The following is a 218,203-nucleotide window of genomic DNA, read 5'->3' as shown; positions in this document are numbered from 1 at the left end:
TGTTTGTGAGTGTTCTTTGTATGTTGCTGGACCCTGGAGAGCCACATCCAGATCTAAATTAGAAGAAGGCAGCCAGCTCACAACTGAAGGAACCCCCCTTGCACACACACACACACACCTTCTTGCAACAGCAGGGCATGACTTGAGCTATTTCTGTTTGGGGAGGGGATATTTTAATTTCTGTGTCCCCAGCAGCATATCCTGAGACAAAGACTTGACTGCAAGTAGTTTATTTGGGAGATAAAAAGAAAAGACTGGTAGGAGAGTGGGAAAGTAAGACAGAGAAAGTAAGGCAACCAATATAGAGTGCATTTTCAATCCAGTTACCATTGTGTACAATTGGGACTTAATCCCATGGGAAACTCTGGGAGCCAGTATAGAACATGCATCATAGTTTTACTCCACTACAAGGAGTAAGGGAGCTGGGATGTTCACACATCAACTCCCATCAGTCATTGGTTGAGAGCAGCTTCCAGGGAGGAAGGAATATTATTTCCTCTGCACTTCTTGCCTCCTGTGTAAGTGACAAAGACAGAGTAGGGAATAATCAGAGAAAGCCATTATGCAAGGAAGTGCACATGCTGGCAGCTAGAAGCCAGGTCAGTATGCCCAAAAATGGTAAGGACAAGGGGATATGGGCAAGGCAGTGACAGCATCTGCTGCAAAAACGCAGAAGATTTCTCATCACTTTTGAGTTAGCTTCATTACCTTAAATGAGGACATTCATTTAAATTGTAAGCACATGGCGGACCTGGGTGGCTCAGTTGGTTGAGCATCCAACTCTTGATTTTGGCTCAGGTCATGATCCCAGGGTCGTGGGATGGAGCCCCGTGTCGGACTCCATGCTGAGCATAGATGGAACCTGCTTAAGATTCTGTCCCCTTCCCTCTGCCCCTCTCCCTGACTTGTGCTCTCTCTCTAAAAAAAATTTTTTTAATTGTAGGCACATGTGTGTGAGTTAAAGAAGTAAAATGCAGACAATATCTCATTATGCTTTTCAGAATCGCCCTTCTCCCATTGCATATGACTCTGGGGGACGGACCATCACTCAAAAGGTCCATCTCCTCTGTCTCAGGACATACAAATGACCCAAGCAGACCCATCACTGTAGTCATTGTAGTAGCTACTGTTGGTGCCCCAGTCAGATCCGCTTTACTGGTCAGTGCTCCCATCCTCCAATTCAGGTGAGTATTGCCCACTAGAGGCTCACAGCTGCATTTTTCTTCAGAGAATTGCCCTTAGGAGGGGGGGGGGCCAATTTGGCTGGGATAGCATACCCTCCCACCACAGGCATTCCACATCTAAAAGGAGATACAAAGACAGCTCCTCTGTCTCACAGGAAGGTGGGGAAGACAATTCTGCAGTGTAGTTTATGCATCAGAACTCCCGCAAGAAAGCAGCTGGATCCTCACCTTTGCCTAGTTTCTTCCCTGACACTGTCTTGCTTCCCTCATTCTCTAACAGGATTTTCCCAAGAACACTCCTCAATTATTAAGGTGCATGTCTCAGGCTCTGCTTCTTAGATGCCCAGCTAGCACCCATTCAGTGGGACACAATGATGGATTGGCCAAAGGGAGACACATGGCCCCAGCAGAGCTCGAGCCTTTGTGGGCATCTCAGAAAAAGCAGATCTGTTTTTCTCTAAGGTTATGAGCTATATGTAAGAGCATTATAGTAGCTACATGTTCACTCCCTAAAATGTACTTTACTCTACTTCTTGGCTTTGGAGGAAGGGAGAAGAAACTACTTCTTTCTCTTATTCTCAGTTCTACTTTGGGTGAAGGTGACTTCTTTTTGAATCCATGGGTGGATAGATGACCCACTCTAACCAATCACATTCTATGGCCACAGAAATTGTGTAGGGAGGTCTTGACCCAGTCAGAGCTACTGAAATATGGGTTAAGACAGGAAAATCTCTTTTCCCCCTGGAATGAGAGCCTCAAGGATGAGGAGGACCTAGGGCTATGAGAGAAGGACCTGCGTATAAAACCAACACAGCAGAAGGCAGGACATTGCAGAAGGGTGAAATATGTCCTACTTTGACATTATTGGAGCTCTTGGTTCAAGCTTCACTCAAAGACCGTCTTACCTTAGATTTTACTTCTTTGATTTCACATGCTAATGAGTTCTCTTTTTTGTTTACACCACTTTGGGTTGGGTTTTATAACACTTAAAACCAAAGCAATGATGGGGCGCCTGGGTGGCTCAGTCGGTTAAGTGTCTGACTTCGGCTCAGGTCATGATCTCATGGTTCGTGGGTTCAAGCCCCCCATTGGGCTTTGTGTTGACAGCTTGGAGCCTGGAGCCTGCTTCACATTCTGTGTGTCTCTCTGTTTCTGCCCCTCCCCTGCTCATGCTCTCTCTCTCAGAAATAAAAAAACATTAAAAAAATTAAAAACAAAAATAAGCCAAAGCAATGATGAAGTGATGACAGATGCAATGATGGCAAGCCTGCAGCTGCAAGAAAATATTTTGCTGCCATGTGAAGAGACCAATGGGTGACAATGAAATCTATATATAAAAAAGAAAGAACTAAGAGAGGGAGAGAGAACAAGCAATTGTTTTAGCAATAGCTAAGCACCAGGAACCTGCCATTCCTGAAGCATATTGCTCCTTTTGGTTCTCAGTTGTTTGAACCAACAAATTCCCCTTTTTGGTTAAAAGAATAAGAGTTAAGCTTTATCACTTTCGAAGGAAAGAGTTTTGACCGAGACCTTTTTCTCAATTTTCCTTTGAGTCATTTTATTTTTTCTTTAATGAGTTGTAGGCATTCTTTATATATTTTAGACATTGATCTTTTGCCCGCCGTTTACTGTAAATAATTTATACCAATCCACCACTTGTCTTTCACTTTATGATATTTGTCATTATTTAGAAGATTATAATTTTATGGGATCTAGCTCAACAAGCTTAACCTATATCATTTTTGGATTATTAGACATGGTTCTTCGGTTGAAAGTGATGGAAACCAAACTCAATTTAGTTCAAATAAAAAGACAGTTTATTGACTCACAAAATTGGGAATTCCAGATGTATTTGGTCCTGAGCCATGAGTAGAATCATAACTCCAACAGTATCATGAGGATAATTTTTCTCTTAGTATATGAGTTCTCTGGCCTTCTTTCTTTTGAAGCTTCCTCTGCCTTGTTGGAAACATGGCCCACTCTTACATTTGACGGTTCCAGAGGGAGAGAGAAGGACTGTATGATGGATCAGGCATAGCAATCCCAGGAGAGCCTGCTAACCTGTTATGAGCACTCTGACCAATATGTATTACATATTGATAGCCAGATTAGTCATTCCAAACTATTCACAATGTGCTCCACACAGGTTGTAAGTTTTGTAATGGAAGAATGAAGGAAAGGAAAGCCTGATACAAATGCAGTAGCTACCATACTCATCCTTGCCTCTGTGTCTTGTTTGTGAAAACCTATTTCTCCCCAAATTGTATTTATATATATATATACATACATATATATATATATATATATGTATATATATATATATATGTATGTATATATATACACACATATATATATGTATGTATATATGTATATGTGTGTGTGTATTTATGCCTTTTTAATTCTCTTACTTTTTACTTCTAAAAAAATTTGTATTTTCATTTTAGATCTGTATTCCATCTGGAATGTATTTATATTGATGGCATGAGGTACAAACCTAATTTAGTTTTTTCCCATATGTAAACCCTATTATCCCCAAACCACATGTTGAATAGTGTCCTTTCCCCCACCAGTCAGAAATGACACATTCACGGGGCACCTGGGTAGCTCAGTTGGTTAAGCATCCAGCTTCGGCTCAGGTCATGATCTGCAGTTCATGGGTTTGAGCCCTATGTCAGGCTCTGTGCTAACAGTTCAGAGCTTGGAACCTGATTTAGATTCTGTGTCTCCTTCTCTCTCTGCCCCTCCCCTGTTCACACTCTGTCTCTCTCTGTCTCTCAAAAACAAATAAATGTTAAAAAAAATTTAAGATGTGACACATTCATTACAAATTAAATTCTATATTTATGTGAGTCTGTTTCCCAAGTATGCATTGCTCCATTGATCTGATCTTCTATTCCTATGACAATACCATGTTGTATAAACAACAGTTAACTTCTTGGGGAACCACTACTTTTTACTTGGTACTAAACTTCTTCTAACAGGCAGATTTTGGGCTGTTCTCTTTGCTCCTATTCTCCCTTAATCTGACTCTGCCACATTTTTTAAATGTATTCAATGACTTAAAATTTTATTTTGAATTGTTAATTTTTACCAAAGCAACAGATGAAAATGGTTTAAAAGTTCGAATAGCATCACAGAGCTCATAATGAAAAGTGAATTCCCCTTGCCAATCCCACCTAACCTGAGTGCTAAGATTATTTTGCCTGGTATTTATATCCTTCTTTCTTCTTTTCTTTAAAAAAGATTTTATTATCTTTTTGAGTAACCTCTGTACCCAACATGGGGCTCCAACTCAAAATCCCAAGATCAAGAGTCTCATGCTCCCCTGACCAAACCAGCCAGGCACCTCTGCCCTTATTTCTAATCATGCTTCTAGTGCTAATTTTTGACTTTTTAATAAATTAACAAACCAGAAAGAAGGAAGAAAGAAAAGGCCAGAAAGCACACACTGATCTATTTTATCTGTTGTATCAGTTCCTGAGAGAAGTATGGTAAAATGGCTCGTAATGATTGTGGGCACAACTATTTTTCCTTCTAGTTCTATTTAGCTTTTTTTTTTTTTAACTTTTTTTAAGTTTATTTATTTATTTTGAGAGAGAGGGAGAGGGAGAGAGGGGATCCCAAGCAGGCTCTGCACTATCAGCGCAGAGCGCCTGACACAAGGCTCAAACTCAAGAACCATGAGATCATGACCTGAGCTTAAATCAAGTCAGATGCTTAACCGACTGCGGCACCCAGGCACCCCTATTTAGCTTTTCATGTTGAGAACTACATTTGAGAACTACAAATTTAGAATTTTTATATTTTCCTGGCAAATTGAACATTTCACCGTTATGAAAAGTCTCTATTTCTAGAAATACTGTTTGCCTTAAAGTCTGTTTTGTCTGGTATGAATATAAGTACACTAGCTTTCTTTTGGTTAGTATTTCCATGGTATGTATTTGACCTTTATCTTTGTGAAGAGTACTGGCTAGGTATTTTTCAGAATGTCCCTCAGTTTGGGTTTGCCTGATGTTTGCTATTTGGGGAAGGATAGCACAGAGGTGAAAGTCCTTCTGACCACATGATATCAGGAGACACATAATATCAACACAACTTATTACTGATGATGTTAACCTGGATCATTTGGTTAAGGTGTTGTCAGGTTTCCCCATTGTAAGGTTACTATTTTTCTCCTTTCCATATTGTATTATTTGGAAGCGAGTCACGAAGTCAAAGGGGACAGGGAAAGGAAATAAACTCTACCTTCTGCAAAAGAGAGAGCATGTCTACTTCTATTATTTGAAATTCTCCTGTGAAGATTTGTTGCTTCTCCCCCATTTGTTTATTTATTCAACCAATTTATTTATACAAGTATAAATGTATATTTATTTTACATTTTGTGTTATAATTCAATACCACATTATTTATTTTGTTTACCACTTTTTTTCAGCTTTGGCCATTGGGAACTCCTCCAAGTTGGGTCTGGTGTCCCTTTGACATGTCCCATCCTTTGTTGTTACTGTAGTTTTTAAGCAATTCCTTAATTTCTAGTACTACAAAATGTTCTGGGTTCATTTTGTATTTTCCTTGTCCCAGCCCTAAATTTGGTCATTTCTCCATAGAGCCTAGGTTCTTACTGGAGAACGGTATTAGAAAACAAGATCTGGGCACTGAGTGTACTTGTTTCTCTTGGGATGTCACTGCTCTCAGGATCCTGTCCTGCTCTCAGGATCTCTCAGCAAGAGTTAGAAAATATGTGTATATATACTAACCTGTGTAGGCACATATTTATTTCTAAAGTCATCTTTATATCTATCCATCTGTGTACGTATTAAACTAAACATGAATTCATGTTGATTGCCTATATTTATACTTTTAAGTTTGTTCATTGTGTTGGGTTCCTGGTGAGACTTTTCCAACTAGAACCCTGTGTCCTTTGATTGTGGGAAGTTGGATTTTCTCCTTGACAATTTCCTTTCCCGAGTTTCTCATTTCAGCTCTCTTTCTCTATATCTCTGTATGTCTTTCTGTGTGTCTGTCTGTCCCTGTCTCTGTCTCCATCTCTGTTTCTGCCCTTCTGTTTTCGTCTGTCTCTCTGTCTCTGTCCCTATTTCGCTGTCCTCTCTCTTCCTTTGTCTGAATTTAGCTGGTGTTTCAAAGGTGTACTGGGCAGCTGCTTATTTGCTCACACACCCATTCCCTGCCCACCCCTCCTATGTCTGTAGGAAGCTGACCCATGTAGCTTCTCAGGTTCCCTTGAGCTATGAGAGGCCATGGCAGGAAACTGGAAGGTGGGAACAGGGTATTTCTCCCTGTTTCTCTCTGCTTTGGGTATAGTCTTTGGCAAGGGCTGAATCTCCTTCTGGGGCACCCCTACCATGATTTCAGTTTCTGCTGGCAAATTCCAGCTCCTGGAGTAACATCACCTCTAGTAACATCTCTTGATACCTTTCTCTTCCAGTTTTGGTGATGATGGCAGGTTTGTGCTGGGGCTAAACCTTGGGCATCTCATTTGGCTCTTGTAACTCTTCTGCCACTGTTGTGTTGAATTCTCTAAATTAATATTATTCTATTGAACTACATTGCCTGTGATTGATTTCCCTATCTACACTTTGATACAAAGGGAAGAGAGGAATTAGGTTTCCTGAACTGTTCTTCTAATCATCATAATTATTTTTCTCCTGTTCTACTTGTCTTTTTGTACTTTCTAGGGAGATTTTTGCAATGTCATCTTTTAAACTTTTAATTTTTAAAAAGGTTTCTGCCATAACATTTTAACATCTAAAATCTTTTTTTATGCTCGTTAAATGTTCCTTTTTTATATATAGCATTCTAATCTTGTTTCATGGATATAAGATCGTCTCTAATCTCTCTGGGAATATTAATTACAGTAGATTTCTATACGTTTTTTCCTGCTTTTTGTCATTTTCTCTGTTTTCTCAAGTTCCTTTTTTTGTTGTTTCAGGTCTCTGATTTTCATGTTAGCAGCTTTCCATGTTAGGTGACCTATGTGTGCCCCTCTGTTCATATGCACAATAACTGGAGCTTTGTATTTGTAGGTGTTTGTGGTCCCCCCCCCCATGTTAATTTCAGTAGGTACTTTTCTCTGGGCTGGTCAGTTTCTCTAACAAAGGCTCTTCCTATCTTTTGCCTGTTGGCAGGAAGCATATGTGTGAGTGGAAGAGAAAGAATGGAGAGTGGTGGAATCTGTCTGGCTCAGAGCAGGGTGGATGATGCCAGTCTCTCTCCATTCATAACGCAGACTTCACTCCATTCCCCAGTGTCCACTCTAGCAGCCTCACTCTCTGCTGTGCCTTATCTCCCTATAGGGAGAGCTTTGAGGTCTAACCTTTCCAAATGGGAATTTCTACTTTCCTGGTAGAGAAGGACCCAGATTTTCAACTATGTCTTCCCATTCTAGCTCCAACCCTCACTCATGATATCAAAGCTATGTGGTATTTCCAGTCTCTGAGCCTTTCTGGGGTACTGAAACACAAATTGGTTTTCTTCTTGTCTCACTACCATCGACCTGGCACAACTGAGAAACTGACAAACTTCTGAAACCAAGAGATTGTGAGCATATATCAAAATTTTATTTAACTCCTTTAAGGAAGGAATCAGCAGGTTTAAAAAAAGTGGTTTGCCAATGCTTGAAAAACAGAGGTGTGTGTGTGTGTGTGTGTGGTGTATGTGTGTGTGTGTGTGTGTGTGTATGTGTGTGTGTGTATACACAGAGTTAGATTTAATGAAAGGAATTCCAAAGACAATTTGCTAGGTAAGATTCAAGACTGGTTAACTTTCTACAGGGCAATAAAATTCTGTGTTTAGCTACACAACAACCTATAACACCATAGAAGCTACTGGTTTCTAAAGTTTAAAGTATAGGACCATAATAGCTGTGGATCAATTAGATACATTGTGGTAATGAATTACATTCCCAGGACACTAGGTTCTACTTTCATTAAGCAGGGTTTGTGAATGTGTTTTCTCAAGGTACCAGGAAGCAGTCAACCATAACTTTGCCCCATTTTCTCTTTCTCCCTTATGTCAGGTAAGAACATCTAATATATTATTGACATCGCTAGCCTGGCCTTGCCTGCCTCAAAGCCTGTTCTTTTAATCTTTGTGGGGTTTGTGCTTTTTTTTTTTTCAATTTACTTTTATTTTAGTGAGGTTTGAAAAGGAAGCAGGCAAAAACGCTTCAGTACAACTCCCTTTTTTTGATCACACATTTCTTTCTGCTCTCTATCTTCCAAGACTTTCTTGAAACACCTGGCCTGTTGGTTTTTCAGTTTCCAGATGCTGCTGTAGACTTAATACTTTCCCTCTCTCATATCCTTTCTGGATTTTATTCGGAGTTTCCAGCAGGAATGACAGTGTGTATTCATATATTCTGTTTGCTGGCTTGATCTAGGCCTTTTTCTGATTATATCAATGTTTGGTTTCAAGTATCAAAGAGCTCCCCGCCTTTGTGGATGGAAGCAAATGGTTCCCATTATGCAGAAAAACACTGCCCTAACATTGCAAGAATTAGTAGGTCTCTTGTCTCCCAACCTCTTCACCCTCTTCGTACTCATTCCTTCCCACCCGTGGAAGACAGACTTTTGTTTGCTGGTATTCTGGCCAGTTTTTGGCTCAGAAGAGTAGCGTTTTCAAGTTTTAAGTGTATTGCCTTGTGGGTGCGGGACCACTGTTAACATAAACTGCTCAGATGGTCCTTTGGAAGGGCTTCACCACAGCTTTTCAAACTTTAATGGGCATAAGTAGCACTAGGGGGAGCCAGTTATAAATGTAGAATCCCAGACTCCACCCCCAGAAGATGGAGAAGGTACCTTGGAATCTACATTTTATTTTTTTATTTCTTTATGTTTGTTTACTTTTGAGAGAGAGAGAGCGCACCTGCGCATGAGCAGGGTAGACACTGAGAAGGGGAGACAGAGGGTCTGAAGCGGGCTCTGCGCTAACAGCAGAGAGCCCCGAAGCAGAGAGCCTGATGTGGAGCTTGAACTCCCCAACCGTAAGGTCATGAGCTGAGCTCAAGTAGGCTGCCTAACTGACTGAGCCACTCAGGTGCCTCTGGAATCTACATTTTAAAGAGGGCCCCATGTCAAACTTGGGGCAGTACTAGCCTCAAATAATGCACCAAATGGGTTATAATATATTGAATGAAAATAAATCTATTCATTTATATTAATATTAACACAAAACACATTAGGGGCATAGAAAGTAGTTTTTCTTCATAGAAGAATACCAACTAGCCAATGTAGGAGGAATGACAGAAATGGGAAAATCATTTTATAAACATTCTAGTAATATTTGTTTCAGACAGGAATCATCAATGAAAGATAAAACCATTGCAATGAAAGGAGATGGGAAAAAGGATATTCAAAAAGTCTAAAAGTATTATCTTAAGAATATTTAGTAATTGCAGAGAGGAAACTTTACCATGGAGAGATCTGGTGGTCACTATCTTGACCAGTGGGTTACACCTAGCATCATCACTAATGTGACAAACTGACAAATGTGATACACTGAGGTAGACACAGGTCACTTACTACATTTATCAAAAATGTGAACCCAGGTTTATTTTTAAGAAAATCAGGTAGGTGTGCCTGAATGGCACAGTCAATAAAGCATCCGACTTTGGCTCAGGTCATGATCTCACAGTTCAGGAGTTTGAGCCCTGGTACAGAGACTGCTTGGGATTCTTTCTCTCCCTCTCTCTCTGCCCCTTCCCCACTTGTGCTCTCTCTCTCAAAATAAATAAATAAACTTAAAAAAAGAAAAAGAAAATCAGGTAATATCAGGGCCCTGTGCAATATGATGTCATAGTGATTTTATTTTTATTTTTTAATCCATTTTATTTATTTTTGAGAGTATGAGTGGGGGAGGGGCAGAGAGAGAGGGAGAAAGAGGATCTGAAGTGGGCTCTGCACTAATAGCCATGAGCCTGATGTGGGGCTTGAACTCATGAACCATGAGATCATGCCTTGAGCCAAAGTCAGCTACTCAACTGACTGAGCGACCCAAATGCCCCTTAATGTCATAGTGATTTTAAACCCAATGCCTTATTTAATGGACATGATCAACACTTTGAAACTTTCAGTTTCCTTCTGCCACAGCCTCCCTCATGTTCTGAAAGTGACCAGGGGAGACTTCTGTAGTCCCCTCAGCATCCTCCATTCTCCCTCTGGAAATGTCACCATCCAGGTCTCTGTAATATGAAAAGAGTGAGCATGGTCTCTGACCTATTTCTTATGTCTTTGTTAAGTGTGTCCAATGCCACCGTCACTCTGTGCGAAAGCTGCTGAAATATATCTAGAGGGCACTTTCTTACATTATGGTCCTGAGGGGACCACTTTAGACTTGCAGCATCTCAGCAAGACTGCCTAATATTTAACCATCCTTATATTCCATAAACTTGCCTGCAGTGTGTAATTCTTTGATTTATGGCTGACTTTTGTAAACCAATTTTTATTGTGATAAAATATACATAACATAAAATTTACCAATTTTAAGTGCAACTTAGTGGCCTTAAGCAATCATATTGTTGTGCAGCCATCACACTATCCATCTCCAGAATGTTTTTTATCTTCCCCAACTAAAACTCTACCTATTAAACAGTATCTTGTCATTTTCCCCTCTTTCCACACCCTGGAGAGACTCTCTGTCTCTATAAATATGACTACTTGGGGTACCTCAGATAAGTAGAATCCTACAATCTTTGTGTTTGTGTGTGTGTGTCTGGCTTATTTCACATGGCATAATGTCTTCAACATTCATCTATCTGCTATAGCAGGTGTCAGAATTTCCTTCCTTTTTTTTTAAATGTTGATTTATTTTTGAGAGAGAGAGAGAGAGACAGAGCACGAGTAGGGGAGGGGCAGAGAGAGAGAGGGATACACAGAATCCGAAGCAGGTTCCAGGCTGTCAGCAAAGAGCCCAACATGGGGCTTGTACTCACAAACTGCGAGATCATGACCTGAGCTGAAGTTGGACCTTAAACCACCTGAACTACCCAGGCACCGCAGAATTTCCTCTTTTTGAGGCAGAATCATATTCTCTTGTGTGTGTAAGGATCTTTATGATGGGGCACATAAGTGACTCAGTTGGTTAAGCGTCTGACTTTGGCTCAGGTCATGATCTCCCGGTTTGTGAGTTCGAGCCCTGTATCAGGCTCACTGCTGTCAGCACAGAGCCTGCTTCAGATCCGTTGTCCCTCTCTCTCTGCCCATCCTCCTCTTGTGCTCTCTCTCTCTCTCAAAAGTAAATAAACATTTAAAAAAAAAAGAGTATCTTTATGTTCATCCCAGAGTGTCCATGTCATTAGGTTTGATTTAGATTCTGAGATGGAGTTTGGGGTGAAGATATTTATTATGGGAAAGAAGGAGGCAGAAGCCAGAAAGGGAGGAGGAAGAAATCAAACTGTGACACAGGCCAAATGAAGCCTTGCTGAATGAGTACTGCCTGGTAGAATGTGTTGGTTTATAGCCTTCTCAGGAGTTTCCTGGCAGGGAGAGACCAAAGAAAGAGGCAGGCCACTCCAGGTTGGTGGTGGCAATTGTGTGTGTGTGTGTGTGTGTGTGTGTGTGTGTGTGTGTGAGGTGTCCTCTGATTTTTTTAAATTTAAATTCAAATTAGTTAACATACAGTGTAGTCTTGGCTTCAGGAGTGGAACCTAGTGATTCATCACTTACATATAGCATCCAGTGCTCATCTCAAAAAGTGTCCTCCTTAATGCCCATCACCCATTTAACCCATCTCCCCACCCACCTCTCTACAACAACCCTCAGTTTAGGTGTCAGTTTTAATAAGCACAGGGAACTTACATACTGGGTTTGCCTTGAGCAGCAGCAAGACAAGGAGATCCCCACACCTGCCCACCAACTCTTGAACGTTTATACAGAGGCCTTAACTGGGTTCAGTCACATATACCATGTACATATTCTCAACACCAACCACGTCACTGTCTCAAGGCTATGTCCTTGGAGCAATCTCTGGGAGCAAGAAAGGCAAGTAGAACCCATAGTACAAGGACAAGAGAGGGAGGTACGGGTAGGAGCTTCTGATTGCCCAGGTCCAGCTCACAGGTCAACTAGTGGTCATATCTTTCCAATAACCTTTCCCAACAGAAGGGCCCACATTAGACCAAAAAAGCCAGGTCTTTATACCTCCACCTGACTCAGTCTTTAGGTAGGCTGCCTCAGAGGGGCGTGACCTTGGAAGAGTCAGCTGTCTATAGCTGAGGCAGACCCTGAAACGAGCTGATGGCTTGCTGCTGACCATGCTCTCTGCAGCTGGGCAGCAAATCCTTCCTTGAAAGGGGATCTGGGCAGCAAATCTCCATGTCTACCACAATTCATCCATCTTATTGGGGTGGTGATGAAGATTTGATTTATTGCAGGAAATAAGCAAAGAGGATTGTTTTCTTTTTTCAGCTTTGGACATTCACAATAGAGTTTTGCTGCAAATCAGTAGACTTCAAAGCAAGGCATCGTCAAAAGGGAAATAATTTTCTAAATTCCTGTAGCTCTCATTTGACATATCAATAGCTACCAGATTGAAGCTTTACTTCCATAGTGTGCTTTCAAAACCTAGGCCTTGGCCTGAAGGTATTATGGAGAGGAAGAGAAGCAGAGAGAGAATATGGAATGCATGGGCCCTAGTCTCTCCATTGTAGACTTTAACCTGAAGGAAGAGAAACAGCTTGAAAATTCAGCTAGGCCCCAAATGCAGGAGGGATCACTCCATTCCACATTTGAGCTTCTAGGAGAAAGCCACCATGTAGGATAGGAGAGTGATGCTCCAACCTGCTTGTTTTGGAGAAGTGGATAAAGTACACCAAAGATGGCTGATTGGACTAAAACGAACTCTGGTCTCTAGCTTAGAGACCCCTCCTCCAGTTTCTTCTTCGTTTGCTGTGTGCGCGAAATCCCCACAGATTATGGAGGCTGTCGGCTATAAATTACTCTCCCCACTTGCATTCCGGGCTCAGACCTTTGGAGAAACAGTCTCCTCTGAGCCCGCCGGTGTAAAATAAATCTCCAATCCACCAAGATCTCCAAGTGCCACTTGGTTTTTCCGCCAGCGTTCCAGCCTGGTTCTGTAACATACTTGGTTCCCCGACCGAGAAACCCAACCGCACTGGCCCATTGCTGCCACCGGTTTGGGAGAACAGCGAGGCGGTGACGGAATGAGGGATCACAAGGGAGAGCGAGCACCCTGCCTAAATTTTGGCAGTCTCCTCTGTCCCCTTCAGGCTGGCCCGCTCTGCCGTTCCTGCTGGACTCGAGGAGACTTGGCAGGTGAGGACCTGGTCCCGACGTCCGAACCAGTAAGGCTGGGGCCCAATCTAGTCAGGCCCACTCGCAAGAGTGGAAGGGGGACCCGATCACTCCCGGAGACGTCAGAAGTCTCACAGGTAGGGATTCTGTAGTAGGGAATATAATAACCTCTGGTGTGTATGTGAATGTGAATGTGCGACTCGGTCTAGCTTGCCTGCCAAGTTCGATTCTGTGGCTCCACAGGCAGGCACGCTTGGGGTCCCCAGGGGGCCATGGAGTGTGAGTGGGCCCGTCTGCGATTCCATGATGGATGGCACTCGGTCTGTGGCGATATCAGAACGTTTCTGATCATGGGTCGCAGGGCTGTGACCTGTGGGGCTGAGTGTCGCCTGGGTTCCTTCAGGACACTGCCAGGCGGGCATCTGGCTAGTCTCCTCATTGGAGGGGGCGCCCCTGTCCCTCTGTCTTTGTGACTCTGCCTCACGGGAGCATTGTGGGGTCGGGACGGAGCCAGGAGAGCCAGGCAAAGGTTTTAGCCGCTTTATCCGGAGGCTCACCCAGGGAGCCAAAGAAGCGACCCACCGCTCCCCTAATGTTCCCCTCTTGATGACTCTTTAGGCTCCCTCCCCTCTCCCCTGAGCTTGAAACTCCTCCCCTGGCGGACAAGTCTAGCTGCTGCCACTGCCTCCAGGACGCTGCCTCCACCGCCCATTTCTCCTCCCCTTCCAGGCCAGAAAACCCTCCCCCACAAGGCCCCATGGGCAGATTGCGCCCTCACCACAGCCAGGGACCGGCCTCTCCAAATGCTGGTCCACATCCACTGATATCAGAGCTGGGGACTGAGAAGGCCATAAATATGCCCAGTTGCAAGGGGGAAAGGACATTAAAAAGAACAAATGTTCCAACCAGGGAAAGTCCCAAAAACCCAGCGGAGATCAGGAGGAACCTCGAGAAGGGGACCCTATTGGTCTAGCTGAGATAGACCCAGACTAAAAGGGGACACTGACTCTCTCTCTCTCCCTGTTTCTCTGCTTAATAGATGTGAGGGGTTCTCCCTCATTTCCCAGGTTAACAGCTATTAATGGAGCCAACTGTGGTTAGTCCCTCCGGACAGGGACTTTAAGGAATATTCCCAAGCAGTTGCTGCTTCTGCCTTCCCCTTCCCCTCCCCCTCACGTTTCTGCACCAACTTGGGTGTGGTCCTTTACCATCCTCAGTGTCTCAGGCACCATTGGTTCCTCCTCCCACCCTCCAAGTCAAGGAGAAAAGTGCACTCCCCCCCCCCCCACCTTGGACCACCCATTTCAGATATCTCCACTGGTGCCCCAAATGAAAATTGACAATGGGGAAAAATTGATTGGTTTTTAGGTGGATGCAGATGAAACATATGCGATGTTTAAACTAATTTAAGTTGGGGTACCTGGGTGGCTGGCTCAGTCAGTTGAGTGTCCAACTTCAGCTCAGGTCATGCATGATCTTGCGGCCTGTGGGTTCGAGCCCTGCATCGGGCTCTGTGCTGACAGCTCAGAGCCTGGAGCCTGCTTAGGATTCTCTGTCTCCCTCTCTCTGCCCCTCCCCTACTCATGTTCTGTCTCTCCCTCTGTGTCAAAAATAAATAAAATTAAAAAAAAATTAAACTAATTTAAGTTTGTTGGACCTGTCTTTCAAGTTATCAGCAAAGGCCAAATAAGCTCATGTTATCTCTGTTGCAATTTGTTGATGATAGTTAATTTTGTCTGTCTCAAAGTTTTCATGGGTAATTGTTAAGATAACTTTCAAGTTTCTTGGTAACCTGAAACTTTCCAAATAGGATGGAATGCTAAAGCTTTGATTATTGAACATAGGTTTGTGTTTTTAACTTCTTATTGCTGAGAAATTAAGGCTATTCAGACCTATTGGAAAACATGTTTTGTACTTAATTGGTTCATGAATTTACCATCTAAAAAAATTCTGATGTAAACACCTCTCCATTGGTTACTAAGTCCTCAATTGGAGACTAAGGTTTTCTGAGTTAAAATTCTGATAAATGTACTTAAGACTGATGAAAATCAAGAAAGCAACTCTGTATGTAGGAAAATAGGAGGTATATAAGAAAGATATAAGGAATGGAAATACAGTTTCGTTGAGGGTAGAAGAAAGTAATTTTGTCTTAAATGAGACTGGTTATTTGGAAAGAAATGGCTTTGGGACAAAATTTAGAAACAAAAGAAAGTTATAGAAGGTTAAGATGAATGGAATTTTAAAAGTACACTAGTATAAGGTTGAAATCCTGCTTTTCTCTCTGCTCAAATGACAAAGTTTTCTTGAACTGTTGATCTGCTCTTGATAAGACAATGCAAACAAAGTTTTGTCCTCCGGAAAAATCAAAGTTTTAGGTCTCATCTCTATCAGGTCTTTGATTAGTTAGTTAAAACTTCTGAATGTTAAAGGAGCTAGGTTTTGATAACAACTGTATAATGCTATACATTCACCTTTGGGATCTTTTATTGCCACTTTGGTTGAATATATAAAATTGTAAGATTTGTAATGATCTGTAATCCTATTTAGGATGCACTTATGACTTCTGGGGTTTTAACAAACTTCTCAGGATTTAATTTTTTTTTTTTAACGTTTATTTATTTTTGAGACAGAGAGAGACAGAGCATGAACAGGGGAGGGCCAGAGAGAGAGGGAGACACAGAATCTGAAACAGGCTCCAGGCTCTGAGCTGTCAGCACAGAGCCCGACGCGGGGCTCGAACTCACAGACCGTGAGATCATGACCTGAGCCGAGGTCTGACGCTTAACGACTGAGTCACCCAGGTGTCCCGTCAGGATTTAAATGGTAAATGAATTCTTCTTGACCAATTAGGTCCTTTTATTTCGGATGTTAAGTTATTTGTAAAAGTTCTGTCATACAATGGTAAACCTTAGGTTGTATTGCACAGGTAAATGTTGTAACTGCCCGAATATATGCAATTCCTAAAATTTTAATGTCTTGATATAAGGTCATTATTTAATATTCTGATTACTTGAGATGTTATGTGTCACAGAAATAACCGAATTTCTTTGTCAATTGCATCATAATGAACTCTCATCAGATCTTTAACGATGTCTATTTCTGAGATTTTGCCATTTATAATTGTTCTTATTCTCTCACAAAACGTGTTTCTTCTTAAAGGAGATTTATAAAAAGGACTTTGGGGGTAAATACAGGTATTTGACATCTTTAAGATTAATACTAAAATGGGTAAAAATGTCCAGAATTAAAAAGCTACATTCAAATTGAACAAGAATTAAGAACATGGGATTAAATGAACTAAGGAGGATTATAGTTTTGTGATTCTTGTTGAAAATATTGCTGGTTCCCTAATGTTTCCTCTTCCAGATTAAGGAAACTTTCTCTTAAGATATCTAGGATATACAAAAATGTCATAAAGTATGCATTTGGAAACTGAAGCATTTATCTTTTCTTTCTACATAATTCCCCTGAAATTCAAAACTCTCAATGAGTATTCTTTCTTTCATGGCAATTACAATTGTTTGCATAAATTCAATAAGAATCTGTTCATCTTATAACAGGTCACCATTTGGAAATACGGGTTATTTTACCAAGGCTTTGACTGGAATGTCATATTTGAGGATGACATTCATAGACCCAGATATGACCAGACAACTTTAAGGAATTAGGGTTGGCTTTATAAAACATGGAGCCATAAAGCCCCTTGGAAATGTTGGTGCCTTGCTTACAGAGTTCCCAGGAGCCTCATCAGGTAAGTAAAGAAGGTCACTTCCTGGCAGGTGCAGGAACCTCAGGATATCTTGGGGACCTCATGAAGAGGAATTCGCCCAATTCTACAGGTGTTGCAGGCCTGTCTGATGGCAAGTATTTGGCTTGGCTTCTGGCTTGGAGAGGCTACTAAAAGTTCAACCCAGAGATTCCTTATAAAAGGTTCCAACAAAGCAAACTTTAAAAGATCCTCATGATCAATCGCTATTCTTGCTGAGCTTATGTAAATAATTAGGCCAGATTTGTTAAGACTGGATTTGTTCTACAAATGCATTTGTCTCAATTTGGCTGTCTCTGGAAAGGGCGGGGGGGGGGGGGGGGGGGGGAGGGGCGGGGGTTGGTTAGAAAGAACAACTGTTTCAACAATGCACCGTTATGGATGTTAAATTCTAGTTATGATTGCCTTTAAATGTTTGTTGTTTGCCTAAACTAGACAACTTGAGATAAACTTCAGAAAATTGTCACAGTATTTCATGTATAGGCAATCTTCTGTGCTTGTTATACTGTGGGGATAATAATAAGACCCCACGGGCATATGATTATTTAAACAACTGGAAAACAGGATGGATCTCTAAATATGCAACCCATATGTTCCCTAAACCTGGTCTGACAGTTAGCAGAAACCCCCCCTTTCGAAGACTTGGAGGTGGATTTTACAGACATACAACCAAATAGAGGATTCAGTTTCAGGTATCACCCCATGGGTCCATCACTCCAGAGCTAAGAAGGCCAACTCAGAGGAACCCTCAACCTGGCGCAGTGATCCAGATCCAGTCAACCTGCTTAAACTGACCCTCAAAGAGACACTGGCCCCTGAGATCTCCAGCCCTGCTCCAGCAACACCCCGGAAGCTGGCTGGCCTGAGCATGGCAGAAGCTTGAGGAATCAACAGGTGGACCAAGCCCAGGGGTTTGGATGCAATCTGCCAGCCCTTGTCCCTTCTGGTGTCATAGCCCTCATCTTACTTCTTACTGTTGAGCTGATAGAGACTGCACCAACAAGCTGGACATGGGACAAAAGGTGCATGCCAGGTCTCACATACCTCCTCTGGATGGGAGGATTATTAAGTATTGCCTGTATATTATGATAACCTCTCTCACCCTCACAACTGCCGCTTACCCACTTTGCCCCCAGGATTGTTATATGACAATATGACAATAAGGCGTTCAGTGCCTTCACCTCCCTCCACAAAGATTGCTACAAGGGAAAAACACCCACTCTCTGTCAGTCACCCGATGCCCCAAGGACTAAGTACTGAACCATAGAGATAACCCAAAATGTCAGGAACCCATGTAACAACAAGGGCCTCCAGAGAGGGAAGCTTGCTACACTTACCTTCCTCAGTGGGGGAATCTCGGGCGGGGAAGGGATGCAGGACAGGGCCCTTCAAAAGGTTAAAAAGGATACCCAGGACAGGGTAATATAAGCCATAAAGGCGACTACTCCCCCGGCAGCCTACCAGGGTTTGAGCCTTTTAGCCCTCAATCAGATGCTTACCAATTCCCCACTCCAACGTTGGACAAACACTACTCTACCAGTCCTCCATAAAATAGATAATCACACCCAAACCTGCTGGATGTGCATCCCCTCAGCCAAAGGGGTTACTTAGCCACTCCTATCCCTCTGACCTGGGAAGCTCCTGAAAATCTCAAAACCAACACTTCTGTCTTAATTGGACGCCTGGCCACTGGGATCCGTCTCACAAATGCCAACAATCTAATCTGTACAGTCCCTGAAGGTATGAATGGTACCTCTCTATGCGGAAGAAATACAACCTTAAAGAGGAATGCAACCCTACTATGGTCAACCCCTGGGGTGTTCTATCTGTGTTCTAATTCGGCCTGCCTATGCTTAGAGGCCAAATGGACTCAGATATGTTATTCCATCTTCCTAACCCCAGAGATATCCATATACACTGAAGATCAGTTCCTAACAGCCTTTAGCCCCAAGTCCCGGGCTAAATGGGCAGTCCTGCTACCGGTTCTGATAGGAGCAGGAATTGCGACAGGAATAGGAACTGGAATAGGGGGCACAGGTTCATCCATAGGACTATACCATAGACTATCTCAAGAACTAAATGAAGACATGGAACAGGTGGCAGATTCTCTGGTAACCTTACAAAGCCAAATAAACTCTCTGGCGGCAGTGACCCTCCAAAATAGGCGAGCCCTCGACCTCCTCACTTCAGAAAAAGGAGGGACTTGCATCTTTCAGGGGGAGGAATGTTGCTATTTCGGAAACCAGTCAGGAATAGTTACAACTAAGGTTAAGGAACTCAAGGAAAGAATTCAACATAGACAACAGGAAAATATCAATCGATGGAAAGGATGGGATCCCACAGATTGGGCATCCTGGCTTCCTGCCCTGGTGGGGCCCCTCCTCTCCATAATTTTACTTGTATCCATCTGCCCCTGCATAGTGAATGCCGTGGTACATTTTAATAAACATCTTTGGACTCACTTCACAGGTTCCCACGTGAAAGTTTCTTAAGGGGGCACCTCATTGGCTCAGTTGGAAGACCTTGTGTGACTCTTCATCTTGGGGTTGTGGGTTTGAGACCCCACGTTGGGTGTAGAGATTGCTAAAAATAAATAAATTTTTTTCAAAAAAGGAGTTTTTTTAGAACTGGAATTTCTGGCTCATAGGGACATGCAAGCTTCTTCTGCTTTATTAGGTATTACTAAATTGCTGTCCAAGGTGGTTATATTAATTTATACTCCCACCAAAAGTGTATGAGAGTTTCCATTTTCCCATATTCTGGCAACACTAAATAATGTCAAGCTTTTATTTTTATTTATTTATTTTTTTAATAATGTCAAGCTTTTAAATGTTGTTTTCCAAATTAATGGGTGTGATGGTATCTCATTATTTTAATTTTCTTCTCTCTCATTCCTAATATTGTGAGCACATTTATGTATGTTTACTGGGTTTATGCATCTTTTTTTTTTAATGTTTTTTAATTTATTTTTTGAGACAGAGAGAGACAGAGCATGAATGGGGGAGGGTCAGAGAGAGGGAGACACAGAACCGAAACAGGCTCCAGGCTCTGAGCTGTCAGCACAGAGCCCGACGCGGGGCTCGAACTCACAGACCATGAGATCATGACCTGAGCTGAAGTTGGATGCCCAACCGACTGAGCCACCCAGGCGCCCCTGGGTTTCTGCATCTTTGAATTGCCAGTTCTTTGTGCATTTTCATATTGAGAGGTTTGTCATTTTTATTGCTTTACAGAATTGATATAATCTGTCAGTAATATTCATGGCAAATATCTTCTCCCAGTGGGTGTCTCGCCTTAAAAAAAAAGTTTTATTGAGAAATAATTCACATACCATAGAATTCACCCATTTAAAGTGTACAGTTCATTGGGTTTTAGTTATAGTCACAGATTTATGCAGCCATCACCACAGTCTAATTTTAGAGCATGTTCATCATCTCTTAAAGAGATCCTGCACTTATTAGCAGTCATTGTTCCTTCTCCCTCTCCTCCCAGCCCCTGGCAACTACCAATCTACCTTTTGTCTGTATCAGTTCGCTTATTTTGAGCCTTTCATAAAAATGGTATCATACAATGTGAGATCTTTTGCAACTGTCATCTTTCACTAAGCTTAATGCTTTCAAGTTACATCCGTATTATAGCATGGATGGTTAATTTGGTTGTTTTTACCATGTGTTGTACATATGTTTCAAATTTTTATTTTATCGAATACATCAATCTTCTTTAGATTTCTGATGTTTGTCTTGTTCAAGAAATCCTTCCCTTTCCCTGAGTTATAAAGATATTCTCAAATACTCCGGTCAGTTTTTCGTATTTGAATTATCTGTTTATTTTGTATATTATGTCACATAGAAGTTTAATTCTTTTCACAAGGGAATTCAGTTGTTCAGTACTGCTTATTGAACAGTCCACCAGCTCCCCCATAGTTTGTAATGCCCCGTTTATTATACAATGAGGTCTCCTATATGTTTAGGTCTGTTTGCCCTCACTGTGCCATTATGATAGTTTTGGAGTGAATGTTAACTACTAAAAGCTTTATAACATATCTAACTATTTGGTAGGGCAAGTTCCCTCTCTTTTTTTTTTTTTCATAACCAACTTTGCTATTAATGACATAGGGATCAGTTAAGTTCCATTAAAAATATCCTGTTAGGATTTTGTTGGAAATTGCATTTAACTCATAAGAGTATTTGGGGAAGAATCAACATTTTAATGAGCATTTGAATAAATGTGGGATATATTATCTTGTAATCCATGTTTCATTTTGCTACTTTGCTCAGAAGTAAATCCTGAGATAAGAATTTAAGTGCAAGTACCTATTTTGGGAAATAATCCCAGGAAGAACCAGCTGGAGAGTAGGGAAGAGATTCAGGGCAAGGAAAGCAGTTGAAGTGCATGATTTCCAGCAAGTTATCACTGGGCAGCTAGAGCTTATCCTACTGAGGAACCTTGAGAAACGCCATGGAGTGTGTGCTTCTGAGTCATCCTACCTGAGGAGGGATAAGTCGGATATTCATATAGCAACTCCGTTCAGTCATGGATTGAGGGCTTCCAGCCTGCTGACATGGAAGGTGGGCAGACATGCAGGGAAGTGGTTAAGTGCCAAGGAGCACCAACAGCGTCTGGGAAGCTACCAAAAAGTCTTTTGAAAACTCAGTCGCCGGGCACCTGAGTGGCTCCATTGGTTGAGTGCCTAACTTTGGCTCAGGTCATGCTCTCACAGTGAGCTCAAGCCCTGCATCAGGCTCCCTGCTGTCAGCATAGAGCTCCTTTTGGATCCTCTGTCCCTGTCTCACTGTGCCCCTCCCCTGCTGGCCCTCTCTATCTCAAAAAAAAAAAAAAAAAAAATTAAAAAAAATTTAATGTTTTTTATTTATTTTTGAGAGAGAGAGAGACAGAGACAGAGACAGAGTGTGGGTGGGGGAGGGGCAGAGAGAGGGGGAGACACAGAATCCAAAGCAGGCTTCAGGCTCTGAGCTGTCACCAAGCAGAGAGCCAGATGCAGGGCCTGAAGCCACGAACAGTGAGATCGTGACCTGAGCCGAAGTTGGACGCTTAACTGACAGAGCCACTGGTGGACACCCCTAAATAAACATTAAAAAAAGAAAAGAAAAGAAAAGAAAAAAGCATGTTTCTCCCTGTCTAAAGTCTTTTACTGTAGAGAACTCCAAGTTGGCATGGTGTATAGGTTTCTCCACACCAACTACCAGTTCCTTTCCTGCCTCACCCCACCATCTCCTTTTCCAGGAGGTCTTTTCTCTAGCCACATTGAACCACTATCCATCCGTTCCCTCAGAAGCTGCTGGTTTCTGTCAAACCCTCACTTCTCTGCACTTGTTGTTTTCTCTGCCTCTAATGCCCTTCCCTTTTTCTCTTCCTAGAAAACTCTTCTAGAAGGCAGTGGTTAGGAAATGGGTATTGGGGAAAGATAGAGATAGAATCAAGACTGAGTTCTAATGTAACCAGCATTTGCTTTGTTTAGTGAACACTGCCAGATGACAGGATATAGAGAGCAGAGTATGAAGTTGGGCAGGCTTGAGGGTTTGCAAGAAAAGATAATGGAACATTGGGGGAAAATAAAAGAGGTTCAGGGAAGGCTGATGAGATTTGCTATCTGAGCTATGATGTTTTTCTTTATTGTTTCTCCATGAAAATTGCAAAAAAAAATTATTTGTCAAGGGAAAAACCTGCTCTGATACTTATTTGGGAAAGTCACTTAAAATCTTTCTGAACCTCAGTTTCTTTACTTGTGTATAAGAAATATCTCTAATTCTTACCTTATAGAACTATAGTGAGATATATTAGTTATCTCTTCCTGCATAACAAATTTATATAGATTTCAAGAGAGGACAATACTGATCTATGACCGGTAAGATCTAATGAGTGTTTGTCTGGGGCAAGGGTGGCAGATTTGACTGCAAAGGGGCCCCAGGGAACTTTCTATGGTCATGGAAATTTCCTGTATCCTGACGGGTGGGGGGGGGGGGGTCGGGAAATGATTTACAACTGTATACGTTTGTTAAAACTCATTGAACTGTGCATTTAATTATCCATTTTATTCTAGGGAAACTGTACCCCCAAAACAAAAAGATTATTGGGGAAAAGCTTTTCAAAAGATCCTCATTAAATAGATTGCATATAGTACCTCAGATCTAGGAGGTACTATGAGGAGAATTGTCAGATTTAGGGGGACCCTGTTAAATTTGAATCATATCTAATTGTTTATGCATATGTACAATGATATAAAAGAAAACTATTATACGGGATACATGCTAAAAAGTAATTGTTATTTAAAGGAAATAAATTATAAGTATCTAAATTATATACTTCTTCCTTTAATTATATTTTTTTGACCTTTTGGTTCTTTTTTAATAGTTACTTGTTTTGTGGAATTTGCTTATGAAATTCCTTGCAAATACCATCTAAGTTCATTTCCTTTGTATCATAGCTTCTTCAGTGGTCACATCTAACTTCTTTAGTTCTTTTGTCTATTGATCATTCATTAATGGAAAATATGTTCAACATTAGCATCATGAGCCAGTATACCGAACATGTACTAGGATAAAGTTGACAACCTTGAAAACTGCTCTTTAAATTTGGTTTCTTGAAGCCAATACCATCTTTCATGGCATGACTTGCTTTTCCATTCCTCAGTATTATGTTGTATCTCTTACTCAATAACTTTAAAACGTCCACTAACAAAACACAGCATTATTATTAATTTTTATTCCTTTCTTCTTCACTACTACACAAGGTGATTCCACTTGTTCCCAGGCTGTCAGATATGAGTATTTAGCAATATCCACGTAAAAAAATCAAATTCTTTGTAAGATGAAATCCATTTCAAAAAGTAGTCATGACAGGTGCTGTAAGAATTATCCACTTCAAGTTAGAATTTCTTTTCCTTTTCATAAGTAGTGTTGTCCCTTTTAAGAACAGTCTTGATACTTAAAGGGATAAATTTTTCTTCATCAGTCTTTCCTTTAATACATACAACAGTTCCCTTAAGTAATGGGGTGTTGCAATAACACTTTTCAGTTTGCATAATCCAATTGCTAAGAAGATATTGTAAACTATGAACAAGAAATAAATTGGTTTCCCTTAATGGATTGTTTTTATTATTTTTTTTAATGTTTATTCATTCTTGAGACAGAGAGAGAGAGACAGAACATGAACGAGGGAGGGTCAGAGAGAGAGGGAGACACAGAATCTGAAGCAGGCTCCAGGCTCTGAGCTGTCAGCACAGAGCCCGACATGGGGCTCGAACTCACGGAGTGTGAGATCATGACCTGAGCCGAAGTCGGCCGCTCAACCGACTGAGACACCCAGGCGCCCCTAATGGATTGTTTTTAAAGCCAGTAAGAATTTTGGGAGCTGTTTTTTTTTTTTTTTTTTTTTTTTTTTTTAAGAATGAAAGTAAGATTCCAGTGCTTCAAACAGAATTCTCTCAACTCCATTTGTTAAAGAGAGCTAACAAGAGAAATGAAAAATACAAAATGCCAGCAAAATCACAAAATCCCTTAATTGTTCAGTTTGAATTGTACAAATGCTGGCATAAGAGAACAATTAAAAAAAAGAACAATTTCATGACAATTACATCAAAGAAATGGAAGGACATGAACTGCCATTTTAGCAGCCTTATGCACAATATAAGCAGGACAGCCAACAGCTTCCATAGAATCATTCATGCTTTACCTTCAGCTTTGAATAGACAATGTCTGCACTTCGTGCAAACATCTACCAACATTTGTATTTGTATGATTTCCACCAAAAGCAGTACAATTTTCTTCATTAACTCCTAACTCAATTAGAGTCTGAACAAAAATTTTCTCTTGTGTCTGAAGTCTCGTTTGGAAGGGATTTTCTCAAAATAGTCTTACAAATGAGCCTTTTCACAAGAAGAGTATTGCACAAAGGAAAACGTTTTCTGCATTGCCAATCATTACTTGCATCCATGATAATGCCGTCAAAAGATGAAGCATTTAAAGCTTTAATAATCACTACAACAGCAAATGGAGTCATTTCATTTTTAATTACTGCAGTAGATTTTTTTGTCCTGGCATTTGAAATTTTGCTTACAGTTTTGGAATTAGAAAATACTTTCGGTAGGTCAACTAATCTTTGACAAAGCAAGAAACAATATCCAATGGAAAAAAGACAGTCTCTTCAATAAATGGTGTGGAGAAAACTGGAGTGACATATAGAAGAATGAAACTGGACCACTTTCTTACACCATACACAAAAATAAATTCAAAATGGATGAAAGACCTAAATGTGAGACAGGAAACCATCAAAATCCTAGAGGAGAACACAGGCAGCAACCTCTTTGACCTCAGCCAGAGCAACTTCTTACTAGACATGTCACAGAAGGCAAAGGAAATAAAAGCAAACATGAACTGTTGGGACTCATCAAGATAAAAAAGCTTCTGCACAGAGAAGGAAACAATCAACAAAACTAATAGCCTAAGGAATGGGAGAAGATATTTGTAAATGACCTGAGAAAGGATTGGTAACCAAAATCTATAAAGAATTGATCAAACTCAGCACCCAAAAAACCCAAACAACCCAGTTAAGAAATGGGCAGAAGGTGTGAACAGACATTTTCCAAAGAAGACATCCAGATGGCTAACAGCCACATGAAAACATGCTCAACGTAATCATTATCAGGGAAATATAAATCAAAACAACGATGAGATATACCACCTCACCCCTGTCAGAATGGCTAAAATTAACAACGCAGAAAACAACAGATGTTGGCAAGGATGCAGAGAAAGGGAAACCCTCTTGCACTGCTGATGGGAATGCAAACTGGTGCAGCTACTCTGGAGAACAGCATGGAGGCTCCCCTCAAAAAAATAAAAATAGGGGTAGCTGGGTGGCTCAGTCGGTTAGGTGTCGACTTTAGTTCAGGTCATGATCCTGCGGTTTTTGAGTTTGAGCCCCACATTGGGCCCACTGCTGTCAGCACAGAGCCCTCTTGGAATCCTCTGTTCCCCTCACTCTCTGCCCCTTCCCTGCTCATGCTCTCTCTCAAAAATAAATAACTATTAAAAAAAAAAAAGAAAAGAAATGATGCTGAGACAACTGGATAGCCACATGCAAAAGAATGAAGTTGGACCCCGTTACCTCACACCAAATATAAAAATTAACTCAAAATGTACCAAATGTACTCAAATGTGCCTAAATTTAAGAGCCAAAACTGTTAAACTCTTAGAAGAAAATGTGGGGGTAAATCCTTGTGACCTTGAATTAGGCACTGGTTTGTTAGATCTGACACCAAAACACAAGCAACAAAAAGAAAAAAGAGATAAATTTGGATATCATCAAAATTAAAAATTTTGTGCTTCAAAGGACACTATCAGGAATGTGAAAAGACAACCCACAGAATGGGAAAAAATTTTTTTGCAAACCATATAGCTGATAAGGGACTTTTAACTAGAATATATAAAGAACTATTATGGGGTGCCTGGGTGGCTCAGTAGGTTGGGCATCTAGCTTCGGCTCAGGTCGTGATCTCATGGTTCGTGAGTTCAAGCCCCACATCTGGCTCCGCACTGACAGTGCTGAGAGCCTACTTGGGATTCTCTCCCTCCCTCTCTGCCCCTTGCCCACTCATGCTTTTTTCTCTCAAAATAAATAAAATTTTTTTAAAAATAACTATTACAACTTAATAAAAATAACCAGATAAAAAAGAGGCAAAAGCTCTGAACAGACATTTCTCCAAATGGCTAATAAGTAGATGAAAAGATTCTCAACATCGTTAGCTATCAGGGAAATGTCGACCAAAACCTCAATGACATACCACTTCACACCCATTAAGATGGCTATAATAAAAATATACATAATAATAAATATTGCTGAGGATTTGGAGAAATTGAAACTTGCATATATTGCTAGTGAGAATGTAAATGGTGCAGCTGCTTTGAAAAATAGTTTGGAAGATCCTCAAAAGCTTAAAGAGTTACTGTATGATCTAGTAATTTTAGGCCTAGGTAATACACCCAGGAGAACTGAAAACATATGTCTCACTAGAACTTGTACACTAATGTTTTCATAGCAGCATTAGCTAAAAAACATAGTAAAAATGTGGAAATAACGTCAATGTACATCAACTGATAAGTGGATAAGACGTGATTTATCCATGCAATGGAATATTATAACCATAAATGTGAAGTTTTCATACATGCTACAACATAGATGAATCTTGAAAACATTATGCTAAATGAAATGTCAGTCACGAAGGACCACATAGTTATAATTCCATTTGTAGGAAATGTTGAGAATGGACAAATCCATAGAGAGAGAGAAAGATTCATGGTTGCCTAAGGCTGGGACCATTGGAGAGAAATGGGGGAATGGCTGCTTTAAGGTGTAGGTTTTCTTGTTGGGGCGATGAAAATGTTCTAAGCTTGGTTGTGTGTGTTCTAAGCTTGGTGACTGTACAAATTTGTGAACACACCCATAGAACTGCAAAAAAAAAAAAAAAAAAAAAAGTAAAGAAAATAGCAACCATCGCAAGAACTGAAAAGGTTGTATTTGATAAATCCCATGGCTGTGTCCTTGAATTTGTCACAAGTCCCAACTCCTATCACTAATGGTAGCTGGGAGTTGAATCTTGAAAGGATTGTGAACTTCAGATTAAAAAAAAAAATTGAACTCAGTATCTGATGCAGAAAAAGATGAACTTCTCTGCCTGCAAAGGAGAGTTGTACTTGTAAAGCACAGCCTCCCTGAACAAAGCCAGAGGTGATCTTATATGTTTTGGGAAGCCCCGCGTTCAGGGATTGGAGGTATTTCAGAAGCAGAAGCATCCAGCTCCCTATGAACTGACTTCCAGCAGTGTTAGTGTGGTCTCTAAGGCAGCTGAAGACCCGGCTAACTTCTGAAGCTTGGTCACCCGAGCGAGACACTTGCTGATTGGCTTATGTCTTGAAGCGTGGAGCTGCCAATGATTGGCTGACTTTCAGAAGCTAGGGGCTGTCATTGATTTACTAACTTTCAGATGCATAGTTACCGGAGTGAAGCTATTGTTGACTGGCTGATTTTCTGAAGCATAGCCACTGGAGTGAAGCAGTCACTGATTGGCTGATTTTCAGAGCTTGTGTTTTGATGTGAAATTATCTCTAAATAATGGTAGTTACTTGTTCACGACTCGAAATTTGAGCCAAGAGAAGTCCTTTTTTGAATAGGAATACGTACTTTTAATTTCTAGTCCTTTCTTTTGGTCTTCCCTCAGCTAAACCTGCTGGAAGATCTATAGGTATTATCCAGATCTTTTTATTTGCAGAGTTAGGATATTTCAACTAGAGTTACCGTTTAAGCGATTTAAGCTCCAATTACCTTGGCGGAAAAATTGTTCTAATATTTTTGTAATTGCAAAAAGATGGATACGGGGCACGTAAGGCATCCTGACAAGTCAATATGGGACGCAAAACAAAATCGAAATATGTCCTGCATAAGTGAAACTCCTGATAACCCTAACAATTAAGTATTTCCCCCATTTTACACACGAAAAGACTGAGTCTCGGTGCATTAGGTTTCTCGTAAGGACAGGTCGAGCCAGGATCTGAACAGTAAAGGGCAGGGATCCTCTGAGAACCAATGAGCCCCTGACGCCCATGCCCTGCGCACGAGTGTGAGCACACTGCTAACCTGAGGTCGGCTAGGAATCGGCAGGATGTTTGAAGGGAGGGTGCGCAATTGATTAGCAGCGGGGAAGGAAAGAGCAGCGAGGCACCGGCCTGGGACATCTGGAGGACCGGGAGGAGAACCCGGGCAGTGCCTTAGGTTCTCGCGGCGCCCCGGGACCTGGCTGCTGCAGCGGAAGGCTTCGCTGGAGGCCGAAGCCGGCAGAGTGGGGCGGGACGCGGTAAGGCCCCGCCCCCGGGCGCGTCCGTGTGCGTGGCTGGGGGCGCAGCAGAGTCCTACTCCATGATGCGGGATCTGAGGACAGGGCAGAGCCCTGGCGTGGAAGCCCTCACCGTAAGGACCGGCATTCCCAACGTCCCGCCGGGCCGCCTCGCAGCTTAAGGAGGGCGCGGCCCTGCCGCGGTGCGCCCACCCTCATCCCAGCGGGTGCCGACGCCCCCATCCACGCTCTGTGCGCGCCTCCGGCCCCGCCCCCGCCTCGACGTGCCCCCCGCGCGCCGCGCCCCCCGCCCACCCGACACGCCCAGCCGCCCCGCCCGGCAGCCGCGGGCCTGGAGCTGCCCCACGGGCCTGAGCGACCCTCGCAGCCGCAGCGTCCTCCTCCGCCGCCATGGACGTGTATCCCCCGCACCGGCTGGGGCTGCTCCGCGGGCGGTTCCCCGGCGGCCCCGGCCGCGGGTCGCCCTCCGTCAGGTACGCGGGCCGATGCCGCAGAGGGGAGGCCGGGCTGGGGGTTGCGGACTGTTGGGGTCTGGCGACGCCTCCCGCCGTAGGGCGTGGTCCGACATGGCTTCCTTGCAGATGGTATTCCCTAAACGGCTGCCAGAGAAACGTTTCCCCAGGAACGGCGCCGTGTGTAGCGGCTCCCACAATGGCTCCCCTGTAGACAACTCCACAGCGTCTCCTCTATAGAGACCCCCTACTATGACATCTCCGCCTCCGTAGGTTTCTCCCAGAAAAGATTTCCCTGTGGAGAACCCCCGCAGTGGGTTCTGTATGCGTAACTCATTTGCCTTCCCCTTGGAATATTTCCCCCAGAAAAGGTTATCTGTGGAGCCCCCCCCCCCCACAGTATTCCCCTGGATATAACCCCCAATTCGGTTCCCCCAGAAACGGCTTCCGTATAAATCTCTCCTACAGTAGGTCTTCTCTAGAGCCTTTCCCTTGACAGCCGCGTCCCTAAAGAGTGCCCCCCTCCCGCCCCCTGCATATACACACGCTGACAGCATCTTCCTTATTGCGCATTCCCCCACCTCCCCATGCCCCAGCCTGCATCGCGACGCTCCCTCATTCCACAATAGGGAGCTCAGGTTGGGGGAAGGTGGAGGTCATTAGGCTCGCAGGAGAGAAAACTAACCGGACAAATAGGAAAAAGAGGCCAGAACTCCCAAAATTAGCGGACCCCAACCCCTGAGGAATTGGCAGACCCCAAGTCCCTGAGGTTAGAGACCGAGCCTCTGGGTGCTTCGGTATGGGGATATTGGGGAGGGTCCCCGCCCCCTTTCGTTAAAGGAAGACCCATTTCCGATTTCTGCTCCCAGTGCCTTTGGGGCTGACCTTGATAGTCTGGGCATTGTTTGCGATGGAGCTGTTATGGGGCCGCCCGCAGAGTATGGAGATTGGAATGAAGGAGCATTTGCGGCCGAGATCGTTGAGAGGGAAGAAAGGAGAGAGAGCGAAATGGGCTTTGGGACTGCTAAACTGTCATTAAATCAGAAGAGCGATTTTTTGTTTTCCTTTTTCTGTATTTTAGCAGTTTAGCAAAGAAAATATGTTCCCTTGAAAGGAAGCTGTTAACTTATATGTTAAAATGGCTTTTCTTGTATTCTTGTTACGGTACTTAAAGCATTGTATTTTTAACTTTTTGCTCGCCAATCTGTTTTGTTTTTGTTTTGTTTTAACAACAACAAATTCACGGAGAGCAAGAACTAAATCTTAGAATCCTGTATCTCTCTTACTTCCTGGCATTCCTTCCCCCACGCCAGCAACTAATGCACATTTGTTGAGTGAATAAAGAATGGAGGAGGTAGGGCTAGATACCCATTTGCATTTGGGAGTCCTAATTTGCTTCAAATTTGGCAGGTGACATTGTTGGAACTCCTGCTCTGCCCTTCAGTGGAATTCCTTGTGTTCCAAGTGTTTAGCTGCTTATGGTAACCATCTCCAATCTGTCCTAACATTTCTGGCAGCCACTTTCACTGTTAGAAAATATTTGAACTCTGTACAGAATAGAAACTGTGGAGGATACTTTTTTTTTTTTTAAGTAGGCTCCATTCCGAACAGTGGGCTTGAACTCGTGACCCTGAGATCAAGAGTTGCATGCTCTACCTGCTAAACTAGGTAGACACTCCTGCACAGAATACTTTAGAATTTAAAGCAGCCATCCATTAAATCTAAGCTCTGTGTAGAAGTGGGGTTGATCCTAGATCATCTTCAGCTTAGGAATCTTGAGTCTTTGAAACTTTTAGGAGAAAAAAGCTTCTCAGTGAGGGGCGCCTGGGTGGCTCAGTCGGTTTGATCGACCGACTTTGGCTCAGGTCATGATCTCACGGTCCGTGAGTTCGAGCCCCGCATCAGGCTCTGGGCTGCCAGCTCAGAGCCTGGAGCCTGTTTCGGATTCTGTGTCTCCCTCCCTCTCTCTCTGACCCTCCCCTGTTCATGCTCTGTCTCTCTCTGTCTCAAAAATAAATAAACGTTAAAAAAAAAAAAAAAAAAAGCTTCTCAGTGAAATCCATCTCTAACTGCTGCCTTTCTTGTTTCTAGGAGCATGACAGTGCACAGCATTTTTTTTTAATTAGTATTTGTATGTTAGATTAATGTTGTTAATCATAAACTCTGAATCTTAAGTGGTTTGAGTGAAACTTGTTAGTCCTCAGACAAAGGATAGTGCAAGGAACCGCAAGGCCTGGCTGTTCTATATACCTTTGGTAAAAGAAATTTAGTCAAGGTTCCTCTCCTTTATCCTACCTCCACAGAACTGATAGTCCTCAGACAAAGGATAGTGCAAGGAACCACAAGGCCTGGCTGTTCTATATACCTTTGGTAAAAGAAATTTAGTCAAGGTTCCTCTCCTTTATCCTACCTCCACAGAACTGAACATGCTTTTCTTACTCATTTAAGCCTTTACCTGACTTTGGGCATTGAATGGCAGGTATGGGCTTAGCACTTTCCTGTCACCCATATTTGGCTGCTTTGCTGCACTCTGACTCCTGACTGATGAGAGAGGCAGGCCTAACTGGTGAAGTCACATTCCTAAAGACCCGTAGATAGTACTTTGCAAGTGTGTGGTTCTCTTCTAGCAATGGAGTTCATTTTCACAAATGGAGAATAGAGATCAGGAGTTAAAATGATACTTAGAACTAGAAGCTTCTTTATCAGGATATGGTAGTCATCATTGTTGCCCATCAACTATTTTTGGCTTCCACCTCCTGGGCATGTGCTGCAATTATACTTGCTTGCCCCCTTGAAGTTGGGTATGGCCTTATGAGTTGTCTTTGATGAGTGAAGTGTGCTCAGAAATGGTAAAAGCTTCTGGTGTGTAATTTGCCACTATCTCTCCCTCTCTTATGGTGACTGTTAGTGCTTCAGCTGGTGGCTTGTCCATTAGTCTGGTACCCCAGAGCAAACCTCCAGGTAACCTATGTTTGACATGTAGAGCAAGTAGTAAACCTTCATTGTTTAAAACCACTGAGATTTTGGAGTTGTTACCAAGTAACTATCTTGACTTGTACTAAGGAACCAGTGGAAATAGCTGAAATATGCTTCCCTCTTTCAAAAATCTTTTTCTGCAGAGGGACCTGATCCTGCTCAGGACTTGTTTATTGGTTTAAATTTTACTGGTCTTTATACACATATCACCTGTGCTAGGTGTTGTGGATTCAGACAAGGCAGGCCCTGCCCTCAAAGAGCTCCTTTATAAGTGAAAAGAGAAATAGCAAAAATCATAATAAACAGCGTTGAGAAGAAAAAGGGCTGAAGGAACACTAATGTTGGAAGGCATAGTCGGTTTTGAGCTCAACTGTTGGAAGGATGAGGTTGCCATTACCTATACTGGAAACACTGGAATTAGAGCAGGTTTGTAGAGAAAATAGAGTTCAGTTTTGGCTTTATTCATTTTGAGTTGCCTAATAGATATCCAGATGGAGATATTAGATCTGGAGTTGAGGAGAAAGACTGGGACTGGAACTACCATGCTGATGACTCCCACATTTTTATTTTATCTATGAGACTGGGTAGAGATCCAGGGAGTAAATGTAGATAGAGAAGAAGACCAGCATCCAAGCCCTGGGATATTCCATATAGGAAAGACAGTGTAGAAATGGTTTCCAGTTTGGAAACCATAATGGACAGTGGCTTCCTACTTTTGAGATAGGAAAAAAATACAGGACAGTCATGGAAAGTCAAATGATGGATACTGTTGATGAGCTGGTGAGACTAAGAATAGACCATTAGATTTGTTAACATGGAGGTCATCTGTGACCTTGACAAGAACAGGTTTGGTGCAGTGGGTTTAAGAAAAAATGGGACAAGAATTGAAGACAGTGAGTATAGATAGCCATAATGATGTTGTTTCAAGGATTGAAGAGCAGAGCCCTATGGGTATGGCTATGACAGACAGCAAAATAATAGGGTGTGGCTATAAGAGAGAGCAGAGTAATAGGGCTGTGGTTGGAAGAGTGGAAGTGTTAGAGTTCTTTTTGGTTTTAGGTGGGCAGACATTATAATCCATCTGAAAATGTTTGAAGTTGATTACTAATGACGGAGTACAGAGAGGCAAATTGGTGATTAAAGAGAGAGAAGGGAAAATTGCAGGGGTGAAGTCCTTGAGCAGGTGAGAGGGAATAGGGTCTAGGACATAAATGGATACATTGGTCTCAGACTAGATAGGTACATGGACAGTTCATCTTTGGTGAGTGTATGGACCCAAATGCTGGTGGGTTGGTGATCGAGAAGCTAAAAATCTTTAGGGAATGTAGAGAACTGAATGACCCAGAGGTTTGTAGGTATTTATAACAAGAAGGGATAGTGGAAGAAGGGATAATGGGTAGTTATTGTTGGATGACATGGAGAAATCAGCCGAAATAAAATAAAGCAAAAAGTTTAAGTAATTAATTTTATCAAAACCAGAAGACGTGAGTTTCCAGATTAAAAGGACTCACCAGTAGTCCAGCACAACTAATTTAAAAATATCCATGCCAAGGTAGAACATCATGAAATTTTTGAGCACTATAAAGACAAATCACATAGATAGGGTCAGGAATCATAGTATTGTAGCAAAATTGGAAACTAGAAGCTAATGGAGAAGCAGTGCCTTCTGAAGGAAAATGGATTCCTACCTAGAATTCTGTATCCAGGCATACTCTCAGGCAGATGAAGGATGAAGACATTTCACACATGCAAATTCTCAAAGTTTGACCTTCCATGCACCCTTTATTAAGAAGCCGCTGGCAGGGGGCACCTGGGTGGCTCAGTCAGTTGAGCATCCAAGTCTATTTCAGCTCAGGTCATCATCCCACAGTCATGGGACTGAGCCCCATGTTGAGTTCTGCGCTGAGCGTGGAGCCTACTGGGGATTCTCTCCCCCTCATTCTGCCCCTCTCCACCCTTCATGCACACGTAGGTGCACTGTCTCTCTCTTAAAACAAACAAACAAACAAACAAAACACTGGAAGATGTGCTCTAGCAAAGCAGTCTGATTAAGGGGTTCCTGTGCTGGGGATCCTCTATAAGGGACTCATAGGAAGGGCTTTCTTTGTTACCTCTGGAAATTACCAAAGGGCTGGGACCATTGTTTATTACCATTTCCCACATTGCTTACCCTGGTACTTAGATCAGTGTCTGGCACATAGACAGCATTCACTAAATATGAATTGCTGTTGTAAGCTATTATGAGATATTGCTTGCATGAATTATTTATTGAATGAATAGAGAGTAATTACAGTTGAAGCTGTGGGCTATGTTAAATTTCAGGAGTGTTCAGAGAATGAAGAATCATATGTGAGCTAGATGGTGAGAAGTGGTTCACCATAGTGATGCTGTATACAGTGCACTTTAGTAAAGTCTCACAGAAACAAGTTACTTCTTCAGGTGATATATATTGGCCAGTGGCCAATACACATGGTACTCTTGTAGTTTACAGATCTACAGAAGTAATAATTACTATTGTACACATAATCCTGCCTTAAGGAAACTCAGAATGCAAAGCAAGGCTATGACTTTGTATATCTGAAAATGCAAAGCTTTACCTCCTATATTTAGATGCTGGCCAGGGAGGCTTGGTGTGGTGTCTATAGAAGCAAAGATGGTTGTCTTATTTCTGGCCCAGAGGTAGAGGTCTGAGTATCTGTCTTTTTACTTGTGTCTAGGATGACTGTGTACTGAGGACTCTTATTTAGTGAATACTGTGGCATTAATAGTGCACAGTATCTTGATAATGTTTCCTAACTCTTGGGCTTTTCTATGATGTTCTAATTTTTAGAGAAGGGAGTGAATGAGATGCAGATGCCCTCCAGAGTTACACAGCTTAAATTATTGTTGTTTTTGCCCTGAAAGTTTAAAGAAAAAGAACAGAAAAAGCAGAGTCTGCAACTGGGGTGTTTAAAAATTTTATATGTGGGTGTCTCAGTCGGTTAAGCATCCGACTCTTGATTTTGGCTCAGGTCATGTTTTCACGGTTTATGGGATCTAGGCCTGAGTTGGGCTCTGTGCTGGGAATGTGGAGCCTGCTTGGGATTCTGTCTCTCGCTCTGCCCCTCCCCTGCTCATTCTCTCTCTCTCTCTCTGTCTCTTTGTTCCTCCCCACCCCGGAAATAAATATTGGGTGGCTCAGTTGGTTAAGTGTCCAACTTTGGCTTAGGTCATGATCTCATAGTTTGTGAGTTCGAGCCCTGCATTGGGCTCTGTGCTGACAGCTCAGAGCCTGGAGCCTGCTTCAGATTCTGTGTCTCCCTCTCTCTCTGCCCCTCCCCTACTCACACTCTTTTTCTCTTTCTCAAAAATAAACATTAAAAAAAAATTTTTTTTTTAAATAAATACTAAAAAAAGTTTTATCTGTGATTTTGAGCCCCAGTTTGAAGAAAAGTCAGCTCACTTGGTATGTTTTTTATTTTCAACTTCTTATTTTGAAATGATTTTAGATTTATAGATGAGTTGCAGATATGGTAGAGTGTTCCTATATAGCCCTTATCCAGCTTACTCTGATGTTAACATCTTATGTATAACCATCTTCATTTATCAAAATCCTGGTATAGTGATTTAGTTTACTGAGTAAATTTTGTTTACTTGGCTTTTAGTATTCCAGACTATTTATTTGAGTTTCCCCAGTTTTCCCACTAATGTCTTTTTTCTACTCCAAGATCCAAAGATCCCACATTGCATTTAGATTTGGCATGCATTTAATAGTCAAAGAAGTGAGGGAAAATAATTGTGGATGCTTTCTGAATGAAGACTTGTGAAACTGACTTTACAAAGAGCAGATTGTGTGAGGAAATGCTCAGAGAAAGCCAGAGAAGAGGAAGAAAATGGAAAATAAGATGTTGTTCCACTAGAGTATCATGAGAACAGACTTCCAGATAACATTTTCCATGTGTGGTAGGTAGCATTTTATGAAGTCCTTGAATTTAGTTTGTGGAGTATTTTGTTCACCCTAGTTTATGAAATATGTGTAGACATGAATTGCAAATGGGCACCAGTTTTAACCATTTTAGATAATGTGGCCTATCAGGAACTATGTTTGCTAGCTGGTAAAAGATGCTTAACAACAATGACTTAACTTGGGGGGTTATTTTTTCTTAAAAAAGATGTTTGTCTAAGGAGTGTAGGCTAGTCCTGGTATAAAGTCATCAGGGAGGGAACCAGGCCTCTTCTGTGTATTTTGGTATTCTTAGCAACTGGATTCCATGGCTTCATGGTCACAAAATCGCTGGAAGAACTCCAGCTATCATGTCTGTCAGGCAAGGGGAAAGAGAAAGGACAGCTCTCCTAGTTAAGTTGATTCTTTCTCTTCAGAGAGCTTCCACATGATAGCTTCTGCATGTCTCATTGGTCAGCCCTAGAAGCAGAGGAACTGCACCATTGCTTGCCCCAAATAAAATTGGGGTACTGTGAGTGAAAAAGAAGGGGAGAATGGATATGGATGAGGTGATTGTCTCTCCCTCAGTGAGGTAGCATCCTGGAATGAAAGTTACATTACTTAGGATTACTAACAGCTTTGGTGAGCTGCACCAAAGTGCTGGGAGAAAATGAAGGTCATTTAAATAGTTGATGATGCCAGTGCATTTCTCGTTCATATCTTATGTGTGTATCTCAGTTTATCAGTGTGTAAATCACTTTGAGTTTATATCACTTATAGTCAGTGGTTAATCATGTTTTGACCATGACAGTGGTAATGTTGGCTTTGCTTTTTCCATTGTAAGTTATTGCTCCAGCAAAGATACCAGTAGGAAATGACGTTTCTTGCGTTGCTACACATCCTGTCTTCTTGCCTTTCTTCCAAGTCTCTGGTTTTTTGTTGTTGTTTTATTCTGTGTTTTTTTTTAAGTTTATTTATTTACAATGTTTATTTATTGGGGGGGGGGGAAGGGCAGAGAGAGAGGGAGACAGAATCCAAAGCAGCCTCCACACTCTGAGCTGTCAGCACAGAGCCTGACATGGGGCTTGAACCCACAAATCGTGAGATCATGACCTGAGCCGAAGTCGGACGCTTAACCGACTGAGCCACCCAGGCACCCATAAGTTTATTTTTTTAGTAATCTCTACACCCAACGTGGGGCTCAAACTCAAGACTCCTAGATCAGGAGTCATGTGCTGCACTACTGAGCCAGCCAGGTGCCCCCTCAAGTCTCTAGTTTTGCAAGGGGAGTAAATAATTGCCACTTTAACTCAGAGCCAAGTTTCTTAACCCTAGAAGTCCTACAATAGCTTCTTTTGGGGCGCCTGGGTGGCTCAGTCGGTTAAGCATCTGACTTCGGCTCAGGTCATGATTTCCTGGTTCATGGGTTCATGGGTTCATGGGTTCAGGCCCGCGTCTGGCTGTGCTGACAGCTAGCTCAGAGTCTGGAGCCTGTCTTCAGATTCTGGGTCTCCCTCTCTCTGTCCCTCCCGTGTGCGCACTCTCGCTCTCTCTCTCTCAAAAATAAATAAAACATTAAAAAAAAATGTGAAGAATTAATGAGTTGGAATAGAAGCTGTAAGTATTGAAAAGAGATAAAATTGCTATCTATGATTTACTATTTGGAAAACTATGGTAATAGGTAAAACTATTAGAACTAATAAGAGTTTATCAAATTGTTTGAAAAAGGTAATGGACTCAAGATCACATTCAAAATGGGAACAAAAGCTGTAAAATATCTAGGAGTCAACCTAATAAGGAATGTGTAAAACTTATATAAATAAAAATATAAAACTTGACAGAAGTACGTAAAACAGGAGAGGAATGAATGGAGAGATATATCATGTTCCTGAGTGGGGAGCTCAGTGCTGACCAGATTGTATGATCACAGTATAAATTCTCAGTGGGAATTTTTCTGGAACTTGACAAGCTGATTTTATAATTCATCGTAAAGAGAAAATGTTCAATGAAAGCCATAGACTCTTTGAAACAATGATAGAAGGACGTGCACTATCAGATAAAAATATCAGATAAAAATAATCAGATCAGATAAAAATAATCTATTAACAAAGTTCAAGTAATAACATAAAACTCTGATTATTGTTTTAAATGTACTATTTCTGTGAGAATAGGTAAATAGATCAAATAAAGATTGAAAATATGGATCCAGCTTTATATAATAATTTATCATACACTAAAAGTGTCATTCTAGATCAGAGGATTAAAAGGAATAATATGTAGTCTTGGGACAATCATGTATATTTTGGAGGAAAAATACAGTTATATTCCTGCTTCACAAAAGTAAAAAAGCAAATTTCATAGGAATAAAGAAATAAATGTTTAAAATACACACACAAATAAAATGGAAAAATTGGCATTTTATTATTTTTTTAAATAATAGTGAGTGGGGAAGACACAAAAGGAAGACATAAAACTCCTAAGCCTAAAAGTAGAGTTAGGCAGATTTAGTTCTGTAAAACTTGACAGCTCCTGTGTGAAAGATACCATAAACAAAGTCTAGAAGTTTAGAGAAAATACTTGCAACATATGATCAAAACACAATTTTTAAAATATGATGGAATATATGAATTATTCAGACCCCCCATGACTAAACAGAAAATGGGTAATGAACAAGAATGGGCATTCACAGGGGTGACTGGGTGGCTCAGCTGGTTGATTGAGCATCTGATTTAGGCTCTGGTCATGATCTCAAGGTTCTTGAGTTCGAGCCCACATTGAGCTCTCTACTGTCAGCACAGAGCCTGCTTTGGATCCTCTTTCGCTTTCTGCCCCTCCCCCACACGTGCACACTCTGTCTCAAAAATAAACCTAAAAAAAAAAAGTAGGCATTCATAGAAAAAGAAATATAGATGATCAGTAAAACATTTGACAGTCTCTCTAGTGATTAGGGAAAAAGGTAAATTATGATAATAACTCTAACCATTGACATTAATTGAAAAGTAATAACACATGGTTTAGAAAGTTGTGGGGACCAGGTATTCTGGTATATGTAGGTGACTCTTTTTAGAAAACAATCTATCAAAATTTTAAATGCGGATACCTCAACTTGCCAGTGCTACTTTTTAGGTCTCTACCTTGCAGAAACTTTTGTACTTAGGCCAAAGATGGATATAGTTATTCTTTGAAGCATTGTTGCTATTGCAAAAATAACAAATGTCCTGAATGTTCATAGTGGCTAAAAAAAAGAATACAGTACAGCACTTTTAAAAATGCAGTTGAGTTCTATGTACTAACTTGGAAAGATCTTAATGTATAATGTTAAGTGAAAAAAGCATGTTGCAGAGCAGTTACATATCTCATGATTATGATTTCATGTAAAAACAGTCCACCTCCGAAAAAAGCCTCACCCAAACTATGTTACTGAGAGATTCACACCAAATTGTTCACAGCAGTTTTCTATTATAAGGTGAATCAGATTGGTGTGAGGATTCACTTTGTAAAACAATCCAAACACAAAGCACACAGAATATAAGGACAGTATATTCATTAATTGTTTAATTTTGAAAATAAAAAAGTTAACATAACCTATGGAGAAAAAATGGGCAAAAACAAAATTTTCAGGTTTTTTTTCCTTCACTTCCAGGGACCCAGGATAATGAAATATAAACAGGGAAGTATACCTGGCCATGTATATGGTAACTTGTAAAAGCAGTGACCAGTGAATTAACTGTTACATATAAACTGAAGATGGGAAAAATAGATGACTTTAGAATTCAGAATTACTGTTTTGTGGCAAACTTTATTGTCAGGAAATCACTGAGGGGTAGCAGAAAGGAAAAGTTCAGACTTAGGGTATCTGATGGTGGCTCATGTTCTGGGGTTGCTAATCTTTACTCAGCCTTGTGATTTTGGGTAAACTGCTTCTGTTTGGGTCTTGGCTTCTTCACTTTGTCAACTATCGTGTCTAGATTTTGAGTCTGAATCCAAGGAAAGTTAGAAATAAAGTCTAGCATACAAGTGGCATATTTGACATAAACCTCATTATGTTTTTGACATAACCTTTGACATAACACATTTGACATAAACCTCAGCATCTGCTGAGACTACAAGTATTCTAAAAGAGGAACTTTGTAAAGTAGTGGTGACCACAGGCCATCTACCCAGGATGTGCCAGCTGTGCTCGGGTAGACCTAAAAGCTAGAGGGCAGTGCTCTTGCTGGACTTGGTATATGTTTGAAAGTTTCTATTAAAAAAAAGACTGGTGGATATATAGCAAGGTCAGTGGTGAATTCTGGGGGTGAGGAACAATGACAATTTTAGTTACTTTTGTAATATTCCATTTTTTTTTTCATCAAAAAAAGGATAATACGTATTTTACATGTGGTACTAAGGCAGATAAAAGCAAGTATGCCAAAATGTTAATAATAGAGACTAACTCTGGGTGCTGGGGATACGGGTGATTGTGGTTTTCTCTATACTTAACTGGGTTTTTTTTTAATAGGTAAGTATTTCAATAAGTGACAAGTTTAATGGTTTAGTGACAAATAATAGGCTATGTTCTGGTTAAAAATTAAATTTGGGAAGCAGGAAAATGTATAGAGGAAAGAACAATTTAGTTTTACTCATTTGACAAGAAAAGAGATACTAATTAGGAAAATGTCTTACTCTGGGAAAAGGAAGGTCTTTCTACATTTTATATGCTTCCACTTTATTTGGCCAAGCTACTTGTGGAAAAGAAATGCTTTTTGCTCCTGTTCTCAGTATTGTCTTGGCTTTCCACAGCAGTAGTTGGGGAGCTGTTTGTTTCCTGGTCACATGACCTATTCATGCTTTTTGTCACTGGCTCGTTGTTAGTTTGAAAATCAAAGAGCTCTTGGTACCCTTGGCAGTCAGTCGACTGCTGTTCATTTGGGTTAGGAAATGGGCCAAAGGACCAACTTGATGAAATTGGTGTAGAGAATGATTGCAAGATTGGTCTTGTATTAAATATGAAAAGGTGGGGGAGAGGCAGATAATTTCCCAAGGAAAGAAGCTTTCTTAACTTTAATCATCTTGCAGTTTCTGTTGTGCTACTTCTAAAAACCCTAAAGTTACTCCGTGTGACCCTCTCACCTCCATCCCCAGATTTTTATTAAGAAAATGTTCAAATAATACAGTAAAGGTAAAAGAGTAGTAGTACAGTGAATACTTGATATACCCACCACTTTGAGTCAATAATTTTTAACATTTTGCCATGTATGTTATCTTTATTTTTCTTTTCTTTTCCTCATTCTTGTTTTCTGTTAAACCCTTTTCAAGTGAGTTATAGACATCATGACACTTCTAAGTACTTCCTCATGTATCTGCTTTAAAAAAAAAAGGGGGGGGGACATTCTAGGTATAACCACAATAACATCTCACCTAAGAAAATTAATAGTAATTCCTTACTACCATCAAATTTTCTCAGATGTCTCATGGCTCTTTCTCTGTTTTTGTTTTTGTTTTTGTTTTTGTTTTTAATGAAATTAACGTTTTTACATTAGATTATTATTATTTAATCTCTCACATTAGAAGCATTCTCCCTCTCTGTTCTTTTTGTTTTACATGACATTGACTTTTTTTTAACTTAAATTAAAAAAAATTTTTTTAATGTTTCTATTTATTTTTGAGAGAGAGAGACAGACAGACAGTGAGTGGGGGAGGGGCAGAGAGAGAGAGAGAGAGAGAGACAGACAGAGACACAGAACCCGAAGCAGGCTCTAGGCTCTGAGCTGTCAGCACAGAGCCCAACGTGGGGCTTGAACTTGAGAGCTGTGAGATCATGACCTGAGCTGAAGTCAGTCACTTAACTGACTGAGCCACCCAGGCACCCCCAATTTTTTTAATTGTGGTAAAATAACTATAACAAAATTTACCATCTTAACCATCTTTAAATGTACAATTTAGCAACATTAAGTAATTCATATTGTTGTGCTATAATCCCACTATTCACCCACAGAATTGTTTTCATCTTATAAAGCTCTGTTAAACAGTAACCCCACCTCTTTCCCCCAGCTCAACACTACCACTCTACTTTATGTCTCTATAAATTTGAATATAGTAAGTATATCTCATAAATGGAATCATGTGATATTTGTCTTTTTATGAATGGCTTATTTTTCATTATTATAATGTCCTCAAGGTTCATCCATGTTTTTAGCAAGTCTCAGAATTTCCTTCCTTTTAAGATTGAATAATATTCCACTGTATGTATATAGCAGAGTTTGTTTATTCATCTGTTGATAGATATTTGCTTCTACCTTTCGACTGTAGTAAATAATGCAGCTCTGAACATGGGTATACAAATATTTCTTCAAATCCTTGTTTTCATTTTTTTTTCTATATATTCCCAGAAGTGAAATTGCTGGATTACAGGGTAATTCTATTTTTCATTTTTCCCTCCCCCTGCCCCTCAATTTTTAATTTTTGAGGAATTGTCATATCATTTTCCATGGTGGCTACACTGTTTTAGGTTCCCACCAACAATGCCCAAAGGTTCCAGTTTCCCCACCATCCTTGTTTGTTGTTTTCTTTTTAATAGTAACTATCCTAATTTGTGTGGGAATAGTATCTCTTTGTGGTTTTGATCTGCATTTCTTTTATGATTAGTGATGTTGAGCTTCTTTTCATGTGCTTATTGGCCATTTGTGTATCTTCTTTGGAGAAATGTATATTAAAGTCTTTTGCCCATTTTGAGTGTTTTTGTTGTTTTTTTTTTTTGCATGTGTATGGTTGAATTTGTAGGAGTGCTTTATATGTAAGAGGCTAATATCCGGAATTATATATATAGCTTAATAATATGAAGTCTTCCAGTGTATGAGCATGGATGTATTTCCGTTATTGGTGTCTTCTTTTTTTTTTTTTTTTTTTTTTTTATTTATTTTTGGGACAGAGAGAGACAGAGCATGAACGGGGGAGGGCAGAGAGAGAGGGAGACACAGAATCGGAAACAGGCTCCAGGCTCCGAGCCATCAGCCCAGAGCCCGACGCGGGGCTCGAACTCACGGACCGTGAGATCGTGACCTGGCTGAAGTCGGACGCTTAACCGACTGCGCCACCCAGGCGCCCCTATTGGTGTCTTCTTTAATTTCCTTCGGAATTATATATTCTGGATATTAACCTTTTATCAGATACGTGATTTGCAAATATCTCCTCCCATTCTGCTGGCTGCCTTTTCACTCTGTTGATTGTATCCTTTGATGAACATAGTTTTTAATTTTGATAAAATCTAATTTACATATTTTTTATTTTGTTGTATGTACTTTTCGTGTCATAGCAATAAATTGTTGCCAAATCTGGTTTCATGAGGTTTTTCCCATATGTTTTCTTCTAAAAGTTTTATAGTTTCAGGTTAACATTTAGGTCTTTTTTTCTGTTTTGAGTTAAATTTTATTTATGATGTAATGGTCTAGATTCATTCTTTTGCATGTGGATATACAGTGTCTCCAAAGCCATTTATTGAAAAAATTGTCCTTTCTCAGTGCATGGTCTTAGTACCCTTGTGAAAAATCATTTGACCATGAGGATATTATAGTGAGTGAAATAAGCCAGTCACAAAAGGAGTTTATTTCTGAGTTCTCTGTTCTATTCCATTGTCAATATGTCTATCTTGATGCCAGTACCACACTGTTTTGATTACCATAGCTTTGTAGTTACTTTTGTAATTGGGAATTGTGTCTTTCAGCTTTGTCCATTTCAATATGCTTTTGACTATTCTGGGTCCCTTGAATTTTAGGATAGATTTTTCCATTTCTACAAAAAGCATCATTAGGGTTTTGATAGGGCTTATGCTGAATCTGTAGATCACTTTCTGTAGTATTGACAGTGTAACAATAAGAAGTCTTCCAGTGCATGAACATGGATGTGTTTCCATTATTGGTATCTTCTTTAATTTCCTTCAGAAATGTATGGATGATCCAGTTTCTCTGAATCCTTCCCAGCGTTTTCCTATTATCACTGTTTGTTATTTTAGCTTTTCTAGTAGATACATAGTAATATCTCATTGTGGTTTTAATTTGCATTTCCCTAATAGATAATGATGTAGAACATGTTTTCAGGTGTTTATCTGCCATCTCTATATCCTCTTTGAGGAAATGTTTCTTCATACCTTTTGCCCATTTTCTAATTGGATTTTAATTTTTTTACTGTTGGAGTGTTCTTTATGTATTCTACTTTGTCAGATATGCGATATGCAAATATATTTTGCCAATCTGTACTTTGTCTTATTCTCTCAACAGGGTCTTTCACAAAGCAAAAGTTTACAATTTTGATGAAGTCAAATTTATTGATTTTTTTTTCTTTCATGCATTATACTTTTGGTATCAAGTCTAAGAATTTCATCAGATTTTAAGTTCTGAATATTTTCTTCTGTTACCTTCTAAATATTTTATAATTTCACATTTAAAATTTTAAATCTGTGATTTATCTTGAGTTAATTTTTGTGTAAGGTACAAAATTTAGGTTGAGGTTCGTGTTTTTGTCTGTGGATATCCATTTGCTTTAACACCATTTATTGAAAAGACTATCCTTCTTCCATTGAATTGCTTTTGAACCTTTATCAAATAAAGTTAACTGGCTCTGTTGTGTAGGGCAATTTCTGGCAACTCTGTTCTGTTCCATTGATCCTGTCTCTTTCTTAGTCAGTACCACTCAGTCTTGATTACTTTAGCTATGTAGTAACTCTTAATATCAGAGTGATTCCTCTCCCTATTTTTTCTTCTTCAAAATTTTTTTAGCTATTCTAGTTCCTTTGCCTCTCTGTGTAAGTTTTGGATTGATCTTGTCTGTATCTACAGAAAAGCTTGCTAGGATTTTGAAGGAATTGTGTTAAACCTATACATTAATTTAGAGAGAATTGACATTTATACTATCTTGAGTCTTCCAATCCATGAACACAGTGTCTCTCCATTTACTTAGATCCTCTTTGGTTTCCTTTATTACTGTTTTGTAGTTTTTAACATGTAAATCCTATACATGTTTTGTTAAATTTATATTTTGGTCACATTGTATTTTTAATTTTGGTTTCCACATCTTTGTTGCTTCAATACAGAAATAGAGTTCATTCGGGCTTTTATTGTAAACTAGTGCAGAAAATGATTTTTCTGCATCATTGTGTGATTTTTTTCTTCTTTAGCCTGTTAATATGATTGACTGATTTATCAATAATGAACCAGCCTTGTATCCCTAGGATAAACCCCTCTTGGTCATGGTGTATAATTCTTTTTATATGTTGTTGAATTCTAATTACTAATCATTTATTAAAGGTTTTTACAGCTATATTCATGATGATATTGGTCTGTAGCTCTCTTTTTTGGCAGTACTGTCTCTGGTTTTGATGTTAGGTGGTATATGTGAACATCTTGATAGAAGACAGTGATAATGACCGCTAAGTCATGGAATGGATGAGTTGAGGAGTGTAAACATCAGAAAGAATCCAGAGGGCGGGGGAAAGCATTCAGGGAAGAGAAGTAGTGTTGTTTGGCTGAATACGGTTGCTTGGGTGAGTATAGGACATGCAGTGGAGCAGATTCAGCAACGAGTGGGAATGAAATTTAATTGTCCTAGATGGAACACTTAGTGTTGGTTTGTGGAGGATCTTAGTTAATAATGTGGTAAGGCTGGGAATATGCTGACTGTAGGGAAAAATTTAATGGGAGTGTTAGGGAATGAATAGTAGAGGCACATCCTGAACCTGGGGGTGACAGGGAGAGACCTAGTGGAAGGATCAGTTTGATCCTTGATCACGTGATCAGTCTTGAACAGAATCAGTCTCGAGCACCTTTTTCTGGGACTACTAGGAAGGAGGAGAGGTTGGTATGGAGAGCATGGAGTCCTTAGAAGTGATATTAATGTCTGGGAGTGCCTCTCCTTATACTTTGGGAGGAGGGGGTATCCCTAAGTCCACGGGAATAGACTTGCACAGAAATGGGAACAAGTACCCTTTGCTAACATTCTCTTTGGGGGTAGTTGTGATGGTGAATCAGAGCTTCATTTAGGTCCTTAAACCAATTTTTGGTTTTAACTGTTTTTCATTTTTGTTTTTGGCAAACCGACGAGGACCACAGTTAGGGCAGATCAGTGTGGTAACTCTTCTTTGATAATCCTCAAAAATGAGAAGTCATTGGAGGGCCCTCGGTCAGGTGCTGAGTCCCAGTCCAGCGTTGGCTCCATCCTCTGGTGAGCCACAGAGCCATGGACTCTCCAGTTTGTAATCAACAGTTCAGATTTAGGCTTCAGACACATTCTGCATAATGTCTTCCAGAAAACAGAAGAGAAGGGAGTACTTCCCAGGTCATGTCACAGTTCTGATACCAAAACCAGGCAAGGGCCAGTTTCCATCCCTTTCCTTTTCCTCATGCCTTCATGCGCTGGCACTCAGGAGCTTGTTTCTGTTCTTGTTGCAGCTGCAGCCGACTCCGCCAGGTTCAGAGCATCTTGACCCAGAGCAGCAAGTCTCAACCCGATGGGATCCTCTGCATCCTAGGTCAGTGCTTTTAACAAGCTGGGGCAACTGGGCTTCTGTTCAAGGAAGATATTAATAATAGTGTCATTGTGAGATAAGCTTGGGTTACTGTCCTTCTTCCAGCTCTTGTTCCCTTGAAATCTGTTGCTGTTTTAATGAGGTCAGGTGAGATATCAGTGGGATAAGGACCCACAACCATGAGGCAGGCACTTTGTGCATGTTATCTCATTTCCCCTCACAGCAACCTTAAAAGGGAGCAGTGTAGTCCCCTTTTTTATAGAGGGGGATACTGAGACTCAAGGAGATGGAACAGACTTGCCCAGGACCATAGAGTAGCAGAATTGGACACTTATTTGTTCTTTAAGTTTTTTTTTATTATGAAAATGCGTCGTATAATTTAAAAATTAAGGGGCGCCTGGGTGGCGCAGTCGGTTAAGCGTCCGACTTCAGCCAGGTCACGATCTCGCGGTCCGTGAGTTCGAGCCCCGCGTCAGGCTCTGGGCTGATGGCTCGGAGCCTGGAGCCTGTTTCCGATTCTGTGTCTCCCTCTCTCTCTGCCCCTCCCCCGTTCATGCTCTGTCTCTCTCTCTGTCCCAAAAATGGATAAAAAACGTTGAAAAAAAAAAAATAAAAAATAAAAATTAAGACAATCCTCAAATGAAAATGAACTGAGCTTCCCAACCAACCAGATACCCAGTTTCACTCCCCAGAGATAACATTGTCAATTGTATCTTTTTTTAACACAAATGGAAACATTTTGTTTATACTGTAATTAACCTAATTTTTAAATTTTCACTTGACAATATATTTTGGAGATTTTTCTATATCAGATTGATCTTCTTTGTCTCATTTTCACTTACATTCATTGAGTCATGGGATTGGAATTGTTAGGTCTGGTGGTTTGTCCATCTACCACTGCAGTTTCTTTCCTAGAAGCAAACTGCCACTAGTTTGTTGTTTGTCTCTCCTCATATATTCTGTGCATAATTTTGTATTTTCACTTAACAGCACTTGCCTTTAGCCTTATGAGAGGGAGTGTGCAGAGTAGTTAAAAACATGCACTCTGGAGCCAGGTAGATTTGGGGTTTGAATCCTGGCTCCACTACTAAGCCCAGAGGTTGGCAAGTCTCTATAAAGACACACTTGTGGGGGCACCTGGGTGGCTTGGTCGGTTAAGCGTCCGACTTCGGCTCAGGTCATGATCTCACGGTCCGTGAGTTCGAGCCCCGCGTCGGGCTCTGTGCTGGCAGCTCAGAGCCTGGAGCCTGTTTCAGATTCTGTGTCTCCCTCTCTCTCTGCCCCTCCCCCGTTCATACTCTGTCTGTCTCTGTCTCAAAAATAAATAAACGTTAAAAAAAAAAATTTAAAAAAAGACACACTTGTGGTGGACCTGGAATTCCTGCCAGAGGTTTCAAATGTTTAAACAACATTCATTGGATCCCCTCTCTAGCTGCAGCCCTCAAAAGGGTGGGGGCTGTCTTTGCCATGAATTTACCTATGAATAAAACCACCTGTTTGTTACTGTATTTATGCTCTTATTTCATTTGGCTTCTGTGTCTCTCCCTTTGACATACTATCCCATCAAAGTTTTGTTTGTTTAGCACTTATGTGCTTTCTGGCACTATAAGGTACTCTAGACTTATTTTGTGTATTTCCTCCTCCAGTCCTAGAATCAGCCATTTCTCCAGGGAGCACTGGGGTTCCTTTTATTGGAGAATGGTATTAGAAACCAAGATCTGGGCTTTGGATACACTCTCCTTACTAGATGTCACTGCTGCTAAGCCCTGGCAGCTGACAGAGTAACAAGATACATATGTGTACATTAAATGCAAATGTTATGTACCCATATTAAGCTAAACATGAATTCATATTAATGTCTCCAGCCTAACCAATTACTACATAGATTTTTCTAGCTTCCCCCTTTCGTTTACCTGTAAACTCCTACTTCATCAGTGAGAAACTTGGCGCCCATCATCCACCATCAGTTTACTTAATTCTAGTATACATATTCAGCAACATCAGAATTGTTAACCTATAATACCCCATGAGAAACAACATTATCAGCTTAAGCACAGTGCCTATATATAGTTTCATTTGCCTTTAATTTTACATAGTCTTTTTCATGTTAACAGTTTATGCGGCTGGAATCCTTAGAGGTAGACATGCTGAAGCTAGGTCTGCCCAGGGGCGCCTGGGTGGCTCCGTCGGTTAAGTGCCGGCTTCAGCTTCGGCTCAGGTCATGATCTCACGGTTTGTGAGTTCAAGTCCCGCATTGGGCTCTGTGCTGACAGCTCAGAGCCTGGGGCCTGCTTCGGATTCTGTGACTCCTTCTCTCTGCCCCTCCCCTCCTCGTGCTCTGTCTCTCTCTGTCTCTCAAAAATAAATAAACATTGAAGCTAGGTCTGCCCAGTCCACTGTTTGTTTTTAACTCTGTAGCCCTTTAAATGTTGGGCCGTAGATAGCAGTCCATTCTGACTTTGATTCTTTTTCACCCCTCCCTTGGCTGAAGTGTTGAATGAGATAAACAGGGAGGGCTGTTCTCTTATAATCTCAACTGAGATGGGAGTTCTCTTACATTAGAAGTCCTCTGCCACAAGCAGTCCTGGGCCCCTCTGGTCTAAGTGACCGTTACTTTCTACCTTTCACTTGTCCCTTGTCCAGATGACCATTGACAGTCTTCTTTTCCAGGCTCCAGCCATGTTTCTATTCTTGGAGGTCTCTCTGCTCTAACTCCTTCCTCAGTCTCAACTAGACAGCTACTGCCTTGCCTGTGAGACATTCCTCTTGCCCAGAGCCATAGCTCTGGGCTTTCACAGATACTCAGGAACCAGGCAGTAGTGAAGGCAGTGTTGTTTAATTTCCTTTTGTCTCTGATCCAGCCCCACTAGACTGTAAGCGTCTTGAGGGCCGTTTGCAGTCATGTTCACCACACATTCCAGCATCCAGCACAGTGTAGACCTTGAGCCTGATAAATATTTGTGAAATGATAGGTGTCTGTGGTTCCATTCACTTGTCCTCTTTTTCACTTCTCTTAATTCTTTTCAAACCACCTTAATCTGTCTTTATTTGATACCCCATGTTTTGTTAAAGCTCTCTTTGAAAAGTGAATATTTTCTATCCCCCTATTCCAGCTGAACAGTATTCCACAGTATTTAAACAGGCACCAAAGGACCTAGACCATATTTTCTGCTTCATTCTATACTCAAAAATTGCCTTTTGGAAATTAATAGCTTCAATAATGTATATGGTTTAATTGTCTCAACTATATAGATCTTGAAATCCAAGTAAGAGTACTTGATGCTTCTTTCATAGGGTTGTTTAGTTTGGTTCCTGGCACAAAACTGGTATGAGCTTCTGCCTTTAACCTAACCATCAGGGTTTTGCTGAGCAGGGGCAAATTACTGGGACTTATTTGCTTCCCATAGTACAATACCACTGATCAGAGCCTTCTTTGCCTTGCAGGAATCGATAGCAGGTACAATGAAGGCTGCAGAGAGCTGGCAAATTATCTTCTGTTTGGTTTGTACAATCAGAATGCAAGTGATTTTGAGAAAACAGGGTTTTCTGAAGAAGTTCTAGATGGTGAGTATATATAGTAGTAAATAGTGTGCTCCTATTGGTCACCTGCTGGTTGATAGAAGACTAGTGACCAGTAGTTTTCAGAATATGTTTAATGGGTAAATTAGTTTTAGGGGGAAAAATACATATCAGTTTGGTTTTATATTTTCTTGGCAAAGCACTAGTTTTCCTCTGAATTGCCCACTGCCTCTGTGTGCTGGGAGGTTCAGATTATGTGCTGTTGTCCTGTGAAAGCACATTCACTTGTGGGTAAAGGATGAGCCTGCAGGCTACTCCTACAAGGAAGACTTCATGTGGATCTTCAGCTTAGGAACAAAGGCTCTTTGTCCTGCTCCGTCTTTGGGAATTGTTTTCTGTGTGACTTTAATTCATGAAGATGCCCATGACTACAATGGAGGCTTTCTGCTTACATTCCCCTTTCTTTAGCTCTGAGACACTCTCCCTGTGTTGATGCTGTTGTGGGCTGATGCCCAGGAGCTGTCTCTGATAGCACATACTTAGCATCATGACTTGTTTGCCAGATGGATCAGGAGACACAGGAATAGGCAAATCAAACTGGACAAGAGACAGGCAGCTCTTGTGAAGCAGCTGGGGAGTGCATGAAAGCAAACATCTGATATTAAAGTAATCTTGCAGTGGATGTAGTGCAGTGGTTTTAAAGTGGGGGCAGTTTTGGGCACCTGGGTGGCTCAGTCAGTTAAGTGTCTGGACTCTTGGTTTTGACTCAGATTATGATTTTGTGGTTCATGAGTTTGAGCCCCCCATTGGCTCTGTGCTGACAGTGCGGACCCTGCTTAGGATCCTCTATCTCACCCTCCCTCTGCTCCTCCTGTCTGCATGCTCTCTCTCTCTCTTGCTCTCAAATTAAACTTTCAAAAAAAATTATAAAGTGGAAGCAGTTTTATTCCCCAAGGGACATTTGGCAATATCTGAAGACATTTTCAGTTGTCCCAGCTATTGTTGACGAACTGATGTTCAGTGACTGCTGAACATCTACAATGCACAGGACAGCCTTCCACAACAAAGCATGATCTGGTCTGAACTGTCAATAGTACCAAGGTTACAGAACCCTGGTCTACTGTTTGTAAAAATTCTTCTGTGGTAAAATCCTTAATAGTGTGTATCCTTATAGATTGATTAAAGATTTCGTTTTTATTAGGAAGTGCAGACAGAGCAGGCTTCACTTCCATTAAATTTCTTTCAATTTGGGGCACCTAGGTGGCTCAGTCGGTTAAGCGTTCAGTTCTTGATTTTGGCCCAGGTCATGATCTCATGGTTTGTGAGTTCCAGCCCCATGTGGGGCTCTGTGGTGACAGTGTAGAGTGGGCTTTGGATTCTCTCTCTGCCCCTCCCCTGCTCCTCCTCTCTCTCTCAAAATAAATAAATAAAATTAAAAAAATAATTTCTTTTAATTCAAATTTAGTTTCAGATTTTGATTTTTGAAAATGTTTCTTCATGCTGGACAGCATCTACTGGTTTAGAAAGAATTCATCTTGGCAGCTCATTTAGAGTTATAAAAAGACAGGTGCTCATACCAGCCATACATTTCACTGAAGCCAAGGTTGCTAAGGACAGTATGGTACTGAACTTAAGGAAAGTTTAAATCCTCAAAGGTGTGCTTTTTTGTTTATCATTGTCTTTATCCTGTCACCTGGCACAATGGGTATTTATGAAATGAGCATTTTCTTTGAAAGAATTCTTTGAAGAAAAATAAATCATTAATGAATTAAAAGTGAATTAGTAACTTCATGTTTTAAATCCTAGTAATTGGCAAACTGAGATCACTGCATTTAAGCATCTACATTTTTTTTTGAAGTTTAATTTTTTTAAAGTTTATTTATTTATTTTGAGAGAGAGAGCACACAAGCAGGGGTGGGATAGAGAGAGAGGGAGAGAGAGAGAATCCCAAGCAGGCTCTCCACTGTCAGTGCAGTGGGGCTCAAACCCACCAACCAGATCATGATCTGAGCTAAAATCAAGAGTCGGACACTCAACCGACTGAGCCACCCAGGTGCCCCTACTTTCTTTCTTTTTCTTTTTTTTTTTAATTAAGTAGGCTCCATACCCATCATGGGGCTTGAACTCATGACTCTGAGATCAAGCGTTCCATGCTCTGTTGACTGAGCCAGTCAGGTACCCCTGTGCATCTACATTTTGATCTCTGTGAGAGGAAAAGAGGCCAACATGAAGGATTTATTAAAAAACAAAAACAAAAAAAATTTTTTTTTTAATTTTTTTTTTTTTTCAACGTTTTTTATTTATTTTTGGGACAGAGAGAGACAGAGCATGAATGGGGCAGGGGCAGAGAGAGAGGGAGACACAGAATCGGAAACAGGCTCCAGGCTCCGAGCCATCAGCCCAGAGCCTGACGCGGGGCTCGAACTCACGGACCGCGAGATCGTGACCTGGCTGAAGTCGGACGCTTAACCGACTGCGCCACCCAGGCGCCCCACAAAAACAAAAATTTTTAATGACATCAGAGTCCTATGAGATTCTGAAAATGCTTAATTAGGCTTAGTAGCTGTTGCATTATTTCTTTTATTGGATCCTAATTCCTTGTGGAGTGTTACACATTAGTGTAGTGCACAGTCTTAGGAAACCCTCAGGCTCTCCAGGTGATGTCAGTCTCTCTTCAGCACACGTTCTACAAGTAATTCAGGGCAAGGCTCTTATTAGAGGGCCTGTGTGAAGAGGACCAACAGGGTGAGAGGGTACCCTTTTCCCATCTCTTGCCACCTTTTGGCTTTGGTGCTTAACTAAGAGTCAGCAGTGAATATGCTGCACCATACTGCATTCCCTAGGATACCCGGGTCTGGTCAGGTGTGGAGCACAGAGTGATTTTTGAAAAATCAAAGGCCAGCATCCTGGAGCTTTATTTCAAGAGGCCACCCATTGGTGTCATCAGCTGCAGTCAGTATTCATCGGGCTTAGGTTTTTGTAGAATATTGGCTGTCACACTGTGTTACTGTGTTGGCATTGTCCTAAACCTGCTGCTTCAGGTGTTCTCTGCCCCCACGCTTCTCTCACTTCCAGCCACCTCCTGCAGCAACTTCCCTCGCGTCATCTTGTTAGAGAGATGCCTGAGATGGCTCTGAGGAGCCATGCAGTGAGCTCTGCTTTTCTTTTGGAAGTATGACTGCTTTCTCAGTCTTCAAACTGCTTTAATATTCCTGCCCCATTCCATGGCTCTTCTGTTAATTTACCTAAATTTATTCGTACTCTTGGAATTGTTTTATTTATTTGACCCAGCAACATCCGTGATTACCCCTTAAGTCTGTGAGCTGCTGATCTATTTATAGCAGCTTTGTCCACTTGCCTCTACTTCCTTCCTCCCAGCTTTTCCTGTGTACAAAGTTCACCCCAGTACATAGTAACGCTTCCCAGAGAGCTGAACAGTGACATCCTCAGGCCCATGATTGCCTTGAGTCAACAGCCAAGGGCTTTAGACACTGAGGTCTGCAGGAAAACCATCACTGGCCATAGTCGGTGATATTTCCTGCCTCAGTGGTGTTAGGCTGTGGCACATCCATTTGGTGTTTATCTCTGCAGCAAAACACCCAGCTAAGTCTGATACCATACATGTGACTGTGTTGAACTTTGCAAAAGCAGAACACTTTGAAGGCTGTTCTTTTGACTTATTCTGTGCCTGCATTGTCATAACCAGAGGGCCACAATGATTGGAGCATCGCGTGGGAACTAGAAAATCCTTGCTGTCCACACGTGAGTGTTCCACAGTCACTTTGAGGCACGTTGTCTACTTAAAGAATTTTTAGTTTAGAGTTTTGTTACCTTTTCTCTGAAATAGTTTTTTAATGGTTTTATTAATTAGGTGGACAGAAAATGTGCAAAAGAAATGCCTTTGACAATCTTGTGTTTTAAATTTGTTTTCCTTACAGATGTAATTATATTGGTAAAATCAGATAGTGTCCATCTGTACTGTAATCCTGTAAACTATCGCTATCTCTTACCCTATGTGGCACATTGGAGAAATCTGCATTTCCATTGCATGACCGAAAATGAGGTAAGGAGAAAAGATAGAACAGGCACTTAGAGACACTCTAAGGATATTCTTCAAAAAAAGTGTAGATCTGGACCAGGAGGCCCCTTAAAAAAATCACTTTGCAGGATGTGGTTACACAAAAAAAGTTACTTGTTTTAGTGGAACTTCTCATAATTCATTATGAGGCTACCTTATAGATAAATTGTATGCCTGACAGAGACAAAAAGGACTCTTCAGATTGGGACCTAGTCGTAGGCTTGTGACCCTAGCTTCCTGTCCTACTTGTTCATCACCAGCCTGAGCCCATTCTCTCAGAGGACTAGTGCCATGGACTGCCTCAGGAGAGTTTGATAAGCTTTGTGACATTTCTGTGTTTGGATTTCTTGGTATTTGTTTGTTTTGGGGTTCTTTTCAAGTGTTTGGCTGGAAATCAAATTGGGACTTGAGATTTAGGATTTCATAGAAATTGTGACCTGATGTGGGTTAAAAACTCTTCTTTCTTTTTTTTTTTTAATGTTAAAGATGTTTGTTATAAATTGTAAGCAATCACTAAAATAACACAACAGACTTCTAATACAAGAAGAAAAATAGAATGGAATCGCAAAATATACTGATGTACAGTTGGCCCTTGAACAACATGGGAAGCACCCTTCTTTCCATGTGAGCGTTTGGGGAATTTTGGAGGCAAATGTTATCTCTTGCATTTAGGTATCTGATCTATTTTGAGTTGGTTTTTATGTGTGGTGTAAGGCAACACAAGAAGTTGGCTTTGGAAACACCCTCTTGGGTGCAGTCCTCTATAAATGTCATTTGCCATAACTCTGATTGATAAAATACCGAGGAAATAGGGGATTTTGCATGATGTCACCTGAGAGCCTGTTTTCCTTTCAATTTCCCTCTTTAGTATGAAGATGAGGAAGCTGCAGAAGAATTTAAAATTGCCAGCTTTGTGGACATGGTTCGAGACTGTAGTAGAATTGGCATTCCTTACAGCTCCCAAGGTGAGTATCTGACAGCAAGCCCTATTAGAACTTTGCTTGGATGATGTGTGAATCCAGTGTTTCTACCTCCCCCTTCCATTGGAGGCATTCACCTGGGAAACCCATTGATCTATTTTTACTAAAGGCAGAGGATCAAACAGAATGAACTTTGGGGATTTTTCTGTGCAAGCTGGTTACTTATAACTGTAGTTTCTAAAAAACACAGCAGGCCATCTATTCAGAAGGAAGAACTGATAAGGGATTTACCACAGTTGCCGTCTAGCTGTGCCATTTGCTACTGTATGTAGAGTATAGCTGTGGAGCCTCTTGGTAATAAGAAATAGTAGCTGTTAAAAATATGCTGACAGAGAGGCTGAAAAATGTGTAAAAATAAAGGAAAAAGTCAACACATTTAGCAGTACTTATATCTTATTTTTTTCTTAAACTTTGCACATTGGAGCTATTGCTGCAAGAAAGGAAAATTTTTGATTTGGTAATTTTCCCTTAAGGAAGTTGATTGGCTATGTTTCTTAAGGGTGGGAAGAGCCGAGTTTGGGTCTGTTAATAATTATATCTGTTAAGTGATGCAAGTCAGATGTAATAGGCCACTATTTATTCGTTAACTTACTTGCTTACTTAGGAAACCAGAGTGTGCTATACTATAGAGAAATCTGAATTTATGTAGCTTGTTATGGTTTGCATTTTCTATGACTTTCATTTTTAATTTCTAGTTTTAATATCTAAGCATTTTATCTGTTTTACTTTTATTCTGCTAAATGTGACCGTAATGAACTTGTGAGAGATGCCTGGGTAACCACTTAAGATCAGGTTTAGACTGTTATATCCAGGATGGTATTTGATACATGTTGTTGTATTTGATTCCTCTAGGTCACTTGCAGATATTTGATATGTTTGTAGTAGAGAAGTGGCCAATTGTACAGGCCTTTGCACTTGAGGGCATTGGAGGGGATGGATTTTTTACCATGAAATATGAGGTATGTATGAAAGACAGTATGCCTGGCTTTTATCTGCCACCTGCAATCTTTATGAAGGACCCCCACATTGTGATTGTGCATCATTATAACACTGAAAAGCTAATAGTGACCTCTCAAGAGTATGGAGCAAGTTAAAAGACTTGAAATGGAAAATAGTTGTTGTTTAAAGCTGGTCCCCAAACAGAACTCATATGTCCTTTCTTCTAGGAGTTTCTCTCTGTCCTCCTTTCTCTCTTTTCCCCATTCTGATACCATTGTTCTTCCAGTCTACTCTTGTAGCATCCTAGGCTGAATCCTCTTACAGCTTTTTTTTTTTTTTTTTTGTCCTATGTTATACATTTTCCACACACCCCTGTTCATGTATCCACCTGCCCTTGGTCTCTGGACTGGAAGCTCCTTGAGAACAAAAATAGTCTTTTCATTGTTGTGGTTTGTATCTCAGAAATTCATATAACTTGAGAACTATTCAAGAGCAATGAAAAGGACAGTGCAAAATTTTGTCTAAGTACAATATACTAGAGGAATAAAAGGGTTATCTTTTGTGTTAAGAACAGTATCTTTTATTTCAATATTCTTTTATCTAGGAGATGACCCATAAATATTTGTTAAGTGAATTGATGAATGAGTCTGGGAGAGGGGGTCATCCAGAGTGCATATTAAGGAGGATGGCCTGGTAGGTTAGCAGCATCCCCAGAAGCATCCACGGGCCTCTAAAGGATCCTCAGTGAGATGACCAGCCCCCAGCACAGAAATAGGGAGTGAGTATTGACATGCTCAGAATGGGGACATACTATTGGGCATAGAGTAAGTGGGACCTTTGGAAGCATGACCCAGGGCTAATTGCTACCTCTCCTTTCCAAGAAGTAGCAGAATCCCTAGGAAGTGAGTGGGTGCTTGCCTGGTAGACTCCCTAATATGGAAGAAACATGGGCTATAGGGTTGAAGAGAAGCACACCACTTGACTCCACTTTTCCTGCTCCAAAACTGTAGTATTCTCACATTGACTACAACAGCAGAAGTTATTAGTAAACAAGGCTGTGGGAGCTGCTCCCGCTAGGAAGTAATGCTCTCTAATTTAGAAGAGTAAGGGCTTGAAGGGGGCAAGCCATAGGAGGTAGAGAGGAAGCTTAAAATTTTTAGCAATAATGCTAATATTTATTTTTAATTAATTGTATAAACTGGGCATTTATAGTGTCTCCTATATGCCAGGCACTGTTCTAAGCACTTCATATGAGTTGGCTGTAATTCTTACAAAAGAACCCTCTGAAGTAGGTACTATTAGTTCCTATTCTACAGAGAGGTTAAATGAATTTCCCAAAAGCACAGAGCTAGTAGCTGGTGAGGGGCGGGGGTGGGACCAAATCCAGAGGGTCTGGCTTCAGAGCCTGTGCTCCTAAGCCCTGTGCTGTGGGTAGATTAGCATGAAAAAGCAGTACACTAGGAGGTCGCAGGGTTCTTGCAGACCACATGTGGCAGGCCTTTCTGGCTCCTGCCTTGAGGAGCATTACACTGTGCAGACAGATCCAAAAGGCACAAAATCCCCTTCTAAAAAACCTTTACGAGGTAATGTAGATCTTTTCTGTAGGGTGGAAGAAACCACACACACCATGTAGTCGGGCTACTGTAAGTCTTCTCTCAAGATCCCTTTCTCCAGATTCTTCCCTTCTTTGTAGTTGCTAATTGTCATTCTCTCCAATACTTTTCCTGTTGTTGTCCATCTCGTCTCTCCCCCACCCCCACCCCAGTTCTCTTCCTTATCGGCCTTTAGGATATGGAGCAGTACTCCACTCTGAGTCACATACCTAAGGCCTGATAACTGTCTGAGCCAGAAATACTTTTGCATCATTTGAAGGTCAAGAGAAGGAGAACTACGGACACTAGAAACTTAATTTTATTAAAAATTTCTGTTTTGTTGTATGTCCACACCCAGAACAAAGTCATTAACCCAGAGGTTGCTATGTCCCTGATGTAGTAGGTGCCAGCATGAGAGAGGAAACCAGATCCACATCACTTATACTTGGCATTTAGGCTGGATCAAACTCAGTTATGAGATAGAGAACTCTTCCTGGGAAGCAGCACAGGGAAGTTCCTCTGCTGGGGCTTTCCCTGCCTTCGGCTTCCTCCTTCTTAACTCTCCAGCTGCTGGAGCTGTGACCTAGTAAAGTAAATTTACATCAGCTAGCTCCCAAGGAGAGGATTCTAATAGCAAACTTCTGAATAATGAGAGTAACCATAGAACAAACATTCATTTACCTTTTTATGGACAAACAGAAGATGTTCGTATTGAAAGGTGGAATGAAACTTAACGAATAAGATTCAACAAAATATAGGAAGGAAACCATAGCATATTAGATGCAGAGATAAGCGTGCTTTTTAAAAACGGTTTCTCCAGGAAATAAAATAAAAATGAGAAAAAAGATGATCTCTTTTGTACCTGTTAAGAATGGGTAAATTGTAAAGAGACGCCTGGGTGGCTCAGTTAGTTAAGCGTCTGACTTCTAATTTCCACTCAGGTCATGATCTCAAAGTTTGGTGAGTTCAAGCCCCATATTGGGCTCTGTACTGACTCTGCAGAGCCTGCTGGGGATTCTCTCTCTCTCTCTCTCTCTCTCTGTCTCTGTCTCTCTGCCTTTCCCCTGCTCATACTCTGTCTCTCTCAAAATAAACTTTAAAAATTAAAAAAGAAAAAAAAGAATGGAATTTGTAAAAAGAGAAATGATAGGTAGGACACACAGAATTAAAAAGGGAGATGGATGACATGAGGAAATGTTATGTCTCAAAATTAATAGTAGAGTTAACGTTTGCATTTAAAATTAGAAATTTAATTCAGCACCCTCAAAAAATCAAATCAGTTGACACTTGAAAAGCTGTTCCAGGTTACAGAGAAAGGGGCCAAATATATTAAATCAGTCTATTGAGATTTAGAATGTAAGGGAGTAGGGATCCTGAATAACCACCTGCTGGCTGTCTGCTCTCCCTAAAAAAACTTTCTGGTAGTTGACCAGCTCTGCTGAAAGCATGAAGCTTCCAATTAGCCTTTCCATTTTGAAATAAAAACAGGCAACCAAAGATCACGAGACATTTGCTTTAAATACCTGTAACTTTAAAGGAAAAGATCAAGATTTTTTTTTTTTAAAGACATTGGGTAAGACCCAAAGATAATTAAGATATAGAGGAAAATTTAAGACCTAAAACTCCACTTTGGATGCCCAGACAAGATTTGGTGACCATAGAACAAGTGTTATGTTGTCATAAATTAACATGACGAAAATAAGAGCTCTGGGAAATTATAATTAATAAAATTAATAGAGGGGCTGGGAGGTAAAGTTAGGAAATTTTCTAAAAATGTAAAATTTAAAAATCAAGGAGACAGAATATATGAGATAAAAATTAAAAGACATAGAGAACTGTTCCAAGAAGTCTGATATACAAGTTGGAGTTGCAGAAAGTTAGAGCAGAGGTTATCAGGAGGGAGAAAATTTTTTAAAAGAATAAACAATTTCCAGTGATAAAGAGAATACAACTTTTAAATTAAATGACTTAAATATAAATGAAGAAAAAAAACCTTAAATCTATCTATGCCTTTTTTGAACACTAAGAATAAAAGAATATCACAGCTTCCAGAAGAAAAAAATAAATCACCTACATAAGGCAATAGGAACCAGATTTCTCTCCTTCCCAAAACAACCCAACCTAACCAAACCAAAAGAACAAACAAGAAACAAAATATGTTTTCAAGACACTAGGCATCAGACACTGAGAAATAGTGATTCCCTGAGAAATAGAAATAAACAAGGTCAGGGGCACCTAGATGGCTCAGTCGGTTCAGCGAGCAACTCTTGATCTCAGCTCGGGTCATGATCTCATGGTTCATGAGCTCGAGCCCCTCATCAGGCTCTGTGCTGGCAGTGCAGAGCCTGCTTGGGATTCTCTTTCTTCCTCTCTTTGCCCCTCCCCTGCTCGAGCTCTTTCTCTCTCTCTCAAGATAAATAAATAAACATTAAAAAAAAAAAAAAAAAAAAAAAGGCAAGCACAGCCCCATGATTTCGCTAGCTTAGTAATTTGAGAAAAATTTTCAGGCCATGGCATTGGGAGGGGGATATCCATGTGAATCCTAGTGTATTTCCTGAGTTGAGAAGATGCAGTGAAGGGTCTGGTAAGAGAGCAGCTAGAGTACTAAAAAGGAAAATGCCCAGAGAGAGAACACCAAAGGTCTGCCAAGATTTCCCTGCCCCTCCCCCCATCCCAAGTATTCAAGAGTATTGATCAATTCATCCATGTGTCAGGTAACTACCAAAGGCAAGAGTTAAACAAAAGACATCTGGGGGTGCCTGGGTGGCTCAGTCTGTTAAGTGACCGACTCCGGCTCAGGTCATGATCTCACGGTTTGTGAGTTCGAGCCCCGCGTCGGGCTCTGTGCTGACAGCTCAGAGCCTGGAGCCTGCTTCTGATTCTGTGTCTCCCTCTCTCTCTGCCCCTCCCCCATTCATGCTCTGTCTTTCTCTGTCTCAGAAATAAATAAACATTAAAAAAAAAAAAAGACATCTGAAAAGTAATCCAGAACAGTGCCTGATACATGCTAAGGGCTGGGAACAGTTAGACTGGAAAAACACATAATTCAAAGGGCACTGAGTAGAGTCCTCAGAAGGGTTTTGTCTCAGTAATGGGGAATAGTCACCCCTAAACTGAGCACTGCTCTAGACCTCCTAAAAATTCATAAAAGCAAGATCTAAAGGGATCAAACTGTTTCCAAGTAACTTAACTGCATTCCAGAACAAAGCACAAGAATATTTATAGGAATACAAAAATACGTAGTCTCCAACAAGGTGAAATTCACAATGTCTAGCATCCAAAGATTATCCGCTTTACAAAGAAATGGGAAAACATGACTGATAATAAGGTAATCATTCAAAATTGACCTAGAAGTGACAGAAATGTTAGAATTAGCAAAGAACATTAAAATAGTTATTCTAACTGTATTTCATATTTTCAAGAAGCTAGGAGGAAAATTGAACTTGTTGAACAGAGAGAGAAAATTTTCAAAAGACCCAAATTGAGCTTCTGGAGGTAAAAACTACATTGTCTGAGATGGGAGAGGTTTTAACAATAGATTAGACACTGCAGAAGAAAAGATTAGTGAATTTGAAGCTATAGCAGTAGAAACTATCAAGGTAAAGCATGGAGAGAGTGAAGAATCCAAAAGAATGGAAAGAGCATTAATGAGCTGTCAGTCAGGCCTGAGGACAGAATAAAGACATTTTAAAACTAAAAAACTTTTGCCTTCTGAAAAGATATTGGAGGGGCACCTGGGTGGCTCAGTCGGTTGAGCATCCGACTCTTGATTTCAGCTCAGCTCACGGTTCGTGAGATTGAGCCCTGTGTTGGGCTCTGCCTTGACAATAGAGAACCTGCTTGGGATTCTCTCTCTGCCCTTCCCCGCCCCTCAAAAATAAATAAATATTTTTAAAAAAGCTATTTGAGGATGTACTCCTGTAAACAAGTGAGTTAATTAAGAAAGAGAGAAGTAAGCCCTGGAACCAAATCCATCACCTGAAAGCTTCAGGATGATAGCAAAGAGAACTCTCAAAGCAAAAGTTGTAGTTGCACAGCAAGCTTACATAACAGCCAGACCAGAATGAGGTAAGAAAAAGAATTATTAGATTATCTGATATGTTTAAGTCATTGGTTATCAGTCAAGATGATTTTGTTGCCCCTTCCCCAACATCCCACCTCTGAAACATTTTACAGTGTTTGGAATTACTTTTGGATTGTCTGGGGGTAGCAGTGTTATAGGCATCTAGTGAGTAAAAGCCAGCGATGCTGCTAAGCCTCCTACAATGCATAGGGAAGTGCCTCACAGCAAAGAAATATCTGGCCCCAAATGATAGTAGTGTTGATGTTTAGAAACCCTAGTGTAAACATAGCTAATTGGGTGGGACAATTAGAAAAAACTTCAGGGTTGATTTTTATTTTAACCGCACAAGTGAAAAAAAATGACTCTGTCGGTAGCCCTAAGAAAAATAAAATTGGTTTAAGAATGCAACTAGGAGTATAGCATACATGTTCCTATAGTAAATAATGTATGTATGATCTTAATGTTATAAATAGTAATTACTGGTATAATTAAAAAGTCATGATATTAGATGATGTTAGGGTATAGGTATGTGGAGAAAAAGTGTGAGAATAGGGATGGTTAATATTTAATTTCTAAATTGAGAAATCAAATAGTGATAGAAGCATGTTATATCAAAATTTGGAGGTAACTACCAGAAAGAAAATGTTAAGAGACTTGTGAGTGATAGCCTCTGTGACAGTGGAGGTTTGGAGAAAGATTGGAGTAGGCGAGTCACATGTTTTATTCTAAGCCTTTAGTACTATTTGATTTTTTTTAAACCATGAGCATGTATTATTTTAATTAAAAAACTTAAGCAAAGGCAAATAAATGTGTGTATGTACATATATGTATATGTACTCATCATTGAAGATAGTCAAAAGATGTACCAAAGTTTCTGTAAAGTTAGTTTCCTTGAGTTGGATAGCATTTATTAATATGTATTGGTTCTAGTATAATTGATAAAAGTTTGATTTATTAGTCTAATCACTTAGTTTTCACCAAGATAGTCATTTCTGATAAATCTGATTGTTATAGTGATATTGACTCAGTTATTTCAATGTTTTTGCCCTATGTTGCAGCTGCAGGATGTGAGTTTGAATCTATGGAACGTCTACAGCAAGATGGATCCTATGTCTCTGGAGAGTTTGCTTTCAGAAGTAAGGAGCCTAACTATATATTTAACTTATAAATATTACAGCCAGCTCACTTATCCACTAACAGTATTTGAAGAAATGCAAGAGATATTTTTGTCTGAACAATTTCTTCCCAGATTGTTATCTTGAACTCCTTGGGAGTAGAAGTGGACCTGGAAAAGTGATACTGCCTCTTTTGCTGTGAGGAAACCTCACCTGAGGCGAAGCCAAAGCTGCCTACCAGGGTTTACATTTCCACCTAAAGACATTCTCTCGGTTGGGCTGGACTTTAGACAAACAATACAGAGGATGTCTTTTTGTACTCTTTCTCTGTGACAAAAAGAAAGCAAAGATGGGGTTGGGCTTAAACAAATTAAGAATTAGAGCAGAGGTCAGCACATGTAGGCTTTGTGTGCCCTCCATCTCTGTTAGAACTACTCGGCAGTGCTATTGTAGCCTGAGAGCACCTGTGGACAGTGCTTAAATGAATGGGGGTGTCTGTGTTCCAAGGAGACTTTATTTTAAAAAATATGTGGCCTGCCCACAAGCCATAACTTGTTGATTCCTGGATTAGAGGGTCGGGCATTAACTGTTCATCTGAACTTGGAAGAAAACATGAAGTTGGGTGGAACACTTTGCAGTGAGGAGCAACGGATAAAACTAAGGCTCTGGGAATACTTGCTGTGGTGAAGCAGCTCAGCAGTATCTCTCAGTGGCCATGGCTAGATATGCATAGAAGAAGAACAGTGTGTAGCGTTTTAATTAATTTAGTTATATTATTAAAACCCAATGAAAATAACAAAAATGAAAACTGCAGACCGGTCTCACTTATCCATGTTGATGCCTGTATTTTAAGTAAAATATTAGCAAATAGAATCCAGTACCATGTCAGAGTATTCCCTGATGAAATAGAGCTTAACAAGGGTACAATATTTGGTTTAGTGTCAGGAAACCTATTAGTGTAATCACTATACTAATTTTTCTCCTTGGAACGATTTGTGATGATTCCATAGGTGTCTAAAAGGCATTTGATAAAATTGAACAGCCATTCTGTTTAAACATTTCTAATTAAATATAAAAGAAAAATAAAACCTGAACTTTTTATCCTTTGAAGAGACCTAGTCATCATCATCATCAATCCATGTCTAGCCTAATTATGGAAAAAAGTGAAAATGCAAAAACGTGTAACATAAGAATGCAAAAATGATAAAATTTAACCACAAAGAAAGAGAGATAAGTAGTTTAGGAGTTTCTACAACTGTCTGAGACCCATACCCAACTTGCCTGCAGTCATTTGAATGTGAGGATGCCATTGTTCACACATGGAGGCTAAATGTAGCATTGTAGTTTGGAGAACATTGGAAGCATCTCTGGAGCCCATTGAGAGGGACCACACAGAAGGACATTTTTAAGTTTGTTTATTTATTTTGAGGTGTAGGGTCGGGGGGAGAGGGAGAGCAGAGAATCCCAAGTAGGCTCTGCACTGTCAGCATGGAGCCTGAGGTGGGGCTCGAACTTATGAACCATGAGATCATGACCTGAGCCAAAATCCAGAGTCTGGGGCACCTGGGTGGTTCAGTCAGTTGAGCCTCCGACTTCAGCTCAGGTCGTCTCACAGTTCTTGAGTTGGAGCCCCACATCGGGCTCCGTACTGACAGTGCAGAGCCTGCTTCAGATCCTCTGTCCTCCTCCACTTGTACTCACTCTCTGTCTCTCTCTCTCTCTCTCTGTCTTTCTCTCTCTCAAAAATAAACATTAAAAAAAAAAAATCAAGAGTCAGCTGTTTAATCAACTGAGCCCCCCAGACACCCCAGAAGGATATTTTAAAAAAATTTTTTTTTTCTTTAACATTTATTATTGAGAGAGAGACACACACAGAGCATGAGCAGGGGAGGGGTAGAGAGGGGGAGACGCAGAATCTGAGGTAAGTAGGCTCCAGGCTCTGAGCTGTCAGCACAGAGCCCAATGCGGGGCTCGAACTCACAAACTGCGAGATCATGACCTGAGCCGAAGTCGATCGCTTAACCCACTGAGCCACCCAGGTGCCCCCCAGAAGGATATTTTTAATTGCACCTGAACAGATGGTGACATTTTTGGCTGAAGAAGCAGTAGTGGTAATCACCATGGACTATAGACCAGGCCCTTCCCTGGTTTTCTGACTTCCCATGAGCAGAGTCTGCTGAAGTTCAGACCCTACCCTCAAAATATTTTAATTTAGTAATTAACAAATGCACAAATGTACTCAGACTCAGACTCTGATCAATTGTAGATCAAAATTCCTTGGATCCCTATTTTAATGACCTGATAAAAGAAAAGGTATACTTTTGTAAAGGTAAATATTACCTGCTTCAGTTTTTACTGTTCTTTTATCACAAAATGGCTGGCATGTGGTAAAAAAAAAAAAAAAAAAAAAAAAAAATTAGAAGAAAATTTTATTGTTATCAAGAAACAGTCAAGAGAGGGCACCTGACTGGCTCAGTCGGTAAAGCATGCAATTCTTGATCTCAGGGTTTTGAGTTCAAGCCCTGCACTGGGTGTAGAGATTACTTAAAAATAAAATCTTAGGGGTGCCTGGGTGGCTCAGTTGGTTAAGCATCCAGTTTTGGTTCAGGTCATGATCTCATGGTTCATGAGTTCGAGCCCTGCATTGGGCTCTGTGCTGACAGCTCAGACCCTGGAGCCTACTTTGGATCCTGTGTCTCTGTCTCTGCCCCTCCCCAACTCGTGCTCTCTTTCTCTCTCTCTGTCTCTCAAAAATAAACATTATTAAAAATTTTTAAAAATAAAATCTTCAAAAAAACAAACCAGTCAAGAGAATTAGATCCAGATATTGAAATTAACTAATGAAGAATTTTAAGTAGCTAATAAAAATGCTGAAGAATCAGGGCCGCCTGAGTGGCTCAGTCAGTTAAGTGTCCAGCTTCAGCTCAGGTCATGATCCTGCGGTTCGTGAGTTTGAGCCCTACGTCAGGCTCTGTGCTGACAGCTCAGTGCCTGGAGCCTTCTTTGGATTCTGTGTCTCCCTCTCTCTCTGCCCCTTCCCCGCTCATGCTCTGTCTCTCTGTCTCTCTGTCTCTCTCTCTCTCTGAAGGATGAATAAACATTAAAATAAATGCTGAAGAATCTGAACAAAAAGAGAACAGCATACATGAAAAGATGAGAAATTTCAGCAGAGACTTGAAAAGTAGAAAAAGAACTAAATGGAAATGCTAGAAATGAAAATACTATATCTAAAATGAAGAATTCATTAGATTGTCTTAACAGCAGCCTAGATACAAATGAAGAAGTGTTCTCTAAACTTAAAGATATATCAAAGGCAATTTCTCAACTGAAGGACAAAGAGAAGAGCAGCAAGGGGAGTAGAACAGAGCATCCAGTACCTGTCAAACAATGTCAGATGATCTAACATAGTATAGTCAGAATCCCAAAAGGAGAGTAGAGAGAAAATGCAGCAGGAAATCTGAGTTGATACTGTCCAAGAACTTTCCAAATTGATAAAATCAGTCCACAAATCCATGAAGCTCATTGAACGCCAAGTGGGATAAAAACTACTATAGATATGTATAAAAATGACAATAAATTTGTACAGGGATCTCTTGTGGTGAGTTTACAAATGTCCTTAATAAAATTCAAATTCAACAACCAGAAGTATTTAAAAATGCTATTCCAGTCTTTGAGTCTCTAGAAAATCACTGAAAAGGGTGTAATCCATACCTATATTACTTTTTAAAAATTTGCCTTATTCCCCCTTCTCTCAGCTATTTCATAGCTTCCAAACTTCTCTGAAACCCTCTTTTCTCTCCACCATCCAAATACTTTTTCTGCTCATATTTATTTCCCCCTTTGCCAAGATTGTAATCTTAAACCAGGATTGACATCTGGGCTTTAATTTCCATTGGCCAATCATTGCTGGCAGCTCTTTGATGGCCAGAGAACGTACAGCTCCATGCTTCCTGGTCGGATCCCACAGATCTCAAGAGGGAGAGTGCATACTCCTCTGTGAAGTGTATTTTTTTCTTTTATTATTTTTTCCATGAAATATTCTTTTTTCTTTTAAAGGTTTTTTGGTTTTTGGTTTTTTTGAGATAGAGGGAACCAGCGGAGAATGGGCAGAGAGAGAGGAGGACAGAGGATCCTAAGCAGGCTCTGCGCTGACAGCAGAGAGCCCAAGGCAGGGCTCAAACTCACGAACTATGAGATCATGGTCTGAGCCGAAGTCGGACGCCTAACCGACTGAGCCACCCAGACACCCCTCCATGAAATATTCTTTACAGATGAACTGCACCAGTTCTCACAAATACACTAATTAAACTACAAGGAGGTGCTACTTTTTCATCTATAAAAATGCTAGAAATTTCTAAAAGACTAGATTGAGTTGCCACTTGTCAGAGTAAGAGTGAGGCCTTCAACGGAATAGGTGAAATGCCTGTCTTGAGTGAACATTTGGCATCCCTATCCAGCAATTTCTTTTTTTTTTTCTTTTTAATTTTTTTTAACATTTATTTATTTTTGAGAGACAGAGAGAGACAGAGCGTGAGCAGGGGAGGGGCAGAGAGAGAGGGAGACACAGAATCTGAGGCAGACTCCAGGCTCCAAGCTGTCAGCACCAGAGCCCTATGTGGGACTTGAACTCACGAATCGCGAGATCGTGACCTAGGCCGAAGTCGGATGCTTAACCAACTGAGCTACCCAGGTGCCCCCAGCATTTTTTTTTTTTATTTTTTTAAATGTTTGCTTATTTTTGAAAGAGCATGCTGCGCTAGCGGGGGAGGGGCAGAGAAAGAGGCGGCAGAGAATCTGAAGCAACTCCATGCTGACAGTGGAGAGCCTAATGCAGGGCTTGAATTCATGAACTGTGAGATCATGACCTGAGCAGAAGTTGGACATTCAACTGACTGAGCCACCCAGGTGCCCCCCAGCAATTTCGATTTAGTAATTTATCCGAAGAAATTAAAGATGTCACTGAAGAATGTTCACTTGAAGTATTTATAAAAACTGTAGACAAAGTAAATGTCCAACAATAGGAATTTGGTTAAATAAAACTATTCAGGGGCACCTGGGTAGCTGTCAGTTGAGCAGCCGGCCCTTAATTTCGGCTTTGGTCATGATCTCACAGTTCATGGGATTGAGCCCCACATCTGACTCTGTGCTGACAGTGCTTGGGGTACTCTTTCTCCCTCTCTCTCAAAATAAATAAACTTTAAAAAAAAATTATTTTTCTCCCTCTCCGCCCCTCTCCCTAGCACTCATTCTCTAAAAAAAAAAAAAAAAAAAAAAATCTCAGTGGCCCATTATACTGTCATTTGAAATGATGTTTTAGAATTGGATTTGATATAGGGGTGCCTGGGTGGCTCAGTCAGTTGACCGTCTAACTTTGGCTTAGGTCATGATCTCATGGTCCTTGAGTTCAAGCCCCATGTTGGGCTCTGTGCTGACAGCTCCGAGCCTGGAGCCTGCTTCAGATTCTGTGTCTGCCTCTCTCCACCCCTCACTCACACTCTGTCTCTTTCTCTCTCTGTTCCTCCCCTGCTCGTGCTCTGTCTCTCTCTCTCTCAAAAATAAACAAACACTAAAAATTTTTTTTAAAAATTGAATTTGATATAGAAAGATGTTCAAAATATATTTAGCAAAAAAGTAAAAGGTATTCCATCTTTGTAAAGTTTGTATGTCTGTGTCTTAGAAACTTTAGGTGATAGTCTTATTGGTCACTTGTTTTCATTTTCCCATTTTTATTGCATTGTGTAATTCATAAAAATACTTTTAAATATTGAAATTGAGCTTTTTTTTCCCTCTTGGTCAGTCAGTATAGTGCCTTTGAGTTTTTTTTTTTGCTTGTTGATTTATTAAATACATAGTCCTTGATCCCTGCTATTTCTTGGATACTGTGCTTATGCTAAAGTCACAGAAATAGGTAGACCTGGCTCCTGCTCATACTATTTAATGGGCTCTTAGGCCAATAATAGCAGCATACTTTGGTAACTGCTGTAATTGCAGTGGAACATAAAGGGTAAGGAAAATCATTCTTCCTGGAATTGCTTCCCAGAGCATGTGTGGTGATCAGAGATTTTCCAGACCAAGGAGGCGGCGGTATAAGCATTCTAGCCACAGGGAAGGAACCTGTCTGAGCCCCAGAATCATCTCCTTTTCAACATTGAGAGAAGTTGTTCAAATGTGGCTGCTGTCCCCTTGCCTAGTCCTTAAGCCAGCTCAGCTTACCGGTGGTGCCATGGATATGGACTTTGAGCCACCAGAGAGCAGGATGCCAGCGTAGGGCCAAGAGTTCTGACTAAAGTTCAGCATCTTTTGCCACCAGCCAAGAACGAAGGCACACTGACACAGTCTAAGCATTTTCTGACCTTTGCTGCGTATCTGACCTTGATATCTATCTGGGCCTGTCTTCTGGATTTGACTTCAAAGAGTCTGAGCAGATAAACTTTCCCTTCTTCCACATCAAATGCAACTGACCATTTCTACCTACATACACAGTATCCATTGGAAAAGTTGGAGAATACTGTGGTGGAAAAAACAGGCTCTGGGTATCTCCTGCCTAGATATATTTCCACTTCTGCTCCTCTTTAGTATTCCATCCTTAGGTAGATCACTTTACTCTGAAGTGCCTCAGTCTCCTCATCTTTATAGTGAGCATAGAGAAATACAAGGATGTTAGGGTGTTTTAAGACTCTGTGTGTGTGTGTGTGTGTGTGTGCACATTTATGTGGGCATTTCATGTATAATGCTAGTTATTTTTAATATGAGAATTCATTGCATCTTTCAGTTCACTCCTAGCATGGAGCTGAAAGCAGTATTTAATGATTTATTCTATCTTATTCTGTAATTAGTACTAACACACCTGGCTCCCTTGGGGAAATTTTTTGGAACAGAGTGCCCCATCTTTTTTCGTGTATCCTCTAAAACACATAGACTATCTTGGACCCTGGATCAGGGGCACTGATTGGACCTGATAGCAGCAGGTCAGGATCCCAAACTCAGGAGGTCTGGTTTACTGGGCCAAGGCACAGAGGTGGTAGGGTAGGACAGTCTGACCCAGGTAATTGTAGATTTCCGTTACAAATAGACAATATTTGGGGTCTCCTGGGTGGCATAGTCGGTTAAGCATCAGACTCTTGATCTCGGCTCAGGTCATGATCTCGCAGTTGCTAAGTTGGAACCCCTCATTAGGCTCTGAGCTGATGGCGCAGGGCCTGCTTGGGATTCTGTCTCTCCTTTTTTCGGCCCTTCCCCCACTTGTGGTCAAGCTTGCTCTCTCTCAAAATAAACAAACTTAAAAAAAACATATGCACATATTTTGTATATATATATAATACGTCTGTAAAATTAGAATGAGAACATTTTCCAAAATGTTTTCTTTTTAATTTTTTTTAATGTTTATTCCTTTTTTGAGAGAGAGAGAGAGAGAGAGAGAGAAAATATGCGAGTGGGGGAGGGGCAAAGAGAGAAGGAGACAGATTCTGAAGCAGGCTCCAGGCTCTGAGCTGTCAGCACAGAGGGCTCGAACTCATGAGCTGTGAGATCATGACCTGAGCCGAAGTCGGATGCCTAACTGACTGAGCCACCCAGGTGCCCCATATTTTCCAAAATGTTAACAGTGATTTTTGTTCTAGATTTTCTGAGTTTCTGTAATAAATGTATATTACTTGTGTGTCTGTTTTTAAAGACTTTTTATTAACACAGACTCAGAAAAGAACATAAAACTAATAACGTAATTTAATAAGTCATTATAAAGCAAAGCAACAGAGTCTTGCCACCCCAGAAGCAGTCTGAGTGCTTTTTGCCAAACCCATCACCTCTTTCCTACTCCCCGAAGAATAACACTATCATGAATTCTATGGCAATGACCCCTGCTTTTCTTTGCAATTTTATCATCAAAATGTGCTTCCAAATGTGCTTCATGTATAATGCTAGTTATACTTTGCATACTATGTATACTATATACATAGTTTAACTTTGCCTGTGTGTGTGTGTGTGTGTGTGTGTGTGTGTGTGTGTTTAGGTTTCTTTTAATCTATAGGTTCTTTTTGTCCCTACCCCCACTTAACTATTTATTAAGGAAATCAGATCATTTGTTTTATAGTTATCCTCGTTGGGATTTGTTGATCACATTCCTGTCATGTAGTTTAACATTTTCCCTGTCTGATGTATTTCTATATTATTGGTAATTGAATCTAGAGGTTTAATCAGTGTCAGGAATGATTTTTCGAGGGAAAACTACTTCTGAGAGGGTATTCTTTACAAGAAGTATATATGTGTAATTGAATCTCTTTTAATTTTGTGAACAGTCGTTGATGTATGGTGCTTAGGTCTTTAATTGATTAATTAGATCCTTAATTCACCATTGTAAAATGGTAGTATTCCAATTCTATAATTCCTTCTTCATTTATATTCTCTAAAGAGAAATAATTCAGCTTGCTATTATTTGGTTATGCAGTGGTGGAGTTCATGTGGGAAGAACAGGATAATTGTTTGAATTCTTGCTTTTATTTATCAATTTTCAAAATAAAGTTGGTTCCCAACCATTCCCAAAAGTAACCAGTTAGTTCTTTTTAATATATCTCATTTTGAACTCATAGATTTAAACCTATTTGATGTGTTTTTATCCAGTGCAGTTACCATCTTTGCTGATGTTCAGCTTGTTCCATCTTTGGGTAGTAGCTCACTTAAAGTTGGTTACAAATTGTTTTGACACAACCCTAATAGTCCTTGATAACTTCCTTGCCATATACTATGATAAGAGATTCCTGGGTTCTCTTATACATTTCCTGTCCCAGGTCTGGAATCGTCATTTGTCTAATAAGTTCTAGTTTGTTTGGGGAGTGGTATTTTAGCACAACAGTGTAGGTGCTGTGAATGCTCATTGGTACTGGTTTGGTCATTGTGTCTATATCTCTTCAGTGGATAGAAGTAGGAAGTTCTCTGTGTGTGTCTTTCTCTGCATATGTATATACAAATATTCTCACATGTATACCTGATTTTTTTTATCCCAAATTATATATAAAACATATTCAGAAAACAGTATCAGCACTGTCACCCATGTGATTACTTAAAATAATTTTAGATACATATACACATATACTTCTGTATTTATTTATAAATAAAATATAGATCATCTGGGCAACAAGCAGCGGAGCCATTAGTAAGAATGTTGTTTACACTAAGAATTCCCAGCAGGGGTCCATTGTGCTCTATGCCTAGGGCCAGTAGACTCAATACCTGGCTAACACGGAGCCCATAGGTCTGAGTACTTGCTTATCCCTGACTGGGAGAGAAGAATGGAGGAGAGCGTAAATCCAGCTAGTAAGTTTTAATGCAGCAAACAGAATGCCTGCTGTGAGCAAGGCACTAGTCCAGCGCCCAACATACAGACACTTAAACTGTGAGATGGGCAGTGAAGATAACTTATCTCAGTACAAATTATCAGCAACTTCAGAATAAGACAAGGATACTGTTTGAGTGTCTTAAGCAACTCATAGATGATTTTTTTTTTCCTTTTGGTTAACTGATGATGTTTTAAAGGAAAGCCAGTAGCACAAAGCAATGTGTGGTGACTGGGAACCAGAATGAGTTCAGAGAGGAGGCTGAAAAGTAGCTGGGATAGGGAAGGAAAGAGGTTGCACAAAGAGGAGAGTCAACTGGGAAGGGCACACTGTTTCACAATCCTCCCACTGCCACTGGGGGAAGGTGTAAGGGAGGAGAGGGCTCTGGGCCACCCATGGCACCACCCAACTTCTAAGGTCATCTAACTTGTCCTTAAAGCTCCACTGATGTGACCCTTTTGGCACAGGATGTACCATCTTTAAGATACATCATAAATAGTTCCCTCTTTCCAACAAAGATTGCTAAAGGTATTGGAGTGGCCATTACTGCCCCCCCCCTTTTTTTTTAAACAATTTTATTATGCTATAATTTATATACCATAAAATTTGCCCATTTAAATGTACAATTCAGTAGTTTTTAGTGAAATTTACAGAGTTGTACAACCATCACCATAATCGAATTTTAGAATATTTTCATCAACCCAAAAAATTCCCTTGTGTTCACTTGCAGTCAGTCTCTGTTCCTCATTCAAATCACTGATCTACTTTCTGTCTCTATAGATTGGCCTTTTCTGTATATCTCATATAAATGGAGAATACACCAGGTGGTCGTTTATATCTGGCCTCTTTCACTTGACATGTTTTTGAGGTTCATCTATGTTGTAACATGTATCTGTAGTTTGCTGTTAACTTTTTTAAATGTTTATTTATTGAGAGAGAGGGCGAGTGGGGGAGGTGCAGAGAGAGATGGAGACAGAGGATCTGAAGCAGGCTCTGTGCTGACAGCTCAAACCTGATGTGGGACTTGAACTCACAAACCATGAGATCATGACTTGGGTTGAAGTCTGATGCTTCACCAGCTGAGCCACAACAGGCTCCCCTGCTGTTAACTTTTAAAACATTTAAACAGTGCTATTTTGAGATCTGATTCATGATTCTTAAGTACTTGAGATCTGATTCATGTTTCTAAAGTACTTCTTAATATAACCAAATGCATTATCCTTTTCATTTTCTTCATAGGATTTGGTGGCTTTTGAACATCAGTGGACTAGCTTCTTTGCTAATTTTGATACAGAAATTCCTTTCCTGCTGGAACTTTCTGAATCTCAAGCGGGTGAGGTATGTAAGGGAAGGGTCAAAGAGAAAGAAAAACCTGATTAACTTATTGTTTCTATTTTTGTTTTGTTAATTTTTTCAGAATGCAACACTACCGATCCTAATATGTTTATTCTTTCCTTATGCCTTGCTGTATGCTGTATAGAAGTCTTTAACCCCCATGCCAACCTACCAACATCTATAAGGAAGTTGGGTGTTTGGTACCAGCTCCTATATAAGATGGATAGTCATTTTTCAGTGTCATGATACCTATGTCAGCAAGGAATTCTATTGGGCAGTAGTTGATAAGCCTAGACATAATTTTCCACATGTGAGTAGCACACCTTTGTCAGTTGAGTCTCTAGGTAAATTTTTTTTTCCACGCAAACAATGATGAAGTTACTAGATTCAGGGTAAGATTCACTCCAGGAGTAAACAGTGGTATCTAAATCAAGAACCGAGGCATAGGCCAGTGCCCAAAACTAGTCGGTAAGAAGGATCAGAAGACAAATCTTGAGCTTGTACTTGGCCTACTTTGGTTTTGCACGCCAGTCCTCAGCTCCCCTGTGCTACACTGACTCCTGATCTTTGGAGCTGGTGTTGACCTTTGTTGTCATGCATCTCACTTTTACGTATGTTATAAACGCCACCAACGCATTGCTATTATTTTTGTTTAAGCAGTCAGTTCTCTTTTTAATCTCGTTTTAATCCTTTCTAAGAAGATTTAAGTAATAAAAAAAATCTTACATATTTGCCCATGTAGTTACTGTTTTTGATGCTCTTCATTCCTTTGTGACGACCCAGATTTCCATTTGGTATCATTTCCTTCTCCCTGAAGTGTCCATTAATATGTTTCATAGTGAAAACCTTCTGATGATGAATTCTTCCAACTTGTATAGGTCTGAAAAAATATCTGTATTTCACCTTCATTTTTGGGAGACATTTTGCCACGTATAGAATTCTTGGTTGACCGTTTTTTCCTTTTTGTACCTGGAAGATGCTGTTCCACTGTCTTCTCACTTGCATTGTTTCTGATGGTCTGTTCTTTCGTCTTTATCTTTGTTCCTCTCTGTATAACTGTTTTTTTTCCCCTCTAGCAGCTTTTAAGCTTTTCTCTTTTTTTACTGGTTTTGAGTTGATTTTGATGTGTCTCACTATAATTTTCTTTGTTTCTTGCGCTTGGCTCTTGTTGAGCTTCTTGGATCTGTGGATTCATAGTTTTCATCTAGTTTGGGAAGTTTTTGGCCATTATTTGTTCAGATATTTTTTCTGTCCATCTTTTTTTTCAGAGACTCTAGTTACCTCTATATTAGGCCACGTGAAGTAGTCCCACATTTCACCAGTGCCCTTTTTAGTTTTCTGGATTATTTTTTCTCTCATTACTGTGGTTCCTAGAGTAAAAGATACTCAAAAAGGTATATTCTGTGACATGTCACTCCTTGTTTCCTATCACCTCCTTCTCATTCACTCCCTCACTCCACCATTTTCCACCTACTCTACTACCAGTAGATAACAAATCTCTTCATTTCTGATTTGTCTTTTTTTTTCTTTTGCACACATGAGCAGATACATGTGTATTTTCTTAATGTCCTCTTGTTTTTTTCATTGAAGGGCAACATACATGTAGTCATTTTCACTTTTTCACTTAACAAGAAAATATCCTGCAACTTTCTCCAAGTCAGTTCATTGAGATCTTCTCATTCTTTGTTATGATTCATAGTATACTACTGTGTGGATTTGTAATTTATTCAGCCGTTCTCTTATGTGTGCTTATTTAGGTTGTTTTCAATATTCTGCCATTGCAAACAGTGCCATAGTAAATAACTTTGTGCTTATGTATTTTCATATTGTTGGAGGTTTGTATACCTAGTAATGCGATTGCTGGGTCACAAGGTAAGTGCACATCTAGTTGTGTTAGCTATTGCCAAATTTCTCTTCAGAAGGGTTGACCAATTTGCATTCCCACCAGCTGTATATGAGAGTGCCTGTTACACCACAGCCTCACCAACAGGATGTATTGTCACACTTTTTAATTTCTCACCATCTCGTAGATAAGAAATGGTATGTCAGTATTATTTTAATTTGTATTTTTCTAATAATGAGTAAGCTTGAACTTTTTTTCATGTTTGAAGGCCACTTTATATTTTATTTTCATATGTTTTTTTCCCGTTTTAGTATTAGTACAGTATTATTAACGGAACTAGAGGAAATAGTGATCGAATGATCCTCCTAGGTTATTAGGATTACTTGAGATAATACATTTAAGTGTCTATCACAGTAGAGGTAAACCTCAGTAAAATATAGCTATTATTTTAATATATAGAGAGTTTTTACAGATCAGTAAGATCTGTAAACACCAAAACTCCAATTGATGAACATCCAGAGGATGTAAACAGTTAATTACCAAAGGGGAATCCAGATAGCCATTGAACATATTTGAATATATACTCTATTTCATTAGAAATCAAAGGAATGTATAATACAGCTGCAGTGAGGTACCATTTTTCATTTATCAACTTGGAAAATATATTTTTAAATGGACATTTAATCAACAGTGCTTACGAGTTTACCCTGAGATAGGCACACTCATGTATGGTAAGTGGAAGTGTATATTGATAAAACTTTTTTGAAAAACAATTTGGCAATATAGTTTTGCCTTTTTACCATATAATTTCATTTCCATATCTGCTTTAAGAAAATAATCAAAGCTGCAAATAAAACTTATGAAGAGTTGCTTATTGTAGTATTATGATATAAGAAACAGATTTCTAAGAATAGAGGGCTATTTAATAAACTTTGGTACAGCCATATGCTATGGATGTACCATAGAAAAAAGATAGGAAGAAAATTTACCAGAAAGTTAACAGTTCTTAGATTGTTATATTTTAAAATAAGCATATATTACTTACATAATCAGAGCAAGAGGTAAACAATAGATGTTTTTTAAGAGGATTAAAATTGCATTTTGAAATTTTGACCCTTTTGACATAGCCCCTGCGTATCAATTTTTGGTTAGTGTTTAGCCTAGCACTTTACATACCAATGCTGAGAAATACTTCTGTGCTTTCCTGGGAAACTTCTTTCTGTGTATTTCTAAGTTCTGTGGATTCTTTCTTAATGCTGATTTTAAATTAGTATGTTAGAATTAATGTATATTCCCTTATTAGTAATGTAGAAAAACAGGGGTGCCTGGGTGGCTTAGTGGGTTCAGTGTCTGACCAGCTCAGGTGATGATCTCATGGTTTGTGGGTTCAAGCCCATGTTGGGCTCTCTGCTGTCGGCACAGAGTCTGCTTTGGATCCTCTGTCCTCCTCTCTCTGCCCCAGCGTGCGCTTGCTCACTTTCTCTTTCTCAAAAATAAACATTAAAAAAAAGAAATGTAGAAAAACAAATTTTTAATAGAAGGGAAAATTCCTACATGATTAGTATCTTGGACCATAGATAATGGTTGGTCCAATTTTGTTTCAATAATTAAATCATAAAATTTGACAAGAATTTTTCTTTACCTTTCTTTTTCTCTTGCAGCCATTTGTCTATTTCTGTTGCTGTTTGTTAGTTACTTGTCCCCCAAATTCATGTTGCTTTCTACCACATATGTCCTTCCATGTTCTTATAATAACCTATAAACACATCTCTCTCTCTCTCTCTCTCTCTTTCTCTCTTTCCAATACACACATACACATTCTATACCTACGCACATATATATATATGAGAGATTTGTGATTGTTTTATAAAATTGTGATATAATACAGTGTTGGCTTCTTTTTTAGCCATTCAGAAGTTACTTCAGTCATGGAATGATCTCCAGCCATATAACTGAAAACAGGTAGGTTTCTTGGGGAAGAAAGGTGAATGATGTTAGAGAAATGGGGTTTAACAAGGGAAGTGGATGTGAGGGAGCATCTAAGTCCAGAAGGTAGAGTCAGGAAAATATAGATTGACTTTAGTCATCATAGGTTAAGAAATGCGTACTCTGAAAAATTGTCCATTTCACTGCTTTTGTGTATATGTGTGTATATGTATGTATGTGTGTGTATGTATATATATATTAATATAGATTTATAGCAAACTAGTTTTTAAAACATCGTAGCTTGCTGAAATCTTAAGAAAGGAATTTTATATTCCATCCCTACCCCAGGAAAGCTAGGAAGTAGGATGTCCATGGGCTGGGCAGGGATCCTCATTTGTGGAGAGTAAAAGGGCTCTGGCAATAAAGGTCCAGCCCCAGGAAGACAAGAGAGTATCAGGGTTGCTGCATTTTGTTTTCTTGTGGTTTTTCCTTTAGCACCTCTGTTTGTCATGGTAATCCGGAGGGCCCAGCCTGGGATGGGATCAAAGTAGATCAAAGTAGATTTTTCCTCTCTTTTATTTCCTAATTCCAATCCAGTGTGAAATGAGACAGATTACACTGGTTGAAGAGTCACTTAACTTGAATTAAGCTTCAGAACAAAAATCAGTTATGTTTACTTTTAAGAGCCCCTGTTTGCCTGAAGCTTAAGGAGGTATTTTTAAGAATAATACAAAGAAATGTAAACACTTTTCCACGTGACACACACTAAGGGCAATTTAAGGAAAGGATCAGGGATAAAGGAAACTGTCTTAATCTGTTTTAGCTACCATGACAAAAATTCCATAAACTGGGTGGCTTATAAACAAAAAACATTTATTTCCCACAGTTTGGAGGCTAGGAAGTCCAAGATCATGGCACTGTGAGATCCAGTGTCTGATGAAGGCCTGCTTCCTCATTTCACTATAAACTCACATGGCAGAAAGGGCAAGGGATCTCTCAGACCTCTTTTATAAGAGCCTTTTTTATAATACCATTCATGTGGGATCTGCCCAAAACCTGGCTTGGATTTAGTTATGTCCCTAAATGATCTCTATGGGTCAGTAGGAGGAGTCAGAGACATCTGGCATCCATTCCCACCCAGTAGGGAGTGTTAGGGGGGCTGTATTGACCACTTTGCTTAATCACCTCCCCAAGGCTATACCTCCTAATACCATCGCTTTGGGGGTTAGGATTTTAACCTATGAATTTTGTGGGGATACATTCAATACACAGCAGAAACTATTTTTTAAAAATACCCTTGGGGCGCCTGGGTGGCTCAGTCAGTTAAGTGTCCCACAGTTCGGCTTAGGTAATGATCTCATGGTTCGTGAGTTTGAGCCCCAGGTCAGGCTCTGTGCTGACAGCTCAGAGCCTGGAGCCTGCTTCGGATTCTGTGTCTCCCTCTCTCTCTCTGCCCCTCCCCCACCTCAAAAATAAATACACATTAAAAAAATAATAACAGAAAATAAAAATACCCTTTAGTCACTGACTGTTGTTGAGAACATATGACATATTAAACAAGAGAAACATGGTTAAAAAGTAAACCAGCCACGGGGATGCCCAGCTGGCTCAGTTGGTAGAGCGTGGTCATGATTTTGAGCCCCAAGTTGGGCATAGAGATTACATTTTTAAAAAATTAAAATTCACAAATAAACTAGTCATGGTCTTTGCCCTCATGGAGTGAGTATATAGTGTGGTGGAGAAATAAGACCTTAATCAAGCAACCTCACAAAAAAATATAATTACAAACTCTGGTGCCATAAAGGAAAAAAGAACTTGGTACTGTGAAGACCATAGCTGGGAGCATGGACTCCTCTGGGAGGAAATCTGAATGATGAGCAAAGGTAATTAAGGGAGGGGCTCCTGGGTTGGCTGTCAGTGGAGTGTGTGACTCTTCATCTTGGGGTTGTGGATTCAAGCCACACATGAGGTGTAGAGATTACTTTAAAGTAAAATCTTTAAAAAAAAAAAAAAAAAGGGAGAAAAGCACCCTGAGATGAAAACATAAGAAACATAAAAGAGGATGAGTTTGGTGGGACATAGGAGTTGGAGGAGAGTGGCCTTTCATGGAGCCAAAGAAGTTGAATGTAGATCATCTTTCACCATGTGAAAGATTTCAGTCCTCCTGAAAATAACATAAAGACATTACACTCTTTGCATGTGTAAAAGGTTGTGTTCTCTGCATTGTGGAGAAGAGACTGTAGGAGAGCGAGAGTGGAAGCAGGGTAGCTGTGCAGAAGCATTCTAGTTATCTAGGGAGGAAATGATGGCAGCATCGACGAGGCTTGTAACCATGTGGATTGAGGGAAATGGACAACTAGTGAGTTGATTGATTGGATTTAGAGGGTTAGGGGCAGAAGAAGTTAAGGAGGCCTAAGGGGGCCTCTCAGGTCTGGCTCAGTCCCTGGATGGATAATGATTCCAGGGGAACAGGTATAGTGGGGTAGATCATGAAAGAGGAGAGGAGAGGCAGATAGCTGAAAGTAAAACCCTAGGAATATTCTGAGGCAGATAGAAGAGGAGAATGGCTGATGAAGGAGACTGAGAAGCAACAGCTTTTGCAGGGAAAGGGTGTCCGGTGCTTCTGAGAGACCAAGGAGGGGCAGGCTGAAGTCTGCCTAGTGGATTGGCTGTTTGCTACGTGAAAGTCATTTGGTGACTTTTGCAAGAGTAATTTGAGTGAAATGACTGAGGGGGTCAGTTGAAGTGGGCTGAGAAAAAAGGAAGTAACAGCAACAACAAAAAAAAACCACAAAAAGACAAGTCTAACCAAGAGAGGAGACAGAAGAAGGGGACACATGCAAGTCAGGTGGATGTGGTAGTGAGGACATTCGTAGCCCTACTCTCCTCTTCCCATCCTAAAGGCTACTCCAAATAGTTAATGCCTCTGTTGTCTGCCTACAGTCTATCACAACTGCTATCATCCTTTAAAATTTGTTTCCACTAAAATGCTATTGTGTGAAACTGGATTCTTGCTCCATCTCTGCACCATGGACAGCAGACTTACAAAACTTTCTCCTTAAGAAGTAGGACAAGCTGAAAATATAAACCTGGCTTGGATTTAGTTATGTCCCTAAATGATCTCTATGGGTCAGTAGGAGGAGTCAGAGACATCTGGCATCCATTCCCACCCAGTAGGGAGTGTTAGGGGGGCTGTATTGACCACTTTGCTCAGACCGCAGGACACCACTCTGAAAACCCCAAGAACCCACTCACTGGGAAATTGTCCTGGCCAGGAATCTCTTTTCTAATCACATTTCTGGTTTGCCACTCTAGCCCTAATAGGCAGCCATTCGTTCTCTTTGGTAATCACTCCACACGAGAAAACCTGAACGCTGGCAACTTTAACTTCCCTTCTGAAGGGCACCTGGTACGCAGCACTGGTCCCAGTGGGAGCTTTGCCAAACACATGGTGAGTGGCTTGACTACCTGGTGTTTAATTGGTTTTATTATTAAATAGGAAAGAGGGGAAGTTAAGGGTAACCTTTCTGGTTAGTGTATTGATTTAACCTTGAACTTGAAGTTGTTTTTGGAGTGAAGTGATTGCAAACTGACTATATTTATAGAAGTACTAGGTATAATTTGAAAACATCATAGTTAATTTTTAAATATTTGAAGGAAAAAGGTTAAAAAAATACTTCCACAAACCAGACTCTTTAAGTTGTCATAGTAGTATTGTCAATAGAATAAGAATTTTAAATTAACTTGGAAATAGAGTCATCCAAGCCTAAGTTTGTTTTGTCTTAACTGTTACATTTCAGGACATAAACCTTGAGGGTCACTGTTCTTGTATTGAGGGTGCCAGGGAGAAGACTTTTGCATTTGGTGGTAAATTGTCTACTATGTTCTTTTAAAGGAAACATTAGACTGAAATGTGAGACTCTAGTGATTGTAAAAGTCCATGGAATTTTGATTATTTTCAGAATGTTCCTGACAATCAGGAAAGCTGGGGAGGTAGGTACTATTGTTTAGTTTTGACTGGAGAACATGAGACCTAGTCTCTCTGGACTGAAACCTCAAATCTGCCTCCAAGCCAGTCAGGAACATAGGGCTGCTCGAATAGATATGCTGTCAGGATCTTACTGCCCTGTAATGGGAGGGCTCAGGCCTCATTTCAACCCCCCAGAGCACCCTTGGAATATACAGAAAATGCCAAATGGCATAGGCTTCTTTGTGTAATCTTATTTGTTGACTCTACATGTTAAATTAAAACTTAAGGAGACTAGCTGATTTCTGCCTCTGGGAAGATGGAGTAGACCTACTTCTTCCTATTCCTTCTGCTAAGTACAACTGAAAACCCTGGACACTATATATAAAAGAAACATAGGAGGGTAGAAGAAGTAGGCTGGCTGAGGACCTTGGACCAAAGGGACAAAATGGCAGTGAGTTTTCTGGGCTTCCTTTTTGCCTATATATCCCAGACTGGATATTGGAAAGCTAACAACCCAGAAATGCCAATAGGCACAGACCTAGAAAGCCCTAAGTAAAGCCTCTTTTCTCTGGTGGAAGGACTAGGAAGGGGACAGCCTAACAAGACAGAAAACTTTCAGGGTGCCTGGGTGGCTCAGTCAGTTAAGCGTCTTACTTCGGCTCAGGTCATGATCTCGTGGTTTGTGGATTTGAGCCCCGTGTCAAGCTCTGTGCTGACAGCTTGGAGCCTGGAGCCTACTTCAGATTCTGTGTCTCCGTCTCTCTGCCCCTCCCCCGCTCATGCGCGCACTCGCTCGCACGCGCGCTCGCTCTCTCTCTCTCAAAAAATAATAAAATAAACATTCAAAAAATTAAAAAAAAAAAAGAAAATTTTTAGATAACAGCTATTCTATTCCTGCCAAACCCCTCAGAAAATATTTCCATCTACCCCTGCCAACAAGAGCTGAGTGAAGAGCCTAGATATCCACCCTTGCCAGGCTGTAACAGGGCACCATTACCTTACCCCCACCCCTGTCAGTATTAGAGAAGGCCCAGTAGGGGGCCATGACTTTCATCCCCACTGGGCACCAGTGAACCCTCCCTCCCCCTGCAGTATCAGTGGAGACAGGGGAGCCTTGGATGTACACCACTATCCAGCAGTAACGAGGTGTTCTTCCTTGGGGTGGTATCATTGGAGGCCAGTGGAGAGTCAGGACTTCCACCACCACTCAGCTATAACAAGGCCATCACTTATCCATAGTGTCTGTGACTCTCCCAAGCCAGGGTGGTGTCACTAGAGGCATACTAGGGAACCTAAACTCCTATTCTGCCCAGCAGTAACAAGGAGCACGCGCTCTCGAGCGTGCGCATACACACACACACACACACACACACACACATACACACACACACACACACTCTGGGTGTCAGTAGAGTCTGTGTGGAGAACCTGGACTTAATGCTCCTACCAGGCGGTAACAAAGCAATGTGCTCCCCTATTCACCCACAGAAGCAGTGTCAAAGAAGGGCTACTAAAGTGCAAGATTTCAGTAAGATCCAGGGTAGACTTCCGCTTTCGGTGCTAACACATAAAGAGCTTAGAAATCATCTCTCCCACCCTTACAAGAAAAAAGCTAAAAAACCTAAAACCAACAACTTTTCTTGGGCTCATCAAAGAACTGAAGTCTCAAGGCAAATACACTCCCAAAACATAGAGGGGTGAGTCGAGAGAGTCACAGCCAATGTCTGCTTACCTGGAGCAGAAGCCACATGTAAATAACAATTTTGATGAACTCCTGGAGGCTGAATATGGACTAGAGTGAGAGAGGAAGACTCCTGCAGAATGTAGGGAGGGCCACACACACTTGTGGGTTTAATTCTTTCTGTACACCTACAACTGCTCTTCAAAACAATCTATTAAGTTTTTTTTAATTTTCCAAGTTCTTTGTAGAACTTTTTATAATAATTGGGGATCTTTATTTTATAAACTCAGAAACTTAATGAGGTCAAGGAACTTATATGAGATTTGATCCTGGGATGGAGGTGGGGGGGTCTGCGATTATGACCTTTCATCTTCATTCATCTCTTTTTCAGTGTAACATACTTACCCTTTCAACTTCTGTGCCATTTATGAATAATTTACAGATTAATCAGTGACAGGTAAAACATGCAAATCCAGATTATCTGAGTAATTGTACATTATATATGTAAATTCTCTTGTACTGATTTCTTTTAATGTATCAGTAAATTAGATGTGAAATTTACTTATACAAATTTATGATATAATCTCAGGAAGCTGGTTTGAAACACATGGCATCTTTAAAAAAAACTTGAGTTAGGAGAAATTTGGAGTCCAGGGAACATGTTTTATTGAGGAAATATGTCCATTAACCAACAATTAGAAATATGTACATGCATTTTTATTTAGGATCATGGCAATATTGATCATGTTCATGATGGTGAATTACAGAGTAGTCATAACAAGTCCTTAGTACAAATCTTTGGATTCACGGTGTTCACAGTATTACAGAAAAAATGCCATGCATTCTCTTGTGACTTCCTTAAACGTTGGAGTAGAAGGAATATTTGTGTCACATTTTGCTATTTTTTTTAATATATTGTGCTAATTTCTTTTCCTTTAGCTCCTATTGTAGCATTATTTTGTTGTTGTTTTATACCTGATATCCTGGGAACCCTGATGAGATGCTGGATTTTCACAAGAGAAAAGGACATCTTTATCTACTTTTGTATAAATGAACTAAACAAAGAAGAATAAGAGTTTTTAAATCTAGGAAACTTATTTTCTTTTCTCCAAGGCCTGTGTATAGAGATGAAATACAAATGAAGATGGGGACCTGGGGAGCACCCTCTTTGAATTTATAGCTCCCCCACACATCTGCCTGTCATGTTGGCCAAGGTCCTCACTGTGAAAGTTCTAGACTATTAATGGAAGTCAAAATCCAAGCATATTTCCTCTTTTCCTTCTAAGATGTGAATTCATTAGCATCATGGGCTGACCCGACAGCAACCTCACAATGTAGCCAAGGTTAAAAACACACACACACACAAAATACCATAGGAAAAACAACAGCTAAACGTGACCTTTTCCTCTGTGCCTTTAAAAAATAATAAATCAGCTGTTGGTGAAATAAAATTGATTTCCATTAACTATGCACTTTTCATTTCTCTAACAGTACACACCTAAGTCCCTGCTCCTTTTTTACTCTTACTTTTTTCTGACATCCAGGTAGTACAGTGTGTCTCACCGAAGGGGCCCCTTGCCTGTTCAAGAACATACTTTTTTGGAGCTACCCACGTTCCTTACTTGGGTAAGTTCTTGTAAGTTATCATCTCATCAACTTACCTAATGAATACTTTCTCCCATGAACTAGATAAAAGTGGACTCACAGTTTACTGCTTTCCTCAGGAGCTTAAGATACCCACTTTGTCAGCCTCCAACTCCCTCTCTGATTCCAGAAGGAGAGTTGATGTGCCTAACACATGTCTCAAAGAATGTATTTCAGGAGGAACAATTATCAGCTCAGGATGTATATAGTTTAACCATATGTGAGACCATGTGCTCAGTGTCAGAGGGAAGGCAAAGATGAGTAAGTCCTAGTAGGGGATAGCAGGAGGTGTGGGCTACAGTGGGACTTTGGATGACTCAGCCAGATGCCTGCTGTTCTGTGAGGAAGGACCATGGTAGAAGGCTACCTGTGGACTGGGAACATTCACAGGAGCAAGTGTTCCATGCTGCAGGGCCATCCAGAAAGGTTAGGCCCACTAGAGCTGCTCTCCTTGCTAGGGTAACTAGAAGTTGCAGACATCCAAAGAGGTATAGAGAAGAACCTCTAGAATGAATGAGGATCTCAGCACTGTTCCACAGAGGGTATAGCAGAAACTAGGTTTTTACCTGGGTGTTGCCATATAAGCCAGAAGATTCTGAAAGAAGCATGATAATTAAGGGTCAGCTAATTAAGGAGACAATAAAAGAGTCAGAACTGAGCCTACTTAATTATACCTCTTAATTAAAAAAATTAAAAACAAAGGCAAAAACATTCCAGAGCCTGAAATTCCCCATGTCTTCTCTGGTGTTTAGTGGTGACAAAATCAGCGTCAGGAGTGAAGGACTAGGAGGATACCGGGCGAAGCTGGGTTTCTCTCTTGTGTGTGCTTGTACTGTATTTAACCCAAAAGAAAAAAAAATGTAATTCTTGACATCTTCAAATTACGAAATTGTAGTCTCCTTGTGAAATGTTTGCATGTCTTGTGATCTTGTCACACTTAATTCATGGTTCTCTTTTCACAGGTGATGAGAGTAAGCTGCCCAAGAAAACTGAACAAATGTAAGTCTTCATTTCTATCTTCTTTTTTCTTTTTTTTTAAATTTTTATTTATTTTTGAGAGAGAGAGATACAGAGTAAGTGGAGGAGGGGCAGAGGGAAAGGGAAACAGAATCCCAAGCAAGCTCCACACTGCCAGTGCAGAGCCCCGATGCGGGGCTTGAACTCACAAACCGTGAGATCATGACCCGAGCCAAAATCAAGAGTCAGACGCCCAACCAACTGAGCCGCCCAAGTGTCCCTCTGTCTTATTTTTTCTTTCTCAAAGTTGAGTTACTCTGAAGAAGTGGCTGTCCCACTTTGAGATCAGCAATGGGTGGGAGTGAGCAGAGTGAAGTAGTGAGCAGAGCTTTAGTTCCCAGCCCCTGTCCCTCAGCATGGAGTCCTGCTGTCTTTGATATGTGCTCCTCTCTCCAGAACTCAGAGACTTCCTCTCTGCACACCCATGCATTTCAATGGCCTGACTCTTCTATGTCTTCTACATAGTACATTTTTTATCAGAGGCTTTCCCACAAATAAAACATCCTAAAATGCATTGGGAGAATCTGTGAAACCCCATCTGGTCTGAGCAGTGTTTCCTCTGGAGTTGACTCTCAGGCTTAGGGATCAGAGCTAGGATCTGAACTTAGGCTGTGCAACTTTAGAAAGGTCCTAGTGTTAACTTCTCTCCCCCCACATATAACAGGAAACCAAAGATAAGAAATAAACTCATTAATGTTTGTGTTAGTCTTCTTGGGCTACCATAACAAAATATCAGAGATTGGGTCGCTTAAACAGCAGAAATGTATTTTCTCACAGTTCTGGAGGCTAAATGTCCAAGTTCTAGGTCCAGCATTGTTGGTCTCTGGTGAGGCCATTCTCCTTGAGTTGCAGACCACCACTTTTTGCTGTGTCTTTACCTGGCCTGTCCTCTGTGCTCTAGTAAGAAGTCTTTGATGTCTCTTCCTCTTCTTATAAGGATACCAGTCCTACTGGATTAGTGCTCTACTCTTATGATCTCATTTAACTTTAATGACCTTCTTAAAGGTCCTATCTCCAAATACAATCACATTGAGGGTTAGAGCTTCAATATGAATTTTAGAAGGAAACAATTCAATCCATAACAATGCTGGAACTACTGAATTCCAAAAAGGAATTTTCCTTTAGAAATACATAATAGAGTTCTGTTATTACCTAGTTAAATATTCCAACATAAACTACTATGGTCTAGACAAGTGCTTCCCAAAGGCCAATAGTGACAGGCCACAGAGAATCATCTAAGGATCTTTTTATAAATATATGATCCTCAGGCTATAGTAGTTCCCAGAATTACCCCTACCCCTCTGGGGTAGGAAACACTAAAGTGTATTGGAAAAAATATAACGTGAGGAATATAGTCAGACTACAGAAAATTTGGAAAACTGAAAAGAAAGTAAGAAAAATAAGATCGGCTATAATTCCTCCTCTTTGGCACTACCCTTTAATATCTTACTGTGTATCTTTCTGGGTGTTTAAAAATTCTACATTTAGGTTTTGTATAGTGGCAATTAATGTGTGTGAAGTTTTTTATTTTTTATTTTATTTTTTTGTTTTTAAGAGAGTAAGATCAGGGGGAGGGGCAGAAAGAGAGGGAGAGGAAGAGAATCCCAAGCAGATTCCACAATATCAGCACAAAGCCCGATGCGGGGCTCAAACTCACAAACCATGAGATCATGACCTGAACCAAAATCAAGAAGACACTCAACTGACTCAGCCACTCAGGCACCCCAATGTGTGTGCAGTTTAAAAAAAAATTTTTATGTTTGTTTATTCTTTAAGAGAGGGGGTGGGGGGAGAGAGAGAGAGAGAGAGCGAGAGCACGAACAGGAGAGGGGCAGAGAGAGGGAGACACATAAACTGAAGCAGGCTCCAGGCTCTGAGCTGTCACCACAGAGCCTGACACGGGGCTCAAACTCACAAATCTTGAGATCATGACCTGAGCCGAAGTCAGATGCCCAACAGACCGAGCCACCCGGGAGCCCCTGTGCAGTTTTTAAATGTGTGGATTTTCTGCACTTTAGCAGCAAGTCAACTGCGTTCTCATACGTTGATGGGTATATATAATCTTGTTTTGTATCTGCTGATACTTTTATGCCACCTGTGCTTAGCCACTGGATCTTCATTCTGGATCTTTGGCGTTTTTCCTAAACCAAATACATTGGTGCCCTGTTTCAGGGACTGGTATTGAGGGGTGCATGGGCCCATATCAGGAGACTTACTGAATCACAGAGCTGGTAGAACTTGGGCCTTGTGGAGTCCTAGGGAAGGCAACAGCAGTGCCATCTAGGCATGGAGCAGACTCTTCCCTTGTCATGAATCTCGGGCCTCCCATTCAGGCCATTTTGAGTCCATAACCAGGTACCTTTGCATTCAGCTCTTATCTGAGGGTCTGTATAGGAGAAGGCCAAGAGTGGGGAGACCTGAACAGTGTTGGTACTGAATGATGTCTGAATCAAGCTGGGTGGGGAAAGGAGGAAGACCTATATATGTCTTTGGTGTTGGTGTTTAAGTGTGGAGGATTGTGGTTTTACCTGGAAGTGGCCAAGCTCATTGTCAGTGTCCCTGCCAGGCCTACTTCATACCAGGATGGATCCCTCTCTCATGGCCTGGCCAACAGTCTTCAGGATATGCTGATTCTTGGAGCTATCATTTTGTTATGTATACTTTTTCTTTCTTTTTTTTTTTTCTTCTACCCAACTCAAATCCTTTACCTATAATGTAGAGATGTGGTGCAGGAGCCAAAGAGGAAATTAAAGAAGTTGGCAGTATGACATGGCACAGTAGAAAAGCACCAGGCTGGCATCAGACCTGAATTCAAGTCTGCCATTCGTTTTCTGTTCCATGGACAACTTATTCCACCTTCAGAGGCCCTATTTGCTTCTTCTGTCAGAGGAGTTAGATCAGATCATTTCTGTGTTCCTTCCTGCTTTCCAATTCCTGTCACCTTCCTTTACCTGTTAAGAGATTCTCAGGCATAAAAATAGACTTTTCTGTAGTAGTCTGAGGCAAGGCTTTATCACTTTCTTGCCAGGCACCTCCTTTGCATTTCAGGGCCTTGTGAATGAACCCCTTCTGTCTGTAATTATCCTGATAAGATCCTGGATCTCCCTCCCCTAAAGCGTGATTCTCAGCCAAGGGCAATTTTACTGCTCCTCTCCCTCCAGTCCTACCCCCGACTCCCAGAAATGGTTGACAGTGCTGGAGACATTTTTGTTTTCCCAACTGGGGTACTGCTGGCATCTAATGGATAGAGACCAGGGGTGCTGCTAAACATCCTGTAGTGCACAGGACTGACCACATGACAAAGAATTATCTGGCCCAAAATACGGAGATTGAAAATTTTTGCTTAAGAAGAACCAGTGTCGGATTTTCTAGGGACCTTCATAGCAGTCTCAGTCTGGCAAAGGAAGAAACCTTCTTATAATCACTTTGGGAAAAAAAAAAACTTTATAATCACTTTGGGAAGTGAGGAGTCCAAGAGAAAGAACAAGATTGGCGGGCAGGGAGCAGGGAGGCTTTAGGAAGAGAATGTTTCCCCTCAGAAACATTCTCTATTCTCTAGAGCAGGTAAGCTACTTGTAAAGTGGTCTGCAGCTCGGAATTTGAATTTAAGTGGAGCTCATCTTCTCTAGTAATCTCTCTTGCCCCTGAGGTCTCCTACCCTGAGATTCCAGTAACAGCCAGCCCACAGCAGGCCTGGGAGAAGATGACATGAAGGTGTGGTGTGCTTGGTCCTGGAAAAGCAAAGTCTGTACCATGACACTGAAGGCGCTAGGGAACCCATAGAGTTCTCTTCTGTGGGATCACAAACAGGGAAGGTTGGTCTTCTGAGCAGAATTAAGAAGAGTTGACTTTTCTGTCATGGTTTCGTAAGAGCAAAGTGTATCTCAGGTATGGGGCACATGGCTTTAAAAGGTTTAGAAATCAATGAGTTCTGTTTTTGCACTTTTCTCATTCAGTTCCTTAGGGAATGTCATTTATGTGCATGCAGCGTTTATTGAAACCTTATGATGCTGTAGTTAACCCATATTTTTTTGTTCTAAAGTAGGCTCTTGTCCCAGGTGTATGCTGCTGTTATTGAGGCTGTTTTGGCTGGCATTGCATGTTATGCTAAAACTTCCAGTCTAACAAAGGTAATTTAAATACCATGTTTCTCTTTCTTTAGTAGTTATTTCAATGTAAAACTTCCTATCCATCTGTTTTGGCTTTGGATACCTGGTACTACTCAGTTTTGTGTGAGCTCGGGCCTCGGTGGAGCTGGCACCAGACACAGAGATGTCTGGAGATCACTGGGCTTCTGTTGCCTGTGACCGAAGTGTCGTTTGTCCTACGAAGGACCACTAATCAGCACTTCTTTGTAGATGTTTGTAGATCTTTGTGTTAAAGAAAATCATTCTGTAGCATAGTGTTTTAATTAATAGCTTTTAAAAAATCCTTTTAAAAGTTAAAAATAAAGAAAAATATAAAGTTAGGTAAGTTTGATTCTTTAATGTTAGGGAGAGAGCATGCAAGTGGGGGAGAGGGACAGAGAGAGAGACTGACTCTCAAGCAGGCTCCATGCTCAGTGCAGAGCCGGATGCAGGGCTCGATCCCACAACCCTGGGATCATGACTTGAGATGAAATCAAGAGCCAGACGCTTAACTGACTGAGCCACCCAGGCTCCCCAAGTTTGTTTTGAACTATATAGTGTGATTTCCTATAATTTAGTGTTAAAAAAAAAAAAAAACCTAAAGATTAGAAAATCTTACTTGCCTTTCCTAGACAAGCACATGTGTTCTCGTTCTCTGACCGTTCTCTTCCTTGCTGTTTTGCGGTTAACCTGCCCTGCTGAGTTGGATTCCTATATCTGACCCAGTAAGGAGATGAGAAGAGTCGGCTTGATGCCTCCCAATGCCAATAGGACCTTTCCTGAAGGAAGCCATTTGACATTGGAAAGGTTGTGTATGATGTAGATACCAGAGACACTGTAGCCGTAGTCACCAGCTCCCTGCTATCTCCCCTCCTCACTGAACTTGAATCCCTGGCACAACTTGGGATTTCTCAACCCTTTAGCTGAAAGTTTATGCACTATCAGTTCTCATACCTTTGTTTTTTTAACTGATCTTTTGTGAATCTAGGTATTTGAATATTCTTAGCATCTGACAGAAACTCCAAGGGCAGTAGTCTCTCCCTCAAGGCCAGGGGAGAAGGGGGGAGAAAACACTTTTCCAGACCTCACAATGGCATCATCTCAGCTGGTTACAGTTCCCAGCAGATCAAGTTCCAGTGCCCACCTGCCTGAATGAAGTGTTTCCTGTGAACCCAGCCCAAAGAAAGCAGGCACCTGTTTCCCTTAACACAATGTTTCCACTTTGATCTATTGATGTATACAAAGCAGTCATGTAGAGGGGAGGGGCACAGTGTTCTCCTGGCCAAATGTTAGAAGGGTACTTCCCATCAGTGATGTGTACTCTTTCCTGCTGTGAAAGCTCATTGTCTCTGTTTTGTCATTGGTTTTACAGGCCAAGGAGGTAGCTGAGCAGACCCTGGGATCCGGGTTAGATTCCTTTGATTTGACACAGTTTAAGGCAGGCCTACGGTAAGCAATGACTGCTATTTTATATAAGGAATTATTTTTAATGTTCATTTTATAAAGACCCTCTTCTCCCTTGTATTTGCTATTCCACCTTCTCTTTGAGAAACGTTCTAGTAAAATAAGGGGATGTGTGAAGGAGAAACTCAAGATCAGGGCTTTGAGAGGCCAAGGAGCCTAAGATGGAGGAACTGTATGAGAAAGAGTCAGACACATTCCTGATGACTGAAGGGGAGGCAGATCAATACCAGAGGTGTCGGAGACCTGAAGGACCCAGGTTCACAAGTTAGAAAGGTGAAGCTGGGGACATGAGAGGTGAAGCTTGTTGGGTCGAGGTCCCTGGGCACGAGAAGGCAGTCACTGCTTAGAAGAGCCTGGCTCTGGGCCTCCTTGCCCTCTCAGGTCATTGACACCCTGAGCCTGGCCCTGCCTCAAGGGCTAGATGCTGTGGGAATTGGGCTTGCTGGCAGTCTAAGCATCACACATCTCCTGGCACATCACAGAGGCTTTCTGTGTGGTCTGTGTCCATAGCAAAACTTTCATGAACCCACTCCGCCTAACCCTCTGTACCATATGAGGACCACTAGGTGCACTTTTTTTGCAAAGGAGACCGAAGACCCCAACATTGGGGAATTTCTTTAAGAACTCTATGGGACGTGCCCTGTGGTGCCTCATCTCTGTACCCCACATTTTCTTATATCTATAGCCCTGGGTAGTGAGAAGGAGTATTGAGAACAATAAGTCAGTCAATTGATCTAACAAGAGTTCTATCGCTGTAACTCCAGGAGTGGAGGGAAGAGCCAGATCTCTTTGGTGCAAGGCTTAAGGTTCCTTTCCTGTGGGTCTTCTGGATCTTGTAGCTCAGGCCCTGAGAGGAAGGGGACAGAGGAAGTTCGTTCCCTTAAGGCCTTGCACTGGCCTGGATTGTCTGTTCCTGGAAGACCTGAGTTTGAGAAAGCACCTTTGCTTTCCAGCTCTGTGACTTTGGGCAAGACAAGGAGCTCTCTGAACATCTGTTTCCTCATGTTCCCACTGTGCTGAAAGACTAGGCATGTAAACGTTAGCTGCTGTTGCATGGGGCTCTTCTGTGTCACCATCAACACAGCTGGCCTATTCATTTTCTCCTTTCCTCAGGGCCTTGCATAGGCCACTCAGCCTCTCCAGGACAGGCTACCTTCCAACCCCAAGGCCTTTTAGCCCCGGGTATACCTCCCAGCTGGAGGAAGGATTGGCAAGGAACGAATACCGGGCAATAGGAGAAGCGTCTCCCATGGCCAGCCCTCCATCTGGAGCCCCACTCCCTTCTCTCCACAAGATCACTTTACTGAGTACCCTCACACTACATCAGATTAGCAAACCATCTCCCAAGAGGAACTCAGGATTTGGCCTCTGCTTGGGCTCTGAGCAGAGATGGCAGCTTGACCCAAAGGTAGTAAAGAAGAGCAGGATTAGGACAATATGTCACAGCTGTCATAGCTATGGGGCAGGAGGCCGTGGGCCACTAGAGGGTCTTCCCAGTCTGCAATAGACCGTAGTTCTGTCACATGGTTCTCTTGTGCTCTGTCCAAGAGTCAAGGCAGCCCTGAGAATCTGCACAGAGGAAGAGCTATGACGAGTCAGACGCTGGCCCCACACTTGGGAAGGGTGCCATGAGGGCCCAGCACAGGTGCATTGCAGCTGTAGGTGTCTGGGGAGGGCACCAACGCTGTGGTCACCAGGAGCAGACTGACTTCTTTTGTTTTGGGTCTACAGCTCCAAGATGACTTTTCATATACATGCTGTGAATAATCACGGAAGGTAAGTGTATGTTTGTGGTGCATACTCATTTGGGGCAAGTTTTAGAAACAAAGAAGAAGAGAGAGGCTGTCTTGTAACTGCTGATGTGGGTGGTCTTCATAGAGTTCCACACCTGGCAACAGCATTATGCCAGGGTTGGGCTTGGGGCTGGCTACATTCATCTGAGACTTTCTGCCCTGAGTGCTTCCCACTGAAGCATCGGGCATGGGGTAGGAGGTGGACCTGATTCCCTCCAGCAGCCTATGTACTAATTCTACTTACATGCAACCCAGTGCCTTGAAAAGCCCTGAAAGAAATCTAGGTCTGTGGGTTGCCGCCAAGTTGAGAAAAGAGAACATTGTAAATGTAATACATATCTCTTTCCTCCTCTAGGATTGTGCCTCTGGACAGTGAAGATAGCTTATATTTTGTGAAGACGGTAAGCAGAGCTGTTTTAAGTCAGCTGGCAGAGAATGGCCTCTAGAGGGACATCTGCAAGGGGTGAGATAGGAGGATGTGGGATTCTTGGGCAGTCCATCCCTTACCTGAGGAAACTGGTCTATTCGCAGGAGCATTTCAGCTGCAGAGGGAGTGGGGAGCCTGTGCTTTCTGAGGGTGCCCAGGCAGCTGTGCCAGGCCCACCACATCATACCCCCATGCCTAGGCTCCCAGGGTCCAGAGTCTTAGCTGGAGGCTAGGACAGACACTTCTTCCTAAGGTTAGGAAGTCTTCCTCTAAGTGACTGTGATTGCTCTGACCTCATATGGAAATGTGAGCAGAGGACAAGCCTGCCTCAATACAGGCTGAGTTTTCAGTGGCTTCTCTGTGTTCCACAGCCTGTGCTGATGCCCTTATTAACAGGGGTCTGTGAAAATTAATAAAAACAAATAGATAACAACAACAACAACAAAATGGGGCCTAAGCCACCAGTGAAGAGGGTGGTCAGAGCACAACTTTCGGACCCATGTGCTGGGAGCACACTGATGGGCCATTTGGGTGGTTTACAGATGTAGAAATATAGGTCCCCAGGTGAGCTGACTGGCATGGCCTAGGGGAGCAGTTTCTCGATTAGTTGCTCCTGGTCACAAGCCAAGTCCTCCGTTTATCCCAGTGCATCCTGATGTGTAGATGATCAGCAAGCAACGCGTGAGAGGATAGTGGCCCATCCAGCCAAGAGTCTGGTTGAAATAGATATGGGCACAGATTATGCCTTGAGTCTGTTCTACGGCTACTGCCCAAGCCTTAATTCCAGTGAGCTTTTAGTCACCAGGAACTTGGTGCACAGGTGTGGATGATTCTGTGCAGATGCATGCCCACCACCATCACCAGTGGAAAACAGTAGTGTTATCTAAAGAAAGTAGTACATGGGGCACCTGGGTGGCTCAGTTGGTTAAGCATCTGACTTTGGCTCAGGTCATGATCTCACGATTTATGGGTTTGAGCCCTGCACCGGGCTCTGCGCTGACAGCTCAGAGCCTGGAGCCTGCTTCAGATTCTGTGTCTCCTTCTCTCTGCCCCTCCCCCACTTCTGCTCTGTCTCTGTCTTTCAAAAATTAAAAAATTAAATTTAATTTAAAAAAGTAGTACAAGAGGGGTAACTTTAAGGTTGTAATTTCTCTTTTTATAATGTATCTGTTCCCTCTATCTGTCACCATTTCGTATTGATGTTTGTTTAGATTTTATTAATTGACATAATCAAGATGCTAGGAAATGCTTTCTGATATTAAGTGATAGTACTTTATCTCCTTGCCAGACGTTAAGCCCTGACTTCTCTGCTTAGACTGTCGTGCAGTGCTTTGGAAGGTGCTTTGCACAATAGAAGGTAGTCGGGAGTCCAGTGGAATCATATTATTGTGTTAAGTATGCATTCAGCAGCCGCTAATGAAATAAGAAAGAAGAGAGAAGTTGTTGTTTTCAGTCCAAATCCTGTCCTCCCTTCCAGGCTGAGATGAGGTTCTGCCTTTTAATTTTCTCTCTCCCCTTCCTCAATATCAGAAGCCAAATATGAAAGTAAGGTATTGGGTATAACCCACAGGATTGTCTTCCTGATTGATCTAGGAACCAAAGTGGTATTCTCATTGCCACTTAAGAGAGACCACATAGCCCAGGAAGGTTTTGTATCGTTAGATGTTTAAAATTCTTTGGAGCAGATTAAGATAAAAAACCTCAGTTGTCAGACCTACTCAGAAAGCTAACTAAAACAGGGGCGCCTGGCTGGCTTAGTGAAGTGTGTGACTCTTGATCTCAGGGTTGTGGGTATGAGCCCAGTGTTGAGTGTAAAGATTACTTAAAGATAAATCTTAAAAAAAAAAAAAAAAGAGGGGCACCTGGGTGGCTCAGTGGGTTGAGCATCCAACTTCAGCTCAGGTCACGATCTCACATTCCATGAGTTCAAGCCCCGTGTTGGGCTGTGTGCTGATAGCTCAGAGCCTGGAGCTGGCTTCAGATTCTGTGTCTCCCTCTGTCTCTGCCCTTCCCCTTCTCTTGCTCTGTTTCTCTCTCTGTCTCTTTTTAAAAAATAAAATTATTTTAAACAAAAATTTATTTTAAAAAAGAAAAGTTAACTAAACTATAAAAGCCTACCTGTCACTTTTGTACATTCTTTTTTCATGATGACATGAGAAATTAACAACTTTGGCTTTAACTCTGTTTTTTTCCTCAACTCTTCTGCTGCTTTTTTGTGTTTGGGGATCTAGCAATTTCTTCAAGAGCCCCAGGTCTCTTTTGTCTCTGTGCTGAGGGTGGTGCAGGGGTCCCAGGCAAGGACAAAGATGTGTGAAGGTGGGCTCTGCTTCAGGAGCTCTGCACCTGGGCATTCATTCAGCAATGTCAGACCAGGAGGAGACGGTACCTGAGAGGGCTCCTTGTGCCACTCATCATGTCCCTCACCAGATTTTCAATCTTTCTAGACCCTGGCTCTGGCTCATACTATTTTCTGCATTTCTTCTGCTAGATTCCTCCCTCCCCCCCCCCCCGCCCCCCGAATTGTTCCATTTTCATTAGTTTTAATATAAATTAGGACTGACTTACCAGATATTCAAGAACTCTGTTGCTCCAATTTTTTTCCAGCCTGCTGAAGGCTCTATTTTATCTTGCCATAAAAACTTATATAGTTTTCTTTTAATTTTCTTGGTAGTGAAAGAAGCATTTGCAGGTGTCAGTATATACCCAGAAATATCCATGAAGACTTGTGTACTAAATGATTGACTACCTTTCCAGACTTGTCCAGAACTTGAGCCCAAACCAAAAAAGGAGTTGGTGAGCGTATTGATATGCCAGGATGTGAAGAGTACGCGAGGGTACAAAAAAAACCCTGGAAGAAACGCCCTCAACTCTGAGAGGCCAGGGCCTCATCACAATTAAGAAGGAAGGCTGTTATGTTTCTCTTAGGGAAGATAGACAATTTGAGGGACTTTATAGAAGAAACATAAAAATACTCCACTGGTCCAGAGCTCCAGGATGGCTTATTCAGTTAAGCATCCAACTCTTGATTTCAGCTCAGGTCATGATCTCATAGTTTGTGAGTTCAAGCCCCACGTTGGGCTCTGCTTTCTCAGTGCAGGGCGTCCTTGGGATTCTCTGTCTCCCTCTCTCTCTGCCCTTCCTGCTCACACTTTCTCTTAAAATAAATAAATAAACTTTAAAAGAAAAATGCTCCTCTAGCCCAAGTGTGTCTCTGATGCAGCGGCAGTTGCAGAGATGCCTGGGTAATGCTGAGGTTCTCTCCCAGTTCTGAGATGTAGTTCAGGATAACTTTCGTTTTCCTTAGAAACTCTTGAGTATTCTTTTGAAATGTGCCTTAAAGCAGCATTTTGTGGTCTGTTTCTTAAAGGTCTCTCCCTGAAAGTTTAAGACTGACGACTGGCCTAACTCTGTTTTCTCATTTGATATAGGCTTGTATGACTGTCTATGACATTCCTGACTTGCTGGGAGGAAGGGGGTGCTTAGGGTCTGTGGTCTTCTCAGAATCCTTTTTGACATCTCAGATCTTGGTTAAAGAAAAGGGTAAGTGTTTATAAGAGGTCTTTAGAAAGCAAAACTTGAGTTTTTTTGTTTGTTTTGGCAAAATAAGTTATATATAATTTCATAGTACATATGTATATATAAATCATATATAATAATTATACATTATTGTATATTGTGATCTAATTATACATAATGTGTTATTAACATTAATATATAACATTATTTTCACATATACAGCCTTATTGGTAGTTAGGAAGAAGCAATTTTAAATAATAATTAGATCCTTTTTTTTAACCTTTGCACTACCTTGATAAAAATTAAAAGTGTAGATAAAAAGGACTGATTCCCAGGACTCTTCATTTAAATGTGTAATTCTATTTGTTGTAAGAAAAGTAATAGAGTTAATATCACAGGGAAAACTTTATTCCTCCCCTCTTAGTCTCCCTGTCCCCAGATGAGGAGGTTTTCAATTTCTGAGGGCATAAGATTTTGTATACTAATAAGAGGATCCCTCGCTCCTGAGAAGGGGAGGGGGTGTTAGCTGTTGGGCCTACAAGGTGGGCCAGGTAGTGAGCAGTAACTAGCATGTCTGTGGTCTTCCTGCAGATGGCACTGTTACCACAGAAACCAGCTCCATAGTCCTGACAGCCGCCATACCCAGATTCTGCTCCTGGCTGGTTAGTGTTATTCATCCAATGGAAGTGGACTTAAATGTGGAGAAATCGGGGAGAACATCTGAAGAAGAGCCTCTTCATTAGGTCCCTGGTGGGGTGTCAGATCCTAAACTAGCCGTTGTTCAGGAATGGAAGTTTTTATCTGAGCTCTTTGTGTTTATGCAAACGAACCTAGTTTCTTTAACTCTCTCCTAATCTTGGGAAAGTGCCAAACGAAAGGAACTAAATGATTTCGGTCCCTGTTAAATTATTGAAAGAAAGACATTAACACCTTCATGTTCCATATGAGGACACTGAGGCTAAAAATTGACCAGCCTGTCTAAAGTCACACAGATAGTGCGGAATAGATCACGTGGCTCCTTTCTCTGGTCAGAATGGTTGCTGCTGAGTTTTTACAGCAATGATTTCTCTATATGTGGAAGGGTCCCATCTGCACCAGTGGGACTTGGTCTGAAACTGTGGTGCCGTGGGACACAGAAAGTATGACAGTAATGAGTGAAGTAATGGTCTAAGTACCTATTTTAGACTCTGTTTATATTGTTTCTACAATTCTGACATGGAAAGGGAAGAATCAGCCTCAGAGATGAACACATTTAAAGGAGAATGCACTCAAAATATTTTAATATGTTCTCTTCCCTTCATCCTTACAAATAGTTGTTTTTCCCTGAAATATAATTGGAGACAAAGACATCATTTCCACATATTGTAGGCTCATTTAGCTGGACCTCAGGTCCCAGTGAGAGAACCCACCATGGCTTTGGGCTCTAAGACTTGATGACTGGCAGCCAGCCAACTCTGCCAGCCATCAGGGCCTGAGAGCATGGGATTTGGTCGAGGGGCTGCCCTGTCTCCTGGAAATATTTGAACATGGGGGAAACCTAGCAGAATTTTACCCTTGAAGTAGGAAACTGAAAATTTGCACTCCTCTTGGATACAGGTAGAAGATAATGAAGTAAAATTGTCTGAGAAAACCCAGCAAGCAGTTAAGGTAAGCAGCCTTTTTATTCTTAATGTTAACATTGTATCAAAATGAAATGTAAACAATTTATGAAGATAATTGGGAATATTTCATTGTAGAGCTGATCTGAAGGATATGTTCCTCTCTGTCTCAATTCCTGCTTGCATTCTTCCCCTCCTGGCAAAGCTCTAGAAATAACCATTTCTCTCTCTCACTGCCCCTCCCCTGCTCACACTGTGTGTCTCAAAAATAAACAAACATTAAAAATTAAAAAAAAAAAGTAGGGGGGGCTGGCGCCTGGGTGGCTCAGTCAGTTGAGCATCTGACTTCAGCTCAGGTCATGATCTCGTGGTCCATGGGTTCAAGCCCCTTGTCCAACTCTGTGCGGACAGCTCAAAGCCTGGAATCTGCTTCAGATTCTATGACTCCCTCTCTCTTTGCCCCTCCCCCACTCATGCTCTGTCTGTCTGTCTCAAAAATAAATAAAAATAAACCTTAAAAAAATTTTTTTAAATAACCATTTAATGGGATGCACAGTTAGAGGGGATTTGTTCTGGCATTTAGGCCTTTTGGTGTGTTGTGGGTTTTTTTTTTAATGTTTATTTATTTATTTTGAGAGAGAGAGGAAGTGCAAGTGAGGGGAGGAGCAGAGGGAGAGAGAGAATCCCAAGTAGGTTCTGCACTGTCAGTGCAGTGCCCAGCGTGGCCGTATCTCACGAACCACAAGATCATGACCTGAGCCAAAATCAGGAGTTGGACGCCCAGTTGACCAACCTATCCAGGTGCCTCTGGTGTGTTTTTTTTTAATCTCCCTGTACTATTACAAGCAGATCTCAGGTTGACCTAGACATATAGAACTGAGAGGTCAAGGCTTTGGGCCAAGGAGAACTGCTTCTAGTGGCTAGAAATCCACTGGAGCATGAACAAGCATAGCAGGCATTGGTGCCTGGACTCAGAGAGGACCTCACATTCTTTTCTTCGGCACAGGTCAAGAATGCCAGTAACATGACAAAGAGCCAGGCAGTGCCAGAGGTGTGGAAGAAATTGGGTATATCTGAGGCTACTAAGCAGCTTTGTAGATAGACATATGGGCAAAACTTTTGATTCTGTGAATATTTATGCTATAAATCATTTACTTTTTGTGATTGCTTGTTTTTAAAGGGGGATGCCTGTTTCCTGGGCACTTTTCTAACAGGAGGAGAAGGAGCATATCTTTATTCCAGCAACCCACACTCCTTGCCTGAGGAAGGTGAGCCAGCCGTTACTGTTCTCCTCCTGACTGTGTCTGGGTTCCTCTTCTGCAGGTATTGGCATGGGTGTTGTGAGAAATAATACATCAGATATTTGAAAAGACTTGTTGCCATAGAAGTATTTTCCTACAACCTTTCTCCTTTTATCCCCCCATTTTGCAGATAGGAAACTTGTGCTCTGAAGGGATGGGCCCAGAACCACAATCTGGTCCTCTTGTTGCCTCCTGAGGATTGTTCTCAGAATGGGCTAGAGCAGTAGCATGTTCAGAAATGGAATCTGTGGACCAAAGTCTGGATTTGTTTTCTATTGCTGTATAACAAATCACCACAAATTTAGTAGCTCAAAACAATACATGTTTATGATCTCACAGTTCAGTAGGTCAGAAGGATTCATGTTGAGGGTCTCATAAGGCCGAAGTTAAGGCATCAGCTAGACTAGACTCTTGTCTGGAGACTCTGGGGAAGAATGTGCTCCCACGCTCATCTAGATTATCAGTGGAATTCATTTCCTTCAGACTGTAGGACTAAGGTCCCTGTCTTTTTGCCAGCTGACAGCCAGGACCATGCTTAGCTCCTTCTTGCAGAGGTCTCCACCCTGTGACAGCCCTCCCCCATCTCAGCAATGAGAACCTCCCTTGTGTTGTTGAATCTCTCTTATGCTTCTGTTCTGTGTAAATTCCCTTTCTATACCAGCCAGAGAAAACTGCTTTTAAAGAGCTTGTTGTGATTAGAAGCCCACTCAGATAATTTCTCTTTTGCCATATAATGTTACATGAACACAGGAATAACATCAGGAGATGAAGGTCACGGGAGCCACAGTCTACCCTCTGGCCCCCCATTCATCCCTCCCGCGTGCAAAATACAATCACCCCTTCCCAAGGGCCTCATTTCATTATGGTAATAGTTCAAAGTCCTAAATCTCACCAGCTCACAAATCCAAAATCTCCTCATCAAGATCATGTAAATCAGGTGTAGATAAGCTCTGGCATGTAATCCAGTAAGTACAACTGAACACAAGTCCTCTCCAGCTGTGGCCCTGTCGAACTAAACAGACCAGTTATCTGCCTCTGCCTTCCCAACACCCAAGGTGGCACTGGTATAGGATAACAGTTACAGACATTCAGCTTCAAAAATGGGAGAAATAGAAAATAAAAAGGAGTCATCAGCCCAAGGTAGCTTTGAAATGCAGCTGGGCAAACTCCAGAGTCTGGATTAGGTTTCAAGGCCTGAGAATAGTCCTCCATAGCTCTGATCTCTGCCACCTGGGCTCTTGGTTTCAACTAAACCCTTAGTGTTCCCCTCTGGGCTTGTGGCTACACCTTGGTCATCCTTCCTTTTTCATAAAGGTGGCACTTTGTAGCTGAGTTTTATCAGCCTGCTTCTTGCCAGTAGAATTTTGAGAATCCAGTAATCTCTTTTGATTTACACTCTCTCTGTCCCTTTCAGTCCAAGCTGGCAGTATTTTCTGCTGACCCAAGATTCTCAAGAACCTTGTTGGTTTTGCATGGATTTCTTGGGGATTCATTCCATGCTCCTTTTTGGTTTCCCCAAAATAACATTTTCTTAGTCCTATTCTTTCTCTGGTTGATACAGTCATTTTGTAGAGGAAGAGTTGTGACTTACTCCACAAATTTCTCAACCTCTACTATGCAAATCCCCTTTCTGGATAATTTTTTCTCCTTGAAAATATTTTGTCCAGTGGCAAATTCCTCTCTCTCTTCTCAGATTACTGGCTCAGCTTCTGCTTCTCCGTTCACGGAGGAGACAAAGCACAAGGAGTTTTGGTGTTCCACAAAATGCTGGGGGTAGTGAGTAATAGCATTTGCTGTCATGCCTGTACTACAGCCCCTGGTTGCACTTCTGCCTATCTAGATCTTGGTGCAGAAGACCGGTGTTAGGAACCCTTGTTGAGGGCAGTGGGTGCGTCACAGTGCCACTAGCCTTGGGGCAAGATTGCATAGTGTTTCAGAAGCAAGTTGTAGAGGCAACACAGAGGTGGTTGTGCTCTGTCATAGTTGAGCCAGTTATAATATTTATCAAGGATGTTTGCCAAAATTAGTTTGCACCTTCTTAGCAAAGGGCCTCGTTAGAAAAATAATTTTAAATTGTATTGAGTTTTCCTGCAAGATTCAGTGTGTCCTGAGGTTTCCACATAAAGGGCACAGCCAGGGATTTCTGGAGCCCTATTAGTCACACTCTTTTGAGAGTGCACTCTTAGTTTCAGAGGGAAATGTAATTTGAATTAGGTGATTTTCTGAGGCAGAAAAATTAAATAGGAGCAGAGAATTTAAACAGGAATCTCCTCTATCTATCTGTTAAGCTTTTTGCCACTTTGGAGCTCAGGTCAAGTGGGGCTTCGAGTTTGTACCACTTAGGGCTCTCTTAAGGAAAGAGAACACAAAACATGTAGGGCTCTTCTCGGGCCTTGGAAGGGGGCTTGGGCAGGTGAGGGGTTCTGAAGCTTTGGTGTCATTAGGGTCTTGGTGAGTCTCTCTCTCCTTGAGACTATGATGAGCTTGAAATTTATCTGTTCCCATTCCCCAAAGGCATTTAAAAAGCTCTTCATGTGGGAGGGGGGATGGTCTAAACGGGTAAGGGGCATCAAGGAATCTACTCCTGAAATCATTGTTGCACCATATGCTAACTAACTTGAATATAAATAAAACCATAAATAAATAAAAATAAATTTAAAAAGCTCTTCAGCATGCATTGTCTTAATTGAGCTTCTTGTCCTGAATCCCATAAGTGAAAACTTGACTGAGGTTACAACTGCAAGTTCAGGTAGCTCTGGAGGGTGGACTAGGTCTTTTTTTGTTTCTTTTCTTTCCTTTTTTTAAAAGTTTTTATTTTATTTATTTTGAGAGAGAGATCGAGCAGGGGAGGGTCAGAGAGAGGGAGAGAGAATCACAAGCATTCTCTGTGCTGTCAGCACAGAGCTGAGCTGAACCCAAGAGTTAGACGCTTAACCCCGAGCCACCCAGGCGCCCCTCACAGTGTTTTTCTAAAATCTGGACCAGGTCTTCTGATTCTCAGTCCAGGGTTGGCATTTCGAACTACATATAGACAAGAATAGTACTTTCTTTACTTTGAAATGCTTCCAGCTTTGGAACCTTTTTCCTTCCCCAGTTAGTGACTTCTGCATCATAGCAGCTTCCTGTTCATTTATGTCCTTCATGTGTCCTTCTCTTCCCCACCCTCAGGGTGCCCAGCTCCTAATCCTCAGGAGCCTGCTTAGGGTTTTACCACATATGCCTATATCCCTAAACAAAGTCTTGTTTTTGAGTGTAACATATATAATCACACACTGTGTATTCTTCTGGGACTTGCTTTTTTTTTTTTTTCTCTCACTATTCTATTCCTGAGACCCCCCAGATTATTATGGGTAGCCATATAGTTCATTTACTTTCATGGCTCTATAGGATTCTTTTATATGAAAATGTGCTGTTTATTCTTTGACTGTTGATGGTTTTTGAGGTTATGGTTTTTTGCTATTGCAGACAGTCCTGTCATGAGCCTTCTTATACCTGTATCCTGGTGCACATGGCACCAGGAAGATGCCTTAAAACACAGCTTCCTTGCCGTATAATCATTGATATATGTTGTCTCAGGCCCCTGACTTTCCTGTTACATTCTGGCTGGTTGGTATGTTGGCATTTCTTGAATGTTTGCCACTTTGATTGCTATTGTTTTTTAACTTACCTAGCTGTAGAATTTTCTATGGTTTGCCTCATAAGATTTCTCTGCACCACGGAACTAGGGGGGGAGGTCATGTTGATGTGGAATGTTGGGGTTTGGAAGTCAGTGGTCAAGAAAGAATTCTTGAGACATCTTCAGTGCAAAAAGGTGGTTTTATTAAAGCACAGGGACAGGACCTGCGGCAGAAAGAGCTGCCTTGGGGTTGTGAGGAGTGGCTGATTATATACTTTCGAGTTGGGAGGGAGGTAGGGATAAAAGTAAGTCTTTAAGGAATTTGGAAGCAAGAATTCCAGGACCTTGAGGGGCTAGCTGTTGTTAGGATAAGGTCATTTACTACTGTCTAGTAAAACCTTAGTCATGAAACCCTTTAGGTATATATCAGTGGGCCATATGTTTGGAGGATGATTGTTAAACATATATCTTGGAGGAAGGTAGACATAAAGGAAGTTTCCAAAGGGATTTTTTACAGGATCATAGAGGTCTGGCTAATGTCAAGCTAAGGTTGCCTTTTGCCTTTAGCAAAGTATTAACATCGAGGCAGCTAAGCTCCTTGGGGAAGGTTACTCTGCCTGTCTCTAGTACCTGTCACTGGGTTGTAAGTTATAAAGAAGTTTACTTTTTTTCTTTTGCCTTTATTCTCCACATCAGTGTGAATAGCCCCTGGCTGAAACACCACAGATTTCTCCTGTTCTCACCAAACTTCAGTAGAATTTCTCAAATAGATGCTTCTCAGTTTTGTTATACAACTTTGGTCCATTAATAGAGTCCTTAAAAAGTTGTCTTAGCAATTAGTCCGGTTTCTTTCCCTCTCTGTTTCTCTGCCCAACATGGGACTTGAACTCACGAGCCCCCAGATCGAGTCGCATGCTCTACTGACTGAGTCAGCCAGGTACCCTAACAGTTTCCTTCTTTCTGGAAAGGTGCTGCTCCACTTCACTGTCTTCTCACTTGCATCATTCCTGACCAGAAATCCACCTCTTATCTTTGTTCCTTTTATAGAAGTTATCTATTTTTCACTCCAGCGGCTTTAGAAAGTCTTTCTTTTTGTCACAGATTTTAAGCAATTTTATTTTTATGTGATTTCATGTGTTTTTTTTTTTTTTTTCCATCTCCCTTGTGCTTGGAAATCATTTTGTGTCTTGATTGGATGGATTTAGTTTTCCTCAAATTGGGAGGGGTTTTTTGGCTTTTTTTTTTTTTTTTGGCACCTCCTATTCTCGGGGTCAAGTTGCATATCTTTGCTGCCTGGAGTTGCCCCACAGGCCCCTATTGCTCTGTACAATTATTTTCAGTCTTTTTTCTCTTTGTGTTTCATTATGCATAGTTTCTATTTGTATGTATTCTAATTTACTAACCTTCTTTCCTGCACTGTTGAGTTTATTAAATTAACATTTGTTAAGTGAAGCACGGAGTACCGAAGGGTGAGCCAAGTTCAACAAAAGACCATGAAAGAAATCGAAATAGAGAAGTTTATTACTCACAAATCTTGAAGGAAGTACACGCAATGGCATACCTTATGCCTCCAAGGGCACATAGGAAGGACAAAGCAGAGTGCAGACGGAGAGGCAAGACCTGGGACACATACCTTTATTAGGGTAGAGTGCTTTGGGGTTCCCAGGCTAAGTCCAGATTGGTTAATTCAAACCAAGAAAGCAGGGTTTTGGTAAGCACAAGGGGATAGCCCTAGAAGGCAGGGAAGACTTTTTTTTTTTTTTTTAAACGTTTTATTTATTTTTCAGACAGAGAGAGACAGAGCATGAACGGGGGAGGGGCAGAGAGAGAGGGAGACGCAGAATCGGAAGCAGGCTCCAGGCTCTGAGCCATCAGCCCAGAGCCCGACGCGGTGCTCGAACTCACGGAGCGTGAGATCGTGACCTGAGCTGAAGTCGGATGCCCAGTGACTGAGCCACCCAGGCGCCCCCAGGGGAGACTTAATAACAAGAGCTGTTGGGGAAGTCATGTCAGGAACTTACATCCTCTTGTGACTCTACGGGCTGCTGCATAGGGCTTGCCTGATTTTAAGCCCCTTTTCCCCCAGGCCTCTTGGCCAAACAAAATGTATACGTAGGCAGCAATATCCTGGAGTAGCTTAGCTAAACTTTGACAACTATCTAATGTCATTAATCTCATTTAGTGTATTTTTCTTCTCAGACGTTGTATTTTTCATCTCTAGAAGTTTGAGATATTTTTTACATCTTTTCATATCTCAAGTTAACATGGTTCAGTCTTCTAGCTTCTTCAACATATAGGATACCGTTATATTAATTTTTTTAATGTTTATTTTTTGAGAGAGAGAGAGAGAGAGAGAGAGCATGAGCAGCGGAGGGGCGGAGAGACAAGGAGACACAGAATCTGAAGCAGGCTTCAGGCTCTGAGCTGTCAACAGAGAGCCCGGTGTAGGGCTTAAATTCACAGACTGTGAGATCATGACCTGATCCAAAGTCAGAAGCTTAACCAGCCAAGCCACCCAGCCCCTATAATAATTTTTTTAATATACTTTCTTCTAGTCTTATCTGGCCTTGCTTTTAAACTTTGTTAGCCAGGTGGCAGAACAGCATTTAATTTAGGGCTAATTTTACCCCACTGCTGAGGCAGAGGCCTTCTGAGTACTCTACCAGACATCCCTGTGAAATATGAGGCTTTCTGCTGTGGCTGGTGGGAATGGGCAGAAAGTCTCATTCAAGGTATGGGTTGATGTTCATTGTTTTACATAGGAATATCCAGTTTTTCCAGTACCATTTATTGAAAAGACTCCTTTTTCCTCGATCTGTCTGTGTACCTTTGTTGAATATCAGTTGACTGTACGTATTTACTATTTCCTACAGGCTTCAGTGAATGGTTGGCTCTCAGGCAGCTCCTTCATTGTCCCTGTAGGGCTTTAAAGAATGCGGGGTGTTTTTTTCTACTGGGCAGAGATTGTTCAGCATTGAGGCACAGGGACGCCAGTCCCATCGGCACATGGGGCAGTGGACACATCCTGAGAACTCTGGTTCCCAAGCTGAGTCCCACCCTCCTATGCTGGGAAGACCTAGGCAGTGGGCAACTGCTAATCTGCTGACTTCATTCTGAACCCTCTTGTGTGTTCCCTTGTGTCCACATGAAGCTAGCCAGGGATGCCATAGAGAGAATGTCCTCTGCAGCACTTAACGTGAATGGATTATATAGCTGCATATTACCTACAGCATAGATGACTCAGGAACAGATGTTGAGAGTAGTAAGCAAATCACAGAAGGACACATTTATTAAAATTCTATTTATAAAGGGGCACCTGGGTGGCTCAGTTGGTTAAGCGTTCGACTTTGGCTCAGGTCAAGATCTCACGGTTCATGAGTTCGAGCCCCACATCAGTCTCTCTGCTGTCAGTGTGGAGCCTGCTTCATATCTTCTGTCTCCCTCTCTCTGCCCCTCCCCCACACTCACTTGCTCTCTCTCTCTCTCTTAAAAATAAACATTTAAAAAATTTTTAATAAAAAAATAAACGTAAAATTCTATTTATATGAAAGCAAAACAGATGAGACCAAATAATGAATAGTTTATAGATACACTGAAATACAGTAAAATTATATGGAATTCGGGGTGTTGGTTCCCTCTGGGTAGAAGAGAGAGAGCCATTGAGAAAGGACATTTGGAAGGCCTCAAAGGTACTAGCAATGCTGGATTTCTTAGTCTGAGTGGTGAGTGTACGGGCGTTGAGATTTTGTTGTTACTGATTTTCTTTAAACCATACGTGTACATTTCACACACTCTCACACAGAATGAAAATTATCCAGCCATTGTATCATAGTTCCTCAGCAGTGATAGATGTTCCCTCTTCACACAGGCTGGACCACTGGAGGAGTTTTCTTTGTACAGCCAGTTTTCTAAAGGAGGAAAAGCCAAATTCTTCATTGGCACTTGGTGTCTTGTTTGCCTGAGGGCTCATCCTTCTGTTGGACTCCTGGTGATACAGAGGTCAATCAAAGACAGAGCCAGGCCTCAGTCCCCTGCTGCTTCTTGGGTAGTGAAGGGGAACTTGCTCTTACTTTGGGTTTTTAGACTCACAGAATGGAGAAGGAATGAGAGAAGCCATTCAGTAAGGGCACTGGGGATGAGACAAGGAGCCAAGGAGATCTCATCAGGAGTTGGCTCCCATGGTCACTGAGAAACCCCTACAAAGGCATTTCCCTTCAGACTGAAGTCTGACAGTCATGAGTCCAGAGCAGATACTGGAAGTGTCTTTACTTCATGTGGATTAGGATCCAGAGACCAGGTAACAGGCACTGGGCCACCCAGTGAGTCACATTTCATGTGTGCTCTGAGGATAATGAAAGTTACTGCTCCCAGAGCCAGGCCGAGGGGTCGCTGCGACACAGGGCAGTCTCTTTGCGCCAGTACTAAAATCAGTTTCTGTTTACTGTGTTCTTGCCCTGGGCCAGGCCCCAAAATGAGTGCTTTTCCAACACTGCCTTATGAATTTCTGTCTTCGTCTTTTCCGTTTTATTTCAAGCTTGAGTCTAGAGAGAAAGGAAATACTGGAGATGACCTCTCACATCTGTGCTCTTTTCTGGAAGCTTTGGAAGGATGTTGAGATTTGTCTAGGAGGCCTTTGAGTGGCACTGTTCTTGCTTCTGAGAAGCGTCTTGTTGGAGCTACACAGGTGGAGGGTGAGCCCAGAACCTGGAAGGGTACCGATACTAAGCAGTAGTAGGGGAGCAGTTCTTAACCTAATACCTGTTGACCTCTCTTTTCTCTGTAAACAGTAGGTAGAGTTATCTTGTGGCTAGAATCAGTGAGGTCATGACATGAGGAGAGTGCTGAAAATCTCGGCTGGGACTTGGGGGAGCTACTAGAGGAGCTGAGAGAGCAGAGGAAGGACTGCGGCAGCGCTGTGGGCCTCTTGAGGCTAAGAAGCAGAGAGAGCACATCGTCAGATCAGCCGTAGGGAGCCATTTGGAGAGAGCCAAGTGGGGAGAAGCCGGGTAAGAACCAGAGGGGCCCAGGTGCCACAGTGCCTTGGCTGCACTGCACATAGTTCTGTCACTTTGGGGAGAAACTTCTCTAAGCTTATGTCTCCCCATCAGTCCTGTAAGAAGAAGATTACTTGTTAAATTTGTTGGGAAGATGGAAAACTATAATGTATATGACGTGCTTGGTGCAGTTAGTGTAATTAGTAAATACTGAGCAGAATCTGTTCCCATCCCCTTCCCTAAGAAAACAGAAGTTAAAGTATGCCCTGTCCTGGAAGATCTGCCCTAGATGTGGGTGAGAGGAAAGTCAGAAACTTCTGAGCAGTAGGGGAAAACTGGGGGCCTGAGGTTTCAAAGGCTCAGTGACATCAGAGAATAAGATTTGGGAAGTGAGATAGCAAAAAGGATGATAGGATGTTGCACTCCAAGAGTAGGTTCTGGAGCTGAAGATTTCAGAGGTTAAGATGTTCTGGGTTCTGTTTTACTGCTGTGGCATTGGGATTGAGGAGTAGTGAGTCCAGAATGGGGTGTGGGTCATCCCCTGGATCTCTAAGAAGGGATGGAAGTCTTGGTTGTTTGAAACATTGTGGCATGATTAGGAGGGTAGTCATTGTGAGCATTGAAGGGAAGAAAGGGCTTCTGTGTCTGAGGGAATGAAAATAATTGTGCCATCATGGAAGGGAATGGTCTGGGAGCAGCCGTGAAGAACCTTGGCACTGATACAGGATGAAGCTGGGTGGTGGGTGGCTTCTATTCAAGAAGCCTATAGGGCAAGCCTATGTGCAAAAGAGGTCAGGCTCTACTTGTTAGAGGTTGTGAGGCTTATAGGCCTTGAACCTGGATGCTTTAAACTGGGCAGCTGCTGCTGCCCCAGATGCTAAGGTTAGCACTATTTCCCTCTAACCATCTAGTTTGTCTGTTGGTATTCAGCCTCCAAACCTTCCTCTTGTACCTAAAAGCTGCCTCTACCTGCCCTATTTCTTTTCATGCCCCATTAACATGCACACTCCAGCACACTTACTCAGGCCTTCTGCCTCCTGAAACCGCACCTCCTCAGGAAAACTTGAAGTCTCCAAAATTCCTCACCTTTGCCTTTGTTCTTCTTGTCATTACAATCTCAAGCTTTGGGGCTGCATTCCTAGAGCTACAGCTCAAGGAATCAGTCCCTCTTCTTTGTCTTCTGCCCTCTGTGGTCTTATGGGTGCTCTGGGTGCTTCATCTCAGTTTCCAAACCCAGCCTTAACACTTGTCATCTTAGCTCTCCATCCTTTCTTGGTCTGCCCCCTAGGGCCCATAGTGAGCGATTCTGTATGACCTTGACCACCCAGAAAACAACAGTTCTCCTCAGACCTGAATCCTCGGAACTGAAGAAACCACATCTAGTGTCTACATCCCACCCATCTTTTGTGAATATAGAACAACAGGTCTCTGGTGTATATAGAATCCCCTTATTGCCTAACTCAAATATTCCTTTGCTGGCCACAGGGACCCTTAGGCTCCCTTTACTGTCCTTCAGCTGAGACTCTACTGCTCTTGTTGGGCCTTAAGTGAGGGATGTGGTCTCTTTAGAGCCAAGCCACCTTCTGCCAAAATAGGAGGAAGCAGAGTTTATAAACTCAGCGGTAGAACAAACATACCCCAAAGTCTTTTTCAGTGTGTTCCCGTAGAAGACACCCACAAGTGAATGTGAATTTTGCCTCTCCCCATCAGCTGATAACTTACGTGTTTTTTCTAATTTGTGTACAAAGACTGTGATGCCTCATTTCTCTCTGAAGCTCTAGGAGTGTACATCAGCTTCCCCAGAGCACGGGGCTCAGCATAAAAATCATGTAACTTGGGGTGCTGGGTGGCTCAGTCCGTTAAGCGTCCAACTTCAGCTCAGGTCATGATCTTACAGTTCGTGAGTTTGAGCCCTGAATTGGGCTCTCTGCTATCAGCACGGAGCCCATTTCAGGTCCTCTGTCCTCCATCTCTCTCTGCCCCTCCCTGGCTCGTGCTCTCACTCTCTCAAAAATTAAATAAATAAATAAAAACATTTAAGAAAAATTGTGTAACTTAAGCATTACAGATACTAGTCTCTAGTTACCACTGTGGTTTGCCCTGGTACCTGTAAGGACATTGGGATCTAGCCCCCAAGATCCAACCCTCCAGCTCTGACCAGCTCTTTTTTCCTTCCAGGGAAAGTGCATTTCTTCTCTAGTGGTCTTCTGTTTTCTCACCGTCATCACGGAAGTATCGTCCTTTCCAAGGATCACATGAATTCCATTTTATTCTATGATGGGGTAGGTGTTTTACCAGTCCATGGCTTTGATGTTCAGAAGGATACTCACACTTCTGAGGTGACAACCAAATAACTCCCTGTCCCTGTTCTTCCACCATGGGGCAGGATTGCCAATAATTTAATTTATTGAAGTATACTTTAAATACAGTTAACTATATCCATTTAAAGTTTTGATAAATGTATATACTTGTGAAACCACTATCACAGTCAAGATACAGATGACTTCCATCACCCCTAAACTTTTTTAATGCTCTTTTGCAGTTCATCTTTCCCTCTACTTCTGGCTTCAGGCAACTACCAATTAGCTTTCTGTCACCGTAGATCAGTTTGCAGTTCTAATATGGGCTCCTGGATGGCTTAATCAGTTAAGCATCTGACTCTTTGTATCGGCTCAGGTCATGATCTCACAGTTGTGGGATCAAGCCTTACATTGGGCTGTGCACCGAGTGTGGAGCCTGCTTGGAATTCTCTGTCTCCCTCTCTCTTTGCCCCTCCCCTGCATGTGTGCACACACACTCACTTTCCCTCTCAAAGTAAGCAAATAAAATAAAATAAAATAAAATAAAATAAAACAAAATGTTACATAAATGGACATCATACATTCTGTACCCTTTTGAGTCTGGCATTTTTCATTCAGCATAATGATTTTTAGATTCACCCATGTTTGTATCAATAGTCTGTTCCTTCTTATTGCTTTATTGCCGAATGGTATTTCATTATTTGGATATAACATAAAATTTATCAGACTAATTTATAATTTGAAACTCTAGAAAGTCTCAAGGAGAGAATTTACTAAAAAGTAAAAAAGTAAACTGGATAAAATGTTTTTGGTGATTAGAACAAATTATTTTCTATTAATAATTCTGTCTTTATTAACATGAAGTTAGTTAGCAGATACATGGAAGTACATCAGAAACAGCCTCACACTACCATGTAAAAACAGTAAATTGGCAAAGAATAAATAAAAGGTTCTATTGGCAAGGAGAAATGCAGTAAGTAATATGAATGTCCAGCCATAGGGGTGGCTTTAGAGGATAGTGGGATGCAATCTTTGAAAATATTCACAGATAGTTTGTAGCAACTTGGCAGGTGCTGATGGTAAATGAAGTTTTAAAAGCAGGGTCCTGGGGGGTGCCTGGCTGGCTCAGTCAGTCCAATATGTGCCTCTTGATCTCTGGATTGTAAATTGAGCCCCATGTTGGGTGTAAAGATTACTTCTCTCTCTCTCTCTCTCTCTCTCTCTCTCTCTCTCTCTCTCTCTCTTTCTCTCCTTTTTTTTTTTTTTTTTTTTTTTTAAAGTTTATTTATTTTGAGAGAGAGTGCACATGCACAGGAGAGGCTGTCAGCATGGAGCCTGACTTGGGGCTCAAACTCATGAACCATGAGATCATAACCTGAGCTGAAATCAAGAGTCAGACTCTTAACCGACTGAGCTACCCAGGTAACCTTAAAGATAAAATCTTCAAAAAATAAAATAAAATAAAGTAAAGTAAAATAAAATAAAAGCAAGGTATGGAATTAGAAAGATAAATACAATTTTGCACTGCCTGAAAAAGGCAAGTCAGTAAATGAATAGGAAAAAAGACTAGAAGGAAAATTAGTAAGATGTTAGATGTGGTTGGGTTTAGACTATGGAACTTTGGATTGATTTTTTTTTTAATTTCTCTTTCTATTTTTATATTTTTTCAAAATTTTAATTAGTGAACATGTTATTTTTATAATGAAAATAATTTTTTAAAGAAGCTTTTCCCTAAGATCAGGACCAAGACAAGAATGCTCATTTTTGCCACTTCTATTCAATATAGTATTGGAAGTTCTAGCTAGAGTGGTTGGGCAAGAAAAAGAATTACAAGGCATTTAAATTGGAAAGGAAGAAGTAAAATTATCTCTCTTCACAGATGGAATGATCTTATATGTAGAAAACACTAAAGATTCACACAGAAAACCTGTTAGAATTAATAAATGAATTCATCAAAGTTGCAGGATACAAAATTGACACCAAAATATCAGTTGTATTTGTATACCCTGGTAATGACCAGTCTGAAAAAGTTAGTAAAAAAACAATTCCATTTACAATAACACCAAAAAGAATGAAATAAAATACTTAAGAATAAATTTACCCAAAGAGGTGGAGACTTATATGCTGAAAACTACAATGCATTGCTGAAATTAAAGAAGTTCTAAATAAATGGAAAGACATCCCATGTTCATGGGAAGACTTAACATTATTAAGACCACAATTCTACCTAAAGTGATCTACAGAGTCAGTGCAGTCCCTATCAAAATTCAATGGCATTTTTTGCAGAAATAGAAAAACCCACCCTGAAATTCATATGGAGCCTCAAGGTATGCCCAAACAACCAAAATAATCTTGAAAAGAGCAAAGTTGAAGGACTCACACTTCCTGAGTTCAGTACTTACTACAAAGCTACAGTAATCAAACAACCGTATGGTATTAGCATAAGGTCAGACCAATAGAATAAAATAGCCCAGAAATAAACTTTTGCATATATGGTCAAATGAGTTTTGACAAGGGTGCCAAGACCATTCAGTGGGGAGGGGCAGTCTTTTCAACAAATGGTGCTGGGAAAATTAGATATCCACATGCAAAAGCATGAAGTTAGATCCTTACTTTATGCCGTATACAAAAATCAACCAAAATGGAGCACAGACCTAAATGAAGAGCCCAAACTACTAAACTCTTGAGTATAAAACACAGGAGCAAAATCCTCATGACTGACCTTAGAGTAAGCAGTGATTTCTTGAATATGACACCAAAAGCCCAGACAACAAATGAAAAAATATATAAATTGGACTTCATCAAAATTGAAAACTTCTGTGCATCAAAGTACAAGTGCAAGAAAGTGAAAACAACCCACAAAATGAGAGAAAATATTTACAAATCGTGGGGTGCCTGGCTGGCTCAGTTGGTAGAGCATGCAACTCTTGATATTGGGGTCGTAAGTTTGAGCCCCACATTAAGTATAGAGATTGTTTTTAAAAAGATTGTAGGGGCGCCTGGGTGGCTCAGTCGGTTAAGCGTCCGACTTCGGCTCAGGTCATGATCTCGCGGTCCGTGAGTTCGAGCCCCACATCAGGCTCTGGGCTGATGGCTCAGAGCCTGGAGCCTGCTTCCGATTCTGTGTCTCCCTCTCTCTCTGCCCCTCCCCTGTTCATGCTCTGTCTCTCTCTGTCTCAAAAATAAATAAAACGTTAAAAAAAAAAAAAAAAAGATTGTAAATCTGATAAGGGATTAATACCATAGAAAGAGTTTTGAGGTGACGTTTTCAGTTTAGGAGAAAAGACCCTTGTACTTCCTGTATCTCCCATAACTGGGTATTGGAAAGCCAATACCATAATTCCATAATTCCAGCCATCCATAATTGAACCCTAGTATATCACATAATGTGAAAATAATTGCAGTGAAATTCATTATATGTGTTCTGACAGTAATCATGAGGACTAGTGTCATGCAAATGGCTTTTCTCACTGATGCTCCCTTTTTTTTCTCTTTAGGATTCCACCAGTGTTGTTGCTGCCCTTCTGATAGAGTTCAAAAGTTCTCTGCTTCCTCATCTCCCAGTTCATTTCCATGGATCAAGCAATTTTCTGATGATTGCCCTTTTCCCCAGATCAAAGATATACCAAGCATTTTACTCAGAGGTAACAGCAATCATTAGTCAGCAAAACAAATACTTTTCTTTTCCTTAGGAGTTTACATGATAAGGCCACATCACAGGGCTAACAGTGAGGTGATGAGAGGCAGAGCTGGGATGGTGAAAGTGACTGCTTCTAATCCCTGTGGGTCCTGGAATAGTGCTTTTGCCATTGGGAGATGAGAACCTAAAAGAACCAAACAAAAAGCTTTTTAGCTGCTAAGACAAATCTTTGTCCCTTTAAATCATAATTAGAGTCATTTTTCTTTTAGCTACTTTATTGAATTGTTGGGCCATACCTATTGGATAAGAGCTCTCTAGCCCTCTCCAGTCTCTGCCCAAGGTTCACAAGCCCTGCCCTTGTGAATGGTCCCACCTGACAGTCTGCATGTTATAGGCACTCAGTACAGGTTGCATGAGTGAGAGAGCTTACCAAGAATTACACAACCCACTTAGAGACCATGCTGTAGCCAAAGTTAAACACATGGCCAGCCTCATGACTGGTGGAAATGCTCGGAAAGGTCTGATTGCAGCAGCTTATAAGGGGACAGTGTCCCTCTCTCAGGACAGATTGACAGAACATGGAAGAGAGAAGGGTTGGCCTGGTTGCAGAGTGGCATCGCAGGCTAGTCTATGTCCTACTCTTACTGCCTGCTCATCTTTCCTACCTCCTTGTGCTTGTCCTTTCAATCCAGGGACATAGAGATAGCACTTCAGATTCTTCTCAGCTATCTCTGTGCCCCTAAACAGGACTTGCTTGAACTGCTCCTTCTGTCTGGCCCCATCACCAGGGAAGAACATGCCTGTGCTGCCAGAACAGTGTTACCTGACACCTTCCTCCGTGCTTCCTGGCTTCTGAAGGAACAGAATCCCTGGGAGAGGAACCCAGAAAGAAATTCTAGTTTTGAAAAATACAGAACAAAATTGCTTCAGGCGTCTATTTTTGAAACAAACTTGTTTGTTATGATGGTTTTTCTCTGTCCTGACAGTCTAGATTTTCAACAACCATCAAATCCCCATGTGGATTCCATATCCTGTTGTTGGGTTTAAAGTGTTCTTTGCTCAAATTCTGTTTTGTTTAGGTCTTCTCCCCCTGGCAACAGCAGGCTAACTCAGGGCTGTCTTTAAAAGTGATCCAGGAAGATGGATTATCTGTGGAACAAAAGAGATTGTAAGTGGCTGCCTTCAGTGTTTATGCTTGTTTCCCTAAGCTGTGTGTGTCTGCTCTCTCTGCAGGACGACTTACGTTATGTAACACAGGGGTCTTGGCTTCTGAAAGGGCCAGCACAGTCATTTCAGTGCTGCCACTTGCAGGTAGCCAGTGCCCTTGGGGAAACAGAAGTCAAGAGAGATGAAATCCACCAAGAATCAGAAACCTGTAATATTACCAAGGGTTTCAGGCAAGCCTTCCTCTCTGGGTACACCAGTTGTCACACACTAATACCGCACTGTGTTTAAGTCATTGAGATGCTTATTTTGGAAGTGTTGACTCTGTCACAAGACTCTGGCTTGAAAGCATCAAGTTATGTAAAGTGTGGTGCTATAGGGAGATGGAGTTCTAATCTGTGAGCTTTTGATATTCCAGACACTCCAGTGCGCAGAAGCTCTACAGTGTCCTGAGCCATTCTGCTGGAGAGAAACGGAGTCCTCTAAAGCTACTCCCAGCCAAACTCCCAGAGCTGGACTGGTGAGCTCTGGTTTTCTGTTTATAGATGTTTCATGTTCTGTCTTTTGAAATGTCAGAGACCTCAGCGTTGGTCCTTTCTAAGCTGCTTTTTCCAGGGGCGCCTGGGTGGCTCAGTCAGTTAAGCGTCCGTCTTCGGCTCAGGTCATGATCTCACGGTCTGTGGGTTCGAGCCCCACATCGTGCTCTGTGCTGACAGCTCAGAGCCTGGAGCCTGCTTCGGATTCTGTGTCTCTCTCTCTGCTCCTCCCCCACTCGCGCTCTGTCTCTCTCTGTCTCAAAAATAAATAAGCATTAAAAAATCTAAGCTGCTTTTTCTTTGTAGCTTCTTAGGGATCAGTGTAAACAGTAGTAGTGACACACCATATAGTTTTATTCTCTAGAGAGTATCTGTCTAAGGTTTCTTTTTTAGCAGTTAGATAAGGCGTTTCTCATGTGAAGGAGCACATTCAGGCAAGGCTGGCAGTGGTAACATTAGCATTGTCTTCGTTTTTCTAGGTTTCTTCAGCATTTTGCCATCAGCAGCATTAGTCGAGAGCCTGTGATGAGGACCCATCTCCCAGTCCTGCTACAGCAAGCTGAAATCAACCCTTCTCACCGAGTAGAAAATGACAAGGTACAGCAGCTCAGCAAATATGCTGGGAATTCACAGGAAGATAAGCCTGATAGCCTGCCCTTTGACCTTCTGTGTCAGTTAACAAAAAGAGCTGAAGCAGGGTCCCTTTTGTAAGACTCTCCACCTCCTAGGATACTGATGTAATGATATACAGGAAACCTACTCTGTACAATGACTGTGTACAGGTGTCTGTACTGACCCCAGCCAAGCCCTGTAGCAGCCATAAAGCCCTAGCACCTTGCCATGCCCTCCCCTGGCTTCTCCACATCTTTCAGATTCTTGCTCAGTGCTCTCATCCCATCAGCCTTTTCTGTTTGTGACAAGGACTTACCTGGAAGTGGGTGACACATTGAGCTTAATAAGAGGAAGGGCCTTATTGGGCCTTGCTGGCATCACTAGGGTAAGGTGATACTTTATAAACACTGTCTTCCCAAGAGTGGATTTTAATCCGCTCCCACATCACATGCCCCTCCTTTTGACCCCTCCCACCATTTCTCTGGAACCAGAGTCATAATATACTCCAAGAGGGCATTTATTTATACATAAATCTAGAAGACACTCACCTGCAAAAGAAAATAGGAGTACCAAGCAGTTAGAAGCCTGGTTTTTCCCCAAGGCAAGAGTTTAAAATGAAAATGCCTACTCATTAAAAGGGTGCTATAGGACTGGCCCTAAAGTAAGACGGTGTCTGGCTATAAGCACATGTGCTGTGACTTGAGAGCCAGGGACTTGGGCGCTGAGGAATAGGACCAGGGTGGGGAGGAGGATAAACAAGAAGTTGCATGGAATACTGCCCACGGGGACAGTAAGGGATATAGAGTAGGAGCCTGGTTGGAAGGGAGGAGGGAAAACTTCTGATTCCCACAAAAGAAGAGAGATCCACAGCCATCTTTGTGCTGATGTGACCAACTAGAGTGGTAACTGCCACCAGCTAAGCTTTAATCTAACTCATCTGTGACCAGGCCCATCCCAGTGAGTCTTGTGAAACAAAAATTTACATCGAGGGGTGCCTGGGTGGCTCAGCCGTTTAAGCATCCAACTTCGGCTCAGGTCATGATCTCGTGGTTTGTGGGTTCAGGCCCCACGTCGGGCTTTGTGCTGGCAGGTCAGAGTCTGGACCCTGCTTTGGATTCTGTGTCTCCCTCTCTCTCTGACCCTCCCCCACTTGCACTCTGTGTCTCTATATCAAAAAATAAATACACATTAAAAAATTGTTTTAAAAATTTACACTGATACTGTTCAGTAGGTGTATGGTTCCTTTCCTCCCCTGCTCCACCTCTTCTCTGTCACTGGATTCCTTTAAGTTGCTTCAGAATACATACCTGCAGAGGGCCCTGTTTTCATCTGGTTGTGTGTTAAGGCTAAGAGAGTCCAACCTGCTCTTCACCTAGTCAAGATTCAGACGTACTTCCTACCTTCTGTTTGCTTCCTTAGCTCAGGCCATTTGGCTTGGGTGGATTGGGCAGCCAGACAGAAACATCCCCATGCCACTCCTCTTCCTTGGCTGAGCTTACTTACCACACCAGTTTAGCCTGTGGCACTTTGTCTCAGACCTCCTTTCTGCCCAGTGTTTTCCATGGTATTTTAACTGATCTAGTCAAGCCTGCTGCATAGAAATTATATTAGTAACACTACATTTTACGTGGTGTTTGCTATGTCCCACACACACTGTTCTAAACACTTTACATATATTAACTCAGTTAATCATCACACCCACCTGCAAGATAGGTTCTGTTATTAGCCCAAGGACATATACCTAGGTGAGTGCTGGTGCTGAGGTTCAAACCCACAGAACCTGGTTCCAGAAATCATTTCTCTTAACCTGTTACACAACGCTGCCTCCCTGTTGAATGACAGACTCACGTGACTTTTCTTTCATGTAGGTGACTATCAGCATTGTAACTGGCCTCCCAGGCTGTCATGCTAGCGAGCTCTGTGCTTTCCTGGTCACTCTGCATAAGGAATATGGCAGGTTAGTACGGCTGCTGCCTTTGCTTTGGGGAAAGGGATTCTATGCCTGGGCCCACATAGGCACTGGGAAACCTTCAACATGTACTGGCCTTTGGTGTGATTGGTATTAGCACAGGAGCCATCCGTCCATTCATTTAACACATTTATACTGAACACGTCCTGTATGCCAGACATTGTTCTAAGTGTGGGCGACAAATGAAAAAAAAAGACTAAAAATGTCTCTGCCTTCGTGGACCTTACATTCTAGTTTAGGAAGACAATTAACCAGACAAGGAAAGTAGTATATTAGCTAGTGAAAAGTGCCATAGAGATAACAAAGTAGAGAAGGGTATAGGGATTGCCAAGCTGGGAGGGAGGTCCCAGTTTTAAATTGGGTGCTCAGGGAAGACCTCACTGAGAAGCTGGCATTTGAGCAGAGGCCTGAGGAGATGAGAGGAGTGAGTCTTTGGAAATCTGGAGACAAGCACTGTAGCAGCAGAACTAGCACAGGCAAAGGCCAGGGAGTGTGCCTGGTTAACAGGCAACTCAGGACCGGGCTGATTAGAACTTGGGAGCTGGTGGGTGTGATCCATCCCTGACCACAAGGGGACTATATCCGTTCCAGTGCATCTGGGACACGTTGGCTTAGGGGAAATTGGGAAGATCGTTCATCCATCAGTTTCATATGGCTGGCAGATTACTAAACATCCCTGGCTAACTGAACAGGCATTTAATATCTAGTCAGTCTACCTCGAAGTAAGGCATCCTGCAGGAGGCCATAAGGAAGATGGAAAAGATGGAGAAGATGGAAATCACCTAGAAGTTTGGGAGTTTAGGGAGATGTGGGAGGTTGGACAAGTTTTACAGAGATGCTCCAGAAATATTGGTCTTCTTACAAGTACTAAGTAGCTAGCCAGTTCCTCCCTTATTTCCATTTCTTTTGTTGTAGAAATAGTCTGAATTCTTCACCCTGCTCACTTCTTAGCAAAAATTTTACTCAGCACCAGACTGAAGCCATTTTATTGGATGGTCCTTCAGGAAATGACTGCCCAGTCATAAGGAGTCTTTCTCAATTCTGAAGTCTGATTAATGGTCATGTGCTTACCTGACCTTTTCCCCTGTGGCAAGGCATTTCCTGTCAAAAGTTCCAGTGATAGTGGTTTCAGGATACGGAGCTCCCCAGGCCTCCTGTGCGGGGTCACTGGGCAGAATGTCTGTGGAAGTACTGGTCACATTTGGATCCACTGGCTGAGTCTGTGGGGCCAGGCCAGCAGGCAGCCCCCATGCTGAGATTATACTTGCCGTTTCCAGGTGGATGGTATACCGCCAAATCATGGACAGCTCCGAATGTTTTCATGCTGCCCACTTCCAGAGATACCTTTCCAGTGTCCTGGAGGCCCAGCAGAATCGCTCTGCCCGCCAGTCAGCCTACATCCGCAAGAAGATTCGACTGCTAGTGGTGTTGCAAGGGTGAGCACTGGAAGTCTTCTGGGGACAATGGGAATGGTGATGACCTTGCCATTACTGTTGTATTTTGTGTGTGGCTAGCCTGGGACACAGAATGACCTCCACATTTGCATGAGCAGAGTCTGCACTACCCAGAGAGGCCTCAGACAAGCAAGGACTCCGGTTACCATCTTGTGGCCCAGAGAGCTGCTGTAGCTTGCCCACAAGTTTTAAGTTTGGTTTCAGCACGATGGTATCCTCAAAATTCTCTATCCTCACAGTAGAGAATTAGGGAAGAAATTCTCTGGGCAAGATTCTTTGATAAGGCCCTGAGGTCTCTTCCTTTGCTGTCTGTTTCAATCCTCCCTTGTGTGGAGTTGCAGAGGCAGCCCCTATCCTCTGCATTCTCGTCCCCCACCATTCCCAGGATGGCTGGTCCAGGAGGTTTTCCTGGGACCCTCAGTGGAGAGCATGAATAGTCCAGTTGGGCAGGAAGCTCCCTGTGAGGATAGGTTGGACAGAGTGAGTACCACTGCTTCAGTGACCCTAGCTGAAAGGAGTTTACCTCGACCTGTTTGTTCTAAGGCCTTCCAGGGAGGAGCCCTATGCAGGCCCACCACCCCCCAGGCCCAGAAGAGAGCATGCCAGGTCAGGGAAAACATAGTCTGTGGTCTTGATGATGGCTGGTAATACGGAAGCTTTTGGCAGTTCTCACAAAGCGCTTTTGTGCTATGCTGTGTTTTTTGTGCTCGTAATAATTACTGTTTGCAATTGACTAATTGTTTCCAGTAGAGAGCAGGCCCAGATCCAAAGCTCTGTTGGGTTTCCTGGGCAGATGGATGGTGAGAAGTGGAGAAAAGCTGGGCTGGTGGTCCTGAGTCAGGAGGTGGACAGCACTGTGCACTCCACCAAGCCATCGTTCCTCTTCTTCAGGCCTTGTTCTCACACCTGCCCTGGCCTTCCCTTCTGTCAGCCCTTTTGTCCTGTTTGTGGGCTGAGGTCATGAAAGCCACAGAGCAAGAGTCTAGGCTTGAAACCACTTGTTTTCTTCTGGCTTTCCATCACTTCTGATGGTCAAAGGAATGGATTGGTCCCTGCCAGAGTTGAGAGTCATTGGGAGTGTGGACCTGGAGTCAAATTCAGCAGTTTGCCATTGTGCAGCTGAGGGCATTTCCATCTTCCATCACTTGACAAAGCATCGTTGACTCCTTGTCTCTGGCAGTACAGGTCTGCAAAAGCGTCAGCTGCCCTGGTTGTGCTGGACTGCAGTGACCGTGTATGGCCAGCCCACTCTCAGACCCAGCCTTTGCACAGTCGAAGTCCCAGGATGCTAGGGATCTCAGCTTTCCTGAGGGACTCAGTGGAAATACCAGCAAAATGCTATGGCTCTCGATAAGACATGGTTCTTATGGGCCAAGCCCGTTCTCTTGAGGCTCAGCAGGGAACTCATGGCTGCCTCCTTTTTGCATGACCATCTCCTTGGGACTGGACCTTCATGCCCAGTATTGAGGTTGCCAGTGAAGGGAGACTCCAGAGGTTTCTCAAATTGAGATTTATAGTCCCTGGATATGGCTTTTATCTTCATTTATAGGGTTCATGGGGGAACACTGTGGTCTAGGGCAGTTTTCTTTTGTCCCCAGAGTGGCCTGGTTCCATTTGACTTTCTACAGCAGTGGGGCAGTGGTGTTGAGCTTTGACATCCACTGGAACTGTTAATTGTTCTTTTAAAAATTAATGTTTTTGAAATGATAAAATTTTAGAAATAGAGGACAGATTGGTGGTTGCCGGGACTTAGGGTTGGGAGTGGGAGGTAGGAAGAAGGTGGGTGTGGTCATAAAAAGACAACACAAGGGAACCAAGTGGTGGTGGAACTGTTCAGTGTCTTGACGGTGGTGGTAGATACAGGAACCTATGCAGGTAATATAATTGTCTAGAACTTATAGACAGACACACACATAAAACTGGAGAAATCTGAATTAAAAAAAAATAATTTTAAGGAATTTGAGAGATTATATTTGTTTATACTCCAGAATATTGTAAAAAATTATTCTTTAAATTATCTACATTTAAAGTCTCTCTCAAAACAAAAATTGAATTATTAATCTAAAACACATGCCCAAATTGTAGGCTTAAATTGCAAACATAAAACAGAGGCCAAAGGACAGTTGAATGGGGTATGTTGTTTCAGAATAAAGAAAGTAAAAATCCTGCTGGGGTTTTGTTTTGTTTCTTTGTTTTGCTTTTATTTTTAATAAAGAGAGAACTGACAAGAAAGAGGCAGACATGAAGAACCAGGGGTTTTTGTGTGTGTTTGTTTTTGTTTTTTTGGTTTTTTTTTTTTCCTTCATCATGCATTTGAGGCAGTTTATTAGCCAAAGTGATCGAGTTCAGGCTCTGGTAGCTGGAGCAGTGTGCTTCCTTCCGTAGTAAAGCCTGCCTCCTCCTGTTGGGAGGCCCTGGCCAGGATGATTACAGGGCAAGGGCTGAGGAGGGAGGGAGAGCCTAGCAGCCTCCTCCCCACAGCAAGTACAGTGAGTGACAGACACCAAGGGCCTCCTGTCTTGCCACAGCAGTTCCTGGCTGCAGTGCCCACATTCATCACCTCGATAACACTGCTCCCACCAAGGATTTTGGGGCCTGTTTTCATTCCAACCTTTTTTCCATTAAATGGAATGCTCTGAAAACCTGGGAATTACCAGCCACCCTCTCTGAAGGAAAACCCAGGATATTAAAATGACCAAAATGACCAGGATTTGGTAAATCTTTCAGTTCTTTTCTGCCCTCAGAAAGGATTCTCTAGGCTCATACCAGACATGGAAAATAAAAAGCTTCCGAAACTTATTTTTAGAAGAGAGAGAAAACTGATGCTTAGGAGCAAGGCTGGGGCACTTAACCAGGAGGGTTAAATCTGGTAAACATGATCACAAAGAGATTTGGGGCAGTGTGCAAGCATCAGTCAGTCCTACTTAACAGGGGTGCAGAACGCCTGGCAATGCAGGCAGTGTGGGGTGCTCTCTTGCATCCAGGCCTAACTAGACACTGCAGAACCAGGAGAAGGAACCCCATGTGGACATCCACACGTGTGCCCAGGCAGGGGGAGAAACCGGGGAGCAGAGGGCTCACTCTAACAGCTCTCTGGCTACCCGGCACTTGTGGGGAAGCTCTAAAACCAGGCACACCCTGTTCTTGATTGAAGTACTGCTAGTTGGTCAGGACAGAGGCAGACCTGGGGATTGGGATGTGAATATTACAGTCTGGGATAACGCCAAGTGACATTTTGCAGATGAATTATTTGTAGAAACTCAGGGAGTGGCTCAGGCAGGCTATACCTTTCCCCCCAGCCACCATCACTGGCTTCCCAAGGGCCCAGTCTAGGACCCAGGCCCATATGATCAGCAAGGATGCCTTCTGATTTCCCTTCCCTCTATAGGAACTGACCTTTTGGTGATAGGCTGGGAAAATGTTCTCTACAAGGTAAAGAGGGAAGGCCCCTTCTTGGAGTGGCCATGGGTCTACCCATGATTGAACATCCAGTTCCTTCATCTATCCTGCTTAGGCACCATAGATTACACCATTCAATCACTTTACATTATTATTGCAGAAACAGACTAAAAACAAATAAATGAGAAAATACAATGTAGCTGATGTTCAGTGCTGTAGGGAAGAATTTCGTGGGGACCGGTGGTGCCAAAAGGAAGGTTGCTGTGTCACATAGGCTGCAGGAAGTCAGAAGATCCCTCTCTCATAAGATGCCATTTGAGCAGAGACCTGAAGGGAACAAGGAAGCAAGCCTGGCAGATACCTGAGGAAAAGAGCACCACAGGAAGGGACCGAGAATGCCAGGGTGGAAATATGCCTGGCATGTTCAGGGAAGAACCAGGAGGTCAGGATGGCCAGATTGAGGTAAGGGAAGGAATAGTAGGAGGAGAAAGTCCTTGCAGTGTGGGAGTCAGATCATAGACCACCGTGGGGGCTGAGGTAAGGGCTTTCGCTTTTTTATTTTCTTTAATTTTATTTAAATTTAATTTTTTAAATATTTTTGAGAAAGAGAGCATGAGTGGGGGAAGGGCAGAGAGAGAGGGAGACACAGAATCTGAAGCAGGTTCCAGGCTCTGAGCCATCAGCACAGAGCCTGACGTGGGGCTCAAACTCACGAGCTGCGAGATCATGACCTGAGCCGAAGTTGGACACTTAACCAACTGACCCACCCAGGCGCCCCGTAAGGACTTGGGCTTTGACTCTGAGTGGGATGAAGCCACTCCGTGGCTTAGCACAGTGGGGTCAGCACGATCCTTCTAGCTTCTGTGTTGAAGACAGGTCAGGCAGGGCCAGGGACAGAAGTAGGGAGGTCTGTGAGGGGTACCTGGATGGCTCAGTCGGTTAAGTGTCCGACTTCGGCTCTGGTCATGATCTCGCAGTTCGTGAGTTTGAGCCCCACATTGGACTCTTTGCTGTCAGTGTGGAGCCTGCGTCAGATCCTCTGCCTCCCTCTCTCTGCCCCTGCCCCGCATGCGTGTGCATATGTGTATGGGTGCACGCGCTCTCCCTCCCTCCCTCTCTCTCTCTGAAAAATAAACATTAAAAAAAAAAAAAAAAAGTAGGCCAGTGAGGAGGCTGTGGGGTGATCTGTGCAAGAGATGGTGACAGTCCTGGCCCAGTAGCAGTGTGAGAATGTGAGCAGCCATCTCATTCTAGTTATAGTTCAAAAATTGAGAAAAAATGGAGTCAATGATGACGCAACAAATTTTTTGGCCTAGCAGCTAAAAGAATGGAGTCCCCTCTGCTGAGAAGGACAAGGCCTTGGGAGGAGCATGCATGGGGGAGTTAAATGATTAAACATATTACATTCTAACTAAAAATAATTAAAGTTGGCTCTGGAAGTTGTAGTTTAGAGGGAGTTCCCAGCAGGAAAGACAAATGCAAGCGGGGTTTGACATGTGTCTGCTGACCTACAGAGGTACCTGACCTACAGGGGTACCTAGAGAGGAACCCCATTCTCTCTTGTCTGCATGTTCTGTGAAGCAGAAGGAGAGGGGAAAGCTATTAAAGGAAATAGACCAACATCGAAGCTCCTAGGTTGATTGGAAAACAGGCCTAAGGACACCAATCCCACCTTCAGAGCGCCAGGGTCATCTGCAGGCTTCCCTTCACTCCTAGAAGTGATGGGGGCTTCTTCCACTCACTCTTGCACAGTTAGGAGTACTAATGGGGTTTGGGAATGCAGAAACACTGTGGGATGCAGGGACGGGCTCTGAATCATGAAGTGGGATGACCCCAAGGAACCTAGTCACAGGTACCTCCTCGTGGTTTTCCTTCCACTCTTGCTCACTCAGCCCCTCAGTGTGCCCCTCTTCCCCCATTCTGCGGCCCCAGTCAGTAAACTAATCTTTCTCTTTTTTTCCTCCAGCTACACAGATGTCATTGATGTTGTCCAGGCCCTGCAGACCCATCCAGACTCAAATGTCAAGTCCTCCTTCACCATTGGTGCCATCACGGTGTGTGTGGAGCCCCTGAGCTGCTACATGGACCACAGGTACATACTTCGGATTATCTCCAGCCCACAAGACGTGATGGGTTTAAGTGTACAGAAAGCGATTTTCTCCCACCCACCAGAAGGAGACACATCTTTACGTGTTACTGTCTTTTGGAATGCATTACTCTACCTTATATATAATGAATGCTCAGTTATTGCTTGATTTGTGCTAGGTTCTCAGGAGATGCCTATACACTGGCAGCCTCTCCCCCTTTTTTTTTGCACTGAAAAGTTGCCCATCTAGAGTAGTGGGACTTGAAACGGCTTCTCCCATAAAAAAAGGATGCCCGTGGGGCACCTGGGTGGCTCAGTCAGTTACGCATCCGACTTCAGCTCAGGTCATGATCTCACGGTTTGTGGGTTCAAGCCCCATGTCAGGCTTTGTGCTGACAGCTTGGAGCCTGGGACCTGCTTCGGATTCTGTGCCTCCCTCTCTGTCTGCCCCTTCCCTGCTGCCCCTCCCCCACACACTCTCACTCGCACATGCGTGCTCTCTCTCTCTCTCAAATAAATATTAAAAAAAAAAAAAAAAAAAGAATGCCCATGGCAGCCTTTCTTTTCCTCTTTACTACAGGGGAGGTGATTTGTTTCCCAAGGTACTTAGAGTATCTTATAGATAATTTTTCCTATGCTTAAGCCACCTTAACCTCGGTTAATGACATTCATTCTTGCTACTAATAGGTGAACTCTTTTTTTCTCTAGACATTGGAAGTAATATAACAACAATGAAAATTGGATAATTATTTACCCATAATCTCACTAACTCAGTGGTTTAAGTATTATAATTTTTGTGAATTCCTTGCCTTTTTTGTCTGCATGTCTTCACTGTTGCAGTCTACATATAACTTTATATGCTTCTTAGATTAGCATATACTATATAAGTTAACATATGTTCCAGTATCACAGTGGTAATTGTGCATATGGCTGGATATGATTGTCTTAACAGTTTCTCCACGGTTAGTCACACAGGATGTCTCCAACTTTTCACTATTATAAATAATGCTATAGGAATATTTTTATGCATATAAATTTCTCAAATTTGGGATAATTTCCTTAGAATCTTCAAAGAGATATTATTAATTAATTGTATGATCAGTTTTATTACTCTTCATTCACAGCTGAAAATTGCTTTCCGAGTGGGTTTTGTGGTTTATACCTCTCCAGTGGTGTCTGGAAGTATCTATTTCATCATCAGAGCACTCCTCACTGGGGAGAGATTCAAACATTACATTGTCCCTTCAGAGAGCTATTTGACTTCCTGTCCCTTTAGCCTAGTGGAATGTATCCCAGGCCTGTAACCATGTGTTCTTTCTGACTAGTCCAAATTACTGTTCTCTCCTGGAAACTAATTGATCCACCCTTCAACCTTCATCTGAAAGAGCTCCCTTCCTATTTAAGTCCCAAGTTGATATCTTCAGATGTCTCTCATAAATTATATTGGAGGTTACTTCCCTTATCACCTCGACTGATTTCAAGAAATGTCTTCGCCATATCTCTTCTCTTTAGCTGTGACTTAGGTTCTGCTCTCCCATAAAAAAGCCAAGGTGGTCTGTTTTCCTTTTGTCCTAGGTTATTATGGTGAATGCTGAGCATCACCACTGTACTTTGGACTACTGTATTGACTCTTACATGCCACCTTTCTATCAGTCGTGTTTCTTATTTTCCTCAAGTTTTCATTTAAAGATAAACTAAAGGGGCGCCTGGCTGGCTCAGTTGAAGGAGCATAGGACTCTTGATCTCAGGGTTGTGACTTCCAAGTCCCATGTTGGGTATAGAGATTACTTAAAAATAAAATCTTAAAATAAATAAATAAATAAAGATGCCCTAAAGCAGACGGAGATTTAATGTGAGACAGATAATACCATTTTTAAAAGGTAGGAAAAGATAGTAATAAGCAAACGACAGATGGGGATTATACTTCAGAAGAATTAGCCTAGACGAGTACTCTTCTGCACTGTCAAAAAAAAAAAATTAAGAAGAAGAGAAGTTAATAGGGTGAGGTGGGAAGAGCTCAGAGAAGTTATATAAAAGGTCTGGGGAAGTGGGCAGGAGGGATCTTCTTGGGGTGATACAAATGTTCTAAAATTGAATTGTGGTGATAGTTGCATACTTCTGTAAATTTATGTTAAAAATCATTACACTGTACACGTAAAATGAATGAATGTTATATGCAAGTTATACCTCAGTAAAACTCTTAAATAGAAAAGATCAGGGAGACCAGGGAGTTTAGTTAGCAAATACAGATAGAAAATGAACTGCTAGAGCCCTAGAAAGAAAATGAAGACAATAATAAAACCACCATCGCAATAAAAAATCTCAATCAAAGCAGTGAGAAGTAGAATAGACACTGCTAAAACTTAAGTCTGTTCAGAGAGCCTCAAGCTTGATAAAATAACAAAGTGAAGAAGAAAAATAGACAAATTAAGATCATTAGAGAAAAGAGAGGAACTGTAGAATATAGACTTCGCTTTTGTGAGTGCCGAAACCATTTCTGTTTAATGCTTAATACAAGTAAGTGCTCACGAAATATCTGGTGAATAAATGGGTGTGCCAGCATGTGAGGACTAAAGGTCCTTAAGAGAATTCAGATATATGAGAAGTATATAAAAGGACCAAAGATGAGCATGTAATCTATTTAAGAATAGAATAAGGCTATATCATGTGTGAATTACGGTCATGGAATATAAAAATACAAGTAACAAAATCATGCGTGTTAGTATGAGTATACTAATTTCCTCTTTTTTTCATATTAGGACATCAAAAGTATTAAGTCAGTAATTCAAAGTTACTGATTGGCTAATTTTTTTTTTAGAAATTAGAAATTTCCAAATTTACCTTTGAATTCCTCCCAGAAAGTAATTTACTGTAGTGGTCTACTGATGCTCTGTTGGAAAACTAATGATTAGTCCATGCATATGGGCTATGGGGCTGTTCTATTCCATGTGCATGTTATGCACATGGAATAGAATAAGAGAATTATGGCACACGTGATCAAGAACAGAAACTTACTAAAGTTAAACCCCGGGCACCTAGGTGGCTCAGTTAAGCATCAGACTTTGGCTCAGGTCATGATCTCACAGTTTGTGAGTTCGAGCCCCATGTTGGTCTCTGTGTTGACAGCTCAGAGCCTGGAGCCTGCTTTGGATTCTGTGTCTCCTCTCTCTCTCTACCCCTTCCCCACTCACAGTCTGTCTGTCTGTCTGTCTCTCTCAGGAGTAAACATTAAAAAAATTTTTAAATAAGAAATAAAGTTAAACCCATTCCATTAAAAAAATAGTACGTGGCCAGTGTTAAGCCCACCAATTTTAAAAAAAGAAAATTTTTTTACGTGGCCAGCTGTGGAAGATTTAAAATATGCCCACAGCAAAAACAGCCCCTTCCATCAAGAGTTGAAGAGTTGTATCTAGTTCTTATACTTGGAATTTGGGCTTGGGTATATGACTTGTTTTGGCCAATGGGACATCAAGAAGCAAGAAATAAGCAGAAGCTTAAAAAGCATTTACACATTGGGGCTTGCCCTCTCTTGCCTCTGGGAGCTGAGACTACCATATGAAGAAGCCTGGGCTAGGCTGGTAGAGGATGAGAGATCATGTGGAGAGATAGGCCTAGTCATCCCATTCCTCCCATCTGAGCTTGAGACCCCAGTTGGATGTGAATGACACCATCTTAGACCATCAGCCCCAGCTGAGCTGTTCCAAGCCAAAACAGCTGCCCGTCTAATCCACAGAATCATGAGGGATAATACGTCATCATTATTTGAAACCACTTAGTTTTGGGGTGGCTTATTACATAGCAACAGTGTAGGAAAATAGGTACATTCAAAAGCAGTGTTGATAGGAATATAAAATGATATAATCTGTTTGAAGACAAATTTGGCCATTCCATTGCTAAAATTTCATATAATTATATTTGTACAAATGTGCAAAGATACATAGGTATAGGGGTGTTTGTTTCATATAGAATTCTTAATTCCAAACAGGAGAGCCTACTCCAGTATGTTTCAATGGAAAGAGATTTACTAAAGGACATTACAGCTTGCAGAGTCTCCAAGAGGGCCGGGATGTATTGGCTAGGCAGCCAGGTGCAATCAAACCTCTTAGGGCTGCCCTGGTAGGGGGGATATCTCAACCACTTCCTTCACCAGAAAATGGGATCTGCTTAGCATACATCCCCTCACTCACCTGACTCACTGCCTGTGGGAGTCTTGTAGTACATTTGGTTGGTGGAACTTAGGTCACATGCCTACCCCAGACTGCAAGAAAGGCTGGAAAGGTAGTTTGTGCTGTTTAAAAAAAAGTTGGACTTCGTAAGTTCAAGCCTAGGAAAGTTGTTTAGAAGGTACTGAGTAGTCTGAAACATGACAGATGTGCTCTGCAGTGTTCAAAACAGCACTGTTTATAAAATCAGGACGCCTGGCTGGCTTAGTAGAGTATGTGACTCTTGGCGTCGGAGTTGTAAGTTCGAGCCCTGCTTTGTTTGTAGAGATTACTTAAAAAATAAAAAATCTTTATTTAAAAAAAACACTGTTCGTAATATCAAAGAATTGGAAATAATCCAAGTGCTCATTAGTAAGAGACTGGTTAAATTTTGGGATATTCATACAATGGAATACTAGGCAGGGATTTAAAACAATTAAGTAGATTTTAACATGTAAAAATGTCCACAGTATTTTGTGAACTGAGAAAAGTAAATTGCCAAAACAATATGTATTTTTTAAATGTTTATTCCTATGTATATAGGAAATATCTAAAAGGATACATACCGAGGACACCTGGGTGGCTCAGTGGGTTGAGCATCCGACCCTTGATTTCGGCTCAGGTCATGATCCCAGGGTTGTGGATCGAGCCCTGCTTCAGTCTCTGAGCCAAAATCAAGAGTCAGTCGCTCAACCCACTGAGCCACCCAAGTACCCCCTACTTTTTTTGTTAAGTAATCTCTGTGCCCAATGTGGGGCTTGAACTCAAGACCCTGAGATCAAGGATTGCATGCTCTACCAATTGAGCCAGCCAGGCTCCCCAGGTTGTCTCCTTTTGAGTTGCAAGAGTACTTCATATTTTCTGAATCCAGGTCCTTTATCAGATAGTTGATTTGCCAAAAATTTCTCCCATGGGTTATCTTTTTATTTTTTAGATGGTATCCTCTAAATCATAAAAGCTTTTAAATTTTAATGAAGTCCAGTTTATTTTTTCTTTTGTTGCTTGTATGTATGGTGTTATATCTAAGAAAGCATTGCCTAGGGGTGCCTGGGTGGCTCAGTAGGTTAAGCGTCTGACTTCAGCTCAGTTCATGATCTCATGGTCCGTGAGTTCAGGCCCCACGTCAGGCTCTGTGCTGCCAGTTCAGAGCCTGGACCCCACTTCAGATTCTGTCTCCCCTTCTCTCTGCCCCTCCCCTACTCATGCTCTGTCTCTCTCTGTCTCAAAAATAAATAAAAGCATTGAAAAAAAAATTTTTAAAGCATTGCCTAATCCAAGGTCACAAAGATTTATTCCAGTGTTTTCTTCTGTTTTATAGTTTTAGCTCTTACATGTAGACCTGTGTTCCATCTTGAGTTAATTTTTACATATAGCATGAAGTAGGAGTCTGACTTCGTTGTTTCACGTGTTGATATCCAGTTCTCTCCGCACCATTTGTTGAAAAGACTTATTCTTTCTCCATTGAATTGTCTTGGCACTTTTGTAAAAAACCGATTGACTATCAATGTGAAGGCTTATTTTCTGGGCTGTCAGTTGTGTTCCACTGATAGATATGTCTGTCGTCATGCCAATACCACATTGTTTTTTGTTTTTTTGTTTTTTTGTTTTTAATTTTTTTTACGTTCATTTATTTTTGAGACAGAGAGCATGAACGGGGGAGGGTCAGAGAGAGAGGGAGACACAGAATCTGAAACAGGCTCCAGGCTCTGAGCTGTCAGCACAGAGCCCGATGCGGGGCTCGAACTCACAGACTGCGAGATCATGACCTGAGCCGAAGTCGGTCGCCCAACCGACTGAGCCACCCAGGCACCCCCAGTACCACATTGTTTTGATTATTGTAGCTTTGTAGTAAGCTTTGAAATTGAGAAGTGAGAGTCCTTCAATTTGTTCTTTTTCAAGATTGTTTTGACTATTCTGAGTTCCTTGCATTCCCATGTAAACTTAAGGATCAGCTTGTCAGTTTTCTGCCAGAAAAGACAACTGAGATTTTAGTAGGGATTGTATTGAATTTATAGATCTGTTTGAGAAGTATTGCCATCTTAAAAATACTAAGCCTCACAATCCATGAACCTGGCTGTCTTTCCATTTATTTAGGTCTTAAATTTCTTTCAGCAATGTTTTAGTTTTCAGTGTACAGCTCTTATGCTTTCTTTGTTTAATTTATTCCTAAATATTTTTGTTCTTTGTGGTGTTATTATAAATGAAATTGTTTTCTGCATATCATCTTTGGATTGTTCATTGCTTTGTTTTGTATGACTCTGTGATTTTTCTATATACAAAAGTGTGTCATGAGTACACAGAGATAGCTTTACTTTTTTCTTTCCAATCTGGAGGCTTTGTATTTGTTTTTTTTGGTTTTTGGGTTTGTTTTTTTTTTTTTTTTTTTCCTAAATGTCCTTACTAGAACCTCCAGTATAATGTTGAGTAGAAGTAGCAAGAACGGACATTGTGTCTTATTCCTGATCTGAAAGGGAAAGCATCTAGTCTTTAACCATTAAATATGATGTTAGCTATGGATTATATATTGCTTTTATCATAAACGATTTTTTGAGAATCAAGTTTTTGTAAAGTGGCTACCTTAGCAAAGGTAAAATTTACATCATTGTTTCTAGATCATGGTTAAACAAAAAAAAACAGCTGGGGGCAGAGCATAATAGGGCTTCTTCTTCCATTCTGTGAAGTGGAGGTTAGTGTGTCTAATTTAAGGATGGGCTCAGTTTGGATTCAGAATGGGTATATGTGAGATTTACCTGGTGTCTTTTTTCTAGAGGATTTCATTCAGTGAGTGTCTTGTGTCTGCTGTGTGCCAGGAACTATTCTAATCGTTGAGAGGGCCGCAAGGAATAAGTCGTCCCACATCTGCCTGTGTGACAGCTACATTTTTGTGAATATGCATGTAGGAATTGTGGGGCCCATGTTTTAGGGCAGATTGGATCAGTATCATCATTTCTTGATTTACTAGAATTTTATTTAAATCAGGTACTTGGTTGGCACACTACAAAATGCACAATACCATACCTATGTGAGGCTTAGGAATATATATCACACTTGCTTTTGTTACTTAGAGGAAGAGCTGGTAAATAACCTGTACATACATTATTTTAACATTTATTGGCACAAAATTTGTCTGCTCTGTTTAAGAGTCATGTCTGCTAGGAATTTACCCAAGGGATACAGGAGTACTGATGCATAGGGGCACTTGTACCCCAATCTTTATAGCAGCACTCTCAACAATAGCCAAATTATGGAAAGAGCCTAAATGTCCATCAACTGATGAATGAATAAAGAAATTGTGGTTTATATACACAATGGAGTACTACGTGGCAATGAGAAAGAATGAAATATGGCCCTTTGTAGCAACGTGGATGGAACTGGAGAGTGTTGTGCTAAGTGAAATAAGCCATACAGAGAAAGACAGATACCATATGGTTTCACTCTTATGTGGATCCTGAGAAACTTAACAGAAACCCATGGGGGAGGGGAAGGAAAAAAAAAAAAAAGAGGTTAGAGTGGGAGAGAGACAAAGCATAAGAAACTCTTAAAAACTGAGAACAAACTGAGGGTTGATGGGGGTGGGAGGGAGGGGAGGGTGGGTGATGGGTATTGAGGAGGGCACCTTTTGGGATGAGCACTGGGTGTTGTATGGAAACCAGTTTGACGATAAATTTCATATATTGAAAAAAAATAAAATAATAAAATAATAAAAAAAAAAGTCATGTTATGACAGGCACTCTTCAAAAATGTTACAGTTTGGGGGGGGAGATGGGCTAAATGGGTAAGGGGCACTAAGGAATCTACTCGTGAAATCATTGTTGCACTGTATGATAACTAATTTGGATGTAAATTTTAAAAATTAAAAAATAAAATTAAAAAAAAACCGTTAGAGTTTGGTAAGGAGGATGATATGTAGAGAAGGAAAGCAGGGAGCCAACATTTATTTTGTGCTATTTGTCTCGCACTGTGATGCTTTACCCTCTCTTGATCCTCAAAATCCCTCTTTAAGGTAGGCATCATTACCATGTTTTACCTTGAGGGAGCTAATGCTCAGAAAAGTTCAATAATTTTCCAAATGCCACACCAATGAATGTACACAATCAATCGTGTTATAGATAGGAAGTCCTATAATAAAATATTTAATGCAATTTTATAAGAATTATAAAGAAGCAGTGGTAACTGCTAGTTGGATTAGGAAAGAAAGCTAACATGAATTTGAAGGACAGATGCCAAAGATGCCAAGATAAGAGAAATTGCATTCCAGTTTTAGGGAGTCATATATATGTGCAAGTCTATGTTTTCTTTGCAGCTGTCAGAGATTTAAAGCATGAGCATCCAGCCTGTGATTGGATAAAATGCCTTGAGGGGGAGCTTTGCTTGTCTTGTCTAAGATGTCTTTGGTGTGAATTGCTGTGGGCTGCTGTGAGGGAGCTAGCAGGGTGCTGAGAAGGCCTTTAAGAGCATGTACTCTAAAGTGACAGGCACTGATGGGGACAGACACTTTCTAAGAATGTATTTGCTATTGTGTCAGGCCATTCAGTAGACTGAGTGCAGTGAAGTCAGTGAGTTCTGTTCTTGGGGAAACTCCACAGTGTGGAAGGATGTCTCTTCCCTGTTCCATGACTCTTGATCTTGCCCAGAGCACGTAGGGGTTCCTCCTTGGAATTCCTCAGAAACCATGAGGGAGTCAGGCAAGAGAACCTCATCAACAGTCCAAAGTGGTATTCATCCAGCTCACTTGTCCACCAAATTTGGTTCCAAATAGTGTTTTCAGAAAGCAAATAGAATGATGAAGACTTGCCACCACTAAGGAGATTGCAGGAGAGAAATTCTCCCTGGTGTTTTGAACATCATTACCACGTGCCACCTAGACCAACAACAATTCAGAAGCATGGATTCAGCAAGCATCTCATTTGTAGGGAGAGAAAACATGGGAGCTCTGTGGTGCTAAACAGACCTGGGACCCTGCATAAGCCTCCCACTTTCTAGCTTTGTCTAAGGCCATGGGCAAAGTGCTTAGACTGTTCAGCTGTTACAAACCCACCTGCTCTTCTCAGCTTGTGAGTACCCAAGGCATGGAGTAGACATGAGGACAGAGCAAGACCATACATGTGAACTGCTTGCATGGTACCCAGGCCATAGGAAGAACTTTGAAAAAAGGCAGCTATTCTCACTAGTGTTAGCTCTCTTCCCTGAGAAGGGTACTGTGATGTTTTAGGAGTTTTAAAGCACTGGCAGAGTGGGTTTTTCTCGTAGTTAACAAGCTCACACTTTGAATCAGTCACCTTCACCTGCTTCATCTGTGATCCAGTCAGTTTCCTGCTATTCATTCACCATTAGAGCTCAGAATAGTGTTAAAGGAGAACCAGGATTCTAGCGTGCACAGGAAGGGAAGTGTGGCAGCTTTAGCACTGAAGACCCAAACAGGGGAAGGTAATTCTCATTTTCCCATGAAATTTCCCTTCACTATCAGGACAGTGTCTCTTTCAAAGAAAAAAAAAAAAAAAAACATCAATTTTCTTTCTCTGTTTCCTATTGTCTATAGAGAACAGGCCCTATATCCCCTCTTCAACAGTATCCCCTCTTCAACATTCCATCAAGAGTTGGCCACATAAGAGCTTTTCTGTGGGGTTCCTTGGTTTTCCTGTGAAAACCTTTTGCAGAGCCATGGCTATTCTTGGTACTTAGTACTGCCTGCCACTTGCCTTATTGAATAAGTCAGCTTGGATAGTCACAGTTTAGTGGGAAATAACCAGTGACAATCCTAACATTAATGTTTTTAAATATTTCTCTTTTTTCCTCTCCATAGATTTCTCTTTCCTAAATGTCTTGACCAGTGTTCACAAGGTAAGCAATATGTTTTACTTCTTGCTTTTGCATGCCTTTCAAATTGTGTTTAGATGCAACAGACTTCTCTCTTCATGCTCTTTCTTACCATTCTAAAATCTAAAATGAACAGGAGCACCAGGGTCGCTCTGTCAGTTAAACCTCTGACTCTTGGTTTTGGCTCAGGTCATGATCTCATGATTCATGGGTTTGAGCCCCACATAGTGCTCTGCACTGGCAGTGTGGAGGCTGGTTGGGATTCTCTCTCTCTCTCCATCCCTTCCCTGCTCGCTCTCTCTCTTTCTCAAAATAAATATTTTAAGTCTAAAACAAACAAAATTGGTCCAGGGAAATTTTGACATCTTTTTCTTTTATCATAGTTGATAGGCATATTTCTTCCCAAGTTTATCTCTTAAGATGATAAGTTGCCATAACAGCACCTCCCTTGAGCACCTCCCTTATTAAGCCTTCCCTGGCCTTCCAACTAATATCAATGGACTAAAAAGGTATCAGGTATTCCTAGCCTCTGGATCAACATGATCTTGATGCACTTCTCCTGTCCCATGAGTATATAGTATGGTCCGGTAGGACCTTCTCCCTTAATCCCCTCCTGCATACACTGGAACTTTCCACACCTCCTTGATAACATTTAGAAAAGTCCACCCATCCTGTAGGTTACACTCAACTTCACATTGTCCTATCATTTGGCAACCCTGGAAGCAGCACTTTTTAGTCATGTTAACTATGGTGCCTGGAGACCCAGAATAAACTCTAAATTTCCTGTAGTGATGATAAAATGCTCATTGTTGTCAGAAGACCTGGGGTCTGAGCTTCCTGAGCCAGCCCAGCAAGTAGAAATCAGATAGAAGGAAATAACTCAGTGTCCCCAGCACAGTTTTGCCTTGCTGATCCCATTGCCAGTCCACAGGGAGCGGAGACAACCAAGCATACCAGAGCTATTGTCTTGGGAAACAGCTGAGCTGGGTGCAGTGCAGGGCAGGAGCCAGGTCACTGGAGGGAAGGATGTGTGTATTGGGCTGCTGCACTAGGGCGTCTTAAGTCCAGCTTTTAGAGGCCCTTGTTGCTTTCCAGGCACTGTACCCCAGAAGCAGAGGGAAATAGAGGTGGCTGGGCCTTCCCACAGTATCCACTCCAGGCAGATGAAAGAGATTTTATGGAGGTTGGATCAGTAGAATCTGGTGGCAAACTAGATATGGGGCATGAGTTGGAGAAGGAAGTATCTAGGATGAACCCCTCTAAGTTTCTAGGTTGGAAGATCAGGAAGGTTGTCAGTATCTGTCCTGGGAATAGAAAGCATAGGCAAAAACATAGGTCCAGGAGATAACCAAGGATCACTGTCTGGTCCTCAGATACATGTTTGTAACTTATGGCCAAAGCCAAGGGTGTGGGCTATCATTATCCCCTGTCCACCACATGATTACTGCCACCCTAATGCACCTTGACTCGTTGATACTTTCTCCCTCAGTGCCCCTCTGCTTTTTTTGCACACAAAGCACAGATGAGCCTTGGGGAGGAGCTGTGTCTTCAATGTCCATGAACCTGGGCCACTATTGTAGGAGGAAAGTCCTTTTAGGCCGAGACAGACTGGATTCTCTCTGGCACTTGGTAGACACATTTTAACACTGTTTCCTCCCTCAGAGTCCAAAGGCAACTTGTGTCAAGCTCTGTGCATGTGTAAAGATAGGGATGTGACCACATGTGGGCAGATGACCTTGAGGCCATACATGCTGTTTTTCTAAACTTGGAAGGGCTTGTAGAGTAACAGTGTCTTAGTAATTATCTTCCTCTTATATATGGGCCTAAGGGACCCTATGAACTGATCTGACCTGGCTCACCATGGGCATGGGCTGCCCAGGGAGGGAGGAAATAAAAGGCAAGTATTTCTTTTATCCTCAGAGATTTGGTGGCTAGCTTGGCGGTAGGATCTGCCACCAGTAGACAAACACTTCATGTCCTGAGGGAGCATATTGCCTCCCTTTGCTCCTGAGCATGAGTCAGGTTCCCTGTTTGATTGCTTTTACAACAAAGGATTGTTTTACAACAAGAAAAGGACTATATTGCAGCCCCAAGATAATGCGTGTTACAGAAATCCAAGAATTAGGAAATAATCTCAATGCTTAAACAGCAAACAAGATTCATTATAATGCTGATTTGAAAGCAAAGCAAAGACATTTTACTACCACTTTTGGAAGTATCTACAGATAGATAAAAGCAGTAAACTTTTTTTCTGGGCCATTGGAAGCTTTTAGCTCAGACCAGTGCCGTCAGACCTCAGAGGGGTTTCTCCATTCTGGGGAGTGGTCATATCAGGCTGCCCGCTCACTCACAGCCCAGACTGGTAATACCTTGGCCAAATGTGGGTATCCACTCCTTGATACAGAACAGAAGGAAGCTCCTGGCCCAAGCAAGATGAAACCGCCCACAGTGGCCTCTTCACCCTGTGCTCCAGATAACTGCTGTACCTGCCCTCACAGATGGCATTTCCTCTTGGCAGGTGGTAGTTTGCATAGCTGGCCTAAGGAATGCGGAGGATAATCCTTTTGCTTGTTTCCCTATAAAGCAAAGCCCCTTTTCTGTGTCCAATTCCTGACCTAAAATCCCAATCCACAAGGTTTATCTACATGACACTCATGAGGCAGACAGAACTTTGGGCAAGGTATCTGTCAGAGGTCTTTTCTGGCCTTTTTCTGAACAGGCCCTGCCTATGTTTGTGACCCTGGCACATGCCACTTGGGTTGGCACATTTACACTAGTCCCAACTCTCCAGTTTCTTTTGCCTAAGAAGATACCAAACAGAATCTAGGGCCTTTATAGGTCTTCACTCAGCCTTTGCTGGCCCCTCCCTGCAAGATCCACCACAGCTATTCTTGTCTGCTGCTGGAAATCTCATGGGCCTCTTGCAAGATCCAGCTCCCATGTCTGTCATCTCCGGAATGTGCTGAGCCTTCTAGAACCCAGTTTGCTTCCCCACTATGCCCCATTCTGGGCCTGGCATGCCATGAGCCTCTGGGCTCGGTGCCAGAGGAGGAGGGAGGAAGAAGCTTGGTTTGAGTACCCTTTTGTACTTTATGAATTTTCTACCAAAACCATAGATAGATAGATAGATAGATAGATAGATAGATAGATAGATCGATCGATCAGTAAGTCTTAGAAAGCTTTCAGATGGTTGTCTGATGAATGGGATTTGCTCAGACTTATAAATGAGGAAAACTCTGACACATGGGTACCCACAACTTAACTACTTAGGCAGGTGCCCTGGAGATCAGGTTGCATGTATCTTTTATTATACTTGATTCATTCATTCATTTATTCAACAAATCTGTATCTGGCACCTGCTCCAACCCAGTCCTTGGGGATTAGGGAAACCTTCTGGAAGAGATGCTATTCACATTGTCTATAGCCTGAAAGAGGAGTTGGGCCAACAAAGAGGAAAGAACAGATGGTTCCAGGCAGAAGGAACAATAAGAGTAAAGGCCTGATGGTGACCAGAGCATACCCAGGCCACTGAGGAAGCACAGCATGGCAGATAGGTCAGGCAGGCCAAGAAGTTTGCAGTCCCTGGAATGCATTGAAATATTTTAAGTAGGGAAGTGATGAAGATCAGATTTTCTGGTTTTGAAAGATAACTCTTTTGAAAGATAGTAGTTAAAATGAATTGTAGTAAAAACAGCCTGGAAGTGCACAAAATAAGCAGTGACCTAATGAAGAAAGTGGTAGACTGCACTAGACAAACAGTAGCCAGGATTGAGAGTGGATGATGGATCCAGGAGCTACTTGGCACTCACCAGGCCTAGAGGAGGATTCTGGTGCCTGCATGGCCCACATTTGGGGAATCAGGAAGCCTTTCACTAAGAGACCAGAGGAGGCAGAGCTGCCCTCACCACTTAGATTTTGAGGAAAGCCATTGAGGAAACTCACCCTTGAATCCTTAGAGGTCCCTCAAGCACTGTGCAGAGGCGTAAGGTCAACTTAATAGCTGAGCACTAAACAGATACATGAGAAGAGTAGGACCTGTGTCTTAGAATCAAGGAACTGATAGATCCCTAAACTATACATAAGCACTTAAGAAGAAGGTTCTGTGCTTGGCAGGTCAACTGTAAGTCCTGGCATCTGTGGTCCCGGGCATGATACATAACCTTTTTGCTTCGTGTGTGCCCTTTTCCCCGTGTTAACATGTGACCATTGGCATGAAGCTCCTAATCCCTGCTCCCTAGTCATGAATGGAATGCATCCAGACAATTTGTGAGGTTAGATTCAGTCTTTAGCAATTTTGGAACACTTTTCTCATTAGTATGAGTAGTGAGAGGAAGGAAGTATAATTTACTTCTGCCACAGACTAGAGGCAGGGGCCAAGGATCCTGGAAGTTGCCTTTGATCTAGTGATGGCCACTCATCTACCTTCCTGTTGGTTGCTATTGCTGAGGCCCACGTGCCACAGCCACCCCTGTTGGTCTGAGAAATGGATTAGTCCAAGCCCCTCAGTGTACACATAGAGGTCCCATTTTAAGCTGTTGCTGCGCTGGTAATGAGGATGGTGGTAGTGGTGGTGGCCATAAGTTGCATTTAATGAGTTCTTTCTATCTGCAGGCCCTGTGAAAACTATTTACTGATAACCTGCAGGTATGTGTTATTGTTCCCATCTAACAGAGGAGGAAATTTGGCTCAGAGAGAGGAGTTTGCCCCTGATGTCACTCATTAGCAATTAGTGGAACCCTACATTCAAACTCAAGGTCTGCCTGGCTCTAAAACCCATGCTTGAATCTTTACATCATGCTGTCTTTTTACATATATGAAGAAGATAAATAAGAATATGAGTCTTGTATTTTAAACACCACCTGTGTTATTTATAGGAAGGAACTTTTATAGTTTAGAGAAGAGGAGGAGCAGAGTGGAATGAGGGAAGGATTGAAATGGTAAGATACTAGGGAAAATTTTAATGAAGAAGTAAGCTTTACCAAAATTAAAAGGTTAAAAAACTTAAAAAAACAAGGTGCAGAACAGTATAACATGCCACTGTTTGTGGGGGGAGAAAAGCATACACACATTTACTTGTGCATACTTAGCACATCCTGGAAGAAGAGCTGAGAATCTGATAATGGTGATTGCCTTCAGGGAAGAGAACTAGGTGGCTGGGGAGGAAGGGAATTTATTTTATCTGTAAACCCTTCTTTACCTTGTTTGAGTTTTGCCCTCAGAAACTAAATATAACTAATTTTTTTGAACTAAACACCCAGCTGAACTAAATCAGTACAGAGTCCTCTATACTGAGTGTTCATTATTCAGGATCCTACAATTACAAGGTTACATAGGAAAGTTGACGTCTCTGTAATTTAGAAATAATTGCTTATGAACTAATCATTTATCAAAGCTAGTCTCGGAGTGCCTAGGTGGCTCATTCAAGGTTAGGCATCTGACTCTTGATCTCAGCTCAGCTCCTGATCTCACGGTTTGTGAGATGGAGCCCCATGTCGGGCTCTGTGCTGACAGTGCAGAGCCTGCTTGGGATTCTCTCCCTCTGCCCTTTCCCTGCTCGTGCTCTCTTTCTCTCAAAATAAAATAAATAAACTTAAAAAAAACAAGATTGATGATGAGAATTGATCCTTAGATATGGAGTTAATGATAATACCCATGAAAATTCTATTACAAAACAGAATATAGGGGCACCTGGATGGCTCAGTTGGTTAAGCGTCCAAGTCTTGGTTTCAGACCAGGTCACGATCTCACAGTTTGTGAGTTCGAGCCCTGCATTGGGCTCTGCGTTGACAGTGCAGAGCCTGCTTGGGATTCTCTCTCTCTCCCCCTCTCTCTCTGCCCCTCCCCCACTTGCTCTCTGTCTCTCAAAATAAATAAAATTAAAAATTTTCCAAAAAAAGTAGAATATAAATGTTGAAAATCTTGAAGACTTATAAAATGAAATTATATTTAACAAAGAATTACAAGGCAGCAGGAAATAACTCTGTCTGTATCTTCCAAAGTGGGAGATCAATAAAGTTTAGAGCGGTAAAATCAAGTTATAAAGAGTTAAATTCTTAGTATATAGTTAGTTTTAAAGATATAAGAACATTCACTGGAGAAACTAAATAATATAACCAACCAGAAAGTGACGGTGGAAATGGGAAGAACACTTACCAGCTTCCACATCAGTCACGTAGAAAAGCCAGTAGACATTGTGTAAAAGGGACATTATAAGAAACAGTGATTTAGATCTATTAAAAAGTGTCTCAGTCGAAACATAACAGAAACCCATGGGGGAGGGGAAGGGGAAAAAAAAAAAAAAAAAAAGAGGTTAGAGTGGGAGAGAGCCAAAGCATAAGAGACTGTTAAAAACTGAGAACAAACTGAGGGTTGATGGGGGGTGGGAGGGAGGGCAGGGTGGGTGATGGGTATTGAAAAAAAAAAAAAAAAAAGTGTCTCAGTCAGTTAAGCGTCTGACTCTCGATTTCAGCTCAGGTCATGATCTCCTGGTTCATGAGTTCAAGCCCCAACTCGGGCTCTTTGCTGACAGCATGGAGCTTGCTTGGGATATTCTCTCTCTCTCGCTCTCGCTCTCGCTCTCTCGCTCTCTCGCTCTCTCTCTCTCTCTCTCTCTCTCTCCCCCTCTCCCCCCCCTCCCCCTCTCCCCCTCTCCCCCTCTCCCCCTCCCTCTCTATGTGCCCCTCCCTTGCTTTCTATCGCTCTCAAAACAAATAAACTTCAAAAAAATTTTTAAAGCTGTAAGGATAGCCATTGTAAGAACTAAAAACAGACTATAAGCCCACCACTTATCAGAAGAAAACAAAAAATAAGGAATGCAGAGATAATACTGCTAAAGATAAAAAAAAAAAAAAAAGACTTTTAAACGGATCCAATATAACCAAGGTGAAAGAACCAAAGTGTCAGTAAATGCAAATGGGATAAACATATATTAAAAGGAAAAGTATCTCAGATTAAACCAAAAAACAAAACCTAATTCTGTGATGCTGTATACAAGAGAAGCATACAAATCTAAATAAGGATGATGATAAAAGAATGGGAAAAAACATAACAGACAAATATAGACAAAAAGGAAAGAGGTGACACTAACAGCAAAGTTAAATTCAAACCAAAAAGCTGAAAAGTTTCAAAGGCAGTTTTTCATGATAAAGGATACCATCTATGCAACCTGTTATGAGTATTTCTATGCCAAATAATTCAAAAGAAAGCATGTACCCTTAAGTTATGACATTACTAAACAAGAAATAAATTTTTTAAATGTTTATTTATTTATTTTGAGGGAGAGAGAGAGAGCAGAGCATAGGAGGGGCAGAAAGAGAGAAGGAAAGAGAATCCCAAGCAGGCTCCACACTGTCAACACAGAGCCTGACTCGGGGCTCAATCTCAGGAACCATGAAATTAAGACCTGAGACAAAATCAAAAATCAGACACTTAACCAACTAAGCCACCCAGGTGCCCCAAGACATAACTTTTTAAAATAATGAATTAAGCATTCAACTTAAGTTGGAAAAAGAACAAGAAATTCTTTTAATAATTTATATTTAAAAAGATTGAATCTATAAAAGAGATCTAGCTACTAGTATGTTAAGCAACATTACATGGAAATAAGGAGACACTACAGACTGAAAGAGAATTAGGAGATGTATCCGTGAAATATAGTGTGTGGACTTTGGTTCCTGATTCAAAAAAATTAACTCTAGGAAAACATTCATGAGGCAGAGAAGTTTGAACATGGACTATATTATTTTTTATATTGAAGAATTTGTTGTTAATTTTTAACTTTTTAAAGGGTCATCTTATGGAGATATATATACTAAAATATTTTTGGATAAAATAATAGGATGTCTGAGATTGGCTTCAAAATCATCCGGGGGAAAGGGGGAAAGGCTGGCATATGGTATGGAAGAATTAGCCAAGTGTTGTTAATTCTTTTTTCTTTTTTAAGTTTTCTTATTTATTTTGAGAGAGAGAGATGGAACACATGGGCCAGAGGGGAGGGGGCAGAGAGAGATGGAGAGAAAGAATCCCAAGCAGGCTTTGTGCTGTCAGCTTGGAGCCCTAACTGGCACTCCATCCCACGAACCATGAGATAGTGACCTGAGCTAACACCAAGAGTCGGACATTTAACCAACCGAGCCACCCAGGCGCCCCATATGTTGTTAATTCTTAAAGCCAGATGATGGGCCATGGGAGTTCGTTGTACTATTATACTATTATATTTTAATATTTATCTTGAGAGAGAGCATGAATAGGGGAAGGGCAGAGAGAGAGAGAGAGAGAGAGAGAGAGAGTCAGAATCCCAAACAGGCTCCACGCTGTCAGCACAGAGCCTGAAGCAGGGCTCAATCCCATAAACCATGAGAGTATGACCTGAACTGAAACCAAGAGTCAGATACTTAACTGACTGAGCCACCTAGGTGCCCCCATTATACTACTTCTAAAATTTTTGTATATGTTGAGGCACCTGGGTGGCTCAGTTGGTTAAGCGTCCCGACTTCAGCTCAGGTCATGATCTCATGGTTTGTGGGTTCTAGCCCCGCATCAGGCTCTGTACTAACAGCTCAGAGCCTGGAGCCTGCTTCAGATTCTGTGTCTCTTTCTGTCTCTCTGCCCCTCCCCTGCTTGTACACGTGCTCTCTCACTCAAAAATAAATGAGTAAACATTTCAAATTAAAATTTTTGTATACGTTTGAAATTTTCACAGTAATATTAAGTGAATGAAAATGGTTGAATAACAAAAATGCAAGTGATCTTGTAGTAGAAATGGTGTGTGTGCTATGATCATAACTATGTCAAAACAGGAATGAGTATGGAAGAGGTATTATAATTACATTGGTATGGTGGGATAAGGTAGCTTCCCTGATTTCCAAATTCTCTATAGCATAGATTTTCCTTTTGTATTTTTATGGAAGTTTGGGAGGTATTGTGACCCACTTCACAATCCCTCATTACATGTGCCACTCTTCTTATTGTATGACTGTGAATGCCTGTGTTAGCACTTATCTTGGAATTAGGTGCATGTAAGTGACTCCTTGGCTGGGCACTCTTTGAGAATCTAACGGTTAGTGCCCGATGTATGGTTAGTGCTTGGTAAATGTCTGTGGTCTGAACTGGTGAAGGTGTGTGGCACAGTTTCCTGAAGAGGTTAAGGATAAAAGGGATGTGGAATGGGCCCTCCGATAAAGAAGCTCCAGGTGTCAGCTGGAAAGCAGAATTGAGAAAATAGAGAAAGTTAAGAAGTAAGGCAGTTCCAGGGTTGAGGCCATTCACCTCAAGAAGTGGCAATGACAGAAAGGGGAACAGGTGTTGGGGGGTCAGGGGCATCTACATAAGACCCCTATTAGAAGGGATGATCAGGGAGGGAGCAAGGGCCCACATTTGTGTGAGCCCTCAGCCCCAGTAAGGACTCTGAAGCCTGAACCGTTCTTGGTTTTATTCCCCAGGCCTGGTGAGTAATGTGGTATTCACCAGTCACACCACGGAGCAGAGGCACCCTCTCCTTGTCCAGCTGCAGACCCTCATCAGGGCTGCCAATCCTACTGCAGCCTTCATTCTTGCAGAAAATGGGATTGTCACCAGGTAAACTTACCAAGTTCACTTCACCCTATAGGAGCAGCCACTTTCTCAGACACCACACTCTGGCTATGGCCCACAGGGTCTTTGTACTGTATCTAAGACCTGGGCATTTATAGAAGTGCTTTTGGTGTTGTGCAAAAATCAGCAAGACGACCCCATGTGTCAGTATCCTGTACTGTTTTGAGAGATTTTGTCTTGATGGATTCACATTTTCATCCATTAAAGAATGAAGTCAAGACTCTCAATATTACTTGTATTAAGATGTGGAAGAAATGGGATAGAGAACATAGAGAAATGAGCTTTTTACTTCATGGACTTGGGTCCAAATTACAAACTAAAAATAGAGAATTGATGACTCTGTGTGTGTGTCTGTGTGTGTGTGTGAAGAGGAAACATCTGGTCATAAAGCACATTTATTTGCTCAATAAAGATATACTAAAAGGTACATACTTTTTATATAATTTTGACTTTGAGCAATGTAAATATTTTACATATTCAGAAATTAAGTTGACAAAGAGGGATAAAACTAAATGAAAAAGTGAATCCATTTGTATATCAAAGTAATAATGACCACACACAAAACAATTAATTCAAATAACTTTTAAACATAAACATTGGAGGGGTGCCTGGGTGACTCAGCTAGTGAAGCATCCCGACTTCAACTCAGGTCATGATCTCACGGTTTGTGGGTTCTAGCACCACATCAGGCTCTGTGCTGACATCTCAGAGCCTGGAGCCTGCTTCAGATTCTGTGTCTCCCTATCTCTCTGCCCTTCCCCTGCTCGCACTCGGTCTCTCTCCAAAACAAATAAACATTTAAAAAAAAATTTTTAAATAAACATAAACATTGGAACCCTGATTTCAAACATCACTTGTTAGATAAGGAAGATAATAAATATGAAGTGGGAAAAGGGAAGAGAAACCCTGTGAATGGAGTCAATATAAGTTCAGTATTTCAATTAAAAAATGTATATTTTCTAGCTCTTCCCATTGAAAGGGACCAGAAATACTAATACCACAGTAGAATAAATGCCCCTACCTTTAGGTCCTGGTTTCTACATATACCAGTTCCCAATTAAAGTTATCAGCACTCCTTAGGGAATTGGCTGATTATAGGTCTAGGGCAAGGAAAGTACAAGGTGAACCTGGTACATTTTGTGCTAAAAAAAAAAAGCAAGGAGACACTCAGAGATTAGTAGAGATGTGCCAAAAGGATGCAGGAGCTAGCTCAAGAAGCTCTCACTGGCCACACTGGGACAAGGGGAGCATAAGAGAAAACAAATGTAATAACAGAGTATAGCACATGGAGTAAAATGAGTCCATGGTGATACTAAAAAAATGGGAGGGGCAGGATAGTAAATCTCCTTTAACACTAATAAGGATTTTTAGAACTAGCGAGTCACCATTTTATAACAGTTACTATAGCACTTGATTTAGGCAAGAATCATCATTGAATACTAAGAACGGGTGGGTGACAGATTGTTGATGAAAAGGATATTAACTGTTGTCAAAGTATCACTCCATGGACTACTTAGCGCGTACAGCGAGGGGAAAGTGCTTTCACAGTGAGAGATGTAGTAGACCTGACGTTAACTAAATGATTAAACTTAGCAAGGCCGTTATTTGCACAGATTGACATCACATGCTTCCTCCATGTGATGCTCTGGGAAGGACACAACATCACCTAGGTATTAATACGACCAAAAATATTTAACGGATTCTAATCATAAGGAAACAACCAGGTAAATCCAGATTGTGGGACACAAGACAGCTGGCAGGCACTCTTCAAAAATGTCTACTCTGTGAGAAACAACAACAGCAAAGTTAGAAGAATTATTCCAGGTTAAAGGAAAATAAAATGTTTTTTAATGTTTATTTTTGAGAGAGAGACAGAGTGCAAGCAGGGAGGGACAGAGAGAGAGGGAGACACAGAATCCGTAGGAGGCTCCAGGCTCTGAGCTGTCACCACAGAGTCTGATGCAGCGCTCGAACGCACTGACTGCGAGATTAAGACGAAGTCAGACGCCTAACCGACTGAGCCACCCAGGGGCCCCAAGATTAAAGGAAAATAAAGATTGTAAATTCAGTGAGCAATCTTTGATTGGTGTAGATCCCGGGTCCCAGACCTCTCCTGCAAAAAAGGGAAAATTTGAAAATGGATTAGATCAGTACTTCTCCAACTTTAATCTGCATATAGATCTCTAAGGGATCTTCTTAAAATGAGAGTTCTGGTTCAGCGGGTCTGGAGTGGGACCTGGGATTTTGTTTCTCATGAGCTTGCAGGTGATGCTAGTACTGCTGGTCCACAGTATTGTATTCCTTGGATGTGATAATAGTATTGTGCTTCTGAAAGAGAATGTGCTTGTTCTTGGGAGAGGTATACTGAAGGACTTAGGCATGAAGTAACAGAAATAAATGTATGCATACGTGCTTGTGTGTCTGTGGAGACAAAGGGGAGGAAGCAAAATGGGCAGATTAAGATTGATCGTCCTAATTAACGTGGGTTTTTCTGTATGTTTTCAAAGGAATGAAGACATTGAGCTGATTCTCTCAGAAAATAGTTTTTCAAGTCCTCAGATGCTGCGATCTCGATATTTAATGTACCCTGGCTGGCAAGTATCATCATTGAAAAGTAGCTAAGGTTTCTTTGTAAACACAATGATACATTTACAGAAAAAAAAAGAAAGTGAAATTTCAAGTGTTCTGCCAGGGTGACAGTGGCCGCTGGGATGGCCTGCCATGTCCCAACAGCTGCTGGTCGTGCCAGGAGCCCAGTGCCCTACACATGTTGGGCTCCAACTTGGGGGCCTTGCTGGATGTTGAGACTTAGGGAGTGGCTCTGTGAGCACCAAGCACACGGTGTCCTTTGTCTCCTCTAGCCTCTAGTGAGGGTGAGGTGGCTGGCACAGAACCAAGGAGTGACAACCTTACCACGAGAGAGTCATTCCTAAGAATACAGTCCTCTAAGGGATCCCACCTGACAGGTAGGTTCCCTGCTGTTGTGGCCCAAGGGATGTTTATTCTCTCTTGGCAGCCTCTCAGCCTATGAACCTCTCCTCTGAGGGGAAAAGGAAAGAGAGTGCCAAGGGCGCTGTAGTGACACTAGGGCCAACATCACTTGAGCACTCACTGTGTACTACACATTGTTCTAAGCTCTCCAGGACAGTAGCCACCAGCCACATTTGTCTATTTAGTAAAATGTAAATTAATAAAAATTAAATAAAAGGTAAAATTCAGTCTCTCAGACATACAAGCCACATTTCAAGTGCTCAGTAGCTACCTGTGGCCAGCAGCTACCACGTTGGGCTGTGCAGATCCAGAATATTTGCATTGTCACAGAAAGTTCTGTTGGACAGTGCTACCCTAAGAGCTCTACCTGTTATCGCATGAATCCTCAAGCCAAGCCTGTGAGGTAGGCTGTATTATTTTCCACATTTTAAGGATAAGGTAAGTGAGGCAGCAAGGAGTTAAAGGTGTGTTCACATTCATACAGCCAGTAAGCGAAAGGGCTGTGGCTTTCACACCCAGGTTGTGCGGCTCCAGAGCCGGTACATGCAACCATCATGCTGTGCTTGTCCCTGTATAGAACGGTTAACTGGGTTCTGCCCTGGTGATGGTTCAGGGGAAGACAATTACTAAAGCTTGGCCACAAGTATTCTCTCGTGTTAATTTGGATTATCTTTGTTATCCTTACTCACTTCCCCCAGACACCTCTCTGCATTCTCCACACCACCCCTTGCGTCACCAGTATCTTTTTAGACCAGGAGAAAAATGATTGTGCTGTGCTGTTAAAACAACAAGTCCAGGAGCACCTGGGTGGCTCAGTCAGTTGAGGATCTGACTCTTGGTTTCTGCTCAAATCATTATCTCAGTTCGTGGGTTCGAGCCCCGTGTTGGACTCTGTGCTGACAGCCAGCACGGGGCCGGCTTGGGATTCTCTCCCTCTCTCTCTGCCCCTCCCCTGCTTGCACGCTCTCACTCTTGCTCTCCCTCTCCCTCTCCCTCTCTCTCCCTTTCTCTGTCTCTCTCTCTCTCTCAAAATAAATAAACTTTAAAAAATCCAATGTGTGAAATTGAAGGCTTTTAGGCATATTCTTAGAAGGAATCTCTGATTTGAGCTACATACTTGCGTAAACAGTGGGTAAGTGGATCATTCCTTATGCCTGAACAAGACAATTCCATCTTAGCTAAAAAGAAACAGATGGAGCATCTGAGCATCTGAGGTGAAACCCTCCTCTCCAGTGACTACAGCTACTGACCCTTTTCCTGCCACATCTCTGGGCCTGGTGCTGAAATTCCTGCTTTTTCCACTTAGTGCCTAGGGAAGCACCCATTCTCTAATCCATGGTGACTCATTCTGGGAATTGTTCACATGAACCTAGCTCCAGGTACAGACTTTCCTGCAGACAGTGATCCAGGAAAAAGCCAGGTGTAAAGGATTCATTAGAATGCTCTGTGGGGGCGCCTGGGTAGCTCAGTCAGTTAAGCATCCGACTTCAGCTCAGGTCATGATCTCATGGTTTGGGAGTTTGAGCCCCACATAGGGCTCTGTGCTAACAGCATGGAGCCTGCTTCAGATTCTGTGTCTCCCTCTCTACGCCTCTCTCTCTCTCTCAAAAATAAACAATCATATTTAAAAAGTTAAAAAAAAAAAAAGTCTCTCTGTGAACCTTTAGCCTGAAGCCTTCCCTTGATCAGCCCTTGTAGAGAATCAGTGATGGAGGGGGCCTCAGAAATCACCCTTCAGCACCTTCCCCTTCTGAGTCCCTTCCTAGGAATCGGGTAATTTAGTCTTTTAACAAGATGGCAGCCATCAGACTCCTGCACATCTGTATATTTTCCCCCTTCCTCATTGGGTCGGGGTCACCACCTCAGAGGGAGTAGGCTTTAGCTCTAGGATATGCTCAGCTCTGTGCTGTACAGATTCTCAACATCCCCTACCACAACCCTCTCTGTGCTCATTGACCCTGCCCACATCTCTCCTAGGCTTATTTCTAGTCTGGGAGGATACCTGTTCTCTTCCCTTAGCCCCTCCCAATTTCACTATGGATTCAGGCTCTGAATAAAGAAGCCAGAGAGGTCCATGGTCTCCCATGACTTGTTTGGATGGGGAGAGGGCAAAAAGAATATGTCAGTATTACAAAAATGTTATGCCACTGCCTTACTTTAAAGAAAGCACAAAGAGTAAGATAACTTTCAACAATATATATGATGTAAAATTCAAACCTGTAGCGCTATTTTATTTAAAAAATTTTTAATGTTTATTTTTGAGAGAGAGAGAGAGATAGCATGAGTCGGGAAGGGGCAGAGAGGTGGGGGTGGACAGAGGACCCAGAGTGGGCTCTGAGCTGACAGCAGAGAGCCCAGTGCGGGGCTCAAACTCATGAACCATGAGATCATGACCTGAGGCAAAGTCAGATGCTTAACCGACTGAGCCACCCAGGTGCCCCTGTAGTGCTATTTTAGAGCAAAGGAAACTAATAAAATATAATAGATTGGAAGAAGATGTTTGCATCATATGTGGCAAAGAGTTAATATAATATTTGAGAAGTTTATTTTGATATTGAAAAGTAACCTAGTCCATGTAGATGTGGACAGTTCACTTTACAGCAAGTATTAGTGACAGCCGTGGTAACAGAATTCCGTTTTAGTAATATTCAGAAATGTAAAATGATGCCTCACTGTTGTTTTGATTGACATCTATTACATTTAACCAAAAATATCTGTAAGAATCATTGCTGGGGGCCCTGTGAAACTGAAACACTCATGTGCTACTGGGAGTGGTATAAATTATAACCCAGGAGATGGTTACACCCTTTACTGCATTGATTCCATCATGGGGATCCATCTCAAGGAATTCCTTCAGCAGAAGGAATGACAATTCCATAACTTTGGAAGCTGGGTAATGGGGGTTTATTGCAATGTCTTTGCATGTGTTTTAAATTTTCCATAACAAAAACTTAAAACTTTTTAAGTGCTCTGAATGTGGCATGTTCTTTTAGTTTTTTTTTTTTTTTTTTTTTTTAAGATTTTTTTCAATTTTTAAGCAATCTCTACACCCAGTGTGGGGCTTGAACTCACAACCCTGAGATCAAGAGTCACATGCTCCACTGACTGAGTCAGCCAGGCACGCTTGAATATGGCATGTTTTTAATGAGTTTGTGGTTGGCATTATGTCTGCTGAATTCAAAACTGAGAAAATAGAGCAGAGATGCCCCAGCCCTTTAGTTCCTTCTGGGGAGTATACACATCCAAATGTACAGTCTGTTAAGTTGCCCTCAACAAGGGTGGGGTACAGTTAAGGCCCTGAGGAAGAGCTCCAGGAGTGCCAGGGAGGACCCCCAATCTCAGGTGGCATACTGGTAGGCTTCAAAGGTAGATGGGGTCTTGGGCTTCAGGGAACTGCTTGTCTGTAGAGGTGAGACCTCCCTGCTCTAATGGGGTAACATGCTTCCCAATCCCAAGATGAAAAAGACATACACATATTTAAAACAAGTGTTTTATACATAAAATGGCACATAAGTAAGAAGGAACTCAAAGTAGTTCATCCCAGAGTAGCATATAATAACACTCAAAGCCCCAATTACTCGTACTTAAAATTTTTTAAACCTTTTAAGGTATGAAGGTAAATTTGATGCTGGATCAGTCTTTCCACTAATGGTTCAGATCTGCGTATGGTTTGGTCGTCCTTTGGAGAAGACTCGTTTTGTGGCCAAGTGTAAAGGTAAGCCTTGGTTAGGACATGTCCCAGACCCTAATAAAAGAATACCCAGAGTTGTCCCTGCTTCCTGGCACCATTTTAGTATTATGTGTGTTGTCATGTCTCCTCACTATTGGGGTCTGAAAACAGAGGGATTTGAGGACCCAGGAGTACCCCCACCCTGGGAAGAGTGGCAGAGCCACTGGGGAGGGTGTGGTGGAGGGAGGACTTATGAGCCCTGGTCCCTCAAGTGGGGATCCTTCCCAGACCCTAACTCTCTCCCAGCTGTGTGCCCTGAACTTGGCCTCTGCCCCAGGGTGGGTGACAGCCCTGTCCTGTTCTTCCACCAGCAATTCAGTCTTCCATCAAGCCAAGTCCTTTCTCTGGAAACATCTACCACATCCTGGGCAAAGTGAAGTTTTCAGGTAACTGGGGAGTTGGATTTGGGAGTCCTGCACTATGGAATGCTTACATCCCATGATGTGGGTTCATAGTTTCTACTGATGCTCTGCAGAGCACAGATGCCTCTCAGACTCTGGAAAACCCTCCCATGTGGGCCTGACACCAGTAGCTCTTCTAGTTCCCCCACCTTGCTGCAGGTGCTGCTCCACAGTGGAAGATGTGTTCTCTCTTCCCCCAGATGTCCTGCCCAGAGCCTCTCCTCACAGCTCTTTGACTTCCTTGTTCCAGAGACTCACACACCCCTTTCAAGCCATCCGTGGCCTCCTAGACCTGTCACCAGGAGTTGCCCCAGTGCCGAGCTCTCCAGCTCCACATCCGTTTCTGCCAAAGTCTTCAAGCCTTTAGCCTTCCTTCTCCCTTCTGTCCACTAGTACTGTTTATCAGCCATAGACCTCTGGAGCCCTCATGACCTGAAGTCTGTCCATCCTGGCTGGAGGTGGTTAGTTAGTCAACTCAACATTGAGAAAGGGGAGAATATTCCAGGGAAAAGGCATAGCATGTGCTTTGGAACCAAGCAAAAAAGGCACATTTCAGGAACCAAAAAAGGTTCACTGTGGCAGGGACCTAGTGGGACTGTCTGTTAGGGTGTTTGTAGCTGTCACAACAGCAAACACCAACTCAACTAGCAGGTGTTAGCTACATAATGAGAAGTCGAGAGGTCAAGCAGCATAGCAAGGCCACAGAGGACACAGGTAACATGGGTCCTTCCAGTCTTAGTGTGTCAGGTCCCCACCCCTCGTTGTTGCAGGTCTAGGTGTCACACCCAGACACAACATCCAGCTGATAAGAGAGGCTCTTCCTGTGGGTGGCTTTATCAATACACACAGCTTCTACTGAGGCATCTCCTGCCAGTTCCTCAGCAGACTTCTCCTCTCATTGGCCAGGATTGAGTTGCTGTGCCTTCCAGGACCCATCACCCATGGGGAATTGGTATTGGCGAAAGGGGGAGGCTGGACAGGCAACAATCAGTGTCTCCCGTAAGGAGCCACTGAGAGTTGTAAGCATGGGACCATCTGGGTTTGGATGGAGAATTAGATGACATCACCTATATAAAAGAATCTCTCAAGGTCCTGAACCCATACTTTTGGCCTAATTTATGTTATTGAATCTGAAACTTTGGCCCCTTACTCAAGCCCACTTCCCTCAGGCTCCAACAGACCTGCTTCAGAGGTCATAATGCCTCCACCTTTCCTCTCACCTTGTTTTCTTCTTTATTTAGACCTTCTCTTGACCTTTTTGTTATTCAAGGTTAACCTCTCTGTGTTCTGGATCCCTTTTTTCATCCTGCTTTTTAGGGGGACCTTGCCATTTTCTTGGGTCACCACTACTAGCCCCCAGCTTCTTGGTCTGAAAACCCAATCTTTCCTGTTCCTATCATGTGACCTTCCTGCCGCACTTGTGTGTTGGTTGACACACCCTCTTCCCTTGGCTTCTCAGGGCTCTGCTGAGACCAAAAGGGCTCTCTTGTATTCCCTTTCTGGGTTAGTGGTTTCTACCTGATTACCAAATCAGCCAAGCCAGAAACTGACATTGCTCCTCCCTCTCTTATTTCATGCTTTCTAGCTTGCCACCAATCAGTTCTCCCTCCTGCGTGTCACAGGAATCTGTCCCCAACCATCTGCATGTTACAATCTTAGTGTAGCTTTATCTTTTGGGGGCTCAGGGCCTACGTGTGTTCTCCCTGCAGACTCTGAGAGGACCATGGAGGTCTGCCACAACACTCTGGCCAATTCCTTGAGCATCGTCCCAGTTTTAGAAGGACCCTCGCCACCACCCGATTCCCGAAGCACACCTCAGGACAGCAACGGACAGCAGGAGAGCTACCTCGTGTTCATTGGCTGCTCCCTGAAGGAAGAAAGCATCAAGGACTGGCTGCGGCAGTCAGCTAAGCAGGTGGTTTCCAAAGCCCAGACACACCGGGCACAGATGTGAGCAGCACACCTCGGAGCTGCTCCTGGCTGTGGGGTAGAAGCCCCTTCATGACCTCCCTCCCGGTCCGCCCTTCACAGGCTCAGCCAGCACTTTCAGGGATGCTTTGTGACTGGGAGGAAGCCACCCAGGGCAGCCTCAAGGCAGACCTGGTCTTACAGCCATTTCTAATTCTACTGCCAAGGCAAACCTCAGTTATTAGGTGGCTTAACTAGGTCTTGGGTGAAACCTGGCCATTCCATGTGGATCCTGGATCAGCCTGGCAGTCTAAACTCAAACTCAAAATGTCTTTTCTTAGCTGAACCTAATTCAAAGGCTGTCCTGTGTTCTAAGCCCAGAATCCTTTTAAATTTGGTTCTCTCTCTAGAAAAGAGAAACGACAAAGATATGCTTGTAGCTATTTGCAAACCAAGACTTCAAGCACTGATAGCAGTGAGCCCAGGGCCCTGGAAACAGGTGCAAGGGAAGAGGATGCTTGCCTGTAGAGGCACACAAGCATCTTTAGCCCAGTACTGCAAAGAAAAATAAAACCCAGATGAAACCCAGTTAAAATCCTCTAATATGATGCAAGCTTTGGGTACTAGGCCTCTTAGCACAGCCTCAGGGTTTTAGCCTGAGTTAGAACCCTGGAAATAGAGTTGGCTGGGTTCTGGCTCCTTTGCAGATGCTTAGTTGGAACCTGTCTTTTATACTGAGGAATGGCTGCCTGTGGGCTGTGTCTTTCTCATATAAACTGGTGCTTGACTAGGGGACTTCATGTTGTCCCTTTGTCTGCATATCTGTCACTGGTTGGGCTTAGAGTTGAGGATCTGCACAGACAGGAACGTGCCTATTTGCAAAAAGCACCAGTGTTTCCTCTGCTGCTTGCTTCCCCTGGCATACAGGGTTCTATGTTGGGAGGGTGGTCTCCTTGAGCACACAGGCAGGATATTGTGTCCAGGCCATGACCGTGCTTGTGCTTTCCCTGCTGCTGGGATCTTAGTCCCGTAACTAGCTCCCAGAGCCCTCACCCGCCATGTACTCTATCAGCTCTTTGGAGACCTGACCCCTCCCTTCCTTCCTTCATCTCTGCACAGAAGCCACAGAGGAAAGCCCTGAAGACCAGGGGGATGCTGACCCAGCAGGAGATCAGGAACATCCATGTGAGTCCCCTAAGAGCCCAAGGGTATCCTTCTGGGCTGGCACAGCTCCATCCTTTCGGACTCCCTGAGTGAGGAGCCTATTTGTAGGGCATGCTGGATGTTGTGCTTCTCTCAGACCACAGAGGGAAGCTGGGCACAGAGAAACCTCAGCCCATCCAGCCTTGTAGCCTGAAAGAGGAAGAGGGTACCAGGTGACCTCTGATGTGACCTGGGCATGAGACTGAGAAGCAGTGCCTGTAGGAGAAAGGGATGACAGGGAGCCCTGTTTTGTCACACTGTTGAATCTGTCACAGAAGTCCTTTTCTCCTCCCATCCCTCCATGCTAGATAAACCACAGTTAAAGTAACAAGGGCCCAGAAAAAACTGTCTAGATCCAGAAGCTACTGATAGGCAGATGGCGGAATCCTGGGACCAGCACGAGAGGCTCTTTGATGAACCCCCCCAACCTGTAAGCTGACCCCCAGCCTGTGCCCCAGTTCCCACCTCCACTGAGGAGGGGCTTGGGGACAAAGGCTAAAAGGGACACAGAATCCAGGCCCCATAACAGGCTGTGTCGCTGTTCCCTGTAATGAGTGGGTGGGAGAGAATCTGGGACCTCAGGAGCCCTTGCTTTGGACTTGAAGAGGCCCGTTCATTTCCAGCCCCTGTTCTTGGCAACCCTCGGTGCTTCTGAAGAAGACACCCAGAAGGCAGTCCTTATAGTATTTGTTCCCCCAAAAGCAGACCTTGAACATGGATTTGAGTGCAGGTAGCTTATTCTGGAAGTGCTTCTTAGGAGTCACTAGCAGTAGGAAAGTAAGGGGGAGAAAGAAGGGGAAACAGCTAGGGGTGCCTGGGTGGCTTAGTTGGTTAAGCATCTGACTCTTGGTTTCGGCTCAGGTCATGAACTCATGGTTCATGAGTTCGAGCCCTGCATCAGGCTCCATCCACACTGACCATCTGGGGCCTGCTTGGGATTTTCTCTCTGCCCATCCCCTACTCACATTCTCTTTCAAAATAAGTAAATAAAACTAAAAAAAAAAAAAAGGGGGGGGGAGACAGCTAAAAAGACTGTGTTATCAAACCAGTGCCACTGAGGACAAATGGAGTTTAATCCCATGAGGGGCTCCTAGAGTCCCTCCTTGAGAGCTGGGGAACCTTCATCAGTCACTATTTGAGGACTACTGAGGGGAAGTGTTAATTCCCTGACATGTCTAGCCTTCCATGGGGCAGAGTAGGCTCTCTTGCTAGGGAAATAGGCATGTTTATTTGTTTCTAATGAATAAGAAATGATACAAAGTGGTCAAATAATTTTAACAGGACTCTTATTTCCTACAGGTGAAACGCCACCTGGACCCCCTGCCTGCAGGCTACTTTTACAATGGCACCCAGTTTGTCAACTTCTTTGGTGACAAGACTGATTTTCACCCACGTATCCTTAGAATCAGGGGCAGTAACTTTGGGGGCATGTGAAAGCCTGATTGTAAAGAGGGTGTCTGTTAGAGCCAACACAGCCAAGCCCCCAGAGCAAGCTGGGTTCTGGGAACACACAGCAAGCCACAGAGGCAGACTTTTCATTGTGGCCTTTTAACATCATTAAAATTAATTTCGCCTTCATTCAGTGATTGCTGATGCAACTGTGGGTTGTAGTTTAAATGTAACTGTGGTGACATCCTGACTTCTGTGGTCATCAGGGGTCCTAATTTACAAGTTGGAGACTAGACGTGATTACAGTAGTTAATCTGTGAGAAGGCAGGCAGGAGTCCTCATGAAAGCCGAAGGGCTCAGCTCTAGGACTGTGCCAACCCCAGTCCCTTCTCTGTAGCTGTGGTGCTGCCAATATAAAAGAGTCACGTACCCTTTGTGTGAGCTGGACGCTCATTACGTCAGTGTCCCCCACCTCACCTGCCCACAGATCCCTCTGAGCTGGGACAGGCTCCCTTATCCTCCAGTATCAGGGCTCTCTTCCTTAATGAAATGCCAGTCATGGACCAGTTCATGAATGACTACGTGGAAGAAGCCAACCGGGAAATCGAGAAGTATAACCGGGAGCTGGAGCAGCAGGAGTATCACGACCTCTTTGAGCAGAGGCCCTAGGGGAAGGCTGTGCCGTGCATCCTGCAGAACGTCCACCCTGGAGGTGGATGTTTAGAAATGGGGTTACTTAACCTCAGCTCTCCCAGAGGCCCCTCCTAAAGGGGCTGTCTTTGTTCTCCTTGGCCTTTGTGTGCTGGCTTGAGTGCATGTTGTCTTTATTCTCTATACAGCGCTGAAGAGCATCACCTGCACCACTGATGGGGGGGAGGGGGGTACTCATGGAGCAAGAGCCGATAGGGACTGCCCTGCCCTGTGTGTGGGGCTGGCAGTGCAAAACCTCTGGGTCTTTGGTAACAGTATCTCCTATGGGCTGCTGAGACACTGTGACAGTGGGGAGAAGCATTTGGGTTACACAAAGGAGCTGTTGGGATGCAGAAGGAACCCTGGCTGCCCAAACTGTGGCCGTGCCTGGGGGCCAAGCCACCACAGGCCTCACACACTGCCCCAGGAGAGCCTGTCCCCAGTGGAGTGCCTGCCTTTCTGTTTAGGCCACTTGCATTGAAGGAGCTGGCCCTGTTGGCCCTGGGCCCAGTCCTGGGGGGAGCAGCCCAAGCTCTGCTCAAGCTCAGCCCACTGAGCCAGCGGCTTGGGCTGAGGTCAACAGTCTGTTCTAAGATAAGGGGATGTCCCTTACAGACTAAACTGAGGGGAAAGGCATGTTGCTTTCCAGAAGCATGTGGCTTTTGAATTCACAAGCAGTTTCCCTGGAGGTTGGTGCTCAGCTCCCCTCATGGTATGCCTCTACTTTGCCTCATTCGGGGGCAAGAGCAAACCTGCTGCTTCAGCCTCCCTGCTGATGCTTTGCCTCACTTTTGAGGAGAGCATCCTGCATGCAACTGCTTTGTCTTAGCCCCAGAGCTATGATCATTTATGGGGCATCCCCGAAGGGGGCTCACTCTCCAGACCTAGCCCTCTCCTCGGCCATGCCAGGGAAGGCCTGGTTTTCAGCCACAAACTTCAGGAAACTTATGTCCCCAAGCATTGTTGCTGGCCCTGGACTTGCTTGGTTCCTGAGGACCAGGAGTTTCAAAGAGTTCCAATATCCAATTTAGAATTTCTTCCGGTGGCTTTGTTTTCAGCTGGACCACAAAGCAGAGGGGTATTACAAATGCATCCCATGCCTAACTTCCAGAATTAGTATGTGGGAGGGGGGCGGTCACAGGCACTGATGTTTGGGTGATGTCTTTTAGGACTTCAGCGCCTCAGCTGCCTAGATTGTAAATGCTTTCTGAATTTCACATTTTTTTTTTTTTTTGCATGCCTTAGGAAGAAGCACATAGACGAAACCAGCAAAGTTTCCAGTAATGTATAGGGGTTTTTGATAAAGGCCCCTGGCCCAGAGGAGAGACAGAGAAAGGATGGAGCACATGTGGTCTGTGTGCCTGATCACTCAGAGGCCTCCATGCAAGTAGCAAAGCAAAGGCTTGTCAGTAAAATGTACTTGTATTAGAAAAAAAATAATCTGAAGCCAAATGAACAAAACTCCAAATACCACTGAATAAGAACTCTTGCATGAAGAAAGCCTTCTGAAAAGGCCTGTGTGCTCCAGTCCCAGCTCCCAAAGCTGGTGGTGACAAGGGCCCAGATGTGGAGCCCAAGTCAGGGAGCACCTCACTTCTGGTTGGCCAGAGGCTGGGGTCCACAATGGACCTGCCTCTGCTTCAGAATCAATAACATAGATCTTAAGTGCAATTGATGAAATAAGCAATGAGTTACTGTAGCTTCTTTTAGCTCTACCGAGCTCTTTTTAAAAACTCAAACTTGAGCAGCCTTAGAAAAGGGAGAGGTGGGGTGGGTGGGCGGGGTGGGGGAACCATAGGCCATTTACTCCAGGTGGGTTGCTGTGAATTTATAAATGAAAGCTCTAGATTGAGGAGCTCGAGCCATTTCCTGGCTGCTGCACAAAAGAGTTTTTAAAGAGGGCTCGGAGCCCGCCCATAAAAGCGGGTCTTCCCACTGCGTGGGGCTGTAGTACTACGTGGTGGTCTTGGTTTCTGACCATTGTCCACAGAAATGCTCTCTCACCAACTCGCCCCACTGTCCCAATCCCTCTGCTGTCAGAGGGAAAACTGTGATTACCTCAACTTGAATATGAAACTGTGATTGAAAAAAGTCAAAACGTTAAGAAGTTCCAAAGCCAAAAAGGCAGAACTGGCTGAGGCCTCTGTTGACACTCCTCAGCCTGCTAGGGGGTGTGAAGGGGCACACTGGCGAAAGGGCATTCCTTGCGGCACACTCGCTGTGCCCTGGCAAAGAGGCACACTAGCTGTGTGAGCTCTTCGAGGACTGAGGCAGGGGGATGCCTCCTCCCCCACACCGCCCCTTCCGGAACCTGCCAGGCGACTCTGGGTTCTGACTGTGAAGTTGAATATCCACTTGATTGCTCCAGGCAGAGAGACAGGGTCTTAGGCTTTCTCCGGAGGAAGGGCCATGACACTGTGTTGTAGATTTTGGCCTCGGGAGTGGATGCCAGGAACCCAGCGGGGACATCAGAAGTAGTAGGTTTCTTAGGGGCAGGCAGAAGTCCTCCAGGGGCTTACATGCTTTTTGCCAACTTTCCTATTAGCAGCTTCAGTTTTATACCACCCAGAGTGAGTGTGATAATGTTGAAGTCGCTGAAGTTATAGGTTATTTTACGTTTTGATGTGGGATTTTTCCTTTTTTTGATTGGAAGGAGGCAGAAATTGGAGAAAAGGGATCACCCTAGGAAGGGGCTGCTGGCCAGGAGTCCAGTTGGCCCTGTCCGAGCCCTGGGGGCTCTCTGACCTGAGGCCAAGACACGTGCCCCGCAGGTCACAAGAAAAAGTTCCCTCCTAAATTCTATTAGGATTTTGGAGAATTTTTGCACAGTAATAAGCTCTGGGTTGCTCTTTGGGCTTCTCAAAAGGGAAAAGTTAACTCAAAGATTGTAAACTATTAAGTATTCCAGCGTGTTGCTGGCCTCGTTGGATAGTTGTACCTCAAAAAGTAGGTGAGAAAAGGCTTCCTCATTGTCCCAGGTTGTCGAATACTAATGACAGAAGAGCTCACTTACGTGCCAAAATTCACTTTTATACTAGTTTTTCAGTGCTTTAATATTTGTAACTTAAATTTTAAAACTCATATTTACAGACACTACTGTAACTTCAGTGAAACTGAATTGTGTGATTGAAGCTTTTTGCTTATAGTATTTATTACACTACTTAATTCAGTAAATATATAAAAGTAGCCTTCAATTTATTTTTATATTATTTTACATGTTTTTACCTGCAGTCGTGTATGTGAATTTACCTTGGTAACTGAGACGTCATGCTAAGGACCAATAAACTCACTGAACAAGCAAGACCTGGCGCAGTTGGTTGTCACTGTGGCCTCAGCCCCAAGGTTGAGAAGGCCTGGCCCCTGGGACAAGGCAGGGGATTCTCTTGGGGCCTCTTGGGGAAGTGCTTTGTGGGGGCAGCTGGGGAGGAGCCCTTGGGGTGCACACTCCCATCCCCAGATCCCAGAGGGTCCACAGAGAGTGAGGTTCATGAGGATACCACCCTGCGTGGGGATGGGCACTCTCAGGACTCCCAGGACCCAGAGAGAGGCTCGAGGAAGCCAGTTGTGGACACAGGGGTTCCCCAGGACCCCAGAGAAAAGCCATCCTGTCCCCACCCTCACCCTCATGTGGCCCGGGAGAAGCCACATCCACCAGTAACCTCTCACTCGTCCCGGATGGCGGGGCTCGGGTGTGGGTTCGCGACCTTACACCCCGCCTCAGCCTGGGTGCTTTACAAAGCTTGTTGGCCATCTAACCATGACCAAAACTCCATGAGTGGCCCTCGGTCCTACTTTACAAACGGGAACCACCGGGACACGCCCAAGGAGCAGAGCCCCTGCCCTGGCTCCCAGTCCATCCGAGATGCCTCTCCGGCACTGCCCCACAGAGCAGGCCTGGGAGCCGCACGCTCCAAGGGAGAAGCCACCCAAAGGCTCACATCTCTGGTGGAACGGTCACCAGTGCCCCTTTCCACGTGTGGCAGGGTTTTGGGTTGGGGGCAGGCCTGGCTGGCGTAGGGCTGCTGTCATTTCAGGGCAGGAGCTCGTTGCTGAGGTGCCATGCTTCCATGGAGACTGCCTTCTGTCCCCCTCTCAAGGAAGGAGCCTCCGGGCAAGGGAAGTGCTCTGCTGGGAAGATGGAGAGCTGACCCCCTCAGATGGTGGGGAAGATGGTCTTGGGTTTGGAGGTTCTGTGTGCTCAATTAGGTACAAACCAAAGAAAAACTGCATGTGAGGGGCCCAAAGAATTGGGGATGAGGGGGCAGCAGTATCACCTTCCTCACAACCCCTCCCCCCAGAGTCTCATGCCACCCCCTCCTGCAGGGCCACGTGACGGAGCTCCTGTGCTTTCAATTCCCAGGAAACCATCAGGATTTGGAGATTACCCTCCACAGTTGTCAGGGAGATGGGGGAGACCAGATATATCAAAGGGCTTCTGGGTGGGATGATCTTTGAGAGCCAGAAGGTCTTAGAGGCCAGGAAACCTAGGGCCAGGAAGGGGGCCTGTCCCCACCTGGAGTGCACAGTAGGGCAGTCGGTCTACCGAAAGCTGAGAGCAGGCTTGACAGAGCAGAAGCCTCAGAATTAGAGAATTCTGGCCCATAGGTGGGAAAGGGACTTGGAGTAGAGGGTTTCAGATAGGGCTGCTGAACATCACAGAGCTCTCTCAGAAGCACGGAGAAATAATCAGGTATTCATTTCTATCATACAATCTAGGAAAGTGATGCCCCAGGGAAACCTGACTATATGCCCCGCTTGTAGCCCGTGATGGAAAGGGAATGGCTTGGTTGCTGTAAGAAGAGTCTAGGGTGGTACCAGCTTCAGGTTGGACCTAGGCACTCAGATGTCATCAGAGCCCTCTCTCCGCAATTGGTGGCCTTCCTCTCCCCGGCTGGTAAGCTTCCTTTACGCCACCAGCAGCCCCAGCACCCCAAAGGGAAGACCCAGCCTCCTTCTCCAGAAGCAGCACCAAAGTCTAGGGTCACATTCCCATCCCTGAACCAGTCACAACGATCAGGAATATTCTGACCGGCTTGGCCAAGGGTCACTGTGCACTTCCAAAGGCCCCCCCCCCATATCAGGCCCACTGGGGATCTCAGTCCCCCAGAATAGGACTTGCTCCCTTAGACCACCATGGTCTAGGCCGTTTCTGAGCTTTTCTGTTAAAATCAGATATATAGTTGATTTTTTAAATTTTGCTTTATGATAATCTTTTCTGTTACAAGAGATAGCAAGCACAAAGTTGTTCTGTTGTGGTGATAGTGACTTTTAACCAAGGGAAAAACATGTTTTTAATTGAAAACATCCTATGCAGTAGGACCATTTTGCCCTGCAGACTGAGAGAAAAGGCCACCATTTTTTGGCTCTCTAGTGCCTCAGCATGCCGGTATTCTGGGACTCAGGGACACCAGTATTCTGTGGGAGCCTGTTTTGAGAATCTTTTTCCCCCCTAAATAAGAGAGATGGTGTAGACTGTAGTGTGGGGGTGGACAGCTGCTCCATATTGCTGGAGATGAGAAGAGGACTAACTGGAGAATGATTTTGAAGGAACAATTGACAAGGCAAAATGACTAATTAGACAAGAGCAAAGGGGTGACCTCCAGGTAGAAATGGAAAAAAACCAAAGTGGAAAAAAACCTAATGTGAAACAATTCCAAAAACTTTGTTGTTTCATTATCCAAAAATTTGGAGAAAAATAAATTCATCCACAAATTATTCCTGCTCTTTCCAGGCTTTGGTTAAAAAAAAGAAAGAAAAAAAAATCAGTGTCAATAAATTTTATGTCACACTAATAAATGACTATAAATCTGTTTTTTTAAATGCTAATCAAATAAAATGTGAGTATCCATTTTATCCTACAATTACTCCTGCTTTTACCATACCCTTAAAGAAGTTTAATTTTTTTTCCTTACATGGGCTTCAGATTTTTAAGAAACTTTACATATTTACTCAGAAGTTTCATGCCTGGATGAATGTACAAATAATAGTAAAATAAGGACAACAGGAAGAGGAAAGATGATTTGATAACCAAACCTTCATGGAATTTTCTAGCTAAAAAAAACTCCATTTCAATCTCTAGATTCTGACTGTGAGTTGACGGGAGGGGAGGAGGGCACAAAGAAATGTTCCCCTAAGGGGAGCAGGTCCTTGTTGGCCCTCCACAGGGCTTCTTCCCCTCCTGCCTCCCCTCAGAGGAGCCTAGATCTTTCAGCACGGATAAATAGAACTGGGAGAGGGCTCAATGCTGTGTTCGTTGGGCACCAAAAGCTCTTCCTCACACCCACCTGTGGGGCTTGGACACCAGAAGAGGAGGGTCAGTGGAGGCCATGTTCCCTCCCCCAGGCCACCAGCATCACCAGAGGGATAATGTGGGAACAGCATCTCCCCTCCCAGGACCATGAGGGACTGTACAGCTGTAACCAGAGAAGGGCTGTGAGGGGCTGGGAAGGCTGGTCAAAGCAGCAGGAGCCCCAAAAGGCTTGTAAAACCCCAGGTGTCTCGAGGGAAGCCTGACAACTGCAAGGTGTGCGAAGCCACACTTGCCAGGAGTCCAAGGAAGGGGAAGGCAGAGGGATGGGACAGGGCAGACCAGAAGCTGAAATTAAAGGACTCGGTGCCGACTGAGGAGTTTGGGGCAAGAGGGAGTCTGGGGAAATCAGGGGTATCCGGCTGGGTCCCCATTAGGTGCAGCTGGAAAACCAGAGTGGCAGTGGAGGACGGAGGGCTTCCCCGGCTCGTAAGCCTCTGGAAACTATATGTGGAGACATCAGTCATGTCAGCTTTATTGAACACTACTACACTGGGTGCTGTGCTGGTGAAGGACACACAGACTTGCTCTTAGGGAGCTAAGGCCATGCTGCAGTTAGGGGGCATGGGGGTCTGTGAGGAAAAGACGGGAACTGCTAGAGGCCGTGTGAGCAGGGAAGGGCGCCCTGAGAGCTGAAGGATGGAATGAGCAGTTCAAGGCAGCAGACACACCTTCCTGGCACCCAGACTATCAGGGCCTCGGGTGGAGGCTGGTATTGGAGGAACAGCTGGCAGCCACTGTGGCTGGAGCAGCACTCCCCCGGGAGCAGGAGGCACAGGATGAGGTGGGGAATAGGGGCCAGGTTGTGTAGCACCCTCTACCCCACACCCCTACTTCCCTAGGCCACCGCAGGAGATTGCCGTATTTATTTATTCGTTTGTTTTTCGAAAAACCACGAGAAGCCACTGTTGGTGGAGAATGGATGGGGGTGGGGGCAAGTCAGAAGGCTAGAGGATGGACGAGGCTGGAGGTAAAAGTGGGCAGAACTGTGCTCCGTTCTGAAGGTAAACCCAGCAAAATTTGCACATGGATTGGGTGTGGATGCACTGGGGTGACTCCCAGGTCCAGAGCAGCCAGGTGGATGGTGGACTTGGAAGTTCTGTTTAGCCTGGATTTCCTCAGAATTGCCTATCAGCCATCCAGGTTGGGGGGAAGGGGTAGGTAAGTTGTGACCTGTTGAAGTCAGGAACACAATGACAGGAGTCATGAAATCTGTGGCTGGTAGAGAGCCCCAGGGAGAGATCCCAAGATCCAGGCAGGCCCACACTGAGAACTGGGTCAGAGGAGGAGGAGGAGGAGGAAAAAGGAGGGATGGATGATGCTGGGCACTGCTGGGGGCAGGGGACAGGCAGGGGAGCTGAGGCAGTTTGAGTGCAGGGGTGAGGACAGAAAACAGACGTATCACGGGGTTGAAGAGAAGTAGGGAGAGGGTGTGAAGACAGAGCAGCAGAGATCCCTCTGGAGATTGGATGGTACCTGGAGGAGGGAGTTCAAGGGAGTGGCTTTGTTTCTATTTTGTGTTTTTATTTTTTAAAGATTTTATGTTTAAGTAATCTGTCCACCCAACTTAGGACTCAAACTCAAAACCTCAAGATCAAGAGTTGCGTGCTCCACCGACTGAGACAAACAGGCACCCCTATTTTGTGTTTTTAAATGAGATACTATAGAGTTACTTCTCCAGATTCTAAAATCTTTAGGCCTTATAGGCTTATGGGGGAAACGGAGTTGAAAGCCTTTGGAAAGCCATTAAGTGCCTTGTGGAACCCAGTGTTCACATCCATAGCCCAGTAAAGTCTGAGACCCCAAGGGAGAGAATCAGAGGAAATGTGTATGCCCATGTTTGGATCCCTAACTGCCTGCCTGTGTAAGGACCCGACGGGGCACAGGCTGGGAGACCTGCGGCACCTGTGTTTGCCCTCAGCCTCTGATGCACAGAGGGCAGGTGATGGGGGGGGGGGGGAGGGCTAAAGTAAACAGCTTCTCATGCTGGGGTATGGGGGGGGGGGTCTGGGGGGTCTGGGGCCTCTCTCCAGAGCAACCAGAAGAACAGAACCTGCAGGGGCAGAGGGCAGGAAGCAAGGAAGGGCTCAGTGGCAGTTTCTCTGAGAGTCAGGTCCATCCACCCCTGAGGGAGGCCTTGGCTGTGGGCTCCTGCTTCCTCAGTGAGCCAAGTGGTGAGGTCCCAGATCCAGGAGGAGGTTGCCCCTCCAATCCAGGGTGGCTTCCTGGAAGGTGGGTTGGAAGGTCTGGGTGTTTGGGAGCTGTTGCTGACACAGGGAGACAGATGCAGAAGCCTAAGCATTCCCAGACAGGGGCCAAAATGGGTGGCTTTTCAGGGGTCCAACCCTGGCACCCACCCACCCCATCCAGCCTTATTCTCTGGGCAGTCAGCCTATCTGTCCTTCAGCTCCTCCTCAACCTCCATTCTCCACCTGTAGGACTCTGGAAGTCGGTAAAATAGGCTGAGGGTCTAGCTAAAGAAGATCCATGGGTGGAGTGCAGGGGTTCCCCAGGAATACCCTGTGTTTATCCTCCCAGGCCCTGCTCAGCCCCACAGAAAACATGCAGCCAGCCCCCAGCCAGTCCTGAGTCTGGTAGATTTCAGCGTCTCCTCTGGTAGTAAGGAGCAGGGTGCTCAGAGCCCTCCCGACTCCGGGGCCATTCATGTGCAGAGGAATGCCCCCATGGCTTCCCTCCCAATGCACACTGTCTTGTTGGGAGGGGAAACCGGCCGCCCGGCTTACCCGGTCTGTGACATGGGCTCCCCCAATGCACCAGGAGCCCTTGGGGGCTTCAGAGCAACCCCTCCGCAGAGGTGGGCTCACACTCTGCTTGCCCGGCCCCCTCTCTTCCATGCCTGGGGGACCGTGGCTGAGGACTCATTTCCAGCAGGAGGCTGGGCGGGGGTTGGGGCGGGGCGGGGGGGGGGGTCGTCGCTGCTAGTCCTCGGGTTGGCAGCCGGAGTGTGAAGAGATGGGGTAAACACTGTGGTGGGGAGAGTTCCTGAGTCAAAGTGGGGTGCAAGGGCTGTAGAATCGTTTGCTGAGAAGCCACCGAGGATCAAGCCAGGGATTCATCGTATGGGCTGGGTTTGCCTAACCTGTGGCAGCGCACACGGGCCTGCCTGTGCGCAACACCGCCTCCCTACACAAACGCACCCGCACGCACACACACACACACACACACACACACACACACACTCACACACACTCGACTCTCAGAAGACCAGGCGCTGGCGGATGTACGTCCCCAGGTCGGGCTCCCTCCTGTTCGGGAAGGAAAACCGGACGGCAGGGCCACCTCGAATAATGGAAGAATAGAAGCCACGAGTCAAGACCTTGACCCAAGAGACTGCTGGGGATGCGACGAGGCCAGAAGAGGAACCGCGAGGCGCGCAGAAAGTAAATCCGACGCCGCCGAACCCGGAGCGCCGCTGGCCCTTGCGGACTAGGGCGTAGCCCAGGGAACGCGCGCCGGCCCTTCTAGTTAGTCAGGGTGCGCTTCCTGGAGGAGGAGAAGGAGGGTTTACCGCTCGAGCGACCGGGATGAATGGAGGGGGCGGGGCAGCTGGCGGGCTGGGCCCCGACGAGGCCCCCTGCCGAGGGTGGGGCGGGGGCCGTCAGCGTGCATAAAGCCGACTGTGGAGAAGCCCTCCCACGACCCGCCACAGAGGCACAACACCGTGGGTCCCTGGGCCCGTCGAGCTTCTTCCCAGAAACTTCCCAGCCCCGCCCAGCTCCTAATCCGGCAACGCCTGGGAGGGCACACGGGCTCGAAGAAGCCCGATCTACACGTTCTGGCTGAGTTGCCCCGGGCTCCCGGGAACAGCCTGCTGGGGACTGGCAGGAGCGCGGGTGAGGGCGCGGGGCGGGCGGACGGGACCCCGCCCAGGGCGGCACCAGGGCGGGGCGTGGAGCGGCATTAGGACCCAGACGCGGCGAGGGGGTGTGTCGCCGGCTCCCGCCGCTGGCCCGCCCGAAATGCCAAATTCGGGGTCCCGGAGATCCCGGGTGAGGAGTCCGGGCGTGCGCGCGTGTGTGCAGCCGTCCGGCGGCCTACCGCCGGGCCATGGCCGCGGCCACCCGGCGCCTGTTCCATTTCCAGCCATGCGGTGGGTGCCTGAGCCGGCGGAGCCGGCGGGCGCGGCAGGGGCGCGGCGGGAGGGCCGTTCGGTCTCCGCCGCGAAGGGCTGCTAGGAAGGGATGCGGAGCCGTCGGAGCACCGGGGAGAACGCGGATGCCGCCGGCTTGCACAGGCCCCGGGCCACGGTGGGCGAGGGGGTCGTGGAGGCTTCCCAGCCTTGGGGGGTCAGGTGTGAGTTCGGCCCGAGGGGGAGTGGGAGCCCGAGCCCGAGCCCGGGGGATTACGCGGGTGGTGGAGGGAGGCCCAGGGGGCCTCGTGGACACTGCGCGCTTGATTTAATGGTCTATTGCAGGCTTGAAATTCTTAGTCTTTGAACCAGTGGAGGGGTGGGGGCGTGGAAGCAGTTGGGACGGAACTGTGGAGTCCCTAGCACCCCGAGCGCCGGCCTCTTCCCAGCGGGCACGCTGCCACCTCTGGTTACGTTCTGCCAGGGACACCTTCTCGCCCCCGGCGCTGCGGAGAAGCCTGCCCATTCGGGGGGATCCCGGGGCCTCCGACTGTCCCCTGTGAGACCACAGCACTCTTTACGTCGCGGCTCTGATACCTGAGGGCCAGCCTGGGGCTTGTAGGACTATTTACCTGAACTTGGGGCTCCCGGTATGGGAGTAAGGTGTGCACCACCCCCACCCTTCCAAACCCTCGACACCCTAGTCCTCTGGCCATCCCTGCGGCCTCGGATGCTAGCTTTACTGCCCCCGCCCCTCCTTTCTGGATGCAGACCCCGCTCCCGTCCCGCGCGTCCGTCCGCATCCTGCCACACCCCCCCCCCCCCCCCCCCGGCCTCCAGGGTCTCCGAGTCTGGAAGCGCTTTCCTCTCATGCACGCGGCCCCTCCTGTCGCTTCCTTCCTCGCACAGAGCGGCACAAACAGCCGGGACCATCCGGGGCCCTGTGCGGTGAGCGCGCACAGAGCCCCCTTCCCCCGCGCAACCCCCCGCCCCGCGCCTTCTCCTTGGAGGACCAACGGCTCCGCCTCCCAGGAGGGCTGGGACGTGGGGGGGCACAGAGGGGAGGAGGCCGTTGCCATGTCGCCCCCCGGTGACCCCAGGCGTGTGCGGTTGGGGGCGACTGCACGTGTGATAGGTGTTGATGGCCCCTGGGTGCGAAGAAAGAGTAGGAGGCGCCGCGATGTGCCGCCAGGAAGGCCCCCGCCCAGGTGCTGGGCTTGGCCGCGAAACAGCGCGAGCGGGAGGCCAGGGAGGCCGGCTGCTACAAGGAGGGTGGAGGGACGGGCCCCCTCCCAACAGTCTCGGCGGCCTGTGCTGAGTAGCAAAAGCAGCGAATCCTGCGAGGGTACTGTTAAACTCCTAGAGGAAACATGCTAAGAACATTTCCCCTTTCCCACCTGGGCAGACCCTAGCAGATTGGCTGAAGAATAACAAACAGGCTTGGCTTCCTCTTAAGGGGCTCCTGCCTAGTACTACCCCCTACACTTTTTGTCCCCAGGTTGGCTTGGGTTGGGTACCTGGGAAGGGGTAAGGAGTCAGCAGAGTTGGTGTGGGGTGGGGAGCAGTTGGACACGGGACACTGTCCAGGGCTCGTTCGTGTAGCTGGTAACAACTCTTGGGTTTCCCTTGCAGAGTCCTCTTCCGAAATGTCCCAGAATGGATTCGTTGAGGATGTAGTAGGTGAGTACATCTGTAGGGGGGAGGGAGGGGGTGTCTAAGAGAGCTCTTTGGTCAAAAGTCACAAGAGACCTAGTTCCTCCACTGGGGCACCCATGGCATTGATCACCCATCTGTGGCCCTCTGTTGGTGCTGGATGCTTTTAGATCCTCTCCTCCGGGAGATCGTGGTAAGGTGGAGGGGGCAGCTAACACTGCCTCGGACGCTGACAGGCTCTCTGGTGGTCTCGTGGATCTGGGAAGGCAGGCGGTTCCCCCTCTTGGGCTATGTAGATGAGCACCCTTGGTTCACTGTTGGAATGCTCTGGTTAGGCCATGTTGTATCTGCCCACATCCCTCAGTCCCCGCCCAGCCCTGTGAGGCAAGGGCTGCCATTGTCCCTCTAACGAAATGTAACCTAACCTTTCTGGGCTTCAGCTTTGCTGCTTCCTTCAGACCAGCTCTCCCGCTCTCCACGTCTCTGGGCTCTCCTGTGCCCAGAACTGGGGGGCTGGCCTGGCCATCAGAGGGTTGTTCAGTGGGACAGTGCTTGGATAGGGTGGAGCGATGATATGCTCTTACCCAGGGTCCCCAGGGCATGGTGATTGCATGTGCCAGGCTGTTGGTAGGCAGGTTAGGTGTGTGGTTCAGCTTATAGGTGGGGACATGGCCTCCTAGGAGTGTCTCAGGGACTGGGTAGTATCAGCTGGGCAGGTCCTAGGTAGAACCCAGAGTAGGGGAGAAGGGGACAGCATGATGGTGCAGTGCCCAGAAATAATGGGTGCTGATGGGGGTGACAGAAGGGAGATTAGGGCAGGTTGGGGCTGGGGAGCCAGATAGTCTAAGCAAAACAGGCCCGGGACTGGGGAGGAAGGAGTTTTTCATGGACGTGAACTCCATAACAAAGGAGGGAAGGACATTTTTTGACTCTGGGCTCTGAGTACAGTGTAGACCTAGAGCTAGGGGGCCCTCCTAGGGAAGGCCTAGCACCTCCTGCCCAAAAGGGCCCAGGCTGAGCACAGGACACTGGGGGGAACGGGGCCTGGGATGTGCAGAGGAAACCGACGGGCTAGAGTGGAAGTGAGTCAGGGTGAGTCACTGCCTGGCAGGTGTAGGCGTGCTGCTGACCCTTCCCCGTACCAGCACAGGTGTTTGTCAGGCATTGGTGGGGTCTGGGCTACAAGAGCCCCTTTTCTGGAGCACTCGCACGTGGTGAACCACAGGGGAACAGGGCAGTCAGGAAGGGGTGCCGGCAGGGACCTAGGAGGACTTGCCAAAAGGGGAGGCTTCCTCTGAGCCTTGAAGAAGGCCCTCTGGGGAGGGGAGCCCTCTGCTCGTAGGACAGGCCCCGGCATGCCTGGGGCGTTGGCCAACTGGCCTCAGGAGTGAGATCAGAAGTGGGGGGTAGGACCGGGCCTGAGGGACCAGGGGTCAGGGCAGGGGTAGCAGAGCTGGCCCCAACTGTCATCCCAGAGGTCTTGAGGAGCAAGAGTGGAACACTCGCGTGTCACCAGGAAGCGGGTGTGGGCTGTGAGCAGTTGTAGGCACTAAGACCAGGCTCTGCACTGGGAGTCCCAAGGTGCCACCCCTGTTGCCCTCCATTGGGTCTCTCCTGGGGGGGGTCCCCTTCTCTGTCAGTCCCTGACTGTATCTCTGGCTCCCCTGCTTCCTGGGCCTTGTCTGGTGTCTGGACCGGGTCTCTCAGCCTTGATGCTTCAACCCACATGCCCTCCCCGAAAGAAGCGCCCTAAAACCCTGTGCCAGTAAGGTGGGGAGGGGGCTGGCTGCCGCAGCAGTTCCGGCTTCCCTTGGGTCCCACCTAGAGAGCCAGACAGGTCTAGGTCCTGTAATCTGGGGGTTCTGGGAGGGCAGGGGCCAGTCTTGCCTGCATCATTGCACCAGGTGCCCGGCCCAGAGTTTGCGAAATGACCATACTTTTCTCTAGCTGAAGGATACACGTGGGTCAGAGCAGTGCAGGGCCCTGGTTCCCCGCAGCTGAAGAATGTTGGAGAAAGCAGTTGGGTCGGGCCGCCAGCTGGCTGCCATACTTTGATTGGGGCTGGGCGGGGACTAGATAGTCTGCCTCCCGGGCCTACAGGAGGCCTCCCTCAGCGTTCACGGAGAGTGCACCAAGTGGGACAGCCTAGGGGCCCCTGCTCCTCGGGCCCGGAGTCCCTCCCTCTGGCGTGTGTAGCACTGACGGCCGGGTCCTCTCTGGGGGGGTCTCTCTCGGTGGTGGTTGGGCCTCTAGGCTACCTCAAGTGTGACATGGACGATGCCTCGGAAACCCGTGAGGAGAACCTGGGTGATGAGGCCTTCGACACGGTCACCTCCTCCATTGTGTCTGGCGAGAGCATCCGTTTTTTTGTCAACGTCAACCTGGAGGTGCAGCCCGCCCAGGCTGGTATGGGGGTCGTAGCAGGGCCAGGCTGGGGGAGGGCAGGGCACCGGGGACCGGGCAGACACGGCCGCGCTCCGCCAAGAGTCCCGAGGAAGCGGGGCGGCCCCCTGAGCCCTCCCGCTTTCCTCTAGCCGAGAGTGAGTCGCCGGGCGGCTGCGGGCTCCTACACACCTCCCGCAAGGTGAGTGGCCCGTCTGCAGGACAGGGGACACTTGGTCCTGGGCCACTGATCGAAGGGGGGGGTGGGGTGGGGGGAGGTGGCTGCTCCCCGTCACACTCAACAGGGGTCTCACACCGGCCCTCGGCCTGGCTGCGGGGGCCCGCCGTGCCGGGCTGTCCCTCTTGGAAGGGGTGTTGGTCTCGGTGGGCAGGGGCAGCCAGGGGACCAGCACAGAGGAGAGGGCCCAGGGGGCGACGGCGGATCGCACTCACGGGCCTCCGTGGTTCTGTGCGTGGGGGTCCCCACAGTACCTGAAGTTAAAGAACTTTGAGGAAGAGGTACGTGCACACCGGGACCTCGACGGCTTCCTGGCACGGGCCAGCATCATCCTGAACGAGACGGCTACCTCGCTGGATGATGTGCTGCGGGCCATGCTGTCCCGCTTAGCCCTCGACCCCCACAACACTGAGCCCGACTGCAATTTGCGCCTGTTCATGGCCATGCTCTTCACGGATGCCGGGGCTCCCATGGAGGGTAAAGGTGAGGCCCAGCTGCCCGACTGGGCAGGGGCGGTCAGGGAGGCAGGCTGGCAGACCCTCTTACCCCTTTCACTCCGGCCTCAGCCCACCTGCTGTCAGACACCATCCAAGGGGTCACTGCCACGGCCACAGGGGTGCAATACCAGCAGTCCTGGATCTGCATCATGTGAGTTGCCAGGACACCACAGCCGGCCTCCCCGCGGCTCAGCCTGACCCCCCCCCGGCTCTGAGGGTAGAGGGTGGGGGCACTCTGTCCCGTTTGGTCTCTTTCTCTCCCTAAGAGAGGTCACTGGGGGGGTCAGAGTTAGGGGTTCCGGGAGCCCGGCTCCCAAGGTGGCAACTAACTGTGTGCTGCGTGCCCTCCCCACCCCGGCAGCTGTACCTCCAAGGCCCTGCAGAAGCGGCACGTGTGCATCAGCCGGCTGGTTCGCCCACAGAACTGGGGGGAGAACTCGTGTGAGGTGCGATTCGTCATCCTGGTGCTGGCCCCGCCCAAGATGGTGAGTAGGGGGTCTCGCGGTGGCTCCTGGGAAGGAAGGCTCCAGGTTACCTGGCCCTCTTCTTGGAGGCATCTCTTCCATGTGCCGGAGAACCCCACAGTCCAGGGCTCATGCTCACACTGTCCGTCACATCCGCCCTACTGAGTTTCTCTGAAGCGTCCTTGCTAGGTCCTCGTCAAGCCCTAATTTCCCCCAGACGTTGCCCAGGAAGTTGTATTTCCTTCTTGACTGAAAAGAGATACTTGTTAAAATTCGTATCCCTCAAATACGGGAGCTTGTCATTGGCCTCCCCCCACCCCAGTCCTTCTTTCAGCTGGTCGCTTTTGTGATTTGCTGGCCAAGGATCCCTGCTTCTGCCTGGGCCATACACCCCCCTGGTCAGGGGCACCTTGCTTTTGTGGGAGCTGAGGCTGATATAGTTCGAGGAGTCTTTTTTCAAGGAAAATGATTTTTTTTAATGTTTATTTATTTTGAGAGAGAGAGCGAGTGAGCATGCACAGGGGAGGGGCGAAGAGAGAGAGAATCCCAAGCAGGCTCTACGCTGTCGGCATGGAGCCCAACGTGGGGCTCGATTTCAGTAATCTCAACATCATGACCCGAGCCGAAATCAAGAGTCAGACGCTTAACTGAGCCACCCAGGAGTCCCTCAAGGAAAAAGATTTCCAAATCATAAATAGAAAACGGCTAAGGCTGCTGCCCAGGACTGAGAAGGGCCTTCATGCTTCAACTTCCACTAGCTTCTTGATGATTCTGCCCTTGCCTCTGGTACAGACTCAAGCTTGGCATGGCCCTCCTCTGTAGGCTTTCTGTAGGAAAAGCGGGTGCCCCCCAGCAATTTCACAGACGTACTGTGAGCCTCCCCGAATGCTACTCTGCTGGTGAGAGGGAAAGAGAATTTAGGGAAGTGGGCAGCTCATGGGTCAGAGAGGGCAACAGCTGGCCAGGTGGCCAGAGCAGTGGAAGAGACAGTATCCCCAGGGCTGAGTGGCTAGACTGGTGCCTCGTGACAGGTCAACCAGCCTGACGCCTGGCTCCTCCTCGGGAGAACGAGAGTGTTCTAAAGCTAACGGGAGCAGAGTGTGGGCTGGCCGGCCCTGGGACTACTGCTTTGGGGCAGCATGAAGGGGCAGATACTGCTCTCAGGGGACAGGTTGCCATGGTAGAGGCTGGGCCCTAAGTTCATGGACAAAGTTGACTTTAGTCAGGAAAGGGGAAGGCTTGACAGGCCTGGAGCCCCTCTGAAAATCAAATAAACCAGAGGCACCTGGGTGGCTCAGTTGGTTAAGTGTCCAACTCTTGATGTCAGCTCAGGTGTCGATCTCAAGGTTGGGAGTTCAAGCCACACATTGGGCTCTGCGCTGGGCATCGAACCTACATACATACGTATGTACATAGATACCTACGAGCTGTATAAATACCACTAGTGAGACGGAGCTGGGTGAACATTCTTCTCCATTGCTGTGATTTCATCATCCGCGATTATACAGATTTGTGTTCCTTGGGACAATACCACTGCCTCAGTTTATGAGAACTCATGAGGTGTTTGTTTTTAATTTTTTTAATGTTTATTTATTTTTGAGAGACAGAGCATGAGCAGGGGAGAGGTAGAGAGAGAGAGGGAGACACAGAGTCCGAAGCAGGCTCCAGGCTCTGAGCTGTCAGCACAGAGCCCGACGCAGGGCTCGAACTCACAAACCGCGAGATCATGCCCTGAGCCGAAGTCAGACGCTTAACCGAACGAGCCGCCCAGGCGCCCCACTTATGAGTTTTTAAAGGAAGTTATGAGACTGCCTGTGGTTCTAGTGATCTGCTGACCTGGTGGGAATCATGGTAGAGTCCACTAACACTTGACCTTTGGGGGACAAAACTTGCTGCCAGCTCACAGTGGGGAGCACTTGCCACATGCTTCGGGCTGTCCGTGATGGGCAGGGTGCCCCCCGCTCTCGAGCTGCAGATGTGATTCTCCTGTCCTCTGCCCCCAGAAAAGCACCAAGACTGCAGCTGAGGTGGGGCGCACATTCGCCACCATGTTCTTGGACATCACCTTCCGCCAGAAGCTCCTGAACACCCGCACAGAGGAAGAATTCAAGGAGGCTCTGGTGCATCAGAGACAGCTGCTCACCATGGAGAGGCAGCGTTCATCCATTGGGACAAAGGGTTACATGAACTCCATCAGCATACACAAATCCCCACAGGTACAGGGGAGAGGAGGGCGTGGGTGAGTGGCCTGTGGCATGGGCCATGGGCCTCAGGGCTGACGGACATCTGTCCTCTTGCCCAGCCCCCGAAGCACAAGGACTTTCTCCCTATGGGGAAGGGCATCCGGGAGGACATTGCCCGCAGATTCCCTGTGTACCCACTGGACTTCACTGACGGTAGGTGGCCCTGTCGTCCCCCCGAGAGCTCAGCCTACGGCTTAGGTCCCAGGACGATACATGTGCCTGTCTTGCATCCCCAACACACTTTCTGTCCTGTCCCGTTCCCAGGCATTATCGGCAAAAATAAGGCTGTGGGCAAATACATCACCACCACCCTGTTCCTCTACTTTGCCTGCCTCCTGCCTACCATCGCTTTTGGGTCCCTCAACGATGAGAACACGAACGGGGCCATCGGTGAGGGGCTGGAGGCCGGTGAGGGTGTGGCAGGGGGCCGAGCACTGCGGCATCTGCCTGACCTCCCCTTCCCCCACTTCTCAGATGTGCAGAAAACCATAGCAGGGCAGAGCATTGGAGGCCTCTTGTACGCACTCTTCTCTGGGCAGCCGCTGGTGGTACTGCTGACCACTGCGCCCCTGGCCCTCTACATCCAAGGTGCAGTGGCCCTTCCGGTGGGAAGGTGGTTCCCACGGTCCCTGGCCCCAGCCAGGCCCTGACCTCCCACCCCTGCCCTGCTGCCTGCAGTAATTTCTGGCATCTGTGACGACTACGATCTGGACTTCAACACCTTCTACGCGTGGACGGGCCTGTGGAACAGTTTCTTTCTTGCGCTTTATTCCCTCTTCAACCTCAGCCTGCTCATGAGTCTCTTCAAGAGGTGACAGGGCTGCTGGGACCCTCAAGCAGGAGGGCGACCAAGGCCGGGGAGCTTGGTCAGCCTCCATGCTGGCCTCTTGAGGTCCTGTAGCTCTGCAGTGGATGGGGTGCCCCCACCATATCACTGCCCCAGGAGAGAAGCATGCGACCCCGGTTTCCATGGCAGGAGGATGGGGGAGCTGTGCAGAGGCTCAGGGAAGCCTACCCTGTGGCCTCCTGACAACTCACCCCCATTTGCTGAGGCATTATCACCCCCTGGCAGGTCAACAGAAGAGATCATTGCCCTGTTCATTTCCATCACGTTCATGCTGGATGCTGTCAAGGGCATGGTTAAAAGTGAGTGTCTAGCTGGTGGCTACCTGCTGCAGGGGGAGCTCAGTTGAGCAGGGGGACTGTGGGCTGTGACCAGGACAGCCAAGCAGCCTGCAAGCTGAGGCTACTGCCACAGTCCAGGGTGCTCTGGGGACCTGTGACTAGCAGAGAGCAGCCGCCCCATGTAATGAAGGGTGACCGGGCTGCCTCAGGCAGGATCAGAGGCGCCGGGCCATGCGTGAGCCACTGTCAGAGATGGGGGTGGGGGGTGGACAGGCAGGTCAAGGGGGTCCTGGCTGACTGAGAAAGGCAGTCCCCTCCCTTCCCCCCTGCCCCCAGAAGTCTTTTCTCCCCTCAGGGCCCCCTCCGCCCCACATCCAGGAGGAAGCTGGGCCTCAGTCTCCCAGAGCCCCGATGGCTGAGGCCTGCTGGCCTGTGTCCACAGTCTTCCAGAAGTACTACTATGACAACTTTGGGAACCACCATGAAGACAGCACTTCTATGGTGAGCCTGCTGGACCTCGGCACCAGCCTCAACACCAGCCTCAACACCAGCCTCCACACCGCCCTCAACACCAGCCTCCTGGCGAGCCCCCTGGAGTTCACCTCCGTAAGCGGCCCTGGTACTGAGCACCCGGGCCGGGAGACTGCTGTACTGAGCCTCCTGATCATGCTGGGCACGCTGTGGCTGAGCTACACCCTCTACCAGTTCAAGAAGAGGTGAGGGGGGCCTCGGGGTGAGGGGAAGGAGGCACCGGCCCCAGGCCGCGCTCATACACCCACCTGCGTCCCCAGCCCCTACCTGCACCCCTACATGAGGGAGATCCTGTCAGACTGTGCCTTGCCCATCTCGGTGCTCACCTTCTCCCTCATCTGCTCCTACGGCTTCCGGGAAATTAAAAGTGAGTTGGGTTCAGGCAGGGGCCGCGGTGGGGTGGGCTTGCTCCTCGGGGCTGCAGGCTTGAGCAGGGGCCTGTATGTACCCTGCTGCAGTGAGCCAGTTCCGCTACAACCCCAGCAAGAGCCTGTTTGAGGTAGCCGAGATGCACTCCCTGTCCCTGGGCGCCGTCACCAGTGCCATGGGCCTGGGCTTCCTGCTCTCCTTGCTCTTCTTCATTGAGCAGAACCTGGTGGCTGCCTTGGCTAATGCCCCAGAGAACAGGTTTGCGGGGCTGGGTGGGGAGGGGCGAGTGCGTGCCCGGCCCTCCGAGGGGCCACGGGTGTCCCGCCACATGTGCCCCTGTCCGCTGCAGGCTGGTCAAGGGCACCGCCTACCACTGGGACCTCCTGCTCATCGCCATCATCAACAGTGGGCTGTCTCTGTTTGGGCTGCCCTGGATCCATGCCGCCTACCCCCACTCCCCACTGCACGTGCGGGCATTGGCCATGGTGGAGGAGCGTGTGGAGAACGGGCACATTTATGAGACGTGAGTGTGAGAGTGGTCCCTGGAGGCCGGAGGCAAGTCATGTGGACCCTGAGGTGGGGGTAACCCTGGGCCACCTGTGACCTAGGAAGGGATACGGCTCAGGAGACTAGGGCCCCAGAAGTGAAAGAGCCCAGGGCCCCACGTGTGACCTGAGGCGGGGGTGGGGGGGGCGGCATGCCCCGCACACCAGGGCCGGAGGTGATCTGGCGCTCTGGGACCGCACAGGATCGTGAATGTGAAGGAGACACGGCTGACTACGCTGGGTGCCAGCATCCTGGTGGGCTTCTCCCTCCTGCTGCTGCCCTTCCCCCTGCAGTGGATCCCCAAGCCGGTGCTCTACGGCCTCTTCCTCTACATCGCGCTCACCTCCATTGACGGCAACCAGCTCTTTGAGCGCGTGGCCCTGCTGCTCAAGGACCAGGTGAGTGTCCGGCCTGGAGAATGAGGGGTGGGGGAGGGAGGTCCAGTTCCAGACCTGCCCACACCCGGCCCCTGCCGCCCCGCAGACCTCGTACCCGCCCACCCACTACATCCGGAGGGTGCCCCAGCGGAAGATCCACTACTTCACGGGCCTGCAGGTCGTGCAGCTGCTGCTGCTCTGTGCCTTTGGCATGAGCAACCTGCCCTACATGAAGATGATCTTCCCCCTCATCATGATCGTCATGATCCCCATCCGGTACGGGACGACGGGCAGAGGCAGCAGAGACCCCGCTGGGTGGGAGACAATGGGTTAGGGTGGACGGTGGGCCAGAGGGGCCCAGCCTGGCCCCGTGGGGGGTTGCAGGGAGTAGCCTCCGCCTTCTCCTCTCTGACCCAGTGCTCATCTTGCGGTCTGTTTGCTGTCCCCGCAGCTACAACCTGCTGCCCCGAATCATTGAAGCCAAGTACCTGGACGTCATGGATGCTGAACACTGAGGCCCTGGCCGTGTCCCATTCACCTGTCCCTCTGGCTCTTCCCAGGCTGACTGTAGCCATGTGGGGAGAGGTACGGGTGTCTTTTGGGGTGTTCCTCTGTGCTGCACTCCCTCCCAGCTGTCCCAACAGGCCTAGGACATCTGGGCATCAAGGTGGTGGGGGGGGGGGGGGTTCTGTGGCGTGTGCCCATCCCTGTCCCCATTAGCCTTTCGCTTGGGTCAGTAACACTGCTCAGGACAACTTCTGCCCAGAGTGGAACTAAAGCCGGATTTTCTTTTGATAAAAGAGTCAGATGTCTGAAAGAGAAACCATTTCCTTGATTGTATAAGGAATTTGCTGTGTGCACATTAGAGAATAAAGCTCCCGTTTCTACGCTTCCATCTCTGTTGTCCCACCCTGCCCCGGCCTCAGAAGGCCACCTGAGAATAAAAGAATGTGAAGGGGAGGTGGAACGAAAAGGACCGGTGTTTGTGGAGCGCTGTCTGTGGACTGTCCCCTCCGACCCTGCACAGTGGATGCTGGTCCAACAGGGAAATGCGGAAGGTCCAGGCCTCGGTGCTGCTGTGTTGCCAGGAAACTGCAGGGGAAGTATTCTGGGAACAGCATGTGCGAGGGCCCTGAGGAGGGCCCTCGGGGCCAGTGAAGGGCCATGGCTGGTGGAGGAGAGAGCAGGGCTGATGGCCGTGAGCCTGGGTTCCCAGAGGCAGCTGCAGAGCAGCCCAACAGATTGAAAAACAGGCGCACGTAGGTCAGAGCTGCAGTTGCAACGTGTCCCCTCTGCTGAGTGGGTACAGATTTTATACGTCGGGGGGTAGGGGTACGGGGGGGGGGGCAGGGGCTGCACTTTGCACCAGGGCCCTGAGAGTGGGGATGAACTGAAGTGGGAAGAATCCAAATGGCAGGATGCAGGGATTGGTTTGCCGGAGGGGAGAAGGTGCCGTGTTTCTGGCTTGGTCATTTGGTGGTTGGCCAGAGTCCATGGCGGCAGCAGGGAATACAGATCTGAGACTCTGGCCATATCGGGGGCACCGGCAGTGGTAGAGCAACTGGCTCACGGACCCCATCACACACCTTACAGGACTTTGGCTTGACAAATACACCACAGACCAAGGGAGACATCTGCTACCTCTAAATAATAACTAGATATGCTAAGAATTTCTGCCAACCAACAAAAAAAGACCACGACTCCCAACCCCCAATAGAAAAGAGGCAAACCTGCGGTGGGGGGCACCCAAACGGTAACAGGCGGCGACAATGCCCTTGGGTACCTGAGAAATGCAACCCGACGGTGAGATGGTATCTTCCACTTGTAACTGGCAACAATGACCCTGCCCTGGCTGGCTGGACGGCAGAGCGGGAGAGGTGTATCCCCTGGCGCGCTACACTTGATCTTAGCCAAAAGGCCGAGAAGCGATCCCCTGGCGCGCTGACTGGAGGAATGGGGACCGGGCACAATCAAGACCCATCTTCCAACTGCGCGACTGCTCCTGGGCAGGTGGCGTGGGTCCGAACACTCACGGCGCTGTGTGCGGCGATGGGTAGCTCAAGGTTAACAAGGGGGGACGGTGTCCTGTGGACCCAGGACATCACTTTAAGAGTTGAGTAGCAAGCACAGAGGGCTGCCCTGCCCTAAGCCCCAGGTCCCCACTCCATCCATGTGGCTCATGATCCTTTGGGGCCCCCTCCCCAGGGGCCTAGGTGTCCCCTGCAGGTAGGGCCTTATCCAGAATCACCAGGCCAGGAGCAGACAGGTCCCCAGTACCCCATGCCTGAGCCCAGTCAGACGTCACTCACTACAAGGAGACAACTAGAGAAGGCTGGGTCTGGCCCTGGCACTTCCTGGGGAGATAACCCAGCTGAGCCTCACAGGCAAGTGGGAAGCAAAGGAATGCTGTTCTGTCCTCACCCACACACAATGATGCAGTTTCAGGGAGGAAACAACAGTTAAACTCAGGCCCTGGGCCATGCTGCCAGGACTGAGGAACAGTGACTGGAAGTGACATTCTCCAGAGCTGCCTGTGAGCAAAGAAATAAGCCCGGGAGGGACTCCCAGCATTATGTTCTCCCCTCCCCCATTGCACACAACAGGCTTTTCTGAATATCCTCAGGGTGGGCACCTCCTCCTTATCAGAGAAACCTGCAGGGAAGGAAAGGGAGCCACCCCAGGCCCCTTAAAGTCCTGTCCAGAAAATGGCTTCACTGGGTCACAGCGAGGACCTGGGGCAGCTGAGACAAGCTTCCCGAAAAGCTTGGAGGCCCCAGGCTGAACCATGTCATGTCATCCCACTGGGGTCAAGATTCCACCCTGCTCCCCTGCCATACAAATGAACTTGGCATTATAATCATAAACCAACACTTTGGCTGCTCTAATGCCATAGTGAAATACTGCAAAAGCACTCAACATTCTGCACTGCCTGCCCCCAACCCAGCAAACACCATGGAGGCCAGCTGGGTGGTGGCATCCCACAATGGGTGGGTGGGCGGTGTGGATCTGGCCAAGAAAAGATCAGCTTGTGATCAGAGACTTCAAGAACGAAAGGAAAGATGCACTACTCCAACACCCTCAGCTGCCGCCCTTGTCCCACCATCACCCCCAACCTGAGAGGTTTCCTGCTCCTGCCAAAAGGGACTCGGGAGACAGACAACTGCCCAGGGCAGGTTTCAAAATGGACGTATCGTTTATTTTCGAGACAAGTGTCTTCCAGTACACTTACTTGTTGCATTTTTTACACATCTAGGGCTATTTGTGTGGTTCTTCCCGGAACCTCCATCCTGATGTGGCCAGGATAACATCCAAGGTCCTTTTAGGATCCTAAGCCAGGGGCTGCAGGAGGGACCACTGAATCCCCGAGGGCAAGAAAATGGTGTCCCTGCCCAAAGTTTCTCCAAGCAGAGCCAGCTGCTCCTCCAAGCAGGGCTGGTGAGGTGGTCTCAACACCCCTAGCAAGTGGGAACCCTGAAGGAAGTACTTGGAGGGGTGCCTGATGGGGGAGGTTCGGGCTAGCCTTCCCCAGATCCCCCGCCAGGGCGACTGTCACCGGCTACCGGAGGACTCAGGCTGCCAAAGTATTTCTGCAGCTCAAGCAGGGCCCGGAAGCGATGGGAGATGGTGTTCTTCTCAGCTTTGGGCATCTCTGCGTACCTAAGGGGCAACAGCAGCAGTTCAGAGGAGGCTGCATTCAGGGGGTGTTCATCCCTCACCTGCCCCGGAACCCCAAGCTCAAGGAGTCACTAGGAAAGGGTGGCGGGGCCACCAGCTCCTGACAGCCAGGGTTAATTTTTTAAAAAACTGGAGAGATTTTTAAATTCCCCTGTAGCTGGAAACCCATATTAATGAGTGCGGAAAGATGTTAGATTTGCTCTACTGTCCAAAAGTCATTAAGGGAAGCCAGGGACTGGGGGATAAGCTGCATATTTGATCAGCTTTGTCATCTGTTGACAGGAAGCAGTGGGGCCTGACAGAGCAAATACGACAGTCTCCTCTCATGTACTGCGGGGGTGGCACGGGACAGCCGGCCAGTGGCCACTCCTCCACATCAGGACTCTAGTGAGGTGAGAATCCCACACCCCTCTTGGGTACTTCAGAGCCATGCTGTCCGCTATGTGGCCACTAGCCACAAGCGGCCATTTGAATTGAAATCTACCACAATGGAGTAAAAATAATTTCAGTACCTCAGTTACCCTAACCACGTGTTGGATTGAACAGAGCGGACATAGAGCATTTCTGTCTCTTGCATTCTTGGACGGTGGGGCTTCATGTTGTCCTCAGCCCTGTTTGGCTATTGTGAGGCCCCAGGCCACACTCCCTAAGGGCCCCTCTAGCCTGGAACACTTGATTCCAATAATGGCCAACATGTCCAGTGTAAATAAAGGGGGTGGGTTCCCGTGACACACTGAGAACGCTTGGCACCGTGGGGGTTTCATGCGGTGCCCACCAGAGGCTGTAAATATTAACGCTTTTCCAAACCAGATAGGGAAGTCGAATCATCCCACAGAACTGTCAGGGCGGAAAGGGGAAAGCACTGCAGTCCTGCAGCTGCTCCATGGCGAGCTGGAGCCCGGGCGCCCAGGACTCCCAGCTCCGCCCGGCTGCCCCTACGCTGGAGACTGGCCCACTCGGATTCCTTGAGTCCACCCCAGCGGAGCTGCCTTCAGCTGGAACGGCAGCCCGTGGCCTGGCCCCGCCCGTGCCTGCATGCCTGCACTGAGGCGGGGCGCTGACCCAACCCAGACTGTGGCTATCCTGACCCCACATCCCTGGGAGAAAATGGAGCTCCTTACGTCTGCTCGTATCCATCAGGCTGAAAACAAGGATCCCAGCCGAAGTCCCGGCAGCCTCGGGGCACCACAATCCGGCCCTGCCAGACGAAAGGGAGGGACAGGTATGTCACTGGCCATAGAGGAGATGCACTAGGAGAAGGGTAGTAGCCAGTGTGAGTTCAGTTTGGTTAAGCCCCATTTACTCAAAAGATATGGTTTCAAGGGGTCCATGGTACCTGCAAATGTTTGCTGAATACACAAATAATATGCAGTGGGGCAGCTCTCCCTTCTCTCTCTCTCTCGCTCTCTCTCTCTCTCTCTCTCACACACACACACACACACACACACACACACGGAAGAATGACAAATTTGAGCCCACAGATACACTGATACCCCTGGGGCCACCTGCCCTCCCTAGCTTTCACAAACTGTGACCTCAATAAAGAAGAAAGTCAACTTGGAAAAACTGACAGAAAACATTTTCTCTTAATAGAAGTTATAAGGTGCCAAACTATGCAAAGAAGCCCTCGGCCTGCTACTCAATTTTTTTAAACAAATGTTTTATTTTTAGTGATAGAGAGAGGTAGAGAGAGGGAGAGAGAGAATCCCAAGCAGGCTCTGCACTGTCCCTTGACGTGGGGCTCGATCTCACAATAGTGAAATCATGACCTGAGCTGAAATCAGGAATTGGATGCTTGACCAACTGAGCCACCCAGGCGCTCATTTTTATTATGCTAAGTGAAATAAATTGCTGCATTTCTCAAAATACAAAGGAGGCCCTAATGATTAAATGAAGAAACAGAAATCACTTAGCACAGTGTCCAATACACAAATGAGTTCAGTAAATACTGGCTGTAATAGGCAAATTCCAACAGAAAAATGTTAACAAACAACAATTTAACTCAGCATCATGAGCTGTCATGTTGCCGTAAAAGTTCAAAAATAATAAGGGGCTCCTGGTGGCTCAGTCAGTTAAGCTCTTGATTTCGGATTCTTGATTTCGGCTCAGATCACAATCTCACGGTTTGTGAGCTTGAGCCCCGCACCGGGCTCTACACTGAAAGCATGAAGCCTGTTGGAGATTCTCTCCCTCTCTTTCTGCCCCTTCCCTGCTCGTGCTCTGTCTCTCTCAAAATAAATTTAAAAACTTAAAAATAATAACAATAATAGTAATCTTAAAAATACAAGGGAAGCGGTGCCTGCATGGCTCAGTCAGTGAAGCATCCATCTAGGTTTCTGCTGGAGTTGTGATTTCACAGTTCAGGAGTTTGAGCCTTGCGTAAGGCTCTGTGCTTACAGCTTCAGATCCTCCCTCTCCCTCTCCCTCTCCCTCTCCTCCTCCTCTACTTGCTCTCTTGGTCTTTCTCTCTCTCTCTCAAAGTAAATAAACTTAAAAAAAAATAAATACAAGGGAAGCGGTAGAGGATGAGGATGAGCCAGTAGCCATAACTGCCAAACTGTTCAGACCAAAGGCAAATTCTGCTACCGCTAGTGGGGAGCTATGTGACCAAGGCCCACAGCTGACCGCTCTGAACCTCACCCACACCACGAATGGTGGGGCAGGTAGTGTTCTCAGCACTGGGGTAATAGCAGGCCCAGCCTTACCCTCATAGAATGGGTCTCTTACGCAAAACAGGCTTTCCACCAGTCAACAGATTAACGATTACCAAATGCAAAGTGCCTTTGAGGGAACAGACAGGAAGCTGGGCTCAAGAACAACAGCATGCAGTAACCTAGATGAGGAACTCCATGAGGAGACACTTTAGCCACATACAAGTGCTGGGCAAGAACACTCCAGGTGGTAGACACAGCCGGTGTCAGGACCCAAGATGGGGAAGGGCTTGGCACGGGCGTTGCAGAGAAGACAACGTGACTGGGTTTAGAAAGCTCAAGTGAGAACAAAACCAGAAGAAACAAAGCCACCTCAGCGAAAGCAGAGGCTGGCCAGCAACAAAGTGCGTGAAGCAGCCAGAGCTGCGGAGACAACAGGAAATAGGGAACGGGGACCCCAGGGAGCAAGCCCCATCAGCAGGGCCTGCAGTCATTCATACTTCTGATTTTCTAGAGAACATTTCTGTGAAAGTAGCAGACAACTACGACTAATTTTTCCCAGCAATTATGATCCAGCAATCCTGGCTCTGTTCGGCCAAGAGAACTGAGCACAAGATCTCAAGAGGTATCTGCACACCCATGTTCATAGCAGCATTATTCACAATAGCCGAATGTGGAGGCAATTGAAACGCCCATCGATGGATAAATGGACAAAACAAATGTGAATATACATACAATGGATATTATTCAGCCTCAATAAAAAGGAGGAATTCTGTCACATGCTACAACACAAATGATCCATGAGAGACATTATACTAAGAAATAAGCCAGCCACAAAAAAGACAAATACTGTACGTAGGATTCCACTTATAGGAGGGGCCTGAAGTTGCCAAACTCTTAGAAACAAAAGTGGAATACCAGTTGCCAGGGTTCAGTGGGGAGGGGAAAGGGGGAGTTTTTGCTCAATGGGTATAGTTTCAATTTTGCAGGATGAAAAAGTTCTAGAGATCTGTTGTACAACAGGGCACACATTCTCTCTCTCCCTCTGCCCCTTCTCCCCTGCACACACTCTCTCTAAAATTAAAAAAAAAAAAAAAAAAAAAAATGTAACCAGCAGGGCATGATGAGATGTCTGTGGGCAACCCCCAGAGGAGCCTCTGGGGTATGGCTCTGTGGGCCACAGGAGACTCTGGATCTTATCATGAGAAGAAGGGACTGGCAGAGGAGTGATGTGCCAGAATGTATCCTCCCGACACAAGGATGAACAGCCGCACTGTTGGGGGAGCAGGCCAGCCCAGAAGGTGGTCTGTACCCTGTGAGAAGCACAGGGGTGTGTTTCTGAACCCAAGGGTGTGCTAGGCAGGCATGGGTGTGTTCAAGGGCAGCCAAGGAAGGAATGAGCTAGGGGAAGAAGATTCCACAGGAACATGAAAAGTTGGAAAGGCTGTGAGATGCTCAAGGGAAGCTATAGCCTCAGCAGTTGGATAAAAAGACTTGAGCTGGAAGCAACTGGGGTTGTCCATGTAGCTCTGGGTGTTGTCACCTTCAGTTCCATATCTGCTTCCTAGAAGGGCACACAGTGCAGGGCTCTAGGTATACCAGGCCTCAACAGCCATGAGCCACTGTGCGTATCCCAGAAACAACAGCCTCAGAGGTCAAATAGATTTGGGGATTGACAGCACTTCAGGTTGTCATGCCCAGGGGCATGCCTGGGCAAAGCTCTGGGAACTAACTGGCCAGGAGGGCCCTTTCCACCACCCTCCTGCATTAGACCCTGGGCCATTGGCTCAAGCCACAGCACCCTCTGGCGGCACATGGGGGAACTATTATTCGTACGCACCGAGGTCCGGCCCCTGAACAGGCGCACTGGCTCGCTGGGGTCCCCGGTGCTGAGTGCAAACGTGCAGAGCGCATAGGCTGACTTGTCCTCAAACCCAGCCAGGAGCTGGTGGAGACCTGGGGGGGGGGGGGGGATACAGTGATGGCTGTGCAGCTCAGCTCCCAGCCTTACTCCCCATCCCTGAGTCCCTGGACGGGGGAGCCACCAAATTTGGGGAGCTTATACATGTCGTCAGATAGGTTCCGTGCTTATAACCCTGGAAATTGGGTGACGGGCACATGGAGCTCATTATTCTATTCTACTACTGTATATGTTTGAAATGCTCCATAATATAAAGTGTTTTTAAGGCACCTAAGAAGGGGACATTTTGGCCCACAACGTGACAGGGTATGCAAGGGGTGGCCAGTCCCCCAGCCCAGGCCCTCGCTAAGGCAAGGACAGGCCAGCAGTCAATAGGGCCAGCCCTCTCAGCCAGAATAAACTGCAGCCCCTTTGTCTCCAAAACTCACAGCACCCCCACTCCCACTCCCATCTTCTCAGAGCTCCCTGGAGCTGGGTGTGTGTAGGGAGAGTGGCAGCTGCTCCTTATAGATAGTGAAACAGATGAACACAGGCTCCATGGTGGGGGCTAGAACCTGAGATTCCTGATTACTAGTTGGGATTCCTCCACTGGACCACCTCCAGATTCTCAATTCCCAATAGATAAAAGAAGAGAATAATAAAGGAGATTAATACCTTCAGGCTTTAACTTCTCCAGAAACCACTTTCTGCAAGAGAAACGAAGGTGAATCAGACAACAGGAGCAGCTGGAGCTTCCTACCATCTTCTCTGGGCTGCACTCCCCAGGGAGTAGAGCCCTGGGACGGCCACGTGACAGGGCAGAAAATGCCGCAATTCAAAATGAAGAGAAATAATAGGAAAAAGGATGGAGGCATACAGGCAATGCACAGATCAATAAACCTATGAAGACCTCAACCTCACTGGTAATTAGAAAAATGCAAACTAAAACCAAATGTGGTAACACTTCACATCCCCCACACTGCAAAACACTGAAGCCCTAATAAGCGCCGGTGAGGGTATGGTGCAACATACGTAAGGTGCAGCTGCCCTGGCAGACATACTGGCGATCCAAAAGTTCAGCATATACATATCCAAAACCCAGCAAAAGCACTTCTGTGCGTATGTCCTCCAACCCCGGCCAAGGGTATTCAAATCGGGGTATTTGTATCCTAGAGATACACAAGGACCATCTGAGGGTGTCCAGGGCGCTGGACAGTTTTAAGGAAATCCATTTTCAGATCTCAACTTCCTTATTTCCTTTTTCCTGAAATTGATCTGCCACGAATGTACCTCTCCAGCGGGTGGGTTCCTCTTGCCCATCTCCACTTACACAATCACATTCTCACACTTTACAAAAGAAAGAAAGGCATGCCTCTCCCCCATCCCTAATCCCTTCTCGGGACAATGTGAAATATTGGTGCTGACACCAAGACAGTGAATGACCCACAGTATTAGGTAACCAATCATTTCAAAGTTGAGGTGGTTTTGTGGCCAGGCGCCTGCAAGGGGAGCACTCACATGTAGGGGCCAGGGAGGCCCCCAAGGGCGTTGAAGCACAGACAGGTGTCCTCCACCAGTACGGGCCCCTGCACCTGCAGCACATGGAAATGGAGCCCTGAGACCTGTGACCAGGAGTAGGCCCTGTCCCTAGCCTGAATTCCTAGGCCACCCTGGCTGGGGCCAGACACACAGCTAGTTGTGATCTGTACCAGCAGGAAACAGCTACAGGAAACAGCCCTTGGGTAATCTCTTATCTTCACTTTAGAGATAGGAACACCAAAAACTTGGCAGGTTGTAAAGCTTATTCCAGGCACAGCAACAGGAGAGCTGAAAGCTGAGATTCACACTCAGGCTCTTCATAAAGTGCTCTTTCTCAATTCCACAGAGATGTGTGAGTGCAGCGGTAGATAGATGTGTGTGGGGACAATGTAGGGATTGGAACGTATGTATCTGAAAATCAGAGAGAGAAGTGTGTGTGTGTGTGTGTGTGTGTGTGTGTGTGGTGGTCTGGGAGATACTATGCAGTCAATGTTGAGAAGAAAGAAACATTAATTGGCCCCAATCTAGCTGGCCTGGGCAGGTCCTTGAAGTTTTGACCAACTGTGCCCACCCTATTATTCTCTGCCTGAGCCCAGCAGGCACAGCCCCCAGGAGCCCCCAGGACAAGAGGAACAAGTATGGGACACACGAGGAACAAGCACCTGGCGAGCTGCCTCCTGACACTTCTGTATGGAAATCTCATCAGGCTCTCCCTGGTACTCTGGCACTTATTGGAGAAACAGACACACAGAGAGTCAGGTCACAGGGAGACAGAGAAATGGAACGAGTTTTCAAAAATAAAACAAAACAGAGACATACGGTCAATCTTCTGTGCCACCAAAGTGCACGGAAACTTATCTCCCAGAATCTGAATGACCTGTTCCAAAATGAAAGAACATTTATTACCATTTGTTAACAATTTCCCCATACTACACAAGCTGTCGTCCACTTTTCTCTTCAGGTAATTCTCGGGCCAGTCCCCTCAGGCTTACCAAATTAGGCCCATGAGCCTCACTCCAGACTTCAGGGCCCCACTCCAGCAGGTCAGCTTCCCCATCTGCTCAGCCTCCTACCCCTCCTACTTCAGGTCTCTCTGTTCATGTTAACCAGCTACCCGGAATACCCTCTCCCCTTCTCCCCGCTCCCTGCAACTCTACCTAGCCTCCTATTCCAGTTCTCGATCGGGGGTTACCCAGAATTCAAGAAGCCTGTAAACCTGGATGGGAAAAAATACCTTTTTATTTTCACTACTCCCTAGCTGAAATTTAGCATCTTTTCCAATTGTGAATATAGAAAACCAAAACAGCGTCAGCAGTTCCTGTGACCTTTAAATCTATTAAAATCACACACGTGGGGTTGAGCATCCATTCGTTTCAGCTCAGGTCATGATCCCAGGGTTGTGGGATTGAGCCCTGCATCAGGCTCCATAGTAAGTGTGAAGCCTGCTTAGGATTCTCTCCCTCTGCCTTCTCTTCTGCTCACTCTCTCTCTAAAAATAAAAAATAAAATCACACATGTTGTCACATTCCATTATAGCTAGAGCAGAATCTCACAATATTTACAATACTCTTTTAAAATTATGGTAACAGGGGCGCCTGGGTGGCTCAATCGGTTAAGCCTCCAACTTCAGTGCAGGTCATGATCTCACGATTAAGTGAGTTTGAGCCCCGAGTTGGGCTCTGTGCTGACAGCTCAGAGCCTGGAGCCTGCTTTGGATTCTGTGTCTCCTTCTCTCTACCCCCCCCCACCTCCCCCCCCCCCCCCCCGTTCGTGCTCTGTCACTCTCTATCTCAAAAATAAATAAACATTAAAAAAATAATAAATGAATAAAATAAAAGTATGGTAACTACACACTGCTAGATTGAATCCTTTAATGCGTTAATAAAGTATATGTTAACTAGATCACAAACATGTATATTTTGAACTTTCTTTCCTTTTTTTTTTTTTAAGTTTATTTATTTGTTTTGAGAGAGAGAGCGCACAAGCTGGGGAGCGGCAGAGAGAGGGAGAGACAGAATCCCAAGCAGGTTCCATGCCATCACCACACAGCCTGATGCAGGGCTCGAACTCACCAACTGTGAGATCATGACCTGAGCCAAGCTCAAAAGTTAGACACTTAACCAACTGCGCCACCCAGGCGCCCCTACAAATATTTATATTTTGAGAATTGTACAACAGAATTTCCTTTGTGATGGTGCTCTGTTCAGCGTGTCACTACTTGTCTGTTTGACTGGTCTGGCCTCAAGATCCCAAACTTTTCATTAGCACAGGGCTCTGGCTCCTGAGTAGGACACCCTATACTGGTACAAAAGTGCTATCATTCTCTATACTGCAGACAAATGAAGAGGCCCCTAATGACTGCATCCCACTCGTCTGCCTCAGACATATCTAGCGGATGTCACCAATTTTGCACCATGACTCACCTCCTTGGCCATGGCTGACTGAGCAGGGGCAAACCCTTGACCAAAGCAAAGCTAATCAGAGCTAATGTATGGCAGAAGCCTCACTGCCCCCTCCAGCAGGAGGGAAGGAAGCAGAAAAACACCAGCAGGAAAGGGATGAGCATCCAGAGAGAACTACAAGGACTAGATAGGCCCTTGAGAGGCTCAAGTCTTGTGAGACATCACATTGTAACATTGTATTACTAGGAAAAGTCACCTGGTGGTTTATATAAACTTCTGGTGTCCCTATTACTTGCTGCCAAAGGCTATCTGTCCACCCGCACAATCCTCACAGCTAGCCACAAATTCCCAGAGGCAGGAACTCTGGATCCATTGCCTCTCTCACTCCTCCACCCAACTGGTTTGTGAAACAGACCTCTCAAACCATCCCCATTTCACAGAGAAGGAAACAGGCTTGGAGAGGCTGAGGACCACATTTCTGAACCGTGGTGGGGCGTGGACGGCTCAGTTTGGATGCCTGCCCCACGCGTTGTCTGGCACTCCTGGGTCCGCAGGGCGGCCTGGATCAGCTCCGGAGGGGTGTCAAGAGGCACGGTTTGGGGTCTAGCTTAATAGGTGACCACTGGCACAGGTACTATGGACCCGGCACTCCTTTGGCTCCCGCAACCCCGAGCTCACAAGCCCGGATCTGTCAACGCCTTCATTCTATCAAGGCCAACCACCGGCCGCCCCACTCCGCACACAAGGCTGTTTCACTCCACGAGGCCCAGCCCGTTCCACACGCCCGGGTCCGCCTCTCCGTGCCCCCTCCACCTGGAGACCGCTTCTCTCCGCCCTATCCTCAGCGGGCCCTGCCACACGCTACCCCCCAGCCGCCTACTGGTCGGCCTCCCGCGCCCTCCCGGCACCTCCTCCAGCTTCTTGGCGTTCCCCGTGACAAACACGATCTTCTTCCCGGCTAAGGGGGCCGCCATGCCGAACCGCATGCATGACCCACAGGAAGCCCCTTTGCCTCGGGTGGCAGGCACTTCCGGCTGGCGCGCGGAAGCGGGCGGCACGGCTTCCGGCTTAGCGTCCCGGACAAGGCAGCTTTAAGGCTCCCGGGAAGCGCGTCCTCTGTGAGCGACAGCCTAGCTGCCTTTGGGGCGAGAAGTCCGCGCTGGGGGCCCGGCTTCCTTGCTCAGATTCCGGGAGCAGAGCGCCTCTTATCTGGTTGAACATCCTGGGGCGCCGGGCGCTAGAAGGGGGGAAAATGGCGCGGCCCGTCTGCGCCGGAATTGCGAGGTCTTACAGAGACTGGCGGTCGAGACCAGGCCCTCCCGCCAAGGGGCGCTCTTTTCGAGGACCAGAAGAGACCATTGCAACCACCGCCCCCTACCCTGCTTTCTCCCCACTCTGGGAAGGGGGCACCGAGGGAGGCTAAGAACCTTCACGGTAATGAGCTGCAGTCTTGTGCTCTGGGCGGTTCGCGTTCTCCGCGGGCGCCTCCAATCTGCCTCTGAGAGCTGTTTCCTTCCGGGCAAGGGCTGCAAACCTGGGTCTTTATCCTGACCTCATCTTCAGCCCCACTCCCGTCTCTCCTTTCCCGTCAAGTCTGACCGTGGGTTAAAAACAAAAACAAGAACAAAACTTGTTTTAAATTAAGATATAATTAACATATAATACTGTATCAGTTTCAGGTGTGCAACTAATGGCTTGATCTTTGTATACATTTGGAAGCGTTCACCTCCGTTAAGTCTGGTTAACATCGATCACCTTATGTATTTTTTCTTGTGATGAGAACTTTTTAGATTGACTCTCACTAACTTTAAAATATGCAGTACGTAGTCAACGTGCTACCATGCTGTACATCTCCAGGATTATTTATTTTACAACTGGAAGTTTGTACCTGTCAACCCCCTTCACCCATTCTCCAGTCATCCAACTACCAGTCTGTTCTCGTTAACTATGAGTTTGTTTGTTTGTTTGTTTGTTTGTTTGTTTGTTTTAAATATTTATTTTTGAGAGAGCGTCAGCGGGGGAAGGGCAGAGAAAGAGAGGGAGACAGAGGATCCCAAGTGGGCTTTGCACTGACAGCAGCGAGTCGGATGTGGGGCTTGAACTTACCCTGAGATCATGACCTGAGCTGAAGTTGAGGGTCAACTGACTGAGCCACCCAGCCGCCCCTGTTTTCATTTTTTTAGATCCCGCTACTTGCCTTTGAATTTAAATTTGGCATAGCCTAAAACAAACCTGGTCTTTTCACCTGTCTCCCAGGCTTGAGACCTCCGTGTTTTGACTCCCTCATTCCCTCATCCCTACAGCCTCTCAGATCCATCATGCCTCTCCATGCCCACTGCCTCAGCCAGTTCTTTGCATCCCGAAAACAGTGAAGGGGTACAGGATGAGATGCCCCAAAATGTGCCACTGTGGCACAAAGATTATTCCAAGTTAAAAGTAATGAAAACGCAATTGATGCAGGAAATGCTCTCTATCTCCCCACCCCACCCCCCCAACTGCCTAAATTTACATTGGAAAGGAGAGTCTGCAACAGGAAGAGAAGTATTAATTAACAGAGACCCCCCCCCCTTTATGAAGGCATTTATCTGCATAATAGAGCAACCTTGTTTTTTCCAAATATCTCTTTTCACCTTGCTAATGAGTTTTCTTCCCTTTGTATCCTCAGTCCCCTACCCCTTCTCCTCCTAGTGAGCCTCACATTGCCCCTTTGTCTTATTGGAGGCAGCAATTTCATTGTCTTGGAATGTCTTGTCTATGTGGATTCCCTGTACACATGCCTTTTAAATGTGATTTTTCTCGGGGCGCCTGGGTGGCTCAGCCAGTTGAACGTCCGACTTCGTCCCAGGTCACAATCTTGCGGTTTGTGAGTTTGAGCCCCGCATCAGGCTCTGTGCTTGGAGCCTGCTTCTGGTTCTGTGTCTCCCTATCTGTCTGCTCCTCCCCTGTTCACGCTCTGTCTCTGTCTCTCTTTATCTCTCAAAAACACTAAAAAAAATTTTTTTAATGTGGTTTTCTCCTCTTAATCTCTCATGTCAATTTGATTCTAAATCCTTCTAGGAGGACTGTAGGACAGAGGAAGTTCTTTCTCCCTGACAGTACAAAGAGTAGGGAGTGCCCCCAGCAGACCCACCTGTACCAGAGGCCTTGACCCACTGCTGACATCCCCAGTGAACAAATCACCTGTCTCCTTCCTCCAGGGACTCAGCAAGGGCAGATTCAGGGTGGTTCTTTACTGGTGAGGAAACTCCTGACAGAGCATCAGAAGTCAGAGGTCTGTCAGTGCCTGGATGAGTTATTTTGCTTAATGTTCTTGTCCTCTGATAATCCCCTTTTTTTTTAGACCCTCAAATTTGTCAGGGAATATCGAAAAATTCCCATGTTCTCTAAAAACCTTTGCTCAATGACGTTACCATAGCAGGAATGTTGCAGAGGCCAAAAGGCATTACTGTGCCCTGTGGTGGTGGGGGGATGGGGTCTGAAGTTTCCTGTTTAGGCAATTTGATGAGGCAATGTACGAGGGTCCTTGGAGTTCGTCTGAACATAGTGGGTTAGATTCAGGGAGTGAGTGGCCCTTCCTTTGTGTCATCTGTCTTCCTTCTTCATGATGTCATTGGGAATCCCCAGGGGAGCTCTCCCCAGGGAGCAAAGCTGAACTCCTGGTTGTGGAAAGCTTCAGCTACAGCCTCAGACAAGAAGCTCTTCGCCTGGGAGGTGTGTCCCTGTACCACACAAACAAATACCATGCAATATGGTCAGTGGAAGGACCCTGGGAGCACTGGGTGCTAGGGGAATCATCACTGAGGTTGGAGAGGTGTGGACAGTCACCCAGCAAACCGTTGGAGCCCATAAAGGGTTATTAAGCAGGGAATATTGTGAGTGGGTATTCGCTTTAGCTACACCTCACTCTAAAGCTGAAGGCCTAGGAGTATAAGAGCTTGTGGGGAGAGAGGAGATACATGAATACCTGTAATTCATGCAAAAGTTTGTGTATATGTAATCTTTAGTCGGAACTCTTGTTTGCAATGACAGAGATCCTCCTAGTCAACAACAAAACGGAAAAGAAATGTACTGATTTAACTGATAAGCGAAGGTATAAAGAGACAGTCAAGTTCATAGTTAGAAGAGAGCGAAAGGGGATTGCAGTAGTTCATTAAACGAACTATGCTTGAGTTCAACTATGTGAATTTTTACCTCCTAAAATTTAGTAAGGAATATAACGGGAAATCTCTTTGGAATCACACACCCTTCCGTTGTGAGGGAAATCCCGTTAAGCAAAGAAGGATGATTCTTGCTCTCAAAGGAGCTCGTGAGGTCCTGTCAATTCTACCTCTGAAATAGTTCTTCAGTCAGTCCCCTCCTCTCTACCCCCACTGCTACTGTCATGAACCCAGCCCTATTTTGTTCATACCTAGACCCGGGCGGCAGCAGCTGTCTCCCTGTTCTCCCTGCTGTCTTCCACCCCCTCCACAAATCTTAATGACATGCTTGGGCTCCAGGATTCTGAGAACCTGAGAACTAAATGAAAGCTGTAAAAATTATATCTGTTTGAGGCAGCGAGGAAGAGTTCTCTCTATTGGCTGTTGCTTTGCCCTTCCAGAAACTTTCTATGCATGTGCAAATTACACACAAAAATGTATGACGTTTTAATTTTTAGGTTTTAGAGGAAGTTTATGTATTTTATTAATCTCTACATCCAATGTGGGGCTCAAACCCATGACCCTGAGATCAATTGAGCCAGCCACATGCCCTGTGTATTTTTTAGTGTTTTGTTGTTGTTAGTTTTTGTTTTTGAGAGAGCGAGTGAGCAAGGAGGAGAGAGGCAAAGGGAGACAGAAGGAATCTCAAGCAGGCTTCCTGCTTGGTGTGGAGCCTGAAGTGGGGCGCCATTCCACGGACCCTGGGATCAAGACCTGAGCTGAACTCAAGAGTTGGATGCTCAACCAACTGAGCCATCCAGGCGCTGCCATAATTTTTAATTTTCAATAAAACTTTTTTATGGGAAATTTCAACTTATGCAAAAATGTCAAACTTAGCAAAATATGGAAAAAAGCCCCATTACCCAAATTTAACAATTTTAAACATTTGCTATTTTTATTTCACCTATCCTGGCCTGTTTGCTTGCTTAAAATTTAAAAATGTGAATTATGAAATTTCCAAAGTTACAGAAAATAATAAAATAGATGCTGAAGTTCCCAATATTCCAACATAACAGATATTAAACTTTTAACATGGTACCATCTTTTTTCAAATCTTACACTTCATACCATTGGTCCTTTGATCTTTGTGTTATTACACACACAAAAACTTCATATTACTGTTACAGCAAATTCCCAGCAGTTGCTATTTGCTTGTTAAAAAATCTTGAAGAGTGCCTGGTTGGCTCAATTGGTTAAACATCTGACTCTTGGTTTTGGGTCAGGACATGACTTCACAGTTTGTGGGATCAAGCCCCATGTGGGGCTCTGCACTGTCAGCTTGGTATTCTCTCTCTCCTCTCTCTGCCCCTTTGCCCACTCTTGCACGCTCTCCCAAAATAAATAAACATTAAAAAAAATTCTTGAGTTCACATCCTGTCCCCTGTTTTTTTTTTTTCAAACAACTTTATTGAAGTATAATTTTTTTCCTAGTTTTTAAGTAATTCTTTTTTTTTTTTTAATTTTTAATTTTATTTTAGAGAGGGAGGGAGAGAGCACAAGCAGGGGAGAGGGACAGATGGAGAGAGAGAATTTTAAACAGGCTTCACTCTCAGCACAGACCCCAATAAGGGGCTTGATCCCACAACTCTGGGATCATGCATGATCTGAGCCAAAATCAAGAGTCAGGTGCTCAACCAACTGAACCACCCAGGCGGCCCTTTAAATAATTCTTAAGAATTAATTGGAAATTTAAATCTCCTCTGGGTATTTAAATTTTGAGTGCTCGCTATGGAAAACTGGGTCACTAATTTTCATATTAGTCTAATAAAGCTAATTTAAAATAATAAACCTAATGTTAAAATAGGTATAAAACTGCAGGTCTGGATACCAAAGTATATCACTAAATAGGAGATTTAGTCTCCTCCCCTCTCCCCTTTTAATGAAATTATATGTCACAGATATAGGCAAATCTCTGCCCTTAATCCTATCCATGGCTTTCCCTCAAAGGTAACCTCTATCCTGAAGTTGGTGTATATCATTCCTAAGCATCTTATTGTACTTTTTCCACATATGTATGTTTTCATAAACACTGTGTGGTATTGCTCAGTGCTTTTAAAACATATATAAATGTTGTCGCACTGCACAAAACCGTTTGCAATAATTTCCACCTAAAGGAATGGGTATTTTTATGCTTCCCACATTCCTTAGGGTAAAATAATGAGATGAAGTGTGCGGCCTGGGCGGAGCCCCGAGTGGTGGGCGGGGTCTAGAGGGGGGATAGGAGGGGCCATGTGGACGTTGGGCGGGGCCCGGGAGATCCGGGCCTCAGGGTGGAAGAGCTTGTTCCGCCTGAAAGCTTTCGTCATGGTGGGCCCCGTGGTATACTTGGTGGCAGCGGCTCTGCTTGTCGGCCTTATCTTTTTCCTGACTCGCAGCAGGGGCCGGGCAACAGCAGGTAAGAGATACCGCCGCTCCAGGACCGGTGGGGCCGCGTTCTCTGGCCTGAGCCTTTGTAGGCCATCGCACCGCGGCTTCTGCGCATGCGCTGGCCTTGCTTGCCTGGACCGACGAGTTGCTCCGCGCCGGATGGCGCTCGTCGCGCTTCAGGCCAGCTGCACGCATGCGCATTCCTGCGCGTCGGGGAGCGGGCGCAGACGTAGCGTTCTAACCCTACTCGCCGCCTGGATGGCAGCGCTCTACACCTCTCTCCTAACCTCAGAGACAGCTTCTCTCAATTCCTCTTCTCGCCTTCCGACACTCCAGACCCAGAGGGCCAGGCCCTGGCGGACACACTCCCGTCCCTCATTGGGGCACCCAACGGAGAGGCCGCAGGGGTTTCCCGTCCCACCCAGGCCGGCTCCAGAGTGGATGCCAAGAAGGGGGCACTTGAGTGTTTTGTGCTTACCTACGAGCTGTAACTACCTGAGCCTCTGTCCTTCCCCTTCAAAGAGAGCACCTTCCCTGTTCTGTACCCCGACCAGGAGGCCATGTCATCTGCCAGGGTACAGTTCAGATACTCCTATCATTCTCTTCCTCTCGTCATTTCCCATTTCCTGTCGTTATGTGGATTTGTATATATATGGTCTCTTCCCCTCCCTGGGCCCACAAGTTACTTCAGAGCACCTACACGCTCCAAGGGCAGGAGAGAGAAAGCTGAGGTAAAGCAGATAGCCAAGAAGTCTTCCTGGAAGGAAACACACAGCCCCCGGGAGCAGGTGTGCTCCTGGTTGGCATGCCTTATAAAACTATGGCAGGTGGTGTTGAGGCAAGCAATAGATGCAGTCCTGCAGTGGGCATTCACATGAAGTCTGGAGAGGTCAGGGTGAGCTTCCTGGAGGAGGTAGGGCTTCATCTCTGTCTTGCAGGGTGGCAGTATCCTGACAGACCAGATGGAAAGGTATTGACAAAGGCAAGAGGGAACGGATGATCTTGCTGCATAGGACCAAGGTGTGGGTCTGGGTTATAAAGGCCTTAATATCTGAGAAAATTGGGGCTTTGTGCTTTGGGCAGCAGGAGCCTGGAGAACGTTAAGTGGAGGGTGAGACATCCGGGGTTCTCCCCTGCTATCAAGTGGATTGGGTTGCTAGACAGTGTTGTGGTTCCTCTCTTCCCTACAGCTGGCCAGGAGTCGTTGCACAATGAGGAGCAGCCTGTAGTAGCAGGCTCAGTGGCCCAGCCTCAGCCCCTGGACCTCGAGGAGCAGAGAGCAGGGGGCAGGCCCCGGCGCCGGAGGGACCTGGGCAGCCGCCTGCAGGCCCAGCGTCGAGCTCAGCGTATTGCCTGGGCAGAGGTGGATGAGAATGAGGAGGAGGCCATCATCCCAGGTGAGAGGGGCCCAGGCTGGAGGGGAAAGGGGCTGTTTAAGGGCATAAGGGCACCTCCAAAGCTGGATGGAAGAGTGGAGTGTGAAGCTAGAGTATGGGAGACATGTCTGGGAGCCACAAGATAAAGTTGGAGTAGGGAATACTTGAGACCCATCCTTTGGTCCCAGAAACCAGCAGTTCTGGACCCTGACCCCTATTCTATTAGGCCAGCCCCCTCTTCCTTTATCTTGGTTTTCAGTGTCTAAGCAAGAGGGCAGAGGTCTTCAGATTGACCCAGAAAGTTCCTTAGTCTACTTCTCATATCCCAGCGCCTTAGTGGTTTCGGCACACTCATTTTCTGAGAGCCTCACTCTAGGGCCAGAGTGCCTAGCCAAGAGCTTCTGTAGTTCCTGAAGTGAGATCACCTGTGTTTGAGGTTGAAGAAATTTGTTGACAGAAGCGTCCATATCCCTGAGAGACCAATAGAGCCCCTGGGATTGTGGGAAAAAATACCTCTTCTCCAGTGCTGAAACCTGGTGTGAGCCTGAGGAAGAGGCATTTGGGGCTTTTGCCCTTGTACTTCTGGGAATTAGCCCCTTTTTACTCAAAAAAGACTCACTCTGTGGTACCATCCCCCTTGTCTCAGACTTGGGATCAGACGTTCCTGCTGCCCCAGCATCAACAGTTAACCTTTAGCTAGCCTTAATTTTAGGTAGTCTTGGGGTTGGAGCTATCTTTTTTGGCCAGGCGTTGAGCCCAGAACCCTCAGCCGTTCCTGACCACAGTGAGGACAATTTCAGATATGAGGTGGGGTTGCATTTCCCCATGGGGCCATCCTTCCCTGGAGGGATACATTTCCCCATGGGGCCATCCTTCCCTGGAGGTTTGGCTCAGAAACAAACCAGAGAACTCTGCAAGCCCAGATATGCCTGACTGTGATTTTCAGACACTCCGATATTGGAATCCAACACCTCCCTTTTTGTGGCTATGCAGCATCTAAAGTTATCATCTGTTCCTTTGCCCCATCATTTTCTCACCCTTACCCCACCTTATCTGCTATCCTCAACACACACACACTCTACACACACTTTTTGGCATACACGCACTCAGAGTGTGAATTTCTACGTTCATGACAGATGTCTTTGGAGGGCAGAACTGGGCTAGTGACATTTACAGGTGGGAGGAAGGGGATCCCATCCCCCCTCCCCCCACAATGTGGAGAAGAACAAGGAGTAGGATGGACTCATCCTCATTGGTCCTCTCCAGGAGCTGAAATGTCTTTCTTTGACTGTTCTCAGCCCAAGAGGAAGAAGGTATCGAGAAGCCAGTGGAAAGTCACCTGTCAGGGAAAATTGGAGCCAAGAAACTACGGAAGTTAGAGGAAAAACAGGCGCGAAAAGCCCAGCGTGAGGCAAGCAGGAGGGATGGGGTGCAGCTCTGGGAAATGGGAAAGGGTCCTGCCTTTCTTGTCCCCCATGTCAGAACCTTACCTTGGGCTCTTTGCATGCTGCTTGCCTGGCTCTGTCTCCTGCAGCTTGGGTCTATGGTCCAGCCCAGTCATTACCTTCCCTGGCCTGTTTGTGAGGTGGGCAAACTCTAGTTGGGAGTGGGAATATGCCCCCTACAAAGGCCTCTCTCCAGGCAGAGGAGGCTGAACGTGAGGAGCGGAAACGCCTTGAGTCCCAGCGTGAGGCAGAATGGAAGAAAGAGGAGGAGCGCCTTCGCCTGGAGGAGGAACAAAAGGTGAGGCAAACCCCCCCCGCCCCCCCAACTTCTGAGCCCTGACCAGGCAGCCTTGCTTCCTGTGCAGCTCCCCACACCTAACCTAGAAGATGGGCCATGGACTGGGTTCAGGAGCGGGCCTGGTTTATTTGGCCCTGAACTCTAAACACAACCTATATAAAGCTGCTGCTGAAAAGCAGAGCTTGAGATGGGGATTTTTTTTTTTTAATGTTTATTTATTTTTGACAGAGAGAGAGAGAGAGACAGAGCATGGGTCGGGGAGGGGAAGAGAGAGAGGGAGACACAGAATCTTAGTATTTGTGCTGCCGAAGTGAGCACGGGAGACACAGAATCTGAAACAGGCTCCAGGCTCTGAGCTGTCAGCACAGAGCCCAATGCGGGGCTCAAACTCACAGACAGCGAGATCATGACCTGAACCAAAGTTGGACGCTCAACCGACTGAGCCACCCAGGTGCCCCTGAGATGGGGATTTTTGTTCATTTGGCTTATTGAGCATACCGTTTAAAGGAAAGTGAGCATTTAAAGAAAATTGAGATGGCTAGAGTGGCTGGAACAAGGTAAGCAAGAAGGAGAGGGGTCAGAGAGGGGGTGGGGTCTGGACCCTAAGGGCCTTGAAATTGTTAGAGGTCATTGTAAGAGTTGGTGGATCCTGCCTGATCCAGGTCCTGTTTAGGGCCTGCCATGGAGAAGATAGATGCCCAGAGAATGGGGACTTCTGCAGTAAAGGTGGTTAATGAGCATTTGTTTGCCAGTGGCTCCCTTTCTGAGAACGAGTGCTTGAGAAAAGGAACATCACAAAGCTGTGGTGTGTATATAGAGTGAGAGCGAGGGCTTCCCAGCTGGGGGAAGCTGGCCCTTGGCCTCTGACTGGTCCTATTGTCCAGGGACCCTGGATGGCAGAAAGCCTGGCTGTGGGTGCCATAGCAGATGGGCCAGACCACGGCAGAGAGGAGGCATTAGTGGAAAGGATTTTTTTACCTTTTTGAATATTGATATTGTGTAATGGACCCTAAATGATCTTTAGGAAAGGATTCTCCTTTCCTGCACCTAGTTTCCCGTTATTAGCATCTTATCTTAATGTGGTATATTTCTCACAATCAGTACTGACACATTGTTTGTTGATGTTTATTTTTGAGAGAGAGCAAGAGAGCGCATGCGAGTAGGGGAGAGGCAAGGAAAGAGGGGAACAGAAGATCCAAAGTGGGCTCTGCGCTGACAGCAGAGAGCTTGATTTGGGACTTGAACTCATGAACCGTGAGATCATGACCTGAGCCAAAGTTGGATGCTTAACCAGCTGAGCCACCCAGGCGCCCCAGTATACGTTGTTTTAACTAAACCCCATACATTATTCAGATTTCATTAATTTTCCTCCAGTTTCCTTTTCCTTGTCCTTTTCCTTTTCCTTTTCCTTTTCCTTTTCCTTTTCCAGGGTTGCATCCAGGATACCACATTACATTTAGTTACCATGTCTCCTTAGGCTTCTCTGGGTTGTGACATTTTCTCAGGTTTTCCTTGCTTTTGATGACGTTGATAGTTTTGAGGAATATCAGGCAAATATTATAGAACATTCCTCAGTTTGCGTTCAGCTGATGGGTTTTTTTCTCATAATTGGACTGGGCTTATGGGTTTCTGGGAGGAAGGTCACAGGTGAAGTGCCGTTCTCATTGTATCAAAGATACATGTTGTCAGCTTGTCTTTACTGATGTTAACCTTGATTGCTTGGCTCAGGTTGTATTTGCCAGATTTCTGCACTGGAATGTTAACTCTTTCCTTGCTGTACTTCTTTGGAAACAAGTCGCTGTGCACAGCCCACACTTAAGGGGTGGGTAGAGTTATTCTCCACCTCTTTCAGGGGAGAGTATCTACACAAAGTATTGGGAATTTTTTTGTTCCAGAGCTATACTTTTTCTTTTTTATTTATATAATTGTTTGTTTATATCTACACAGACTAGAGGATATTTATTTTGTATGTTGTGTTAGAGTCCAATACTGTCTTATCTTATTATATAGACCATTGGGAGCTCTCACGATTGGCTCCCATGTACCTTTGACGTAACTTCATTGTTTGGTTTCCTGAGTACTTTCTTTCTGGCACCACAAGATGCACCAGGTTCATTTTCTATGTTCTTTGCCCCAACTTTAGCTATGTGTTTTAAAAAGATCTTCTTGAGAGCTGTGGAAAATAGGATGACTTGGGGGGAGGCTATGGCACTAGGTGGTGGTGGTGATTGAGCAACACGGATGGACTGAGAAGTTTTCCGGAAGTTGAAGGCAGAAGTGGTAGATAGGACTTTATTTCTGACCAGGTGGCCAGATGGCTGTGTGACTCACTGAGCCAGGGACCCAGGAGGAGGACCGGACGTGTGGGGAGTAGATCACAGGGTCTTTCTGGGACATATGCAATTTGAAGTGCCTGTGAGATGGCCCAGTGGATGTGTCACGTGGGAGGAAAGATCTGGGCAGGGGTACAACTGTGGCAGTCACTGGCGAGGAGATGGTTGTTGATGCTGTGGGCATGGCAAGGTGACCCGAGGAAGGGGGGGGGCGGGGAACAGGGCTGAGCAAGGAGGAGGTGGGGAGAATGGCCCAAGGAGCAGGAGGAAGTCCTGGAGAGGGTAGGGTCTGCAAGCCAAGCAAGGGAAGAGGAAATGGTCAGCTCTCCCGGCACCACTAAGAGGCTGTGAGGCTGATGGTTGTCCCTTGGATTTGGTGGGATGGAGGGCAGGGGTGGGACTGTAGCACTTGTTTTGGTGGAGAAGTCAGACTGGAGTAGGCAGGAGGGGTGAAAGGGTGATGAGGAAATGGAGCCTGGGCGTTTGTCCACAAAGTTCAGACATGACAGGAAGAGAAGGAGGGGGGGTGATTGCAAGGTACTGTGGGGTGGGGTCACGGGAGGATTTTCAAGGAGAGGGGGCTGAGCAGCATGTGTCTGGGAGGTAATGAAACTGGTGAGAAGAGGGGCCTCTGCCTGCAGCTCAGCTTGAGGTTGAGAGAGCAGAGTCTTGAAGGAACTGAGAGAGGGCTGGACTGTGTGCCCTGGTGCGCTGTGGGGGCAGCAGAGCCCAGAATAGGGATGGGGTGGGCACCTGCCCCACAGTACCTGACTCTTGTCCACAGGAGGAGGAAGAGAGAAAGGCCCGGGAGGAGCAGGCCCAGCGGGAACATGAGGAGTACCTGAAACTGAAGGAGGCCTTCGTGGTGGAGGAGGAAGGTGTGGGTGAGACCATGACTGAGGAACAGGTGGGTCCACACTGCCCCTGGGAAGCCCCTCCCCATGCCCACCAAGCCCACCACCCCATCCCAGATGCCCCATTGCTCCTCGCCTGCCACCCTTGTCAGGCAGTGAGAAGTGGGTGGGCATCAGGCCCAGCAGCCTCTAGCAGCCAGAGGCCTCGTCCTCAGGAGAGGTGGTGCCTCCCACCCCTCGCTCTGGGAGGCTCTGCTCACACAGGCTGGTGGGTAGGCGTAGACCCCTGTGGCCCCTGCAGGGGAGACATTCACCCTGATTTCTCTGCCCCTCTAGTCCCACAGCTTCCTGACAGAGTTCATCAACTACATAAAGGTAAGAAGCCACCGGACAGAGCCTGGGTGTCTGCCCCCTGCCTCACGCGTGTGTGTCACGTGTGAGTCGTGTGTGTGTGTGTGTGTGTGTGTGTGTGTGTGTGTGTGTGTGTGTGTGAGATGTGTGCTCTCTCGGCCTGGAGGGAGCAGACTGGAGTCAGGGTACGGGCAGCTTATTCGTGCTTGTGCAGGCATGGGTGGGGGACCGGAGAGTCTGAGCTGCCCGCTCCTGGCAGACCTCGCTCTCCTCTGACAGTGGAGAGGGACCCGGTCTGTGTGGGAGGCCTGAGCCTTCAATCACTTCCTCACAGTCAGGGTTTGACAGTCTCCCTGCTCCTCAGACCCCACGCTCAGTGAGTCACTGTGTTTTCAGGTTTCTTCACATGTGTTTTCTGTCAGTTCTGTCACACTGAGCCTCCACTGAGTTGAAACAAGTATCTCTTGCCATGTGTTCCTGACCGGGAACTTGGGTCTTCAGGGAAACAGGATGATGTTTCCTTTGGAATCGAGGGCGGGGCGGCACGTGTGCCCCACTCTGTCTGTAGCCGCACCGGGTACTGCTCCGGGTTGCATAAGCACGTCCTGCTCTGCTTTGCTGCTAAGCAACTTCTCTCCCACGAAGGATGCGACAAGGGGAGAGGTTTTCAAGTGCAGCTCACAGGTGCAGAGGCGGCTGAGGGAAGGGGTACAGAGGGAGTGGGGGCGGCAGTGGGGGTGCTACTAGGGGGTGCCAAGGAGCCAGGCCTTGCATAATCCTCCCCCCCACCTCTTCCAAAGGGAACAGGGTTCAGACTCCTCCCAGCGGTGAGGAGCCGTGCTCACAGCCTGGGGGCCGGGTGTTACTGGGAGGGAGAGAGCGCCGTTCCCCTCTGATACAGCCCATTCTCTGCCGGTTCTCCACGCTGGCACCTTCGAGGGCCAGCAGGACCTCTCTCACACTTTCCTGCTGCTGTTTGGAACCTGCCGTCCCCACCTACCCAGCGGACAGCAACATGGTCTTGAGTCTCCTTCAGGAAAGCTTTGATCGCTAGCGTTAGCTCCCCCTCTCCTCTGCAGAGACCTGAGTAAGGGCCCGCCCCCCCTGCGGCAGTTGCAGCGCTTGCTTGCAGAGGCCATTTTCCGGGGGTTCTCCAGACTCCTCTGGACCCTGGAGGTCTTTCCGGCCCGTGCCAGTTGATCCTCCCAGCGCTGTTGTCGGCAGGGAGGAGGACTTCTGGAATACAGCCCACCTGCCTTCCTCCAGGCTCCTCCAGGTTGTCAGTCCCCTCTCTTTCCTGACCAGGGCTGAGTGGGTTGGTTTGTTTTTCTAAACATACTCTTGACCCCAGCAGCCCCTTGGGCCGGGTCTTAAGAGGGTGACTCCATGTTCACACTCGGAGCTATCACTGAGAACCCCGCGCCTGCTCCCTGCTTTGTAGGTAGAGGTCAGCTGGCCAGGTCACTTTGTGCTCGCCACCCCCTGGCCCAACTGCCGCTCACTTGCCTCCCCGCCTGAACGTTCAGTTTGGCATTTTGAACAGTCACATGCTATCTGCAGCTGAGGAGGTGTCACCGTGTCACTCCTCCCCCAGCTGATTCGCTATGGAAGATTCCTGGAAACGCAAAAGACCGCCTTCTCTCGAGTCACATGCTATGCTGTCTGGAGAGGAGGCAGGCGCAGATGCATGTGTAGGACCCAGAGGTAGAGCCTCGGCAGCACCTGCACTTCCCCCTCCCCCCACCCCGGGAACTAAACTTTCTACTGAGGGTGAGAGGGAAGCACACACAGCATGGTAGTGCATGGAAAGCACTGAGCAAATTTAGCCATAGTTATTTTAAGGGTGAGCATAGTGCCTCAGCAGTGTGAAGGGGATGGTGAAAAGTGTGGCATGTCATGGTCGCAGGGATCTCTAGGCCAGGGGCAGTGAACAAAGGTGAGACAAGCCGAGCTGTACTGCTTCTGCCAAGACCCTGGCTCATCCGGGCTTCTCATCTGCTTTCACCTGTCTACCCGGCCAGCCTTGAGCTCAGGCAGGGGATGTGTCTTTTGCACCTCTGCACCCTCCTTCCCACATACATACACCTCAGCTCCTTGGCCTTGTGTTCAGCATACACAGGTCCTAGGGAGTTTTTTAGTCAGCTTCTGGCAATTGTCAGCCCCTGGCTTCATCTCTGTGGTGCTTCCCTTTTTGGCCTGTACATGATGTTGAAATGATATGGCCGGATGCAGAGGAGAAGGTAGCAGCGGCACTCAGCTCTTCATGTGTGTCTGTCCCAGGGTAGTCCCCAGGCCAGGAGGTGGCTCATGGGGCAGGTGGTGGTTTGGGCAGATCCCTCCCTGCAAGCAGGGGCACAAGAGAGTTTATGAGTGCGTGTGTGCCTGTGTACAGGCAACTGGGAGAGCGTGTGAGTAGTGTGTGAGCGGAACAAGGCTGTCCCATGGGAGCATGTAGCCTGCTTAGCCAGCCACCAGGGCAGAGCAGGTGGGCATGCCAACCTCAGAGGGCTTCTATGCCGAGCAGCTTTGCCCAAGGTCCCCCTCTCTCTCCTCTCCCCTCTTTGCAGCAGTCCAAGGTCGTGCTCTTGGAAGACCTGGCTTCCCAGGTGGGCCTACGGACTCAGGTAAGCCCTTGAAGGTGGGTGGCCTGCTACGTGAAATGTGGCCACGGGGCCCGTATGGCTGTCAGAGGGGGCCCGCCTGAAAGATGGGGTATTGATGTCCCCAAGCAAGAGTAGACTGTAGGAATCTTTGGCACCCCAGGAATCCTGTGTTTCTACTCGATGGAGGAAAAAGAAAAAAGCCCAAACCCCATCACTCCAGCAGCCCCTGTAACTGAGGCAGCCCAAACCCAGTTACCTTGATAACTGTCTTGCAAACAGGCTATGCCAGCCTTCGTGGCCAGACATCCCCACCTCTCCTCTCCTGCCTTGAAGTGAGCCTCTCTCAGGGGTCTTACAGGGCCCCAAGACCAGAGTCCTGTCTCCCCTAGGCCCCTCCAAAGGAGAAGCACAGAGTCACGTGGGGGCGGCCATGAGAAGGAGGGGAGGAGAGTCGGCTGTGGTCGGAGGGCGATTGTGACTGTCTTCTGAGGATGGCAGTGCCCGTCTCTGCTCTGAGACTTGTTCTTCTCGTAGGACACCATAAACCGCATCCAAGACCTGCTGGCTGAGGGGGCTCTGACAGGTGAGGGGATGAGAACCATTTGCCATAGACCCTGACCTGGGAGGGGGGTGGGTGTCTAGCCACAGAGGGCCTGGCAGGGACTTGTTCCAGAGGCCAGATGACTCCCCACTCCCAGCCCTGGATGGGGAAGTGGTGTGCATGCAGGAAGGGCGCAGAGCAGAGGGATATGCCCAGGCCTGGGAGTGGCTCAGGGTGACAGGGACAGCCTGATTTGACTCACCTAGCCACGATTGGATGCAGCCAGGGGAGGCCAGGCAGGCAGGCAAGCCTGGAGGGCTCTGAGCCAGAAAGGGGTGGCTGGGTAGGCATTCTTATGCAGTGGTGGGGAGGGGGGCTTAGAGGGCTGGGCTCAGCCCCACAACCCTCCTGTCTCCACAGGTGTGATTGACGACAGGGGCAAGTTCATCTACATAACCCCCGAGGAACTGACTGCTGTGGCTAACTTCATCCGACAGCGGGGCCGGGTGTCCATCACCGAACTTGCGCAGGCCAGCAACTCCCTCATCGCCTGGGGCCAGGAGCCCCCTGTCCAGGCCCCAGCTTGACCTAGCCCTTCCCTTTTGGACTGGGAGCTGGTACAGCCTACCTGGCCATACATCTTGGTCCCTCCCCACCATCCTGGGGGAAAGATGGAATGTGGCCAGGCAGTTATAGATTAAAGACCTGTGAGCACTGCTGAGCTTGGTGTGGCTTGGTATGACAGAAGGCCTGGCCTGAGATTCCAGATGAGCAAGTGAAGCCTAGTCCTCAAATTATATCCAGGGTGGGTGGGGGTGGGAGGAGCCCTGTGGTGAAAGTCCCATTCTTATGCATTCATTCATTTAAAAAGAATATTGAGCATTTATTGTGTTCCTTTGTACCCTACATAGATGAGTTCTTTCTCTCCCTGCCTCAGAGCAACCTTCCCAGAGCAAAAGTGAGCAACCTTAGGGCCACATCTCCCCTAACTGGGGAGGGAGGTCTCACTGTTGCTTACATGGATGGATTCAGGAGCCCTATAGAGTGCTGAGAGCCCTTAAGGAGAAGAGTGAAGTGCCAAGGATAGAATCCTAAGGGACATCGGCCTTTAAGAGGGAGGGAAGGGCAGTCAGGGAGGGAGAGAGGCTGGGCAGGTGGAAGGAAGCGGGGAACCTACTTGAGCTGGAAGGAATTGTACAGTGGAGAGATGTGCTTCCTACAGTCCATCGCATGAATTTAGCTCTGCATCCTCAACAAAGTTTAAATGGTGTGGGCGATTCCACCCACCGGTGGATGTAAGGACCATATGCTCAGGAGTGGGTGTGAGATGGGAGATGTGTGTCTCCTGTAGGGTCAGTCACTCTAGTTCCTGTAGGCTGTTCATGGCGTGTGCATCCTGCTGTGCTGAGGGTGAGGCATGTATTTAAAGGTGTATTTTTTATGCAACATTGCCCCTAAACATAAACCACCTACTTCCTCTCGTGCCTGGTAGAGGAGGCAGCTTTCTGTTCTCACCCTGAAGGAAACCGTGTGGATGATTATGCGGAGACAGGACATTAGGCTTTAGGGTGGAGCCTTCCTGAGTGTTGTCAAGGATGATTTTGACTCATTTGGTGCCGTAAGTATTAACTATAGTACCTAAATTCCAAGTGAGGTCTGACTCTGCTGCTTCCGTCAGCAGCAGGCACTTGGGAGTCACCTGGAGCTAGGAAGGGCCACGTGCACTGCCTGGGAGCCCGTAATCCAGTAGGAGAGAGAAGGAACAGATATAGGCACCGTTAGTGTCAGAACGAAACATAAAATTACAAAGGGAAAAGGGGGCTTACAGTCTGAGTGATGGATGGTTCTGGGCCCTGGTTGCCCATTGGAAGCACCTGGGGAGTTGTGAACAGTCTCATGCCAGATTGCATTCTGGACTAGGGGAATCAGAATAAGACCCCACCAGAAAGGGCTTCTTACAGAGCAAGGTCTCTTCCGTCCTTTCCCTCACTTGTCCTTAGCCACTTCTATCCAGGTGGCAGGATGACTAGGAGTCTTAGCACCTGCATTCCACCCTCAGGACACAGTCCACAGGCCAAGAGTGAGGAAAAGGAAATTCCCTTTCTCACATCCTGGAAGCTTTCGAAAACCCTTTATGTCCCACTTAGTGTGGAGGAAAAAACCTGTGACCCCTTGTGCATTATTTAGTGATCAACCTACTAATCTAATAAATTTATCAAATGGACAGTTCTTGAAATAGTGATTAACATGTTTCTAAATATGTATAAAGCGCTTTCACAATTAGTACATGAAAACTTTCAGGTTTAACCACTTGTAATTTCTCAAGCATTTAAACAATTATTACTTAAATACTTCTAAGCATTTAAATCCCCCAAATTTAATACATGAAATTATTTTAAATGCTTTTACATCTTAAAAAGTAGACCTGGTGTTAAAACAATGACATTACTGATCTATGTGTGTGATACTGAAACTGATTATAAACATTTCAATATCATGATTTACATTTGCTTATTCACTGGCTCTGCTTTTATTTCTTTTGCTTCCTGAGGGTAGTTTTCACTTCTCCTGGAGCCCCAGCATGATTATCTCAGATGGCTGAGGATGCATATATATGAAGGATGGTGATTCAGAAGCAGGGACCCAGGACTTCACTGTGACCCTGAGTCCTTTAGTTGTGTGGCCCCTTTTTCATCATTAGGTCCCCCCTCCACATCAGAAACACTTGACTGTTGTTTCCAGCTCATCAGGTAAATTCTGATTTTGGAGTTCCCAAGTTACAAAACGCTCATTATGCTTGTTCTGGGTGCCTTATCTTTATAGCCCAGTTTGACAGGCCTGTTTTGATGCCACTTGCTCCCAGTAGAGCCCAGTTCAGTTTTGTTCTATCACAACGTCTCTTTTTCATGGACCTTCAAGGCCTGTTATTTTTTTTTAATGCTTATTTATTTGAGAGAGACAGAGACTGTGAGTGGGGGAAGGGCAGAGAGAGAGGGAGACACAGAATCCAAAGCTGTCAGCACAGAGCCCAACATGGAGCTTGAGCCCACAAACTGTGAGATCATGACCCGAGCTGAAGTTGAACGCCCAACCAACTGAGCCAGCCAGGCACCCCAAGGCCTATTATTGACAAGCCTGTGGTGGGAGAGCCATATAATACAACTTGACTTTTCAAAAATGGTTAAAAGATTGGCCATAAGTTGAAAAATTGTAAAAGCTGGGTAATGGGTACATGTAGGTTATACTCCTATTTTTATATTGAAAGTTTCTCGTAAAAAAAAAAAAAAAAAAAAAAAAGCTTAAAATTAATAAGGGGCGCCTGGCTGGCTCAGTGGGTGGAGCATGCCAGTCTTGATCTCAGGATTGTAAATTCAAGTCCCACAATGGGTGTAGAGATTACTTAAAAGTAAGTTTTTTCAATTTGAAAGAAGTCATTTACTTATTTATTTATTTATTTTTAGTTTGTTTATTTTTGAGAGAGCACACACACGCATGTGAGTGGGGGAGGGCCAGAGAGAGAGGGAAAGAGAATCCCAAGTGGTCTCTGCATTGTAAGCACAGAGCCCAATGTGTGCTCAAACTCAGGAACTGTGAGATCATGACTTGAACCAAAATCGGGTTGAGTGCTTAACTGACTGAGCCACCCAGGTGTCCCTGAAAGTAGTTGTTTATTAACTGACCAGATTACAGAAATAACTGTGGTAGATCCCTTAGGTCATCCTTCTAATAAGCCTGTTGATCTTGTCTTCCTTGTTGCCAACACATCTACCTTCTACAAAATGGGTGGTCTTTTTTTTCATTCTTTCTTGTGGAGAAGATAATTTGAAGGGTGTAAATATAATTATTTCTTAAATAAGTGTTTATTTTATTTTTTTTAAATTTTTTTTTAATGTTTATTTATTTTTGAGACAGAGAGAGACAGAGCATGAACGGGAAGGTCAGAGAGAGGGAGACACAGAATCTGAAACAGGCTCCAGGCTCTGAGCTGTCAGCACACAGCCTGACGCGGGGCTCGAACTCAGGGACCGCGAGATCATGACCTGAGCCTAAGTCAGCAGTTTAACCGACTGAGCCACCCAGGCGCCCCAATAAATGTTTATTTTTGAGAGAGAGAGAGAGTGGGAGCTGGTGTGGGGCAGAGAGGGGGACAGATGATCTAAAGTAGGCTATGCACTGACAGCACAGCGCTCGATGTGGGTGGGACTCGAACTCACGAACCCCTGAAAAATCATGAAATCATGACCTGAGCCAAAGTTGAACCAACTGAGCCACCCAGGTGCCACTAAAAGTAAAATATTTTTAAAAATAACACAATGAGCCCTAGATGGCTTCATGATCCTTGGCTCAAGATAAACTTCAGAAAAGGGGCTAAAAAAGCTGGACCCTGTGAGGCTGCCAGTAGTCCCTCCATCGACCTGGCAATTGGCCCCCAGGCTACACAGTGGCACCAATCAGTGCAGGATGCATGTTGGATCTCTGTAACACAAAACTTATTTAACACATTCAAAGTGTGTGTCAAAAAACTAATAAACTATGGAGAGCCTACTGAGTATGAGGCAAGATGCTAAGCACCCCAGGGAACTGCATTGAGCAAAACCTGGCCCCATCCACAAGTGGCAGATGGGGCAGTGGTGCTAATCCACCAGGGAGACCAGTCGGCCAGCCAGCAGGTGCATGGCCAAATCCTGTGATATGCAAAAGGGACCAGTAGCTTACAAGCAAGGCCTTCTGGGCTGAGTGGAGGACAGGTGTGGGAATGTAATGAGCTGTCAGCACAGAACCTGATGCAGGGCTCGAACTCACAAGCCATGAGATCATGACCTGAGCCAAAGTCGGATGCCTAACTGACTGAGCCACCCAGACACTCCGAGTAACTCATTTCTTAGCCCTTCTTTGCAGTCATCTCATCCCACAAATCATCGTTACTCCTATCAACCCCTCCCTGTACCAACTCCACTCTTCACAAGTGCTTGCCCCAGACATCTCCAGTCCCAAGTCCCAGCCCCAAGATTGGAGATGACTATTCCACTGAGGCTGTGTTTCTCAAACTTATTTGACAGTATCTCTTAGTAAGAAATCCATTTTTCATTAAGTACATGTTCGTATGCACATGCATAGAGAGACCTGAAGCTAAGGTGTCCTAGCAGTGCTTTGCTTAGTGTGGTTGATGCATGTTGATATTTGCTTCTCTGTTCTGTACCACTGCTGATGCTGACTCCATTGATTTCTTAACCCACTAACTGATTTGAAAAATAGGGTTCTAAGGAGCCTGTTTCTTTTACATTGAGGACAGGGCAAAGGATCAATATCTAGGTGAAGAGTTGTGTAATATATATAACTTGATAATCACAGGGTTGTACCAAAAGCAATTTAGACTACAGTAGTGACATTGAAAAATAGTTTTACTTGGTTTATCCTGACACCATACATAATTTTTGGCTTATTATATACTACATTATTTTGTTACGCATTACAGCAAAAATGTGTAAGAGAATGTTATGAGAACCTATTAAATACCAATACTGTAACATTAACTTTGTTTAAATATAATCTTTTGCACATAACATGCTAGATTTATTGGCTGGTTGTAGTCATTTTAACTTAACTTTCTTGACTTCTATTTCTAACCTGTACAAAAACACATCCATCATCATCATCATCATAACGCAAAAACTAAAACTAGTAATGCTCCAACTGTATTGTAACTGAGTAACTGAGATTTAATACTTCTGTTACTTTATTTTCCTTTAACTATTTCTCATCAATGAGGTACTTCACGCCATTTTGTTGTTGAGCTAAACCCTACAGTTTATAGAACAATGCAGTTGGGTGGATACATGCTTGATGTCTACTCTGGCAGTTGTCTTTATGTATTTTTTTTTTTTTTTAGTTTGTGCATATTGCCTCATATCAAAATAGACAATAATAACAAATATGAATATATGAGAAATTATTGAACATATAATCCATCATTGCTGGGAAACTCATTTTTCCACGTCTCAGCTACTGTCCCTGCTGGATTGTAGTAACTCAAGAGAGGAAAAGTTGACAAATGGTAAGGGAAGAACACATGGGAAGTTTGGGCCCCAAAGACAGGTAGTATAAATTTTACCTAGCCATCTCATCTAGTCTGCAACCATATCTGCAAATGTAAAAAGTTTACAAAGAAGGCTTTCTGCCAGACACATGGACCCCAGCTTTTACAAAAATTCTATCTGGTAACATTTTTGGAGTCTGCATGTTTCCATAAAATTGATTAAAGTTTTGGATATAATTATAATTCCATGATGCAATAATCATTATTATTCTGCTTGGGGCTTTAAGAAGAACAACATTGTTCACAAACAGATGTGAATTCATAAAACTCTCAATGGTGGGTGGTGGGGGCAGTGGCTTATATTGGTTTGTGCTTTGTTTCTAAATATCTTGCAATGAGGTTTACACTGTTTAGATACAGATAAGTCTCTTTGTTAGTACTATATAAACAAAGTATCAATTATGTAAAAACAAAAAAATGTCAGGGACCCTTGTGAACATAAAAGCAAAAACCATCTTCTATTGGGAAAAATGGGCAATGAGTAAAGAATAGTGGTTTTAACGGTCTAATAAGTTTTTAATATTTTTCCCTTTAACTTTTATTTTTTAAGGGTCCAGTGTGTGTGTGTGTGTGTGTGTGTGTGTGTGTGTGTGTGTGTGTGTGTGTGTGTGTGTAAACATCAGCTTATAAAACCACATGTTAAAGACCCCAGCATATTTGGATCATAAACATTTCAGTTAGTTTTATATTGGTCTGGATAACCCCCAAGACCTTTACTAGTCATTCTCAGGAATTTTTGGCCCAATTCCAGAGGTTTTTATTTCCTCATAAAGCAAGCAATAGCTGTGAAAAACTTTAGTGCCAACATCCAAACTTAAACATGGATTTAAGTGCTTTGTCTGCCCTCCAGTTTGGCATTTGGAGGTCACTGCTCAGTCACCCCTAAGAAGCCCCAAGCCCCCTTCTGGATAACTTGGTGGGTAGGACCCCAAAGGGTCACAACAGTCTTTTGATTGGTAGGTTTTTATTTGCATCTCTTCAGTATCAGCAGGGCTGCACATGTTTTCAATTGCTTGTTGGCCATTTGTATTCTGTGAATGATCTATTTCTCTTTTATCCATTTATCTGTAGACCCAGGGTTTTTGCAGTTTCATTCACCATTCAACAAATGAATGTTAAGTATCCATTATGTGCTTGCACTCATTTTCTAGTACTGCTGTAACATCCACTCATTTAGTGACATAAAACAACACACACTTACTATCCTCTAGTTCTGTAGAAGTTCAACATGGATCTTACTGGGCTGACATCAACCTGGAGTTGTTTCTTTCTGGAGGCTCTATTCTGTCTTCTCCTTGGCTGTGGTCCTTTTCCTCCATCTGTAAAGCCAGCTATGTTGCATCTCTAGCCTTTTTCCACAGTCATATGCCCCCCCGCCCCTACTTCTGCCTTCCTCGTCCACTTTTAAGGATCCTTATGATTACACTGGGCCCACCTGGATAATCCAGGATAATCTCCTTATTTTATAAAGATTTTTGAGTAATCGCAACACTCACATGGGGCTCGAACTCACAACCCCGAGATCAAGTCACATGTTCTACCAACTGAGCCAGCCATGCACTCCTAATCTCCCTATTTTAAGGTTAGCTGATTAGAAACCTTAATTCTATCTACAACCTTAATTCTCCTTGGCCATGTAACCTGACATGTTTACAGATTCAGGGGATTAGGAATTGGATATCTTCTGGGGTCCATTAATTCTCCTTACCAGAGTATTAAGATGGGGATATGGAATTTTTTTAAAGTATCCTGTCAAAAAACAAACAAAAAAAAAGTATCCTAACAGATGCTAAAAGTTAGTGGGGAAGACAGATGATTAATCAATCACAATTTTCTTCTTTTATGTTATTTGTCAGATTTTGGCATTAAGATTATTCTAACTTTATAAGATGAATTAGGGAGCTTTTCATCTTTTCCTAGGATTTAGAATGATCTCTTAATAGATTGGGTAGAACTCAGCTGTAAAACAGTCTAAGGCTAGTGCCATTTAAAAGGGTAAATCTTGAACAATGTTTAATTCCTTTTGTAGTTACTGATCTTCCTAAAACCATAATTAAAATCATGTTTAAGTAGCTTTTTCTTTTTGGAAGCTTTAGTTGGTGCATAAAAACACAAATACTGAAAAAGAGCTCAGTTTATTGTAGATAAAATGATCGCATCCTGGAAATCTCTAGATTTATGCTTGGCTTGCTCCCCTACCTCCAAATCTTTAACTTGTCACTTTCCTGAGGGAGGCCTTCTACCCTATTCAGAATTGGGATTCCCCAGCAATCTCAACTTCTCCTTAGTATTTGCCACTTTCTAACCCACTGTATATTTTACTTATTGTCTCCTCCCTCTTCAAATGCAAAACCCCATGGGGGTAGGGGTTTTTGAGCAAATATTTAGTATATTAATAGCCTGCTGTTGCTACATTTTCAGAGCTTATTCACCTGTTTATTCTTCCAAGCAAACTGCGTTATTTTTTAAAATATTTTTTTTTACAAAAGTAATACATGCTTGTTGTTTTTCAAAAAATTCAAACATTACAGAAGTGCCTGGAATCTTCTCTCTGCCCTCCTCCCTGCAATCCCACCATCTCAAAGTAGCCACTGTTAATAGTTTGATGTGCATTTTTTTTTTACTTTTCTGTGCATGTACATATATATTCTTACTAGAATAATACAAGAATCAGAATACGCATACGTAAGATTCTGCCCCATTTTCACTTAATGTAGTCATCTTTCTATGTCCATACATAGACACCCATTGCACTGGATGCACTCTGATTCATGTACTCAATCTTCTATTAATAGATTGATGTATTTAGGTTTAAATTTATTTTTTCTATTGCAGTCAGTGCATCAGTGACCACCTTTGAACATCTATCATATTACTTGTGATGGCATTTCTTTCCAGAATGGAATTACTAGGTCCAAGGATCTATATATTTCACATTTTTATAGATTACCCAATTGTCCTCCCAAAAGGTTGTACCAATTTATACTCCCCAAAACATCATGAGTTCCTGTTTCCTACAGCCACACCAACATGGGATATCATCAGTTTTTAATTTTTGTCAGTCTGATACATACATATTTTTTTATTTTCCCATCTTTATTGAGATAATACACTCTTGTTTTAACCGCCTTCGATTTGTCCCACTGGTGAGGGAGGGGTTCCCACCCTTGGGTTATGGGGATGGTCAAACACAGTACCTGACACTGGACAGGGGAGATTGACAGCAGTTTATTGGGCACCTATATCCTCACAGCTCAGCGAAGGAGGACACCACAGGTCACACAGGACCATCCAGGTGTCGCACTCAGAAATACAGTGTACAACCAGAAGCTGGGCAGGACAGGCTTTGTAGCAGCAAGAGGGTGAGGTGAGCCCATCATTCCTGCAGGGAACGTGATTGGCTTGTTTGAATGATTCCACAGGCTGACAGAGAACTGAAGCCTGCTACTCAGAGATAAGTCAAAATTGCACCTGGCCGATTTGATAAGGAGGCTTGTTTGGTGAGGGCAATGTTCACTTAGGCCATTTGAGGCACTCCTGATTTTACCACCTGTTGAAGCACAAAATATTGAATCTTAGTTTCAACTCTTCCTGGTTAATTATGAGGGTTCTTTTGGGTACCGATTTTTGAAGGACTTTTTGGCATATATGATAATGATTGTTTTCCCATTTAACAAACATGGATCAATATCCTATACAAGAATATTTAATTGTATTTCCTTGAGTTGTAGTTAAGAATTTTTTCCCCATGAATTGATAAGTATTGATTGGTTTGCAGTTTCCTTTTTATGCTATATTAGGAATTAAGGATAATTGTAGCTTTCATAAAATGAAATTGCTTTCTAACTTTTCTGGAGTGTAATGCAGATTTACTGGGTAAGGACTATCTGTTTGCTGAAAGTTTGAGAGAATTCTTCCATTTAACCACCTGAGCCCAGAGCCTTTTTTGGACATGTTTCTTAGATAATGTTTTCAACATCTTTCTTATTTTTGTAATTTTATTTCTCAGAAAATGGTCCACTTTATCAAGGTTTTCATATGCATTACAGCAGAGTCAGCGATGGTATTCCCTTGTTTTCCTGTTGTTCTTCTTAAAATGCAAAACTACATTCTCTATGATTTGGAACAGAAACTAAAAAGAGATTAAGGCTGAGATCAAGACACAGGTAGGGTGGAAACTGGCTAAAATCAAAGGAAGATAAAACAAGCAGAATTAAATATCTTACTGGAGAAAAAGAGTTTTCTTTGACCTTGACTCTCAAGAAAATTAAATCTGTGATGTGGAGGAAACATGAGATACTCTCCCAGGACGCAGAGAAAAAGGACAAAGATTTCATTGACAGTGGTGATCCAGTGTGATAATTTTAGGGGAGAAGAAAAAAAACCAAAGCAACCCTGTTCAAGAAATGGACAGGAACATTAGAAGAAAGCTTTCTAAGCTGAAAAGACCACTTCTTTTCTGGAAAATTAATACTTATACTTGCAAAATATTTGACTTTTAAGGATGAAGAAAATCCCAACAAGCACCAGGCAAATTGCTCACCTAACACAGATCAGACCAGCTTTCCTACCTTTTTTTTTTGGGGGGGGGGGAGGGGGTGGGGAGGATATATAATTGACATATTAACGTTATATTAGTTTCAGGTGTACTTGCTACCATCTTGAGACCCAAAGACAATGGGATAAGAACAAGAGAGCCTTGAGGGGTACAGTTTGAGACTCAAGAATTCCATAAACAGTCAAGCCACAACATTACATTAGTGTGTGAAGACAGTAAGTAGAAAGGCATTCTCACCTAGGGCAAAGGCTTAGGAAAAAAACATTCAGTGGTCCTCCCTGAAATCACCTGTAAAATGAGAGATGAGTCTGAATGA

General features: G+C 44.6%; 4 protein-coding genes across 15 annotated transcripts; 3 read left to right on the top strand and 1 right to left on the bottom strand.

Annotated features, from left to right (window-relative positions):
• The first annotated feature begins 29,402 nt into the window (after positions 1 to 29,402).
• On the top strand, positions 29,403 to 159,638 carry DNAAF9 (dynein axonemal assembly factor 9). Of its 3 annotated transcripts, XM_042931495.1 has the most exons (38): positions 29,403 to 29,555; positions 46,854 to 46,933; positions 50,375 to 50,494; positions 54,388 to 54,512; positions 55,396 to 55,492; positions 56,360 to 56,466; positions 63,160 to 63,237; positions 73,785 to 73,883; positions 77,630 to 77,685; positions 80,965 to 81,100; positions 84,845 to 84,926; positions 85,907 to 85,943; positions 90,004 to 90,091; positions 91,461 to 91,537; positions 93,284 to 93,328; positions 93,701 to 93,746; positions 97,201 to 97,312; positions 97,880 to 97,950; positions 98,885 to 98,935; positions 100,067 to 100,154; positions 110,976 to 111,079; positions 114,595 to 114,741; positions 115,817 to 115,905; positions 116,320 to 116,421; positions 116,917 to 117,034; positions 118,918 to 119,006; positions 120,296 to 120,454; positions 125,838 to 125,963; positions 135,963 to 136,000; positions 145,417 to 145,552; positions 148,075 to 148,161; positions 152,167 to 152,273; positions 152,600 to 152,674; positions 154,399 to 154,604; positions 155,717 to 155,782; positions 157,100 to 157,193; positions 157,746 to 157,901; positions 159,125 to 159,638. In XM_042931495.1, the coding sequence occupies exons 1-37, from the start codon at positions 29,473 to 29,475 to the stop codon at positions 157,856 to 157,858; spliced, it is 3,534 nt and encodes a 1,177-aa protein (XP_042787429.1). In that variant the 5' UTR covers positions 29,403 to 29,472; the 3' UTR covers positions 157,859 to 157,901; positions 159,125 to 159,638. The 3 variants fall into 3 exon arrangements, with proteins under 3 accessions (XP_042787429.1, XP_042787430.1, XP_042787428.1); XM_042931496.1 differs by having other exon boundaries at positions 90,007 to 90,091; positions 157,746 to 159,135; XM_042931494.1 differs by having other exon boundaries at positions 157,746 to 159,135.
• An 8,587-nt stretch (positions 159,639 to 168,225) lies between these two features.
• On the top strand, positions 168,226 to 179,594 carry SLC4A11 (solute carrier family 4 member 11). Of its 9 annotated transcripts, none has more exons than XM_042931488.1 (20): positions 168,226 to 168,297; positions 169,909 to 169,956; positions 172,183 to 172,335; positions 172,464 to 172,513; positions 172,801 to 173,032; positions 173,116 to 173,197; positions 173,408 to 173,531; positions 175,514 to 175,726; positions 175,813 to 175,906; positions 176,018 to 176,143; positions 176,228 to 176,341; positions 176,432 to 176,564; positions 176,826 to 176,899; positions 177,321 to 177,594; positions 177,670 to 177,776; positions 177,868 to 178,036; positions 178,128 to 178,301; positions 178,527 to 178,722; positions 178,808 to 178,977; positions 179,153 to 179,594. In XM_042931488.1, exons 1-20 carry the CDS (start codon positions 168,255 to 168,257, stop codon positions 179,214 to 179,216), a joined length of 2,640 nt encoding a protein of 879 aa, XP_042787422.1. In that variant the 5' UTR covers positions 168,226 to 168,254; the 3' UTR covers positions 179,217 to 179,594. The 9 variants fall into 9 exon arrangements, with proteins under 9 accessions (XP_042787422.1, XP_042787425.1, XP_042787419.1 ...); XM_042931485.1 differs by lacking the exon at positions 168,226 to 168,297 and adding an exon at positions 169,262 to 169,621; XM_042931489.1 differs by lacking the exon at positions 168,226 to 168,297 and adding an exon at positions 169,271 to 169,376.
• Positions 179,595 to 181,871: 2,277 nt separating this feature from the next.
• On the bottom strand, positions 181,872 to 191,974 carry ITPA (inosine triphosphatase). Of its 2 annotated transcripts, XM_042931483.1 has the most exons (8): positions 191,777 to 191,974; positions 189,286 to 189,343; positions 189,129 to 189,193; positions 188,446 to 188,519; positions 187,603 to 187,634; positions 186,868 to 186,983; positions 183,498 to 183,574; positions 181,872 to 182,358 (listed from the first exon to the last, which is right to left on the bottom strand). In XM_042931483.1, exons 1-8 carry the CDS (start codon positions 191,852 to 191,854, stop codon positions 182,217 to 182,219), a joined length of 642 nt encoding a protein of 213 aa, XP_042787417.1. In that variant the 5' UTR covers positions 191,855 to 191,974; the 3' UTR covers positions 181,872 to 182,216. The 2 variants fall into 2 exon arrangements, with proteins under 2 accessions (XP_042787417.1, XP_042787418.1); XM_042931484.1 differs by lacking the exons at positions 189,129 to 189,193; positions 191,777 to 191,974 and adding an exon at positions 189,459 to 189,910.
• A 5,319-nt stretch (positions 191,975 to 197,293) lies between these two features.
• Positions 197,294 to 209,456, top strand: DDRGK1 (DDRGK domain containing 1). The gene is made up of 9 exons (XM_042931482.1): positions 197,294 to 197,459; positions 198,622 to 198,828; positions 200,106 to 200,218; positions 200,449 to 200,550; positions 203,668 to 203,790; positions 204,074 to 204,112; positions 206,656 to 206,712; positions 207,226 to 207,274; positions 207,653 to 209,456. Exons 1-9 carry the CDS (start codon positions 197,294 to 197,296, stop codon positions 207,817 to 207,819), a joined length of 1,023 nt encoding a protein of 340 aa, XP_042787416.1. The 3' UTR covers positions 207,820 to 209,456.
• Positions 209,457 to 218,203: the final 8,747 nt, after the last annotated feature.

Source organism: Panthera leo, chromosome A3, assembly GCF_018350215.1.
Source record: "Panthera leo isolate Ple1 chromosome A3, P.leo_Ple1_pat1.1, whole genome shotgun sequence".
Classification (NCBI taxonomy): domain Eukaryota; kingdom Metazoa; phylum Chordata; class Mammalia; order Carnivora; family Felidae; genus Panthera; species Panthera leo.
The sequence above is the reverse complement of the archived record's forward strand: the minus strand, read 5'-3'. Positions and strand labels throughout refer to the sequence as shown.

Bases quoted from the DNA above. Each gene is read 5' to 3' on its own strand.
- SLC4A11 (XM_042931485.1), top strand. From the start codon at position 169,354: ATGTCGCCCCCCGGTGACCCCAGGCGTGTGCGGTTGGGGGCGACTGCA. The intron at 173,532-175,513 runs GTGAGTAGGGGG...CTCTGCCCCCAG, and splicing joins TGCTGGCCCCGCCCAAGATG to AAAAGCACCAAGACTGCAGC. The intron at 175,727-175,812 runs GTACAGGGGAGA...CCTCTTGCCCAG, and splicing joins GCATACACAAATCCCCACAG to CCCCCGAAGCACAAGGACTT.
- DNAAF9 (XM_042931495.1), top strand. From the start codon at position 29,473: ATGGACGTGTATCCCCCGCACCGGCTGGGGCTGCTCCGCGGGCGGTTC. The intron at 90,092-91,460 runs GTAATTTAAATA...TTGGTTTTACAG, and splicing joins AAACTTCCAGTCTAACAAAG to GCCAAGGAGGTAGCTGAGCA. The intron at 97,951-98,884 runs GTTAGTGTTATT...TCTTGGATACAG, and splicing joins CCAGATTCTGCTCCTGGCTG to GTAGAAGATAATGAAGTAAA.
- ITPA (XM_042931483.1), bottom strand. From the start codon at position 191,854: ATGCGGTTCGGCATGGCGGCCCCCTTAGCCGGGAAGAAGATCGTGTTT. The intron at 188,520-189,128 runs GTGCTTGTTCCT...CATGTGCTGCAG, and splicing joins GTCAGGAGGCAGCTCGCCAG to GTGCAGGGGCCCGTACTGGT. The intron at 182,359-183,497 runs GTAAGGAGCTCC...GTTGCCCCTTAG, and splicing joins CCTGATGGATACGAGCAGAC to GTACGCAGAGATGCCCAAAG.
- DDRGK1 (XM_042931482.1), top strand. From the start codon at position 197,294: ATGTGGACGTTGGGCGGGGCCCGGGAGATCCGGGCCTCAGGGTGGAAG. The intron at 204,113-206,655 runs GTAAGAAGCCAC...CCCTCTTTGCAG, and splicing joins AGTTCATCAACTACATAAAG to CAGTCCAAGGTCGTGCTCTT. The intron at 207,275-207,652 runs GTGAGGGGATGA...CTGTCTCCACAG, and splicing joins GGCTGAGGGGGCTCTGACAG to GTGTGATTGACGACAGGGGC.